This window comes from Ochotona princeps, chromosome 19 (assembly GCF_030435755.1).
Source record: "Ochotona princeps isolate mOchPri1 chromosome 19, mOchPri1.hap1, whole genome shotgun sequence".
NCBI classification, from domain to species: domain Eukaryota; kingdom Metazoa; phylum Chordata; class Mammalia; order Lagomorpha; family Ochotonidae; genus Ochotona; species Ochotona princeps.
In genome coordinates this window covers 16,866,071-17,154,428 of record NC_080850.1, presented here as the reverse complement: position 1 = coordinate 17,154,428, position 288,358 = coordinate 16,866,071, and the positions used below count along the sequence as shown (strand labels likewise).

Here is a 288,358-nt window from a genome sequence, read left to right as displayed (position 1 = left end):
TTTCTCCCCATTACTACTTGAGCCTGAAGTGTAGTTCCTGCCTCTTCTGAGTCCTTCCCATTCCCAAGGGTCAGCCTCCTTACACATACATTTTATCCTGATCCTTGCAGTTGGGAATTACCTAGCCCAGGTCCCTCTAGGGGAACTCAGCACTTTGAACTTCATGCTAGCTTCATTTCACATGTGGGTGTTAGTTCATGTCTGAATCTGAGCATGCCTGGGATTGGTTTATTTTTGCACTCTCAAACTCCTATAGTGCCTGTAATAGGTGCTCAGTGCTCCCTGACTGCATGAATAAATGAGTGAATGAATGTATAAATGCATGAATATTGGTCACAATAGGAGGCATAAGCCCTGGGTTCAAAGGGGAGCTTATGGAAGCAGGAATGGCAATGCTGGAAGGTACAGGTATGCCTAGGAGCTTGGGCAAGAGGGACACAGGAGTGCAGGTGAGAGCAAAGAAGGGGTGGAGGTAGGTAGGGAAGAGGAGTGGAAGGCAGAGGTGGTAGACCTGTTCTCAGACATTTTTCCCCAGGGCAAGCTCTGACACTGAGCCCAAAGAGGAAACAGAAGCAAAATAAACAAAGCACATCATTCTTTTTTTTTTAATTTTTATTTTTATTAATTCATTACTTACATTGTATTATGTGACACAGTTTCGTAGGTACTTGGATTCTCCCCACCCCTCCCCAAACCCTCCCACCATGGTAGATTCCTCCACCTTGTTGCATAACCACAGTTCAAGTTCAGTTGAGATTCCCCCACTGCAAGCATATACCAAACATAGAGTCCAGCATCTTATTGTCCAGTCAAGTTCAACGGCTTCTTAGGTATACCCTCTCTGGTCTGAAGACAGAGCCAGCAGAGTATCATCCCGATCAATTAAAAGCTCCAACATACAAAGCACATCGTTCTTATCCAACATTATAGAAAGTGTCTCTGCCCCAGAGATTGCTTGTAGCAATCCCATTGAAGTTTGAGAGAGAAATATTAGTATTTATATTGATGTTTCTCATCTAAAGTTCTATTTTTGATTTATTTTAATATGTATCTAGTATATTAATATCATGATATAAATACATGAATGTCTTTGTATTGGATTGCATGACACAGTTTTATTATTTTTCTTAAATGGAATATGTAATCAAAAACATTGATGGATAGCTGTGTTAGAGGTTTAATCCTGTGCTAAGCCAGAAGCTGTAGTAGTCTCCCAAGCCTGAGCTGATGCCAACATTTTCATTCACTGTTCAGAAAAAGCATAAGGATGGTTTAATAGTTTACCTTTATTCATGTACTGCCTTTGGATTTCAGCTGATGTCCAGCTTGTTGTAGTCACACTAGATTTCAGTTCACCTGGCTTTTGTTTCTAATTCTGGCTTGCCATAGATACTGAACAGGTTGGAATCTCTTGGTCCCTGCTTCCTCATCTGTGAAATGGAATCTGTGTTAGTACCCACTCCATAAATAATACTTGTAAAATGCTTAGTGAAATGCTATATAATAACTGATGCGCTTGCCTTGTGTGGCTATTTAAAGAACCCAAGAATGCCAATCTTCTTGTTATGCATGTGCTCCATGCTGTGACCATAGCACTTACCACTTACTGATTATGGAGGTTTTTTCTTCTTGACCTGGACTAGATCTCATAATTGAATCTTCTTACATGCACCCATATGTACATGTAATTTTTTTTCTGAGAAGCATTTGTTCCAATGTTGCTAATGCACAGACACAACCTTATGGACCACCCTGCAGCATAAGAGATCCCAGTGAGGTTTGAAGGAGAGCTTTCCTGTTAGGTTCCCGATAGGATTTTATCAAGAAGGTCTTTGAAAACTTCTCTAGGGAATTTTAGGGCTATGGCAACAACAATGAGGATAATGCCTCACATTTTGAGCGGTGCTTTATAGTTTTCAAAGCACTTTCATGCACATTTTCTAACTTCATCTTCATAGCAACCCTGCCTGGCAAAGCAGAACAGGAATTAAAATTAGAAAAGAAATGGCACTTTTTAAAAAGTCAAAAGAACCCTAGAAATATGTCCAACTTTCTCATTTTATTGACAAAAAAACATTGGAGCCTGAGAGGGTGACACATTCTAAGTAAGGTGCTTCAAGTCCTAGCTGCTCATATTCTGCTGAGTAGCATAACTCCATGTGCCTAGCATGTGCTTAATACAGGCTGGTTGAAAAATGCATGAATGCACAAAGGAATCAATGAATCTAAAAAGAGTTTGGTCATATATTTGTTGATCTAGCACTACCCAGAAACTTCCTGTAATGAGGAAGGATTTCCTCACCCCACCCCCCACCCCCACAGGCCTTGTGTTTTACCTGGGAATCACACAATTTATAAAAATGGGAGATGATTCAGCACAGATTTTGGCTCTGACTAGAAGCTGTGAACTCTTGAGGAAAGAAAATATCAAGGAAAAGCGTGGGTGCAGAGACCCTAAACTCCGTGGTGTTTGAGTCTGGAACAAAGAAGGACCATTTGCTGGTTATGATTTTAAAAATACCTGACTGTGACAGATTTATCAATCTCATAAGATTGAAGTTTGCTTCCTCTGGTGTGATAGCAGTGCCTGGCCTGCCCTTCTCTGAGGTGCACACCACTGTTTCTTCTGCATGCCTAAGGGACTCCCTACACCATCCATCTTGGATATTTTCATATGCCCCCTCCGTCCTTGGAGCCTGCATAAGACACCTTGTAATCATAGCTTGGTTGACCCTATGATACTAGAGCATCACACAGCATGACAAACATGTTCTTTTTTTAATTGTGAGGGTGACAGTGTTTCTTGGGGTTAATTCAAATAAATTTGTTCATTTATTCCTTTGACATAAAAATTTGCTCTCTTCTAGGCATGCTAGGGAAGTAGAGAATTGAAAGAATGTCAGTAAAAAAAACCAATTGGAAGATACGTTAAGACGCCTACAAGTGAAATAATTGAGAATTTGAGATATGACTGGAGTAAAAATGGGTCACAGGAGCAATATTTGTGGTTTAGTTAAGTAGTCACCATGGATGATAGTAAGGAACACAAATTGGATATAGAAGATGATGTCTATAGTATCTAGCAAATATTATAAAGCAATTTCAGCATGCTAAGGAATGTTGTCAGTAGTTTATAAATGCTGACATATTTAATGACCATGACAAGCCTGTGAGGTAGGTTCTGTGATCATTATTTTATAAGAGGAAATCAGAGATAAAGAGACTTTGAGTAAGTCAATAAAAATGATATGAAATTTGAATCCAGGCAACCAATGCCTCTAGTGCTACTATATATAGCATTTAGAGGACAAAAAAGAGTAGAAATATGTGGCCAACGTAGAGGGGAAAAATGGGATTTCTGATGTGTATTAGTCTATCTGTGCTGCTATTGCAAACTACTGCTGACTGGGAAGTTGGCAAACACAGATATCCAAGGTCCGTTTTACTCAAGAGGGCTGCTTTCTGCTTCCCATGGCACCTGGAGGGGTGAAATGACATGGCTTCACATGGTGGAAGGCATAAGGGCTAGTTGAGTCAAAGGCTGAAAGAAGCCTCCTTTAGAGTGGCCGGAAACCCATTATTCCACTCACCAGGGAGCATCCCTCATGGTTCGATTACTTCTCAAAGGTTTCACCACTTGAAACAGTCACATTGGCTATTAAGTTGGAAGGGATATGTTCAAGCCACAGTGTAAGGGGCAGTCCCCTCAGGATTGAGCATGGACACCCCTATGTAGAAATATGAAAAAAGGGTAATTTAGGCTAGGCTTTGAGTATAGGTGGATTTTTGGTTGTTGTAAGTAAACTCCAAAAAGAGGTGGAGCTTGATATTCTCTCACACTTTTTCTTATTTTTCCATGTATTTGCTCCCTTCCCTCAATGAGGTCTCTCAATTATGTTGTTATTCCAAGGTACTCTAAACATGGGCCAGAATCTTAACTGCCAGACTAAATGCTCTTCTAATTCCATTTTCTAGTGTGTGATCTGGATTTAGAGACTATGCGGATTTCTAATATGAAGAATCAAAGCTAGCTTCTGAGTAGTAGTATATTTTAGTATGAATAGACTGTTATGGAAGTGATGATGTCTGACTTCCAATACTATGAAATATTTAGTGTAAAGGCATTGTGATTTTTTTCTCTCCATCTCTCAAGGTAGCTATCTGCCATGTCAGCAGGTTGCTCAAGAATCTTTGTAAAAAGACACCTACATAGTGAAGAACTGGGGTTTCCCAACAGTGATGACACACAAAAACCCTTCCAAAGCAGGTCATTCAGCTTCAGTCAGATCTTCAAATATCTGGCTGACAATATGACTACCAAATCATATTGATTGGCTAGCTTCTCCCAGATCCTTGATCCTCAGATATTGGAAGGTAATATTCATTGATTATTTTAAGCTCCCAAGGTTTGGGTTATGCTTCTACATAGTAGCAAGTAAGTAGTAAGTGTTAGCTTGAGGAATATAACTCTATCTTATAATCTTAGCACTATACCCAATATGGAATGCTAGGTTGACAAATATGTTATGACTCGAACTGTACATATTTGGAGCTGTTAGGGTCTTTGAACAGGTAAACAACACAGTGACAGTAATGTTTAAGAAAGATTATTATGACGTGAACAAGATGTGTTGGGAGAAATTGTAATAGGGAAGCAATTTCTATTGAAATGGTTCAAGTGTGTAATGATTAGATCAAAGCTTGGGTGTAGAGGGTGGAGAAGAAATGGAGAAAAGGTAAGCTCTGTGAGACCTGGGCTGTTACTTGTAGAGACTTTAATCTTGCTTAGCATGTAGTAGGCATTCAGTAATACAGGCTCAATGAGTGGATATGTGAGTGGGTGAGTGAGGAAATTTAAAAAGGAAAGAAACATGCTGAATGTGGTGCCCTGTAAAATTTTGTTTTTACTTTGGAAATGACACCCTCTTCAAATAAAAACATCATATAAGTATTATCTAGGGAAGATTTCTATTTTCAATGTCTGATCTGGATTGAGGCCAGCCTGCTTCTAAGCCCATTCCTGTTCGGAAGCTGATTTTAAAACACTCCTTTTCTTTTCATATCATTGATGCCACAAACATTTATTGAGCATCTATGATAGGCTTGACATCATGATGGGCCCTGGTGGGAAGACAAGTGATGAAGGATCCTGTGGTGCTTCAGTGTTTCTTCCTCCTTTTTTATCTCGAGGCAGCTTAGAAGTTTATTTCTGAAATAAAGATTCATTCTCATAGTGGAATTCTTAAGTGGGAAGTGATGAGATGAATTTGGGCTTTTAGGAACTGATTTTAGGACTTGCAGATGACTTCAACTGTTTTCTGTTCACCCTTGCTGATTTGCCCCATTAATATTCACAAGCTGTCACTTTATCTTTGTTCTCTGGTAGACTAGACTGCCAGCTGAGAGAACCTGGTTTGTCTGGTTTAGTATTGTCACATTGTGGGGTAGGACAAAAAAGAGACATAACTCAAGATTGTTAGGTTGTTTTTCTTTTGGAAATAAAAAGGTGGAGGGGTGGTTCTTATCTATTTCTCATGGTATTATTCTTTCTTTCATTGATTTCTCTTTTTCTTAGAAATAAAGTCTGGTGTTGAAAAAAAATCCATTACCTGTGCAAGGCCTGCAATTGGGTGGCTAGTTGCTGGAGGGCTTTTAGTCTGAGTTTGAGGGAGGTGGAGAAAAGCACTTGGGGTAGGTACTCTATATGAGGGACAGGGATTGCCAGGGAGGCTGTGTTAGAAAAGACTCGAATAGGTTCTTGGACTTGGTAAGGGAAAGGAGAGTGATATTTTAGTGATGACTTCCAATGAAACTGTGGATGCCGACTTGGCAATGCTAGTCTTTGTGTTAACCATTCAAAAGCCCAGTCTAGGTCTAGATGTTAAAAACCAAATACATGTAGACTAAAGGTTGCTCTCTCCATCTCTTTCCCATTGCCTGCCATCATTCCTTTCTTTTTCTCTGCACTTCCAGTTTCCAGCTTTTTTTTCTCATGCTTTGCTGTTTCTTGTGTTCTTCCTCTGCCTGTATCTTTGTGTCTTTGAGCGTCTGTGAAGGGTACATCCCTCATGCCCATGCTTGCCACCCACGTTAGAAAGCAGTGTTCTTCTCTGTTAGTCTTGGTACAGCTCAGAATTACATAGTGGTTAGGGTGATGGAGCTCCATGGCTTTACGATTCTTCACAACCCCCAACTGCCCTGGCTTCGTTCGTCACAAATCCCTTTGGCTTTCTCAGCATACTTGTAGAGGCATCCAACGGGCCATAAGACTATCAAGGCATCAGCAAAATATATGGTCAAAAAAGAGCTCCCAAGAAAAGGAAAATGTGTACACACGTGATCCCTTGCTCTACACATAATCTCCCCGGGGTGTTTCCCCTGGTTCTTTTCATCAGAATTAAATTCACTTAACATTTTTAAAGAAAATACATCTGAAAATGTTCACACTATCAACTCCAAAGGACAAACTGTTTCACTTGAATTTGCCTTCCATTTAAGTCAAAGCGGCTACACTTGAAGCTGCTTCCTCCAGCAGAGGCAGACTCAACTATTATAATGCTGTCTCCTCTTTTTTTTTTCCCTTTGCTCACTTGATAACCACATTTTACTCTTAAATATTTAGTTTTCTTTTATTCAACCTTTTTTAGGTTACTATCTTGGTACAGAAGGGAGGGGAGATAGTCTTTTTCTCATCCCAGTTGATATTAATCTGTCTGCCTAAAATGATTTTTCTCTCCCACCCTTTTGTCATTTACTACCATTTTGGCTGGTAGATGTAGAGAGAGAGGAGAGAGAGAGAGAACGAGTAAGTGAGCTTGTGTGTGTGAGTGTATTGTGTGTGCCTGTGTGTGTGTGTGTGTTTAACATCTCAGCACATTGAATGTCTTTAGCTTGCGTGTTAGACAGGAGACTGATAGGATAATGATGATGGGATGTTAAATGCTGTCTATGTAAATCAGCACCATCAATGGGTACAAGATTCAGCTACTTTAGGTCTTTTTTTTTTACATGCATTTTCATTTTTTTAAGGAGAATGATCTTGGATCATTACTAAACTACTTTAGAAAAATCTTTGTATTACCAAACACATTGCTATTTTGCACAAAGTCTCATTAAATTTTGGTATAATGTACAATATTATTTTCTTCCAAATGCTGCTTTTTAACCTCCAAGTAGTTCCTTTTGTATGTTTTGTGGAGAATTGTTTTTTTTAAAGATTGATTTATTTTTATTGCAAAGTCAGATATACACAGAGAGGAGGAAAGACAGAGAAGAAGATCTTCTGTCTGATGATTGACTTCCCAAGCGGCCTCAACGGCTGGAGCTGAGCCAATCAGAAGCCAGGAACCAGGAACCTGTTCTGGGTCTCCCACACTGGTGCAGGGTCCCAAGGCTTTAGGCCATTCCTGACTGCTTTCCCAGGCCACAAGCAGGGAGCCAAAAGGGAAGTGGAGAAACTGGGATTAGAACCGATGCCCATCTGGGATCCTGGTGCATTCAATGCAAGGACTTTAGCCTCTATGCTACTGCACCGGACCCGAGAATTGATTTCTGATATCAAGGTCCTAACTGGGCAGTAAGAGGAAAGAAATGAAAATCTTTCCAGGCTATTTTTTTCAGGATTTCCCACTTCCTTGTTTTAGGGAAGTAATTAGCATAGATTATAGGTGTCTGTGCATTTTGAGTCCATCTGGAAACCTGTGTGTCTTTGGATTCTGGAATGAAGCTCATGAGAGCCATGCTTGCAATAGAATTTGACCCAACTGAGGACATTAATATGGTTATCACTCTTGGCTGAAGGAGATAAACCCAACTTTAATCTGAGTATAAACTGGAATGCACAAGGATGCATATGATTGTAAGGGTGGCCTGTAACAGATACCTTCCGAGACAGCATCAGGGTTTCTGCTTCTGTTCTTCCTCCTTCGTTTCCTCATCTCCTCACTCAGAGCTTTCTCTCCCTTCTCCTACCTGCTCCTGCTTTACCTCCTCTCCCCTTGTATCTGTATTTCCGTTGTTCTTCATCTGTCTCTCTCCCCATCACTGTTTTCATCTCTCTTTCTTTTTTTCTCTCTCACACACATCTATCTTTCCATTCCTCTAAGTTCCTCTTTCTCCTCTACAGTTTGCCTACATTTCCTTCTTTATCTTTCTGCCAACTCAGTTTTCCTCTTCCCTAACTCTGTCTCTTCCATATAATCACCCAGTTCTTGGCGTCTTCACACAGCTAATGAGTAGCTTCCTTTGAATGGTGGAAGACATAGCCCACTAGTCACAGTTTTATGTATTCACAGCATTGTGGGTCAGAGTGCTAGGCTCCCATTTACACAACTTCCAGAGAAGATTTTCACTAATATTGCTTAGTTTATATGTGGTCTTGTTAGGATTAATTGATGTAGACCAGCCAAGTGGGAAACTCTCACTTGGGTCAAGTGCCTGTCCATGGTACTGGTGGTGAGGAGGGCAGGGTATTAGGATTGATAGCCCTGTTGCAAACATTCAGAGTTGGTACGATCTCACAGCTTAGTGTGAGGGGAATAGCCCCAGGAAACCATGACAGGCACCCTCTCCTTCCTTTGCTAGGCACTTCTCCTTCTAACCATCCTATTACACAGCATCGTTTCATTTCCCCAACCACACAGTAGATATGGGGTAAGCCTTCTTTATCCATGAGTCAATCTGTAATGGATGGATACATTTTAAAAAAATGGAAAAGAATAATAAAAATGAGAAGTAAGCATTAGAAAGAAAGAATCCTCTAACTTAGGAATACTAGTACTTCATAAAGGAAATTGCGACAACTGGAGGTAAGAAGGATCAGATAGAGCCTGTGGTACCTGCAGGTGACATGGGTTGAATTACAGCAGCAAGATGGAATCTATTATAGATTGGGACAGAAGTACAGAACAGAGAGGCCAGAAGGCTGTTGATGCTATAGTTTGCTTTCTTCACTTTAGTTTGCAAAATGTCCTCTCTATAACATAAACACGCCAAGATTTGGGATCTGAGCAGGCAGAATGTCAAGTATATCTTTAAGTGGGATGGGAAGCATTTGGATTTGTTTGTTTCAAAATACCTTAACAGAGCCAACCCCAACGATGAACTGAAGCCAACTGAACTTCTCCCCCAACAAATAGAGGCAGAAATGCCGATGATGTGCCTCAACAGAGAAACCAACCTCATGGGTCCCTCCTAACATGCTCGAGGGGGAGGTCATGGCGCAAAGGGGGAGACTGGGCTCCACAGGGTGGTGCTGAGTGCGCCATCCTCCACCAGGCTGTTAATAGCTGTTTCTGGCTGAGTCTGGGACTAGAGCTGCCCATTTTTGATTTGGCTGGCGATTTCTCTGGGCAGGCTTGGTGCCTCTCCCTGTTTGTGTTAGAATGCGACACATGGACCCAGCAGTCAGCCAGGTGCCAACCATGTAATCTGACGCCATATGTTCCCAAGTTAGGAGAGAACAGAGCATATTTCCCCCCCAAATTTGCAAGTAGGTTAATTACATTCATCTATATTTTCAGCTCTAGGGGTCACAGATGCTAAATTATTTCTGACATTTAGGTGGTCATATATGAACTGAGTTATTACATATGAACTTTACCATCTATGGGGTGGTAGAAAAAGCATATTCCTAAAATGAGACCACAGCTCAAAGAGATGTTCCTATCATGAGAATGTTTCTCATTGGCTCTGCTTTTAAAAGTGGATTTGCAGTGTTGTTCAGGTAGGAAATCAATGCAGTTCATTTTATCAGCATCTTTTTCTGCCCAGATGTTGGTCTGTTTGTGTTATTTAACCAATTTTTTTCCAGTGGATACTGATAGATGGAACCAGGTGTGTTATTTCTCTGCTGCTTTTGTTCTTCAAGTTTAAGTACAAAACCCAAATTTTGAGTTAAAAAGTGAAATCTATTTGATTTGGAGAATTTAACCAATGCAAGCAGATGGTAGTCTCTCACATAGTTAATATTTATTGAGAGTTTGATTAGTGCCAAGGCAATGCTGTATCTGAGATGCGTACATGCATTATCTTATTCAATCTTTGAACAAATAATTTAACAGAAACTTTTATTATTTTTTCTGTTTTATAGTGAACTGGAAGTGCCTCTTACCATCTGTTGGCTTTTCCAGGAGTATTTTTCCACTGTATTTCAGTTGCTGCAGTAGACTTACCATAATGGATATACTTCCACCCATCCCTTGTTCCCCAGCTTACTTTTAGGTTTGGCTGATGAGGTCTCTTTAATAAGAGACTTTAGGGATAAAGGGAGGAGATTAAACTTGACCTAAAACTAGACTAGACAGTTTTGGATATAAATTTAACCCCTAAGCTTACAGCCATGTTCTCTTAATCAGCTGCTAAGCCTCTCTTGCCTTCAACTTTTTATCTATGAAATAGAGATAATTCTACTCATTTTTTGGGTAGTGGGGAAGAGGATTAAATTAGATGATGCATGTAAAAAGATCTCACCAGCTTTGTCTCTGTTGTCAAAGTATTTTTTATTTTGCAGTAATCAGTGTGAGATGGTACCTGACTGCCTTCCTCTAGTCCCTGATGCAGCAGGTGGCTCTCCTGTTTACCTGAAGACTGCTTGCATAAATGAGGCCACTGCCATGACTGCTGTTTTCTCTCTGCTTGAGAGAGTGGGCTTTGTCCTTACTAGGAGTGGACTAGGTGTACCGTGTTTCTGTTGATACCTATATGTTAATTAAAAACATCTTTCATATTTGATTTGACAAAAATAGGACTCTATCAAATATCTGCTCAGTGTAAATGTTTTATCAGCCTGGTGACTTAATTACACAAATGGATTTCCTAGTATTGACTTGTTACATGTAAGGCACATTGTTTCAATTTTAGTATTTGCTTCTGTTTACTAATGTCTATTTATTATTGTGTCTTTTAAAGTAAGACAAGTCCATTGTTTTTTTTGTTTTTTCTTTTTTCTTTTTCCTTTCTTTTTTTATTACATTTTTGACAATCTTTACATAGTTAATTAGAGTAAAAAGGTTCAAGAGTTATAGTAAAGTGGGTAAGAATATTATTTCCATATTGTTTCCTTCATGTATCTGAGGTAAAGGGGGATATTGAGGGAGAAGCCCCACCTAGTTTCCCACCCACTCCAGGTCCCGGATGTGGGGCATGCTCCGAGATTCTTGCTCAAGTGGTTTTGATAGTTCACCAGTTATGAATCGCTGCCAATCTCGCCACTCCAAGTACGATGAGGTTGTTGAAGAATCTACTGATTTACATAGTCCATGATAGAGTCTCTGTTTGCCCAGTATTTCGCTGCCAGCGTATAGCTCAGGTGGTTGATTGACTTGTTCTGTCTTCTGTCTTTTCTTGGTTAGGGTTCTGAGTCTGGCATTTCGATTGGGGAGATCCCCAAAGAAACTTTGTCTGAGGTGTTCCCAGACCAGATTCTTGTATGTCCTAGCAAGTACAGGGCCTGGCGCAGTCCATCGCCACGATCAGCTGGTGGTTACAATTGCTGGGTTGGTTCTGTTTTCAGTCCCGAGTTGCCCTGGAACCAATGGGTGTTGCAGTCCAGCCTGGTTCCGCCCAGCACATACTTGGCCCTCACATAAACCAGTGGGAGCTGCAGCCTAGTTGGAGTGACCTGCAATAACCCCCACCAGGCCAACCCCCTACTCTGGTTTGCCAGTATGTGTAGCAAACTAGTCCAGTCTGTCTCACATGCCATTCGGCTCTCGTACATGTCAATGGGTATTAAAGCTTAGTTATTTAACAGCTCAACTATCCAGCCCCAATGGATGTTGTCGGGTGCCTCTTTGTCTAGCCATCCCAGCCCCTGTCCTAGCTTTTGTGCCCTCCCGTGGGAGTGATAACCCAAGAGGGAGGTGCCCACTATTTCCCTTCCAGGCCTCTCCCACTCCCAGATTATGCACTCTCCAGGTGGTTCTGTGGTTTGACTTGACAGAATTAGCTCCCAGTGCCATCTTCTGCCAGCTGATGCTGCGGCTTAACCCAAACAACCCTCACCCACTCTAATTTTGTTTGCACCAGTAGGAATAATCCGTCCAGCCTGGCTTTTCCCTGATCTAGTGCACATGAGGCACACAGGTATTAAGGCCCTGCTTAGTCTGGTCTGCCCCCATCCCAGCTCACGCTCTCCAGTGGGAGTAGCTGTCCAGCAAGAGAACCCCTCCCCACACACACATATTCTCCCTGCCGACTCCCTCCCCTCCCTTCCTGGTTCTCACACGTGCTGGGTGGGTGGGTGCTGCAGTCAAATCCAGTACAGGCAACCTCACCTTGGCATTTCGTATTGTGCACTGGCTTTTGTTGTGACTGAACCTGGCTCTACTCACACTCTGTTCTGGTGCTCAGATTTGCCAGTGGATGACGTGAACTGATTCAGCCTGGTCTGCCCCAGACCCATGCAAAATATATACCATTGGGAAACTTTCCATGGCCTGTTCTGGGCTGTTTCCTATTATGCTTCTTGCGCTTACCTGCAGGGACTGTGTCCTGCCAGAGGAGTTGTCCAGGCTCCTCCATCAGAACCTCTCCCAATGCCAGATTTTGCGTATACCAGGGGGACCATGAGCCAGCCCTACTCAGTTCACCTCCTGTCCTAGCAGGAACAGTGACTTTTTCTGACTGGCCTTCAACCCAAACTGGTTCTTGCTATTGGATGTTTCAGCCCAGCCACGGCTCATCCATACCCACATACGAATCACACATGGCTCAGTAGGGGTTGAGACCTAGCCTAGCCTGTCCCACATCTACCCTAGTCCTCCAGGACACCAGACGGTGTTGGAGTCTGGCCCAGCTTGGTGTATCCAGTCCCAGTCTACACTTGTGCCAAGGGAGACTACAACCGTTTCCTGATCAGAACGCAGCCCCCATTCCAGCCCATGCGCCCCTTGGTGGGGACCTCAACCCAGTTAGGGTGTCCTCTTAGCTCCCCAACTGGGCCTGTTCCCAGCCAAAGATCATGCACATGCCAGTGGTTGCTCTGACTCAGCTTGGCTCAGCCCCTCAGCTTAGACACTGTGGCTTAGCGTCCCTGGCTCATGCAGACTGGTAGGTGCAAGAGCCTAGGTCAGCATGACCTATGCTCCATCCTGGTTTCTAGTGTCGCTTGTGGGCTAAGGTTTGCTCAGTCCTGCCCAGTACACCCTGTTCCATTACCAATTCATACATTAGCTAGCTGTTGGAGCTACTTTGCCCAGCTTGTCCAACCCATAGGTCTGGATCACATGTTCACCAGCGGGAGCTATGACTCGCCAGGGGAGTTTCCCAAGTTCCTCCACTTGATCCACTCCCAGACCCAGTTCTCATACATGCCATTGGGTTTTAGGCCAGTGCCCAGCGAAGTCTGGCCTTCCATTGTTTTTTTTAAAAGGTTTTTATGTACTTATTTCTATTTTTTTTTTTTTGAAAGAGAGAGATCTGTTCATCCACTGATTACTCCACAACTGCTTGCTCTAGTTAGGGCTGGGCCAGGCTGGAACCCGGTCTTGTTTTTTGGTCATCATAATTGCATTAGCAGAAAGTTAGATCTTAAGCAGAGGAGGTTGGACTCAAACTGGGCATTCCTACATCACTGTGGGTGCCCAAATAGCAGTATGCTAATGGTGGAAGAGGTGGCTTTCTGGTCTTGAGAATTCTAGCAGAGGCTGTAGTTCCATATTTAGGAAAGATCGTAGAGGACACTTTTGCTTCAGGTGTACCAGAACACATTGCCTCTTCAGTTGTTTCCAATGGAGAACCTTTGGAAAATGTTGCTGTACTCCTTTTATACTTGTGATTATTAGTTCAATGTATGATTGTGTAAGTTCTGTGAGGTTATCAACTGTATCAGTTTTGCTTGTCCTGTATTACCAGGGCCCAACATAGAGCTTTGCATTTGAGAGGTGCTCATTAATGCCTTGAGAATAAGAAAAGAATGGTTGCCATTCTGGGTAGCCAAGTACAATGGTGCCATCTAGCCAGGGAGCAGAGGGAATTAATCAAGGCAACTAAGGCAGTTGATTTTGTTTCTTCCTGTGTCCCACTCTTCATGTGCCAGATATTTAGTCAGCAGTATCCACAGTCATACTGCCAAATTCATCTTCTAGGTGTAGACTTGCATTTCCCTTTGGATGCTTGGTAAGTAAACAATGAGCTAGAGTGGTTAACAGCGCAGTGGCCGAGTTGGACTGCCTTGTAGTACTTGGTAGTTATTGTAGTTTCATCTTCTGTAAGGGGAAGAAAAGAGTAAAATTTTACTCCTGAGATGTGAACTTCAATATACACATATCACCACTTTTCCTTATCCATGGGTTTTGCATGCATGGATTCCACTGACTTTGAGTTGAATGTATTAAAAACATTATGTCCATTATATACAGATTTTTCTTTGTTGTTATATCTTAAAGTATGCCATGTAACAACTGTCTACATGGCATTTTTATTACATTATATATTAGAAGTAATATAGAGATGGTTTAAAGAATGCAGGGTGATGTATACAAGCTTTCTGGAATACGATGCCATCTTTTGTAAGGAATTCGAGCATCCAGCTTCTGTTGTCCATGGGGTCCTGGAATCAATCTCCCTTTGATACTGAGAGATGTGCGTGTGTGTGTGTGTGTGTGTGTATATGTGTGTAAGCTATCATTATATATTTGTGTGAATTCTTTTTTTTAAAATGCAATATACAATAGGACAAATAGGATGGTTCTCTGTATATGCAGGCCATAAAACAATGTTGTATAGTTCTTATATACCTGAATGTGGTAGAGAGGGAAAGGAGAGGCAGAGACTGAGTTTGAGTCCCAAGTTTTTTACAAGCTATGATCTTAGATCATTTTCCTTTCTTTTATGTTTTTTTTAAGATTTTAAAATTTATTTTTATTGGAAAGTCTGATACACAGAGAGGAGGCGAGACAGACAGGAAGGTCTTCCACCTGCTGATTCACTCCCCAAGCAGCCACAATGGCCAGAGCTGTGCCAATCTGAAGCCAGGAGCCAGGAGCCGATTTGAAGCCAGGAGCCAGGAACTTCCTCCAGGTCTCCCATGCAGGTGCAGGGTCCCAAGGCCTTGGGCTGTCCTTAACTGCTTTCCCAGGCCATAAGTGGGGAGCTGGATGGGAAGTGGGGCTGCTGGGACATGAACTGGCACCCATATGGGATCCCAGGCATACAAGGCAGGGAATTTAGCCACTAGTGCTGGGTCCCAGGTCATCTTCCTTTCTAGAACACATCTAACATGGAGCTGAAATTCCAGTCTTGACCTCGTCCCACTTGGCAGTTCCACATAAAATGAGCTGAGATACGTGACAAGGTCTTGTTACCTATACTGGATGAAGTGCCTGTACTGGATAAAATAAAGGCTTTAGTTCTATTATTGCTTATTTCTTTGGCTACCCACATACTTTGTAGTGGGCAGGTAATAGTCTCCAGGGATAGGAATTGTCATTGCTTACAGTTTATCACCCGTCCTTATCAAACTTCTTCCTTGTAGGTAGAAAGTAGAGATTTATACTTTATTATCATTTTTGGAAGATGTAATTTGTTTATTTGAAAGGCAGAGTTAACAGAGAAAGTGGGGTACATAGACATCTTCCATCTGCTGGGTCACGTCCTAAATGGCAACAGCCAGGTGTGAGCCAAATTAAAGCCAGGAACCCCATGTGGGTGCATGCTCCCAAGTACGTAGGCCAGTTTCTGCTGCTTTTCCAGGTGTGTTAATATGGAGTTGGATAGGAGCCAAGCAGCCAGGATGCAAATTGATGCCCTTATGAAATGTGGGCATTTTAGATGGTTGCTTCCCCTACCCTGTCACAATGCCAGCCCCATCCTCTGTGCCTCAAAGCCGATCAGAATTCTTAGATGCAAGATCCTGTGTGAGAAAGAAAAATCACTATTTTGATTTGTACTCTGTCCTCCTTGGCCATTTCTTTCTCAGTCCTCTCACAATTTCCTTAGTTCTCCCATGGTATAAAGTGACTCAGAATAGCAAATGAAACATGCAGAAGACATAAATTCCAGGCATAAAATATATCAAATATACATCTATCAATTGACTTTATGCTATTGGAGCTGCCCCCAGGGTGTCAGTGGATCAGGTGAATGGATTTCTGCCACTGTGGGTAATTCTATAAGGTAATAAGGGCGGGCCCTAATGCGGTACAGAAGCAATCTTCTCCTGGTGATATAGATCATGGTGTAAGAGGGAGATTTGTATATTTTGATTTTGCTAGTCAATGAAGTTGAGTCCCCAAGGCACTGTTGGAGCTCAGCCACTCTGAGGCTATGGGGAAGAGCTGGCTCCACGCCAGAAATGCAGCCCAAGGAAAATGAAGCCACCTAGGCTGTGGAGGCCTGGTCCAGAGAGGTCTCAGAGCAGTTCTGTCTTAGGGTCTCAGAGAAAACTCAAGGCAGAACACATTACCATATAAATACTATGTGCTTTCCCCATTTAATTGGCCAAGTTAGTGATTATACCAAATAGTGAATTTGTCTATCCAAACTGAAAAAAAAAATCAAGCTATTTGATTGACTGACTATACTTGACCAAACTATTTTATCAGCAGAACTAACTAATGATATTGTTCTGTGCTGGTATAGTAAGAGAGAGAGAAAAGATGGAGAACAAAGAAACACCAGGAGCAGCTACTACTTATTTTGAGATTATTTTCCAGGTTCTGTACTTAGTATATCCCATGCTCTAATTTATTTAATACTCTTTAAAATTCTGTCAGGTAGAAACTACAAGCACCATTTGCATTGTGTGGTTGAGGAAATTAAGGCTTTGAGAATTGAAGTGGTTTGCCCAGAGACAATCAATTTGGTGTTAGGGCAGAGATTTAAACTGCCTTATAACTATTATACCATGCCTCCTCCAAATGAGGACACGTTCTTTCTAATTTGAGGAGTAGTTTTCTAGATTCCATGAAATCTGATGACTTAAGTTCAGTCAAGTTTGATGGGAAATGAGCATATTGCAAATATGTCTGGAAGAAAGTATTCTTGAATGCACCAATATGCTTAAAAATATGTCTATAACTCTGTAACAGTACTGGGTGGTAGAAAGAAGCCTGTTTTAACCTTACTTGAGGTAAAAAAAAAAAAAAAGATCTCTGTTAGCAAAATCTAGGTTTGGCCATGAGTTGTTAGGGATCTGATGGGCTGGCTTAAATTTTTGAGAGTAGCACTGTGCTAAAACATTTCTTCTCACTGGGGAGCCCCAAGCTCAACACACATTGTATATACAATAACAAGCAGGATACAGCAAAATGAATGTCTAGTATCTTTCTTCCTAGTAGAATTCAACTTTACTGTTAATCTCCTTGGTGCAACCAGTCACTTCAGGAACATCTGATTTTAATAACAGATCTTTGGGGTGGATCTGATTGGGTTCATGGTAACAACATTCCATCCAATTGTGATTGATTTAACAATGAGCATGTGAACCGATAGTGGCCTATTAGGGTTGAATGTATGTGGTGGTAGGAAAGGGAAGGTTGGAATTTTTGGAGTAAAATTTTCTCCTGTTTGAAGAAAAGTTCCAGAAAGAGTCCAGCTTTCTTTTACCTCTGAAAGTATTAGTGTCTGTGCTGTTGGTGATTGTATATTGCCCTGCTCTGAGCTGTAAGCTTCTCAAAGACACAAAATCAACTTGAAGATCAGGGGCTTATTATATGGTTTAATCATAATGAAAAGTTCATAAATAGGACCATTACAGTGTTAGCTAATTCCAAGGGCACAAGCAACCTTCCATCAATTTACTCTGTGTGTTGATTATCATAGCAACTCCAAAAATCAGCTCCTCACTGGGCTCTGTCCAGATGCAGGAAAAAGCAAGTGCGTGACTTGTGTCCTGTTATGTTGGGAAAATATTCCTGGAGGGCCATAGCTAGTTTCTCCTAACATTGCTAAGGCATTGTCCGGTTAAAATTCTTTACCTATCAGCAAGTCAATGATCATAACTGACTTAAATCATAAACGGCTCCATTTGGGAGGAGTTAACACTAGAAGGGAAGAAGTTGGAGCATATAATTGTTGGATAAACAATAAGTCAGCTTAAGCCTTTAGCGATCACAGTCCATTTGTTACCATTTTGAATGAAGCCAACACGAAGGATGTCATTGCACTGAGACGGAAACAAGCTGGGTTTTTGATGACTAAGTGGGCTACTAGAACAAGGAAGATCCTGAATAATTCAAGTACCTGTGGACTTCCTGTTACCTGTCCTGATGTTTCTGTATGATTAAACCTATTTGAGGTTTGTATTATTTGCACTGAAGAGACTATTAAACACAGATATAGTGTTCTTAAAAAATTTGGTGAATGAATTGGTGGATGAATTTCAGGCTTAAATTCTAAGGATGAGGGCCTGGGAATGTAGCCTAGTGGCTAAAGTCTGTACTTTGCAATCCAGGGATTCAGTCCTAATTCCCATCCAGCTCCCTGCTTGTGGCCTGGGAAAGCAGTTGAGGATGGCCCAAAGCCTTGGGACCCTGTAGCCATGTAGGAGACTCGGAAGAAGCTTCTGGCTCCTGGCTTCTGATTGGCTCAGCTCCGGCCATTGTAGCCACTCGGAGAAAGAAGCATTGAATGGAAGATCTTCCTGTCTGTCTTTTCTCGTCTCTGTGTATCTGACTTTCAATAAAAATAAGGAAATCTTTTTAAAAATTCTAAGGATGAAATTCTCTCATATGTGGGATGAATGAAAATATAAGAAGATTAGGATAAGTCAGCTTCTGATATTGAGTTATAGCGTAAATATACTGTGGAAAACACAATGAATTCTTTTGAAATGTTAGTTTATCTTACAAAGTTTCTGCTTTTTAGATAATTAGAGCACAATTGCTGTAGTTAGGATTGGAAGAAAATATTTCTTTAAATCAGGCCTCTCCTAGATGGATATCAAATTGGGGAGGGACTTGGTGTTACCGGGATTATTTCGTTGCACAATTTTCCAAATATTTGTTGAGTGTCTACAGTTTGTCAGGCACTATTTGGGCATACAGCAGTGAATAAGACAGGCATAGTCATGGCTTTTGAAATTTTGGAATCTGACACCGCAAGGATTGCCTTTGTGAGTTAGAAATTCAGATTATAATACTCCTACCTGGTCTTAAACAAGCAGAAAAGTAGTAGTAACAGTTTTATTATACTCTCTGAATATGTAATGACTACCGGTTATGTAGTACTTACAAAGAACAATGTATAAATCAGATATTAATAAGCATCTATCGAGACTTGCCTCAAGCTTTGAACTAGACACTTACTAGTGCATCTGGAAAACCCTTTGTGCCCGCTCCAGTCACTAACCCTCAAAGGTTCTCATTATCTGATGCCGTAGATTAAATTTGTCTGTCTGAACGTAAAAAGTAGAGTCACACAGAATGTATTTCTTTGTGTTCAGTTTCATTCTGTCCACATGGTTGTGAGATTTAATCCTATTACCTCATGATAGTATGGTGTGTTAAACTCTCATGTTATTTTGTGTTACAGGGACACGGCATACTTTATGAGTCCATTCTTCTACTGATAAGGAATTAGATTATTTCCAGTGTAAGCTGTTTATAATAATGCTTCTGTGAGCTTTGTTGAACATGTCTTTGGTTTACAAATTTATTGACATTTTGATGAGAATCCATCCCGGATGAAAATTACTGGGTCATTGGAATTGTGAATTTTCAGCTTCAGTAGCTGGTTTCCAGTCTAGAAGGATTAAGTTCAAATTTTTAAAGGAAAGAGTCTGTGGAAAGCATTGGAAACTCCATTGAGTGTGATGCTGCTGTGGGGCGTAAGAAGCACCTAGTTAACAACTTCGTGTAACTTTGTTTGATTTAGCATTGAGCAAATGCTAGACATCATGCTAGAGGTGCTAAGGTTTCCTGGACAATATGGGTAATGGAAGGAGAGAAGTTTAATATATAACCCCAGTGATAATTCTGTATTTACAAACTGTGAAGGAAAGGCATGCAGTAGGACAAGACCAACCAGACTAGTGCCCTCCCCCGCTTTCCCTTCCTAAAAGGAAGGAAAAATAAAAAGCAACCTACCTCGAACTGTAATAGCTTTAATTGTGAACCAGCTTCTAAGCTGTCAGGTTGGAACCTAATTCATCACTGAGGGTAAGATGGAATTGATGAATTGCCTCAGTGCTCTTTTACTAGTATAAATCTTTGATTTAATGATTGCTGCTCTCTGATTCATACCATACTACCCTGGTGATCAATATGCATGATGAATGGCTGATTTTCAAGAACCACCCACTCAGTAATGCTCAATTTCCTATATCGTGTGTGTGTGTGTGTGTGTGTGTGTGTGTGTGTGTGTGTTTATGAATTAGTACTCAAGACAGTTTCTGACAAAGAGGCAGATGGTGAGGTAATATCATGGATGAAGAGGAGGGGTGGAGATCATGCAGATGAATGGCATTTACTCCCAGGAGTTGGAAGGAAATTTTCAGAAAAAGTCACAATAAAGCCCCAAATGAAAGGACCCTGTCTCTCTACTTTCTGAACAGCCTTTCTCAGTTTAGGTATCTTCAGTTCAGGGATCTGCTGTTGCTTGCAGGGCACTGAGTGTTCACAGTTCCTTCACAATGGAAAACTCACTGTAGAGCAAGAGCTGTAAGGAATTTACCAGCTAGGAATTTCTTTGCTTTAGTTTAGGATCTTTCTTTCTAAGCAAGGATGAGGGTGGGAAATTATGTGTGTGCTTGTGCCAGTCGAGGAAGACTTGTTGGCTTATTTGTTACCAAATACAGCAATGCTTACTGAGAACCTAAAAATCCCAGCTCCCAGTCTAGTTGCTGGTAACACACTGGTTTATATGTCGAGTATTACTTCTGTCCTTAGAGAACTTTTCATCTAGAAGTCTATGTCGAGGTACTGTTTTTTCTGGTACAATGGATGCACACACCACACATTGTTGTGATTTTGTTGAGCTTTCTGGTCTCTAGTTTTAGCGAACTCTGTTTGGATTTATTCCCTTCCATGCTCTTCTCAGACACAGTTTGTGATCCAGTTTCTTCATCTGTCACGTCTTACTGTCTCAAATTTATTAAATGAAGTGTGGGGTGTGCCAAGTAACAATGAAACAATGAGATTAATTCTTTTTTTTGATATATTTTTATTTTGAATTTTGAATTATGTGGTACAATTTTGTATAGGCTGGGATTCAATTCTAAAATGAGTTTTACAAAAACCAGTCTCATGACACCAACTTGAAGAGTCAAATGTGACATAAATGCGAGGTGTGTTGAATTGCCAGTTTTATCTGGAATAGATAATCGCATAAATATTAAAAGGCTTCTGATATCATTGATCTTAATAGCAAGACCCTACTACAACTTAAAGTCTACATTTGGAATTCAGGTGAAACATGATTAAATGCTTCAGAATGATCATGGCGATTTCTACCTATGTGAAACTAAGTTCACGTATCATATTATTGGAAGAAAAAAGGTTAAAGAATATCATGCATTGTTATGTTTAGTAGATATTCAGTATACATTTCAGTAAATAAATTACTATGGCTCTTAATTCCCTAAACAGCAAAAAATCAGTGTGTGAAATGGTGCTTCATGAAATGTTAACCATGTTTATCTTGAAGAAATAGAGTTCGAAATTTAAAAATATATTTAAAAAATGTTTTTAAGTAACTTGCTATCTTTATGACAAATGTGATTTATTAACATGCCCAGAGAATACGAGATATTTTCGTTTTTTAAACACTTTTCTAAGAACACTTCCCATCTGTTCAGAGGGAGGCTAGAAACTTCTCTTCACTGGGATTTGATCTTCCCGAGCATGTGAGAGATTTCAGCAAAGCATCTCCAGGGCTGGCAGTGGAGTGTCTTTCTACAGGGCCTGGAGGGCTGATTCTGTTAAGCTCCCCCTGGAGAAATCTGACTGATTTTGCTTCTTCTCTCCCAGGAGGTGGTTTGAGCTCCCTCTCCTGAAACTAGGGGAGTCTCACATTTATTACCATTGTGGCTTCCCCTCCCCTTCTCCCTGCAGATTTCATGTTGCACTTGGCACCCAGTAGAGAGCTGTTGAGCGGAGGGTCTCTCCCACCAATCCTTGTCCAATTAATTGATGAAAATTAATTATTTAATTTTAGAGATGGGAATTATACATCAGTCTACCAGGTCTCTCTTCACCAACTTCCCAGAGTTGCCTCATGTAGACAAGCACCTGACGCCAGTGAAAGGAACATTTTTCTGTGTTTTAAGTAGATTTTACCACTCAAGCATCTTTGATTAGAGGCAGGCAAAAGCACAGGCGGCACATAGCAAAATTGTTCCCTCTAGAAATCAGGAGGTTAAAAGGAAATTGGTAGGGAAAAATCACATTTGTTCCCTCTGTGCTTGTGGATATATTTGGGACCTCTGCCAACCTACTTACTTATTTTAACCCTCAACTGCATGTATGTGATACAACTGCATTGATTTTGGATTCATGTAGAAGCGTAAGCTCTGAATTCAATCTTCACTAGCTGTGGGGACTTTGGCTGCTTCTTCTTTTTCTTCTTTTCAGGACAACCTGTCTTCCAGGGTTGTGACTGTTAGTGAGATAAACATTTAAAGCACTTTTAGTGATGCATTGATTATGTACAAGGACTCCAAAAGTTTGAGATATAATAATGATGATATTCCTGAAAATGAGTATTAGTGATTATTTCAACAGAGGCTAAGCCAAATTTTATGCTTGTTTTTACATGAATTAATGTTAATTTATGAAGAAGGCTTCTTTGAAAAAAGAAATTTTCTCATTGTGAAAATATGGCATGATTACAGTAGTTAACCTACTCAGTTTTCCAATCCTGACTAGTGTCTTAGAAACCCTGCTTATTAGTAAGTGACAAAAAAAGTATATATTTTCTTTTTTAAATCTTTTAAAAATTTATTATTATTTTATTATTATTATTTTATGAAATAGTCCCATAGGCTCCAGGGAGTTCCCTTATCCCCTCCAAGAGCACCCTCTTCTTTTGGTTCTACAGTAAAAACCTAGTGATGAGTAACTCCTTGCCTTTTGGTCTCACTCTCACACACACACACAGGCACACACATCATTTTCATCATTCATAGCCTGATGCTAATCATGAAGTAGATACCTTAATATATATTGAGTGAAATGATGCCCAAGAGTTTATTTTGTTTGGAGGGCTGGCCAAGGGAGAAGCTGATCTGAGAAATGAACTTTTCTTTTTCTTCTTTTTTTTTTTTGAAGTTTTAAAATTTTTATTGGAAAGGCAGATATACAGAAAGAAGAAGACATGGAGAGGAAGATCTTCCATCCATTGGTTCACTCCCTAAGTTGCCACAACTGCCAGAGCTGAGCCAATCTGAAGCCAGGAGCTTCTATTGGGTTTCCCCTGCAGGTGCTGGGTCCCAAGGCTTTCAGCTGTCCTCCACTGCTTTCCCAGGCAGGGAGCTTGATGGAAAGTAGAGCAGCTGGGATTAGAACCTGTGCCTATATGGGATCCCGGTAGATGTAAGGCAAAGATTTTAGCCGCTAGGCTACCACGCTGGGCCCAGAAATCAACTATGCACGTAAGGTTGCCTCTCCCCCTAAAAACAAAACAAAGCAAAGCAAAACAAAACAAAAAGAAGATAAAAGCATTGTGTTCCTTCTGTGTTTTGTATTTCTTCTGTATCTTTCCCAGCAGTGCCTATACTGGTAGAAATTCAGGGAATACCTATGAAATTAAACTAGAGGAAGTAGAGGGAACAAAAGCGATTGCTCTGATTCTAGCTTCTCAGTAGAACCTGTGTGAGCGAACCCAGCTTTTGGATGCTTCCAGAAGGTGAAAACTGAGCTTAGAAGAGAGTTTCATTGTCTACTCCCCATCCCACCATTTTTTTTATTTTTTGGACAAACATGTGACTTATATAAGAAGGTTGACTGTTAATGCAGATTACATTTTGTAGCTAACTGCTTTGTGTCCTCAGACTAGGCTTTAAACGTTGCAGTGTAGTTATGTGGGTAACAATGTTTATAGGAGTCCTCCTCAACAGATATTGAGGAAGGCTTTGGGGAAAATACTTGTCTCAGTTCCAAACTGAACTTCCTTTGCCTCTAAAACGTGATGAAGCTTCAATTCCAGTCTCATTGAGTTTCATGATAATGACTGTAGTGTTGGAAGGATAGCCACATTTCTTCCCGCATCCAGGTGACACTGCTGGCTTGCTTAGACATCTCATGGCTTTGTTGGAGCTGGAAACATGGCGTGAGAGGACTTGACAGTGAAAGAGTAAGAACTGGGCTGAAGAAAATACTTCATTCTCAGCGGTTGTCAAGACACCCTCCCCCGCAACCCAGCAAATGCTTTAGTAAAAACCATGTTCTGTTTAACAGGGTGATGTCATTTCATTCATGGAGAGTGGACCTGGACTAGGCAGGTAACTGGGGAGAAGGACTTTGGACAGGGGGCTTCTGGATATTTTCTTCTCCCCACCCCTAGAAAGGAGAGAGTATAAAAATATTTTGATGGGAAGTGAAGAAGCTACTGAAGTAGACAGCTAGAGCTGAGCGTACCCGGCCTTGCAAACAGTACAAAGGCTCTCTAGCCAGTGTAGCCTTCATGACAGCTGTAAAAGCAATGGCTACATAAACTTTCTCAAAAGGGGAGAAAGCGGAATGTGAGAGACGCTTTTGCAGTAAGAAAAACATAATAAATCCAAGAACTACACACAGCTTGGGGGTTTTATGACCATAGCCGGGCATGAAGGAATGACTGAACTTAACTAAAGCTGTTAATTACCTGGGGGAGATCAAAAGCCCAAGTAAAAGAGTGTATTTATGATGCACCTTACAGGACATGCTTCAACTTCTTGCTTTTTTTTTATTAATTGGTTTGATTAAATAGATTTAAAGAGCCTGAGCAGAGCCTTTTAAATCATATTCCATATTGATCTAATGAAATAGTCAATAAATTTACCAACATAGCCCCTTTCCTTTGTGCAGTCTGGAGGGAAATGCTTCACTGAATGGTTATAACTCAACTCCAAACCTCACCGCTATTCCCACAGTGACTCATAGAGAACAAGAGGATGCTGGGAAAATCTTCCAGGCCATTTGAGAGAGTGCTTGAATAAGTGGTTTAACACCTGTTTACAGGCTACTCACCACCCTCCAGCCTGCCCTCACCTCAAACCCTTTGGTGCAGTGTGGTGGACTTCACTGGAGCCAGCCAAGGTTGGGTGCCTTGCAAATTCTATGCGTCATTTACTAACTTTACTAATGCATGCAACCATATGTTACAGCTCTGACTTTAGACTGTAAGACTCCAGTCATATTTCAGAGCTTTCAACTTTTATGTCTTTGTCCATTTAGCTCTGTAAATATTGATAAAATGAGGCTCATAAATACAATAAAATGTGCCCAGGTAAATAGCAAATCAATAATGAAGATTCTTTAATCTCTCAATCAATCTAGACTAAATCACAGGAAACTCACGAAAGAGGCATTTTTTTTGGATTTCTTTTCTCATATTTTAGGGCAGTCAAGGGATCTGAGCTGACAGTGAGTGAATAAAGGGTATTTTTAGATCCTGAGAGTTCATGGGTTCCCACTGAGTATGGAAAAGAGCATGTTAAAGAAGCAGATCATTGCCTGGTGTTCTCTGTACTTTGAGTTCCTGGCTAACAAACAACTGCAGTCCAACTTGGTACGTCAATAAACTGAAACTTGGGCCCAGTGCGATAGCCTAGCAGCTAAAGTCCTCACCTTGCATGTACCAGGATTACATATAGGTGCTGGTTCTATTCCTGGCTACCCTGCTTTCCATCCAGCTCCTTGCTTGTGGCTTGGGAAAGCAGTTGAGGACGGCCCAAAGCCTTGGGACCCTGCACCCATGTGGGAGACCTGGAAGAAGCTCCTGGCTTCAGATTGGCTCAGCTCCAGCCATTGCAACGGCTTGGGGAGTGAACCATCAGATGGAAGATTTTCCTCTCTGTCTCTCCTCCTCTCTGTATATCTGACTTTGTAATAAAAATAAATAAATCTTTAAAAAAACTGAAACTTATTGTATGTCAGAAGTATAGTTTTTGAAACAGATGAGTTTTTGCTAATCAAATGCAATAGAGCTTCAGCTAATCATGTTTTTGACAGATTTAACCATGTTGAAGTAAGGTGAGTGCTTAGCTGTGGTCAGTCAAGCTATTTCTGTATCTTTCTTCTGTTTTCTGTATGAATGCTAGAGGCCCATGTCATAGACGAGAGAGTTCTGAACCTCTTCTGGCTTTTAGTGTTACCTGATCCATGAATTGTTCTTCAGTAATTTAACTCTGCTAAATTTAATGTGAAGAAGTTTTAGCAAGCAGGATTTTGCATTTGTCTTCTAGTTATGGATTTCAAAGGCAGGCCAGAACATGACACGTGATTTTTTCAAGCTTAAAATGTCAAGTCTGAATAGAAGTGACAAAAATGAACTTTAAAATACATTAATGCACTCATGCTGGATGGTGCTACCAATTTTGTGCCTACAATTCTTTAGATAATCTTTGCTAGCTGTTTTTGTCTGTCTTCTGCTATAACAAAATAATTGAGAACTAATAGAAGTTGATTTGACTCATTGCTGTGGTGGCTGGAGAGTCCAGGAGCATGGCCCCTAGCGTCAGGTAAGGACCTTCTTGCTGCACTAGAAGACAGAGCACATGTGTATTTTGAGGTCTTTATCGTATTATATAGCTATTAATGAGGACCCTACCTCTGTGATTCATCTAATCTTAATTATTTCCCAGAAGCCACACTTTCAAATACCACTAGCAAGGGAGTTTGAGGATTCTGTGTCTAGTCATGAGCTTTTTCTTTGGGAGGGGGTGAGTTAGGGGGAGGCACATCAAGCCACAACATTTACCCTAAAGTATGAGAAACACAGCACAAAGGCACAAGAGTGAAGTAAGTGTTCAGCTAAGGGAAATTGAAGTCCTATCCACAAGAGTACCACCTAATTCTTAGCTATGACAAATGAATGTGTCACAGCCCTGGCTGCTTTTGGGCTTTGGCTACTATTTGCATATGAAGCCTCTCTGAAGCTGAACATAGTTTCATAGTTGCATTTAGGATTGTGAAGCTTAACCCAGGAACCACATCTTAGAGGATAAGGCTGGCGAGTGTGGGCAGGATCACATTCAAATTAGGGCTAATGATACGTCATTGTACTTGAAAAATCACTTGAGTTTGGGTGTCTCAATCTGGGCAGTTGTGTGGGTATTAAGTGAAGTTGAAGATGAAATGTCATCATGAACAGGAATATTGAATGCATTCAGTGTAAAGGAGGACTCTTGTAATTGAGGATATTTCTGCCTCTGGCCCCCACCCCATCTTTATTTTATCTTCAATTATCTGGGTAATTTGGTCCTGAGGGCATAAATTCCTTTATAACTCAAATCCATTATGCAGAGAGGAGTTATCAGGAAACTACTCCCATCTCACATTCCAGACACGGTGCCTGAGGTTTTGTAGCCAATCTGCCCTTGCATTAGCCAGCACTGCTCTCAGGTTCAGATGCAGCCTGGAGGCTGGACATCCACAGCTCTTCCCTTCATCCCTCTTTGTTTCAGCAAGAGCTGCCTGGAGGGGAGTCCCAAGCTGGTGCTGGCTCTCACAGCCATCTCTCTACCCGAGCCTACTCTCTCTGCCAGCTTCCCTTGGCCGGCATCGACGTGTTCATCCCAGGCCAGAGAGAGCTACTGCCAGGCGGGAAGCCATATGCTTTCACCTTGTCTAGCCATCTCCAGGAGCCAGGGACAAAGGCCTTTTAATTCATCTAAACCTCAGGCCTTCTGGTGCAGAGCTGGTTCCCATGTCTGTGCCCTGACAGGGGTTGTCTCTGTGTTGTCAATGGCCCGTGAGCTGCCTGCTTTGGGGTTTACAGGCACTCAAGCCAAATGCAAACATTTTCAATTTAGACTTTGGAAGAGGGCGTTTTAGTGTTCTGGGCTCATTTGTAGATTTGGCTTTGCTCTTTCTGGATTTATGGTTTACTATGGATACTTAGCTTGTGTGTGTGTGTGTCCACATGCATACATTTTCTCACTTAATCTTCTGTTTCCCACACAGTGACGACTTAGAAGGAGGCATCATTGGGAAGTGTCCCGAATTTTGGCATTAAAGCAGTGTACCTATTGTGTTCTGTTTTTCCATTCTCAGTTATATATGTGCCACCAGAACAGAGATTTTCAGTCTCTTTTTCTGCTGTCTCCCTGTTGCCTAACATATAGCCTAACATATAGTAAGTATTCAAGAAGTAAGGGAAGCAAGTGAATGAATAAGATCAGATCCTGATGTTTTAAAACATTTTTTCGTTAACTATTTATTGAAAATGTGTTTTGTGCCAATCATTATTCTATACTAGGGCTGTTGCTGTGCACAGAATTAGAATCTAATTTCTTGTGGAGCTTACATTCTAGTAGTAAAAGACAGACACCAATGGTATGATTCTACATTATATGTATACATTTAATGTTGTAATTTTCTGTTTGTTTTTCTCATGACTTTTATTTAATCAATGCAAGAACCTACTTTTTTTTACTCACTGTATACCAAGACCTAGCACAGGTCTTATAGTTATGCAGTAAATGCTCAATAACCATTTATAGAATTCAGTTCATAGCTGAATTCATTTTTTAAAAAAGAGTTATTTATTTATTTAATTTTTATTTTTAATGATGTTTACATAGTTGATTTGGGTAGGAAGGATTGAGAGTCAGAGAAAAGTAGGCATGATCACTGTTTCCAGGTTTTCCATTTCTTTTTTCTGTATCTGGGGGAGGGAGAGAGATGGGGAGAAGCCACACCCCATTTCCCAACTGCCCCAGTACCCAGGAATGGAGAAAGGTCACACAGTATCTACCCATGATGTGGCACATGCGCTGAGGGTTCTGCCCAGTTGGTTTCAATAGTTCTGATATGTTGTTGATCTCACAGATCCAAGGATGAGGAAACACATTCAATGTGCATTGGCTGACATAGTCAACCTTGGAGACTCCATTTGCCCAGGAATTTACTGTCATCATTGGACTGGGGTAGTTGTCCAATCTGTTCTGTTCTCTTTCCTGTGCTATGGTAACAGATACCTTCTGAAGACCCCAATAGGCCAGCCGTCCACTACTCCGTCTTTTGCACTGAGGAGGACAAGTTCTCACAGAGGGGCTCAAGGGCCAGGGCCAAGGCCAAGCAACCTGGAACCGCCCTGGCTCCTGTGTCTCTGGGGCTCACCGACCTGGCACCCCCTGTGCAGATGGGCAGCTTAATTCATTTTATTAATTAAATTAACTGCTGAGGGTGGCCTGAAAGAAGAGGCCCTTCCTGTTGCATCTAGTTCTTCTGGCTCAGGTCCATGCAGTGTACTCCTTGGTCACTGGAATCCTGGGTTACATGGAGACTTTGAAGTAGAATTTAATATTATATTCTCTTCATCAGTCACCCCTACAGGAAACCTTCATAGGACAAAGCCCAAGGTTTTGTAGAGATTTGCAAACTCCAATAACTTACATATTTATAACATTTTACAGTTTTGTAATGTTGGGATATTTCATTGTATGAGGGAGTACACCTATTTGGCAAGTATGAAAACTGGCAAACTACATAGAGATTGGCCCAAGACAGAGAGTTATCTAATGATATATAAATTAAAAATTTGATTTCCTGGTCCCAACCTCTTTTCACAAGATTGTGTAAATTCTATAATTATTGAGCCAAGAGGAGAGTTCAGGTGTTTTGTCCTCTTATTCACTTTGTATTGTTTATTTGCAAAATATCTTTGCTTGTTGTTGGGGCAGAGAAATTATATCAGTGGAAATTATATATATATAATATATACTATATATTACACATATAGTATACTATATATTATATATAACATTGTATGCACACACGCACACACATAGCACCACATTGCTTACAAAATACTTTGGATTCTATTTCTATTATTATTTCTGACATGTGAATCAATTTCTTTTTTTTTAAAGATTTATTTTATTTTTATTGGAAAGTCAGATATACACAGAGGAGGAGAGACAGAAAGGAAGATCTTCCGTCCAATGATTCACTCCCCAAGTGAGCCGCAATGGCAGGTGCTGTGCCGACCCGGAGCCAGGAGCCAGGAACTTCTACCAGGTCTCCCACATGGGTGCAGGGTCCCAAGGCTTTGGGCAATCCTCAACTGCTTTCCCAGGCCACAAGCAGGGAGCTGGATGGGAAGTGGAGCTGCTGGGATTAGAACTGGCACCCATATGGGATCCCAGCGTGTTCAAGGGGAGGACTTTAGCCACTAGGCCATGCTGCTGGGCCCACATATAATCAATTTCTTTGCAGCTAAATTTATCATGCTTGAGTAATTTTGAAGAGAATTTTCGTGGAGTCAAAATTTGGAATGTGTTGAGAAATTAGTCATCTAGCTTTCAACAGTACTTTTTCCCGTATACAAGCCAACTGAGAAATTCTTCCTTATTTACCACATTAAGGTGTCTTTTTCAGTGTTTAAGAGGGTTATCATCATTAATTGTTTTTCTCTTAGGGGAAAAAGGAAAAAGAATAATCTTTTTGTTCTTGTCTTAAAATAAACATTGCTAAATATGGCATTATCATGGCAGTTTGAAGCCTAAAATTTTTTTTTCCTAGGATAAAGTAATGTGTAAACTGCACACAAATCAAATGTGACATGATTTATTTATTAATGACAACTCTGGTCTTGTTCAAAGTCACAAAAATGATAAATTAAGTACTTCTTTTGATTAGTACTGGTGAAGTTCAGTGCAAACCTTTTAAAAATGATGTTAAACATTTTTACCAATGGGGCTAAATGCAGCACAATAAGCTGATAAGAGAAAATTATTGGAAGGGAGATTTTTTTAAAGATTTATTCATTTTTATTACAGCTGGATATACACAGAGGAGGAGAGACAGAGAGGAAGATCTTCCGTCCGATGATTCACTCCCCAAGTGAGCCGCAACGGGCCGATGCGCGTGGAACCTCCTCCGGGTCTCCCACACGGGTGCAGGGTCCCAATGCATTGGGCCGTCCTCAACTGCTTTCCCAGGCCATAAGCAGGGAGCTGGATGGGAAGTGGAGCTGCCGGGATGGGATCCCGGGGCTTTCAAGGCGAGGACTTTAGCCACTAGGCCACGCCGCCGCGCCCGAAGGGAGATTTTTTTTTAAAAAAGATATGCATTGGTCATTTGTATATATTTCTTTGGGAAATGTTTATTTAGATCTCCTGTCCTTTTGTAAATTGGTTAGTTTGTATTTCTTGCAATAGAGTTCTTTATATTTATGAGTTCTTTATATATTCTACTAGCCCACTTGTCTTATATATAGCTTACTAACATTCTGTCCTATTCTGTAGGTTGTTTTTTTGCTCTGTTGTTTCCTTTAAATAACCAACCAGAATATGAAAAAAATGTTCAATAGCACTAATTATTTTTTATTGATTACATTACATTATGTGACACAGTTTTATAGGCATTGGGATTCCCCCCATCCCTCCCCAAACCTTCCCCCTCCATGGTGGATTCCTCCCCCTTGTTGCATTACCACAGTTTAAATTCAGTTGAGATTCTTTCATTGCAAGCATCTACCAAGCATAAAGTCCAGCATCTTATTGTCCAGATAAGTTCAACGATTTCTTGGGGAGACCATCTCAGGTCTGAAGGTACAGCCAGCAGAGTATCATCCCGATCAATTAAAAGCCCCAACATAACATCAGTAACAATTTATAACATTATGGAATTCGTTGACATGGTATTGAGTAACCAATATGTTAAAAGAAAAAAAAAGAGTTCAAGTTCTGAACCGTATTCTGTGACTTCTACATTGACATTTCAATTATTAGTTTATATACAACTGGGTTCTATACACCTTAAAATGGCTATAGATTACTATTCAGCTGTCTCGTGTCTATTTTAATTTTAGTATTTAGCAGTTTATAGCATTGAAGCATGATTTTGCTGAACCTGGCTGTTTTTCAGGTAGTCTAACTCTATAACTCTAACAAGACATATGTCAACAGTTTAGGTGAACAGTTTTAGGAGGGATGTGCAGAGAAATCTTCAATACCCTAGTGAGGTTTAACTAATCTTTGTGTCCCACCTAGTGAGGTATAAGAATAGCACTAATTATTAAGGAAATGCATATCAAAACAACAATGAAATATCACCTCACTCCTGTAAGTTTTGATGTTATCAAAATATGCTTTAATATTTCTTTTTTAAAAAGATTAATTTTATTTTTATTGGAATGTCAGATATAGAGAGGAGAGACAGAGAGGAAGATCCTCTGTCTGTTGATTCACTCCCCTAGTGGTCATAATGGCCAGGGTTGCTCTGATCCGAAGCCAGGAGCCAGGAGCTTCTTCCAGGTCTCCCACATGGGTTCAGGATCCCAAGGCCTTTGGCTGTCCTTGACTGCTTTCCCAGGCCACAAGCACGGAGCTGGATGGGAAGTGAGGCTGCCAGATCAGAGCCGGGGCGTATATAGGACCCGAGGCATGCGAGGTGAGGAGTTTAGCCGCTAGGCTACCATGATGGACCCTAGATTTCTTTGTTTACATTGGTAGGGCAGATTTCTAGTGAGAAGCAGAGATGGAGAGAAAGATCTTTCATCCTCTGGTCGCTCCCTAAATGGCTGCAATGGCTGGAGTTGAACTGATCAGCAGCCAGGAGCCAGGAGCCAGAAGCCAGGAGCCAGGAGCCAGGAATTTATTCCTGGTTTCCCACATGGTTGGAGGGGCCCAAGGACTTGGGCCACCCTCTGATGCTTTCCCAGGCCACAAACAAGGAGCTTAAAGGAAAGCAAAGCGACTAGGACATGAAACAGCACCTATATGCATGCCAGCACTTGCAGGTGCAGAATTAGCCTGTAGAGCCATGGTGCTGACCCCTAAAAAAATAAATATAGCAAGTGTTGGTGAGGATGTAGTTAAAAAAGGAGTCTTTGCACACTTTTGGTGAGAATGTCTATTAACATAGCCATTGTGTGAGACAGTTATGGAGGTTCCTCAAAAAGTGAAAAATTAAACTGTAATATGATTCAACAATTCCACTTTTGGATATCCAAGGGTAATAAAATATATCTGTTGAATAGACCACTTTTATTGCACCTTTATTCATAATAGCCAGGGTATGGAAACTGTATAAGTTCTTGTCAACTGTATTTATTATGAATTTGGGTGAATGGGTAAAGAAAATACAGTACATGTACAGAGTGGAATATAAGCCAGCCTTGAAAAAAAGGATGAAATTTTGTTATTTGCTATAATAGGGATGGCAAGGGAGATCATAATGTTAAGCAAATAAGCCAATTACAGAAGAACATCTTGCATGATCTCACTCATGTAAAATCTAAAAAAAGAAATAGTAGATGATGATCTCATAAAAGTTAAGAAAGCCTGAGGAGGGAGGTGGAGTGGAAGGATTAGGAAAGGTTGGCTGATAGGTGATAGAATGTAGTTAAATAGAAGTAGGAGGTTTGGTGTTCATTTGGACAGAAGAGTGGCAATCCATAATAATACAATTTACTGAATATTTCCCTTGTTTAATTAAGGAATTTTGGATATTTTATTTACGATGAAGAAATGTTCAATACTTGAACAGATGAATACATTTTGCCTGATTAGGCAGTATACAGTTTATATATGTAACACAAAGATGTACATTTTATGTCAAATTTCTAATAATTTGAATGTTTTTTGGAATGCACTTTGATGGTTATTTTCTAGTGTTGCCAAAGGCATGGGCCCAGGAGAATTTTTAAATGATGGTGCATTAGTTAAGGGATTCTCTTGGCTAATTGTAGAAACATGGACCAGTCTATGATTTGGGTTGGCACACTTATCCTTTACTCTGGGAACAGGTGCTTCTGTTTGAAGAGTGTGTTTTGTGACAATTCTGTGGTGTGTTACAGTCTTTGTGATTGAATGCTTGGGTACCCTGCTACTGCATCCTTCTGTATTCTGCGCTCTCTCCCACACCATCCACACTGACTTTCTTGCTCCAACATATCAAGATCATTCTCCATGTAGGAACTGTCTGTGCCCACTTTTCTCTCTGGAAGGCTTCTCCCCAGATTTTCATAAAGCCCAGTGGTTCTCAACAGTTGCCCCTCCCCTTTCTGGGAGATACAACGCAATCTTTGAAGATATTTTTGACTGTCATGACTGGAGGTGGAAGTGCTAAAAGCATCTAGTAGGTAGAGGCTATGAGATGATGTTAGACAACCTATAACATACAGGATAACAACTTATAACAAAAAATTGGTCCAGCACAAATGCTCACTAGTAGTGAGGCTGAGAAATTGAATGAATGTGATATTTCTCTATATTCAAGGATTAGCACAAATATCAACTTGTCTTCCAAAGGAAACTTCCCCGCCACTTTCTCTAATGCAGCTTTAATCTCTATTACTTTTGCTTTCCTCAGCAGCTGCAGAATTACCTATAGTTTTTTTTTAATTATTATTTAACTTCATTAATTACATTGTATTATGTGACACAGTTACATAGATACTTGGGTTCTCCCACCCCTGCCCAAACCCTCCCACCATGGTGGATTCCTCCACCTTGTTGCATAACCACAGCTCAAGTTCAGTTGAGATTCCCCCATTGCAAGCATACACCAAACATAGAGTCCAGCATCTTATTGACCAGTCAAGTTCAACGTCTTCTTAGGTATACCCTCTCTGGTCTGAAGACAGAGCTAGCAGAGTATTATCCCAGTCAATTGAAAGCTCCATCATACCATCAGCAAAAATTTACATCATTATGGAATTAATTGACATAGTAATGAGTAACCAACATGTTGAAAGTAAATACGAGTTCCCAGCCACCTTCTGTGATCACCTCACCTATACTTCAATTTAGTTTATACACAACATATAACATTCAAAACATAACATGTTATACATAACATCATATCATCTTAAATTAAGGCAAACATGTGGTATTTAACCTTTTGGGATTGGCTCATTTCCCTTAGCATGATGGTTTCCAGTTTGGCCCATTTGGCCACAAAGAACTGCATTTTGTTTTTTTTAATAGCTGAGTAGTATTCCATGGAGTAGATGAACCATAGCTTTCTTATCCAATCCTCTGTTGATGGGCATTTTGGTTGCTTCCATGTTTTTGCAATTACTGATTGTGCTGCTATGAGCATAGGAGTGCATGTTGGTTTCTCATAAAACAATTGTTCTGGATATATTCCTAGGAGTGCTATTGCTGGATCATACGGTATGTTGAATTTGAGTTGTTTGAATATTCTCCATACTGATTTCCATAGAGGCTGTACCAGCCTGCAGCCCCACCAGCAGTGGAGTAGGGATCCCTTTTCCCCGCAACCTCGCCAACAAGTGTTGTTGGTGCTTTTATTCATGTGGGCCAGTCTTACTGGCGTTAGGTGGTACCTCATTGATGTTTTAATTTGGCATGGACCCAAGTACTAGAACCTTCAACTGCTACCTCCAAGGATGTTCATTAGGAGATAGCTGGAATAAGGAGTGGAGCTGGAACTTGAACCTCGGCACTCCCATCTGAGATATTTCTCAACTGCTTTGCTAAATGCCTCCCCCTTCAAGGAGGGATCTTATTTGTTACGTGCGCCGCTTTTTAGAGTCTGGAAGAGTGCATGCCATATAGCAGATGCTCAGCATACATATCTTTGAAGGGAGCAGGGAGAAATCATGAATAAAGACTGAAAAAAACCCTCATGCATGTTAAATATAATGATCATGGGCCAAAAATATCTAGGAGACACAGTTTGACTGTTACATGTAATTGACACATTGTCATAGGAATGTGCCTAGTAATAGTTCCTAGTGAGTCATTGAAGTGTGAATGACCATCAACACTATACCTCCTTTCCAGAAGAGGCTTGGTGGATTCAGTGACCCTGAGTAGCAGTCTGAAGGAGTCATGGGCTTCATTAGTTTGTTAATAACATAGCCAGGACTTAGATGAGTGAGTCTGGGATCTAGTCAATCAATATGGGTGTTGATGTTTGACTTGTGACAATGTGAGATCCTTCCTTACGTGTTTAATACAGGACTATGGGACTTCACTTATTTTCTTCGTAATGATTATTCTTCACTCACTTTTTGTTTTTATTGCCACTAAACATTGCTTCCTGACCTCTTTAATGATTGCATATTGAGGCTATATTTTTGAGACTAATTATCTGATTTCTACAAATTTTGTTCTTTGATATCACTTATTAATAATTCAATTGTGTGTTATGAGAGAATGACCATAAAAGTCACCTGGGGTGGGGTGAGCATTAGGCATAACACCATGCTGCTTGGAATTCGTACATAGGAGTGCATGGATTCAAGTCTCATCTATTCTCCCTGTTCCATCCTCCTGCTGGTACAGACCTTGGGAAGCAGCTAGTGATGTCTCGAGTATCTGGGTGTCTGGACTGAGTTCCTGGCTGATAACTTCACCCTGCCCCAGCCCTAGCTCTTGTGAGCAATTGGAGGAGTGAACCAATAGATGGAAGACATCTCTGTCTCTCAAATAAAGTTAGTAAATTAAAAAATGATAAGTCACCTGGATTGTCAGTTCCAAAATAAAGTCAGTGCAATGCAGTGAACTTAGTACTAACGTTAGACTTGAATATGACTGAGTCACTATTTGATGATTGAGAAGGCAGCACAGGACTCACAAAGGCCTTACAACCATCACGAGGCACTTGAATTCTCCTTACCCATAGATGATAGAGGATGTCAGGTCCGAGAGCACTTCCATGGATGTAAGGGTGAATTCGTTTACTCTACCCTGGAAAGCACATGTTTCATAGACATAACTTTATCGCCTTTTCCTCTGGCTTCCAAATGAGCCTTTAAACTCTGGAGCCTTCATCATGCTTCCATCCCCCACTCTCAGCATTCTGTCTTTATCCCCTAATTACAAGAGCTTAACTTCCCTTGACCCACAGAGAGTCAAGAAAAATTGGCATATAAAGCCCCGTTGTGTTTCGGTCTGACCTATGGGTCCTTTAAATGAAGCCAGGATACAGTGTGGGGGTTTGAGCTGCTAATGTCTGGACACCTTTAAGAAGTATAAATCTCCCCAGACCCAAAGAGGACTTGAATGTGGTGATTTCCAACCTTCTTGGATTTGTAACACCTTATGGCTTGATTTGCTAACACCTTCTTCCCTATTTTAAGAAGTTGCAGGTGTGTTGTATGTTTATTTAAAAGAATTAAAGTAAATATTTATATCTTTTTACTTTTTGGCTTCATTTTTGTGGATGAAGGAAATACTTTCTGAAATTTTGATACTTGTATTAGCTGTATTCCTTGACTGGCTTAAATTTAATCCTCTCTGTACTCCGCTACAGAGACTCTCACTAATTTACTCCTGCCTTGTTTGAACTATTGTTTGTATTCTCTTGTGTGATACTTGACCATATGTTGTTCTATATTGCACTCAAATTACTTCTAGTACATTCTGTATTCCCAGTAGTATCAGTCTCCTCAGATCTGACCCAGTTCTATGCACAGAGTAGATGCACAATCTAAGACCAACGTGGTTTGGAATACAGGCTCTCAGGACTCACTGAAAAACTTTCCAGAGAAGAGAAGCAAATCTTCTCCAGTACAAACTGAGAATAGCTGCTCCACAAATTTCATGGAAACAATGGCTACAGCCACACTGTCAGATACAAGTATCTCTTCTGTGTGTAACTGGAGGGAAACTGGATCTTGTAAAAAGGAATTTGGAGGGCATCAATGTCCTTAAGTAATGCTATGATGTAGCCAGGAGTCCTTGGCTCATTATTCTAGTTACTTGCTCCTGCTATTTGTTAATGTAGTAAGAAAACCCATGGGCATCTGGCTTAGTATCTTATCAGCTATTGTCAGTGGAGGATCTCCATCCATTTCAGTAAAGGAAAGCAGAGAATCCTCTCCCTGCCAGTCTAGTGAAGCTTTTATTTTATTTTTCCTAGCCCTCAGTTGTATAGTGTCTTATTTTATGTATTTCTTTACATCTCATTTCAAGGATCTGGGAATAAATTCCTGCCATTGAGATTGTGTTGATAGATTTATGAAAGGCATTCCATTAAACATGTTCATTTCAGTGTAAAAATTTGAAATTTATGAATAGTTTTCAAATAATACACACTTTCAGTGAATGTTTTGAAGACTCTTCATATGTAACATGTAAAAGCCCCCATTTAAATGTACAGTTGATCCATATCCTGGAGGTTTATAAAGTCCCAACGTCTCCAATATTTCTTCAGGATGAATGTTCTTTCTAGCCTAGGAACTCAACATTTTGTCCACTGCTATTTAAATCTTAATGTTAACACTTGAAAACTCAGTTTGTGTCTCACCACCCATAGTAGTTACTAAGGATACATCTTTATTCCTGTACCTTGCTTGAGTGGGTTGCAATTGGTTAGATGAGGGGTAGTCATATGACTCAAGGCTAACCATGTAATAAACTTCCCTGTGATACAGCTTACTGTAAGAATTGAGTTAGACCAAGTCAAATTTCCCCTTTAAGAGTCTGAACTGAGGGATGGGGGCTTGCGTGATAGCCTACTGGCTAAATCCTCACCTTGCATGCTCCAGGATCCCATATAGGCACTGGTTTGCATCATGGAAACTCTACTTCCCGTTCAGCTCCCTTCTTGTGGCCTGGGAAAGCAGTAGAGGATGGCCCAAAGCCTTGGGACCCTGGACGCATATGAGACCCAGAAGAGACTCTTCGCTCCTGGCTTCAGATCAACTCTGATCTGGCCATTGTGGACATTTGGGGAGTGAAACAACGGATAAAAGATCTTTCTATCTTTCCCTCTCCAAGTAAAATCTATCTTTCCAGTTTAAAAAAATATATCTTAAAAAAAGAGAGAAAAAGTATGTGAACTGGGAAATGGAAATGTGTATGTCACAAGGCAGCTGGAAGCAGTGGCTCCACATTAATGTCATCTGTAACCAGAGCTACATGCAACTAGAATTTATGATAGAGTAGAATAACAGAAACATCGACAGATTCCGCGGATGGAACAGTGATATGGATGCAGGCTAAGGTAAATGAGAAAGAAACCATGAGACCTCTGCGAAAGTTGTGAAAATTATTCAGCCTGTATGTGTCACTCTATTATTTCTTTGAAAGGTTTATTTAAAAGGCAGAATGATAGACAGAAAAAATGACCTTCTATATGCTATTTACTCCCCAAATGTTCACAATTCCCAGGGCTAGGAAGGGGGGAAGTCTGGAGCCAGGAACTTTATTCCAGTTTCCCACAGGAGTGGCAGGAAACAGCACCTGATGCCTCTCCTACACTGTGCATTATAGGTGGATGGTTTGGGATTGTGGGGTAGCTGGAAGAGAAACCACATAGGCATGGCTTAAGTCACTGTAACAGAACCCTGGCCCTAAGACTCTGTTTTTAATAGCTTCTCAGTTCTACGTGCTGTGTATCTTTACTATAAGTTACCTTTTTAATGAACTTAATTTAATGTCTTTCCTTTGATACTGAAATAGTCTGAGTCTAACACATTTTCAACTTTGATAGGCTATATGACTTTTTTCTTCAGAAAGCCTCTTGGAGGATTTGACTTTTAGTGGATGACCCCGACATGTTAAAGTCCTGTAAGTGGTTTTGCCAATTATTTCTCCGAATCTAGATTGTATTTTTTAAACCACCAAACACTAGTTTTTCTTGAATAGCCCAAGTTCACGTTTTATCTCTAGACAATACTAAGCATCCCAGGCACTTTCTCCAACTACAGTTATATCTCTGTTGACCATTTCTCCACTCATTGACAGAGAATCTAGCTAGTGTCTTGCTTTGGCCCAAAGCATCTTACTTTGTGTGGAAATGGTAGAATACCAGTACGAGACAAGCCAGTATAAGATATTGTAAGAATCTCCACATTCTTCTTAGACTTCTGCCATCCCTGGGAGGAAAACATGCTTGTAGAGCTTTCTGGTTCCAACAACACAAATAGCCCTTCAGCTGGAGCAGAGCCATCATGGCTGACCTCTAGGCCTATGTGTGGGTGAATGAATGCTTGTTGTGATGTGCCACCATAAGTTTGTGAATGGTAGATGATCATAACAAATGTATAATCTGTTTGCTGCAGCTGTCTCCATTTTTTGATTGTACCTTCCCTTGATTTTTTGCTGTCTTCTGTGGCCATCCCTATTTATTTTATTCATGATGCTGTCCTCTCAATTGCCTTATTGATCTTGGCATTGCTGATGTTTCTGGTCTTTCTGGCCTCTCTGTTTTCCCAGAACCTTTTCTCTCAGAATCACCTATTACTCTTGACTTCAACACCACTCACAACTTAATGATTCTCAAACTTCACTCTTTAGACTAGAGCTCTGTTTTTTCCTGATTCATAAGTGATGTACAGGTAATTCATATATATTGATGCTGGATGTCCATCTCCTCCTCTATGCTTGACAGCACATCTCTAGTTAAACTCATCCCTGTTTTCCCTAGCCTCATTTGTTGCTCCTCCTGTTTCCTTTCTTGATGAATAAGTATTGTCACTTACTTAGTTATCCCAGCCAGAAGTCAAATTTCACCTTGATCTAAGTGTTAGATTTTGATTTACTCTTGTTAATCCTTTGAACAGATTTCTACTTCCAACATGTTTCTCTACACTAGCCACAATTCTCTATCCCTGTTATCAATGGCTGTAGATGAGTCATCTATCCTGTCGTACTTTGATTATACAACTTATTTCCTAAGTAGTCTCAGTGTCACTACTGTGGAAACCTCATCATCCATCCTCTTGTTCTCCAGAGTGTGTTCTCTGATGTCACCTCCAGAATTATCTTTCTGGCAAGGCATGTGCGATCATGACAACTTTCTGTATTGGCTTATTTGTCTACCTTTTAGGCTAAAGTCTTAATTTTTTAATAAGGTGCATAAATCCCTTACCCAGATCCCATAAAAAAATCCCTAAGGGGATAACAAATATACAGAAAGTCACTTGAGTTGTAAATCTTAAGAAAAGGATGCTACATAAATACAAAGGTTGTAAAACACATGGTGGGGTAGGTGCAGAAAAGTTGGCTTCCTCATCCTCCCAGCATGAGTCAAGGCCTGGAGGAAGAATACACATTACTCATAGTAAGGAATAAATGAGGGACAGAAGTGGTCCTGGGCAGGTGCTTGGTTCAGCAGTGAAGATGCTAGATACGATGCCTGTACTTCATATCCAAGAACATGAGTTTGATTCCTGGCTATAGCTCCAGACTCCAGTTTCCTGCAGGCACAGTCCCTGGAAAGCAGCATACATGGCTCAAGTAATTAGGTTCTAGCTTATATGGGACACATGTGTTCCTGGCTTCTGGGTCTAAAAATGGCTTAACCATGGCTGTTGTGGGGATTTGGGGAATCAACCGGCAGGTGGGAGCTCTGTCTACCTCTGCTCTCTGTTTGTATTGTTTCTCAAGAGGATAAAAACAGTAACAACAGAAGAATGGCTTAGGTAAAATGGACCACATGGGCTAAGATCTCAGAGGAAGCATCATGTGATAAAGAATTAAAAAAAAAATAATAGCAGGCAGGTACAGCACAAAAACAATGGTGTTGACAGAGTTCTGGGGCATCTGAGCCATAGTAAGGGGTTTGAACTCTTACAACAACAATTAAAATGTTGATCAAGCAAAGTAAGCTATATAATTGCCCAAACTATTCATTTTGGAGATTCTTGGGATACACTTGATTGCATCTAAGGTTTGCAGGCTTTACTTACTTTTTGAATACCAAGGTTAAAGAAAACTCCAGAGGTCATTGAGATTTTACCCCTGCCTTTAAGTACAGTGGTACATAAATCTTTCCAGACAGATGGGTGTATGTTGGCAAAGGTATTCAACTGCAAAGAGGTAATTGCCTTTTTTGTTGACAGATTTAGAGATGTCTTGCCAAACACTATCTTAAGATACTGTGATTAGATGTAATTTTGCAAAAATGAGTCTATAATGGAGGTGATTCACTTACTGTATCAGCAAAGGAGTATCTTGTATTTACAGTTTATTTAATTTACATTTGATTAATTTATGCTGAGTGCAAGCAGTTACTCTATAATTATCTCTTTGCTTGCATAAAGATACATACACCATTATGTGTGGAAAAAAGTCAGAAGATGTTAACATAGAAAATGCTCAGTAAGTAATCTCCTTCCCCTCTTTACCACCAAAGAAAGATTTTATGACTTTAATTTCGTGGGGAATTTTTTCAAATCTTTTTCCCACACACCTTAACACAAAATATTATCTATCTTGTATTTTTCACAATTTAATATCTAAACTGTCACAAACAAAGTCTTTTGATAGCTTAGTTCTGCTAGATCTACCATTGTTAGGCAAAGCAGTTCTTTAAAAAATGACTTGCCGGGCCCGGCGGCATAGACTAGTGGCTAAAGTCCTCGCCTTGAACGCCCCGGGATCCCATGTGGGCGCCGGTTCTAGTCCCGGCAGCTCCACTTCCCATCCAGCTCCCTGCTTGTGGCCTGGGAAAGCAGTTGAGGACGGCCCAAAGCTTTGGGACCCTGCACCCGTGTGGGAGACCCAGAAGAGGTTCCTGGTTCCCGGCATCGGATTGGCGCGCACCGGCCAGTTGCGGCTCACTTCGGGAGTGAAACATCGGATGGAAGATCTTCCTCTCTGTCTCTCCTCCTCTCTGTATATCTGGCTTTCCAATAATAATAAATTAAAAAAAAATGACTTGCCAACAGAATACACATGGATATCCAGTGATTTTCTAACGGACATGAACTATGTTCTCTTCACTCATTCTCTTCATTTGGCTTTAAAATATTTTTCAAACTTTGGAAGTTGTAGTGGATGGTACCTCAACATGCGTTTGATCCCCAATGAGATAGTTCTAAAAGTAACTGCTTATGGGGAGTGTTTTTTATGTATGCTTCTAGCTAAGAATTTTTTTTACACTCTTTAAATGATCGAAAACTATTTAAAGGACTATTTGATGACATGTGGATATTAAATGGAATTTAAGCTTCAGTGTCCATAGCTATATTGAAATATAGCCATGCTTATTCATTCACATATTATCTATATGTGTTATAAGGCTACTTCAAGTAGTTGTAGTAGAGTCTGGTCTACCAAGCCACAAGTATTTACCGTCTGGCTCTTTACAAAACATGTTCGCTGATCCCTAGCTAAGGTAATTGTGGTAATCTCATTTCCCTTGTGAATGATTGATTTGGGAAAGAACATAAAAACCTAATCCTGGGAAATGGAATATAAAATGTCAGAAAGGGGCTTCTGGGAAAGGTTTCTGGCTGCTTTAAAAAGACACGAGAAATGATAGTTCCTTTCTTCCTCTGCTGTGGTTGCTCCTGGATGAGGGGTCTGGTGATGTGGCAGCCATCTTATGACTATGAAGCTGCACCCTAAAGACAAGGCTGAGGTGACCTGTGGGAGACAGAAAATGTGAGATTCTTGAGGTGGAAATTGACACATTGAATAACACTGAGACCTGAGTCTTGTCCTGCCTTTGTAGCTCATGTGTATGAGGTGATGCATTTCCTTAATATTGAAGCCATCTTGAAGTGGGGTCTTCTGTCCCTTGGCTCCAAAGATTGCTACATAGGGCTCTATAGTATATTACCACTATGCCATGCATTGGAGTTGCAGTAATACTCCAAACAACACAAAACAGAGTCCCATTTTCCCCCACATTTCCCTGCTTAGTCCAGTAAGGAGACACTCCAAAAAATGGGATGAAGAAGGTGGCAGCCTGCATCAAGGAGACAGAGTAAACTTCACTGAAGTACGAATGTTTGTTTTCAGATAGGTAGCAACTTGCACATCACTGGGCCAACGTGTAAGAGCCGCACTGTTTTTTTTCCAGGAAGAAAACAAAATATGAAGAGGCAAATGATAGCTGAGACAGTTGTGTGTGTGTGTGTGTGTGTGTGTGTGATAACTACAAGCAGTTTGATATGCTACAGAGATAAGAAGTAATCAGAATTTGCTTAGCAGAGCCCTTGGTGTGCTGTGGTAACAATCCTACTAGCATTCCCTCTAGTATAAGAGTAACTGCTGAAATTATAACTGCCACAAATTAGTATTAGTAACAGGGAACAGGTAATAATGTGTTGAGTACTTACAAGTTAGGCAGTTGAAATGTTTTATTTTATGTGACTCCCATAATAGTTCCTTGGGGAGTCCCATTTTATTCCCATTTTATAGATAATTAGCCAAGGCAAATGAAGTAAAGATACTTGTCTAAGGTCATACAGTGAGTAAATGTAGAAGTGGGGGCAACTTTCAGCTAGTGTCACGGTCAGGATGCAGAAAGCCTTTGAGATCCTTTCGGGTGGAGTATGGCTAAATCTGCCGCATTTTGCTTCTCCAATGGGTTATGTGATACTTACCCATGATTGATAATAATTGTTATGGCTTTCAGAATCTAAAGTACAGTTGCATTTTGGAGGTTTGAAAACATGCACATTTGGAAGTGAGTATGGAAATTGTCGATGTGAACCTGAACTTACAATCTTAAGTGCTGTTCACAGCTGTATCAAATGAGCTGTCTGGGTAGTGTAGTTTATACAATAAAGAACTTGAAGATTTAAAAAATACCAGTAGATACATACTCCAATACCTAGTTACAGAATAAATACAGATGGCTTATATTTGTTGCATTCTGTAAGCACATGTCCTAACACGCAAATGTTCAGTATCCTACTTTACGAGGCAAAAAATTGAGGTGCAAGGAAAAGAGGACAGTTTCAGAATTCCAAGGTAGTGGCAAAAAGGTGGATCAAATGAAAAGCAGGCAAAGGCTGAGTTGTCAAATGTCAAGGTGTCAGAGGCAATTAAGAGAAGTGGTTTCAAATTACTGAGGCTGTTGGAAAAGTGAAAAGGAAGAGGGGTCAAACAGGAGTAAAGTAACAAAGAAAGAAGCAGGAAGGCAGGAGGTGGGAAATACAGAAGGTCAGTTGTGGCTGGATCTGGGGGAGTTTGTGGATGGAGCAGGGTCCAAGTGGGAGGGTGGTGCTCTGTAGTTGTATAGAACTATCAGTGGAACACCGGGGTTCTGGGGTCAACTGATGCGCATTCAAATCCCAGCTCTGCTGGCCACTTTTTAGCCTTTGTTCACTCATCTGTAAACTGAGCATAATAATAACACCTAATTTGTAAAGTTGCTCAGGGGATTAAATAAAATCATGTATTTTAAGAGCTTAGCATGTGTCAAATACATCATAAAGTGTTCAGTAAATACCACATTGATATTATCTGATCTGTCAGGGTGGAGCTAAATCTTTCTTAAAAGGCAGAGCACAAATGCCTGTCCACACTGGACATTTAATGCTGTGGGTTGAATGAATGGCTTTTACCCTTGATTTGTCATCATTCTTTTTTGGTTTGACCACTTCTGCAGTTGATTTACCCGTTCTCGTGCAAGGGTACACAGTGGTGAGAATTTTAATGCATGAATGGTTTGGGCAACAACCCCAAAATGTCTTATTTTTACTACATATTATTATAGCATTACATTCATAGTTAGGGGTCAGCTGCCATTTCCTGAGGTTTATAACATGCCTGTTTTAATTAACATCAAGCTAAATTTTGGCATACAGGTGGTCAGCCCAGATGTGAATGTTATTTTTAAAAGTGCCTTATGGCTGTTAAATCTCTTTCTTTAAAATAGCAAAGCATATATGAGTGTGTGTGTGTGTGTGTGTGTGTATGAGATGGGGGAGGTGGGAGGAGAGCACTAAAAAATCTGAAATGCTGGTTATTTCAGGCCTTCTTTAGAAGAGTTTCAATGATGGAAGGACTCCTTCAAAATTATTGAAATATGTTTACATAGGCAACAAAGTCATAAATTGACTAGAAGCCAGAATAACAGTAAAAATCGGGTGACCACACACTAGATAGATAAAAGAAAGTGGGTTGTGTATGTATTCTATAGTCCAACAAAACAAGCACAGAGAATGAGTATGTGTCACAGGTATGTAGTTTACAAATGAGGGAGAAAGGTATAAACTTCTAATTTCTGGAGATAAAACAGTATTGAAATTTTTACTTTCTCTAAATGATGCATGTGTTTGAACATACATTATAAACATCTTTCCTCGTATTCTTACATATGTGTATTACACAAAGACAAACCATATACATTATAAGCTCAGTCTATATATGTTAATTTATTCTCTCCAAGCCCTATTCTCTCTCTTTTTTTAAAAGATTTATTTATTTTTATTGGAATGTCAGATGTACAGAGAGGAGGAGAGACAGAGAGAAAAATCTTGTCTGTTGTTTCACTCCCCAAGGAGCCGCAATCGCCGGTGCTGAGCTGATCTGAAGCCAGGAACCAGGAACTTCCTCCAGGTCTCTCACATGGGTACAGGATTCCAAGGCCTTGGGCCGTCTTTGCTTTCCCAGGCCACAAGCAGGGAGCTGGATGGGAAGCGGGGCTGCCGGGATTAGAACTGGCACCCATATGGGATACCAGTGCATTCAAGGTGAGGACTTAAGCCGCTAGGCTACCGTGCTGGGTCCTCCAAGCCCTATTCTTTCATTTCTTTTATTTTAAAGAAAGATTTACATATTTATTTGAAAGGCAGAGTTAAAGGGAGAGTTCTTTCATCTGCTGGTTCATCCTCCAAATGACTGCAAACAGCTGGAGGTAGGACTGGCTGAAACGGGTAGCGAGTAGCTTCTTCTGGGTTGTCCATATGGGCGCAGGGGTTCAAGCTCTTGGACACCCTTTGTTGCTTACTCAGGAATATCATCAGGGAACTGGTTTGGAAATAGAGCAGCTAGGATTTGAACTGGCACCCATATGGGATGCTAGTGTTGCAGGTGGCAGTTTTATTTGTCATGTTACAACGCTGGCCCAGTTGTTGCATTGCTAAATTAGAGTGCTGAAGACACATGCAGATCCTGATACTCCTTTCTGTTTTATCACTGTATCTGGTCGATTGCTAATGCCTGTTAATTTTATCTCTTACATAGCTATCAAACATTTTTGCTTTCATCTATCCACTATCAGTTTATTGCCACTGCAATAGCCTCCAGCCTGGTGACACTCACTCGCTCCAACCTCCACATCTATTATCCCCACTACTTGAGATACAATTTAGAAAAATCTGAACATATGCCTGGGTAGGACACTTCGGTGGCCTGTCGGGCGTTGCTGTTTGGATGAAGACAGAACTCGTCATCGAGTCCTTCAAAGGTCTGAAAATCATTAGCCTTGCTTATATCCCCTACCAGACATCTGAGAGCCTGTATTGTAAAATCTGGGTTTTTTTTTCATCTTTTGTATTCCTCCTGCTCCCTACTAATGTGGAACCTTTTTGCCTACAAGGATCTCTTCTTGTCCTCTCCTATTATAGAAATAGCAAGACTCCTCTGCAATGAAAAGATTGTTGCAAATGTCAATATCTTTTGGAATGGAAGCACACTAACTATATGGCGATGTAAACCTGCTTTTCTTACATAGAGCATATTTTGATAGGGAAGACAAAAAAAGTCCAACCCAGTGACTGAATTTTCAGTTATTCCTCAAGGAACTGGATTCTGTAGGACCTGATTTTTCTATCTCTCCGTTTGCTGAATCCCATCTAACCTCTAGTATGAAGTGACTACTATTATCATCGCCATTGTAGGTGAGAAAACTGAACATAGGAAAAATTGAATAACCAAGGCATACTCAGTTACCAATTAGTTGATGTTGATTCCATAACAGGTTCCATTTGATTCTGAATTATAGCCTGTTTATGAAGGAGGAAAATGCCACAAATTTAAGGTTTTAGATACTAATGCTATCAACTGTCAGAATTCAATACAACTTCCACTATCTGGCCTTGTAAATCAGCTGCTTATCCAGTGTTAAAAGAAGATAATCCAATAAAATTGGATTAGACAGCAGTGCATCGTCAGTAGTCTCTAGTCTTCTGTGGCAGGTTTCCCAAAGATCTTCCCAGTGGATGTGTTCTGTTCCTTTAGAGAATGCCCTGGAAATGCTAATGAGCTGATACCATCCATAGAGAAGGTAACCCCTGGTTCTCTTGCCATGTTTATGGCAAATATTCAATAATCCTGCTAGAATTAAGTGGCAAAATTCATCACAACTAATATCTATTTGTCATCTATTAAACTACATTGTTTTGTCCTCAACGTCAGGTTAAATAATGAACCTTTTGCAATGGAGTAAATTAACCTCCACTTTATGTTCATGTCATTGTCAAATGCAAACATCACTTTCACAAATGAAAAAGATTCATTAGTAACACAAATGCACACACTCCATTCTAGTAAAAGATAAGAGCGATTGAGACCCTGTCATAAAGCACCGTCACAGAGCCCCCTATTATTTATGACATCTGCTATAATCTTTGGAATTATTTTCAGCAATGTCAATTAGCTCACCATGCACCTGGGGCAATTATGGGGCACAGTCAGCTTCTGATAGGTATACTGCCCTGGTTTCAAACGACGAAGAACCCATGAGAAATGTAGTCCCATCTGTAAGCTGCTGGGAGTTCATCCCACTTTCTCTCCAGTGGAGGCTGGGGAAGGCAGCTACCCACCACCAACTAATTCTTTTTTTGTTTTTTGTTTTTTTAAAGATTTATTTATTTTATTACAAAGTCAGATATACAGAGAGGAGACACAGAGGGGAAGATCTTCCGTCTGATGATTCACTCCCGAAGTGAGCCGCAACGGCTGGTGCGCGCCGATCCGATGCCGGGAACCAGGAACCTCTTCTGGGTCTCCCACATGGGTACAGTGTCCCAAAGCTTTGGGCCGTCCTCAACTGCTTTTCCAGGCCACAAGCAGGGAGTTGGATGGGAAGTGGAGCTGCCGGGATTACAACCGGCGGCCATATGGGATCCTGGTGCGTTCAAGGCAAGGACTTTAGCCGCTAGGCCACGCCGCCGGGCCCACTTAGGCCACGCCGCCGGGCCCACCACCAACTAATTCTAAATGTTCAGCTGCCTGACATGAGGGGAACTTCTCATTCACATTGTTGCCTGCTTCCTGAAGGGCATAGCCTTGCTCATAGATAGGACCAGCCTAATACATCATTTCGCCTGAAATCATTCATACCTCTAAGCAGTTCTTGACTGTACAATTCCTGATAGTCTAAGTGGTGATTCACTTGATCTTTTATTTTCGTCGCTACAGTTTCATCTGCTCTTATGGGCCATTTGATTGCATTTGGCCTTTTATTAGTGAACAAAAATAACAATGATAATACTTCTACAGAAGTATGAATGCATATTTATACCCCCTTTGTGAAACCAGCTTAGCAAAGAGGATGAAAAACTTTCAAAAATAAAAACTAACACTTGATAGTGTCCCACTTCTAAGAATTTATCCTTTGGAGTCCAGTATTGATATGCACAAGGATTTTCATTTTTCATTTCATTTCCATTATCTTTGTAATAGAGTGCTGAAGACACTGAGTAAGCAACAATTTGTCTACTCTTTGGTTGCCGAAGCCTATTTCTTGACACTATGTGGGGTGACTACTTAGCCCACAGCCCTTCTTCTGTGGTTTAGGCTTTTGTGTTTCTTGGCAATATTCTTTGCTGTTATGGACCATGAGGGTGATCCCCGAGGTCCAGGCTTGGCCCATCATAATCTTCATCTCTCTAGCCAAAGCAAGGTATCCAGGTGTAGACAACAATGTAACTTCATCATTTGGATTTCTTTCCTGCAAGTTTTAGGAAATGAAGCTTGGATAGATGCCGTCTCTGTTTTTGCTTGTAGAATTATAAGAATGTGAGCTATCAGCTGTCTGCTTGTTTTCACTGCGGCAGAGCAGGCATACGTTCCGCTGTAATGAAACCAGTCACTCCAAGTAGAGTATTTGCAGGTTAAACGTGTGTGGTAGGGAACTTCAATCAGTGGCATTTATAAGGTTTAAAATGTACATGTTTCACATTGTGCTTTTAGTCCTTTGGAGTGGAAATGTGTAAGCAGAGGCATTTTAAACTTTTTGGAGAAGGGCCTCAGTTTCCCCACATGTGAGCTCAACAATACCCATCTGTTTCCACTAAGCGGTGAAACAAGGTTGTGTGAAATAAGAGTTCATCAAGTACTTTGAGATCTCGAACTGAAATGCATCCAAAGCTCTAAAGTACAATTAACACTTTCCTCCTCCTTTCCTTTTCTTTTTTAGCGCAAGATTTTGAAAAACTTACCCTAAAATGCTCTTTGTAATTGATTTTCAGGATCGTGAATGCTGCAAGATTGACAGCCCTGGGAAGAGCCCCATCTTTCAAGCTCACATTTTGCCAGGAGGAGCCACGAGTTAAGATGGCACCACTACCTTAGGAGGCTTCTGCTGACAGGATGGGCCCGGCACTTGGCATCGGAGGGAGACGACGCTTGTGCCTCGTTCAGCTCTTGTGTCTCTTCGCCATTTACTCCGAGAAGCTGTGACTCCGTATCATGGCTCTGTGAGTGTAAACTGAAGTACCTCTATCTTTGCTGTCTATGTCATGGAATGTGGTAACAGGGAGAACTGGAAAGCTGGAACAGGTTGCCTTCTGACCTAGGCAGAGACTGACAGAAAAACTGAGAAACATACAATGGCTGGCAAAAGTGAAGGTAAAAGCCCAGCTTTCATTGTAGTCAAGCTACGTATCTTTACACAGGATACCAAGTAAAACTGTTCTTTTCAGAGAAATCCAGAAATTGAGAGATCTCTGTGTTAAAGGTCACAGGATTTCTCATTACTGCTTTTCTCTGTGTATTTTTGTCTCATCTTTTTTTTTTCCACATATGTATTGATTTTACTTGAAAGTTAGAATTAGAGATTGTCCATCTGCTATACCACTCCCCAAATGGTCACAATAGAAAGAGCTGAGTTCGTGTAAAACTAGGAGTTGGGAACATCTTCTAGGCTTCCCACATGAGTGCAGGGGCTCAAGCATTTGAGCCTTCCTCTGCTGCTTTCCCAGGCCATAAGCAAAGAGCTGGAGCAGAAGTGAAAAGCCAGGACTTGAAGCCATGTCCATATGGGGCGCAAGCAGCAACAGTGGAGGATCAGTGTATGAGCCACCACACTGGCCCCTCAGCTTCTTCCTGCTTAAACATGGTCTGAATGGGTACCTCAGTCTCACTCAGCCTCCAGGCTGATCAACCTGTACAGATCCCCTCAGATATCTAAGTCAGGAGCGTCTGTGTTTCTGTGTTTCTGTTTCGTTTGAAACAGACTGCAAGGGGGAGACTGAGATGAAGAGGGAGGGGAAGAAGGAGCGACTGCTTGTAAAGGCTCATTGAACCCATCTGTTGGTTTTCTTTGGGTCAGGCGTCATTGCCAGTCTTCTCACCTGTACCTCATTTGTAGCTAGAGATGATCACAGCTGCGTGGTGTTGCCAGCGAGTACAGTTGAAGTGAGTGTTGATGAGTGAGCAGGAACTGACCTTTCTAGTCTGTTCCGCATTTTCAGAGTGGCGGCCGCAGATTGGCAAAGCTGATGTAGAAGTCCCAGAATCTCCTTCTTGGTATGAGTGTGGCTGTGAAAGGCTTGGAGGCTTGAAGGTTTGGTTGTAAGTAATCAGTAGAGGGGTATTTTCCTTAGACTGTCTATGCAGGCCGCTGGTAGTTTGGGGAGCCTATCCCAGGCTCTGGTCCTTTCTTTTTTCTAGGTGGTTTCTATAATGGATCAACAACCCATTTTATTCCAGGGTTGGGGGTGAGGGGAAGCAAAATCCACTTGAGCAGTAGTGGGGTAAGCATGGAGGAAGGTGTTTGATAGATAATTCAGGTTATTAAATGGCATTTATAGACACTTAATGTCTTATTCACAGAAATTAAGAAAAAAGTCCACTTTATTGCTTTCTTTTTATTCTCTGATTGTTTCTGTAAAGCAGACAGCATTGTTACTTATATTGTGGATTTTGAGCAAGTTCATAACCTCTCAGGGCATGGGTTTTCCAATGGATAAAAACATATTTCATGCCTGTAAGATTTGTTGTCTAACATGCTGTTATAAAAAATGTGGACAAAACAGAGAGACTTGAGTCATATAACACCCTGTTATAAAAAATGTGTACAAAACAGAGACTTGAGTCAATGTTGAAATTAAAGGATAGCAGAGAGAATCTCTAGGGGAAGGCATTGGGGGAAGGCGTTGGTTTCACTGGGTACGGATTCAGTGAGGCAATGCTGTATTAGGGAACAAGGAGTCTTTGGTCTCCTTTCCTTGCTGTGTCTCATCAGTTTTGATCTGGGATTTCACATTAGCCTGTGAATGACAAGATACAATGAAGCAGCATTAGGTGTCTGTGCAGGCCGGCTTCATGAGTCCCAGGTGGGAGAGGGAGCAGAGCAGAGGATCAGCGTGGGTCCAGAGACACACTACTGCCTGCCAACTGCCCCTTGGGGAGCTCAGCAGCAGACTGGGGAATTACATGACTTGGGGTGAGTCTGATCAATAAAGGGTATCCTTACTATGGCAACACAGCACAGCGGCAGGGCCTTCTGGGGATCACGTGGCCCCTTCCATGCACACTGTAGAGTTTGGATCAGGCAATTAGAACTTGGGGGCACATATTTCTGAGATCGAAGAGCTGACAGATGATATAAGAGCTTTCCTGGCCTTCCACGGAGGTCATCGCACATTTTTAACCACTCAGTGTTTATATCAGACTTTGTTGGGCTAAACCAGGAATGTTGCAGAAAAAAGCTTAGGAATAAAATCATGAGGAAGTCATCCAAAGGAGGACAGTCCCTTGTCAGTAATAACAGTAGGGGCAGGTACTGTGGCTCAGCAGGTTAAGCTACTTCCTATGGTTTCAGAATCCCATGTAGGTGCCAGTTTAAATCCTGAACCAGTTCCCTGTTAATGTGCCTGGGAAAGTAGCAGATGGCCCAAATACTTGGGCTCCTGCCTCCTGTGTGAGAGACTCGAACCCCCAGTCCTTGCTGTTGTGACTGGGGAGTGAAACAGCACCTGGAAAATCTGTTTTTCTTCCTCTCCCTTTTTCTGTAATTGTGCTTTTCAAATGAACAAATCTTGAAAAACACCAAAAAATAATAATAGTAACAGTAATAAGGTCGTTACAGGCATAGCAGTTAAGACAGTGCTTGGAATGCCAGCTTCCCATATCTGAGTATCTGGGTTTGAGTTCCACCTCTTTTCCCAACTCCTGCTTCCTACACGCTGAGAGGCAACAGGTGACAGACTCGGTGGCTGCGTCCCTGCCACCTATACAGGAGACTGGGATGTCCTGGCTGCTGGTTTCAGCCTGATCCAGCCCTTGCTGTTAGAGGTATTTGGAAAATGAAAATAGTGGATCTATTATTTTCTCCCTCTTTGTATTTCTGTCTCTCTCTTTTAAGTAAATAGAAAATTAAAGAAGCAATAATGGCAAACAACTTTTACTTGATGATTTATGTCTCTTACCCACTAGTGGCTGTAGTGAATATATGGTTGGTGTTTTGAGGCATCTCTTTGTCCAGTATCTTGAACTTCATATATGTGAGGGCACTTTGAAAAATTCATGAAAAAATAGTACTTGGTTAATTTTGGTGCAAGAATTTTTTTGAAGTCTATGTATGGTAAGTGACTTCATCCTGATATTTGCTGAATGAATGAAGTGTTTGTTTAATGTGAGGTAGACATTTATAGTGAGATTAACATAGAACCTTTTTTTTCAGTCCAGATAATGATTCTGTAGGGCAGGTACTATTATTACTTCCATTTTATTGATAAGAAAAAAGAAGATGATGAGTTCTATAGTAAACTAAAATAGGGTTTCTTTCCTGTGACAATATTAGTATTTTGAGACTGATAAATCTGTTTTGTCAGGAATTGTTTTGTGTATTATAGGATATTTAGTAGCGGCCATTGACTCTACACACTTGTAGCCACAAACAAAACTTATTTCATTTGTCACCAACCAAACTGTCCCTGGAAGTTATCAGATGCTCTCTTGGGGGAAATCCTCACCCTCAATTGAAAGCTGTTGTACTGAAGAAACGTTCAAGCTAGAATGAAATGTGCAAGACTGTACCTTGTTCCTGCCTGTCACGATACCTGAACTGATGGTGTGTGCTTAGGTGAAGTGTGACTCTGGTTCAGCTTTATTGCGGGATCTTTTCAAGGTCATCCTGCTTAGCCAGAAGTTGCATCACACTTGGACCCTGAGCTCTTAGCACATCAGTTAGAAGGTGGGCAGGTTCCTCAGTTTGTAACCTGGTAGAAGACTCAAAGTCTGTGATGTTCTTCTTGAAAATTCTCCAGCTTTGAGTGGCTGTTAAAGGCAGTTTAACCATATGCAAAAGGCAATGTTTAGGAAGCCCAAAGATCTGCTGTAAAGGCTCCATCCTCTGAATCTGTTTCCAATTTGTAAAGCGAGGGATTCTGGGAAAACAGGCTTGGATGATGGTTGGTTCTGTGCAGCCAGGCTGACATTGGCTCCTTCCTGGAGCTACTGGCATGTGTATGAAAACAAAAGGGACAGGTCAAACGACATGTTCCACAGGGTGGAAAAGTGTGCAATCCTATCCTTTTAGAGCACTATCCATGAGTCAGACCCTGTTGTAAGAGTTTCATACATTGAATTGCTTAACCCTCCTAATTCCGTACAAATACAGCTGTGAAAACAAGCAAACAAACAAACAAACAACAAACCTAACTGATCACAGAAATGGATGGCAGTGCCTTGCTGTCATTGTCACTGGTTAGAGCAAATGGTGAAAGTTTTAACTATCACTGAATTCTAAAAATGACACCCAGCTTTATTGTTATCTGCTGTCTATGGCTTTTTGAAACTCATGAATTTTTTTATCCTATAAAATATGTAGGGTAGAAGAGTTTCATAATCATTTTCACAGCAAGTTAAGATCTCCCTGCTGGTGGTAGAGGTAAAATAATTTTATGTGATTCTCACACAATGCAATGTATATGACATGATTTTCCTATTTAGAAGAATGATGTTTTACAGATGCAATCATATATAAAGCAGGGCATAATTTAAATTAATACATTCTACTTTTTAGAAAATGCAGTTCTTCCCTACTGAGATGTTTTATTTGTACTTTACAAAGCTATGTAACTTGAATTTTTAACTAATATACCTAATTTCTCAAAGGAAGAGAGTTCCTTCTTGGAATTATTGAACTGTCATCCTCCAATGTAGGATGCAGACCTCAACTAGGATATTTTTTCTTTTTTAAGATTTATTTATTTAGTTTTGCAAAGTCAGATATACAGAGAGGAAGAGAGAAAGAGAGGAAGATCTTCCATTCATTGATTCACTCCCTAAGTGATCACAGTGGCTGGAGCTAAGCTGATCTGAAGCCAGGAGCCAGGAGCTTCTTCCACATCTATGTGGATTAGGGTCCCAAGGCTTTGGGCCATCCTCTACTGCTTTCCCAGGCCACAAACAGGGAGCTGGATGGGAGGCAGGGCTTCCGGGATTCGAAGCAGCACCTATATGGGATCCTGGCATAGTCAAGGTGAGGACTATAACTGCTAGGCTACTGCTCCAGGCCCAGCCAGGATCTTAATCATTAGGGCAAATGCTCCCCCTGCCTCTGGGGTTCAAATGTCCACATGAGTTAGCCAAATTTTTTTTAAACTGTAGCAGCATATTAATCATGATTGTAAAGGTTAGGGTATTTTTGTTTATTAGACTACAACAACTCAGAAGTTTAAAATAGTCATTGTTAATACGCTTGTGAATCTGTGGCTCAGCAATTTGCATTGCACTCAGCTGAGTGGTTCTTTTGTAGGTTTTCACTGGGCTTCTTGAGGTAACCCATTAGTGGCATAGGCATGGCTGGATGATCCAAGATGGGCTCCTTCACATGTAGAGGTTTGTTATTAGCTATCGTATTGGTCTCTTTCCATTTTTGTTCTTTTATCCTTAGATTGGCTAGCTTAGAATTCTTCCTACAGTGATGGAGCCCTGCAATACCTCTCAACAGTACTTTCATTAAATTCAGTTGGCATCAGTTACCAAGGACAGGAATGCAAACAGATTTTATTTTAGAAAATATTGATCAGCAATGTGTGTCATGGACAGTGGCTAGGACTGAACTGGCATGTATACATGGAAAAAGAAATTCCTCCTGTTCTGCTGGCTGATTTCTGTATGAAGAAGTATGAATTATCACAGGAAAATGCTCTACATAATTTGGTTTTATCTCTGGTTGGAAAGGCTTCCTATAGAGTTGGCAACTACACTCTGCTACAATTTTTTTTTCACAGTAAAACAAGCTTTGACATCAACCATTTAGTTAAACTTTTTCTTTGACATATGATAAAGCAGAGGTCCAGTGACATTTGTTAACAGAGTTATTTGCTGGAGTGTCATGTAGTTCCTAAGGATCTGAGTAACCTTGTGACTGGAATATACAGATATCAGAAGAATGGACATTTGATCCATCAGTTAGGATGCCACTTGGAATACCCACATTCCAAATCAGAATTCCCCAGAGTGAATCTATGTTCTGATTTTCTTTCCAGCTTCTTCCTACTGTAAGGCAGCATTTGACACCCAGAGCCTCCAGTAACCATGTAGGAGACCCAGACTAAGTTGTTGGCTCCTAGCTTCAGCAGGGCCAGACCCAAGCTATTGAAGGCCATTTAAGAAGTAGACTAGTGAATGGAAGATCCCTATCTTTCTCTGCCCATATTTTTGCCTTTCAAACAAAATGGAAATAAATGATTTTTTTAAAGAGATTTGTTCATTTCTACTGGAGAGTCAGATCTACAGAGAGAAGGAAAGACAGAAAGATCCTCCATCTACTGTTCCTCTCTCCAAGTGGCCGCAGTGGCTGGAGCAGAGCTGATCCAAAGCCAGGAACCAAGAGCTTCTTCTTGGTCTCCCATGCAGGTGCAGGGTCCCAAGGCCCTGGGCTGTCCTTGACTGCTTTCCCAAGCCACAAGCAGAGAGTCAGAAGGGAAGTGGAGCAGCTGGGACATGAACTGGTGCCTATATGGGATCCTGCAGCATGCAAGACAAGGACCCTAGCCACCAAGCTACAGCTGTGGACCTAAAATAAATAATTAAAAAAATCTACATACATAATAAAAATGAATGATTTTATATGTATTTTGAAGAGAAGATGGAAGGATAAGTTACTGAATTGAAAACATATACTAAGTGAACTTACTGTTTTTGGACATATTCTGAAATATAGACTTCAAGCTTTTGAGCAGTTGGAAAAAAAGGGAAGGTACCTACACAGCTTTTTAATTAAATAAAATAGAGCAGTATGAGACAACTGTTGTTATGCCCTAAATTTGAACTCAGTGAAGAATTTATTTTGTAGTTATCTATGTTGGGAGCATCATGTCTTGACTGCTGTAGATATATTATGTTTTACATTCAGCATTTTAAAATGTCAATCATCCTTGAAAGTTAAGCTGAGAGCATTGTTGTAGGCAGTGTTATAAAATGGCTACCTTGAAACCTCATGGTATTTAATGGCAGGACACATATATATCCGAGGTAAAACATTTGGATAATGAGATATGTAGCAGCAAAGGCTGTAGATATTTCAGGAAGCAAAGTAGAAGAGGTCTTCAAAGAGCTCCAGAGGAAATATTGAGTAAATGGTGAGTAAAATTTTGAAAAAATTATTTGAAGTCATAAATTCTCAGATTAAAAGGATGAACTATGTAAATAAAAGTAAATTTGTGATCAAACACACAGTAGAAAAACTTCATAGTACCAAAACAAGAATTTTTAGTAAATTGAAATAAATCCCCTGACCATTGATGAATAAAAGCTTATCAAATGATAAGAATTGAATGTTAACAGAATGCAAGCCAGGATAATGTCTTCAAAGGGTGATAGGAAATGTCTATCAACAGAATTGCATATCCAATGAAACTGTTTTTAACCTCACTGAAATACAGAAACTTGCCAATAAGCAAAACTGAAAGTGTTCAAGACAATTCCTAACTGAGTATCTTCTAAAGAACTAACTTTAATACAGCTAAATATGCAAATAATTAAAACAAAGACAATAAAGGAGAAAAAGGAATAAACAGAGCACCAACTAAGACAGTAATAAATCTAGATATTATGGTAACACTTAGAACACAAAAGGCTGAATGTTCTATGTGTCTATGTTGATATGGTTTTTATTCTTCATTTGTGTGTAGCATTTATTGATTTGTATGTGTTTAACCATCCGTGCATACCAGGGATAAATCCCCCTTGTTTCAGATGAACGATCTGTCTGACATGATGGTGGATTCTGTTGGCAGTTGCTGAGGAGTTTTGTATTTGTGTTCATCAGGAGTATCAAGCAGTAGCTCTTTTTCTCTGCTATGTCTCTTTCTGGCTTTGGTATTTAGGTGATGTTGGCTTCATAGAAGGAGTTTGGAAGTATTGTTTTCCTTTCTATTGTTTTGTAAGGCTTGTGGATGATTGATCTGAGTTCTTCATGAAATGTTTGGTAGAATTCAGCACTGAAGCCATTCAGTACTGGCCTTTTTTTGTTGGCAGGGATTTTTAAAATTAGGATTTATGAACACTGATTCCTATAAATTCCACTTATCTTACTGTAGAAATAATTTAAAAATAGTAGACTCTCCTCCTCAAACAGCTAATTCCTTGAAGCTAATTAAGAGCATAATTTTTATAATTCATGCGTTAATAAAGCAAATTATAGGGAAAACTTTAAAAAGTTCTTAAAGCTAAACACCATAAAAAACACCATATATCAAAATTGTGGAATGTGAGAAACATAATACTGGAGGAAAATTTAGAAGTATATTTGCTTGTAATATCAACAAAGGCTGGAAAATTGTAAACCAGCATGTCACTTAAATTAAAAAAGCAACAGAGACTGAAAATAGAGAAAACAAAAGCAAGGAAACAGTGAAGATAATAAAAACACTAATTTAGGAGGAAGCTTTGAACTTTTCATCAAATGTGAGCTGTGGCTATTTTCACCAGGACTTGAGGCTAAATGTCATGACTAATGCTCTGATGATACCTGGCCCCCAGAACTAGGTATGGTCATGTGACTCATGTGGCTAATGAAGTGTGAGTGGAAGGAGCATGCGTTATTTCTGGATATAAGATTAAAGGCATAGTGCAGAATGGACCATGTTCTTTATTTCTGTCCTGCTACACCACAATGTTCCAGGTGATGGCTACTGCATTAACTTTTTACTGGAGCAGAATCAGCCTACCTACAATGGAAATGCAAAATAAACAAGAAATAAAAACCACTGTGAATTGTTTCAGTGGCATAACCCAGTGCAGTGATTTTTTTTTAAGATTTGTTTTTTATTGGAAAGCAGATTTATAGAGAGGAGACATAACAAGAAAGATCTTCCATCTGCTGGTTCACTCCTCGAGTGGTCACAACAGCAGGAGCCAAGTAAATTTGAAGCCAGGAGCCAGGAGGTTTTTCTGGGTCTCCCACATGGGCACAAGGTCACAAGCTTTGGGCCATCTTCAACTGCTTTCCCAGGCCACAAGCAGGTAACTGGACAGAAAGTAGAGCAGCCAGGACACAAACTGGTGCCCATATGGGATCCTGACACATACAAGGAAAGGATTTGGCTATTAGGCTATTGTACTGGGCTCTAGTGCAGTGATTTTACACTACAGGGTGATTTTCCAATAGAATAAAATTATACTGGTTTTTCAACTTCCACTCAATTGAATTCTTTATCAAATCTTCCTGAATATATTGAATCCTATTTTTCTCTTTCTTTCATTGAGTGTTGGCAATTATCAAGTATTGGCAAAGATGTGAATGTAAAATGTATCCACTCTATGTGTTCCAAGCTCATGTACCAGTAGTTGAGTCACTCTAAAGTTCCAGGAAATTCGGTGGAGTCATATGGCTGCTCTCAAATGCTCAGTGTCTATGCCTGCTTCTTTCTGGTTTTATTTTTCTCTATCTTTGTCTCTGCCTCTTTCCTCTTCTCTGCTTCTTTTTCTCATGTGGCAAAAATAGGGACATAGGATATTTGTCTCAGCGTACACTGATTGGTTCCTCTGTGCTTGCTTTTCCCTTGTGGCAGTCAGGTTTGAAGTTCCCACCCTGATTACTGCACAGGCCTGATTGATGCCAGGCATTGCAAGCAACAGGTTCTTTCCTTTTACTCTGTAGCTGTCTGTATGCAACCATTCTGAGGCTTATAGGTGTCAAGATGAACTGTCTGTCTAAACAGAAGCACTGTTCTGTGCGGTCTGGTCCAGTCCATCAGTGTCCTCTGCTCTGAGAGTTAGAACTAAAGTCCCTGCTGATTGTCATACTTTAATTTCCATTTGCTGTTACTGTTTGAGCAGATCCACAGTGCTTACATGAGAGGATGCTTTCAGTGTGAAGATAGGATTAGGTTGTTTATAAGATTCTTTGGCCATGAAATTATGTAATTACAGGCCAAGTCAAGTTAATTGTAACACTTTTCAGCAATACAATTGTGTATTTTAGCTAACCTCAGCTCATGATTTATCTCACTACAGTGCCAAAAAAAAAGATTCATTTGCTTTTATTGGAAAGGTATATCATATTTACAGTGAAAAAGAGACAGAGAAAAATATCCCATCTACTGGTTTACACTCTAAGTGGTTGCAATGGCCATAACTGAGCCAATCTGAAGCCAGGATCCAGGAATTTTTCTGCATCTTCCATGTAGGTGCAGGGTTGCAAGGCTTGGACTATTCTCTATTGCTATCTCAATCCATCAACAGGTTGGATGGGAACTGGATGAGAAGTGGAGTAGCCAGGATATGAACTGGTGCTTATATGGGATCCTGGCACACACATGGTGGGGATTTAGTCATTGAGCCATCACACTGTCCCCTACAGAATTTTTAAAAAACTATTTTATTTATCTATTGGGAAGGCCAAGTTATATAGAGTCATAGATAGAAAAAAAATTTGCATCTGTTGGTTCACACTCCAATTGGCTGCAGCAGCTAGGGCTGGGTCAGGCTGAAGTCAGGTGCCTGTAATTCCATGGGTATCTCAGACATGGGTGTTAATGGCCCAAGAACTTGGGCCACCTTCCAGGTGAATTAGCCAGGGGGCACTGAAACTGGCTGCTCATTATGGGATGTTGGCATCACAGGTGAAAGCTCAATTCACTAGGCTCCTCCATGCTTGCCCCCAACAGAGAACTTCTGTCTTCTTCCTCGGTATATACAGGAAAGATATTGTTACCATCAAATGTGTTTTGAGCAAGTGTTGTTTACTAAGCACTCATATAGGTATCTTACATGGGATATATAGTTTTAAACAGATACTACTAATTGTACTTAGCATGTGCAGACAGTAGGGCGCAAACAGTTTTAAGAAACTTGCTGATAAACTAGAACAGCTAGCACTGGAACATGTCACCCTGACTCCAGGGACTATTCTTATAACTGCTACATTAGATTGTGTGTCCCATGTATAATCATCCCTTTTTTTTTCTTTCAGATCAGTAGGTAATTGTGGGAGAAGCAGACAAAGAAAAGATACATCCTTGGAAGCCCCTGCCTGGTCTTCTGGAATAGCGGTTTGAGATACTGGGTCTCAAGATGCAACATCCATCGTGGGTAGTCAGAGTGGAAAACTGATCTCGGGCAGCTGCAGTGCTTGTTTCTCCTGCACCGAATATAAAGCCTTTTGCAAAAATCCCAAGGGACATCAGAAAAAAAGCAAGTATGTGGGGCTGCTTTGGGAAATTGGTGCTGTTAGTTCCTCAAAACCACAGACCACCTTAATTAGAGAGGTGGCTCTCCAATCAATAGTTTTGCTGTTCCTCACTGTGCCATCTCCCTGGCTTTGCAGTCAGCCACCAGGATTTTCAGCTGATGACAGTGCAATTCTCTGGGGGCTGTGTGAGGTACAGAGGGGAGAGGAAGGGTCTGATTTGTAGGCCTGTTATACGGGTTGCTAGAGCATGGGATTGCATTCATCAAAGCCAGCAGAGTTCCCCCGTCTTTGTATTCAGAATGCCATGTTCCAGGTTCCCTTAGGAGAAATGACAAAATGCTGCACAAGCATTGCTTGGAGATGTTTTTGCATTTTCTTATTTTTTCTTCTCTCTTTGCAAGAAGAGACTACCCAAAAACTCTTAAGAAAACATTCTGTCCAAAACTAGAACCCTGTTCAGTTGTCTCTTAACCTGTTGCCTAAGATACCCAAGGGGCCAAGAAACAAGATGAAACTATGATTACCATGAGAGTGGGAAACTAATTTTGACTTGTCTGTTTGTATATCCAACACATCACATTCAATTAGTTTTTGAATTTAATCTCACAGTGATCCTACAAGGTAGGACTATAGCATCCATATCTTTCATGGGAGGAACTAAGGATTCAAGTAGCAGAGTAAATTGTCCCTAGCTCCAACAAGATTTGAACTCTGGTCTCACTATGGATCTCTTTCTCTGAATCATTGGTTTGAATTATGTCCACGTGACATTAGGAATTCCCACTTCAGATTTGCTTAATCAGAATTCCTGTATAATCCTTGCCTCCGGTATGAAATAAAAACTGATTTGTCTTAAGGCATGGTTGAAACAGGCTGTGTTTATAGGGATAATGTAATTAGAGCAATTTTCAGGAGTGTTCAGCCAGCCTCAAAGTAAATATTGGTGAGGAAAGATAAGTTAGGAGCCCCAATTAGTCAGATTGGATGGGTTTCACTGGCTAGATGCCCAACTCTTCAGTTCCCTTTTCTTATATAAACACAGCTGTGAAGTACCAATGCATACCTTGGGTACACCAGAATGCAGAGGTAAGATGGAAGCTCTTAAAGAGAAGTCTGGAGAGGTCTGGAAACTGTGTTTATCATCTTGTCCCTTGCCACCTTGCCTTAGGACCATGTATTTATTTGGCATAAAATTGAAAAAGAAAACACAAACTCAGCTAAATGGTTTCTTTATAACCTGAAGAAAAAGACCTTGAGTTGTGACCTCAAAAGAAATATGTCAATAAAAAGAAAAAAAATGCTCTTAAAATACTTCTTTTAAGCTATTTGCTGCTGCTATTGGAGAATGAACTGGAGTATGATTTCACTTTGAATCCATCTTGGGATAGTGAGTATTCTTATAAAATATGTTTGTTCTCCCAAGGCATAGCCTCTAACACTGTTACTGACAATCAAAGAATGTGTCAAGGGAAGCAGTCAAGAGTAAGGAAAGCAGGGAATTAAGTGAATAGGGGTGAATTTATACCCCCCATAGCTTCAGCGTTTGAAGTGTGAAAATCAGCAGCTATTCATTGAGGATATCCTCAGTTCAAGGGATTAATGCTCTGCTTTGGGGATAAGGACCTGAGTTTGTTAGCTTTCAGTACTGGTTCCCAGTGATTTTATAACCTTAATTGAATAGAAACTTACAGCTGAGTGTTTTAACCTGATGTGTATTTTTAAAAATATTTATACAGCAGTCTGATTAAAGAGTATTCATCTCCATATGAACGTTAGCATAGCCAGAAGAGGAAACCAACTAAATCAGATTGTGCAAATAGATTTTCCTTCTTAGGACAATGATGGCCAATTGGTAAAATCAGTTTTGGGAAAATAATAGAGGCCAATCTGGGCTTGATTAGTGATATCTGTCATGGGCATTGAAGGGCATTGATATGTTTTGTGTCCCTGCCATAAATTCTATTATTGAGCCATAGCAAAGGATGTGTCTGTTTCAAATGTAGTGTTCCCATTTTTATTTTGATAAGTTATTTATTATTTTGACTATATGATTAGTATTTTTAATAATGAAAACTAATACATATTAGATTCATGGTACATGTTGGGGAGTAAGTTAAATGTGTAAGTGAACATATGATGTATTATTTATTTCTAGATTGCCGGTGAGAGACTGAGATTTTGTTCTCTAGATATTAAATCAAGGAACTCTGGTTTCCAAAGTCTGTACCCCTAAGCATTGCAGTTTTTATGACTCATTCTTCTTTGGCTTTTGCTGAGGAATTTCAACCCTTGTTCCTGATTTTTGCGAGATCATCTCCTGAGATACTGGAGAACTGCTGGATGGTCCACTCCAAAGAGTAGGGAGAATAGCGAATGCAGTGCATAGACCCAGAACAACCACCAGCCTTAATTCCCAGGGCCAAGGACACCATTCAAACCTAGTCAAGGTCTGCTTTGTGCAGTGGCAGTTTCGTAGCCAATGAGGTTTATCCGAGGCAAGATTATTGCTAATTGAAAACCTAGTCAAGGTCTTCCCAGAGATCCATTGTATTCTCCAGGACAGGAGAGGTGGGTTTTGTGTTGTTTTTATGAAAATAAAGTTGTTGGGTTCTCAAAATAGGTTTTTTTTTTTTTTTGTTAGCATCTATTGTCCACCATAACAAAGTATCTTAGACTGGCTTAAAATAATAAATAATATAAATTTTTATCTGACCGTTGTGGAGACTGGATATACAATATCAGGGTATTAACATGGGTAGGGTTTGTGAGGCTGTCTGCCAGGTTGCAGACTACTGGCTCATCACTCTACTCACAGGAGACCTCTCCAGGGTCTGTTTTCTAAGGGAGTTAGTCTCATTTTTGAGGGCTCTCCTCTGGTGACCTAATTGCCTTCCAAAAATCCCCACTTAATGCCATCAGTTGGGTGATTAGAATTTCAACATTTTAGGTTGGGAGACAAATTCAGTTCATTGCAGGCAAACAATGAAAGGGACAGGGCAGGAGGTACTGAAGTGAAGGCAGATCAGAGAGAAATGTGGTTGTGGTAGGAAAAATAGTATTCACTCACTTCTTTGTTTGATTGCTTACTCATCCAACAAAAGCTCATTGAGTCCCTATTTTCCTCTAGGCACTGTGCTGGGGATGGAGGTTCCTGTTCAAAGGGAGATCTCCAAGGGGGAGGATACAAGTTCTAAAAATAAATGATATCCTTACAGATTTTGCCAGAGGGTCTCCCAGTGTTCTACCATTTCCACAGGGATAGTCTGTTTTCTTCTCATTTGATATCACTGTTATTACAACACTCACATCAGCACTCTCATTCTAAACAGCACAATGAGACATGAAAATATATATGCACCGTATTAAGTAAAAAAAGGTCAAACACAGTATTTTATCTACAACATTATCATAGCCATGTAAAAATTAGATGCATGTTTAACAGAATGACCCGACTGGAAATGTGTCTGAAGATGTTGAAACATTTATGAGAAGAAGTTAAAAAATACATAACCTGTCACTTAAAAGCTGCAAAGATTTTGTCTCAGGAAAAAAAAATGAACTTTCTGAACTTTTGTGCTTAGGCTGCTCTTTTGGTCTAGAGAAAATTACCAAATCATCTCTGTTTATTCAGTATAAAGAAAAGATCTCAGTTACTCTTTTGGGGCTTTTAAAATCTTGAATGCAAAGAGCTTTGACTGAGAAACCAGAGTTCCAAGGGGTCGTATACATTTGTGCCTTTGTATAAAGCAGAGCTGTATTTCTTTTACTTGTGTGGGTTGAGAATGACTTGTACCCTGTCACTGCATGGTCTGAGGTGTTCTGGGGAATATTTTTTAGTTGTTTGGTGCCTCTTGGAGAGCTTGAGAAGATAGGATTTTGATTTTATGCTAGGAGGATCAGACTAAGCTGGGAAAACCTGGCCTGGGTGGTCAGGGTTCTAAATGAAACATGGTAATTCAGACTTTGAAAGGTACACTGATTGTGAATGGGGTTTGCCCTGGGAGAGAGGGCTTGTTTCCAGTATTTATCATTCTGGCATGGCATAGATCTGCCAGGAACAAATTGTGATCTGGGCTAAGGAGATATCTTCATTCTACCCTTGGAGATGTGGTTTGGGGTGTAAAGGGAGGTGGATTTGGCTACATTTTTCAGCTGAAGCCAGGCAGAGGGTAGCTCCGTAAGAAGCCTCCAGAGGAAGCCTTATTCTAGGTCTGGAAGATTTTTCCTTCTCTTCTTCCTGAACTATTAATTCTCTTGTTAAAAGTTGGCTCCTGGTCCCATTACTGCTGTGGAGAAGTAAGGGGACTTTGGAGATTGAGTATGGAAGAAAAGACTTACATCTGCTATTCCTGTGAGGCCAGTGTGCTGCAGCCCGCTGTGGCACAGAGAGACCTGGTGCCCTGTAACTACAGGAGAGGCAGGATGCAGTGAAAGTGCATACAGCTTTCCCATCTCCTCCCAACTTGGAAAGGGAAGGGAAGGAGTACCTTGTGGGTGATAAGATGTGGCAAGAACAACCTGGAAATGACCTGGAGAGCTGTATGATAAACAAACAAAAAACCAAAAAAACAAAACCCAGAAATTATAGAGAACTATTTTTATTGTCTAATTTTTGTAATGATAATACTAATTTTTCAATATACCGGGAATAGCTGGTGATACTATTATTATTATTCTATCATCTACAAAAGAAGTCCTGGTGTACTTGATAAAAAAAAAAAAGTATAATGTAAAAAACTGGAGATACCCCATCTATATTGATCCCTTTTACACAAAAGTACTAATTGAGGTTTTTTTCTTTTTCTTTTTTTCCCATATCCCATCTGGGAGTTTCTTGTACTTTAATAGTCCCTGGGTGTCTTTGTGTTTTCTGCATGGTCTCAGTGGGAGGTATATTGACCAATAAGTGCAGCCAACCCCTTAAGGGCTAAAATAATTGGGCAACATAAAACAACAAGGGCAAAATGATTGTCATTTCATATCTGTAGAATACAAAATATATACTTATGATTCTAAATTTAAGGGATTGAAGAGTAAACAGTGCAAACTCTCCTTTTCATGCTCTTACAAACTCTCAATTTGCTTTAAAGACAAATATATTATCTATTTCTTACATTATTTTTACCCAAGTACGTAAGAGAATAACATAATCTATGATTTTCTGCACATTTAACCACTTAACATTGAGCCTGAGACTCTGATAAGCCTTTTATATGCTTTTTTCAATTCTTATAATCCACCTATGAGGCCTGGGAAATCACCAAACAGGTATTGGGAAGTTCAAGTTCATTTTTTCTCCTGATTCTCAATGTGATCTTAGCTCAGAGCATGGATTCTGGAGTCAGAATTAGAGCTGTGTTCACATGCTGACTCTACTTCCTTTAGTTTATGATCTTCAACAACTGAGAGGTAATGAGATGGTAAACATTGGGCCACCAGCTCTGGAGAGTGGGAATGGAATTTCCAGCATTTTCCCTTTTCCACAGGTTCAAATGTTCTCCCTATGACCAATTGGAAGCTTTCAGCTTGTGGTATACCAGATCACGAAACTGCGAACAGTGTCACTGTTGGCTTATCCATGCTGGCATTAAGCCAACCAAACATACCACACTCTCTGACCCTGTTGTTAATACTTAAGTTTTGGTTGTAGCAGTTAAGCAACCACTCTACTGTTCCATATTGAAGTGCCTGGATTCAAGTCCTGACTCCGTACTCTCCAGTCCAGCTTTCTGATAATGTATACCCTGGGAGGCAGATTACGGTTCAAGCAGCTAAGCTATTACCCACATAGGAGATGGATTGAGTTCCTGACTTTCAATCTTGGCTACTAAAGGAATTTAGGGAATAAAACAATGGGTGGAAGACCTCTGATCTATTGCTTCTACTAGAATCGAGTTTTCCCTCAGTACAAGTCAGTTATGTAGGTATCTCTCATATAATGTTTCTTTAACTCTGGGGATACTGAGGGATGATGGTACTTTTCAATCTTCCCATTTCTGTAAGATTCCTAGCTGTGGTATGGGTTGCAGTTAACATCATCTGAGAGTGCTCATAGTTAGTATCACATAAAAAGGAAATATGATATACTTAGCATTATTTTTGAATCTTGCCCAGTGTGATGAGACTCACAACATGACGGACACAAGGGAAAGAAAACTCAGAAAAGAAACACCAATTGATGTTGTCTGATCACAATCATGCCAATGTGTTCTCTTTTTTTTGTGTGTGTGTTCTCTTTTAAATAAAACTTAAGGCAGACTTATTTTAAATAGAATAAAAGCAGAAATCATACATGCTATTTAAATATTTTTTCTCATAATTATATAAAAATTTAAACATTTATGTTACTGAAAGACAGAGATGAATACAGAGAAATAGAAATCTCCCACATTAGTTTACTCCCTGACTGCCCACCACAAACAGGATTGTACCATGCTGAATCCTGGAGCGAGGAACTTGATCTAGTTCTTTGATGTAGATGGCAGGGACTGAATCACTGCATGCTTTGCCTCTTGTCTTTGTGGTACACATCTGTAGGAAGCTGGAGTCAGAACCAGAGCCTCAGCTTGAACCCAGGCATTTAGATATGGGATGTGTAATTTCCAAGCTATTAGGAAACTTCTGGGCCAAATACCTTAGTCCCCCTATTAATATTTGTATATCATGCTCATAAGCAATATAATAGTCACCTCCATTGTCCAGCATTCCTCCATCTTTGTTTTCAGTTACCTGTGGTCAACCATAGTTTGAAACATGACCTGCAAAATCCCAGACGGAAGTAGTATACAGGTCTTAAAGTTTGCCCCATTCTGAGTAGTTTGATGAGTCTCACGCCATCCCACTCTATCCTTCCTGGGACTTGAATCATCCCTTTGTCACACCTATTAGTTACTCAGGAGCCATCTCAGCTATAAGATGGACTATCAGGGTGCCTGAATGAAGTGTAAGAGTTGTGATGCTGGTGATTTGGTTATTGTTACAATTGTGCTGTTTTTATCCTAAGTTATTAATCTCTTACTGTGCATAATATATAAAATAAACTTCACCATAGGTAGATATATATTTATGGAAAAACAGTATATAAGGTTTGATACCATTCATGGTTTCAGAATTTCTCTGCAGCATCTTGTGAATACATCCCCTGCAGATAGGAGGGATTTACTCTCATTGAATTTATGTAACATGAATGAGCAGATGATGTACTATCTTGGTAAAGCAGAGAACCAAAACACTTAGCCTTCTGAAATGCTATAATGGACAGCTCAGTATTAACATACTGTTACTTTTTTGCTATAACAGTTAACAGAATATTATTTTTCCCTCTAGATTATATCTGCAAGATGATATCTAGTTGTGTGTGTGCACCTCTCTCTATACGTGTGTGTGTATAGAAATTCCTTTATATGAGTTTGTTTATATGTTTTATATGGTATAAAATCAGGGGAACTCATTCTGTATCAAGATTAAGGAGTCTTAAAAAATGACATTTTCTTTGTGACATTTTGATAATGCGTAAATAGTATGGAGAAATATGGCTGTCCCAAGAGGCAGTGTCTGTCAGCTCTGGGCTATACAAGCCCTGTAGGTTCTGGGCACCAGTGATACAAATTGTGCCAATCTGTTAGAGCAGACTTAGCTTCCCAGTAATTCTGTGACTGTTGCCTGCCTCTGCATCTCTTATAATGAAATGGTTCATGGACAGCTGGGTTATCTGCAAAGAGCTATGTAGGACGTACCCTGCCCAATTAATCAGATGTCATTCTGACCAGATTTCTTTAACACATTGATTCATGGCAAACAACAGAATATTCATAAACTAAAATAAAAAGAGACAAAGGAGAAAGGCATTCTGTCTATGTGTATTTGTCGTATAGCATATTTTTCCATTTCTGAAACTTGAAAAACAACCATCTGGAAAGAATCATATTATAGACAAGGCATGTCATGACATTTACAGCAAATATTTCTGTTGTGAGGATCAGTAATCTCCCGTTGCTCCATCAACTGCTATATAATCAGATACTAATAAAGGATTCAATAAATAGAGGGTTCCTGCCATAAATCAATAGTATGGGGAATAATATGTTTTAACTATTCACATTTTCCTTTGTTTATCCTTCTTTTTAAACACACATTTTTGTATCACAATCCCCCTTTAACGTTTGCCTTTGTTTGCCTTTCAGCCACCCAGTCTCAGGCAAATGACATTAAACTGCACCATTGCAAAGAGATCTCTGGCATAAATAAATGTATCAGGGGGTCAAGAGGTCAAAAGCATAAATGAGGCAAAGATTTCAAAGAAATCGCTGGCCACATGATTTATAAATCATGGAAAACACTGCTCTGGCCATAAAAGAGAAATTAAATTTATACATCATGAGCTTCAGGATGCTTTGGGTTCTGGTGGGTAACTGGGTTAGAAATGGAAGCGCTTATGTCATCCTGTTGTTGGTTTGGAGCCTATAACAGTGGCATTTACCCTAGAACTCTAAATCAGGAGGTCTGAAATTAACAACCCCCAGCCCCCAAACATACTTCCTTCTCGCTGTCTCCAAAACGTTTGCTTTTACCTCTGACCTGGAATTCCTGCTACTCCAGGCGCACTCCTGGAAAGGGCTGGGGATCAATTCACTATTGGGCAGGAGTTATGTCTGTAAATGAAGATGGGCATTGTGTTGCTACCCATCTGTTGGCAAAAGGCTGAAGGAGATCTACCTTTGAAAGAACACAGGACAGAATTACGACTTCTGCCCTGGCTGGCCAAGAAGGCTATGAAATCACGGAATTCTGGAATGTAACAACCAAGCTATCTCTAGGACAGAATAAAAACAAACCAGCCTCTGTAAAAAGAACAATAATACTTTATACTATAATGATCTGTAAAGGGAATCTGTCCAGAGCTTTTACAGCTTAAAAATAACCCTTTCTCCTTTTCGCTATATTTTCTTAAAAGATATTACATTCAGCCACTCGTCTCTTCTACTTGCCCCCTCCACTCCATTTCCTTTATTTCTGTATTTGGTGCAAAAAAATCAGATGGGAAATGGCAAAGCTTTGAAAGTGTTTATTTTAGCTCCACATGATTTCATGAAATGTACTTGGTGATCTATACATAAAACAAACAATTTCACAGGGAACCTGCTGAAAACACACTCAATTGGGAGTGTCACTTCCGAGTTAAGCAGATGTGAGGCAGCAAATGACACCATGAACAGCCTCAACTTTGGAACTGCTTGCTGGTCTTTATGGCCTAACTGATGCAGACTTAAACTTGAATCCAGTTTTAAAGTTTTCCTGGAAACAAATTTTGCTAATCCCATTCAATGGAAACAATATGCTGGTTCCTAGCTTGAAATACAGATTTGTGGTGGTGACAGAGAAAAACAATACACTTTGTCAAAATTCCTTTGTGTTCACAACTCAAGGTAGGATTTCAGTGGAATGTTACATTTCTTTCTCTCTTTGTCTTTGTTTGCTTCCCTTTGCCTCTATTCCTGTTTCTTTGTTCAGGCTTCTCTCATTACCTTTTATATCTTTACAAGAGTAAAATCTTCGGAGCCAGTCAATTTTTAGTTATGTGTTTTGTTTTTTAAATGTTTTAAGACACTTCTTCTAAAAGTATTTCGAAGAAGGAAATGTAAAATACTAAAAAAAATTTTTTTTTCAGTCTTGTCAATCTGGGCGTATGTTCAAGGAAATTTGATCTAGCTTTCTGATGTGTATATGTTGACATCATCACAACCTAATTTTTAGTCATTGTGTTTCAAAGGTTTCTCCAATCTTCTTTTACGTCACATTTGGGAAGTGATTCTCACAAGTAGGGCCACAGAATTCCATGGCTATGTTTGAGATTCAAATCCCAAGAACTGGTCGGCAACATTTTCCACATTTTAAGCGTACTTTGTCTTCCCTACCTCAGAAACACCGTAAATACTCCAATAGTTTATCTGTCCTTAGAATTTTTCCTTCCCCCCCATGTTGCATATACATTGTTGAACAAGTTCAAAAATTACATCACATAAGCTGTATGTGCTGTTTTGTGTCTCTTTGGTTTTAAGAGAAATAAATATGCAAACATTTGAAATTTTGCAGAGATCTGGCTGTGATGCTGCCTGTTTTTTTTTCAGTGATTCTCCTAAACGTTTTCATATCAGATGGCTTAAATTACATTTTCATTACTCAATAAAGGGTAAAAAATGAGAATGTTAACTTGTACCTTAGCACCAATGTGTAAAGTTTATATTTGATCAGCGGATGTTAAACCCAGGCCAGGCTAATGATTCAATTACATGCATTTTGGGGGAAGTTTTAAAATAGTGGGAATGGTGCCTGCTGAGCATGGGTCGGCTTCCCTTTACATCTTTCCCAATTCCATGGTTCCAATGTGTCAGGATCAGGTGTAGCTCACAGGCATTTAAGTCTGTGGCACTAAGGAACAGGAACCGAAGTGCTGCTCCCTCTGAAAGAAGCCACTGCTTGGTTACATGTTTGAATTTTATTTGCTTTTGTGAAAGCGAAAGTGAGCAACTTTCATGAAAGCTTACTTTCCTTTTCTGGCTGGTTGGCTTTTGACCACATCTCATGCCTTTTTATCCCAGGATCCTTTATTTACACTGATGAAGTTGTAGATGTCATCATGCAGATTGAAAGAATGCTGAGGTAGCCCTTAAATAGACTGTGTGATGAGGCCCATCTACAAGGAAGTGACTGCTGCAGATCATATCATAACATGGGGCGGGCAAGGTGACCACATGGCAGTAGAGAGTGGATAAAACAGTAATTCAGTAACATTGGTATGATTAGAGAAAAACTTGTTCTGGGTGGATTTTCTTTAATAACACTCTCTGAGTTAAGAGATACCAGATATAATTCCTCCGGGCCTGTTTTAAAGCACGGATAGACTTGTATATGTAATGACCAAGCTCTATGATTTAAGAGTTCTTGACATTTTATTTTTCCCCTGTTGTCTAAATGAGTGTTCTCTCAATTCCTTCTTTTTCTGTCGATAGTCTTATTTAATTTGTGGTGAAAGTGACTAGGAGCCTGGTCTGTGTAGTCAAGAGTTCAAATCCTGCCTCAGCCTTTTACTACTGTGTGATCAAGGCAGCTTGATTTCACTTGACCTTAATGCTCTACTTTATAAAATGGCAAAACATCACCCAGCACCTAGACATTGTGAGATTCACGGTTAAAATGAATAATAGTTGTTGCTGCTTTTTGTGCTCCTGTTTAACACATTGCTTAGCTCCCAGTTTTTTTCATAGATAGTTTAAGGCAAATTGGACCCATGCTCACACAATTCTAAGCTGATTAAGTATAAATTATTAAAAAGTTTTAAGGTTTTGAGACCCTCAAAGGCAAATTGCAAAGTCAATTGTGTTTGATTATGTGCTGTGTAGTATTAGTGGAAGCACAACTATTTTATGTTTGAGCCAAATGGAAAAGTGGAGTGTCAGTGTGCTGCAGAGAAAAGCGCACTGGGTTAAGAATGAGACCATACCAGAAGAAGTGTGACCTTGGGCAAATCATGTGCCCTTCCTGAATTGTGTCAGCCAAATGAGAGCAGGAGGGATGAGACCCACTCTGTGTGTTTCCCAGGGTTTTATGAGATCCAATTAGAGAAGCACAGGCACATGAAAGCACTCTGAAAAGATGAATGTGCCATTTTGGCAGGAGGTGATGTAAGCTGAATGGCAGAGCAGGCTCCTGCCTATCAATTCTGTACTTGTGCTGGTTGCCTCTCCAGCTCGGGATGCTGCAGGATGGTCGATTGCAGATTCCAAGGTACACACATGGCCTGTTTATTGCAGTGGTGCCTGCCGTGCACAAGGAGCTAAGGAGCATTTTTATATGTCAGTTCTGGACAGGCAGATAGTTTTGCTTTGGAGATAAAGAGGCACTCCTGGGTGAAATGGAGCAAATGTAGAGATCACAAATACTTCCCAAAAGCATCCAAGCGTTTGCAGCACTATGCCCTTTATTGTCAGAGTGATGGTGACTGTAATTTTGTGACAGCTCAGTCTTTAGAGATGTGGAGTTCAGCAGCCACCCTTAGAGCCCTGGCAAAGGCGCTTTCTAAAAATGCCAGGGTAGAGAGGAGTTAATGTATGGTGTGGAAGAGCAGAGGCCCAGGGAGCCCAGCTCCAAGCCAGGAGACTGTTTTCAGCAATGTGAGCAAGACTGGGCGCAATGCAGACAACAGAGAGGACCAGAAATCTCACCTCTGCCACTGATGCAGATGCAGAAATAAAGGATGTGGCCCCAGCCGGAGTCCTAATCCATCACTACTGCTTGGAGCCTGCTCAGCCTGGGGCGGGTAGGGAAGTCAGGAGCCTGGCAACAGCCACTCAGGGCCGCCTCCCTTTCTTGGGTGGCAGAAGGGCCTCAGGCTGGACTGAGTTGCCTGGGCCTGTGTTCCTCAACAGATGGCACTGTAAACTGAAATATCCCACAGGAGAAAGACAAATGGGAATCAGCCGAGAGGAGCCTGATACACGGAGCCTGGCAGACGGAGTAGAATAAGCAGAGATCCGGCATCCTCACTGTTCTTTCCTCCTGTTCTTAGAAATCACGTCTCTGAAGTCATCTCCCAGTGGATCTCCCAGCAGCTGAACAAGCGCATAAACACAGTTCTAGGCAGAGAGAATCTGAGAACCAGGGCAGTTTTCCTCAGAATTCCAGCCCCTGGTTACGTGTTGGAATGTTACCTTCAACTTTCCAATGATCTCACACCTTACCCCTCTGTTGGTATCTCTACCCTGACTGCTCCACACCCCATCATCCAGATATAAGCAAGCCTGTCTCTTCTCATTTCTTCACTTCTTCCTTACTCAAATGTTTATTGACTGCATACTATATACAAGGGCCTCTCACTCACACATTCACTGGTCCTCCCTCCACCTCCTTTCATTGAGTGACTTCTTTGTGTCACATACTGTGATGGGGATGAAAGCTATGATGATGAAGATGAAAGTGTCATGCTCTCAAGAAATTTAAGTTTGGCGGGCAGATATTAAGCACACTTGCAAGATTAAATGAAATGGATAAAGGGCTGTCCCTGTCCGGTGAAAGTCAAGGTCTGTGCGTATCAATGAGATTCAAAATCCAGTAATTTTTTTTTTTAAAGATTTATTTATTTCTATTACAAAGTCAGATATAGAGAGAGGAGGAGAGACAGAGAGGAAGATATTCCATCTGATGATTCACTCCCCAAGTAACCACAACGGCCGGTGCTGCGCTGATCCAAAGCCTGTAACCTGGAACCTCCTCCGGGTCTCCCACGCAGGTGCAGTGTCCCAAAGCTTTGGGCCATCCTCAACTGCTTTCCCAGGCCACAAGCAGGGAGCTGAATGGGAAGTGGAGCTGCCGGGATTAGAACCGGCGCCCATATGGGATCCTGGGGCTTTCAAGGCGAGGACTTTAGCCGCTAGACCATGCCGCTGGGCCCAAAATCCAGTAATTTTCAAAACATCTATTACTCTATTTTTCCCTTGGTATTTATCTGCCTCTCAGAGAAAATAAAGCTGTTTGTGGAAAATGGTTAAAAATTAAGTATCCTGGCACATTTTTGAAATGCATGCATTGGAAAGCCTTCAAAATGTTTGTGGAAAAACTAGGTATGGATTTCAAAATTATTTTTGTACCCAGAAAAACTTACTTTCTATCTCAATTTTTCTATAAACTTTTTGGGACACAAAATTATCTAATCAGTAGTTTCAGAAGGTAACTTATGACAACTTCAGCCAGTGTGTTTCCGGATTTCTGGATTGGAACTACTAACACATATGAGTGTTTTCAACACATTTCAATTGCTTTAAAAAAGTCACAGGCAGAAGAAACAGTTCCTTTCCTATCTTGTCCCAGCCTTGCCTGTCTCCTTCAATACCAACAGATGAATAAACTCCAGATAGTTAGGCTCACTGTTCCAACTTCCCGGGATACTTTGACCCTGCTTCCTGTGTGGGTGCCTCATTGTGAGCATTCAGGCATTCTTATAACATCCCACCACAAAGGCAGCAGTGAGGAAGCAGGTTTGCCGGGGGTCAATGTTTGATCCTGGACATTGCTAGCAATGTGATCTGGTAGATAAGTTTTTCCAAACTGTTTGTTAATCAGTTTCTTCATGCTGGAAATGTAAGCTGTTATTTTATATACTGTCGCTGTCCCACAGCGATGGACTTGGTGCACGGAGCTGATAATAACATGCATGGACTCTGACTGATAGTCAAAAGTCGAAGTTTATTAGTGGCATCAGACTTTATACACTGAGTGTCATATGGGATAAAGGAGGAAGTATTGAGCTTATCAACAGAACCCATCAACTGTTTCTATACTTTTGCTTGGAACTCCTTTTGTTTTGTATATTCTACCAAGTGTTCTCATTCACATGCTGTTCTCATACAAATGATATCCAATCAGTTATACAAAAGGTATCCATTTGGTTATTCTCATACAAATATTATCTAATCAATTGTAATCCTGTGCTCGCTGACCTTCTGGGGTCACAATGTCCTCCTACAATATACCTCACATGATTATTAGAAGGTTGAAGTCAGAAACTTTATGTAAAGTATTTAGAACAGCACACACTCAATATTAACTTGCATTTATCACTTATCATACATCAGTTGGTTCACTCTTTCATTTTTTGCTACACTTTAATTTACTTTCCAACACAGTGTCTGTCCCACTATGTAATCACACTTATTTCCTTGGTAGTTATTGGTGTTTCCCATTACAGTGTAAATTCTGTGAGGGTTGTGGTTCTTTCACCTTTTTTTTTTTTTACAAAGACTTATTTATTTCCTTGAGAGAGGAAGAGAGAAAGAGGGAGAGTGAGAGGGTGAGCATGGAGGGAGGGAGGGAGAGAGAGAGAGAGAGAGAGAAAGAGAGACAGACAGACTGACTTACTGTCTGCTCATTTCCTAAAAGGCAGCAAGGGCTGGAATTGGGACATGTTGGAGCCATGAGCAGGGAGCTTTATCTAGGTCTCCCCCATAGGTGCAACACAGCACTTGGTTCATATTCCACTGCTTTCCCAGGCACGGTAGCAGGGAGCTAGCTTTGAACTGAAGCATCTGGAATTTAATCAGGTTCCTATGGGATGCCTGCCTCAGAGACAGCCACTTAATTTGTTATGTCACAACACCATCACCTCTTACATATACTAAGGTATCCTCAGCACTTCATTTAGGACCTGGGAGTAGCAGAGGCTCAGTAAATATTGGCTGAACAAGTTGATAAATCAGAAGATGTAATAAAAAAAGCTGTATGGCTCTTTAAAAAAATTGGGAGTTGATGTTTTATATATGAGGCTGAGAAATGCTTTTGTGTTTGTTTCTTACCAATGGAAAGTTCTGGGTATTGTAGATTTCCATAAATTTTAACATGTTGAAATAGGCATTTAGATATATTCCATTGGGACAGTTGTGAAATGTCCCCACATGGGAAAAAATTGTCTGTAGGAAGGTGTGAAGATTGCATTGAATTTTCCTAATGAAAATCAATAGCTTAAAAATTAAATTAAGTTGATGCAACTAAGTATTCAACTCAACTTGCTCATTAGCAAAAATACCCACTCCACTGTAGGAATCCTGATGCTAAGTTGCCATGAGAAACAAATTGATTAATGGATTTTCTTTTTCTTAAAGGCTTTTCTAGTAAGCACATCAAGTAGCTAGGACTTCATTAGGTCTACTCTAGTTAGCGATAGCTGTGAAATTTGGTTCCAAAGATCCAATTTATAGCTTGACCTAAGCACCATGGAACTGATTGAGTGTGGAAGATTTGGGAAGCCAGTGCCTTGTCATTAATGATCCTTTAGGAATCTGGGATCACAAAGGGAAGCAAACTCTGCTGAAAAGCAAACATTTGCCCATTTTACTCAGTAAAGTAAAATGCTGGGTCTAACAGTCCCATTTTTACCACACATTGTAAACCCCCAATGTGTCTTAAAACCCAGTGTGTATTAGAATTATTTGTGAACATTAGTAAGTTTTCCAGTAAGTATTTCTTTAATGAAAAATTGAGAACTGTCAACAGAGACGTACACTGATTGAAAGTTTGGAAATTATATAGAAGTTGGTGGTTAAGTCCAAAAAGCTGAAATTTACAATGCAAACGCTTACTTTTTTTTATAACACAAATCTCTCTTCCTAAGCTTAGCCAAATCTTTCAAAAAACTTGTTTATTTTATGGCACAGTTTCATAGGCTCTGGGATCTTCACATCTCCAGTTCCCATATATTATTGCAATAGTATAGTCCTTCAAATACAGTCACAAGTCCATTATTCTGTTATTTAAGTGTGTCATGACATTGTAGGTATAAATAATGACAAAAGGTCTAGCAACCTATTGTCAAGATATTTTTGAAACAGTTACATTGGGAATCCAACTTTGATTCAGGGGTAGGGCTGTTTATAGCAATATGATAGTCTCTATTATACAGTTAGCCAAATCTTGAATTGTCATTTTCATCTACTTTCATCAGGTTTCAGTGTGACGTTGTGGGGTTATAACATCAGCACAATAAAACTAAAGTCATCTCTATTTTTCTTCAGTTTATTTCAAATGTTTATGGAAAATGCCTATTGTGTAAAAACTGTGTGAGTTTCAAGTATTTTCACATCAAATAAATTTGTCTTCTAATTTCATTTTTCATAAACTTTTTGAAATTTTCCTAAATATATGTGTGTATGTGTGTTGTGACACACATTGTAGACCTGTATGGTGAGTATGTGTAAGACCAGGAAAATAAGAAGGACTGAAGAAACTTCAGGCTGTACAATAAAAGCTGGGTGCCTTCGGGATGCAGATGAACTTGGTTTTATGAAATAAGGCAGCATCTGAAGAAGTTTCATTGCTCAGCATTTTGGCATATTGGGTGAGGATGCTCCCTGTGCCTCTTGCATCTCATGAGGGTGCCAGGGTGCATTCCAGCTGCTCCACTTCTGACCCACCTTCCTAATAATGCATCTGAGAAAGCAGAAGAAGATGGTTGAAGTACTTGAGCTCCTGCAACCCACGTTGAGACCTGGATGAAGCTCTTGGCTCCTGGGATTTGACCTAGCCCAACCCTGGCCATTTAGTCCATTTTGGGGGGGAAGGGCGTGAAACAGTAGATGGAAAATCTACCTATCTTTCCTTCTCTATCTCTCAAATAAGTAAATAAAACAGGAAAAAGAAGAAATTATTAGGTTTCCTCTTAATTTCCAGATATATTTGAAATTGAATATATAATTGAAATTGAAATATAATTGAAAAAAATAGCTAGCTAGAATTCTTTTTAAAAGTGTTTTTTTTATTGAAAAGGCAGATTTTTACAGAGAGAAGGAGAGACAGAGAGGAAAATCTTCCATCCATTGATTCACTCTCCAAGTGGTCACACCAGCTGGAGCTGAGCTGGTACAAAGACAGGAGCCTGGAGCTTCTTCTGGGTGCAGGGTCTCGAGGTTTTGAGACATCCTTGACTGCTTTCCCGGGCCACAACAGAAAGCTGGATGGAAAGTGGAGAAGCTGGAATACGAACTGGTGCTCATATGGGATCCTGGCACATGCAAGGTGAGGACTTTAGTCACTAGGATACCGCACTGGGCCCCTAGCTTGAGTCTATTTTATTTTATTTATTTGACTTCAAGGAAGATTTACTAAAGTTCTCTTTGGAGATGCAGTTTATAAGTGGAATGTATCTTGAACTTTAAGCATGTTTAGTAATTTCAGATTGTCAAAACATTATGTAATAATGTGACAGTGTTCCTGTGTGCGGTGCATTCATTTGTTCTGCTAGAACTATCATTATGGTGTATTTGTCATGACCAATTAGCTAATAATGATATTAAGTCTCTCATTGTGCAGATGGGAATGCCTTGTCCATGAGGGTTAATGATTTTCCCAAGGCAATGGCAAGGGAGGAACCAGGACTCAGTTTCCCCAACTGTCAGACAAGGTCTCTTTCTAGTGTTTCTGTGTCTTGTGGTTTCATGCTTTTTCTTTTGTTGCTGATGAGCCCTCAGAATCAAATATGGTTCAGAACTTCAAGGTGTGAAGTTGAGGAAAGCAAAGCCCTTATGCATGAATTTATTGGTGTCCTCTTGCATCCCATCCCCTGGGGACACCTGAGATGTCTTCCGGGAACTCCGAGGATTTGAAGAAGAGTTTGGCAACCTCTCTGCTTTGTGACTGCAGAACCTGCTATAAGCAGCTAACCATCTGGTACCATCTGCCTTGTGAAGTTTGAGATGGGGCTGTAACAGACTAAACAAGAGCCAGCATGAGAAGAGAGGTGGATTAGGTACAGGGTTCGTTTCTGGACAGGCTATTTGATAAGAAACAGTTTCTTAATCCTTGAGGTTGCATTGATTAAAGAAAGTATCAAATGAGTGTCTTCAGGATCATAAAATTCTGCTTGGTCGCATCATTAGCATTGTGAGTACTTGGGATAAATTAGGAGGGGATGAGTTAAAGGCAGTTGGCTCCTCAGGGCTGTAACTGCAGCTGACTCTGTTTTCTTCACTCTTTCGATGAAAACTAATTTTTTTTGGTCCTCTTTAATTTTGTTCTTTTACATGTAATAGCTGGAGGAAATGAAGTTGCCTAGCGAGAGAGAGAGGTGATACAGGAGCCTGAGGTAGCAGCTCCAAGAAAATTCTAGATTTGGTGTTGAGCATGGCCTTATACTAAGTGTGTGATCCCAGGAAAATGATTCAATCTTTCTATGACTCAGTTTCCTCTTTTGTAAAACCGATGTGCTAATAAATACAGTTGGTTCTAAACATTGCCATGATGATTGAATGAGATAAGGCATGTACATTGTTTTGCCCAGAGCCTGGGACATCATCGGGAGCTGATAAGCATTGGTGATTGCTGCTTTCCCTAGCACCATAACTGTATTATTAACAAGGAACTACACAAGCAACTTTTCAGAGTGCAACTGTGTCTGTGTTCTGCTTCCAGTAGCCTCCTTTAGAATGCTCACCTTGCCCAAAATATTTGGCATTTCATTTATTTCTGATTATTAAAAAATAATAATTACTCATACAGCCTGGTGAAGTTGCCAATGGAATTGAATTGGCTTTTTTGGTAGCTTTTCTTATAGAGAAATATTTGACTTTCAGCAACTTTGTTCAGTCACTCTTTTATTCATTGGGTATTTATTAAGTGCCTACTATGTTCCAGAACCTTTTCATGCCCATGAAATATAGTAAGCCAAGCTCATGCCCTGAGTCTTTTGAACTGAACCCAAGATCACATAATAGCAAATTATACTGGGTATTACACAGTGGTAAGTGCTGTGGAAAAAGTAGAGATGAGCATGCTGAGGAGAGTTGGGAGCACAGAAGCTGAGCTTTGTTTTGTTTTCATTCACCAACTATGACTCTCCTAAAGAACTCCTGGACCTCCACAGGGCAGATAAGCCTCAGCACAGATAACTAGATGCTGGAAGAGCTGGTCTTTTAACCACCGATCTCTCATTCTCTGTTGTATTCTGTGCCTGTTACAGTGAGTCAGTTCTCTCTGCTCCAGCTGCCTCGGCCAACTTGCCAGTGCACTGGTAGAGCTAGGTATCTACCGGCTGAATGGGCCTGATACCATTGCTCTAAGATGAATGCTTTAACAGGAGAGAGCCAGGCCCACCTAATTACTCCCACCCATAACCCAGTCAGAGGCAGATGGAAAGTGACACACCAGAAAAGGAACAGTTCCTTTCCTGCCTGTGATTTTCTAGGACTAGGGATAAACGTGGTAACTTTGGACATCAGGTGGAGTTCCTGGATTTTCTTACCCCTCAAGTAGGAATTATAGCTTCCACTCGCAGGTGAGCTGTCAGCACACTCAAGTGGAAGGTAGCATTATCATTAATCTCCCAAACAGGGATCCTATTAATGTGTCACAGAAACAACCTATTTTCTTGCACCAGTCCCCACCCCTTTGATACAGTGGATATGTGTCAAAAAAAATCAGAGGCCATACGTATCTTATCCTACATTAGTAAGAGTCATGTAGAAATGTCCCTTCATTACCAGGACAGTCATGTCAAAAAGAATCGACTTATTGTCAGCATTGCTAACCTAACAATGTTAATGGAGCCTTTAGACATCCTTTCTCCTCATTTGTTTCTCTGATGCCTATCAAGGAGACAGTTGCAAGTGAGTTTCCAAGCTCTGGGGAGCCCTGTGTATGTGTATTAAATGACAGCACTCTCAGGCTGCTTATTATAAAGGATGCAGGGGTAGGCTGGAGGATTGAGATGGTGGGGAGGAAACATGCAGCTGGCATGCTGCCAGGGTGGTGAGCAACTCCAAGCGAGACCTCAGGCTCCAAAGATAGCTATTGTTTCTTCAGTCTCCTGCTCTTTCCTCCAGTATTTTCCAGCAGTGCATAACAAATATATTTATGAAATGAAGGCAGGCTTTGAGACAGTTCCCAGCAGTGTTTAAAATACCTCTCTCTGTTAATTCATACTTGGAGTTCACTTTGGCTTTTTCTCCCACAGACATAGGACACAGGAAGAGAATACGTAGACTAAAATATGTTCTGGGACCCACAGAAAGTACTTGGTACTGGGTGGGAGGATTTTCAGGTCAGGGTTGGTCATGGAGGATTCAGTTCCCCATCAGTATGCTGTGGGCCATCTAGTGCTGCTCAATAGTAATGAGATGATAGGTTAATATTAGTGAGTAAGTTTGGTTGCTAGCAAAGTAGACTTATGATCTAGCCAAATGGAGTTGCTACATGGGACGTTGGGTCGTGGAAGAGGTTCTTTATGTGGTGGTATCATGTGGCAGTTGCTAGAGCTTCTGCAGTGATGGCACCGTTGTCTAATGGTGGCTGTATTTTCCCCAGAGTGTTCATTTGCAAGTTGCTGGGGAGTCCCTTGGAAACTGCTTATTATCTTGGGTTTCCAACCCTCCAGCTGGTACTGTGAGTCACCTGATAATCTTCTAAAAGTGTCTGTCTGCTCCACTTAGCCAAAGTTGGTGTCTGCATGCATGCTTTACCTTATTTATGTCCAGTTCAGCATTGAGGGTGTCACGTGTCGCTTTGTCCTGCTTGCAGAGGAGAAAGTGGAGGCTCAGCAAAGCCAGTGACAGTGACTTGCTCACATTTTCTCAGGTGAATGGCAGAATTGAGACTTGGAGTGAGTCCCTGAGATCCATAGAGGCAGGGTTCATGTCTCTGATTTAATGAACTATGTCCGGGGACTGGAAAAGGATTTTATAGGAAATAGACTCTCAAGAATGTCTTCATTCCTAGCTTATAGAATGGTTGCTTCTACTTGATGTCAGTACCCGTGTCCTTCAGAACATTAGAACATTAGAAGTTTTAATACAAAAACATAGTGGTTGTGACTAGCTTTAAGGTGTACCTTGTCAAGCGACTACCTCTGGTGCCAGCATCCTGTACTGGTGCTGGTTCATGTCCTGCTGCTCCATTTTTGATCCAGCTCCCTGATTTTGACCTGGGAAAGCAATGGAGGATGGTTTAAGTCCTTGGACCCCTGTACCCACATGGGAGACCCAGAGGAATCTCCAGACCTCTGATCAGCCCAGCTCTGGCTTTTGTGGACATTTCATGTTCAAACTGTCAGGTGGAAGATTCATTCTCTCTCTCCTTCCCTCCTTTCCACCCTCCCTCCCTCCCCCACCCCATCCTGTTCTTCCTCTCACCCCTTTTCTGCCTGTCCCCTCCTTCCCCCCTTTCCTTTCCTCTTCCCTTTCTCCTCCTCCTTTCCTCCCTTTCCTTTTCTCTCTTTCTCTGTAACTCTGCCTTTCAGATAAAAATAAAATAAATCTTTTAAAAACGCAGTGGCTTTTAAGAAACCATGTTCAAAGCTGAAGCCAGTCGCCAACAACCCCGTTTCTGTCCAAATTGATACTTCCCCATTCAACATTCTCGAGGAACATAGCATGGAAGGGCATTGTGGGACATGTAGACTAACAAGCAGAAAAGAGGAGTTTCATCTGTAATTGCTTTTATTTTAGCCAACATGAATAGAGTGGTTACTCTGAGCCAGGACTACGAAAAACACTTGAGATCTCTCAATCTCATTTCATGCTGACCATGATTAATGATATGATACAAATACTACTATCACTTTTCATTTACAAATAAAAGATTTGAGAGTTACTGAGGCCAAGTTCCTGGACCTATATCCACAGCTTGTAAGTCACAGCACCAAGTCTACTTGACGTCATGGCCCAAGCTTCTTAACCATATATAATACCAATGGGGCTTGTTGACATTTGAGTCTTTTTTTTTTTTTTTTTGATGATGGTTGACTGCTTTTGAGCACATTTATTCAATTTTTTGAAAACTGCAGAACAGCTTATGCAATCACAAGATCATGGCCTTGAAAGAGAAATATCTTTTCCTCTGTTATTTTTATTTTTATTTATTTATTTATTTATTTTTGTGGTGAGTAAGTTGGAATTTGGAAGACTTGGCAAAGAGTGTTAATGTGCTAACATCAAATGAATTCCATGGATTTTCTATTCATTAAGGCCCATTTCCCTACACATAACTCACCTCAGCTTGGTTATACTACTCCAGGGTATGCTAGTAAAAGGAGGAAAAAGAGGGAAGCCAGCCAAAAAGAGGTGTTTTGGCTGCAAAGATCAACTTACACCTACCAATGAAGTAAAACAGAAAGACTTTGCCAAGTGGTAAATATCAAGTTCATTGCTTAGACCCCAGAAGAAAATGTATTAAGAAAATGCTGATGCCTTTTTGAGCTTGTGGTCACTTAATACTGCTTGGCTGTGAATTTGGGGAAAAGCAGTCAGCAGGTGGAAGGTGAAACAGAGCTGAAATTCTGATTATTTTACAGCTTGGCCAAAGTGTTGAGGGGTGGTAAAATGTGGACATAACTAGTTATTTTTTATTTATTCATTGATTCGACTGATTTACTAAGCAGATACTATGTAGTGAACAATCTTAGCACCAGCAATAAAACAATCATCTTTTTGAAAAAAATCCCTCTCTTTTGGAATTCACAGTGTAACCAGGGAAGAAGGATAAAAATAAGAAAATACTGGTCAATCTCAGAGAGGATTCAGTGACTTACTTAAAGTAAATCAGGTGCTGCAATGGATGAGGAGTTACAGGTGGGGGTGGTAATTGAAGTCAGATAGTCTGGAAGTTTTCCCTGTGACTGAATATTATGGAAAAACTGAACATTCAGAGGTATGGAGCAGAACATTCCAGACAGGAGCAAACAGCAAAGCGGCCCAGGGACAGGGAACCCTGTGTGTAGGAGAACCAGAAATGACTGTGGACCAGAGCACAGTGAGCAAAGTGATATGTGGGTTGGTAAAATCAAAGGTTGGAAAAGACAGATCCTGTGGGGTCTTCAGTACTGGTCTGTTCTTCATCCCATGAGTACTGACGAGGCACTTGATGTCCAAGCAGATACATTTACATATCTAATTTATAGGCTCCTTGGCATTCTCGCTAGAAGGTGGTTTGAAGATGTTCGTAACTGAAGCAAGGAGAAGGAACAGGATTTGACAACTGCACTACAGTTTGTCAGTGTTGCTGGACGTCAATATTTGTGTCCCCAAACTTAGAATCGCAGTGCTTGTCAACCCTTGGTGCACTTTCAGATCACTTTTGGAAACTTTACAGCTATCTGAGATCTAACCCTGGATAGATCTGGATTCAGTGTACCCAGCAAAATCACCTGTCCTTTAAGAAATACGAAAGGGAAATTCTGATGCTACCCAGACGGAGAGGCACTGGGTAAAAGTGATTGCAGATGTGCCAGTTCTTTGATGATCCTGAAACCTGGGAGGTTAACTTCAATTGTTAACACCTATCCAATAGATGAGAACGCCAACGCTTAGAACACAGGTGATTTGTTTAAAGCTAATTAGAAGACAGCCCACTTCTCTGCATGCTAAGTCAGCGTTCTCTCTTTTCCTCACAACTTACACCTGAAAGCAGCCCGAGATTAACTTGCTGCTTTTAAAAAATCACGAAGCAGCAGGCAGAATGGAAATTTAGAGACTGAGTAGGAGACGGGGCTACAGAGTGGCATGGAGACCTGAAAATCTGGTGCCATTGAGTAAGGTGTGCATCTGACATCAAGGAAGGTGAAAGGTTAGTGAAAACTGAATTCTGGGGTAGGGGTGTCGGTGCTGTTGGGGACAGAATGGTGGTAAGGCAGAGGCTTCCGTGAGCTAAGACTCAAGTGAGGGCCTCTTAGTTTTGGGATATTTGTTTTTCATTTGCAAGGGAAGGTTGAAATTTCTTCTTCACAGACTCCCCTACCCATTTTATTTGAGCTTGTTTGTTTTAAGCCTGCACTTTGCTCTTTTTAACCCTGGGTTTGTAGCTTCCTTTTGATGTTGGGAACAGCTCTGTAAATTCTAAGGATTCCCCCTGACAACTTTAGATGTTCAGAACTGGTGTCCCCTTGTTTCCCACCAGTTACTCCTGCTGCTATTTCTTATGGTGACCATTTGGAGAAGGAGGCCTGGGTAAGTAGTGCTCTAAGTTGCCAAGCAGGCTTTGCACCCTACCTAGTCCTCTCCTCTGTCCTCCCCTGCCTCTCTGCTTCTCTATAAAGGCCCTCACTGAGTTCCCTGCATTGCTGTCCTCCATTTATTTACAATGAAGCAGATGTCTAAGAGTATGGATATTGGATATTTGAGAGGGAATATATTTCAACCTATTCTGCCTTTGGCAGCTGGAGAGATTTCTCTGAAATCAAAATCTGATTACAGTCTTCCCTTGCGTAAGACCCTTGAGGGTTTCCTGTTACTCCCAGGATAGTGATGCATCCTGTAAATGGTCTACAAGGGTCTAGGAGAAGGACATAAAACAGGAATCAATCTTAGCTTTCTCCACGTTTGATATCCAAGTTCTAACCACACAAACATTTTTGCAGTTTGTAGTTTGAAGTAGTTTCCTGTCCCAGTCTGCCCAGGGCCTTTGCACATTCTTTTGTCTTCATTCAAAAGCTCTTCCTTTTCTATTTCATGTGGTTAATACGTTTTAACATTTTAGAACAGCCTTATTTTCTCAGGTGAGCCTTGTCTGGCTATTATGTTAGACTGTATAAACTTTTTGAAAGGAGGCTCCTGTGAAGAGTCATTCGAACAAACCATCTTGGACCCAGTGCTGCTTTCTGCTTCCCCTTCCCACTGGTTGCTGACTTTGCACGGTTCAGGTTGTACACCAATGAGATGTAACCTGCTGGTGTCTTACCTGAGAACCCCATCCCCCGATTTCTCAAGGCCCCTCCCCCTAGTCCTCACCCACCTACCTGTGGCGCAGCTAATCTCAGGCTCACCAGTCCCTGAGGCCTCTCTCTTCACCTTTCCCTTCCCTTCCCTGCTCTTCTCTTCCTGTTCCCTATTTTACCTGGCTTCCCCGTGTCCTCCATCTTGCCCCTGCCCTGCCAGCCCCCATCCTGCCACCATGTTAGGAGATGTTTCCCTTCTTCCCACACACACCCACTTCCTTTCCTACCCTGTTGGAGTAAAAGGACCTCTTAATATCTCATCTCGTTTGGTATTCTGACTCATGGTAAACTGTGAAAAGAGGACTTGGCTATGGGGATCAGCTGCGTGTTAAAAACTTCAAGCAACTGTAAGAACTTTAAGTGCTTTTAAAATCTAACAGTCCCACCTCTTTTTGTTCACCATTGTATCCCAAACTCACAGTGTAATGTTCGGTGTGTAATGATAAAAATAATTGTAGATCACTATCATTATATACTGTCTTGAAAAAGTTTACAGAGATGCTTAATTAAAATGTTTATATTGGTGCAGAAATTTTGAAATCTATGCATAGTTTTTACACAACACATTTGCATGCAGTTTTTGAAAATTAGTCTTCATCCCAACCTTCTGAGGTAGATTATACCTTGACTTCCATTTCAATATGGGAAAACATGCAGTTTATATTGTTCAATGAAGATTACATAGCTAGTAAGTACAGAAACTAGGTCAAAAACCTAATCATTTTGTTTTCATAGTCAGCACTAAACTGTAATGCTATCCTGCATCTGTGCATACTAGGTGCTCAATAGGTGTTTGTTGAATAAAGAAATGAATGAAGGTATAAATGAATGGACACATGGTCTCAGAGGGTGGGATTCTGGAGTTAAGAATTCAGATCCAAACTCTGATGGCTGTGCCCATGTCATTTCATATGTGAAAGCCGTGTGAATGAGGGAAACTCAGATGGACAAATATGAAGTGCACAGTCTGCAATCTGGATTCAACTTTGGGGATTTGAAATCTGAAAACTAAATGATTACGGTGGATAAATTATTCTGTTGACATAAGAGAAAGCAGAGTTCCTTGGAGGTGAAACAATGAAAGGGAAGATCATCTGAATGGCGCTCTTTGTGCTTCCAAACAAAACAAATGGAAAGTTGTACAACTCTCTTTGCCTGTCACTATGGGTATCACATGAAGTGGGATTTGAGGGATAATTATAGACGATCACTTCTTTCTTGAGATGGATTCATTATTAGCAAAAAGACTGCTGGAGATGCTGCAGTGTTAGTTTTTTTTCCCCTGTTTACCAGTATCGCCATACCAAAGTCTTGTTGCATTAATACTTTTGAAAGTGTGCTGTAACGGAAGCCACAGAAAACTGCTCACCAGGGATCCTGAGCTTTGCAAACAAGTCTCTGAAAGCTTGCATGAAAAATGCAGACGTGCCCCTCTGTTGCTAGTTAAGCTTGCTGGGACTTTAATGCATGCCTCCTATGGCATTTCAGACCTGAGCCCAGGCCTAACTCCCAGCCCTACCCCCAAAGCTGCCACCAGGGTCCTATGTGCCTACTAAACACTTGGCTGCAGCACTTGGGACATTTTATGGAGGCAGCTTTACTGGAAGGATCCAATTACAGGGTATGGCAAGTTAGATTCTATGCCCTGGTTAACAGTGCTACAGAGAGCAGCGAGGTTCTTCTAATCCTTCCTGGTCTGAAAGAAACGACAGAGGTAACGGCAAACAGCCCCCGAGATGGCTGCTGCTGCTGGACACAAACACTCCACTGGGTTTTTAAAATTCTTTATATTTTTTATTCATGTGTAAAAAGCAATACATCATCGTTGTAGAGGGAAAACGTCAAACTATGGGAAACAGAATGAAACCGAATGAGCAAAAAAATAAGCCTCTTGTTTCCTCCCCTTAAAATCTTACATATCTCCCCTGGGGTAGGCACCGCGTTCAGTGTGCTGTGTATCCTCCAGATCTTTATTCCATTTATAAACGCAGAGTGAAAGTTTTTTTTGGTCCACATTTTCCTATCTTATTTTCTTAATAATTTCTCCCAGGCATTTTCAACATCAACATATTTGTCTACTTTCTTCTTTTTAACAGCTGCATTGTGGTTCCTAGTATGTTTATAGTCCAATTCTTTTAACCACTTCCCCTGTTGATACATATTTAGGATGTTTCCAAAATGTTGTCTACTGTGATGAATTCTACAGTGAAGATCTCTGTAGTATCTTTGAAAACAATGTTCACATGGAAAAATTTCTATAGAGAAAATTCTAGATAGTGACTGAAAATACTAAGTGAACATGTTAGTCCAAGGGGGAGTCAAGCTTGGCCTTCACAGTAGCTCAGGCAAGCATTTGAGTAAAACAACAAACATAGTAAATCATGAGGAAACTTACAAAAAGTTCATGGAAAGAATTACAAGATAAGTTTACCTGGGTATAAAAGGATTTTAAATCTATATACTATTTTTTTCATGTTATTTCATGAACTTTTTCAAGGCTGTTACTGTGCATGGCTTACACATTTTTTAACAACCAAAATACGTATCTTTGTTTAATTTTCATAAATGTCTTAGAGTATCCTTGTATAATTTAAAGAGCTCTAATCACCTGAAAAATTCAGAGATTTTCCCTTTATTCCCTCAGCTCAACTGCCAATTCCACTATAATCACCAATAGTGTCTTATGTATTCTTTCAAATATATTTATCTACCAATAAGATTAGAGAAATGTGTTTCTCTTATTCTCCCATTTCTAGGTAAACATTGTATGCACTTCTCAACACTATTTTTTAAACCAAGCATCTCCTAGATATATTTACATCTTTTGAAGAGATGGCATTTTTTTTTACAGAGGCTGTCAGTCTATAGAAAACTGGAATACAGTGAGCTCACAGTATTTCACGTATTCCCCTCTGGAACATTCCTATCTCCTGCTGCCCATTTTTTTAATGTCTTACATAGTGCAGACTATTTGTTACAATTGATGACCAACATGTTAACATTGCTATTAACAAAAGTCGTCATTTACAGTAGAAGTCACTCTGTGTTGTACATTTGCATAATTTAAGACAAACATATCATGTCTTGGGTGTTCCTTTAAAAGATATCCTAGAGAATGGTTTTACCATCCCAAGAACCTTCAGTGTTGTAGTTATTTATCCCTTCCTCCCTTCCTCAAAATGTTGGATTACTATTAATTTGTTTACCTATTCCAGAATGTCAATAAGTTGGAATCATAACCTTTTCAGATTGGTTTCTCTGAAGATGTATATGAGTTTGCTCAGTGTTTGTGTGTGTGTGTGTGTGTCTGTGGTTTGTGAATTTTTTTGGTGTCCTTGAGTAATATCTTGTTGTGCGACTGTATCAGAGTTTCCATTCACCTATTGAGGGATATCTTGTTAGTTTTCATGTTTTATCAGTTATGAGTAATGCTATTATAAACATTACTTTTCAGGTGTCAGTGTGGATGTAGGCTTTCAACTTGTTTGGGCAAATGCCAAGCTGGATTGTATGGCAAGAAATAAGAAATTATGAGATTGCTCATTCATCACAAAGATACAACAATTATAAACATATGTGCACTCAACCTAAGACCTATCAGATATATATCACAAATATTATTATGTCTCAAAAGAGAAACTCCAAAACAATATTAAAAATTCTTTGTATTCTTGGAATAGACCTCGTGTGGTCAACTGTGTTATGTTTAATTAACTGTTGGATGATGATAATATTGTAAAATATTGTATTAATTCCAGAGTGAAATTGGATTATAGTTTTCTCTGTTGTATCTCTGTGCATGTATCTGTAGATTTTTTGTTAGATTTTCGTTTTGGTAATATTAGTGTTTTTTGCTGTACAGTATTTGTAGCAAATCCCTTCTAAAATCCTCTGGACATGCAGATTTGGGGTGGCATAGTAGTGCTATGATTGTAATCAACAAGTTCTTCACTTCATATTTGGCATTTTTTGCCTTTTACTAATCTTGTCTTTGCAAATGCCTGTCAGTGCAGAATCTCATGCAGATTGTTATAATCCCAGTCTGATCAGAGCACTGTCTTCTTTACATCCATTGACACCCATTTTTCCTTACTTATTTTAGTACTTTGTCTTTTGTTTTAAAATTTCCATGTGTCTTTATTTGAAAGAGAAAACTCTTCCATGTGCTGGTTCACTCCCCAATGCTTGCAGTAGACAGGACTGGACCACATGTAGTCCAGAACTGCAACTAGTGGCAGGGATACAGGTCCTGAAGCCATCATCTGATGCCTTCGAGGTCATGCTCTGGCAGGAAGCTAACTGTATTGGAAGCAGAGTAGCTTCCACTGGTAGGCAGCATAAGCAGGGACATGAACATTTGCCCATGTTCCCACCATATTTTTGTTTTATTTAAAAATTACAATATTGCCAAATACCAAAAAAAATTTTACATTATTCAAGAAGGAGTTGTTGGAATGTGCACATATCTATTCATTTTTTAAAAAGTACAAGAAGGATAATCTAGAAGATGACCATCTTGGTTATTTAGAAGGATGGATGGTACAAAGCATGAAAGAATTAGAATGGAATATAAAAATAAGGGGGTGGTACAATTCTTCTCCAAGCGTACCTTATTGTAGATCCATAGCTCTTAGAAGCAGAATGGCTTCCTAAATGTTGAAAAAAATTATAAAAATTCATCATGATATGGCTAGAATCTGAAATGGAATATAAAAGCCACAGGTGAACTATTTGCATTATGTGTGAATAGCACAGTCACACTGAAGGTGATGTAGACAGAAAAAGTAACTAAAGTGGCTTGGGAAACAGTATTTTATTGAACACTACAAGGCTAACATAAACAATAACTATACATAAGTATTCCAACCTCTACATTTATTTGTCAGAGGGAAATAAACAATTATAAATCTGACACACACACATAGGTGTGTGTATATTATATATAACTATATATTGTTGAACTGAAATTTATTATAATGCAAGTAGACTTATTGACTTCAAAGAAACAAATTACAAATATAAAATGAAGACAAGAAAGGAAACATGGAATTTGTTAGATTAAAATTAAATATGTGAACATGAACTTGTGGCTTTCATATATACAGAAAGGTACAGAAAACAGCTGTAAATTTTAAGACATAAATTATTGTATATACAGCACATTTTTCTTATCTATGCTCACTAAGAAGGGCTATACACTCCAGAAGAAGTGAGCACACTTTACCATTAGATTATGGCTTCTTTTTTAAAATTCTATTATCCCACGATACAGTTTTTAAATGTAGGGATTCCCCCTCTCTGTCCCCCTCTCCTTCCCCATATTCCCTATTCACTATTCCTCCCCATGTTATTGTGGCAGTATTGTCCTCCGGCAACAATTTCAAGTTCAACATTCTGCTATCCATTTGCAGCATGGTATTGTAGCCATTGACAAAGGCAGAAAATCTAGCATTATGTTGTTGAGGTGTATTTAACTGTTTCACTGGGAGTCCTCCTTTTATTTTGGAGTAGAAGTGATTACTGCAAGGTGTATTCACTTCTAGGTATGCTAGCCTCCATTAAACAGTTTATTTATCAGATTATAAATTATAAATATATGTGTGTATATGTGTGTGTGTGTGTATGTGTATATATATTTGCCTGTATATTTATTTTTTATTTTTATCATTTGTGCTTTGGTGATTGTCTGCTTTCACTGAGTGTAGTATTCTGCAGTGGAGACAATTTTGTTGCAAATGGTAGAATGTCATTCTTTTCAATGGCTTAGTAATATTCCATAAGCAGATGTGCCACAGTTTTGTCATCCATTCCTGTTTTGATGGGTATCTGGCTTTGTTTCCATACCTGCTATTGTGGATTGTGCTGCTGTGAATATTGGCCACTTTCTCAGAATGCAGGATGTGTTTCCTTTGGATATTAGCCCAGGAGTGGGATAGCTAGGTGTTCAGTAGATCAATTTCTAGTTGTCTGAGCACTCTGCATACTGATTTGCATACTTTCTGCACTAGCCTACACTCACACCAACAGTGGAGTAAGTTACCTTTTTACCCACATCCACACCAACAGATTTCCAAATGTAGGCCATTCTCACTGGAGTTAGGTTGAGCCTCAGTGTAGATCCCTAACAGCTAGGGATCCTAGCATCTTTTCATATGTCTGTTAACCATTTGAATTTTTTCTTTTGAAAAATTTTTGCTCATTACTTTCACCCATTTCCTAATAGGGTTGGTTGTTCTGCAGTTTTCGTATTTCTGAAGTTTTTTTTTTTTTTTTTTTGGTAAATCCTGGATGTAACTCCTCTATCAGTTGTATAGTGGTGCAAAGATTTTTCTCCCATTCTGTTGGTACTGTCTTCAATTTGATGATTGTTTGCTGTACAGAAACTTTTTAGTTTGACGCAGTTGCATTTGTTTGCTTTGGCTTGGGTTGCCTGTGCTTCTGGTGACGTGTCTAGGAAGTCTTTACTGATGCCTATAACTTACAGTGCTTCCTATGTTTTCCTCTAATAGTTTGATGGCTTTTGAGTGCGGATTTAGGTTCTTGGTCCGTTTATAGTTGATTTTTGTATATGGTGACATGTAGGGATCTTGCTTCTTACCTCTGCAGGCTGCTGTCCAGTTGTCCCAACAACATTTGTTGAAGAGAACAACCTCTTTTTCTGGGATTATTTTTAGTTCTGTTATTGAAGATTATTTGGCTGCACATGTGTGAGCTGCCTTCTGAAGTTTCTGTTTTGTTCCATTGATCCTTTTCTAGTTTTTTTTTTTTTTTTTTTTTTTTGGTACCAATACCAGACTGTTTTGATGACCACTTCCCTGTAGTGTGCCTTGAGGTCTGGAGTTGTGATTGTTCCCGCTTGATTTTTATTCTTCAGGATTGCTTTGACTATTATTGGTTTCTTGTGTTTTCAAATGAATTTTTTTTAAAGATTTATTCATTTTATTACAGCCAGATATACACAGAGGAGGAGAGACAGAGAGGAAGATCTTCCGTCCGATGTTTCACTCCCCAAGTGAGCCGCAACGGGCCGGTGTGTGCTGATCTGGTGCCAGGAACCTGGAACCTCTTCCGGGTCTCCCACATGGGTGCAGGGTCCCAATGCATTGGGCCGTCCTCAACTGCTTTCCCAGGCCACAAGCAGGGAGCTGGATGGGAAGTGGAGCTGCCGGGATTAGAACTGGTGCCCATATGGGATCCCGGGGCTTTCAAGGCGAGGACTTTAGCCGCTAGGCCATGCCACCGGGCCCTCAAATGAATTTTTATACCATCTTTTCTAGCTCCGAGAAGATTGCTATTGGGATTATAATTGGGATTGCATTTAATGTATATTACTTTTGGTAATAGGAAATTTTGATAATTTTGATTGTTTTGATCCAAGAACATGATGGTGAATTTATCAATCTTTAAATGTCTTCTATTACTTTTTCATGTTTTATAATTTTTGTTATACAGGTCTTTCACATTTCTGGTTAGGTTTCTTCCAAGCTATTTAATGCTGTTCTCATCATCTTAGAGGAGACTGTTCTAAGAAGTTCTTCCTCAGCCATGGAGTTGTTTGTAGCAGGGCCATCCATTTATGTTCATTGGTTTTGCATCAAGCTACCTTGCCATACTTTCTTATGAGTTCAAATAATCTCTTGAACCTTTTGGTTTTCCTTTGTATAGGAATATACAAGCAGGAATAATTTCAATTCTTCATTTCCAATTTGAAGTCCTTTTTTTATGATCTACTGAGGACTTCCAGCACTATGTTGAATAGCAGTGGTGAAAGTGCACATCCTTGTTTAGTTCAGATCTTGGTGGGAAAGCTTCTAGTCTTTCCCCATTCAGTAAGATGCTAATGTTGGATTTTTCATCTATTGCTTTGATTATGTTATAGAATGTTTCTTATATGCCTGTCTTGCTTAGGTTTTTTAGCATGAAATGGTGTTGAATTTTATCAGCTGCCTTCTCTGCATCTATTGAGATGATCATGTGGTTTTTATTATTCATTTTGTTAATTAGGTATGTTTTTGATTTGCATATTCTTTTCTTTGCATATGTTGAACCATTCCTGCATGCCAAGCATAAATCCCACCTGGTCTGCGTGAATGATCTGCCTGACATAATGTTGGATTCTGTTGGTATGTATTTTGTTAAGGAGTTTTACATCTATGTTCACTAGGGATATTGGTCTGCAGTTCTCTTTCTGTGTTGTGTCCCTATCTGGCTTTGCTATTAGGGCAATTTTGGATTCATAGAAAGAGTTTGGAAGTATTACCTCCCCTTCTGTTTGATTAGACTATTTCCTCTGAAGCCTGGGCACATGAGTCACCACTGTTTGCCCCCTGTGATCCTATGTGTGGTCGCACCATTGTTTATCTGGGGTTAGGAATATGTTTTATAATTCTTAAACTACATCAAAGATCTGCCAATGGTACCCATTATATGTTTTTTTAATTGCCTCTTCTTTCTGGAGCTAGCTGGCATTTGGCTCTGGGGACAACCCTGACTTATTTTGGATGGAACTCATCTGAGGCTAAGTTGGTATTACTTTCCTTTGGGAATGTTGCATTGTGTTGAGCCACAAGTGAGTTCTCCCGTGGCTTACTGCATACCCAACTTGCTATTTTGTGCCTGATGTGTCATTGATGGGAGTCCAGGCTGTGAAATCCAGCCATTCCCACATCTGAAAGGTTTTCACCACTTCTGTTCATGATCAGATTAAAAAAAATCAAAGGGACCTTCAATTCTGTGTCTTGACTTACCTCCTGAATTCCTAGTGATCTCTGCTTCTGACCTGATCACCTCAGGAGTGCTGATTGCTGCTGGGATGTCTGCTGCCGTGTCACTCAGCTGGCTCTGCTGCTTTCCTGGGTCGCTGGGTCTCCAGGTGTCCTTCTGCTGTCAGTCTGCACACTCCTATTTTCTGCAATTGTACCCTCTTTGCTTCTCTTCCATTAATTCTTTTCAGTCATTTTTAACATGTCCTTACCATATTCTGCTGTCTTGATCTCTAGATTATGGCTTTTATAGACCATTCTCACAGGGCAGAAATCAGAGGTTAAGAAATAAGGGATTCTAGAGATACAGCAGAGGAAATACAACATTAGCCTATAAAGTGCAGTGGTCATTGGAGTACACTAGTCTTTTTAAAATGAAACAAAGATATTTAAACAATCTGCCAATAGCTGAACTGGAGACAATTTGGGAAGAATTAATAATGATATGTTGTCTTATAACATGGAATATAAAATAAATCTTACTGTAAAATTAATCCATAGTGACCAAATTAAGTTGAACAATAAATGAGGAAAAAGCCCTTCCTTAAATGTTCTATAAATACAGGAAGAATGACAGAAAAATTAGAGAGAGGACATGTATTTATTACATGTTCAAGCATGTGTTGCGATCCATTGCTCTTTTATGCAGACCCCAATGATGTGACTGGCCCATCTGTTTGTCCTTCTATACTTTTATTTTTTAAAAGATTTATTTATTTTTATTGGAAAGGCAGATATACAGAGAGGAGGAGAGACAGATAGGAAGATCTTCCGTCCGATGGTTCACTCCCCAAGTGGCTGCAATGGCTGGAGCTGAGCCAATCCAAAGCCAGGAGCCAGGAGCTCTTCCATGTATCCCACGTGGGTGCAGGGTCCCAAGGTTTTGAGCCATCCTCAACTGCTTTCCCAGGGCACAGCAGGGAGCTGAATGGGAAATGGGGCCACCGGGATTAGAACCAGCGACCATATGGGATCCTGGCACGTACAAGGCGAGGACTTTAACCACTAGGCAATCGCACCAGGCCCTATACATTTATTTTTAATTCTCGTTTTCTCTTTTGGTTGACCATTCTCATTGCTATCTTTTTCATTTATTGACAGTACTGAAATGTTTGTTCCATTTGTTTCTTAACTGGATGAGTCTGAGCGTTCTTATTTTTCTTCATAGTTCTTACTGGGTGTTGCCAGCTCTATTTTGGTCTCCTGTGTTCATTACATGAGATTCTAATTCCTACTTTGTGTTATTACTTCATAGACATGATCGCCTAACTCAGATTTTTTAAAAAGATTTTATTATTGGAAAGCTGGATATTCAGAGAGGAGGAAAGACAGAGAGGAAGATCTTCCGTCCGATGTTTCACTCCCCAAGTGAGCCGCAACGGGCCGGTGCGCGCTGATCCGAAGCCAGGAACCTGGAACCTCCTCCAGGTCTCCCACGTGGGTGCAGTGTCCCAATGCATTGGGCCGTCCTCCACTGCTTTCCCAGGCCACAAGCAGGGAGCTGGATGGGAAGTGGAGCTGCCGGGATTCGAACCGGCGCCCATATGGGATCCCAGGGCTTTCAAGGCGAGGACTTTAGCCACTAGGCCATGCCGCCGGGCCCCCTAACTCAGATTTTTAAATTCACTATGATATCTGGTCAGATGTGTATCTGCTTTGTAGTAACATTTTTTCTGGCACATATTCTTTATTTGTTGGCTAATTTCACTGCTTTTTCATTTTTTACCCCATGGTATTTTGTATTAATATTGCATTCTTTCCTTTTTAAAATATGTAGTACTACAGCATTTGCATTTTGTTCGACCAGGTATTTTCAGGAGGTTCTCTATGGGGTATGGCTGGTGGTCAAAGTATTCTAGGATGACAAAGACAAGCCACATTTGCAGAGATTTCTTAATCATATGACTTGTCTGCATGTTTTGCTCAAAATATGTCTAGTACTACTCTACTTAATTCCCACTAGCATTGTTTCAAATCAGAGCTACAGTGTTTGCACATTGAATAAGACCATATTTTTTAGTTAGTATTTTCTTTGCTTTTTCCAGCAGTGAGCATTTTTACCTTTCCCCATTCATCTGCTTCTTCCCTCATGACTTTTGGTCCCAGTTATTTATTGTAGTTATATAGTGGTCTGAAATGTTTCTCAGATGTTCTGTTTCACTAAAACTAAAGTTTATGGTGAGTTTCTTAAGCATGGTTTTAAACAGAAGGTATAAAAAGTGATGACTTTTGCATATTGGTTTGTGTTAGTATTAGTTGAATCACTGGTTTTTGGTTATAGAACTGATTTAGATCTAATGTAAAAGTCTTCAATAGTAACTTACTAGCTATATATCCTGTAAAAATGCCTGAATACTCTGAACTTCAGTTTCTTCATCTTTAAAATGGTAATAGTGATAGAAATTGTTCTAAGGTGGTGGTGAGGATTAAAAGAGAAATCATATCGGAGGTGTTTTTCTGGGTGGTTGACATATCAAAAGCAACCAATACATTATAGTTGGTGAGACAGAGATGAAAAAAATACGTTTCTACTTGATATTTTCTACCATCCTTTGAGAAGTCTGGATATTTATAGGTCTTAATTTTCCAACATTCTATTTGCTTAATCACTTACATTTATACCTAATGGAAGAAAAGAATAACAAATCACTTATCTGTGAGATTACTGAGCATAGTAGGCTTATCTGAGGTCAGATAGCTAATAAGGGACAGTCTAGACTTGAAGACATCAGGTAGATCAGACACCTGATTTGGGGCAGTGGTTCTTAAACAAGGAGAAATTTACCCAGGGAACTTTTTATAAAGACGCATATTTTTGTTGCATTCACAATCTACAGAGTTGGAATAATTGGTTTGTGTGGCTTGTGCATGTGGCAGAAGCCCCCCAAGTGATTGGGATGTGCATCAAAATTTATGGTCTCATCTACTGGTGGTACCCTCTTTTCTCTCCAGTTCGTTTCATATTCGATTATTCATTTACCTAATCTGCATACTATTTTCTCAGTCACATACCTGAAGAGACCTTTACCAGGTTTTTGCATAACTTCTCTTGGACATGTGACTTACATTTGACATTTTTTCTGGGTTTGGTATCATTTCCCATTTCCCATAGTAACATGGTATGATCCTCAATGGGTTAGACCATATCTTACACCTCTCTGAGTCCATGTAAGGTGCCTAAATCAAAAGCAAATCTTGAAAAGATCATTGTAAAGATGAATAGGCATAAAAGATAAAAGAAAAATACAAGCATCTGCTGGGTATACTTACATATAGAATTAACTGCTTTTACTGTTGGTAGAAAGTGCATCTTCACTTAACATAGGAATAAGGATACAGTTTGTTACCTTGAGTTGCCTAGGGTCCTTCTAAAACAATCAGTTGCACCTAGTAGGTGCCCAATAATTGCTTGGGTGTGACTGAATTATAACAGAAGTGAAAAGTATAAAACTAAAGCACTTTTCTTGCATGTAAGATCATTCCCACCACCATGTAAGTGGGAGGTTTCTGTGGTAAGATCCAAACCAAATCTTTGATTAAGTTAACCCAAAAGATGAAACTCCTGTTTTCCAGATGATGCTGAAGGACATTAAATATTTCTGGGTCCTTTCTCAACTTCAGACCCTACATTTGTTGTCCAGATTTTTAGATGCACTTTTGTGACTCAGAATCTGCTTACTACAGTGGACTGAGTTTTTTCTTGGCTTGGCTCCAGATCTTTTATAGCCATATATTATTTTCCATTTTAATTGTAAATTTCTGATAAATGGTACATTCTGTCAACAAATTGAGCATTGACTCAATAGATTCAAGGTGGATACATTCATGGAGCTCTTAATGCTCTGGGATTCAGTTATTGATAACACCAGTAATTATTGTGGTGTGCATCAGTCTTGGGTTAGGGTTCTGACTCAATGATGTTAGAATCTTCCATACAGGAGAATTCTCCTTATTTTTCTCTTTTTAAAAAAGATATATTTTGCAATCCACTTTCATGTTCTTGATTCTGTGATAGAGAATACATGTGAATAACCAGACACCAAATCTTCACCTGAGGTATGAGGGAACAGTAGCATCTTAGTCTGAAGATGAGATGATTATGGAAGCTGTTGGGTGCTCATACTGTGAACATCCCCAGTGACAGTATTTATTGATGCAAAAAGTAAAACACAATACTGGAAAGAACTAGGGTGTTAAAAAAAAAACAACTTAGTTCAGGGAATTGGGAAGCATCAGATGTCGCTTTCTGAAGGGAGCTTCTGTATGTGGACCAACAATGTGTCTTTTTTTCTGGATGATGCTTGTGGGATTCTGGGATGCGTTCTGGTTTAATTTTATAAAGCATGATCTGATCAGAAGACACCTTCTCAGTGTGTTCAGGGCAACACCTGTTTTGCTGGGGAAAAGGCAGGAAGGTGCTGACTGGCCATGTGGTCAATTTGATTATGTAGCTAATTCAGAACTCATTTGAAAGTAACCAGTTTGAAAGTAGAAACTGACTTGTCCATTCACAAAGGAGGGAGTGGAGAGCAATGAGGAAAGACTTGTTTGTAAATTAAATCTGTTTGATATGGTTTGAAAATATTAAAGGTAATAAAATAACATTGCTGCTTTGACAGACTGAGTCTCGCTAAACAAACGACCAAACATCATCCAATTTTCCAGATGCAGAACTATTTTTCTAAAAATGGATTCATGTTACTCTGGAAAGTTCCCAAGCAAATAATTTCTGTTTATTAGAAGCAAATGAAAGAAGAGAATCTATTGAAGAGTGGGGGCTGTATGATTGAATTAAAACATAAACTCACTAGCTCAGGTACAGTTTTTTGTTTTTTGTTTTTGTTTTCAGGCAGAGTTAAAGGCAGTATCTTTTTCATAGCATGCTTATGGAGATTCAAATTCAAAACAAAGCCTTTAGCAAACATGTGTGAGCTTAAGCATATGTGAGTACTTCAAAACTTTTTGAGTAAAATAGAGTTGTAAGTTTACTTTCATGTAGAAAATTGAAATTTATCTAGTTTTTTAATGTAAATTTTCATGAAATTTTTGAAGACTATGGATATGCAATGATTACCATTTCTTCCCACTAGAATAAATTGTTCAATTTATGTCTTCCAATAAATATATTGAACTCTCTTAATATTTAGGAAATACAAGTGCATACTACTAGGATTGTTCCTCAGTGGCTAATGGTTACTGGCTCTGGATCCCCAGCAAATACCAAAATCCAGGGATGATTTGTATACAAAAATATAAAATGTCATAATTTTGCATAGAAACAATATACATTCTCCCATAGCCATTAAATTTTCTCTACAGCAATTAGAAAACCTAATAGCACCATAAATACTATGTAAATAGTTCCTATATTATATTTTAAAAGAATTATGCTAAGGAAAAAAAGTTTGCATGTGTTCAGTAAGGCTGCAATTTTTGCTCAGTATTTTTGATCTGCTGTTAAACTCAGACACAAAATCTGCAGATAATCAGCATATTGCTGAAATAATAACTTTAATAATAAAATGCTTAGGTTGGGACTTAAGTTTTAGAGTCTTCCTCGTTTAAAGTGATAACTCTATTAAATAGTTTTGTACATCCATTAATCGTTCCAACAATGTAGCCTTTGGAATATGTCCAGTAATTTGTTTTGAATGCATGCACATTTGTCTGTCAATTCATTCAGTAAGCAAGTTACCTAGAAACTATTGTGTACTAGATTTTAATAGCAACCAGGAACACAGATAATGCTGAAGAAGGCATATTCTTTCATTTTAGTACATCATGATATGGCAGGGGATATGTGGGGTTAAACAGACTAATTGAACTTATTTCTGGATATTTGAAAGTGCAATGGGGTTCAGCAAACATACTGTGGAAAAAGTAGCATTTGCATTGAGACCTATAGTAGGATACTTAGAAATTATTCTACTGATGGGGTTTCAAGAAGAGATAAGCCCAGGCAGAATAGTTCCAGGAAAGATGAAATGTATGTCCCAAACCAATAAAGTAGGGGACTACATGGTAGGTTGTTCAGGGAGGTGTTCTAGGGATGTTAAGAGGAGTACCCAGAGATAAGAGGCATGCTGGGTTTATCGAACACTTGTGAATAGTATTTATTTTACTACAAAAATCATGAAGAGAAAGAAAAGGGAAATCTTGGTGGAAAAAAGGAATTGAAATATACATTTAACTTGGAGGAAAAATATTTCTCTTTGATTAAGATTTATTTGTTTATTTGAAAAGGCAGAGTTACAGAAGGAGAGAGAGAGAGTAAAGGAGGGAGAGATGGAAAGAGGAGAAAGTGAGTGAGCAAGCCAGTGAGTGAGAGATAGTTCCCATGTAACTGATTTATTTCTCTGCCGCAGAGGCTGGAACTGTGTAGGGCCTAAGCCAGCAGCCAGGAGCTGGTTCCAGCTCTCTTGCATGGGTACAGTGGTCCAAGCACTTGAGCCATCTTCTGCTGCTTTCTGAGGCAAATTATCAATAAGCTGGATTGGAAGTGTAGCAGCTGGGACTCAAACTGGTATCCATATGGGATAGTAGCACAGAAGGTGGTACCTTTGCCTGCTATGCCACAATCCCAGCCCTAGTTTTTTTTCATAATGTACACTTCCATACACTTTTTGATATCTTCTTATAATTGGTAAATAAGCCAATTTTGTTTATTTAAATTGCAAGTTTTTCTGGTATAGGAAGATGGTACATTAGCTAAAGAGTACAAAGATTTTCCTTTCCAATATAAAAGGTAACTTGAGTGACAATTACAACTGTAACATTGTGCTATTTAAGTGCAACATGGAATTGTAGGTATAAGCAAAGGTAGAAAGTCTAGCATCATGTCATCAGGGTGTATTTAACAGTTTCATTAGTTCTTTTATTCGGGAGTAGAGATGACTACTGAACATATCTTTACTTCCTTGTATGCTAGTCTACATTATACACTTCATCTTTGAGAGTGTATGTATAAACTTGCTCATACACACAACATATATGTACATATCTGTTTTGTATATTTACATGAATGTTACCTTATATCAATTATATTTGTTTTTTGGGACTGGCTTATGTTGTTGAGCATGGCCTCCAGTTGAGATCATTTTGTTACAATGGTAGACTTTCATTCTTAATTGCTGTTCATGGGGAAACTGAGTGGTAGGAGAGAGTAGGAGGGAGAAGAGGGAAAGTGTGGAATCCCTTTACACAACTGTACTATGGAAAATAACAGTAAAATAGTTTTAAAAATAAGTGAATGGAAAACTTTAACTTCTTAGTGACCTTTGTTCACTTCTAAAAAATAATTTCCATATTGAAATAATACTAGAATTAGGAGTTGCATAGAGTTGGATGAGCTCTGTATAGGATACAGTTAGAATAACTGGTTAGAAAAGCAAGAAATTAGTATTGTTACAATACTATTAACTGCAGGAATCATTTGGATTTCAGTATTCCTTCCTATAATTTTTTTTCTGCTTCAAAATTTAATCTAAGTTCCTTCATTGTATTTTGAAAGTCTCTCTGTCTTTGTTTTTTTTTTTTCTCACCTTAATGCTTTTGAAGAGTACTTGGCAATTATTTTGCAGTAATGCGCTACCTACCATTTGTGTTTATCTAAGTTTTCCCTTGATTATGTTGAAGTTGTGCATTTGAGGTAATGTGCTCAACAGGTGTATGACACCAACATTTGTTACTGATGATTTTAACTTTGAAAACTTGGCTAACATTGATCACTTCATTGTCTGCCTGAACTCCAAGGTAACCTTATTATTTTCTTCCTCTGAATTACTAAACTTTTTGGAAGATAACTTTTAAATGAAGCAGATATTTTATAATTTACCCACACTTTCACACACTGATTTAATTATCCATTAGTGAACCTTGTATGCAACAAATATGGTGGCAATTTAATGATTATCTCATATCTTTACATTTATTAATTGGAATTGTTCTTTAGGGAAGATTTCTCATTTCTTTGAGTATGAATTTATGGATTTTTCATTTATCATAGTCCAATGTTATTTATATATTTATAGGTTGTTCCAAATTTTGTCATCTGCAGTGTTTTCAGGTTGGCTGCTAGGTCCTTCCACTATGCTCCGATTACAAATTTTTAATACCTCTTATTTTGGAGCAGTAAGAAATGCCAACATCCTGTTGTGTGTTTCTGCCCTGTAAATAAGCCCCTTTATTCAAGAAGCCTAATTTCATTCATTAGAGTGTGAAACTAAGAAAACAGGGCCTGTGTTTAAGATATGATTATTGCCATTGAACTGCTACTGTTTCCAAGTGGACAGAGCTAGATCATATATATGTAGGGTACATGTACTAACTCATATAAACATATGTGTGTGTGTGTGTGTGTGTGTGTGTGGTTCCCTATCATCTACTCTACTTGTTTATCATGTATCATTTATCTACCTTTTAATTCTACATTTATACCTTGGATTTATTCTAGCACCAGAGGATTTATTCTGCTCATCTTCTTTTATTTTCTTTCATGGTGAGAAACTTGACTCTGGTGATGTATACAATGTATTTTTTCCAACCCTAATAGCAGTTTTCTAATTCCTAAGCTATGGTCCTGTGTTGAACAGCTTTAACAACCACAATATATACTTATATATAGCTTTTTTTTGTTTTCTGCCTTTAGCCTGACAATATCCACATAAATTTTCCCAGCCATTTCAATGTGATTATATTATCATTTGTAATTCAGTTGTATTCAGTAAAATTTTTATTTACCATAGACTTCCATTACGTCTTTCCTTCTTTTCCTGGATTGTTTGTGTTTATTTAAGTATGGCAGTTTTGTATTTAATTCTGGAAATAACCAGTGATTGAACCATTCCCAAAGTAAGTTCACTGTTTTGTATTCCTGTCAGCAATGTAAAAGTTCGTTTCTTCACATCTTCACCTAAACCTGGTATTATTACTGCTGTATGAGCTATTCTAATAGTTTCTTGGTGTCTGATTCAGCTTGTTTTAATAATCAGTGATTTGGAGCATCTTTTTGTCTACTCATTTATCATATCTCTGTATTTCTATATATCTGGGACAGAATCTGCTCAGATACATTGCCCACATTTAAAACTGAGCTACTTATTTTTGTTGAGTTTTTGTATTTTCTTCACAGTTTCTTGGTATAAATCAGTTAGCACTACATGTATTGGGTTTATTTCTATTCTGTTCCATTGATACATCTTTGGGCCAACAGCACCTTCTCTTGGTTATGTAATATTGTGTCTTGAAAGTAGATAGTGGCTTGAACTGTGGCATGGGAGGGTAAGCCTCTGCTTGCAGTGCTAGCATGACATATGGGAACTGATTCAAGTCCCAACTTGGTCCATTTATACTGCAGGTCCCTGCTATTGGCTGGGGAAAGCAGTGTAGAATGCCCCAAGTGCCTGGCTCCCTGCATCCACATGGGAGAACCCAGAGAAGTTGCTGGCTGCTAGCTTCAGAGCACCTCAGCTCCTGTCATTGTGGCCATTTGAAGTGAACCAGTAGGTGGAAGACCTCAATACCTTTGAGGTTGCCATGTTTTCTGAGCATCAGTAGTGAATGTGTTTCAGGAATTAATGCATTTTACATTCATGGAACTAAATTAGTCTTTTGTAGTATTTATAATTCCTACAAGTGTACTGTGATAATCCATCTTCATGATTAGTATTTCTTTGTCATCTAAAGATTTATGTAAATATTTGAAGTAAAAGAGGGAGAGAGGGGGAAACATCTTCTACTCGTTGACTCATTCATAAATGACTGCAATAGCCAGGTCAGGGACAGGCTGAAGTCAGGAGTCAAGAGGTCTGTCTTGGTTTCCCACATGTGTGACAGAGTCCCATGTTCTTGGACCATCCTCTGCTGTCTTCATAGAACAAAGCTGGGTCAGAAATGACATAGCTAGTACGCCAGTATGGGATGCCAGCATTTTAAGTCAACATGTTGTAATCAAGGTGGCTTACCCTCTTGAGCCACAACACAGCCACTTGTTTTCAGTTTGCTTGGCTGAATGTCATTTTTCTGGTTTTAATTACATCAATCTGTTACTATATTCATTATTTCCTTCCTTCAGTTGTAACTCACCGTTCTTTTTAAGTTTAATTCATATGCTTAGATCAATGGTCAGATACTCTTGTATCTCATACTGTATGTGTATTTCATGCTACTTATAGTCCTTGAAGCATAGCCTTAGTTGCGTTGTGTGAATTAAGTTAAAACTTTCTAGGTACTTGTTAGTGATTTTGAATTTAATTGTCTGTATTCTAAGGATCTGTATTGTATGAATGCTATAATTCAAATTCATTGACATTTCTTTTCTGACCCAGAATATTATCTGTGTTAGTGAATATTCCCTATGCCTAAAAAAAGGAACCCCACCCTCTGCTGCTTTGGTTGGCATTTTCTACAAAAGTGTGAGTTGAGTTTCTTTTGCTTTGTTGCTCAAGTCTTTATTATTTTCTTAAAATAAACTTGCTTAGTTAATTTCTGAGAGTGGAGTGTTGAGGTTTCCAACTATAATTTGGAATTATCTGTTGTGTATTACATTTTTCTCTCATGCATTTTGAGGCTTTTCAGTTTCATTTGAAGTTAAATTTGTTATTTCTTCTTGGATATGTGATATGATTATTTATATGGTTGGAATATGTCCTTAGCAATTTTCATCTTAATCCTCTTAGCTCATTGTCCCTTCTGCCATCTATTTCTTTGTTTTTATTTTGTTTTGTTTGTTTTTGGCTTTCTGTTTATAATTAAGTTGCAGAAATTAGAGCTATTTCTTCTTTACCCTTCTTTTGACTCATGTAGAAGTGTGTTTTTCAGCAGACATGCAATAACTGCACATATTTATGGGGCATAGTGTGATAATCCAATACATTATTCACCAAGCTTTAATACTCCCTTTAAGGACTATTTTACTGGTGGTCTTATGGCTTAAAATACATCTTTACTTAAGATTGTAACTTCAAATGGTGATATACTACTTAAGGTATACTGTAAGGGCATTAAATACTATATTCTCTAGAGTTCCTTTACATATTTTTGCTATTTTTTTTTACTTTTAGATGTGCTATAAATACACATCTATAGCAATGCTATTCTTTTAATCAATTATTTTTAGAGCAACTAATAACAAAATGTGAATTATATTTTACCTCATTTATTCCACTTCCATTATTGACTCTTCCATTTTATTATCATTCCTTTTATGTCAAAAGAACATCTTTTGACATTTCCAGTAAACAGTTATGTTTCAGTGAAATCTCTCAGTTTTTGTCAGAGAACTATTACTGTTTGAGAGATAGGACATCTGTTACGTTGTTCACCAGGGTGTTACAGTGTCTTAAAGATACCACTCCTTTTCTTCTGGCCAGGCTGATTTTAAATGAGCCTGTAAACTTGTCTCTGTTCTGTATAAAGTGTCTCACTTTGGCTGTCTTCAAGATAGTCTCATTGTCTTTTATTTACAGAAGTTGAAATATTAAGTGGTTGTATTAGATTTTTGTAATTTAAAGTCTTGGTGATTATTTCTTCAAGTATTTCTTGAGTTTATCTTTTTTTCTCTTTCACGGATTCTGATTATGCTTTAAAATAATGAGATAGAACAATGGGTGCCTCAAGGTTTTTTCTTCCTCTTTGTGCTTCTTTTCTCCTAGCTGATTTGTCTTGAAGCTCACATTCACCAGTTGTGGTGTTCCTGCTGGTGAATCATTTGAAGGTGTTCTTCACTGCTGTCGCTATGTTTTTCACTTGTGGTTATTTTTGCTTGATTCTTTCATGTGATTCCTGTCTTTGGACATTTTCCATCTGATGTTGCATGTTGTCTAACTTTTCCTTTAGAATCTTTAACATTCCAACCATTGTGACTTAAAATTTTCATTTGGATTTTCTCCAAAATCTGTGTTATTTCTGAATCTGGTTTTTATTTCTCTTTCTTCTGAATGTGGTATTCTTGCCTGGTCATATACCGTGTAATTTATTTTTTTTTTGAAAACTGGATATGTTGTGCAATACAGTAGAGGCTGGAGTAAACAAATATGCCTAAAATTGGCATGTATTTGTGTGTGTGTGTGTGTGTGTGTGCGTGCGCTCGCGCAAGGCTTTGGGTATGAGCGTTTGAGTAAAATTAGTTATGAATTGGGCTGGGTTTTTTTGTTGTTACTATGGTTACCATCCAAGCACCCCAGGATTCACATTCCTATAGATGTAACTGTGGTTACAGTATAGAAACAAAGCAATTTCTATTCAATTCTGAATTTTAGGTCTTCCTTTTATGCTGTACCACAGAAAGTATTTTACACTCTTGTCACTCTTCCCAGGGTTATCCTGCTCTTGCACAATACCTGAAACTTCCTAGCTTAGTGGAGGGTCAATGTGGGAGGTGTAATCTGTTCTGATTAATCATCAGTAAAAAATATGAAGTGTTTTTCACGCTCTTGTGTGACTGGATTTGAAATGCTGAGGCTATTCCCCAGGTGAAAACATGCTCATGTCTCCCTCCCTGCGGGCCTGCCTCCTTAGATTTGGGGCCTGAATTTTCCCTTTTTACTTGTCAATGGAGCTGAGAAACTTCATGAATTTGTGGTTGGTCTCTATCTCTTTAGTGATGGTCTGTGCCTTTTTCCTTGTAAGGATGGATGCCATTCTAGCTCTCTACATCTTAGCACAGAAACTGGTACTTCATCTAAACATAAAGGTAGAAGAGAATCTTTTAGATAATTATGCAGGACTATGTCTTTACACTGAGATTGCTCCAATTAAATTAGGATATATGGCCACTGCACATGAAGCAAAGGCAGCCTTCACTAGCCTTAGACAGTATGGCATTTTGAGGAATTGAGTAAGCACAACTGTGGTTGATAATTTAATTCAAGTTGAATCCAGGGCTGGCTGTTACTATGTGCTTAGTAAATGTTTACTGAATAATTGAGAGGTGACACAATAGGTAGTTACTTAAAATTACAAGATGAGCAAGGATTGGATCAATTTATTAAAAAAAAATTTGATTTTTACAACAAGGTTCCCCACTTCTTCACACAAATATATACACAACCCCCTGCTAGCCTAAATCATTTTCTTCAAGTTCCTCTTAATTGAGAGTAAACAAAACCTTTTTCAGTGCTTTACAGATTCTGGAATCTACTACTTTGGGTTGACACAGACAGTTTGACCTCTCCTAGCAATAGCCTTTGTAATGCTCTTTGAAGAAACCAAACAAGCAGTGCTACCATTTTGGTGCCCTTGGTGGCAGCAACTTAATCTTCATAGGGTATCCAAGTAATTGTGCCTTCTTGCAACCCTATGGGTTTGAAGGGGAAAGAATTCTGCTGTGGGTTGTAGAATCTCTGAGAAATGAAATGTGGGCATCCCAAACAATATCTTAACTGCTACGCTGAGTGCTTGTCTGAAAGTAGTCTAATTCTTAACCTAACATTGAAACTCCTTTATACATGTACCTAGTAGTGATTCATCCTCTGCTTGCATATGTCTATTGAAAAAAGGTTTCAGTTCATCATGAATGAATACCAATTACCAATAAACTCAGTACAGATGGAGCTAAAGTATATGGCCTGCTTTTTGTTTGTTTCCAAGATCTATTTATTGATATGAAAGAGGGAAGGAGAGAGACAGGGAGAGAGGAAGATATCTCCATCCATAGGTTGACTCCCTAAGAAGCTGAGCTGCTGGAGCCCAGGGGCCAGGATGTTCATCAGGGTCTCCCATGTGGGTGGCAGGTGGCCTAAGCACTCAGACCATCTTCTGTTGCCTTTCCCAGGCCATTTGCAGGGAGTTGGATCGGAAGTGAAAGAACCAGGACATGAAGCAGCAGTGCCCAAGCAGCGATTTTACCCATTTTGCCACAACACTGGGTCCCTCCTAGGGTTTTATATTGTGTTCTTAAGCTAAAAAGAATTTGAGGACAGGCCATGGCACATGATGGGCTGCAGCTCTTTCCCTATAATCTTAATCAAACTAATGGTTTCACTCAATTTGGCATATATACATTTTATAAGGAATTTTTGCTTGATGATCTGGGTTGATTACACTGTGAGAAGCAGAGATGAAAGAGAACATTTTGGATTATGTCCAACCAAGAGAAACATTTGGAGCTAGTCCTTGGGGAAAACTCAGAGGTGTGAAAAGCATAGAGAAGGTACCCTTTGCCCTCTGTAAACAGCACAGAGTACCAGTCTTACCCAAAGGACCAATAGTTTGTTAACAAGGAAATCCGTCTCGATGGACATGCACACCGATCCGTTGTGTGAGGGCAAATTAAATTATTTTCTAGACCTACCAAAAGTTTTCAGCTGGAATAGCAGAAACTTCAAGAATTCAGATTTTAAAAAGAGGTTGTCTGGGATAGAAGCAAAGCTGTATCAGTCACTAGCCATGTGATTTTGGAAAAAAAAATCCTTAATCCTGTAAGCATTGGCTTTCCCATGTGGGAGTTGGGAATAATAAAAGCACCTATATCAGAGTTGCTGTATTAAATGTTACAAAGAATATAAATGATTGTTATCAAGCATTATTGTTAATGCTTAATGCTTGCCTTTATATTCAGTAAAAATGATTAATTTCATGAAAAAGATGACCAAAGTATTTTTAATAACTAATTTATTTGATCAATAATGGGTAGTGCTATTTTAAGCTTTAAATTTTTAATAATGCTTAGTATTTAGTTAACCTGATTTATCTTATATTATTAATTTTAACCATAGTAGCAGTAGAAGAGTCCCCTATAGTATTTTTTTCTGTGAAATATAAGAAAAAAGATGTAATCAGTTTTCAAATCTATAAAATAGAATCATTATTAGCAGGTTCTTCTGTGTGTGTGTGTGTGGTGTGTATTTTAGCTATAAATGAGTATACACACTTGGAACATGCATAATATATAACAACAAAAAGCTGTTTTTATTGTCTGCCAATAATAAGCCCTCCATCCAAGAATCCTCTGATTTATTGTACCACAGTAGTAACTCATCTGTTTCCATTGGCAATTTTAAGTACTGATTTTGAGAGAAGCCAATTTTAAGGTCGAACATACTCACGAGGAAGTTTTTTTTCTTCTATTCCCCATGAAACAGACAGTGCCCAGTAGAGTTCAAATCATGTTCTAAATCTGCTAAATTCAATATTTTTCTAGGAAAAGTAACTCCAGTGGAAGATACTACTGTGAGTCATCTAGTATCATGTGCATTCCAAGGGCTTCAGTGACAACCGGTTTTATAACATGCTTAAGCAAGAAGGAAATACTGGTTATTTCTAAAGTGATGAGCACACAGGCATTTGAGGAGTTCATATTCAACATCACTACAATGGTTTCCCTCCATTTTCCTAGTTCATTCCTGGATAATATGATGTCCTTGTTTTTCCTTCCCCAGACTTTACCACATGAAATGATGCATCACTTCACAGTCAAATGCAGTTCTTGAACTTCCTTTAGAAGCATGCGTAGTGGTGCTCTATGGAATGGAAAAAGAAAAAAAGAAAAATAGAAAAAAGATATAATGTATCAGACATGTCTCAAAGAAGATAAACCGATTCCTGGAAACTCACTTGCTCCAATACAGAGCCCTGTGTGGATTCACAGAAGATCTGTGTTTCGTAGGCAGGTTTCTGAGAAACAGAAATTTGTTGATATGGTAAGTCCTTCACTGAAAGTATAACCACATAGAACCCAGGGTCTGTTACAGAAGTGCTTTGCATCCTGTCTATATTACAACCACTAAAATTTTCCAGAGGGTAGGAAGTGGTGAAATTGTGGAAGCAAATATGATCTACCTCTCTACATGGGGAGGCAGCTTTAGGAGTATGAAAGTGATTTGGGTCCATGCGTTGACTGAAGTTCACAGTGTTAACAAGTAAGCAGATCCTTCAGAATTAAGTTAGCCTATTTTTATGAATTACACTATATATATATATGTGTGTGTGTGTGTGTGTGTATACAGATGTATACACACACACACACATATATATATAATTGGTGTGGAGCCTTGGAACTATGGCCACCAATTCGTTAAGCTCCTTATTCCAGCTGTCTCTACCTGCTGTCACACATCCAAGTACCATGCATATTTAGGTGGTTTGAAATCAGCCCGAGACTAAAATGGACATACATTTAAAATATGTAAGACTGTGAGATGAAACCTCGCATCTTAGAATTTTAGACTTGATTAGGTCCTCTGGGGTTTTCTGGTCCAGTTTTTTAGGAAAAGAGTCAAACTATTTCTACCCTAAGATCACATATTGCAGGTGTCCTGCCAGAACCCCCAGGCCCTAGCACTTCAGTACAGCAGGCATGACTGCCAACTTCTAGCAGCTGCATCTCTTTGCCTGAGGGCTTTTCCTTGCTTTGGAAGCCCATTGTGTCCACACACATTGCAGGTTACAGATACCTGGGGAATTAGGACCCTTTCAGCAGCCTAAACCCAATGATTGACACAAAATCACGTATAAGTACCCCAGTTTCCTTATCACCCCCAACATTTGCCCACTAAATAATTCTGAAGTACATTCTCTATACTAGTTGCTGGCAGATCAAGTTTGCTTGTATAAGTTTGCTTGGTAGCTTTCCCTATACTGACATCCTCCCCTTGCCTGTCTGTCTTCTCCATTACCTTATCTGTGCAGGTTACCTAGATTGTAACACAAATATCTGTCACTTCTGTGCAGATTCTAATCTCAGTGTCAGCTTCAGGAGGAATTTAAAAACACACTTTAATTTGCACATGCTCCTATGTTTTCCCCAACACAAGCTTTTTATTTTTTTTTTAAAGATTTATTCACTGGTCTTCAACAGATGATAGTTATCACAATCTTTGATAGCTAAGCATCTTTGTTCTTTCAGGCCTTAGCACAGTCCTGGCACATAGCAAGGTGTGGTACATAATTGTGGCAATTAGCTATATTGAATTTGTAAGACTCCATAGCAACTTACTACAGCTTATGACTCCTGCTGCACTCTTTGTATAATGTCAGCATCCACCCCTTCTGTGGAACTTCTGTCATGAATCTCAATGCAGTGGTGGATATAAACCCACCCTTCTCTTTCCAATCAATGCATTTATTACCTCTAACTATAGAAATTTTGGGAGAGTTCAAAGCTAGGTTCTGGATATTTTCAATGAGTTTTGATGGAGCTGCTGTCTCTCCTTACCCACTTTCTTCCTTGTTTCATTTTTCCTTCCTTCCCTCTTCCTCCTTTCATTACCAGAGTTAGGGAACTGAAAGGAATGTTAACTGTTGAATCTGTACATCTGCTTCCCGCTGAATCTATAACTATTAAAAGAGAAAAGGGTTAATGTTTAGGAGAGAGGAGGATTGAATGTATGTGTGTGTGTGAGAAAGAGAAGGAATCTAAAAATACTGTTGTGCCTTAATTGGGTTGTGCTGCTGTAACAAAATATTTGAGAATGTATAGACTTACAGTGTAGTTACCAAGCCTCAGCTATAGATGTCCAAGACTAAGCACCAGCTCTTGGCCATTCAGAAAGGCCCAACCCATTGGTTGCACCTTCTTAAGTGGCAGAAGACAGAAGGGAAAAAGGCAGTGGAAGGGGCCTGAGCTAGTTCCCGCTACTCCTTTCATAAGACACTAATTCAGTCATGCTGCTGGAGCCCTTGTGACATAATCAATTCCAAAGTATCCAACCTCTAAACTACTAGGGGGATGAAGTTTCAACATAAGAACTTGAGAAGTGGGGCACATTTAAGCCATAGCAGACATCGCTGTGTATTCTTACATGCAACTGTGTGAGATCTTATGTTTTCCAATTACACAAGATAAATTTCCAGGAGTCATGGTACTCGTAGAATAAATTTTTAATTACTTGCTATGTATCAGTGCCTGTCAGATACGTGATACTAGTGCCATCCATGGAATATTTGCTTATCACGGATGATGTTAGGAAGAAATTGTAGCACTGTACTGGCTATATGGAAGCTGCTATGTTTCCTTTCCTTGGCTTTCAAAAGAGACACAAAGAGGCTAGGTTGTTTTCCTTTCGATTTTCTCAGTCACATTAAACTCCTTTCCAGCACTTTTTTAAGAGGCCAGAATACCCCGTTGTTTGTTCCATATGATCAATGTCCCCATTGCCTATTAACCTCCCAAATAGGCAGCCCCCACCATTAGGGATTATGGTTTGTAGGAGACAACATAAAAACAAGACACATTTCCCCCCATGCACATTTCAAATGAAATGTAACAGAAGAGAAATAAATAAAAATGGGGAAAAATGCCCTAAATGGTTTGTGTTGGAAAATGTTATATGGGCAATAATGGTGCTTATATAGGCTTTGGGCAGAGACTTTGATAATGAAGGTTAAATCAGGGAATGTTACAAAAAATTTTCACTGTTCATAAAAATAAATCTCAAGTATGAAGCAGAATGAAATAAACAGAGTTTCAGGCGCCAGGAGCAGCTGGACTGACCTTAGCCATAGGTTGCTAACAGCAAGCCTGGCTGACACCATACACTCACCTCTGCAGGGCTAACTTAGCTCTCCATCACAGACACATGCAGGGTCCAGCCAGAGATGGCACTTCAGCTTTCCCACTGCAAAACAAAGCCTTGTTCTTGCTAAGCAATTGCTCCCCCTGGTCCTAGCTTAGTGGCCCCTGTCTTTTAAAGTTTAGTATCCAGCCTGGAGTCTTTGAGTGGCAAATAAATGTCCATGGGGCAGACATTGTGTGAAGGAGTTATGTAGACTTGGTGGGAAGAGTAGCAAGTTGGGGAAAACATATCCCCATCTGAAAAGGCCACTGCTCTACCTGGCAGAGAGAATGCCAGCTTAGTGGGGATAGGGCTTTCCATTTGTCAATGATAAGCTGGAAAGCTGGATCTTCTGTGAAATTTTCTGGATTTTAAATGTTGGCAGCCAATTTGTCTTTTAGATTATGTGTGTGTGTGTGTGTGTGTGTGTGTGTGTGTGTGTGTGTGTAGGGCAAAAGAGCATGTAGGTTTATGGCACAGAATTAGCCTAGCAACAGTCAGTTTGTGATGTCTTGCTAGGAAATAAGTGGGATTATAATTGCATCTGCCCTCCATATCCTTGATGTATGCAATTAAATGTGGATTGAAAGAATTGGATAAAATTGTGCCTGAATTAATCATGTACAGACATATTCCCTTGCCATTATTCATGAAACAATACAGTATAACAACTATTGCATGACACATTGCAGTAAGTATTGTAATATAGAGATGTTGAAAGCAAAATAAAGATTTTATGTAAATACTATGCCTTTTTTATAAGGAGGTTTAGAATCTACAGATGTAAATACCCATCAGTGGTACTAGAATCCATAACCCACACATGCCAAGGGATGACTCTGTGTTTGTGGATAGTGACAGCACAAGGGACAGAAGAGCACATGTTGATAGGACAGATTTGGCTTAGCATCAGTAGTTTTGCAATTTTTGAGTAGTTTTGGAAATATTGAGACTGTAATTATTAATTGCATTTTCACTAATTATTGTCTTAGAGCTCTTAGATAGAAATATTCAGGGTGTGTAATCCTGAAGGCTAGAGCTGATATTAGTAACTGTTTTTCATTAACACGCAGTCTGTGTTGGGCACTTGGCAGTATGTGGTTCTTTTTTTTTTTTAGATTTATTTATTTTTATTGGAAAGGAAGATACACATAGAGGAGGAGAGACAGAGGAAGATCTTCCACCCAATGATCCACTCCCTAAGTGACTGCAACGGCTGGTGCTGCGCCGATCTGAAGCTGGAAGCTAGGAACCTCCTCAAGGTCTCCCATGCGGGTGCAGGGTCACAAAGCTTTGGGCTGTCCTCGACTGCTTTCCCAGGCCACAAGTAGGGAGCTGGATGGGAAGTAGAGCTGCCAGAATTAAAACCGGCACCCATATGGGATCCTGGGCGCGTTCAAGGCGGGGACTTTAGCCGCTAGGCCACGCTGCCGGGCCCGGAAGTATGTGCCTTAACTGGAGTTTTCTTTCATTATAACCTGTTTTTATCTCTGAAAGACAAGAACTTATTTCCATTTTACGAATGGAAAAGCTAAGGTTTCAAGAAATGCAGTAGCTTGACCAAGTTACAATCTAAGAGAGGCATTCTTTGTATACTACCTTGTGTCTGGCTGGCTTTTCTACCAGTGCCAACCAAGGCTGAAGCATCACCTCTATTGTATCTGTGTGGCCTCCTTCAGTTTTCTGAGCGCGTTACTACACTGTGTGCCAACATTCTGCCATTGGTGGCAGCAGTTGATAGAAAAAGCTTTTGTCTCAGGCTAATGGGTCTTACACGCTTCCCGTTAGCCTCCAGAGAGCCTCCTGTATGGCGTACCCACTAGTCTACAGCAATAAGTGCTTTGGTCTGATGGCCTTACTGTGTGTCCTTTGTTTACTCCTGCCCCTCATTGCTGGGGTCACAGTCTTCAATATATTACCTCCATACACATCTTCATCTTAGGCTGTGCAGTTGGGAATCTCAGGCTAAGACAAAGAAGGGAAACATTGGAATGTAGGTGTTAGTTCAGCCGAATCTCACGTGAATACTGTATTAAATCACTAAAATCTCTGATTCCATTACCAGATTCTCTGCAGTCAGGACTGGTCCTTAAATAAAGTTTTAAAGTGACAAACATAGTAAGATGATTTTTTAACAAGAAAGAAAGATGGTGATGTGGGATGGTGGCAACCAAATATCTACTCAAATGTAGAAGGGAAGGAGGGCTATTTTACTTTTTATTTGTTGTGTGTTTTATTTTTGTGGCACTTACTATTCATCTTGCATGGTACCCAGTACTCATGATGGCACCTGGAACTATGAGTTGAAAAACTAATGTCCAAAAACTTAGGCCGAGTGTCCATCTCAAATGTGGCCAGATGAGTATCTTATGAAACCAGCTCAGCTTCAGTTTGCATATCAAACACAACTGGAGTCTTCATTTCCTCAGAGAAACTGGCTTTAGGTTTCTCCCACTATGAAGATGTGGCAATTCTCAGTCTGTCATGCATTTCCCTACTTTAGGTAGTGGTGGGAATATGGAAGGTTGGCAGGATTTCCCCCCCAACCCTGAGGAAAACAGTAACACAAGGGATAATGATTATTGAGAGTAGATTTTGTCTTTCTGTACAGGACACAAGGTGGAGACTGAGAACCTGGAAGTGCGGCCTTTCTACAAGTTCCTGCTAGATTCTAGCTGACTCTGTATGGACTGCAGGTTCCATGTCAAATCATCTTCTTGTTCAAGAAAAGTCAAGAATCTGCAAAAGTAAGTGAAATCTCCAGATTTTCAAATGCTACTCATTTTCAAATGTTACTAAAAGGAATTCGGACTTCTTAAAGATAGTTAGGTGAGCTAAGGACTAGCAGAGAAAGCAACATATGTGTAAGGATGCTCTTATAAGACAGGACATAGGTGAGCTCTCTGTTAGCAGATTCGGCACTCTTTCTCCTCAGAAGTCCTTGAACCACATCATGCTTTCTTGGGAATATGGCAAAAGAGAAGAGACAATGCAATGGATGCCATTAAATGTATCTATTTGGATTACTAATCTGCAGCCTTTATTTCTAGGAGAAGTAGGTAAGTGTTTGAGTATGTGTGACTGTTTGTTAGTATCACAAAGGTAGAGCCTGGTTTAAGGAAAACAGGCAAACAAATGGGTATATTGACTTTCTTCGGAAGCCATGAAAGTGCCAAGGAGAACAAATTAATTCTTCCAGCAGGTGCTTTGGGTGATAGATGCCAGTATTTGAATAAGGTAAGTTGAGTTTGTTTTAATTCTTAAACTTGAAGGAAGTGAGTCCATGGCTTGCTTTTTTCCTTTGTGTAAAACTATTGTGTCACCTGACCAGATTTCTGTTGACCTTGGTGGTTAGTTGGCTCTTTGAGAGGTGCATTGTCTCGGCCTTTCCTAAGAACCCTTTCTAAATGGGACTCACTATGTCATAACTGTATAAAATATTCATTGTGATGGTGCTTTTAATGGATCTGTTTGGAATGAACTAGAGAGGCAAGTACTGATTTGTGGAGTATCCAGCCAGGATCTGGGCTGTGTCTGCACTGAAGTCCTGCCTTCTCCGAGCCTCTCCACCTGCTTGCTTTATCTGCAGACTCTAATCTGACAGAAAGGCTGATACTGTTCTGTTGTAGAGTCTGTTTAGGACCTGAAGTTACTTTCCTTTTGTGTTTGTAAGCTCTAGCTTGTTTTTCATGTAGTGTTCCATGGAAGTTTGCTTTGATTTGTTTGAAGATTCCTAAGGTACTTTTGCCATGTAGGGTTACTGGGATTGTGAATGCTAAATTTCCAGAATTAGACTAATTTTGGTTAGAATCCTGTCTTTTCCCCCAGTAGTTATGACTCTCAGGCTAATGTCTTAGCATCTCTGAACTTTAGTTTCTTTATCTCTTCAAGTTGAGCAACAACAATATTTCACAGGGAGTTGGTGAAGATTGGACAGAGATAGTTTGTAAAGTATGTAGCTAGTGCCCGGAAAAGATTAAGAACTTTTTTTTTTTTAACCTTAGCTACTCTTAAGTGGTAGGCACCCACTCTCCACCTCCTGTATGGGTTTACCTAAAGATTTTTGGAGTTTCCTGGTGACAAAGATCTATTCATTTTGATCCTATTCTAGCCCTGGTAATAGAGCAGGTTTAACTGAACACCTAAATAAATGAAAGATTATGTATATACAGATACATGAAATGATCAAGGTTGCTCTGTGAGTTGTTAGTGGCACCTGGGAAGAGGATTAAGTATTATCGCCCTTTCTTTCCTCCTACCTTAACATCCTGCCTTTCTTCTCTCCTCATTCCTTCCTTTCCCTTCCCAATCTCACCTCCCCATATCTCTCTCTCTCTCCCTTCCTCCTCTCTTCTCTCCCTCTTAAGTTCTCTTTTCATATCCTTCTCCCCCACACCTCTTTTTAGATAAAGACTGCATCTCAGTCTGAAGTCATACTATCATGCCTCTTACATTTAAATTTCTATCTGGACAACTCTGCATTTTCAGTCCTGAGTTGTCACCTTCTTTCAGTTTGGGACACAATGACAGAAATGAATAGGAATAAAGAATCCCCTCTATCATTACCCTCCCACACTCAACACCTGGAGTCCTGAGGTCTGGCCAAGCAACCGGCAAACATGTTCTCATTTCAGGGCTCCCATTCTGTCATTCTCTTGGTCCAAAATGTGTATCTATTAAGGACCTGTAACCCATTTGGGAACTGACTGGACAAAGTGCTTCCCTTTTTGGGTTTTTGTTTCTCATTCTTTGTCATGGAAAAGATTATTAGGTTATTACTGGTGAATAATATTTTCCCCATTAAGTTATGGGAAAAAATAGAAATTATCAACTTTGCCTGTTGCCCCTGTGGTTGGGTGGAACTAGTATTTTATTTTCATAATCTTCAAGCTGAGCACAATTATCATAAAATTGCTGGAATAATACAATGACTGTTTCCCAGGGTAGGGTCTCCTGAAGTTACAGAGATGAAGCAACTATGTGGGACTAGGCCAGAGGCAGCTTCAAACAGACTCTTCCTAGGGGTTTCAGTCCTGGGAGGGAAAAGCATGCTTGGCAAGCTCCTGATTAAGCAGATATTGCCAATGGCACTCTTTGTAAGCAGGCAAACTAGATCTTCAAACAAAAATCTATCAAGATTTAATCACATTGCTTTATCTCCATGACCTAGCCACCAAGTGTTTCTAAGAACATTTTACTGTATCTCCAGGCCGTAAAGCATGGGCCCCGATGGAGCCAGGGTCCCTTTAGGGTTTTTGTGAGAGTGGGAAGCAAAGATTGCTTATTGTTCCCTTTTGATTCTATTCTGAATTATCATGGAATTGAAGATGGCTGTAGATAGAAAAAAAACAGGAGAGAAAGAAATGGTTGGGGAGCGGGGGAAGAGTGGAAGAGTGCAGGTCGAAGAGTTCATTCTAAAACTCAAGGGGAACTTTTCATCAAAGTAACCATCCTCTCCAGGCCAACAGGGAAATGAAAACACCCCACCCAACCAAACTCAAATTGTTCATCTGGATCTTTAAAATGTTCTTTGGGGAATGGGCTTGGGAGTATGAACACCTCCACACTGCTTATCTCAGTATGTACACAGATGTTGCCTCCTCCTCCTCATCCCCCTTGGTCCTCCTGCTACTTCAATAGCCCTTACTGGGCTCTGCAACTAAATTGAAGCTACACCTGAGTATGTATCTGAATACATAATGGAGAAATGACACTGATATCTCACTATTAATGAAATTTTGATGTTTATTGCCTTCATGTCAGCCAATCTTTTTTTTTCTTGCAGAAAATTAATTAAACTCTAGATGGAGATTTTCCCTACACAAGAGTTAGGGCTGACTTGGGAGCCTTTGGTATGTAGGCAGAACTACATGTGTGGATTTAGTTGCACATGGACTGCATATGAATCCACATACAAAGCTTCCAATGCTGAGAAATTTAGATGGATGTGAAGAAGGGGCTTTTGATATTTTTCCTGTTAATCACTTCTCATCTTGGGTACTGGGTCATCCCTTCCCTTTCTAGACTCTTTGCTATGCGCAGAGTGAATGCACCAACTTTTCTGCAAAGATGGAGTGTAATAATTGGTGACAAACAACAGCATGAGAAAAATCTTTGGTAGGACTTTCTAAAATTCACTCACAAGTGCTTGTGTTAGATGGCAAGGCCAGAAATCCAACCTTTTGGTCTTACTATAAAAGTAGCATTTTATAATCATATAATCATTAGCATTTTGGACCTTCTCTCTTCTTTGCTCTTCTCTCTTCTCTTTCCTGGTTGAGTAGAATTCATGTATTTATTTCAAAAGTTTAAAAAAATATTGTTGTTTTCTGATTAACTAAAATTACATATAGACAAATATATAAAATTCAAAACAGGACTATAAAGAGATGAATAATGCGGGGATAAACCTAATATTTTATTGCTTGCTATATGACAAGTTTGGTGTTAAGTACTTTGTGTAAACATTAGTTCTTGAGACAACCATGTGAGGTAGCTTTGTTATTCTTCATTTTGCAGATGAGAGAGTTTAAGTAATTTTTCCAAGTCACACATTTAGCAAGGGGTGTGTGTGTGTGTGTGTGTGTGTGTGTGTGTGTGTTGGCGCCTGTGTGTCAGACTCCACATTCTCATTTCTCTTTTAAAGATGTATTTATCATCATCATCCTAGTAAAATCCATCACACCCTTTTACAGTTAATCTGTTTGTCCAAATTCATGTAAAATCCTTTAATATATGGTATTTTGCATCTGATCTCATGAGTTTCCCATAATCCTGGGGAGATCCACATTAAAGCATACATCACGATGCATTGCTTTTAACTGATGTGTGTAGCACTGTATTGTCTGGTTGTATCTCAGTTTATCTACCATTGGTTAATGGACATTTGAGTTGTTTCCACTTTTTAACACTTTTTGTGTAGTGCATTTATGAACAATAATTAGAGTAATATATGTGTTTGAATGTGTCCATTTCTCTTGGGCTAGTTTCTAGGAGTGGGATTGCTATATCATATGATAATTTTCTGTTTGACTTTTGAAGGAATGCCCCAACTCATTTTCAAAATACATCCATTAAAGGGAATTTTTTGGCTCTCATTTCCATGCGGTCGGTATATCAGTCATCCAATATCTGATAGGAAAAGAATTCAAATTAGCTATAATCTCATCTTCATTAAGATTTTATTAATAGAAAAGTATCTGTAATATAAAAAGAAGTAAATTTATAAAATTTTAATTTTTGTGCAATTTAAACCTTGCATATGAATCTATATTTTTATGTCAATAAAATTACATATACATGTAGATACATACAAATATCTAAAGACATACACACATAGAAGTCTGAAAGATACTTGAGAGCATACTTAACTAATAATTTTACTTTTTTATTTCAAAATTTTAAGCTTGTGGCATGATCAGTGCTATTGAATATGAGTTATGATTTTTATTAGCTTTTATAATATTCTCCCATGGACATACCTTAATTTGCTAAACGTTTGATCATGTAATTTTTACTTTTAAGCCTTAACTTTGAATATGTTATACCTGGAACTTTCATTTACACTTTTAGCTAGTCCTCATATGCTTTTCTTTAATATATATTCCTTTGAATTGTGATGGGTATATGTGCACATTTTCCCACATTTATCCTTTTGTCTCTGTGAGTACATATGAAATCTATTCACTTTACCAGAAGAATAAGTTTGAAAGCAAACTTTTCTTTAAAATGCACCCATTTTAATATAAAAGCTAACAGCTAAAAAAAAATCATCAGGATAGTAGACATCAAGGCCAGAAGAATGCCTTTAAAGCATTTCAACCAGTAAACTCAGCTCTTGCAAATATTTCTTTGCTGGTAGAATAAATGTAAATGCAGATGTTTAATTCTTTCTGTAGATTCATCAGTGTCTCTGAAATTATTGCACTCCTTCCCCAGACAAATCCCATATTTCATAAGGTGAGAACACCCAAAACTTTATTTGCTACCTCTTCTTTCTCTGTGTTTTAATTTGTTTGAGCAAAAGAGGTGAGGAGAAAAAGAAGGGAGAGAAGTGGAGGGAGAGGAGACAGATAAAAAATCACAAGCTCACTCCAGGGACCAGGACTGGGTCAGAGGAGAACTGGCAGCCAGGAACCCAGTCTAGGACTTAGGCCATCAGTGCTGTCTCCCAGGATCTGTTGAAGGAAGAAGCTGAAATCTGAAGCCAGAGCTGATCGTCAAGCCCAGATGCTGTGATGCTAGATTTGACATCTTGACCAGACTAAGTGTCTGCACTGTCTCTTCTTAACAAAAAAGCAGACATATGGATATAATTCACATATTAAAATACAAGAAGTGCATTTTAATGTATTCATAGTTGTGTAGCCACTATCATTATCTAATTTGAGAAAAATTTTACCAACTCCATTTCTTGCACAGTAATAGGAAGCTGAATTGGAAGCAGAGCAATTGATACTTGAACAAAGCACTTGCATATAGACTTCACGTGTGCCAAGAAGCTGCTTAACCACTGTGCAAAATGCTCAGCTCCCTATCCCTTTGTCCATTCAAAAATTGTATATTTGAAAGTAAGATTTTCAGAGAAACAGGGAAAGACAGAAAGAACCATCTTCCATCTACTAGTTCACTCCTCAAATATCCACAACAGGGCTGGGATGCTGGTGTCACAGGCAGTGTCTTTATAAGCTACACCATAATGTCAACCTTCTCCTTTTGCCTGTTTTCAATGTTCAGTTGTGTTTTTAGTGTTACATTATTATTTTTCTTTAAGTAATTTGGATATAAATCACTTGATAAAATGCATGATCTGTATATAAATTTCCCCCTTATTTCAATTGCCTTTTCATTTCCTTGGTGGTTCTTTTTTTCCTGAAACCCAAAAGATTTTAAATTTGATGAATTATAGGTCACTTATATTTCTCTTTTTATGCCTGTGGATGTTTTGTTATTTAAAAAAAAAAGTACAATGTAATTCAAGGTCCTGAAAATTTATGTCTCGGCTTTAAGAATTTTGTAGCTTTAGTTCTTATACTTAGGGCTCATAGTTTATTATTATTTTGTACAAAGTTACCTAACTTCATCTATCATGTGATCTATGTTCCACTTGGTTCTTTTGCATTTGTATACCTAGTGATGCCAGTACAATTTGTTGAAAATGTTTTTTCCTTATTGCAATATCTTGACAGTTGTTGAAAATTAACTTGCCACTATGTGGAAATTCACTTCTGGACTCTCTGTTCTACCCTGCTGAGAACTATGTCCATCTCTATGCCAGTACCACACTCCCTTTATCATTGCGGTTTTGTCAGATTTTAAAGTTTAGAAGTATGCGTCTTTCACAAATGTTCTCTTTTGTGGATTTTCGGACTATCATGGACTCCTTGCATTAGATTGGCCTTAATTTTTTTTTTAGCCAAAAAAGGGGAAGGGTGGGGAAATTCAGATTTTTTTGACAAAGCTCATACTGCATCAGTAGATCAATTTGGAAAGTATTGTCATGTGAACATTAAGTTTCCCCATACATAAACATGCATTACCTTTTCATTTATTTAGGATCTTTAATTTCTTTCAACAGTTTGTAGTTGATAGGTAAAGTTGAATATTTTAAGAAGTATTTTATTGCTTTCACTACTATACAAAAGGAACTGTTTTATTGATTTCAATTCTTTAGAGGATATAGAAATACAGCTGCTTTTTTTTTTTTTACAATCTTGTATCATGTAATCTTGGCAAATTTACAGATTCTCAGATTTTTTAGTTCACCCCAGGTGGCTTTTCTATACTTAAGACCAGGTTTTATGGGAACAGATAGCATTTTGCTTTCTTTACTTTCCATTCTTTATTGTATCTTTCTCTTGTCTTGCTATGGTCCAGTCTTCTGGAGTAATGTTTAGTAAGAGTGACAAGGGCAGACAGCTTTTCTTTTCTTTTTTTTTTTTTTTTTAAAGATTTATTCATGTTATTACAGCCAGATATACACAGAGGAGGAGACACAGAGAGGAAGATCTTCCATCCGATGATTCACTCCCCAAGTGAGCCGCAACGGGCCGATGGGCGCCGATCCGATGCCGGGAACCAGGAACCTCTTCCGGGTCTCCCACGCGGGTGCAGGGTCCCAATGCATTGGGCCGTCCTCGACTGCCTTCCCAGGCCACAAGCAGGAAGCTGGATGGGAAGTGGAGCTGCCGGGACTAGAACCGGCGTCCATATGGGATCCCGGGGCTTTCAAGGCGAGGACTTTAGCCGCTAGGCCACGCCACCGGGCCCCAGACAGCTTTTCTTTTTTTTTTTTTTAATTTTTTTTTTTAAAGATTTATTCATTTTATTACAGCCAGATATATACAGAGGAGAGACAGAGAGGAAGATCTTCCGTCCGATGATTCACTCCCCAAGTGAGCCGCAACGGGCCGATGCGCGCCGATCCGAAGCCGGGAACCAGGAACCTCTTCCGGGTCTCCCACGCGGGTGCAGTGTCCCAATGCTTTGGGCCGTCCTCAACTGCTTTCCCAGGCCACAAGCAGGGAGCTGGATGGGAAGTGGAGCTGCCGGGATTAGAACCGGTGCCCATATGGGATCCTGGGGCTTTCAAGGCGAGGACTTTAGCCGCTAGGCCACGCCGCCGGGCCCCAGACAGCTTTTCTTATCCCTGATCTTAAGGGGAAGGTGTTCAGTCTTTCACCATTAAGTATGATTTAGCTGTGAGTTTTCATCATTTTTGTGTTGTCTTTAACACAATTTTCTTATTTCCCTATTTTTACTTTTCAAAATAATATCCGTTAATGAAGATCAAATATCTGATGAGCTGTCATCTCTCTCCATCATATCTCTATAATATAATCAACTTATTACTATAGTGTTTGAAGTTATTCTTTTAAGACCTCACCTTTAAGCTGATCGTGCCATCCAGCAAAGTCTTTTCAAAAGCTGTGTTTGCTTATTTTTGCATTCAGTCTCCTGTATGTGGAATTGGAAATAGTTAAGTGTTTGTCTTTTGAGAGAATGGTTATACACATTTATTCTGAAATGTCTGTGATCTAAGAATGTTTAATATATTGCCTTTTTGTGGCATTTAAATTTTAAAGGAAGGTTGGCTTAAAATGATTAATTTCTAGTTTGTACAAGTGATGAAAGTTAAAAAACAAAAATCATAAGGCAATTCTAAAGATTTGAAAGACACATCATCAGAATCTTTATGGTTGGAAGATAAGCATATAAGATAATATCTGACATTAGCCATTAGGGAGTTGTACTGCAGCTGTGATGACATAGCACTACATACCTATTAGAATTACTTAGATCTGTCAGTATCAAGTGCTGATAAGGTTGTGAAACAACTGTAGTTCTCATATATTTCACTTGAAAATACAAAATATTGCAGTCACTTTGAAAAATGGGTTGGCAATTTCTGATAAAGTTAAGCATAAATTTACCATATAACCTGTAAACAACCCATATGTCCCTTAGCTGGCAAGTGTATTGACAGTGTGTGAATCCGTATAAAGGAATTCTGTTCATCAGTAAAAAGGAGTGAAATATTGATACACACAAAAATAAGGAATGCATTCAAATACATATGCAGAATAGAAAAACTTTGGAAGTCTGCCTTTTGATTGTGGTGGCAGTTATATAGGCATGTGTAGTCATTAAATTTCCTGGAGCTATAAGCCACGAAGAGTGAATTTTACTTATACAAATTAAATTGATTAATAAGTGTTTAATTAAATAGCCTGAATTGAATTGAAGCCTGAAACTTCTTGGAGAATGGGATAGATGAGCTGGGTAGGGTGTAGCTTCTGACCTCCTGCCGATCATTGGCAGAGAACAGTATCCTCTTAGCAATGAGAGCTGGCAAGTAGAGAGAAAGCTCTTTAACAATATCATGGCGAGCCTAGAAATGCCAGAAAGAGAGGCAGGTCATAAAACAACAGAATTCAGAACAGAAATGAGGTCATTGGGCTGTTACTTCAATTGTGGGTTGTTTGAGAATAAGGAAGCCAACAATAGCTTGCTTCTTGTGATGATGTGAAAGTGAAGAAATGACACAAAGAATAGAATCAGACACCTTCTCGGTGAGTGATTATTATTATCAGCACTGTTGTAGACTCCAAAGATAATATGCTCAGTGCTCCTTGCTAAAAAAGAAAATTCCAACACAGACCTCTTTGTGGAATGCCAGCTGTATGAAGAAAGCTTCCCAGGGATTTACTAAGTGTGTTAGGGAGGTAGAAAGATCTAGGGGATTCCCAGCTCTGGCATTTACAAGCCTAGAGCTCTTGAAAAGAACAATGTGCTTTCTGATTTTGTTTTTCCAATCTGTCAAGCAGGGTTAAGAAACATGTAGCTTTGAGTGTTGATAGAATTAAATGAGATAATGCCTGTATAGTGCTAGCCACAATACCTGGAAAACTCAAAACACACAATAATGTGTGGTGAATGTTATATTGCTGCTTGTTTCAAGGAGCACACACACGTGTGTGTGTGTGTGTGTGTGTGTGTGTGTGTGTGAGCATGAGAGAGAGCATGCTTGTATTTAATTTTTTCATTGTCAACATCTTACCTATAGGAGGTCATCATATTTAAGATGCATCATTTTGCTGCCTAGTGTATTAGAGAGTGATTTTGAAGAGAAACATTTTCCTAGAAGCACAGAATCTTTTACACTCAATACAAAGAACATTCAAAAGCGAGAGCTGTGACTTCTTCACTCCAGAACTGGTTAACCTGTTGGGATATTTGGGAGATGAATTCTGTGCCATGCACGCTTCTTTACTGTGCACTAGTTCAGGAGATACCAGCTGCTCACCAAGCTCTTCTTCCAGCACAGAAAAGCAATCTCCCAGCACCAGGGGAGACAATAAAAAGCAGGCAAAATGCAAATGTCCAGCACTGAGTTAGTGTTGCCAGCTGGTGTGTTTCCACCAGAATCAACAGATAGACACTTTAGCTGCGACATCCATTGAACAGACTAGAGATGTTATTTAATTTTTTCTTTAGAAATGGCATTAAAAAATAAATAATACTTTCCAGATGAAACATCAGCAATTTGACAACTGAAATGAGGGTTTATAACAAGATTAAGAAATGGGATAGCTGTTTTTGAACTGTAGCTGGACATGTGTTTGACTTTGCAAAGAGTCTGAATGTTTTGGACCTGTGGTTACAAACTGAAATGCTTTCAAAGGCTGGGTGGGTCATGTGAGTGAAAAAGCATCTGAATATAAGGCAATAGGGATTACTGGATCTCAGGACATTATTTTTCACCACTGTTAAGAAGTATTTGAGCACAAAAATGCTTCACTTTTCTCCTCAATGTTACCATATAAGATAAAATGTCGAGATTTTGTAGTAATAAATGACAACTAACACAACTCAAGGATCATAATGCTAAATTGGTCACTTGGTTGTGAGGTGAACCCACATAGGCCATCGACATTTGCACTGAGCAGCCTTTGCTCAGATCCAGCTGTTACTATGTGATAAGAATGTGAGCCCAGAATTATCATTTGTATATTTAGTTACCTAAGACACTTCACTTAATTTGATTTTGGTAGTATTTCTCTACATTGTATGAGAATGGTGAACATTTTAATGCTGACACTTCATTCTATTTTGAAAAATAATGTTGTGGACCAAATACAACATATACGTATGGTCATTTTAGGCAATGACTGTTAGTGTGGACCTCTTGTTTGGGCTCTAGTTTAATAATTGTTGTATAGAACTGTCTTTTGATAGATGGAGAACTATGATAGAAGCAACATAAATAATGTAAAAAATCTCTTATTGATCTTCAAAAGGATTATAAATTAAAATGTTTTGTGAAGCATGAAGTCATTTATTAAAGCATTATTTTAATATGAAAATGGGAAATAGACTAAATGTTCTTTAATAGGAACTAAACGATCCCTTATAGCTATTAAAATATGAGGCAGTTCTGTAGTACCACTATGGAGTGCATGCTATGATATATATCAGTAAGGGGAGAAGTGGAGGACAGGAAATTGTACATAGCTTGCAAGTCGTTATAGTTTAAATGTGTGTGTGTATGTACATGCATGTGATTTAATAAGAAAAACAAACTTAAAGCAATTGTCATGCTCAGGTCAGATTCTTCCTAAAAAATATGTGGCGGGGGGTGTGGTGGTAAGTTGGCTTGTCATAGCAATTAAGATGTTGGAATGCCATGGCTAGTAGGTGCTTCAATCTCACTTCCATGGATGGTCACAGATTCCAATGTGAGACAAAAGTGTCGCAGAAAATATTACTTTCCATTTTCAACAATACCCTATTCCTCTCTCTCTTATTCTCTCTCTCTCTGGTGAATCAAGAGGCCATGAATCCTGGAACATCAGGAAATGAATTCATTGGAGTGTGGAGGTTACCATGTCCCTAGCTGAGCCTCTGATAAGAACACAGCTCAATAGCAGACTGGTAAACCCTAGTGGGGACCCAGTTAGCTTACCCTAAAATCCTGATTCACAGAAACTGGTAAATGTTTATTTTGCTACGCTGCTAAGTTTGTAGTCATTTTGTTACACAGCAATAGAAAAATAATGTAAAATCCCATATGTATTAATGAATTTAATGTGGAAAAGAAGAAACTATGCAAGTCACTGGGAAAGATGTGATGAAAGCTTTTGTGGTCTTGGAGTTCAAAAGATGTTTCTAAAGAGAAACAGAACTCAACAGCCATTAAAAAAAGATGGACAAATTTCATAAAATGTTTAAAATTCTGCATGGAAAAACCATAACTAAGTCAATATCAAATTAGACAAAAACATTTGTGACAGATACAGCAGATAAAGGGCTAATTTCCGTAATGCTTCAAAGTGCCTGCAATTCAAAACATGAAATCAACAACCCAAATGAAAAATGAGCCATGAATGTTAATAACTGATTCAAAGAGAAAGAAATATCCATTAATGTACAAATAAATGCCTACCTTTATATGCAAGTTTTTCAAGAGGCTATCCTGTAATAAGAAAAGTGTGTGGGTGTCTTTGTGTATGTGTGTGCTCATTATGAAAAGGGACTGTGCCTAACCTTGACCTCAGCCTAGGACAGTGTCAACATGGAGAGGGAGAGCTGGACTTTCCTGCCCTTACAATAGAAAGCATTGACCTAGGTGGCTGATGCTGTTACTTTGATTCAGGAAAATGGGACCAGAGGTCAGAAGGCCAAGGAGATAGGGAGCTCGGATTTAATCCTGCAGGTCAGGCAGCCTGAGAATCGGCCTATCTTACTGGATCATGGCTTGAGCACAGCAAAGAATACCCATGTTTACTTGACTTCAAAGTAGATTCTGCTTATTTCCTATGAAATGAATAAGCAGCAAGCACTCTAGTTGATCCTGGGTTTGGAGGATGAAGAAGTAGTAAAAAGGATATGAATTGGTCTATGTAGTTTAGTGGGAAAAAGCTGAAGCAGTAAATTTAAAGACCAACTGGTAAAATATAGTACTTGTGTATCTATCGGACTGAAGCATCATGTGATGATTTGTTCCTGGAGTATATGTCTACTGTCAAGCCTACGTAATAATTCTCATTGGATCTTTACTGGAGCCTTCCAAGCCCATATCTCTATTCCTGTTCTACAGGTCAGATTCGTAGGGGAGATTGTTTAAGACCTTACCGAGTGACCTTAGATTCTGGGTTCACGTAAGGGAATTTGAATGCAGAATATGAAATAAAACTGGAATGCAGCTGTGAAAATATTTTTATCAAACATCTTGATTATTCCAAAGTGGTATTCATCATCTTGCTTCAAACCTGCTCATTCCTTGGCTCTTCCATGTACACAGATATTGTGTAGCATCTCCTCCATGTACAAAACTTGGTTTTACAATATGGAGATGTCGTGAGGAACACTACACAGACAGGTTTGTGCTCTAATAGAACATTCTGGAAGGGAAGACAGAGAATAAGAGACATAGACAATATTATATATTTGTTGAGTTTTGTAAAATAAGTAAAGCAGAATAGAAGACAGATTAACTGTGTGTGTGGGAGTGGGGAGGGGTGCTTTTTAGTGCTTGAGGAATGCTTCTCTGAGCAGAGAACATCTAAACTCAGATCTTCATAAAATCAGAAGGGATCCTGGAAAGGTGTGAGAGAGGAGCATGCTAAGCAGAGGAGAGTTCATGGGAATAATCAAGGAGATGAAAAGGTTGTCCTGAGTGCTCCATGTTGAAGGAGCACTAGCTGTTCCACCATGGTCTGCTAAGGTGAACAGAGAGGAGTAAGGGATTTAGGTGAGAGGAACAGGCAGGGCTACATCCCAGAGGGCCTTGTGAGATGGGGATGAGCAGGGGTTTCATAAATCCATCAGGTTGTGCTTGGAACACTCATTGGCCCCACATTACCTGCTGATTCCTCTGCAGGACATGCATGTGCCTCTCAATCTGGCCCTGCCTTTTCACACATATTCCTTTTGCTGTGTTTGTGAGCAGCAGCCTGGCTTCCCTGCACATTGGATGCTCTCATCTCTGTGCCTTTGTGACTTCTCAGCCTCTTCTCTCTTCATGCCTGCCTTCAGGAATCAGTTTCTGATTCCCAAACTTGGATTAAGCCACTTGTTCCTGCTGGATCAACTGAACTGTTCTGCAGAGTTGTTCCTGAGCCTCACATAGTGCCAGGCAACCCTAGATGGGTGTTAGTACGCATGGTGTTGGATTAACATATGTATCCTGACTGGTACACAGTGCTGGGCAGTTTCTAGAACTGAACACTAAATCCAAGTACATTTTTGAATATGTGAGAGATGAAAGCAAGGGTCAACTGGAGACCTCATGAAGAGTGAGGGATACTTCCCAGTCCTCACCTTTTGTATTCTGAGAGCTCATGTGGACTACCAGGGAAGCTACATTGTCTCTGGAAAGGCTTTGCTGGAGCAGATTTAGGAGACACATGGAGAAGGAATTTGTTTATAAAAATGAATAGAGTAAGTGCAGGAAAGGGCTAGCCTGACCCTCCTTTTTGTGCATTCCTGACAGTGTCCTACCCTGAGGGTCCTTGCTCAGCCATCACAGAGTCACCCTGTCCCTTTAATTCTGCTTGTAGCCCAGACCATGCTCAGAGGTCCATGATTAATGCCTTTGCCACTAGCCCCTCCTCACTGCCTTCAATACAGCTACACTACCACTCACCTAACTCCAGCAGAAAAAAAAAATATGAGCCTGTCACAATCTTGTGGCAAGCTAGATCTCTCCACATTAAATCACCATTAAGGGCTTCTGTGAGTTTGATAGCAGCGTTAGCTATTGGTTTCTTTTCGCTTTTCCTTTTCGTCTTATTTTAACTCAGTCACAGCTTTCTGCTTTCAGCAGGCTGAGTGCTGCAAGAATAAAGTGCACACTACCTCCACCATCAGCACCACAGGTGTTTTCCCATCTTACCACTGGTGAGTGATGGGAGATGAGGCCTTCACAAGTCTTCTGAAGATATGGGCTCAGAATCTGGCCATCATTGCTTTTGTGATGTTACTTTGACCAAATCAAGTCAGAAGATCAAACCTGACAAGTTACTGGACAAAGGGAATGTTTATAGGGAACAATTAAGTGAGACCATTAATGTAATTGATCTATAATCCCTAGGCCCTTTTGATTTTACAATATGGAAACAGCATTAAAACATTACATGACATGAGTGTATTATGGTGACAAGATGATCCTATGCATGTAGTGTTTAATAATGCGTGGTGTTTAACACAAATAGCAAGTTTTCACAATGTTAACTCTTACATGTATTGTTTGGGATTGTCATTCTAGAACAGGAAATCCTTTTCCTACTCAAATTGTGTGGAAATCTTTTTAACTTCCTTTTAATTCTTTAAATGCTTTTGCCCAGAGAGTATTGCCAGTACATCAACTTCTTCCAACAATAATAATCTTTGTTGTAGACTGATGTGTTTTAGGAGATTTCAGAGCATTAGTGACTTGAAGATGCTGCATGCTTCAGCATAAAGTTGCTTCTCATGTGAGCTTTCAGAGGCAGGGACAGTGTGGAAGTCAACTCTGGAATGTGCTGAGGAGTGAATGTATATATTTATTTACATTTATGTAGCTGGCACTCTTCAGATATGTTTGTATATGTATATGTATATATATGTGTGTGTGTGTGTGTATGTATGTATATCCCTGAGGCTTCCTAAGTTTGCAAATACCTAGGTTGGACCTATGGTATGTGGGTCATACCCCCTACCCTGCACTGTGATAGGCTCTGAACATGATACTTTGTACTGAGGTGTTACTCTGCTTATATTCTTGGGGAAGTACTTACTTTGCTTCCAAGTTGAAATTTAAAAGGAAACAGTGTATTGAGGTTTCCTCCTTTTTTCTTTCTCTTCTGCAACTATAAAAGATAAAATACATCTTAGGATTCTCAAGAAAATAAAAGGTTGGCCCTGCCCTTGGGAAACAGTAGGAGGTAGGAGGCCTGGTGTGTGATGATGACATGACTGCCAGTGTGAAGACAAAGAATGAGATAAACAATGTTTAGGAGGTATTCAGAGAGGGAGATTAGGCTTCTGCTGGGTTGATTCAGGGAGGCACTGAGCCGCGCTGAGGCATAAATGAGGGAGAGATGGTTGCAGTGACTTTTTTTTCTTTATGTGAAATATCAATTGCTTTTTTTCCTTCCAAAAAATTTAAGATAATGCAATATATTGATGGAATGAGAGTCACATTTTTGTGGCAGATGCTCCTGGCTGACTCTTCCTTTTTCCTCACACAGCCTTGATTCTGTGGAGGGTGGCAATCGAAATATTACATGACCCTGAATCCTTGGTAGTCAGTCTGCATTGGCCATGTATCTAAATTATGTCAAGACGTTATAAGGGAACCCATTGTATGGCATTTCCTCAAGGAAATTGTCCTTAAGGGAAATGATTTTGCTGGACTGTCTGGTCCTGGTGCCTTTCCCCATTTTTCCTTATTGAAGTTTCAAATGATAAGGTAATGGTTCGATCTCCAACCACCATGGAGCAGAAAGTGGATTTAAAGATGCTTGTCTTTTTACTCAGGGTAGACCGGGTCATGCTACCATTAAAGTAATACTCCAGTTTCAGTGGTCGTGTATGTATTCCTTACCTCACTGTGCACAACAGGACTGTGCTGAGTAGCATCACTGTATCACCAGAGCTAATGGTGGCTTCCTTCCAATGTGTGCTTTCAAAATCCTGCATAGAAGTGATGCATGTTACTATCACTTATAGTTCATTTGTCAACGTAAGTTACATGCCACACCAACACTCAAAGAAGTATAGGCCTATCACATTCCTAAAATGCGAGGTGAAAATGAATATTAGCTAACTAAAATAAGGAAGACTTCTGTACTGTGTATTGGATTAGGAGCAGAAAGCTGTAATATATCTGTGTTCCAAATGACTGTGACTTGCCATTCCAGCCCTGGATAGACCTTTTCAACTTGAGATAATAAATCTCCCTGAGATTATAGCAGTATAATACGTTTTTTTTTTAAAAAGATTTCTTTATTTTTGTTTTTATTGCAAAGTCAGATGTATATAGAGAGGAGGAGAGACAGAGAGAAAGATCTTCCATCCAATGATTCACTCCCCAAGTGACTGCAATGACTTGAGCTGCATCAATCCAAAGCCAGAACCCAGGAGCTCTTCTGAGTCTCCGACGCGGGTCAGGGTCCCAATGCTTTGGGCCGTCCTCGACTGCTTTCACAGGCCACAAACAGGGAGGCGGATGGGAAGCGGGCTGCTGAGATTAGAACCAGTGCCCCATATGGGTGTTTTGTCACCTAGAGTAAAATTCAGTCTTAACAAGTTTTTCCTTCTATCATTTAGGAATAAGGTCAGTAGCTGTCATCCTTTCAGTCACTTCTGAGAAGAGAAACTACAGCAGTTTGTGACCTATACATTCCCATGTTTGTCATGTGATCTTGTCCCCATGAACATGCCCTGCCTATGGGTTGAGCAGACCACTGGTTACAAAGAGCTCTTCCAGTACTGGATCTGGAGACTGAATGAATGTGTGAGTGAATCAGCCCCTCCTACTCATGGTTTGAATTTAAAACACACAGGGAAGTAGGCAGATGTTGAGAGGAGAGGAGAGGATGGAAGCACCTGCGTGATGTGAATGTTAACCACTGGAGTATCTGCCTACTTTGTTCAGAACAATATTGTAGGTGTGAACAGCAAGCAGGGCTCTCAGTTCTCTGCAAGATCTGTGTTGGTACTAAGAATGCTCCTGCTAGACTTTCGTGTGTGTGTGTGTGTTTATATAAATACCCCATAACATGGAAAAAAAATTAGGACCTAACCAATAGTTCTGCCTTATAGCCAAACGCAATTTTATAGTTCCACTTTATTTTCATTCAATAAAAAACCACTACTACATTTTCATGTTACGGATATTCTTTTAAATCAACCTATGAAAATGAACTAATGAATAATACTTCGCAATATAGTTGTATTGATTTAGCTATTTCCTAATGTTGGAATTTAGGTTATATCCTGGTTCTGTTTTTTTTTTTTTTTTTTTTTTGGTTGTTGTTGGTATATACTTGCTTTTATATACAGCATCAAGCTTAACACCCATTAAGTTGACATTTGTATGCATCATAATCTTTTATAGGTTAGAGTGTGATAGGAAGATATTGAATGAGCAGAAAGGTGCTGCAGACAAAGGATATGGCATTGAACAAAACCATGAAGTAGCAAAAGAAAAGTCATCAAACAATTACATTTTGATAGTGTTGGGAAGGTAAAGCAAGACAGTGGTCAAATTATTAATTATCTTAAATGCAAGTAAAGTAGAGCCACTGGAAAGGCCGCTTTGATGAATTTGATTAAAAAAAAAAACCCTGGAATATCACAGGGTGGCTCTCTTGTCTTCTCCAAGAATGGTGGTGGTGCCACAGAGGAGTCAGTGGAGGTTAATTTACTACATTTCACATGATGTAATCTCTATGAAGCAAATAGAAATACTCATTTGTACTTGGTATTGTCTTTTATAAATTAGTAAGACTATGCTTTTTAGATAACTTTCTTAGCGTAGACTTACAGCAGGTGAAGTTCTTAGTAGAGATATAACTGTCATGAAAACATCATTTCATGTTTACACTGACATTGCCATACAAATTTTTGTCAACTCTGTGACCAAAATAGTATCCTACTGAATGTGACTTTCATTTTTACTTATTTCAGATAAGGAAACTGAGATTAGGTGATTGAAAGAAGTAAATTATGTCCCAAAGTCACATATGACCAACTCTGTGAATCATAGGGAATAAAAAGGAGGGTTAGCTTAGTCCATTGCCATCCCCAAGGAGCTCCCACATGAGAGAGGCAGGCTTGCGTCCCTTTCTCATTTCACATTCTGTTTTCTTTGCCTTTGTCCGTGAAGTCACCCGGGTAGTAAGGAGCAAAGTCAGTACAAAGAGCCAAGAAGACGGATCTCAAGGTCAGTTCTTTTTTCCAATGCTCAAGTGGAAACTTTCTTGTCCTTCAAGGACTTTGTGGGCTTTCCTGTGCAGGAACACCAGAATTTCTCCAGGTTCCATCCCTAGGCCTTCTAATTCAACTGACCAGGGGTCAGGCCCAAATATGCATACTTTTAACAATCTCCTGGGAATGATTGTGGGAAACATGGTAGCGCACTTTAAGACACACCTATCTACATTTGAGCTTCAGCTCTGCTTTGTCTCCTGTTCAAATGTGTCTGCTTTTAGAAAAGCAACTCTTGCCCCGCCTGGTTGTAAACCCTTATCAGTTCCATGCGTTTTGCAAATTGCATTTGCTCTTCATTTATGGACAAACCAGGTCAGCACTGCCAGGCCAATAAGAGCTGGATTTTCCCTGGCCTCATGCATCAGTGACAGATTTGCCAGCCTCGGCCCAGTTCCAACCTCCTTACAATCGGCAGTGGTTGATGAGGATGCAGGATACACATGACTCGATTTGCAGAGAGCCGGCTAAGCTTTCAGGGAAGTCAATAAGAAAAATCTCATTTTGATCTGCAGATTGAGCTCATTTGATTTGGAAGTCACTGGTGGCAAAAGAAATATGGGGTCCAGGGATGTCTTTTCCAGTCCCTCTCAGGCTGTAATCACCCCTAAGAAGCCTTTTTCTTCATCTACTCCTCCCCTGTCCCCCCTCTCTCACAGGTTCAATGTGTCAGACGATTAGAGAGAAAGTCAGCAATCACTCTTGGGCTTTCTGGATGATTCCTCTATCTCACTTCATACAGACAATAAAGGGTTAAAACAACACTATAAAGCATTTACCTAAATATTGTTGTGGTGTGCCTAGGAAACTGATCTTTTCTCCCCATCTCCCTATTGTCACTTCTTACATAGGACTGTGACTTAACAACATGAAGAGGACAGGCTGGGGGAACGCACCCATGAGTGTAGCTTGTGAAGCAGCTCTTAGAACTGAATGCCCCAAGGGGGCATGTGAATGTAAAGAGGGTGAAGTCTCCACCTAAATAGCTCTCAACTCCACCGAGGTTTCTTCTGTGTCCCTTAGCTTTCGTTACTGTCCTCCTCCACAATTTCCCTTCTTTACATCTTTCCACATCAGCTCTATTATTCACAGAGCAACCTGGGTCACCATAGTGTCTCATCCTTCGTTGGAGCCTTTTGGCACCTTTTTATTAAGAATAAAGTCCCACCCTGTGTGATCTGATATGAAAGCCACCAGCCATGTGTGGGTGTGGAACACATGAGATGTGTTGAGTCCTAATTGAGAAGCATTGTAAATGTAAACCATATTTGAAAAGTGCAATAGAAAAAAAAAGTCATGTTGTCTATATCAACATAGCTAGTAGAATTTTGAATGTTTCCCACACAGAGTAATGATAAATGTTCGAAGTAAGATTCACTGATTATCTTGATTTGATCATTACACATGTACATGTATTAAAAGTCACAGCATGCCTCACAAATACGTACAATTTTGTATTGCTAAAAATATCAATAGTAAAATGCATCTAAAATATTATTTATAATATTTAGTAATATGTATTATTACAATAAGATTTTAGATGTGTTAACTAAAATATTCCATTAAAATTAAGTTCAGGAAGAGGCATTTGGTTAAGATGCTAATTGGGACTCAAGCATCCCATATTATAAAACCAAGGTTCTATAAATTCACCTTCAGATGTATATGAAATGCAAATAAATTTTGTGTTTATCCTTGGGTTCCCTAAGTCTCATTAGGTCCATTCAAATATTTCTAAATCACAAGACACTAAAAATCTGAAATTAAGGGATATTGAATTTTTATCTCAGTGTGTCGTCTGGAAGCCATTTCCTGTATGTAACCAGCTGACAGGAGGTCTCCCTTGACACTAAGTTTGACATAGCTATTCCTCTTTTAGTTCCAGTCGAATCTTAACACTTTCTCCTCCAGAATACATCTTCTGTGCTTTGCATTTGCTTTAAAAGTTTTTTGATCTGTCTATTGCACCTAACTGTAAGCTCTGTGAAGGCAAAGACCGTGTCTTGTATGCCATTGTGCTCCAGTGTGGGAGCTCAGCACACATTTGTTAAGTACATCAAGGCTTTGAATTAAACAGGCAGGGAAATTGAAGTCCAGAACAAGGGAACTTTTTATCTAAGATCACACACTGAATTCACAGATCAATACATCAGGCCAGTATCATCCAGTCAGGGACACACATTTTTTTCCTTGAAATAATAATAAAAAATTAGGAGACATTTAAAAAATGCAATGTGCTTATTCTTTCTAACAAGATAAAGACAAACTAAATTAAGATGCAGAAGTAGTTGTGATGCTGAGCTTGGTGATTCTGAATAGATCTCCGATCTGAGGTTGTCCTTTGCCTGGGAACACTGACTCAACATTAGCTTGAGGCTGTGTCGGGTGGCGGAGGAGCAAGGGCAGTCGAAGGAAATGACAAGACCATGAAGATCTGAGCTATATATAGGTAGAGAAAATATATAGGACAAGCTGACTTAGGGCTTTAGCATGCTGCAGGAAGTTGTCCACCTGCCTTACAAAGCAGAGGTCATTTCTGGAGGTCCTAGCTGAAACATTCCTCATTGGTATGCCTTTCTGAACAGAACAAAACAGGAGAGTAATTTTTAGTTATGAAGTCTCTCGGGTTCTGTTGCCATCTTCTGCTGCTTTTGTATGTCAGAGATGTCTTTTCTGGTTCTAGCATTTTATAACTACACGCACATGGAAAATGTTCCATGTCATAGATCCTATGGGGAGAAATTATGGAAGGAGAAATTTGTCATTTTCTGTATAATTTTCTTCCATAATTGCATCTAATTTTTCTAATTATATAATATAAGCTCAATTCAGGATAGTTGGCAAAGAGGAAAGTATAAAGAAGAAATACTTCCCCCATAATTCCAACACCCAAAATAATCTCACTATTTATATTGCCTGTAAGTCTTTTTAATATTCTTTGGTTTTATTCACTTACACAGTTTTATAAAACTAGGATACTGTGAATACCATTTAATAGTATTTTCCTCTTAACGTTTATAATCATGAACAATTTCCTATGTCAATAAGTACTCGTTAGTAATATGATTTTTATTGTCTGTTTAATATTCCAATATATTTAAAACATTCTAAGAAATCCTGTTATTGAACATTTAAATTACTCTCAATTTTTCCATATTACAAACCACTCTGCAGGGAATGCCCTTATGCACACATCTTTGATTATTTCCAAAGGATAAAGCTGTACAAGTGAATTGCTTACCAAAATAATACATATCTTTAAGAATTTTGGAATCTATTTTTAAATAAGCTCTCTTAAAGTTTTTAGCACATACAAGTTTTCAAAGTTCCCAAGTGTTCTTGGTACACAAGTCCTCTTGTGTTTGAAAATTGTGTCATCTGTAGCTTCACAGCTTGTTTCACATTAGATTGATGCTACACTGTAAGGGAAGGAATTCCAAAGAAGTCAAAGTGGAATAAATTCTAGGGCCCACATCGTGTGGGTACATCTATGCCTGTTTTTCTATTCTCATGACTGGCATTTCTTGTGGTGTAGTGTCAGTGCAATAGTTCAATTGACTAATCCTTGTCTACCAGTGCCAGGATCCCATAAAGGTGCCTGTTTTGTCCAGTTGCTCCACTTCCCATCCGGCTCCCTGAGTGCAGCTTGGAAAAGCAGCTGAGGATGGTACAAGTCCTTGGGACCCTGCAGCCACATGGTAGACCAGGAAGAAGCTCTAGGCTCCTGGTTGGTTTCAGATTGCCTAAACTCTGGCTATTGAGGCCATTTTGGGAATGAACCAGAAAATGCAGGATCTTTCTCTCCATCTCTCCTATTGTCCATAAATATACCTTTCCAATAAAATTAAATTAAGGAAAAAGAATAGTTCTGTGGCCTGATAGGAGGTTTGGGTAACATTGCATTCTCCACCTCTATGCAGATGCTGGGAAGTCCTGCAGCATGTCTTTGCAGGTTTGCCTCTAATCAATGCTTCTTTCAAAAGTCTCTTTGATCACTGAGTTCTTAGTTAGAAATTGCAAAGCTACAAATGAGCTGTTGGTCAGTCAGAGAAATGCTAGTCTTGAGCAGGCAAAAGGTGGTGTGCCATGGGGGTGTTAATGGTTTTCTTTTACACCTGTGCAGTTGGATACAGATAGTAAGACCAGGGAAGTTTGAGTTCTTGCGTTCCTGGTCACGTTGCAAAATGGAAACACTGATACAAGGCTTAATGGACTTTTCCAGTTAGCAAAGACAATTTCTTGATGAGTAATGACTAGAATCAGATTTTTACTCTCTGAACTCTTCTGTGTCTCCTTTGTTACTCAAGATGTTTGCTTGTGGCTCTGCAACTGCAGATGAGGTATTCCTCTATCTACTTTTTAAAAATTTTACTTCTCTTTATTATTATCCTTTTCTGATACAGTTCCATAGGCCCTGGGATTTCTCTTATCCCCTCCCCAATTCCCTCCCTCTCACTGAGTTCCCCTTTTTCATTACTACAGTGTAGTTCTTCATATACAGTCATATGTCCATCATTGCGGGCATGGACAATGGCAGAGAGTCCAGCATCTTATTGTCAAGATATAATACACGGGTTCATTGGGAGTCCATCTTTGTCTGGAAGTAAAGATACATACTGCATTGTATCTTCACATCTGGATATGATAGTCTCCATTACATATTTACTATACATCACCTTAAATGAAAAGCCACATTGCAAAATTAACAACAGGAGGAAAAATAGAAATTTGCAGCACCATGAAATTAAATAACATGCTGCTAGCTATGATAATCTCCATTACACAGTTACTATACATCCCCTTAAATGAAAAGCCACAAAACAAAAGCAACAACAGGAAGAAAAAAATGAACAACACCATGAAGTTAAATAACATGCGACTGAATGACGAATGTGTCACTGAAGAAATGAAAAAGAAAATGAAGAACCTTCTTGAAGAAAAATGATGCTACTGTATGATCTATGAGTCATTGAATAATCAGAAGAAAGTGTTTTGAGGAGATGAAGCTAACCAAAAGAATCAAAGTCCATGAGATAGTTTCTGCTGATCTTTGTTGGTGAAATGTGTCTCCTGTAGGCAACAAATGGATGGGTTTTGTTTTTTTAATCCAGTCTACTAATCTATGACATTTGATTGATGAGTTTAAGCCATTTACATTCAGGATTAATATGAATGGGTGGTAATTTGGTCCTGTCATTTTAGCTGTGAGTTGTTCAATGATTTAGTCTTTTGTTGCTATTTTACTGGGATGTTTTTCATATTTGCCTTTGGTTTTGGTGGTCACTATTCCTTTTCCCTGTCAAGAGAACATCTTTATCATTTGTAGGGCAGGTTTGGAAGAGGCATATTCTTTTAACTTTTCTTTACTGTGAAAGAATTTTATTTCATTTTCTTTTTTTATTATTATTTCATTTTATTACACAGTGTCATAGACTCTGGGATTCCCCTAACTCCTCCCCAAGCCCTCCCTCCATATTGAGTTTCTCCGTATTGTTACAGTAGTACAGATCATATCCAGTCATGATTCCTTCATTGTGGGTATGGACCATGCAGAGAGTCCAGCATCTTATTGTCCAGATAAATTCAACAGTTTCATTGAGAGACCATCCTTGGTCTGAAAGTAGAGCTGGCAGAATATCATCCCATCCAATAAAAAACCACTAAACAACTTCAACAACAAGAAGAAACATAGAAATTTACAACATCATGAAGTTAATTAACATGGTATTGAGTTACCAATATGTTAGAAAATGCAAGTTCTTAACCACATCCAGTAACTACTTCATTGACATTTCAATTTTAGTATGTACACAACCGGCTACTTTAAACCTTAAAATGGTTACAGGGTACTATTCAGCTGTCTCATGTCTGTTTTCATTTTTATATTTAGCAGCTTATAGTATTCAAGAGTGATTTTTACTAAACTTCGTGCATTTTAAGGTAGCCCACACAGGCTTATAACTCTAACAAGTCGTATGTTAACGATTGAGAAGCAGAACAATTTTAGGAGGAGTGTGCAGAGAAATCTTCAGTACCTTAGTGAGGAGTAACTGATCTTTATGTCCTAACTTGTAAGGTATGTGGGAGTCCAAACTGACTTTTTCCTATCTGTTCTAAGCTTTCCTTGTCGTTTTCAAAGACAAAGAAGAGTTTTGCTGGGTATGTTATCCTTGATTGACAATGTTTTTCTTTCAGAATCTGGAATATATCACTCTTTTGGCCTGTAGAGTTTACTGTGAGAGGTCTCCTGTGAGTTTAATTGGCATTCCTTTATATGTTAGTTGATTTTTTTCGTGTGCACCTTTAAGGATCTTTTCCTTATGTTCAACTGATGAGAGTTTGATTATCATGTGTCATGGTGAAGATGACTTTTGGTCAACCCTGTTGTGAGTTCTGTGCCCCTCCTGAATGTTGTTTCCCAATTCTTTCTCTAGATTAGGGAAATTTTCCCTCATTATTTCATTAAATATGTTTATAAAACCAGCTTCTTTTTCTGCACCTTCTGGAACTCCAATAACTCTTACATTTGGCCTTTTAATAGTGTCTTTCAATTCTTAAATTTTTTTTTTTTTTTTTTTTTTTTTTGGCCTGATCCAGCTCTGCTCCCAGCTTTTTGTTTGTTTCCCTCTGGTGACAGGAAATGTCCTCTAATTTTGAGATTTCTTCTTCTCCCTCCTTCACTTTACCTTGGAGAGACTCTACTGTACGTTTAATTTGCTTCACTGTATTCTTCATTTCTGATATATCAGCTTTCACTTGATTCATTTCCAGTGTGGCATATTCCTTAAATTCCTTGAATTCCTGCTTTATGTGCTTCTGGTTGTTGATAAGAAGCTTTATAACAAGTGTTTTGAATTTTGTATTTCCCATTTTCTCTATGTATTCCTCAGTTAACTCTGAGTTTGGCAAAAGCTTTTGGTCCTTTGCAGGGGAGACTTCAGCAAAATTCATTGTGCTTTTGTCTCTTCTTTTGCTTTTACTCATTGTATTTCTGGTTATCAGACTCCCCTCCTTGGGACAGGTTTGTGAACTGTCACCCACAAGTCTACAGTTCGATTTTACTTACTGCAGTTGGTACACAGCTCTTTGTAGTCAGTTGTGTAACTTCCTCCAGCAAGTTCCAGGTCTGGGTTCTTACGTTAGATTTCCACCATGGTCTCCGTAGCCCCAGTTTCTGGCTCACCAGACTCCACTTCCTATAATACCATGCTGAGGCCGCACCATTTTCTGTACAACCTTCCTCCTGCTTCTGGTTGGAGTAGGTCCCAAGATTAGGGAGATTCCAGGTGTCCAATATAGGTAGGTTGTCGGTGGTGGTGATCCCACCAGGAACCTGTTGGCCATTAGGTCTGAGGGCCACATGTACCTATTTTGACCCGCACAATGCAATAGTCAGTATTATCTTCCTGTGGGACCAATGCAATGCACTAGCCCAGTGAGTTCTCGCCGAGTTCAGCACATGCGCAGCTCACCACTGTCCCTGCAGCCTTAATTTTTAAAAAATATTTGTTTATTTTTATTGGAAAGTCAGATACACAAAGAAGAGGAGAGACAGAGGACAATCTTTCATCTGATGATTCACTCCCCAAGTGATCACAACAGCTGGTGCTGTACCAATCTGAAGCTGGGGGCCCAGAACCTCTTCCATGTCTGCCACGTGGGTGCAGTCTCCCAAAGCTTTAGGTCGTCCTCGACTGCTTTGCCAGGCCACAAACAGGGAGCTGAAAGGAAAGTGGAGTAGTTGCGACTAAAATTGGCACCCATATGGGATTCCAGTGCGGTCAAGGCAAGGACTTTAGCCACTAGGTCACTGCTCCAGGCCCTAGCCTTAAATTCTTTACCACACTGTAAGAATGGCACCTGATATGCCACTACTTGACCTGCTGGCCATCAGGTCTGAGGTCTACCTGCACCTATTCTGGGTGGAACCTGTAGGATGTCATGTTGTTGCAGTTCACTGAGCCAGAAATCAGATTACTTCTAGCTCAGTATATGCGCAATACTGTACTGTAGCCTTTGCCTCCTTAAACAAAATGGTGCCCAGTAAGGCTCTAGGGGGCTGACTGGGCTGTGAAATCCACCCTGTTCCCACACTACCCATCTGTGATCTACTGCACTATCTCTGCTCCTGGTCAAATCAAACAGACTAGCAAGACAGACAGTTCTTCGGGTTCACTACCTTAGCTCCCGGAAAATGTCACTTTCCACCTTGTTGCTGGCGAAGTTACAGCTTCTGGTGCAGTTTGGATTGCCACTCACTGAATGCCTCTGCGTTATCAGTCACTGCAACACCACACTGTTGTGTTTTCTGTTTTCCTATGTTTGTCCTTCTCCAGGTACCCCTCTGCTGTTGTTCTGTCCTCTCCTGTGTCCCGGAATGTGCCCTCTCCACTTCACACTGTCTAACATTTCTCCATCTGTTTAAACATGTCCTTACCCTATTCTACCATCTTGATTCTATCTATCTGCTTCTTGTGAATGAGCCAAGGGCTATTATTATTGTGCTCTGTTTCAAAAATATTCTTTTTCAAAACTTTCTTACATCTTGTTTTGTTAGAGTCAAATAGGTCCAATACATATAAAAAAATAAACAAATTGTTTGCCCATTGTGTCTGCATTTTCCATATATCAGAATTTCACATACCAATATCAATATTTTCTGTATTACTAATTTATTTGTCCTTAAATTGATTCAAGGATTTTTGATAAATCTTTAGCTTGTCCTCAGAAACAACAGCCTAATATACTGAAATACAGATAGAGTTTTCTTTTCCTTATACATATTAAAATTAACACATAGATATGAAAATAAAATTATGTTTAATCCTATAGGCATTCAAAGCCACCTCAAAATTAGTGAACTGTAAAGTATTGTTACCTATTGAGACTTTGTCCATAATGAGATATTGAACATAAGACACAAATTTGTCTTTGTAGACAGCAATAAGACTTTATAAAGACAGGAAGAGGATTGGATTTGACTTTAGGGTTGTAGTTAGTCAGACTCTGCTCTAGATGAAACAAAGCTCTTCTTGATGTTGTTGTTAAATGCTTCTATCAGTTCACTTCAGGCGTAACCTAAATGCACTAGGATTGTCAATAATTGGATGGAAAAGCTTGTTATTTACATGGTGTTCTGTCGTCTGTGATAGTCCCAATTTCAGGCCACCTTTCTCTGGTCTGAAGATTAGATTAATTACTCTGAGTCTCAGAAGACAAAATAGGATTCCAGAGGGGATGGTGTTGCAGCACAGGGATTTGGACCTCCAGCATCCCCTATGATGACTGATCTGGGTCCCAGCTTTTCCACCTTCAATCCACCTCTCTGCTAATATTCCTGAGAAGGCAGTGAAAGATGTCCCAAGGGTTTTGGCTCCTGCTGCCTATATGGGAGACTGAGACAGGGTCTCTGACTGTGGCTATTTGGAATGTCAAATAGGGTTGGAAGATCACTCTTTCTATGTTTCTCCCACATTCTCTGTAGCTCTGCATTTAAAATACAGTACTATACAATAAAAAAAAAATGTGAAAAAAAAAAACCCACAGAAACCAGAAGCTAGCATTTGCAGCAAGAGAATGGATGTACTGAGGCAATTTTTTTAGTATCTTTTAACTTTCCTAATTTCACAGGAATGCCCTAGTCAGTGCTTTTACCATTGCAATGTGATTTGCCATAAGAGGAAAAAAACACAACAAACCACAACCTAAGCAATCAGACCTCCTAAATTATTGACACATTAAAATTTAAAATGTTAATTAACAGAAACTCTTATCTGAAAGCAGAAAATTTAATATGAATTTCTAACCTTGCTGAGTTTAAATAGCCCTGCCCCTGTTGGGTGATTGAATTTTGCCCAAGGTTTCAGGTTGCTGTTTCAAGATACATAAAAGTTCCTTACAGAGAGCAAGCTTCACCTCTGCAGGTTGCTGTTTGGGCTGCATTACTGACCTTCAAAGACAAGACGAATGTATATCATTGCATAAATGCGCTAAATACATTCCCACTCGTTATTCTAGGTTTCGCATTGTAGAAGCTCATAAACATGAACACGTCTAAGTATCATCTTTATATTTTGAAGTATTTCAAAGTATATGGTTCCATTTAAAGCTTATTGACCATTCTAAGCTCTTAGAATTATCTTCATTTTACAGATGAGGAACCTAAGGTTAAACCTGCAATTGCCTAACTCAGGGAAAGCATTGGAGCCTTGTTGACCAACACCTACTTGGTAGACTGTGGTTACCAAGTAGTTCTTCATCTAAGTCTGCCAAACTCATTATCATCCCAGTTTATATGCCAAATCCAGTCCTCCGTCGCCATACTAGTTTCAATAGGACTTATGCAAGGGAGACTGGCTGGGTCAAGATCAGCTCATTTGTAAGTAGTGAAACAATGAGCTAACTTGACAATGCCAACTCATGTATAATTTTGTTTTTGAACTCACATATTCTAATTCTGTGTGCGTTGTTTCCCCAAATAATGTGGCTGTTCCTGACATACAGAGGAACTCAACTAGTGTTGGCAGAATTGCTAACTTAGCTTTCAGTTACAAAGGGTAATAAGAAAACTAGAATGAAAAAAGTATAAAATAGCATACAGTGATGTGTGTTTTTTTATTTGCAAAATGTCTAAATAACTTCACCCAGAAACCAAGAATATTGTAACTGAAAGCACCTTAAATATTAACTAGTTCAGGTTCCATTTTGAATGGATAGGAAATGCAGGATAAATTTCCCTAGATAACAGTTAACAAAGATAAATATTAAGAGTATTATTTTTTTAATACTTCCCATTTGACAAGTACTTTGTTAATTCTATGGACACCTGTAACAGATCTATTCCTGTTCCAGCTTAATTAGAAGGGTTCTCTGGCTCTGCAGTCTACTCATACTTTATTATCCCCAACCAGTTATGAGGAAATAGGCCAATCAACAATGCAGTACATTATCCAAAGTACCTGGCTTTTGTTAAAGAAACGATTAAGATTATCCAAAACAAGAATGATCTGATAATCTAGAAAAGCCATCACAGACCAGCAGAGTTTAAGGAGACATGGTTACTAAATGTCATGTGACATTATGGATGAACTCCTAGAACAAAAGCAGATCATTAGGGGCCAGTATGTGGTGCACTGGGTTCAGCTGACATCTGCAATGCAGGCATCGTATTTGAGCAGCAGTTCAAGTCTTGCCTGCCCCATTTCTGATCCCAATGCCTGTTAATGTGCAGGGGAAGCAGCAGCAGATTACCCAAGTGTTTGTGGCCCTGACATCCACTTGGGAAACCTGAATGGATTCTAGTCTCCTAGTTTTGTCCTGCCCAGCCCTGGCCATTGTATCCATGTGAGGAATCAGCCAGTGGAAGATAACTCCCTGCCTCTCTTTTTCTGTAACTCTACCTTTCAAGTAAAAATAAATCTTAAGAAAGTTTAGATCATTAGAGGAAAACTAGTAAAATTTGAGTAAAGTGTGGAGATTCATTAATAGTAATTTTAATATTGATTCCCTGATTGTGAGACGTATATCATTGTAATGTAAGGTGTTAACTCTAGGAGGATCTTGGAGAAGAGTACATGGAACTCTGAATTTACTTGTTGTATTGTTTTGCAAATCAGAAACTATTCTAAAATTCATAAAGTTTATAGAGAAAAGGCTGTAACTAGGCTTCAGGTGTTTGATCTCTATGAGGATCTTTGGCATGCATTTGTGTAATGGAAATCCGTGTTAGAGTGGTCAACAGTGGCCTTGTGTGAAGAGCCTGTGAATATAGATGTAACAGGTGAGGAGCAGGGCATCACATTCAGCAGCTTCAAAGAACATTGTAGGCAGTAAAATATAGACCCATAGTTAACATTTTTTGAACATTTATTTAGTGCCAGACTATCTGCCAAATACTGGCTGAAGAATGTGAAGATAAATGTGATGCTGCCTTCCCTCAAAGGTGAAAGAGACGAAAGGAATGGAGAAAGGAAAACTAACATGGAAAAATTTTAAGGAATAGGTGGGAACTTTAGAAAGTTCATGGAAGGGTCTGGAATTGTGGTGGCATGGGTAAAGCTATCACCTGTGATGTCAGCATCCCATTTTGGTGCTAAGTTGAGATGTGGTTTTTCTACTTTTGATCTAGCTCCTTGCTAATTCACCTGGAAAGGCAGTGAAAGAGCTTCGATGAAAAATACTTCGATGCCTGCACCATGTGGGAGACTTAGATATATCATCTGGCTCCTGGCTCCTCTCTTTGGGTTCACCCCACATGGGCTATTGTGGTCATTTTTGGACTGAACCAGTTGATGGGTTATCACTCTTTCACTGTCTCCTCACCTCTCCTCTCTTTGCAATTGTGCCATTCAAATAAATAATAATCTTTTTTAAAAATTCATTTCATTTTTATTTAACAGAGTTAAGGAGGCATAAACACACAGACAGACAGAGAGGCACACACACACACACACACACACACACAGAGAGAGAGAGAGAGAGAGAGAGAGAGAATATCTTCCAGCCACTGGTTCACCAAATAACTACAACAGCTGATAAGAAACCACCCATGTTAGTAGAGGGACCCAAGGACTTGAGCCATCCTTGCTCTCTCAGTCACTAAGCAGGGAGCTGGATTGGAAGTAAAGCAGCTGGGACATGAAGCAGTGCCCTTACAGGATGGCAGTACCAGGGCAGGAGCTAAGCCTACTATATCACAGTGCCAGCCCCTGAAAAAATCTTTTTTAAAATTGGTTTGTGGAAAAATGATAATGAATGATAAGCTCTTTTTTATTCAAAAAAATTTGAAATCCATGTATAGCTTTTAAAACATGTATTTCCACAAACTTTGAAGATTTCTCAATTGCACAGATTTCAAATTTTTTTGCCTTTTAATTCTGTTTTCCATGAATTTGTGTACTCTCATATGGCAGCTTGGTTTTTGTTTTCCAAATTAAAGTGTATCCTTACTCTCTGCTTCCTGGATGGTGTTTCAGACTGACTCCTGATCAAATGCAAGTTCTTTTCTTTTATTTGAATAATGCGTCCTCTTCTTGAAAATAAATGATAATGGGACCCATCTTTTCTCAAACATGTGCTCTTCAGAGCCCTGATTCCTAAAATGATGATTTGAACAAAGTTGCCTGTTAGAGTAGCCTGGGAGCCTAAAAAAATTAACTCCCATTGTCCACCTCTCTGGATACTGATGTACCTAGTCTTAAGGCAGGTTATGCTCTTGCCATTCTTCGAAGTTTCCAAGGTGTTTCAAGTGTGCATTTAAGATTAAAATACATAGTATGTGCAGGAATTTTGTCCAGAGGTACCGAGATGATAGAAGGGAGAACAGAGCAATTGTGTTAGAACAGTGCTGTAAAGGATTGGACCTGCAAGAGGAGCTCTTGCTGTCCAAGGTGGGCAGCTTTCTCTTATCCAGGGAAAATTGAGTAAGGGGGACATCTGTGCTGGAATAGGGATGCTTAGGACTGCCTATTTCACCATTCTTCATCAAGAGGCTTTTCACTGCAGCATTTGGGAATCACTTTGGCTCTAATTAGCATCGCATCCTTTGATCAGCAAATTGCTGGTTCCCCCTGCCTTTTCTCTGTTGAACATTACAGAGAATTTGTTTGGAGTCCACCCCCCAACGCCTAAGTGGACACTTGTCAGTTATGCACCTGAAAGATGTGTGAACAAGCAGCCTTGTCAGCTAAAAAGGAGGCTGACTTCTTGCATTTACAATGAATATTGACTGGAAAAGAAGGGGATAGGGTAAGGGTAGAAAAAAATCAAACGTGAGAAAAAAATGGCTGACTCAGGCCAACTTTGATGCATATGGTGTAAAATAACATCATTAAGAGAGTTTGGCCAGAGGTTGGAATTATGCAAGAGCCTCTTTCAGCAAAACATAAGGTGTTTGGGAAAATTGCTTTGGAAAGTAATGTGTTATAAGATTAGAAACAATTGGAAGGTCACCTGAAGAAGCATGCATTGCACTTTAGAATATTTGGAGAGTTCCATTACTACGTAGAAATGAATGTTAAACTTTTTTGAGAATTCTGTGAATTGATAGTCCTCTACTGAAAATGACAGATCTGAATTAAACCCTAGCTCCTCCACTTGCCAAATCAGTTGCTCTGAGCCTCAACTTACAAGCTCTGCAAAATGGATTTAATCATGTCTGTCTATGGAAGGGATAAATAGGATTAAGTGCACCAATAGGGTGCATATAAATTGATAACTGCACTCAAAGTGACATACACTGGAAATTCTGAGTGCATGTTCAAACTATGGCCCATGGCTCCACATGTTTGTTTTTCCTGCAAGATCCTTCTTGTCAAGGACCTAGAAGTGTTTGACAGTTCATGCACTGTGCTTGCTTCTATGCTGGTGCCAGGGAAACCATGGACGTGTGACTTTCAGAATGGACACAGATTCCTCTTCTCTAGTTCCAAGACAGAAATTCTCTTGAGGAATCTTAGTATCCACGAGAAAGAGGAAGAGATAGTAAATGCCTGGGTTTACTTAGTTGAAGAGTAGAGTGTGAGTGAAACACAAAATGTAACAACTGATGGGTACTTAATAGCCATCAACATACTTTCCCCCACATTATCTCCTAATGAAACTTGGGAATTTTGTTCAATTCTTCTTGCCTTATCTTTATCTCTTCAATCCAGCCAGTCTCTAAGAATTTTAGGTCAGCCTCGGTAATGCTTCTTGTGAAATTTGGCCTCCTTGTAGTGAGCTCTTAGCCTAGAGGTTAAGACGCCTGCAGTGTTTGATTCCCCGGTCCAGATCCTGGTAATTGCTGCCTACTAATGGAGTCCTGGGGAGTCAGCAGTGATGGGTCATGTATTTGAGTTCCTCCTTCCTGTATAGGAGATCTTGATTGTGTTCCAGGATCCTGGCTCTGTCCCCAACCCAGCCCTGGCTATTTGATGAGTGAACCAGCAGATTGGAGAGCTTTCTATCTGCCTGCCTGTGTTTCCCTGTCTCTCAAATAAATAATGAAATTGAAAACTAATTTGTCTTTCGTAAGGGCAACTCTGGCAGTATGGCTTACTCTTCTTGGAGTACTCCTTTATATCTTTCCTTCTTTTATATCTCCATGATCTTTCACAGATTTCTCATGAACTTACCACTCAACACTTATGTCTTATTCGTTAATTGTGTGTGGTGTACTGACTTGCTAATTTTTGTATCCACAAGCACATACATGGTAAAGAAAATAGCCATCAAGTATTGATGTAATAATAATAAATACTTTAGTGTGACAATTTAAGAAACTCTCAACACAGAACTTGATTTATAGAAAAAAACGCTATGAATTTTAACTTATTACCATTTATTGTGAAATTATTATCATAGTTTATATCTTATTCAATCTGTCCCTTACCACAGTTAAAAGCTGAGGCACAAAGGAGAAGTAATGTGTCCAAAGCCATGGATCAAATGCAGGTTCAGGCTCTGGTTTAGGAACCATCTGGCCACACCATATTCCAAGAACTTGATCTCAAGCTGTGGGTGGAAAATGTTGGGCTTTTTTTTTTCTCAAGTAGTAAATGGAAAAACTGATATACTGAAATACTGGGTCAAATGGAACTGCTGTAAAAAAAATCAGTTAGATTTCATCAAATCACTGATCAAAGTGCCAAAAGTTTTAATTTTAAGTGCACATGTAACTTCTTTTAATCAGCTTGACCAGTCAAGCCAACAAAAACAAGAAGAGCAGGCTTATTCAGTGAAAAACACCCACACCCTCACCACGATTGTCAGGCCGGTTTGGCCAAACAGTCAGTAAAATGGTCAACCAGATGGTGATAGTGTTTCAGATGAAAAGGCTGAATGAACCATTGGCAAAATTGTTTTAATGACTTTAGAGAACATTCACATTGCACCAAGGTTTCTAGTAAGGTAACTGTGGCTGAGCAAACACAATGAGGGTAGGAAACAATTGCATAGGAACCTGGTGGGGGGGCGGGGCAAGAAAACCATTACTGAGCTCTTCTCCTTTGTCTTAGCTTTCTAAATCTCTTGGAATAGTCACAGTGGCTTTGACCAACACATTTGGTGAAGTAAAGGTCTTTGCACTCTTGAAATAAACAGTTCTCAGAGTTCTTTTGTTTTTAATGTTTATTTTTATTGGAAAGTCAGATTTTACAGAGAGAAGGGGAGACAGAGAGAAAGATCTTTGATTTGCTGGTTCCTTCCCCAGGTGGCTGCAATGGCTGGAGCTCAGTCTATCCAAAGCCAGCAGTCAGAAACTTCTGGGACTCCTACATGGGTGCCGCATACCAAGGGCTGGAGCCATTCTCCACTGCTTTCATAGGCCACAAGCAGGGAACTGGATGGGAAATGGAGCAGCTTGGATGTGAACCAGTGTCCATATGGGATCCCGGTGCATACAGGGTGAGGACTTTAGCCACTAGGCTACATATGTGCTAGACCTAGTTCTCAGGGTTCTTTATGTACTTCTGAAAGACATGGATTAAATATAACCCTCCTTGATTGTAGCAAAGGAAATGGTACCTGTTTGCCCCAGAGTCAGAGGATTCTGGAGGTCACTTTGACTCACATCTTCTGGTTTCAACAATGAGCCTTGGAAAACAACTTTCTCAGTGAAATTATCACACACACACACACACACACACACACACTCTCTATAATTAAAAACAACCAACCAAAGTTAGCATCTAAGACCCATTGAGTCTTCAGTAGAAACTTGCATTTGCAAAGAAGACACATTAGAGATCTGTGGCACTAGTCAAGAAAGAATAAGGATCTTCCTTGTTTGATTTGATCTTTTGAGGCATATATCAGAGGAGAGGAATGCTCAAGAAATGAAGAGGGGTTGAGTTCATGTAAACCTAGGCAAGTGGGAATGTTACTTACATTCAGGGTTATGAAGCTAGACTTCTGGTTACTAGTGACTTTCAAATATTCCAGTATACCAAAATAGATAGATGATTGACAGATGGTTTTCTGATTCGGTGACAGATATATAGATACAGGTATGGATAGATTTGGTATTAATATAGGTATAGATATAAACTAAGTTTAGAATGAAGTCCTTTTTAAAAGTGTGAGTAATGATTTTGGCATTTGACATAGCCATTAGGATCCCATGTGGGATGTCCACACGGCGTTGGCCTGGCCCAGTTCTGGCTCTTACTAGCATTTGATGAGCGGAGGATCGCAGACCTTTGGCTGACTGGCTGCCTCTGTCTCTGTCCCTCTTTATCCCTTAACAATCAAAAGGAGAAAAAGAAAGGAAGAATGAAAGAGGAACAAAAGATTTTCCAAGGTTACTTCCAAACTTTTCTTTAACAAAAGAAATGAACAAAATAAATTTGCTTAACGAGAAAGTAATAAAGATCTTGAAAAACTAAGCATTAACAGCTCACAAGGAGATTCTTTTGTGATTTGAGGATAACACACATTGTAAAAATTAGTAGGTTGGGATAGTATATCTCTTGGGGGAGGGGCTAAAAGTGTTACCATGCCTGCTCAATTTTTGACAGTTGCATCTTTATTTGATGGACAGAACTATGATCCTAGATGAACCTAGAAACTAAATTACTGGGTTTTTAAAACTCAACAGCAGTATGAGGACACATAGTGGTGATTATCTGGTGCAGGTCTGGCTGATATAAAGAGAATTGCCCAAAGGAAGGCTGACCCAAACTAAAATCACTAATGAGATTGTGAATGGTAGCTCATAGTCCACTAAGATAAGCTAGTAATGTGTTAACTAGTTTTCATAAACACATTATTGGAAAGCAGTGTAAATCAAAGAGGAAGGTAATGTGCCATTTTCTTATCAGAGTGGAGGGTAAAGGCATCATTTCTTTTTAATTTTTCTGTAGATGTTTCAGGAAGTGGATATACAGAACTGAACTGGAATAGGATTGAATTCCCTTCATGTTTGCTTTAAAACTATAATATGGGCCCGGCGGCGTGGCCTAGTAGCTTAAGTCCTCGCCTTGAAAGCCCCTGGATGCCATATGGGCACCGGTTCTAATCCCGGCAGCTCCACTTCCCATCCAGCTCCCTGCTTGTGGCCTGGGAAAGCAGTCGAGGACGGCCCAAAGCTTTGGGACCCTGCACCCGTGTGGGAGACCTGGAAGAGGTTCCAGGTTCCCGGCTTCGTATTGGTGCGCACCGGCCCGTTGCGGCTCACTTGGGGAGTGAAACATTGGACGGAAGATCTTCCTCTCTGTCTCTCCTCCTCTGTGTATATCTGGCTGTAATAAAATGAATAAATCTTTTAAAAAAAAAAACTATAATATGCATCTGTGTCTGTATGTGCAATTGGTGGAGGATGGTTCTTTGAAAAAGCTTGAGTGGTCACTCCCTGACAGACATGGGATATGGTCAGTGAGTGTAGACTTGGTGACAGGTTTGCCACAGATTTTAGTTTGGTTTTGAGCCCATGAGAACCCTGAGAAACATTAACTAGACCAATAACAATTGATAGAGTTAAGGAAGTCTTAGGAATCATCCAGTCCTGTTGGTCGTCTTGTTTACTAGACCCATAGATTAACAGCGTGTCCTCATCATAGCCTAATCTGAAACGGTTGTAAGAGAGGATGGACGTCCTGTCACTCCATAATACTTCCTGGAGATGCCATTTTAAGAAATCTGCTGTTAACTACCAGACTGAATAAAGTAACTCCATAGTTCAAAGGTACTAAGGGGAAATACCACTAGATGAAAAGTAGATCAGATATGTGGATAAAAATTACCCAAAATGACCGGTCTTTTCTGATGGGTGAAAGTCGCAGCAAGAAAACATGCTGAATGCAGCTAAAGAGGGGCTAACTAGTTCTTTGTTAGAGGTTAAGTAAGGGTAAATTCATCTCATGACACTGTGGGTAGAAGAACATAGCAAAAGAGGAAGGGCAGGTTTGTCATACTAAACTTTTGGGAACAATTCTGTTAAAAAAAATCCTAGACATTGGAGTGATTCCAGAGAAAAACAGCATATAATTAAGGGAATGGAATAGCGAAACTGATTTATAGGTGGAATTAAAGCAACACATTTTTTTAAGACTCTGTCACAAATAAGGGCACGTCTTTGACATATATCAAGGACTTTAATTGGAATAATGAGTTAATCCAGGGAGAGATGATTTAGACATGCTATCAGAGGACAGGATAACATGATGGGATTGGGGAATTACCTGTTGAAAGGATGAAACTGCCATCTTCCAAACGAAAGTGAGACAAAAACAGAGCAATTAGGAAAATGGTGCTAATAGTAATTTTATATGAAAAGGTTTAAGTTTTAGCTTTTGAAAAAATTATGAGCCAGTAGAATCGTACTTTCTGTGTTTCCACAGTTGTTAGCAAAAGTTGAACTTAAGACTCAGCATCACTTTAATAACAGCTATTATGTACAGGGAAACATCCACAGCATTTAATATGCAGACTGCAATCCACACCTCCATTTTGAAATATGCTACAATGTGAAAAACATTCACTTTAGAATGGAGGAGCAATAGCAATTAATGATATACTGTATAAACCTGTAATAAAGTATGTTTTTTGTAGGTTCAATTTCTTACTATGTTAGTACTGATTGGATTGATTATGGATGTTTTAAGTAACTTGCTTGCCACATCCTCATCTCTTTATCAGAGCATTTGTTTTTACCATTGTCCTTGCTTATTTGGGATTTGGTTCATTTTTCTGGTCACTACTAATTTTGTCAGGAATAAATTTGTGTCCCCAATTAATTTACTGGATTTCCTTTTTGAAAAACAGTGTCAGGGGCTGATGTTGCAGTACAACAGATAAAGCCACCACTTAAAATGCCAGCATCCCATATCAACATACCAGATTCAAATCCCAGCCACTGTGCTTCCAAGCCTACCTCTTGCTAATGTGTCTGGGCAGGCAGCAGAAGATGGTTCAATTAAGTACTTGAGCTCCTGCCACTCATCTGGGAAACCCAGATGGAGATTTGGGCTACTACATTAAAGACGCTGTCTTTTACAGCCATTTGGGGAATGAACCAGAGGATGGAAGTTTTATCTTTCTCCCTCACCTTCTCCCTCCATCTTTGCCTTTCACACAAATAAATAATTTTAAGAACCAATAGATAAAGACAGAGTTAATTCAGTGAGAAGTTATGCCACGTTAGGACACAGCAAGTCAACATCACACACAACTTAAAATTAGAAAAGCTGCGAGACATCAATAAAACAGAAAGATCTGGTATGGATTAAGGGGAAAAAAACAGTAGATATGTAATAAGCACCAGAGAACACAAATGACTAAATAGAAACATTGTCTTCTTGTAGAGCCAGCCCTTCTCCCTATAGGCTCATTTGTGACTCCGTGGGAGGTACAAGGATGTAGAAGAGATTCCATGCCTCATTGTCCAACATAAGCTTCTAACTAAACACAGCTCCCAATATTTGGATGTCCTAGATTTTCCTGTCAGTAAGGATATGCTCTTACCTAAATCAATTTGAAAAAGTGTCCTTCTGGCAACACCTGTGCCACGTGGAGATCCTTTGTTCTCCCTCTTGTTGTCTGCCTGTTTCATTAAGACCTTATTCTTTTCACAAATGAAGCTAAAGTTTTTCAGAGAACACTCACAGTACTGACCCAGACTGGACAATGACCTGAATTGTTTCATCCTCTAGAATGGATAGAATGATGGTTTCTGATGCCTAAATAACTGACCGGAACACTACTACTTGTGTGTGTGCATGTGTGTGTGTAAATATGGAGCTTACTGGGTTGATCCTTGTCCAAAGCCAGGTCCTAACGCTGCATCTGTTTTCTTCTTAACTTGCATAGATCCTGCAGTAACCCATCCTTACAAGTGGCTCAAACATTAGGCTGCTTTGGACCACAGTTGCCCTCCAAGCATTCTTTACTCCGGGACACTGGGACAAAAATTTACATTTCTAGAATTTATTCTTTCCCCTGAATGGCTCATGTGGTACTCTGATAACAAGCCTTTCTGCTGTCGAGAAAACCTCAATTTCTGATCTGAGTTTCAGTGCTCCCTTGAGCAGTAGTCCCCTAAGCAAATGTATGGCTGTTTGCTGTGCTTTCAAACTTCATGCTTTTTAAATAATTTACAAGGAAAAGATTTTCCTCTCCTCCTTTTTTATAATAAATTTAATGATTTAATACACATCAAGTGGAATTGTTGGTTTGTGGTGACGGTTTTATAATTCCAAGTTCAAGGGATTTTTTTTCTATTTAATTATGCACAATAACTCTCATGGAATATAATGCAATAACAAAAACATGCAACAATCTTGGCATAAGAGCCTGTTGTTTATTAGTATTGGTTCTGTGCTTTATGTTTGAAATAAAATATTTGGAACTAATGTTGGCCATGTTTCCTCCAAACTAGATAAAAAGAAAAAAAAAACTTTCTCTGTGAAAATACCATGCTCCAATCTTTGGTGATAAAAGCCAGCAGCTCTTGAGATTGCAAATTAAATTTTATTTGTAGAATGCACTGTGCTGTGTTTTGTTGCTTGCTTGGAGTTATTTTTTAATACTAATAATTTAATAAAGGAGAAGACCAATACATTGACCTGTGCTCTCTAAGGCACCAGATCATCTTGGGTTAAAAGGCAGAGCTTGCTGAAAGGTTGTTTTACCTCCTGATCTCCTCCTTAGCTCTCTTATTTTCCTGTTGCATCCAGCCTTAGCTTTAGGACCATCTTTGAAGATATGCCATGGTTGAATTGTCAAAAATCTTCATGTTAAACTTCTAAAACTCTAATGGTTTGAGATTTTTTTCCCCCTAAGTCCCTACCCATCTGAATTTTGTAGTGGTAGAGAGTAAAATTATTTCTGTACTGTGGTTTACAAGCTTGGTTTAGAGTTTCATGTTGAAAAGGATGTTGATGCCTGTCTCATCGTATGAACTCACACAGGACACTTGTTCACCATTCTGCACTAGGTGCAAGTAACTTTCAGTTATGAGGTGGGAGGAATTATCTTGTGATTTCCTGGAAAAGCTAGGCCAAGGGTTCCTAATCTGGGTGAAGTTTTTGTGAGCAATGGATATTTTTGCAGTGGTGGAGCAGAGTGTGCCTGAGACTTCACTGTGCTCAAATAAGATCTAAAAGACAGGACCGAGCCATAAAACCAGGTGGAAGCAATCTAGTTGTAACAAATGAAGCATCTAGGAAGGGGCTGGACAGGAATGTTAGAAGGAGACACACATAGTAAAGGAATTTGGAAATCTGGAATAGAGCAAGGTTGGAGTGCAAAGACATCAGCTGAGGTCCAGGAGAGATTAGGAAGTCCTGTGGGTTAGCTACAAAACAGACACAGCACAGCAGGTAAAGGTACAAATTGGAGTGACACAGACCTTAGGTTCATTTCCATCTCCACAGTGGTACCGGCCTAGAAGACAAATCATGCTGTCTCTGAAACACAGTGACTTTACATATGAAACTGAATGAATAAAATAAACCACTGTAACAAGTTTAAATGAGCTGATACTATTCTTGGTTATTAGGGCAAAGTACTACCTTTAGTTCTATGCATAGACATTTATATCAAGAGCAATATACATTTTGAACATTATTTTTATATATATATATGCATTTTTCCTTTAAAGATCCATTTATGGAATGGCAGAGCTCGAAAAAGGAGGAGAGACAGAAAAAGATCCTCCATCTATTGGCTCACTCCTCAAGTGGCTTCAGTGGCTGGAACTGAGCCGATCCAAAGCCAGGAACCAGGAGCCTCCTCTGGGTCTCACACATGGGTGAAGGGTCCCAAGGCTTTGGGCCATCCTCTGCTGCTTTCTGAGGTCACAGGCAGGGAGTTGCATGGGAAGTGGAGCAGCCAGGAGGACATGTACCAGAGCCTGCATGGGATCTCTATGTGTGCAAGGCAGGGATTCAGCCACTAGGCTGGGATTCAGCCACTAGGCTATCCATCTATAAAATTTATTTTAAAAAACGTATTAATTGGGCCCAGCCCAGTAGCCTCATGGCTAAAATCCTTACCTTGCATGCACTGGTGGGATCCCATGTTATGTAAATTTTACATTTTTATTTTTAACTTAGTGATATCTTTATATCAAAAAATTTCCTTCTTCTCTCCAGTCTCAAAACTGCCTTTTAATGAAATATTTAAATATGTAATTAAAGTAATGATTGATGTGGTTGACATTAAACACACTGAACTGTATTTTTACCTAAGTATCACATATACTCCTTGATTTGCTTTCTCTTATTTACTGCTCTGCTTTGTAGTAAACAGTTTAGGTTTTTTGTTTGCTTGCTTGTTTTCAGATATTGTGTTTAATTTCCTTTATTGGTTCCTTAGAAATACACCTTTGGTTTTTATATGATTAACTTTTATTTCTTAAGCAATATTTTATTGGTTATTTCATTTTATTTGGCATGTAAGATTAAGGAGTGTTACTTAAGGAAAATTCTCATCTTGCTTTCCAGAAAGCCCTATTTGTCTGGTTTTCTGTCTGACGATTCCTTCTTGATCTCTTTGGGGGATTGCTTCTGATTCTCTGATCTCTAAATGTGGAGTTCATTCTGAGTCTTAGTCCCTGTGATTGCTTCTTTTACTTGTATATACTTCCTTAAGTTAGCTCATCTTTTCTGCCTTTTAAGTATAGTTGGCCTTCATATTTGCCCATTCTGTACCTGAAATTCATGCAGTCAGATTTAGAAAAAAATACTTAAAAGTCTGTATATACTTAGTACATTTTTCACTATTCCCTAAGTAGGGCTGTACAACATTTACGTAAGGTTTTCATTGGATTAGATATTATGAGTAATTTAAAGATAATTTAAAATATATTGGAGGATGTTTGTAGGTTCTATGAAAATACTTCCACTATTTTATATAAGGGACTTGAAGAGATTTTAATGCCTGTGCGTGTGGGACCTATATGTGTATAGAACCAGTTTTCAGGGGATACTGACGCATCACTGTGCCCCTAAATCTGCACCATTGGCATCTGTCCCTTCTATCCTAGTTTCAATCCTTTGTGTGCTTTCCACACAGGAATCTAATAGACCTCACGAACTTACTGAGCCTAAGCTGAGCTAGGAACTGCCACCCCTCATTTCATCCGCACCCCACCCAAACCAGTTCTTCCCCAACCTTCCGTATTTCAAATAGCAATTCTTCCAGTTGCTTGACTCTAAAACATTGGTGTTATCCTGTCTCCACTCTTCCTCTCCTATATCACTTCTAACCTACAAAAAAATTCCTATGAATTCTGCGTTAGAAGTCTTTCTTTCATTTATCCACTTCTTACCACCCCCCATTGCCAGCTCAGGTCAAGCTGCTGTCGCACTCACTGGATTATCGGAGTCACTTTCTAACTTGTAGTCTTTTCTCAACATAGGAGACATAGTGCTTGTATTAAAATATGTGATCGACCACGCCAGTCCCCAGCTCAAAATTCTTTTCTGTCCGCAGAGCGCTGTATGGTCTAGCCTCATGGTTATTGTCCCATACATGTTTTCACTTGGCCCTCTGTCAGCCATTTCCTTTTGGAAAGGGTCCTACAGGCACAGTGTACGTAAACATTATGCTTCATCTGTAACCCTATTTTGTATGCTGCTTTAACTTGCATTATAGAACTTTCTACTATCTAAAGTGTTTTCTTCTTATAAAATATAAGCTTCTATTGACACTAGATCATGCCTGGTAAATAAATCTTTTCTAATATTTGTTGAGTGAATAGCTTTTGTCATCCTTGGTATTATCTCAAATTGTCTATTTTTTTTTTCTGAATTTGGCTTTTTTTTTTAGTTGTATTTCTTGCTGAACTTTTTTTTATTAAAGATTTTTGTTTATTGTATTACAAAGTCCGATATATAGAGAGGAGGAGAGACAGAGAGGAAGATCTTCCATCCGATGATTCACTCCCCAAGTGAGCCGCAACGGCCGGTGCTGCGCCGATCCGAAGCCGGGAACCTGGAACCTCTTCCAGGTCTCCCACACGGGTGCAGGGTCCCAAAGTTTTGGGCCGTCCTCGACTGCTTTCCCAGGCCACAAGCAGGGAGCTGGATGGGAAGTGGAGCTGCCGGGATTAGAACCGGCGCCCCCATGGAATCCCGGGGCATTCAAGGCGAGGACTTAAGCCGCTAGGCCACGCCGCCGGGCCCTGTCTATTTTTGTGTACGTATTTCAGTTAACAAATCTTTTCTTGTACAAAATCGTGGAAGACAGTGGCCTGACTGCCATCTTTTATTTAAGTAAATATGGTATAAACTTCTTCTAAGCAATTGCACAGAAAAAAAAATTCCCGATCAGCTGATTGGTGACAGAAAGAAAAGGGGGGGGGTGTTTTCCCACACTGTTTACTTGTGTGTATCTGTGCATTTCTGTGTATACACATGTATGGATGTGTGTATTTTACTAGCAAACATCACCTTCTCACATGTTGGGATTTGAAGGATAGCAACTGATTTAAATATTTTATTTCTTTTTAAAAAGATCTGGTTATTTATATTTGAAGGGCAGATTTTACAAAGTGAGAGAGAGAGAGAGACAGAGGTCTTCAATCTGCTGGTTCATTCCTCAAATGTTTGCAATGGCCAAAGCTGAAATGAACTGAAGCCAGAAGCCAGTAGCTTATGCCAGGTCTCCCACATGGATGCAGGGGCAATCCTCTGCTGCTTTGCCAGGCCGTAAGTCGAGAGTGGGATGGGACGTGGAGCAGCTGGAACATGAACTAGCATCTATATGGGCTGCTAGCAGGCAGAGGATTAGCTTGCTGTGCCAAATGTGCTGGCCTCTAAATCTCTTAATTCTAACAACATACAATCCCCCCACACTCGCCTTGCATATCTGAGTTTTGAAAAACACAGAAGACCAAGAATCAAATTTTGAAAAGAAATCCAGTCAATTGAATGACAGACTGGCTTATGACTGGGGACTGCAAGGGACACAGGGCTCTTTTAATTCTGTCTACTAAAACCACAGACCAATATTAAGGAATGCTTGTGTGATCTCCCCAGTGTGGAATCAGTTACCCAAACACAGGGGTCTTTACAACGAATCAAAATAATCATAAAACCATTATAACCACAGACCTCTTCAGAGCTATCCCCTCAATAGTGAATGCTGCCTTTCAAGCCAACTCTTGTATTGAGAGAAGGATTGTAATATCTCCAGCCTGGAACAAATCCCTGTTCCTGTGGCTCATTTACTTCATCTCTGTGGTTCTTGGAAGGAAGGATGGAGTGAAAGCCACCTCAGGCAGTTGACTGTAAATTCTAGTTTTAGGCAATGTGCAGAGAGCCTCAATAAACTTTGGCCATTTAACCAGGCTTCATTCCCTGGGGAATACTGTCCATCTATCTATCCCCAAGTCCCAGTAAATTGTTTGCCATGAACAACCCTTTCATGTATAATCTTGAGCAGTCATCTTAGGACTTTGCTTGAACTCCTAAGAAGGAAAAGGTGTTATTACCTTTGCAGTAACTGTAAACGTGAAGCCTGATCTTTGACCATCAGGTACCACAAACAAAGGCATCAGTGGGTGTAGTAGAGAAATTTCATTGGCATTTCCTGTTACAGCACAGGACTGGGTGGGCATAAGAATTCTGTAAGAGACAGAAATAGAAGGGAGAATGAAATAAAGGAGATTTAAAATCCAAAAAGGAGAAAATTTTATATGCATAGTGGCCCTATAGCTTCTGATCACACACATATCACTTCTTGCTTAACACTTGACTTCTCTAGCCTGTAAACTCAACAAGGTAGAAAGTATGTTTCTCTTAATATATCACAAGTTCTGCTTTGCACAGTGTGAAGAGGCTGACATTGTAACTCATCCTGGAAGCACCTAGATGAGACTCAGCTCCAAGCTGATCTCCTGCTGGTATTCCTCTTGGGGTCTAGAGTGATCCTCCACACAGGTGTGTGTGTGTGTGTGTGTGTGTGTGTATGGGGAATGTGTGTATTAAAGCTTGGTCACACTGGAATCTTTGCTTTGTTATGATAATTCATTAGAAAAGCAGGTTTGCTGAATGTGAAATAAAAATACTACAACTTTCCCCATATTCCACTAACCTTTACTTACTAATATAGTCTGTGAGGCCAGCATTAAAATATGGAAGACATGGTGTTGAGATCTCAACCTGCCACACACAGTAAGGGACATTGTTCAGAATCATCCAACCTTCCTGGATAGGATTTCTACACAGGTCGCATCGTGATCTATTTGCCGTTTGTAAAATAAAACACCAACATGAAAAAGAATATTTAATGCCGTAAAGAAAAACCCCACCTTAGCCTGTTAATAAATGTCAGATTACCCCATTCCAGCAGCATGGGAGAAAAAGAATCATAAAGTGAGATCATAGCCTCTTGTGATTTTTGAATCAAAATGGAAATTAAGAAATGAAGGTTTAATAATCCTTAACATTTGTTCTTCAGGAGTCTGCTATCTGTGGGAGAGAAGCCGGCATACATTAAGGGTGGACAGTGAGGACAAGGCTTCTTTTCATTAGCCTGCCCTTGCAGTGTTCGTTTCTGTGAACTTGCTGTCTCCAGGGTTGTGCAATTACAACGTCTCACTGACACTTTCACAGTGTGAGATGGAGTAAAGCGCTAGGAGATTCTGACCCCGTAATCTTGAGCCTTATTTTGAGTTGTAACTGAGGGCATCAATGATTACTGACTTCCCAATTCCTTCTGGCTTCTTTGACCACCTGTTTTTTTTTTTTGTTTTTTTTTTTTTGTTGTTTTGATGATGGCCATCTCTGTCTCATTGCAGATAGAAATGTTTTTTTGAAATCTCCTAGAGAAAGAAAATTCCAAGTCCTCTGGTTACTTTTCCAACTGCAGGCACGTGTTTTAAAATTTTAATGTTTACCTTGTATGATCCATGTGTCCACTCTCTGTTACTTTACCCCATCTGATCAAAAAGGCACAAATAAGGGTTTTTATCTCAAAAGTCATAAATTAGCAAGATATTAAATGTTCATTAGTATAGATCTGATAGAATAGATTAAGAATGATTAACAAGTAGCCACAAGTAGAATGATTAACAAGTTGGTCACTCTAGAGCGTGGACAAAAGCAGATTGAGGGAAGAAATGCAAGCTTAAACAAAGACCAGCATGTGTAAATTTCTGATTTTTGTGACAGTAGGTTAGACAAAGCTTACCATCTGGCCCAAGAGAATAGAGAGAGAAAGGCTGATGCCTATTCAAAGGGTGATTCTCAGCAGTAAGCCACAGGTTCCTGCTGTGGTTCAATAGTGCAAGCAATGATACAAACACTGGCTACTCACTTGGATTTTGGGAAATTCAGTGAAGACCCCTTTCCCTTGCCAGGGTGGATAACATAGCAAAACCCAAAACAAATCTGCTGAAGTTCTATAAACTCTTAAAAGCCACTAATAACCTCCAGATTGAAGAAAACACCAAGTCCTGCTATAGAATACATGCCTTTTATAATAGAGAAAAACCTGTGGTTTTTATCATGGATTAAAAAAAGCGATGAAAAAAATAACTTGTTGAAGGCTGGTTAGCCTAGCTATCAAGATGCTCATGTCTCCCTTTGGAGCGCCTGAATTTGATACTTGGGTACAGCTTGCTACCAATGCAGACCCTGAGAGGCAGCAATGATACAGCTGGGTTCTTGCTAGCCATATGGGCATCCTGGATTGAGTTTCTATCTTCAAGCTTCAGCCTCAGTGCGGCCTTCACAAAGCCTCTGCTCCTATGGACATTTGAAGAGTGAATCATTGTTAGGCCTCCATATGCCTGGGAGGACAAGAATATTGCAGTAAGTCAGACTGGAGTAAATGTGGTATTTTGCTTTTTGTTCTAAATTGTTTGTCACAAATATACAGAAAGACCAAGATCTGACACAGTGGCCTTAAAAACTGAAAAAAAATAAGTTGCAGAAGTTTGTTGGTAATATACTCCATTATGTGCCACAAATACTACTTGTTTTCATGAGAACACATTTCAAGAACTGTATTGCACACTATATAGCACTTAACCACATGTGCTCTTTAAATCAAATTCATTTTCTTAAATAATACCCGGAATACAATGACTTTCTCACATTAGCCAGAAGGCAGTGCTGAATAGTCAAGTTTGATTAAGTAGATGCCATGTAAGCTAGCATGAATGATAGAGTACTTCTGTTACTGTAGAAAGTTCTATTGGATAGCCCCACTTAGAATGAGAAGGTTATGCATCATGCTGTGACCTGTGCTGAACAGAGCACACCCACCTGGCGTAGTAAATGCCCACTGATGCTACTTCTGCCTTGCATGTCACACAAAGCTGTGTGTCCTATGGGAAAACACTCATTCTCACACACACATAATTTGGGTAGGATTGGTGCTTCCTTAACTTCAGGAGCCAAAGCCCTGTTGGCTTCACTACAGCATATCCTGATGGATTCCTCTTGGCACTACAAAGATGGAAGATTCACTTTAAAAGCTACCTAATAGAAACTGAGTGTAGACAAGTATTTAGCACAGACTGAGAAGAGCAGTACAGAATGCACAGAAGAGTTGATGAAGGGTTAATTAATAGGTACCAAGTTTTAGATAGGAAAAAGAAGTATTGGTGTTGTATTGCAGGTAGGACACACAATGTATACCCGTATCACTACTCCACAGTGCTCAATAGGTTTGTACTGTTTGTGTCAAACATAGCATCAGTAAAATGAAAGATGCAGAGATATAACAGGTTATTTATAGCACAGGGGATAAGTTTAGACTTGGAGAGCATCCACAGGAGATGGAGACAGTGCTTTACATGGTAGAATAGGGAGAACGAGCACCAGTAAGTACTGTGGACATTTAAGCTCTGGATCAAGCTTAATCTGAAACCCACCCCACTTGCTTTCTTGAACTCATAACTTCCTTTTAATGTTTAAGTCACATAAGTAGGGCTTCCTGTCCCTTAGAACTTGAAGAGTCCTAAATGGGAGCCCTGATAAATTGAGTTCAGTGGTAAGTGTTCCTGTTTGGACAATGATACAACATCATGGAATGTTTTCAGAGGAGAAACACCAGCAGGGTGAAGGGACTTCAAGGAAATACCCCTGTCCTATTCCCAGGACCAAACCGTCTTCATTCCCAGGCCAGCCCAAGTGGTTGATGTGACCATTCTGACATTTCAGAAATTCCCCTGGGAAGAAGGATTTTAAAAGCTTCCAGTCTTTGTTTAATGGATTATTGTAGAAAGAATATGAACATTTGATGAAGTCACTGAAAGCATGAATCTTCTTGTATCAGCAGGACAAAAAAAATAAAAGAACAAATCATGTAAAATTCCTTTTAAATTTAAGTGACATTCATACCAGCGCAAGGCTGCATTTTAATAACTGCACTACTCTAAAATGTGTCACTTTAGTTGCCTGATATTATAAAAGAAAACCAGTGGATATTATTTTTTGTGTCATTTTCCAATCCAGTACATTTTTATAAAATTCTACATATTGAGTTAATATTTCAAAGCAGTATATATGATAAAATCTGAGCTATTCTTTGGAGGCAGCTCTTGTGGAAGGCAGACATAAGCCTTCAATAAAGAGCTGCAGAGAATTGTTTTCAAAGGTATCAGGGAGCAGGCAGAAGACACTTTCTGTGTATTTTCAAGACTGTTTCAAATGTCTGTTTTGTGTTTGAATCATCTCAGTTGCTAATATGCTGCTTGCCCCTCCACCTACCCCTCACCCTGAGAAAGTAGAAGTGCATACACATCAACAATTACAAGCTGTAACACTGAAGTTCACAACCTTGTCTCTACAATGGAATCACCTGGAGGGCTTTAAAAATATGAATGCTATGGAACATAAAATTACAATGTGGACCAGCAATTCCACTCCTATGTAGATAGATACCAAACACATTGAAAAATCGGGACTCAGCTGTCTGTACAGCTGTGTTTGTGGCAACATTCACAGAGGACAAGTAGAAGCAACCCAAATGGCTGTACAAGCATGAATAGACAAAATGCAGTGCATACACGCAGAGGGGTATTATTTCTTTTCTGTAAAAAAGTTTTGATACGTGCTACATCAGTGACATTGAAAATATTGTACCTAGGTAAATAAATCAGATACAAAAGGACAGATCTTGTATGATTCCAGTTATATAATATGCCTTAATAACAGACAAATTTGTAAAGACAAATACAAGAGTAGTTACCAGGAGCTGTGAGAGATAATAGGGGTTATTTAATGATTGTTTAAGATTAATATTTGGAATGACTTACCAAGTTCTGGGAATGCGATGGAGATATTATACAACAATGGGGTTGTGTTTAATTCACTGTCCTCTAAGGAATATAGTACGTTTTATGTTATGTATATTTGACCACATTAAGAAACAACAGTGCTATTAAAGTCACCCCCAGGATTTGTTTAGTTATTTGAGCTGCATCCTAAATATCGTAATTGTGATGGCCTCCTTGCTGCTTTTACTGTGCCTTATCATGTCCCAGGGTGTGGACAGGAGACAGGATGCCAGCAGCAAGTTAGGGGTGTTAAGATACAGACAGCATATGCTCTGTTTAGGAGGCAGCTGCCACCACGTGGCCCTGGTTAATTACTGCCCTAGACCTCAGAGTGGCCAGACACTTTTAATTGCTAACAAGCAGCATGTACCTAGATGCTTTTAGGAAATCTGATTTTTAAACTTTTCCTAAATCAACAAAATGCTAAATGACAAAGTGATAAGATTGAGATCTGAGTGATATCTGCAGACCATAGGATATCCTCCATCTCCATAGAAATGAAATCCTCCTGTTTTAGTACCAGAAGTCTTGCATCCCAGGGAATTATTGTGTCCTAGGCAAACCAATATTACTGGTCACTCTGGTAAGCCATTAACTTTCATCTAATCTGAGGAGGTAGAGCAGCACACATTGATCTGATTCCTCCCAATGATCACAGACTGGTGTTAGAACAGTAGTGATTTTTATTTCTCAGTGACATTCATCAGCTATCCATTTGCCCTACAAAATTCATAATAAATATGCATTTCTAAGAAAGTATAAAACAATTGGTAAGCATTCCCGTCTTAAGACAAATCTCACATTGATCATTCTCACTAAGTTTGTGTCTCCAGGTCTCCCCTTAGATATGTGAAACCATGCAGTCAGCTGCATAGGGAATAATTCTTGGAAAATAACTAGGGTGATGGTCCTGCTTGCTTATTCTGTGTCGCAAATGATGTTTTGGAAATGATAAGGAAATGGTGATGCTTATTCAAGAAGGCTCTCTGAATATTATTTAGTGCATGTCATTGGTCATATTTCTAATTCTGAGATTTTGGGATGTTGTTTTTTAACAACTTATGATAGACTATTCTACATATAGATATTCTCCTTGATGGGTAATTGATTTATTGATTTATTGATGTATGTTTCTTATTAACAGTTATTCTAATTCCTCTGTTTCTGGTCACATGGTAAGTTTAAGCATTCTCACTCCCTTGATAATGGCTTTGTGACTGGTTGTGGCCAACAACATGCAAATAGAAGTGATGAGGACCACTTCCATGTGGAAGTATCTAGTTGTTGGGGCTGACCATGTCAGATAAGAGAGTATTTGTTAGTGCAATCTGACCTACCCCTTCTTTTTTTTATTTTTATTTATTTTTTTTTTATTGTTAATTATTTTGCATTATGTGACAGTTTCATAGGCTCTGGGAATCTCCCCCTCCCACCCCCTCCCCTCCCCCCGGTGGATTCCTCCACCTTGATGCAGTATTACAGTTCAAATTCAATCAAGATTCGTTCATTGCAAACATATACCAAGCATAGAGTCCAGCTACTTATTGTCCAGATTGGTTGAACAGTTTCTTGGGGAGACCTTTTCTGGTCTGAAGTTTGAGCTGGCAGAATATCATCACAGTCAATTAAGAGTCCCAATATAACATCAACAGCAATTTGCAATGTTATGGAGTTGACATGGTTTTGAGTAACCAGTGTATTAAAAAGAAAAAAAATAAAATAAAAAAAAAAAAAGGAAAACAAGTCCTAGCCACAACCTATGATTAGCTCATTGACATTTCAATTTTAGTTCATATACAGGACCGGCTGCTCTATACCTTAAAATGGCCATAAGGCACCATTCAGCTGTTTCGTGTCCATTTCATCTTAGTATTTAGCCAGTTGTTGTGTTGAAGTAAAATTTTGCTGATCTTGGCAGATTTTAGGATAATCCAGACTGGCTTGTAACTCTAACAAGATATATGTCAACATTTTAGGTGCAGAACATTTTTTTTTTTGAGGGGGGGGTGTGCAGGAAAATCCTCAACACCATGGTGAGGAGTAACTAATCTTTGTGACCCACCCAGCGAGGCATGAGCCAATCCATGCCAGCTCTTTCCTGTCAGATTTCAAGTTCTACTTTCTGTTGTTTATTTATTTTAGGTTTTTTTTTTTTTTTTTTTTTAGTTTGTATGATTGTTTGTTTGCTGTGAGGGGTTTTTGAAGCGATCCCGATGGTCATTGCGAGGGAGGGGGGGTCCAGAGGTGGAGCCAGGCTCGGACCAGAGAAAGCTCTCCTCCCTGGTCCCGAAGGACGTTTATTGTTCTTCTGTTTCTGCAGACCACTCAGGGCTTCTGGTTGTCTTTCCGATGACGTTGGTTTCTGCACGGTAGTGTTTGGACTTCTTCCATCCCCTGTGGAAGCTCCGGTTGAGGGTGGATGACCTCAGAGTACTCGGCCTCCGAGGGCATCCAATTCCCTGTGGCCTCCTTGGCAGTTGGGATATAGTCCTTGTTGCTCGTATTAATAGTTTGTGGTGAAGGTCTGGGAGTCTTCATGGTTGGGATCCAAGCTTCCTCCTTACCACCTGCTCCACTCTGGAGTGCTCCCCTGCTCCACGCACATGACCTCCTGTTAAGAGGTTGTCAGGATCGCACCCGATTCCCCCCTCATGCATTGGTATAGTAGTTTTAGTGTTGTTTAGTGTCGCTTTGAGTCTGTTATCTATGAATTACCAGATTTGATCTTGATAGGCTATATTGTACTTTTTTCTCACTCTTTTTATGGTCCTGAAAGATTTCCCTGCACTCCCCCCATTACAGGTTAACATAGCGTATTGAGGGTATAGTAGGTTTTACAGTTTTTCGATGTAGATCTTAAGTATTCTGACATTAATTGTTGGTTTATAGATTATATCGCGTTATCTTATTGCATTGGATACAGGTTATAAGAGATTGCACTAATATTACAATATACAGGTACTATTTTCCAAGTTGTTCTCTTTTCATCTCAGATTAAGGCAAACATTCTTGAGTGATAGAATGTGTAAAGAAATCACACATGCACTGTATTTGACCTGTTTCAGATTTGGAATAATATTTAACATGCATATATTTCCTGAATACATGAACGTCCATATAATAGCTGCATCTGTTAAGAATAGGTAGAAGAAAGAATGAAAACATTTAAACAATTTTTGCCTTATGTAAGCATTAGGGGTCTTTACAATAATTATGGGAAAATATAAAAAACAGCATGAATTTCAGCATATTTGCACAAAATACACTTTTAATTCAACTTTATATGAGCTTTTGAAGTACTCTTTTATTAATGTTTTATACTTTGTAAATACATTCATATTGTACTATGAAAGATTATAAATTCTCATAAATATACTAATATGTGTGTGTTGTGTGTATATGTATTTTTTTTCACTCAGCACTACTCCCTGAACGTTCTCATGTGATACACTGGGGAATTTGCCCCATTATTTAAAGCATGCCTTGAGATCACCACTTCTGAGGGTATTCCCTGCCACACTATTCCTATCTCAAAGTTAGAATATGGCTGTAATTCAGGCTCTTGGTGCTCCTGGGTACCTTCTGTTCCTTTAGTGACACTTGTCACATATAGAGCCTATTGTAGATGCTGAATACATGTTGCTATATTAAAGACAGTGCATGATATGTTGCTTATATTCAATAACAGATCAACTTGGACACATGATGCCCTTCCATCCTCTTTTTTTTAAGATTTATTTATTTTTGTTGGAAAATCAGATACACAGAGAGGAGGAGAGACAGAGAGGAAGATCTTCCGTCCGCTGAATCATTCCCTAAGCAGCCACAACTGCCGGAGTTGAGCCGATCCAAAGCCAGGAGCCTCTTCTGGATCTCCCATGCGGGTGCAGGGTCCCAAGGCTTTAGGCTGTCCCCTACAGCTTTTCCAGGCCACAAACAGGGAGCTGGATGGGAAATGCAGCAGCTGAGACTGGAACTGGCACCCCTATGGGATCCTGGAGTATGCAAGGCAAGGACTTTAGCTGCTAAGCTACCACACCAGCCCCCCTTCTCATCCCTCTTTTCATTATTTCTATATCGCTTCACTGGACAACCCCAGAGTCTTGGAATAGATTTGATAGGTACAGGCTACCCATCAACTATTGGGGAGGTTAGTCTGGTACATGTGGCCTTGGCTTGCTTGATTCCAGGGCTCTCAGTGCTCTAAGAATGTGGGGAAGGTTCACCCAAGGTTCCCCTACTGTTCTATCATGTTCTGCCTGAAATACTCTGAGACATGCTATTCATGATGGGGCCTAGTATACAGGTAGACATTGTAAGCAGACCTTAACTGACCACATTCTTGGCACCCCTTGTTTAGATAATGCCCACCACCTTGGAAATAATGCTGTGGCCATATACAAGTCCACTTCAGAAGGGTGAAAAGTGGACTCAATATGTAAGTTTTTTTGGCACAAAAATATTGAATGTTTTGAAGATTCTTGTGTTAGACAGTTGATACCCTGTAACTCTTTAGACTTCTCAAGAAAGGAGGGTAGCCAGTGAGCACCCAAGGCAGACAGTCTTATTTGTTGACTTTCTCCTCTCTGTGAATACCTTACATCAGTCCCAGCAGGTGGCAGTGGGTACAGCACACCTTGATTGTCTCTATGCAGCTTTCTTGGAAAAATTATGAGAATCATAAAAATCAAACTTCTATATTTATTTTTATTAAAGATTTCTTTATTGGAAAGACAGATTTATATAGAAGAAGGAGAGACAAAGAAAAGGATCTTCCATCCACTGGTTTGCTCCGCAAGTGACTGCCATAGCCGGAGATAGGCTGATCCAAAGCCAGGAGCTAGGAGCTGCTTCTGGGTCTCTCATGTGGGTATGTAGTCCCAAGGCTTTGGGCCATCCTCTCCTGCTTTCACAGGCCACAATCAAGGAGCAGAATGGGAAGTGGAGCAGCCAGGGTATAAACCAGTGCCTATATGGGATCCTGGTGCATGTAAAATGAGGACTTTAGCCACTAGGCTTCTGCACTGGGCCCCGACTTCTCTATTTCAGTTCTGTACATGACACATGTACAATGCTTTTCTCTAACTCCCCATCTTTTAAAACTGAATCAAACACTCTTCAGCATCATGCTTGAATAGTGAATACCATGACCCCCACCCCTTTCACAGATGCGCTGTAGAGCATGGATGTTTCTGCCACCTGCTTTTCAGAACCAAGTTCCAGGCTGTGGATAAAGAACACTCTGATGCTATTGTTCTCTTACACACTGGCCTAGACAGTGCCCTTGAGGAAAAGTTGCCTAATCAAACTCTTAAATATCAGCAATACAGTGACAAAGAAGCTTAGAAAATACAAGACTTTATTTTATTTCTACAATGCAGTAGTTCTTACGTAACACAATGGTAACTGCATCAGCCAGAATTCCAACTCTGTCAGGCACATAGCCGAGTATTCTATTTATGTTATCTTATTTAATATTCATTGAAGTTGAGGAGATAGAGGCTCAATGGCTTGTTGAAGGTTACAGAGATAATGAAAAATGATATGTAACTTGATGTTTCTATCACCAGAATACATGTTCTTTTTCTCACATTAATTCCCCCCTTGCTAATCACTGTACAAGCTCTTTAATTTATATATACATAAATTATCTCTTTTCTCCTTTTCTCTTCTTTATTTCCATCATCTATCTTTCAACATGAAAAAAGTGTATGGTGTTTTAACTATTAGATTCTATCAATATTTGGCATTATTGTAAGAATTTTTATTGTAACCTCAGTAAAAATTCTAACTTTACTGAACACCTCAAGCAGTATTTATCCCTGTAGAATACTCAAACACTGCTAAGGTTTATTAATTAGTCAAGAGCATTACAGAATGGATTTTTGCCATGGATGGATGATTGGTAGAAATAAACTAGAAGCCCTGTTTTGTTTGTAGAATCATAATGGAGAGATTCCAGAAGCTCCCTGTTCAATTTCTTCCCCCAGACTGCCTTCTTTGGGACATTCCTCCCGACAAACCTGAACTCACACTGGTTAATTATGTCCTTAGCCACAGGCAGTTGTACCAAAAGAGGTTACCATATCCATGTAGTTTGTTCAGCCTTTGTTCCTCAGGAATTTAGAACTGGGGCAAAAGAAAGCTAGTTTGGATAAATATCTTAAACAGAGAAAATACAAGGCAAAAACCCATATTCATGGTGTAGAGCAAGGCTAATGGAAGCTGGCGCATGAAGGGGGAGAAACAAAGTAAAGAGGTGAGGAAATGCAGCTTGTGTACTGATGGCTTCTAATTTTCACTTCAGTGCTCTCCAAGAACTTCGGAATCTATCAGACTTTTTTTTTGTCTTTTCAATAAATTCTCTTAACTAGCAGAGGTCTTGCAGTGGACCCACTCTCTATTTTAACACTGCAGAAGTTGCAGACCTCCACTGTCTTGTTGGGTCATGGCAGAGCCGTGGCTGCCGTCTCCGCCCTTCTCCATTTACTGTCTGAGCCTGACAGTGATCAGGGGATTCCATTTCTGTGTTAGGGGAGTTGTATGAGTGCAAGGGAGATTTATGGGGCTTTGTTTGATTTAGCTGTAGCTTAGAGATTTAGTGGAAAAAAAAGAAGGGTGCATGGGAAGGAAAGGTTAGCCAACAAAGGAAGCTTGGGAAGCCTACGCTTCAGGCCAAAGACAGTCATCACATCTCAGAATACAGCAAAGTCTCATTCTATTTAGGTGTGCAAGATATTAGGCTGTCATTTCTATAGAAGTTCATAGACATCTTTGGTTCATACATGATAAATTACCTCCAAGAACCATTTTAGAGGTGAAACTAGTGAAGCCTGTCTACTGCTTTCCAGTGACAAACTTGAGGCTACCTCTTGGGCAAGCTCTTACATTGTGCATGTTTAGTTGGGAAAAACATTTCTCCAGGGAGACAAACAATCTTCCCATTCTTAAGGAAGTCTGGTCTGTTTTTCTAGCATACATGGACAACTCATAATTATTCTTAAGTAACCCTGAGAATTTTAGCATGAATTATGTGTTTCTTGTTAAATGGATCAAATTTCAACAAAGCCCGGGAAACATCTTGAAAATCACATGAATGCAATTTCCAAAGAAAACAATCCAAGAATTACTGCCGAAGAGTTTTATTTCCACAAGGAAGGAAGGGAAGAGTTTCGTTTTGCCCCCCACACAGACAGTATGTTCAATTTGTGGTCTGCAATGGAAAATTCTGCTGATTTTGCTGAATTCAGAGGAGGAGAAAAATGAAAGGGGCTATTGTTATTTGAGTGCTAAAACTGCCCTTCTTTCACTAGCATTAATATGTTATTAGAATTTTTATTTTGATTCTACAAATAATGAGTTTTACTGGTGTGTGTGTGAGTGAGTGAGAGAGAGAGAGAGAGAGAGAGAGAGAGAGAGAAAGAGAGGGAGAGAGAAGTTCCAGGGTTGGGGGAAGAACTTACCACACAATACCTATCCCATGGGCCTTATCAATTAGACCTACAAAAAAGGGCATTGCCAGCCCACAAAATGCCCTTGTGTAAATTAGAAAAAGATGCTCCTTCCTGGCAGATGTAGTCTTGTGGGCAACCAATGAGCAACCAGGGGACATTTGTTCAAATTAGGGAAAAACCACTTCTTCCTCTTTTGGGCACATTCAGGAGGACTGTATTGATTTTGTGCTTCCTCCCCTTTAGCCAGGTACATTGTTTTGTGCAGGACCTACCTGCATGTCTGGCCTCACTGTTCACACCACAAGACATGTAAAAGGCTAATCTGAGTCACTTATTGTTTTGAAGAGATACATAACAATCATCCTTCTCAAACATCATTGAATAGAAGAATTACAGAAGCTTATTAAATGCCTATGTTTCATCTTGGATATTTTTATTTGGCATAACAGAGGTGAGTTCTAGAGATGTGCATTTGTGATTCACTCCTCCAAAGTGTCTCTGCTGCAGGTAATCTAAAAACAATAGTGTCAGGTTTAATGACTGGGTCATGTAGAAGTAGAAGCAATCACGGCTGACTCAACTTATTAGAGGATACCTATGGAGGATGGGGGATTTTAAAAAAGAATGTGTTTCTTTATTTGAAAGGAAGAGGTAGGGGAGGGAGGGAGGGAGGGAAGGAGGGAGAGAGAGAGAGAGAGAGAGAGAGAGAGAGAGAGAGAAATAGAGGACATTCAGGGGGAACATGTATGCACTGGTTTGCTCCCCAAATGGCTGCAGTGGCTGGGATTGTGCCAGACTGAAGCCCAAAGGCTGAAAGTTGATCCAGGTCTCCCACATGAGTGTAGGCACCCAAGAACGTGAGGCTTCCTCTGCTGCTTTCTCAGGCAGGCATTAGCAGGCAGAGATGTCAGACATGGAGAAGCCAGGACTCGAACAGGCACCTGTAGTCCATGCTGGCACTGCATGCAGCCGCATCACTCACCATGCCACATTGCTGGCCCTGGATGGAGAACTGTTTATGTGATAACTGCATTGAGTTTCCTGGAACTTTTACCTCAGCAGGAATATATTTTCATTTCCCCAAATGGATTAGAAAAGCTATACAGGCTTATTTTAAATTGTATAAAAGAGAAAAATGGCAGAAGAAGAAAATTGTATCTAAGATACATCTCTAAAATAGGCTTTGTTTGGGGGTCTGAACAATTAGTACTAACTTTAGACTCTGGATAAGAAAAAAGGAAAGAAAGAAGAGGCAAAGCCCACAAAGTGGCTTCAGGCAAGACAGAGGCTGGTGATGACGCCATGATATACAGAGGATTAACTCTGCAGCTGTCTTGCCTGTCTCCACAATCCTCTTTCGGCAGTTCTAACTTTTCATAACTTTCCCGAGAATGTCATGGAAAACAGCTCTGGTTTTTCACATGCAAGGATTTCCCTGAAATGGGACAAGGGTGACCATGGAATGGTGATTTCTGTTAACATTTTTTATTAATATATTTGAGGCCTTCAGTGTAGAGCTTTATAATATATGCTTCAAAAATTATCAAGCTGTGATCCAAGCAGACGTTGACATGGAGAGCTTGTTTCTTCCATTCTTGCTATAGCAGCATTTACCTTTTTTTGTTGGTTATATGATTTTTAGAAATAGTCTTCCCTGTTGTTATTGGAACAAAATTCTATGTTTGTATTTCATCTGTGTTGGAGATAATAGTTTTATCTATAAAAATCACATTTGAGAAAGCACAGAATAAGAAAAGTAAGGAAGAAAGAGGTGTAATAGAAACCACCTGTATAGCAATCCACAAGAGTTGGCAGTGCCGAAGCTGCGTAACAAGATAAAAGCTATTCAGCCATTAAATCAGACATTAGACACATATCAGGGAACTTCCCTTGTGTAGAACCTTGACCAGAAGAGTGTTTTCAGTTGGTTTGGATTGCCCCAACAGAAATAAAACCGTGAAAATAGGAAGTTACAGCAGCTGTGGTAATGATAGGCTCTTCTGATCTCTTTATCTTAAATCCAAAATGTCATGCACTGTGCTGGCTCCGTGGCTTTGCAAGTTGGGTCACTTCCTTCAGGGCTGGTGGCATTCCTCATGGGTGCCAGTCTCAGTCCTGGCTGCTGTGCTTCCCATGTAGCTCCCTTTGAATGTGCCTGGAATATCAGCAGACAATGGCCAGTATCTTGGGCCCCGGCACATGTGTGGGAGCCTTGAAAGAAGCTCCTAGCTCCTGGCTTCTACCTTCCCCAGCCTGGTCATTGCAGCTGTTTGGGAGTAAACCAATAGGTAAAAGACCTCTCTCTCAAATAATTAAAATAAATCTTTAAAAAATATCATCCAAATAACAACATGCCATTACTATTTTCTTCTGGTCAGCCTAATTATTCATCAATGCTTGTATTGGAGACCATGAACACATAATCTATGTAGAAAAGGCCATTCAATCCCTTTCCTGAAACTCAGTTCTATTCTTTGGCCACCTCCAGACACATTAGTTTCTCTGTCAAGTATCCTGTCATATGCTGTTACTGCTTGTTTTATGGTTGGCTATTCATCTCTCTAGTTTTTCTTTGTCATTCCTTCTCAACTGTTTCCTCTCAAGCCTCCATTAGATGAGTAGTAGCATGCTCTGTCCTCCAACCTCTTCACATGTGGTTCCCACATCTCAAACAAAACTGGGATCTCCCAAATTTTAGATCTGTCTACACCCAAATATTTAAGTGTTCAACTTAAATATACTAGAAATACCCAAAATATAACATTTGCGGTAGAAATCATTGCCGCCTTCAAAACCACTACATTACCTATGTTGCCTTCCACCAAAGTTCTCCAGCTAGATCAATCAATCTACAGATAGTTTATGAACACAATAGTTATACTGGAAACAGATTATTTTGTTGGAGTTGGATTTTAAAAAAATCAACTTATGAATTCTTAGCTATAATATCAATACCTTTAAATTGATATATTAAGAACATTAAATCTATGTCACAAGTCAAGAGAAGATATTGCAAGGTATCTCAAAGTGTGATGGTGTAAAATTGACTACAAGGTTCTCAAAAGCATTTATAACTTAAAAGGACTTAGGCATACCAGGTTTGCAACAAAGTTCTATGTTACAGTGCTTCTTCAGACTTTGTATAGACTAATTCACCCTGTGATTCCACAAAAGAGAAAAAGAGAATGCAGAATCTGCGGATTTTAAAGATTTATTTATTTTCCTTGGAAAGTGAGATACACAGAGAGGAGGAAAGATAGGAGGAAGATCTTCCATCTGCTGACTAACCCCACCAAGTGGCCTCAACAGCTGGTGCCGAGCCAATCCAAAGCCAGGAGCCAGGAACGTCTTCCAGATCTCCCATGCAGGTGCAGGCTGGGCCCAAAATCTGCAGATTTTTTGAAGCTTCTCTCTTTTACCTGTGTGTTCTCCTACACAGAGAATTTCATCATTTATATTTATGGAATGTTGTTTGATAATTATTTTGATTTGTATGGTTCTTCTAAACAAAATCCATCTTCTCTGCAAGTCAGCCTTTCACCTAGGTGTAGATTTTGTGATAAAAGTTTTAATCTCTTAGATACCCATGTACTTCAGACCTTATGGGGAGGGGCAAAATGAGGATGTGACTGTAGCATGAAGTAAACAGAAAAGAAACAAATAAATATATGTGCTGCTTAGTCTGGTTTGGAATCACTGCAGTGGACCAGAGAAAGGAATGGCCTACACTGTTGTTTCCTTCTCATATCCTGCCCCCTTTTTGCAAAGAAGCTTCACTTTATTCAACTATTGTTCTTTCCTTCATGAAATCTTCAATCATGAAAAAAGTAGACCTCATCCCACCTCTATGGGTAGGCATTATCTTGAGGTGAAGTTGCATGAAAATACAAGTTTGTGAACTAAAAGATGTGAATTTCATGAAGTTCAAGTATATTAGCCACCTGGATCTGGCACAAAACTGAAGAGTGTTAGGATCCACCGAACTGGGTTTCTTTGCTGAATTCTACCCAGTTCTGCCTCTTGCTGGCTGTGTTATCTTTGGTAAAGCATACAGGCTTTAAGAAATTCAGGTGTAACTGCAAAATGGATAAGTAAAAATATGTGCCTCATAGAACTGTTTGCATGAGGATTATATAACATAACTGACAAAGTTCTTACCATGTAACAGGTGTCAACTCTCGTAGGTCTGGCTCTCAGCTGTTCAATGCCATCCTTGAAATTAGACATTGGAGAAAGTGATGACAGGGAATAATCCCTGTAGTAACTTCTTGTTCTTAAACTGTAAACTTCATGAAGGGGGGACAGAAAATGTTTCTTACACATTCTGTATCTTCAACCATGATTTTTATGATGATTAGAATAAATAAAGTTAGACAACTATAAAAGAAACAACATTAAATCCTAAAGCTGTCTTCTGATACATCTTCATGGAAATTTCAGAGCATAACTGAATTTCACATTTCTGCTGTCAAGAGGAATTGTCAAGTCTGAATCACAGTTGGTTTGTGACTGGTTCAGGAGAGGACAACAAAACTCAGGTCATACCAGTTCTGAGGTTGAGTCAAAAAATCGGCTAACATCCACTGTGATCTGTGGAACATGCAGTTTTAGAGCTTTGATCTTTCCTGTAGATCTAACTACCTTGAGGCCAGCATGTTGTGAGAAAGCACAAGGCACATGGAGAACCATGTGTTGGGTGTCCACTCTGAAGAGTTCTACTTGAGGTCTGCAAGTTCTGACAGCCCAGGTCTCCACATGTGAATCCAGGTGTATCCAGTCCCTTTAGGTGTTCTAGGGAACTCAGCTATGGAATGATCCCAGGCAGCTGAGGCCCAGATGTCATAAAGCAGGGATAAACCTTCCCATGTGTCCTACCTCAGTTCATGAATCAAAATATCAAAATATTTGTAAGCATAATAAAAAAGTAGTTGCTTTATGCTGCTTTATTATGGAGTAGTTTGTTATGCAGCAATACATAACAGGGACACTCATCATTCTTAGTTTTATTTCAGAGTGTAGAAGCTTGTTGCCGAAGCTCCACTTTTGATACAAAAGCAAATATTAATACTTTTGAGAATAGTTTTGAGAATAGTTTTCAGCATGTAATGCATATGATATAATCAGACACCTTGGTTTTCATAATCATGCTTGATATTTTATTGAGTTCAGTTTCCTTCTTTCAAAATTCTGAGCAAGTGCTTTTGATATACCTGAAGAATTTTTCATTCAGTGCTTTATTTCTGACTTGAGAGGTCTTAATTGACAAAGTTTAAATTAATATCTAATTAATTTCAAAGTGCCCTTACCTTTTAGTTTTGTTTTTCATGTCATTGTCTTCCTATAATGTGGGCAAAGTTGAATGGTGCCAGCCTTCTTAAGCATCTGGAAATACTATAAAATTCAGTTTATGAATAAAAATATCCTACCATTTCCTTGCAATTTGTTTTGTTAAATACCCAAACTGGACTTATGCCTTTTAAAACAACCAAGAGAGGAAGTAGCCCATGTAAGTTTCTTTTTTTTTTAAAGTATATGTTTTTAAAATCACCATAGTGTTCTACAAAATAGCTCCACAAATAAGTAATTTAGAAAATCTGTTTCTGTTTCTGACATAAACCTACTTCTAACATGAAAACATTCATTGACTCATTCATGCATCCATTCAATAAATATTGATTGCATGCCCATTTTGGTGAACCACTCTGCTGGATCATGAGGATTCAGAGATGGGCCAAGTGAGAGTTCTCTTCCAGGGATCTAAAGAGACACAGAAAATGTTTTCCTGGTGATCACATTCCTTGAGCTTTCTTTCAGACCGTTGTCGGCAGCAGCTGCAGAAAGTCTCAAACACATTTGCAAGCTTTCCAACTACTTTGTCACTGTTGGCACTAGGCAGAGAGAATCTTAGGTGGAGTTGTTCTGTTAGTAAATTAAACAATGATCAAAACTGTGCTCATTGTTTCCACCACTATTTGTCATTCTAATTTCACATGTCCATTAAGACTGTATGTGTGACAAGTGTGTTTAGGATCATATATACAGCAAAAACAAAGCAGGCACACACAAGAAAGGAAAATGAATAACAAAGTGTACAGGGTGAAAGCATAGTTTAGAATATTTAGTTAAAAACAATTTTTATTCAGCCCATAAAAGGTATTTGCACTTCAAAATTTTGCATAGGACATCTGTTTACTCTGGCATGCATTTTTTTTTTCTTAAAGAAAGAGAGAGATGCATTTTACTTATTTGAAAGGCAGAGTTACAGAAAGATGGAGAGAAAGAGAAAGATCTTCTGTCTGCTGGTTTACTCCCTAAATGGCTACAATGGCAGAATCTGGATTCAGCTGAAGCCAGGAGCCAGGAGCTTCATCTCTGTTTCACACATGGGTGCAGGAGCCCAAGCACTTGGGTCATCCTCTGATGCTTTCCCTAGCACATTAGCAGATAACTAGATTGGAAATGGAGCATCAGGGCCTCAACCATTGCCCATATTGGATGCTAGAGTTACATACACAATTGCTGCTACACCACAATGCCAGCCTTGCATATGTTTTCTTTTTGCATATGTTTGTAGAAACCACCGCTGCTCCTTCCTTGGACTGCATGTTTTGGAAAATTGTACTCCCTGAATTAGGAGGTGTAACTGTGTAACTGCTGCCCATCAGCATATGACAATCCTCAGGCCATAATAATTAGCTCTTTGGCAGTGATATGACCCAGGCTAGTCTAAGAGTCTAACTCAAGATCCTAGAACAGTCTGGAGAAAGGTGCGTGTTCTTCCCCTATACTTGCTGACAAGATGTGATATATCCTTGGTTCTTCAAGCTGACATCTTATTGCCACGTGGGAAGATCTATTCAAAGAGCTAGAGCCAACTCAGAAGGCAGAATTGAGGCTGGAGGGGAAAATCACAACCCACAATATAAATTTGCTTGAGTGACAGAGAGAGAAGGACAAACACAGAAAAAGAGCTGTATTTGCTGGTTCATTCCTCAAAAGCTGAGCCAAGCTGAAGCCAGAAGCCAGGGACAACATCCTAGTATCCCACATAAGTGGCAGGAAACTTAATACTTGTGCTGTCATCTACCACTTCCAGGCACATTAATAGGAAAACTGAGTAACAGGTGAAACAGTGGTGACTCTCTCAATCCCGGGCACTCAAAGATGGGATGCAGGTTTCCCAACTTGCAGGTTCACCACCTACAATACAACACATACCCTAAAACTCATGATATTTAAACCATTTTATCCAAATTACTACATGTTCCTTAACATCTTGCTTTGTTTTGTACTAGTAAACCTTACCACTTCTAGCAACTTCTTTGGCTTCCCTAGCTGTTCTTTTTTGTTGTTGTTGTTAAGATTTATTTATTGTATTACAAAGTCAGATATACAGAGAGGAGAAGAGACAGAGAGGAAGATCTTCCATCCGATGATTGACTCCCCAAGTGAGCCGCAATGGCCGGTGCTGCGCTGATCCGATGCCGGGAACCAGGAACCTCTTCCAGGTCTCCCACACGGGTGCAGGGTCCCAAAGCTTTGGGCTGTCCTCGACTGCCTTCCCAGGCCACAAGCAGGGAGCTGGATGGGAAGTGGAGCTGCCGGGATTAGAACCGGCGCCCATATGGGATCCCGGGGCTTTCAAGGTGAGGACTTTAGCCGCTAGGCCACGCCGCCGGGCCCCCCTAGCTGTTCTTAAACTAAGCAGTATATACTTGAACACTCACTTGGCTTTAATAAGCTGCCTTTCCAGCCATTAGAGAAAGATTTAAAGGTTAACAAATAATGTGGAAGGTAATTTATGCTTGAATCAACCTCCTATTTTATAGACTGTGTTAAAAAGTACCTATAAATATTTCTTCCCAGCATCTTCAGTAGTCTTAATGGGTTAAGTGCCCAGCATGTCCTGTACATTGCTCAGTTCACCGTGATCTGCAGAAGCATTCATGGGCTGCCTTGACGTTCCACATCCCCCTTGTTTCTTCCCTCCCCTCACTTTGTCTCCTCTGCTGTTGAGGAAGGATCTCTAGGGATATACAACTTTCTTTCTCACAATGAATCTAGGATTTTTAACCCACCTGAGCTCTTCTCTGTTAAGTATTGTTTTAAGTAACCTAAATCCTAGATTATAGCTCCAGAGTTCTTTACCCATAATCTAGTCAGTCCTGGCATCAACATCCATTTCAGACACAAAAACTGAGACCCAGAAGTGGAAAAATAAATGGCACCAACACTGGAATACAAGTCTGTTGACTCCTAAAAGTCTTTCTTCCTGGATTTGTGAAGTCTTCGTTCTCAAACTTGGAACAGAGATAAGATATGCGTTCAGACACAGAATTATAACTATGCTGCCCTTACAGTAGTACTTGAATCCTGTATTGGAGTGCCTGGGTTTCAGTTCCAGTTTTATATGAATGCATACCCTGGGAGGCAACAGAGTCTGTTAATCCAAGTCTGTGGGTCCCTGCAACCTTTGTGAGAGATCTAAGTAGAATTCCAGGCTTCTTCCCCATCCATGGTTGTCACAGCATTAGAGGAGTAAGCTGGCAGAAGGTTGGTTCTTTCACATAAAATTAAAATGCATAAAATTTAAACTAACAAAAAATGTGCTTAAGTTTGAACTCCAGATTGAGATTTTAGACATTTTTGTAAAATTAATGAGGTAAAAAGAGAAATCTTAGCTGGTGACATGCTACTGGTGTGTTGTTTGATCAGTTACTTTGCATAAACGACAAACAAAATATGCAATAACAATCTAGATATATATTACTGAAAACATTGCATGTTTTAGTACTGTGATTTTGCTTGTCTGCTCCTTCAGTGTTTGCAATATGGCCAGGAAAGAGACACTACCATTGTCTCCAGATGTGAAAATGAGGTTAGCTAACTTGTCCAAAATAGCATGGTCAGGATACAGCTGTGATTTCAATTCTAATGTGCACTGATAGATTCTTGCCTCTTGTTCTTCCCCTCTGCTGCTTCTTCCGCCTCCTTTTTCTCTCCTTATTTTTATTTTTCCTCTTTCTGTTTTTCATCCTCTACTTTTCCTTCTGCTGCTTCTTTCTTTTTACCAGGGATTGGTTCTTGACCTTCACCAGTAAACCTGCATATGAAGTTAGCTTTTTCTAAGACATGAGTGTCTAGGGGTAACATGGTTATTATGCAATACTTTAGAATATCGGGATCAAAAGCTTTGTTTTTGCCGACAGAGTTATGTTTAAAATAAAGCCATGGAACATTCAGCTGCCTGGGTCGTGTTAGAGATTATTGAGCTTGAATCTCCTGGTTGAAAGGCAGAGAGTATTGGACAATTATGTTAATGTTGATGACCATGATGGCATGAAGACAATAATAAACAGCACTCATTGAAAGTCAAGAATGTACCAGGCACTTCTCAGGGTTTTGTATACAATATTTTAAAAACAGTTTTTCATTTTAATTTTTAAAGATTTTTTTTATTGGAACAGAGAGAGAGAGACAGAGACAAGATCTTCTATCTATTGGTGCACTTCCCAATCACAACAACCAGGACTGGACCATGCCAAAGCCAAAAGCTAGGAACTCCACCCAGGTTCCCTACATGGAAGGTCTATTACTTGTGTCATTCCGCGTTGATTTCACATAAGCCGGCAGCTGAATTGGATGTGGACAGGCTGGCGCTCAAACCAGGGTCTTACGAGATGCTGGTGTCATAGGTAACTGCTTAACCCACAGCACCATAATGCCAGTACCTGGTTATTTCACTCTCTCACTCACACACACACACACAGTATTGATTGATTCCTATCAACAGGTTTACTCCTCAAGTGTCCACATGTCCACAGTAGTTGGGACTGGCCAGGCTGAGGGTAAATGTGGAAACTCAGTCAAGGTCTCCCATGTGGATGACAGAGTCTCATAGCTTGAGCCACCACCTTCTCCTTCCTGGGGTACACATCAACAGGAAGCTGAAATTGGAAACTGAGTTGGAACTTGGGTACTCTAATATACATAATGGGTGTCCTAAGCAGTATCTTAACCATTAGTCACAATTCTTGCCCCTAAGTATCTTTTTGATTCATTACAACAGTCTTGAGATGTAGCGACAATTATTGCTTCAATAGATTTTACGAATAAGCAGTCAGAAGCAAGTTTAAAAATGCTACAATGTTGAGTAAGTGGTGGAAATGGGAATTAATCTCAAGGAGCCAAGTCTCTGAGCCTGTGACTAGCAGAACAGCACCCAAATAATAATAGAATTGGATGACTTTCCAAACTCAGGATGGATAAATACTAACTCAGACCTTGTCTATTGTTTCTTTCATGTTTCTACAAGTCCTTGGGAAGATATTGATCTGCAGAATAACAATAATACTGTTTTCTAACATAGGGTAAGAATGAACTCTGTACGAGAATACCTGTGTTCCTTTTATGCCATTTAACTCTAGTTATAGTATGAGTTGGATGCTGTTATTTAGACTGTTTACACATAACAGGCAACATAAATCAGCCAGTGTTATTATCCACGTTGATACTGGTGCTCTTGCTCATACACAAACGCTTTAAAAAAAAACCTACAAGGAAACCCTTGATCTCTTTTAGTCTAAGCCTGGAAGACTGATAAGTCTTTTTTGTTGTTGTAAGACTTGGTTCTCTCCTTGTAGAAATAATTTTAGCCTTAGTGTGGCTCTTGGTGATCAAGAATCCCTCTGGAATATTATGTCTGGTGTCAGTAAACATCTTCTGAGATGCAAGAGTGCAGTGATACCAATCTGTGTGTGGCCCATAATGGGGAGGCCAGATAGCGTTGGAGCAGGGCTCAGTTCTTCCAAACGAAGTGAATTTTTTGTTAGTTTCCCAGGGAATTCATGATGGGTTGCCTATTGGAAATCACTAAAAGAGTCTCTCTCACAAATTAGATTATGATTTCTCAATAATGAGCCATTAGCCACATTTTCTACAAATGTTTTATTAGATTTCTCTCAATTAAGGTTTTGGTGCTTCTCTGTCTTCTCCCTGCTCTGCAAGCAGTTTCCCTGACTGATTTCCTGTCTGTGGTTTTAAGTTGAGTTACAAAATGTGAGCTGAGCATGTAACATATGAGCTCTTTTCCAGTACATCTGCACATCTCATTTGACACTGAATCATGTGTACTTCTGACTCACTGTGTCTCTCACATTGCAGCTTGTATTGTTATTTAAATTTTTGTGTGTTTAAGTCTTATCTCTTCAATTAGTTTATACATTCCTGGAGGTCAAGGACTATGACTTATACTTTACAGAATACATAATGTTATTCAGTAAAATGCAAATGAAATTTGTGGAAGGAACTCATCAATACCCAGTTCTACTCCTTTCCTTTCACAGTATAGTGACTTCACCATCTTTACAAAATTGAAGCAGTGTGTCTTTGTAAAACGTGATAGGCAACCAAGAAGGTACAACAAGAATGCTGGAAAGTAGAGACCGGACTGGGCTATAATGCTAGCTGCATCAGTCATTCATTTGTTGTTGGGCTTCAGCAACATTTTTAGCCTTTCTAGAACTCAGTTTCTTCAGGTATCTCAGTGTTGATTTTTGGTCCCCTATTGTAACATTGGTTGAAGAACTGAGTAAGGAATCATATGGACTGCTGAGAACAGATCCTGGCAATTTGGAAAATCCCCACTAAATGATGGGTATTATTATTATTATTATTATTATTATTAGCATGTGTGATTTTTAGCCCAAAGGTCATGGGAAAACATTATTGGGCAGATTGGCTCATAATAAATTATAATGTGGCAGAAGATACCTCAGTAAGAGGAGTTGTCACCAGATGATGCCTTAGTAAGAGTTGAGAAAGAAATTATTATAGAATGAGGGTGTGTTTTGGGAACTTTGAAAGAGGGTTCAAGAAAGTAAGGTTGAGGTCAAGCATGATGTCTCAATTATCTAATCCTCCCCCTTGCAAGCACCAGGACCTCGTATCAGCACTGGTTTTTGTCCCAGCTGCTCTACTTTGCATCCAGCTCCTTGTGTATGGCCTGGGAAAGCAGTAGAGGATTGCCCAAAGCCCTATGATCTGGCACCCACATGGGAGGCCTGCAAAAAGCTCCTGGCTCTTGGCTTCAGATCAGCTCAGCTCCAGACATTACAGCCACTTGAGAAGTGAGCCAGCGGATAGAAGATCTCTACTCTTTGTCTCTCTCTATATATATAAATTGGCCTTTCTGGTAGAAATAAATCTTAGAGAGAGAGAAAGAAAGAAATAGCATTGGTAAGAGAAAACAAAAAATAGGGTTATCCACTAAATTGATTGCTGCTGGAAGAGCGGAAAAATGTGTAGTTGCATATTTGAGGCATCCCTATTTAGGAGCAAATAGAGAACACCAGAATAAAGCTAAGATGATAATTGTTTAAGAAGCTTTCCTCTGATTATCCAAACAAGAGACTACAGTCATTTTTGTGTTTTGTACATTGTTGAAGCTTTTCCTATATTCAGATACCATTAATTTAGCCATTGTGAGGCAATGTCTGATGCTGATAATATGTGAAGTTATTTATGATCAATAGGTCAGCAAAGCCTGGTTGATAAAACCACACCAGTTCATGGATGTCTGGAGCAATTTTTTTCTTTTTCAGTATAAAAGCCATCATGTGGAATATTTTTCATTTTCCAGATACTGTGCTGTGCTGTTTACATGCACTACTATCATTTCCCTGACAACTTACAATATATATGACATGGTTGGCAATCCATAAATGAGAAGATGTAGGCCTAGGAAATTTGGCTGAGATATCAAAGCTAAGAAGTAGTCAAATCTAAGAAAAACCTAAGACTATCTCACTCTGAATCTTACAATATTCAACCTTGTAAGAACAATAATTGAACACCAGTGTTAGGCTTTGTGTTTTGTTTATTCATTCATAATCCATCCCTTAAAAACCTTGTCATCCAATGCAAGCTCTAGGATTCTTAAGCATTTAATATTTGTTGTGCTTTAAAAAGTTCATGAAGATTTAAATTAAAAGGCAAGTTCATTCTTGTAAAGTGTTTTGAAACCCATGCACACCAGGGGTCTTCAAAACATGCTTGTAAAATGCATTTTGTGAAGACATTATACATGAGTTTCAAAAACTTAACTTTTATTTCCATTTTCCATGAACTTCTAACGTTCCCTTGCGTAAGCTGTAGTATGATTCAGCTGTAACAAAAGTGTACAGAAAACTCCTATTCATCCTTTAAATCAATATTGGTTAAACATTTCTTGCAGTGTAACACACCATTCTAAATACTAGGCATATAGTTGAATGAGTGAAAAAAATAAACTCCATGATCTCTTTAATATTATATTTTGGTGTAAAAGAAACATTGAGAAATTGACAACTAAGTATATCATTATACATGTATTAAAAGTCTGTATAGGGAGAGAATACATGTTTATAGCAGACAGTAACATTAATAAGGTAGATAGTGACCCCAAATAGGAGGCAAGGAAGGATCTTGAGGGTAATTTCAGCTGAAATCTTACAGCTGTGAACACAAAAGCATCAAGAAGAACCCAAGGGAAGAATGTCCCAGGCAAAGGGAATAGACTGTCTAGAGGATTTATGGCTGGAATAAGCAGTAACTTGGCCTGGAATGATTCAGGGAAGAATAGCCAGAGATCATTTAGAGCCCATGGAACCCTGAAGAATGAAACATTGTCTTCTCAATTCAGAGGGAAACTAGTGAGGATTTAAGTAAGGCATGAATGAATTCAAAACTGCTGCCTAATGGTTGCTTTCTGGCAGATCAGCATCTGAGTTTGAATGTGGAAGATGAGTTTCTTAGTGAAGGTAGAAAATTACATGTGCTGGAGAATGTGAGTACAGGCACAGAGCCCAGGAATCATGGTGTTGACACTGGTGAGATTTGTGTTCCTAGACAACAAGTGTATCCCTAAACATGAAGAGTATGTATGATAGGAAGGCAATTCTAGACACAACTCTTCAAGGTTCTGTATGCAATAGAGAATCATAATATTGAAGGGCATAAGATTGACAAGTTTGGCTTCTCTTTGTTGTTTTCTTATTTGTATGAAATGATTTGTGGGCACATTTTGCTCTTCTGAGACTATACCCTATGATAACATTGCCAAAGAGACAGATTAACTTTACATACAACTTAAATAGAACAAACACAATCTTTGAGATCTACAATATAGAGGAGATTCATTTTTCTATGTTGCTAATATTAATCTTGGGATTACTGCTAAAAGTTAAGTATTTTTCAAAACTCAAACCTCTGTGGTTTTTGGCTGATATTTGAGAGGACTATCAATATTCTGCTTAAATATGTGGTTTTTGTCTTTATGCAATAATGAATTTTTGGAAAAAAACATTTTATATTGTCATTTTTGGCATAGTTAGAAGTTAAAAATGCACCCTAACTTATTGCAATCAAATCAGACTTTTCTCTCTGTTTGGACAAAATATCAGCATGAATGTGAGCCTGGTATCTGCTTTCATGGTAAGATGATGAAAAATCATGAGGAGAGAAGAGATTTCTGGAACTTTTGTGACTCTCTTGCTGTAACTGTTAGGATTCTTTTTCATTGGAAGTAACAAACTTGCTTAATGAAATTTAGTGGGAAAACAGTAAGTTTTTTGGTAAGAGGAGAAGGCACATCTCATTTCTGATCCTAAGTATTGAACTATGTTGTATATAGTGACCACAAACCAATGTCCTCTGAAAAATTGTCCCTGCTGGGCCCAGCTCAATGGCTCAATGGCTAAATCCTCACCTTGCAAGCACCGGGATCTCATACAGGCACTGGTTCAGTCCTGGCTGGTCCACTTCCCATCCACCTCCCTTCTTGTGGCCTGGGAAAACAGTAGAGGATGACCCAAATCGTTGGGACCCTGCACCTGCATAGGAGACCTAGAAGAAGCTCCTGGCTCCTGGTTTCAGACTGGCTCAGCTCCGGATATTGCACTCATTAGTGGCACAAACCAGCAGGTGAAAGATCTTTGTGCCTCTCCTCCTCTGTAAATCTGATCTGCCTTTCCAATAAAAACAAATATTAAAAAGAATAAAGAAATTGCCTCTGCCCTGATAGACCTCTCTCTGGCACTGCCCTAGTGATGTACTTTAAGTCCAGAAGCAAGCTTTACGTTCTTCCATGTCCAAGTTACACTGGGACATATTAAGACCATTTTTGATAACCTTAAGAAAGGGTCTCACTTTTACAAAACCTGAGAATAAATTTCACAGAATATGGTGATCAGTTTCTGGCTGCTGTTCCGTGAGCAGAAAGGACGAGCTTACCAGAGAAGGGAAGGGAGCTCTGCTGTAAAAACACAGTTAAGCAAAGGGGGAAGAAACATTTTCATCAATAGGAAACAAGAAACTTTATTTCTTGCTCAAGTCAGCTGGGTTGGATTTTACTGTCCTGGCAGCTGGATGATGCAAGGGAGTTGAGGGGATCTAATAATATCTAGGAGTAAGAATCCTTTGGGGATCAGAGAGGATCTAGAATCAGGAAATAAAGGCTCATGCATAGCCATATGCAGACTTGTTTTCCTTCTGTCTCTGCTGCTTTCCGGTGCCTTTCTGTCCTCTCAACACACACCGACTTCCTCTCATCTCTAGTTGCCTTAGTAGCACTTGGCTGCCTACAGGACCCTAAGCTATCTTCTTAGCATAGTCACTGGAATTAATCAACCTGTGTGTTTTTGGATCCTGGAGATAAGACCTGGATGCCTTGAGTTGGGTTAGGTAGTTTTGAGAATAAATTATTTTATGTGAATTCAGATGTGAATGAATGATTGTGCTTTGTAGCAGGTGTGCTATTCCCACCCTAATGCCACCTCTCGTTCATCAGGGGCATGAGAGACACTATTGATCTTGACATCATTGGGACATCATGTCCGTTGACAAAGTGTTTCTGAAGTTGACAAGAGCCTCTATGGACAGTCTTCTAGTTGTTAAACATTTGGTGGGACCAACCCTCAGTGTACCCAGAACTGGGATTATCCTGGAGTAAGGAAATGTGGTATGAGATATGAGACAGTCCTGGGCAAACTTGGATGACTTGTTATCCTAGGTTTTCTGGTTCTGGCCAAATTTTTATTCTGCCTAAGATAGAATCTTTGCTTCATGATATTCCAAATGAAAAACTGATTCCTGCAGCCATGCAAAATTATCACAATCGTTTTTGTTTTTGTCTCTGATCAGTGGTATCACATATCATGTTTTTTTGGATATAAAGCAATAATTGGTCATTAAAATTTTTATTTAAGTGATGAATAACAATTTGGGTAGGTTTATGGATTGATAGAAAGAGAACACTTCCTGGCTTGACCAGGATGTAAAACTCAGCAGAAGAAGGTCATTACAGACAGTAGAACAGAGACAGCATATTATGGTAGAGAGCTCCTCTGGGCCCCTTATTCCCTTACAGGGCACAACGTTATCACTGACAGTGTCTGGAATCCAGGAATTTAATTTTATTCTTCTTTATTTATTAAAAAAAAGACTTATTTATTTTTATTGGAAAGGCAGATATACAGATAGGAGGAGAGACAAAGAGGAAGTTCTTCCATCCAATGGTTCACTCCCCAAGCGGGCACAACTAGCTGTACCTATCTGAAGCCAGGAGCCTGGATCCTCCTCTCCCACATAAGTGCAGCAGAGTTTCAAGGCTTTCGGCCACCCTCAACTGCTTTTCAAGACCACAAACAGGAAGCTGGATGGAAAGCGTGACTGTGGGATTAGAACCTGCTCCCATATGGGATCCTGGCACACAAGACAAGGACTTTAGGCGCTAGGCTGCTATGCTGGGTCCTAGTCCTCTTTATTTTTAACTGATACATAAAATTGTATGTATTTATGAGGTACCATAAAGAGCTTTTTAAAAAATAAAGTAATGCTATTGCCTACCATTAGACTAACTAGATTAGAACTTCTGGAATAGAACTCAGGATTTGGCATTTGAAAAATGTTCCCCAGGTGATTTTAATGCAGACAGGATGAGAAGATCTGGTGGAAGGGATGTTTACCAAGAACGGAAGCTCCTGCTTGGTAGACTAATCCTATGACCCATGCTGCGTCCTCATTTTTTGGTAGAGAGATAATATTTCATCTTTCTAACATCAGGGTACTGAGAACCCGTTTTCCTAGTCTTACTGCACATGCCTCCTCATGTCACACTATACTCAGTTGCCCACGTGAGCCTGTTTTAATCTGGTTCATATAAAGTTAGTGGGGGAAAGTCAGGAATATCATTCATTGAAAGCATTGCATTATGGGTGGAGAGGAGTCCAGTCTCCTAACCATGAAAAAACAGTCCAGCCTCACAGCATCACTTTAGTGTCTGCTATACTCTCATTAGCCATGGCCAGAGGAATTCTTACAGTGGACTGGGCTGCTAGATCCCAGTCTTACCCTGAATGTCAGAGTAGGCATTGCCTAGTAGAGGGAACCACATGAATAAGATTAGGCATGTAAAAGTTGGCAGTTAGTCATTATTATTATTTTCAGAAGAAATGACCACAGCCAGAGACAGTGGGATCTTGATAGGGTTTTGTCCTCTGTGTTTCACGCGAGTTAAATACAACAACACTTCCTTCTAATCTGTCAAGCAAATTTTGATGTTCTCTGTGAAGAGAATAGTGTGGGAGGAAAGGAAAATTGACAAATATGAAAAATGTGTGGGTAAAGAACTTACTTAGTTGCAAGATGTTTGGAGTCCAGGTTGCCAAAAGAACAAGAGGAGTGTTATGAACCCTTGACCTTGTGGTTAAGATGTGTAAGTCCCACATCAGAGTGGCTGGATTTGATTTCCGGCTCCAGCTCCTAACTGTAGATTCCTGCTGATGCAGGGCCTGGGAGATAGCAGTGAGGGTTCAACTGAATGGCCATCCTTTATGCCATCCTTGCATGTCACCTGAATTTATTTTAGCTCCCAGCTTTGGTCACATCTGAGAGGTTGGTGTGAGCCTTTGGGGATGAACCAGCGGGTGGACACATTCTCTTACAAGCTTGCTCTCCCTCCACCCCCTCTCAAATTAATACTTTGATTTTGAAAAGAAGATAAGCATGGGCTGGGGGAGGAATTCTGTCACTTCATCCAAATCTGTGTCATAGACTTCAGGGAAAAGCATCTGACGTTAAATAGCTGTAAGGAGGAGATAGTCCATGGATCTGCATGCTGTACTCCTTTCCAGTGCCATCCAACTCTATCATCCAACTGCCTTTGAGACAACTTTGTGCTGTTAGTGCAATAGCTCTCCTTACCAGAGGCACAGGAAAGGGGGGTAACTTGATGAAAATATTTCCATTATCTAGATGTAGAGCGCTAATGCCTCCTGACCTCATAACCCAGCAAATTTTCTGTCTGACATAAGGGGTTCTGAGAAAGAACCTTAGAAAATCCCTTCATCCTTACCCCATGCGAGTTGAGTCTTCCCCACCCCTGCTTCAGCTCTCAGGATAAAAGTTATTTCCTCCCCAATAGCCACTCACTTCCCATGGGGTCAACTATAAGTAAGAGTCTAAGACAATCATTAAGGCAATAATTTCAAATTGTTTATTTGAAAAGCACAGCAGCAGAGGGAGGGAGGGAGAAAGACAGACAGACAGACAATGAATCTTCCTTCCACTGGTTCATTCTCCAGGAGGCGGGATTTTGATCTGGGTCTCCATGTCGGTGCAGGGGCCCAAGCCCTTGGGCCATCTTCCCCTACTTTTCCAAAACAACTAGCAGGGAGCTGGAAGGGAAGTGAAGCAGCTTGAGCATGACCCAGAGACTATATGAGATGCTGGAGTTGCAGGTGGTAGGTTTACCTACTATGCCTCAGTGCTGCCCACCCCAGTCCCATTTCGTTGTTGAAAAAAGAATCACAGCCACACACACACACAAAAACGACATTGAGAACACTCTCCAGTGCTGCCATTTTGCTTTGGGTTATTACATTCTCTTTTGTCATTGTGATCTTTCCTTCATGTTTTTTCATTCTTTTTTTCCCACTATTTTCAACAATAACCCCAGTCATTTCAGAGTAGTGAAAGATGTCCATGAGGAATAATGAATGTAACAGACTTACCCATGTTTTCAAAGAGAAGTGCTTTCATTAGTTGAAAGTGTACTCCATAAACCCAACTAGAAAACTAAATTTCTGAAAAGTCCATAAGGAATCTGCCTTAAGGAATAACAGTCAACAAATATTTTGGAGTACATACTCTTTGTCCTAATTGTTAGGCTTACAAAGGAGAAACTTTTAATCCCTTAAGTTTACTGTGAGATAGCAACTTGCATATCTACCCTTAAGAAGTTTACAGAATAGTAGGAATAGAATCATTAGTTGATGAAGATGATAAATTTGTAGGACAATTTCTAAAATAGTTGATCAGAATTTTTAATGCAGCTCAAAAAACTTCTAATCATGTACATCAGAATATTCTTCCTGTTGTTAACACTTTAGCACACACTTTTGTTATACGAGATCTAAAGCAAAGCCAGCCCAGCTCCAGTGCAAGAGCTGAAAATTCTAAATCAGGGAAGTCAGATTTGATGGGGTATTCCTTGTACACAGCGACCCTCCCACTGAGCACATAAGCTTCCTTGTATCACAGTGGGAGGGAAGTCACACTTGCTGGTCTGACAAAGCAGTAGATCTCATATCCTGACCTCTGTAAAAGACACAAAGGTGTGTCTTCCTTCAATCCCATCTCTAAATCACCTCTAAGCCTGAAGTCACAGCAGCCTGTCCCCAGGCAGCAGGGAGAAGGGACTCCTGTTATCTGGGTTTGTGATATGCCGTGTTAATGGCACGAAGCTCTCTTGGCTGTCCAGAATGGAAGAAACAGAACACCAATTTAAATCATGAAAAAAGTCAGTGAATCTATCATCATTAATCTTGCTGTCAGTTTTAATTTTGGGGACATTACCTCACTCAACACCAGTTGAAAAGAGCTGCCAAAACCGATGATGTCATCATCACTAGCCGCGTCTGACCCTGCCTGCTGATTCTCAGAGCTCAGAGCAAGTTAATAAATCCCCTGGCGCTTGGACACACAGTGGAGTTTTATTACAATGAAGGTATAACCCATGATGTTGTTTCAATTAAATGTCCTGAGAAAATACTTTCTTGTGTTTAGCAAAACTGTAAAACGTAATATCCTCATGCAGTTGGGCCTGTTCATTGTGTGGACTTGATGACTATATACCCTCTTGCCACATCTGCCCCACTCAACCCCTCCTCCCTCCCCCTCTCTCTGTCTCTCTCTCTCTCACACACACACACACCCCTCACATAGGAGTATTAGTAATGCCAGTTATGACTATAAAGACATTGGAATACTGCATACAAGTTCCTTCTTTATAAACACATGATTGGTTGCTGTATACCTACATGCTTGCACATTCAAGAACCTTGAGTGAGAAAAGCAACTGAGGCAGTGTGGGGCCTGGCATTGAGCAGAATCTTGTCTTTCTTAAACAGAGGCTGGTGCACTAAAGCGAACTTGGAGACCAACAGTGGCCCAACCAAAATTTGAACCTCATTGCTCTACAAATACATAAGAAGAATTTCCTTTGGGGTGTTTGCTAACTGTTGAAGATATTAGTTTTTGCCTGTCTTATTACTCATGGCCCATCTGAGCTCTTCTGGCATGACATTCCAGTGAATTCACCCTGTTGAACAGGTGCCATCATGTCAGGATATTGCCATGGGTTTGGCACTCAGGACCAAAAACACAGGTTGTGCCCATCCTGTCACTGCAGTTGGGAGAAAGCAGGGTGGGAAGGCAAGAGGGTGTCTTCTTGTCAGCCCAGTTTTCTCTCAGGCAGCATAGCAAGTGTGATGAGTGTTTTCAAAAATGACTTGGGGTGATTATCTCCCATCTCAAACATTGTTTATAAGGTTCTATGCACATGTGACTGCATACATCTCTGCTTGGAAGTGCATTCACACATTTAAGCATTTTATACATTTTCAAGCAAAATGAAAATTGCTAAGAGCCAGAAATTTGGCTCATGTACCTAGGAGCACATCCCCCTGCCTCTGACTGGTTTCAAGAGGTCCACCCAGACGCTTCTTCCCACTCACCCCAGCAAGTTTCCCTAAATGGCCCTCATCTGTCATGCAGAATGATACAGTTGGTTTTACACCAAGCATAGATGAGGATGAGGGGAAGGCCTCCAAACTCATTTTTCATGCCCATCTACAACAAGAAGTGACCCTAGGTCTCCAGGGGTGAGTTGCCAATATACAAATCCACTCTTTTTTTATCCTTGCAGATGGGGGTCCTTTTAGAATTTTCATTATTCCTTTAACGGTCGGGTATAAACTATATCCATGCACAGAACACATTGCCTGATGTAAGAATCCAGGGCTGCCTCCTGTTAACAGTTCCTGCTGTTTATGGAGTATTGTCTTGACATACTTGTTAAACCTCAATAAATATGTTTTTAATAGCCATATGGTATTTAACATATAATAACTGTCTTATTAGGTCTAAATTAAACCCTTGCTCATGACACTTAATTTAAAGTGTGACCAGTGTTTTCCTGGCTAAGAAAGGATTTGAAAAATATCCAAATGAAGACACTTCTTTTGGAAAAAAGAGAATGTTAAAATCATATGTTTTCATGATAGTTAGATTGTAGTGTTCAATTTATTCTTAGGAGGGAGTCCGAATATAACATACACTAAAATTATAAAATATGGGAACTTTTTAAAAATTGTATTTATTTAAGAAGGCAAAGTTACAAGGGAGATAGACAAAGAAATCGTCTGTCTGCTACTTTATTCCACAAACGTCCACAGCAGCCACAACTGGACCAGGCCAAATCCAGGAGCAGGAACTCCATTCAGGTATCACAGGTGGATGGTAGGAACCCAAGTCATTGGGCCATCACCTGCTGCCTTGTGGTGTGAAGCTGGATTGGAAGTGGAGGAAGGACCCAATTTCAGACTCTCTGAAACAGGATGTGTCCCAACAGTGGCTTGATTTACTTGAGCCATAGTGCCCACTCTCAAGAAAGGAAATTGACGAAAGGACGACCACATTCAGAATCCAGTTCTGGGTTGCTGCAGCTTGTTGTTCCTCATGCTCCTTTTCAGTGCTTGTGTGAAGGTCACAGATAGTGGTGACTCAAGGAAAGATAGTATGAGGCACAAACCAGGTACTACTTCCTTTACAGGTGATCCCTACTGCTTCTGTTGTTTCTGCCCTTCACTTGTTGGGCTCCTGAGTTACTCAGTCTCCCAGTTAGGTTCATAACAAAGTTTTATGTGTTCTTTCATGCCCCTGTAATTTCCCACTACTTTGATAATCCCCGTGTGGAAGGGAATTGAATATAAATAGAATGCAGAGAACTAGGAAAAAACAGGGGCTGTGACTGGATTCTGGAAGATGGAAATTATTCAGACAAGGGGATTGCCCAAAAAGTGGTAGAAGCTGGGTGTAAGCTCAAGAAGGCCCTACCCTATGGAGGGGGAGAGAAATCCAAGTGAGAGTTAGTGTGGAGAGAAATGGAGAGACGTATGCTAACTACCAGAAGAGTTAAAAATGGCTTTTAGGAGATACCTGGAAAATCTTTGATGGAGGTGTTGCTTGATCAATCCTCAGATGCTAAATGATGTTAAGCCTTGATGAATACTAAGCAGAGGTCACTGTAGTTATTGGTTCTGTAGTCCCCTGCCAACAGCTTCAGCATCACTTAGACATGCATTAGAATAGAACGAGAAATCTGAGTGTGCAACCCAGTTCTCTGTATTTCTGTCTTTTGAGTAATGTAGATGCATGTATGCCAAAACAGAACCACTGCTCTAGAGCAGAGTGAGTATTGAAGCATTAGGGACCAAGAATTTTTTTGTCACTGGGGACAGGTTTTTTTTTTTTTTTTTTTTTTGCCTTGTAGGCTGTTCAGTAACATTCCTGGCTTCCACTCAGTAAGTGTTGGCAATACCTACACACCGGCTGTGAAACCAAGAATATTTCCAAATATTGACTATTGTTCACTGCTCTAAACAAAAGTTCAGTGTATGAAAAGTTGTAGTGATAGGCCTCTAAGAATGAAACATAGAAAGGCCTCTAAAGGTGATTCCTTATGTTGTATGCATAAGGAATCATACAACATGGTTTCTAACTTTTAACACAAAAGTACTGGAAAATAAGAAAAGATGCCCTAAATACCATCCCCCTTGGGAAAAATTACAGCTTGTTTTTTGGGGCTATCTCATGGTTACTAAATCATGACTATTTTGGTCAGTTAATACTGTTCAATTTCTGAGGCAATTTAGCACACTTCAATTGAATAGGTGAATAAGAGAGCACTGAAGAGGCAAAACAAGAAAAAAAAAGAGGAGGAAGAATAGAAGAAAAAGTTGTTAGTGAAGACAAAGGGTGGGCCCCTGCCAGTGAGAAGCCCTGACAGCTTCACTCTCAAAGGCAGTGATTGATACATGTTGAAACTTTGGGAATATTCTAAGGCTGGCCACCCTAGTATGAATACCGTATAGGGCGTGAAAGCAGAACTTAGCACCAGTGCTAACTGCATGCAAATTAGCTTAAAAAGGAAAGCATGTCCATTCCAAGTCTATGGGATTCCTAGCTTAGGAAGTACGCTGCAATTCCCTAAACCAGTTACCTAAAACAACTGTATGTAGCATTTCTGTTTTTTTCTTTTAATGAAAGTTTGCAAATTCTTTTCAAATCATTTATGTAATAGTTAGTTGGGCGGGGGGAGGGGGAGGCTTACTTAGAACAGGCTTTAGCTCATGTTAAAGAGTTCATTAGGTCTAAAGGTGGAAGTTACACATAATGCTACCTCTTAGCTGCATAGTGAGAAGGACATAGCAGAAGCATCAAGGATGGGATGACCTGTGATTTCCAGAATTTGGGAAAGATCAGAGAGGGTTGATGACTGGGGTAATGCTTGAAGTATCAGTCGCAGTTATTCAGGAGGTTAAGAGAAAAAGGACAATACCAGTGGAAGAAACAGTAGATCCAACATCACAAGGGCAAAAGTGTGGCTTCCTCCTCTCAAATTACTCTAAAAGATCATACTCTATCCTAACTCTATAATCCACATTACCTATGGCATGTAGCATGATTTTAAGTGGAAGATTAAAACTCACAGCATCAAATGAGATCAAATCCATACTAAAAAGTTACTCTGTTCATATAATGTCAAAATATTTTCTATTCATGCTAATAGACTTATGAAGAGGGATTTTTAACAAAAATAGAAGGAATATCTCAAATTTCTTAGTTGTTTGCTCTGAAAAGTGGAGGAAACAGAGGCATTGTGGTGGTTAGGTGAAACATCATTTAACAAACATTAAGAACAGTGGCTGGGACATAGTAGGGTCTTAGTAAATATTGCCAACAATTATTATATATTTTTAGTATCTCTATTGTCTCCCTAGACAGGGAACATTTATCTGGCTAGAATTTCATAATATGGCGTTGTTTTTATTAAATTCATTTCTGCAGCTAACAGTTTCCTTCTCTATATTGTAACTGATAGGGGGTTCTTTTAAAATTAGATTTGGGGAAGTAAAGGGAAATAACAGTGATACATGGAAAAGACTAAACACATGCAGGCAGAGTGTGAACAAACAGTTTTGGGAAATGTAGACCCAGAAGATCTCAAAGGGGTTCTACAGTTCACAGTGTCAAAGATTGCAATGATGAAGGAGGGGGCCCAGGGAGGATAGAAACTTAACTCAAGGTCACCAGGCTCGTTAGTGGCAGAGCTAGGAGCAGATCCAAGAGCTCCAGATGCTCATTCTCACGTTCTTCCCTCTGGAACTTGTTCATGGTCCAAAGCCCTGGGACTCTTCTCAGCTGAGCGAGCCCTGTCTTGGCCTTGCCCTGACAAAAGCTATGTGGCCAGGGCTGCAGGCGCACAGAAAGCTCTCGCCACTCAGTTTGACTGCAGCAAACCCCAAACCGTGTACTGAAGCCAACAGTTGCCTGCTGTAATGTTGCTGCATTCCTGCTGAGCCCTAACACCACGTTCAACACTGGGAATTTGGGTGGGCCCAGAGTGCCTTTAGTATTACTGCTATAATTCAAAACATCCAAATTACTATTTTCTCCATGAGATGATGCCAGGAGAGCACTGTTAAGTGGAGAGAAAAGTGTTTGTTACGCTAGGCGTTCCAGCAAAATGTCCTCCTTTGCCATTAAATCATTGCATTTCTAAATGAAATGATATTTTGCAAACTTTGGCAGTGACTGAAATTTGGACATTGTGCAGGGTGTATTTTTTCCCCTTTCTCTTTTTGTGCTTTTTCTCCATGTGTTCCAGAGAACTACTATTTGCTGCTCTTCCTTTTCTCATTTGTCTTTTCTTATGACCCAAGTTGTTCACTGTCCCTAAAGACTCCAGATAACTTGATTTCCTGCCCACAACTTATCATTTTCATAAATACTGAGAGTGATAAATAGAGGCTGGAAAGGACAACCCATTACACAAAGGGTTGTTTCTCAAAACCCCCCTTTCTTTAGGATTAATCATGAATCACTTTATGGAAAGAGATGTGCTTGTTACCATGATGCCTTCAACAGAAAATGAATGAGGCCACATTGACATGGCAATTAAGCCTACAAGGACTGAATTTGATCAATAAAATCTATGAAAATGGCTGTATTTATATTAAACTCTCAGCTGGACTCTTGGGTTGAGTCTTGTATTTGTATGGATAGCAATAATGGCTACACATCCATGTCCCAAACACCTGTAGTACCACAGAGTAGCTCTTAGTGGAACATCCTCTAGTCTCAGCATCTCTCTCATTCCTTAGTTTCCACTGCAAACATGGCCAGAACACTTTAGGAGAGTAGCCTCTGCATCATTAGTGCCACTGTTAAAAATCAAAGGCTAGGTTTAGCTGCTGAAGAAATCCATTTTCAGGCTTGTGTTTGATGTTGAGCCTAAAACTGGGCATCTGTCCTCCAACGAGACCCCAGGGACATGGAGTAGTACTGAGATTGCTAATTCAGAGAACTCTCCCTGTAACCTGGCTTACATTAGGGAAAATTCTCCCTGGTGTATCTGGAGGCGGGACTTGAGCTGTTCTCTTTTGTACTGACAAAGAACACACCATGCCTTTTTGCTCAGCATCTTTGGACAGTATCTGTCAGTAGGCTTGGCTGCATCTCCTTGGGGGGCCCTCTTTTCTTCTTTTCTTGTCAGCTTTTCTTCTTTAAACTATAATCTCAGCTTGTAACCTGATTCTGGAATGTGTGGACTCAGAGCTCAGAACACAGATATGATATAAAAAAAAAAAAGAGCAACTCTGTTTTCCCTGGCGTCGCCTGGGAATGGGAGGCTCTCACTATCAAGTGTCTTGGTATGCCTTCACTCATTCAGCAAATATTTTTTTAAGAACAGTGCCGTATACTTTTCCACAAACCACCTGTGAACTAAACAGTCAGGAGTCCCAACCTTCAGAGAGCTTACCTTCTTGGGATCAGTGCTGCTTTGACAATTTGTCAGGCGCAGAGTAAATGAAAATGCTGGTGTTTTTTGTGTTTTGTTTTTTTCTTAAAGATGAATGTCAAGGCAATAACAACAGAGTATTACAATTTAAAAAAAAAGCCTTGTAAAGGTGAGGTGCAGTGGAACTTGCCCAGATTACACACCATGAACGTGATCACATGGGCACCTCAAGCAGATAAACAATCCAAATGACAGGATGCAGTAAAATTTCCTATAGGACTGGTAGTAGTTGGGTTTCTTTGATGATTTCAGGGGTCAGACATGAGTTTTCTGAGTTTTATGTCATCATTAACCAGCAATTTTTTAGTGTACAGTTGAGGTATTGGCTTTTATGGGCTCTGTGTAACAGGATGATGGCTTATGAAAAATCACGACACCCAGGTAGTCTGACAAATTGTTAGCCAGAAAATTACTTTCTAATATTAAAATTAGTATAGTTACCTCTCATAATCACTTCCCACAACCTCTTGAAAATCTTGTAAATACAATAATAAAGCAAAGCACCCCATGTGAATACAAAAAGCATCCTAGCTGAATGTATCATTTATTCTGTTAGTGTAGGGTAAGTTGTTCAAAGGGATCCAGTTGAGTACCAGTGTAGAAAATAGATTGAAAGGTTAATTTCTCAGATGGCGTATGTGGATACTGAATGTGATTTTTGAATACACTGACTAAAAATTATCTGTGAATGACTATCCCATAAGTTCCTAAATTTCAGCCCCTAAACTTGGCAAGCGTTTGCCTTTACCCTTGTCCAAATGTTTCTCTTCCATCCAATAGTAATGAAAAGAGAGCTGAGGCCCTGACAGTGGATTCTGTTAACTTCATTGCTGGAAAAAATTACCAAGAACATGATTCCCAATTCCAAGCCCAACTGACAAGAAGGGAAACTCAAATGAATGTGTTGGCATATGCATGCTGCAGTTTTATGAACATAAAAGAAATCATGTAGTCTTTGGAAATGAAAACCGGTTGCGTAATAACTCTGTGTAGGGAAGGATTTGTTCTCAAGGTGTCTGTTTCACAACTGGGAGTGTTTGGGAGCTAATAGGTTTAACAAGTGGTATGACCCATCATCCCTAACTAGGAGGATCACTGAAGGAGGGAGGCAGAGTAACTGGTTTCAAGTCTCATCTCTGACGTTAGGTCAAGTTCCTTGGTGTCTGAGCCTCCGTTTTTCATCTATAAAAGGGCAGAGGTCATAATCCATCCTGGAAAGTTATGAGGGCCAGGTCAGAAACACACATGAAAGTCCTTGTAAACTGCATGATGTTTAAGAAATACCAGGTTTATTATTGTCATTGCTAATATTATCTGTGGTTTCTCTTTTCCACTGTGAATTCCTAAGATGGCAAATGACAAGGATGAAGGACACAGTACAGGTGGAAGCCTCAGACTATTTACTTCTGGGGGAAAGTGGATAAAGCACAAGGCTTTACCTGGCAGTGGTAGTTGAGGGCAGTTGAATCCTGTTACAGAAAATTCAAAGGCCCTCCCCTTTTTCATTTCCCTCCATGAGCTTCTGCCTGTAGTAATAAAAAATCCTGTGTCCATTCCTGTGTCATTTCATTTTAGGAGCCTGTATTCTATATTAAGAGTCTTTGTCCCTGTGTGAGGCCCCTGAGTATTACCTCTGCCTCAGCTAACCAGGAAAGAAAGGGGACCGTGTGACACTAAATGGTCTGCCCAGGTCACCCAAACAGTAAGGGATGGAGTCTGAAAAGAGTCTCAATTGTTTTTTCTCCATTCTCCACTCCAGCCACTAGAGAAGATCCCAGCAAAGGGTCCAGAAGAGCCCAAGATTCAGCCCTTATTCTTGCCATGACCACAGCCATAGCTGTCTCTATATGAACAATATTGTGTAAACTCCTCTTTGCTCCTGTTGACTGAGATAATCTTACTGCAGAGCTAGATTTGTTGTAAGGCCAATGCTTTCTCAGAACACAGGAATTATAAACATCATTTCCTAAGCACAGAACCCTTCCTCTGAAGGAACGTACTACATTGATAGCAAGATTGACAGAAAACCTATGCAATAGGGTTTGCAGAACTGAGAAAGACCTGCTCCTGGGAGCCATTTACACCAGGCTTTGAATCTTAAGGCCACTCATTAACTGTGCTAATTGAAGTAAGGTACAAACCTTTCTGAGCCTCATTTCCTTCTCATTCAAAAATAGCCCTTTTTGCATCTACCTCAAGAAGATTACTGTGAGAATTCCATAAACCTATAAATATTTATATACAAGTGAGCATACACAGGGAGTAAGAAGACTGCAGAAGGAAAGAAAACAGAGTGGAACATGTTTATCACAGGCTAACAATGCAATAAAACCAGTATCCCCATCCTTCTTCTAATTGGCCTGACATTACCCTAAGATTGCAAGATACTTCTCAAGGCCTGTATAAGGGAACATTATTTTATCTGAACTAAACACTGCATGGTGTTCACAGAGAATTGCTTGTTTTTTTTCATCAAAGATTTATTTATTTTTATTGGAAAGGCAGATTTACAGAAAGAAGGAGATAGGGTAAGATCTTCCATCTGCAGGTTCATCCCCAAAGTGGCTACAACAGATGGAAACTTAGACAACCTGAAGCCAGGAGCCAGTAATTTCTTCCAGGTCTCCCACGTGAGTGCATGGTCCCAAGGCTTTGGGCATTTTTACTGTTTTTCTAGGCCACAGGCAGGGAGCTAAATAGGAAGTGGAGCAGCTGGGACATGAACAGGTGCCTGTGTGGGATCCTGGCTCATGTAAGGCAAAAATTTAGTCATTAAGCCATTTCTCTGGGTCCTGCTTGTTAGTTTCCAGGAGAGCTATTCCATTACATGTTAAAGAAGTGCTAGTCCTACAGTAATTTAGTTTCCAGGCACTGTACTCACACTGCATCTCGTATGCTACCGTCACTGCCCTCAAAGGGGCTAGATGCTGTGCGTTTCTGTCTCTCTTCCCTGCCTGTCAGCCCTCTGAGGGCAAGGGCAGTATCCATTGTGTTCTTTACACACACCTTGTTTCCTGGCACATGCTGTCAAAGCAACTTGTGCTGCCAATGAATAACTGTATGCAAATGTCAAAGGAGTACAATTCATGGGTGCTAGGTTTCAAGTAGGTTATTAAGAAGTGAAGTGCATTTCAGGCCCATTTTTGTTGAGATTGGTGTGCATAGGACCACCTAACTGTCAACACAAGTTCTCATAAAAAGAAAAATTTGGGCCTATTAAACGAGATACTCCTTCCTTCACTTAGAAGAATAATATTTAGCACTAAGTGCATGTGCAGGACATTCCTAGGTACTGGAATACACACAGAAGTGACCTAAGAAGACAGAAATTCCTGCACTCTAGTGGACCATCTACTGATGGGAGCAACATGACAACAAATCTCTAGAATGCTAGATGATTCCATATATGGCAAAGGACAATTAATCTGGTAATGGGTGCCAGAAATTAGGGAAAGGATTCCCCTTGAAGTGGTAGAGTCAGAGAATCCTCTGATAAAGGGATATCTGAACAAGGGGCCTGAAGGAATATGAAATTTTTATTCTGAAAGTGAATTGATCGGAAAGCACAGCAGGGCAGGAGGTGACAGAGCTAAGTGAATGTGATGATAAAGAAACTGTCATGCTACTGAAGAAACAGTTGTGGCTTTGTCCGGTATTTTGGCCAGTATCGGATGAAGGTTTTTAATGATGGAAAATGTGAGCCTCTTTACCTTACCTGAGCTGTGGAAAGGCCTGGCCTTAATTTCTTTGCCCTGGGTGACTGCTGGCCAGGAAAACAACTCTAAGAGTCAACAAAGGCAGAGGCTAGACCGCTGCATCTTGCAGGCCTTCGCTGATGTGTGCCAGAAGAGCCAGGACTGGCAGAAGAGCATCTCTTGTGTAGTGGCAGTGACACAGTTAATATTCCTCCAACAGAAATTTTCAGGCAGCTAGGAGAGAGGACATATTTCCAATTCCTCCTGAGAGGAGAAACTGATGGGGAAGTCGCACCTTCCAGTGAGTCCCCAGTTCACAGAGAAGAGGCTGACAAATCATGTGCGAGGAAATGTGAGAGCGATCGGTGGAGCTGAGAGCTCCTCTGAGGAAGTTGGAGGCCCAGTGGCAGCTGGAAAGTCTTGTTTGTTTCAGGTTTCCAAACTTTCCTCAGCGAACTTCACTGTTGGCCTCCGTCTGGTGTGAAATGATTAATTCCTCCAAATGACACGGAGCCATAGCCATCCGGGACATTTCTTCTCCATTCTAGAACTAGCAAGGAACAGGTTTTGACACTACCTTGAGGGTGGTGTTTTTAAATCTGAGCTATTTTTTATGAATATTTATGATCACCATTGAAAATGAGTGATGCTGTATTTACCTGAGACAGCTATGCCCTCATTTCTTGTTTTTTTTTTTTTTTTTTCCTTTCGTGCCTTCTTCGCTTTAACCACATGGCACATTCATCCACTTCTGTAAAGAGCTAATAGCTCCAAGGTCACAAAGGGGATGTAGTACAAGGCTATGCTGGACTAGGTGACTATACGTCGGTCAAGGAGGTAGACTGGCCACTCACCTTCACAATTATCTCAGTGTCTTAAATTATTCATCAATCCAAAGTTAGTTTTCTGGGTATGAGTTGAGGTTATGCAAGTGAATAAAATGTGATTCTGGATCTGAAAGAGATCAGATATTAGTAGGAGAATGTATAAAAACACAACCATGTGACACCCAAATGGTTGCTTTCTCTCCTTCCCACCCACCTCTTCTTCCTCCCTCCCTCTCCCCTTTAGTTCCTCCTTTCCTCCTGCCTCTCCTTTTCGCTTTTCTTTCTGACTTCCTCCTGCTCTTCTTCCTTCCTTCCCTTCCTCCCTTTCTTCATTTTTGCCTTCTCTCCTATCTCCCTCTTTCCTGCTTTTCTTCATCACTTCCTCCCACTTCTTCATTTTGTGTCCCTCCTCATTTTATGAACACTAAACTTGTAATAGCAGCAGCAGCCATTTAACAAACATGAAATAAGATCAGCTTGCTGCCATTAATATGCTGACTTTTTAGTATTATAATTTTAATTTTCCTTTTAGTGAAAAATGTTCAACTTTCAGTGACAACTGGCCTGCAAATAACTAGTCTGTTTTTGACCACTTTGGCTACAATCTCTGAAAACTCATCTCACTATAAATCATTCCTAAAGTCAACAACCTAGAATTTCCAATTCACCTGTACATCCTGTTTACCTATGAGTGAGTGAATAAATCAATATAATATTTAAATCTGCAATGCAGCTAGAAGAGCTGATAATTTATGAGGATACTGTATCTTTGTAGGTGGCCAACCCAGATACTTTCAAGCCACAGTACCAAATGTATTTTGAAATGGAACTGTCAGCTGTGACATAATTGACTAAAAACTATGACTTTCTTTCCCAGAATGTTTCTTGACCCATGAAGGAATGACACTCAAACTTTATTGGCAGCTGTTTTGTCAACTTGTTTGACTTTATTTCAGTGGTGATAATGTTTGACCAGCTCTAACCAGAGGTTCCTGGTTGGATTGGGTGGAATCTGCTGTGCCCGTTACCCATACTGATTTCATAACCTGTTGTTACAGCGCAGGGCCTTTGGATGCTGGATCGCTCTGTGTCATGAGCCCAGCCCATTAGAAATAATGGACAAGGAGTGGGCAATTAACAGTTAACGATGGTGGACCCCATCTTGGAGAACCTGAGTTTGGTACCCAGTTATAACTGCAGTTATCTGGAAGGTGGTATAGCTGGCTCATGTGAATAGGTTCCTGCTACCTACATAATTGACCTAGATTTGAGTTATCATCTGCCAGTTTTGGCCCTTGTTAAGGGGGTTAGTATAGGAGTTTTGGAGAACGAACTAGAAGAAAGCTTTCTTGTCTCTTTCATAAATAAACTTTAAAAAAAAATAATACCAAATGATAGAAGAAAACTAAATTTGAAGTTAAGGGATCAAGGAACCATAATGATACCAGCAGTGTGACATTGAGCTGGCTTTCTATTGGTTTCCTGTTACTGTTGCAACAAATGACCACAAATACAATGGCTTAAAGCAACACAACTTTGTTATCTTACAGCTCAGAAGAGAAATCTAAAGCAAGCAAGTGTCTAATCTTTCATGAAATGCTTGCTAAAGTTTTCTCTCTTCCCCTATAGCAATAAACTGAAACAACAAAATTTGATCATCATTAAAATTTATTTGTTAGATACAGATATGCAGACAGAAATCTTCCATGTGTTGATTCACTCTCCAAATGTCCCAAAAGCTGGTGGCTGGAGCAGGTCACAGCTGGAAGCTAAGAACTCAATCCAGATCTCTCATTTAGGTGGCAGGACCTAACTAGTTGAAATACCACCCTCTCACTCCCAGCACACATGAGCAGGGGTCTTGAAGCAGAGCCAGGCCTTGATCCCAGGCATGCTAATATGATCTGAGTGTCCCAAGAAACATCTTGATCACTGTGTCAAACACCACTCTGACAATTGAGTTTTTTTGAAAGGCAGCTAGAAAATTAGGGACACAGAGAGGTCACCCATCTGTTGGTTTACTCCCCAAATGACTGCAATGGTGGGAGCTGAGTAGAGCCAGGAGCTTCTTTCAAGTGTCTTATGTGGGTGCTGGGGTCCAAGAACTTGAGCTATTCTCTACTACTTTCCCTGGCTGTGAGCAGGGAGTTGGGTGGAAAGAGAAGCAGTTGGGATGCTAAAGAGTGCCCATATGTGATGCCAGTGTCCCAGGGAGAGGCTTAGCCTACTATGCCATAACACTGTCTCCAGAGATCACTATTGAATAAACAACTTCAAATTGAGAAAAATGCACATAGTTTACAAGTTAATGAATTTTTCCTTAAAGCAACCAAATTCTGGTCAAGAAACAGAAAATCTCTATCACCTTAGTAGAGTTTCCTTCTATAACCTCTCACTCATCTCCATTCTCGCCAACCCTTCTCCCAGGCAATCTTGTCTCAAAGCTTTCATTCAACATTATGTTCTTGAGATTCTACTATGTCTTTGCAAGTACCACAAGCTCGTTTCTTTTCAGACTGTGAATATGCCACAATATATTTACCATTCTACTGGAATTTGTGCTGTTTACAATTCATAGATGAAGTTGTCATGAATATTCTTGTGCATGCCTTTCAGTAGACATAAGCAATCATTTCCAACTATTAGGAAAGTCTGTCACAAAGTAGGAAAATGTGGATACACACAAAGCCAGCTTTATCTTTAAATATGTTAAGAGTGCTGGCAAATTTCACTCCATCAAAGATGTGGTATTTTATGCACACAAGACAGAAGTTTCCCATCAGAGTAAGGTCAGCTCAAATCTGGAAGATTACCAGAAGAATCTGCAGTCAATTTCAGGACCATGCTTTTGTTTCTGGGGAAAGAACTTTGGTTTCTCTGTACAGTCTTTGAGCAGTGATCAAGTACAATAGCTAAACTGCATGAGTTGGGATAAAAACTCAGGTAGAAATGGAAGTAAACCCTGACAACTCACTCACTCTCTCTCTCTCTCTCTGTCTCTCTGTCTCTCTGTCTCTCTGTCTCTCTGTCTCAGAAGAGTGTGTGGATCAGTGAGGGTGTGACTCAAAAGGAACTAAGGGGGTCTGTGGTAGAAGGAGGAGGTATGACTGGTGGCTAAAGCCTATGGAAATGTTGAAGCAATCCATGTCAGTTTATTTTAGGATCATTCCTCAGAGCATCCTTCTCACATTGGATTTTTTTTTTCAGGGACAGATTAAGAAAGAGAATCAATTAAGGTGAATTTTATATTACTGTAGACAGTTGGAGCTCTTAATTGGGCCAGCAGTGAGCAGGTGGCCCTTCCCCAGTCAGCTATGGTTTCACCTGTCAGTCAAATGAGGAGAAAGGGTCTCCATTGCTCATTAGAACCATTTGTCACATTGCACAGAGTATGGGAATGGACTTATTGAACTTTGGGATTGATTGCGTATGCTGAACTGTTAGGGCAAGCTGTTGGCAACTGTTCCTCTGTAACAAATGTATTAAAATAAAGGATTTTAATATCCTCCAAATTACATAGCCTAGAAGGGTGGAATTTCTTTCCCTACCCCTGATGCATTTCCCAAACCCTTCACTTTCAGCCATTGCCTTAAAATGGAGTATGAAAATTTTACCCTTCTTTGAGGAACTGTCTTGAACTTTTGATTTTCTTTTTTAACTGGCACTGGCTCCGGGCTTATATTGATTCATAATGATGTATAACTATGAATGGACTTTGTACTTTTCACTTGTCTTACTTTACAAGGAACATTCAGAAGATAGGCATTTGCATTATCAAGTGCTGGTATTGAACACTGTTCAAATGATCCTAGAAACCTTCTGGCATCGTGCTTTCATTTTGACCCTATAAAGGATAGCTTGTTTATTCAAGATACAGTTGGAGGGATCTTCAAAAACTGAATGGGAATTGCATGTTATGAAAAAATATGTATGTGTTTAAAAATCCTCACACATCAAAATGACTTTATCTTTTAACTCAAATTTTCCCACCGACTCTTTGATGTTCTTTCATATCTGTCTTAGGTACACTTTACCATGCCTATCAGAGATGATATTCACTAAATATCCATTGAATAAATAAAAACATTATAAATTTTTCCTTTCAGTATAAAAATAAACATACCTTATAATTTCCCAAAGCCAAAGAGAGTAGCCACAGTTTATTTTGCCTCCAAATTTGTTGTAATGAGTCAGTTTCTCTTTATGTGCTTTTTTATTTATCCTAGTTTAAAAGTAAAATACACACATAATTTTTATGAGGTTATGATAATCTTGTGAGTGGCTCAATGGGAAGTAAGCATCTTTATGTTTCTGTGAAATAGAGACACTTAAGAGCTTATAATGTGATTTCTGTAATCCTTTGTATTCATTTATTCCATGGTGACAGAAAACTTGTAGGATCTCTCTCCTTCTCTACCACTCTTGTTCTCTTTATTTTTTTCTACAAAACAGTCACCCAACTTCTAGCTACTCCAAGAGCTTGAGATGAATTGTATTATTGCTCTGAGTACATTTTCTGGAGAGAATCTGTGGAAGATTCCAAGTTCCCAGATAATGCATGACCAGGGGTTGGGGCAGAGAGGAATGAAGGGAAAGGCTTCCTCTCTCACTTGCACTAATAATTACCATTCTATCTCATGTAAAAAAAAGTACTAAAATTAATCTGTAATCTTACCCCAAAGATTTAACCACGTACACATTTTGTAACTATAAATTAAATTAAAAATCTGTATCCCACGTTCTAACTTAGCATGTTGAGTATTTTCCCATGTAATTTAATGTTCTCTAAAAGCATGATTTGTAGGGACTGCCAATATTCAACTTTTTGGAGACCACATTGTTTTAAGCAATTCTCTTGTTACTGAGTAAGTCGGTTGATCTTTGGTTTTGATATTGGCTCTAAACAAATAGGCTTTGTAGAAGATAAAAAATGGCATATTGAAAGGGGGAGGGCACTGTCAGTATGAATATAAGTTTCAACATTTACTATACACATTTCCTTCTGGCTGGTTTGGCCTTTTGGGGGTGAGAAACTGAAGCTCTGGCCTGTGGAAGCCAAGTATAGGAGCTGCCAACTTGATTCACATTAGGAAGTTCCCAAATCCCCTAGGCTACATTTTTCTTTAGGACCTGACAGGTCCAGCTACAGTGCAAATTCAGTAGGATGAGCCAAGCCAAATCTCCCTATCTTTCATTTCTCTGTGCATAGGTCTGAAGCAGCAAGAGGACTTTAACACTGACCTCTAGTAAAAAAAAAAATGATAGCACACTTGTGTTAATGGACTTGGAATCCCCCCAAAGGCTAGAATGAGTAAGGGGTTGGGGAGGTGGAAAGGAGAGGAGGGGCAATGCTATTTTACATTTTATTAGCTTAGTTCAGTCCACCAGATTTTTTAATATTTTGTACTTTTGAAACTGTGGAATGCCTATAAAATCTGAAAAGTACACTAAACTTCTGGAATTGATCCAACCTCTGGTTGCTGAAGAGATAAATAAATGAGCTGATCAGAAGACAGGATTCATCTCAGTGCTTGATATTTATATGCAGAGCTCCAAGACTATTTTTGCTTTGGCTTATTTGCAAGGTAAATAAACAGCAGTTGTCTTGCGGGGCATCTGACATCTAGTAGAACCCATTATTGAGACATCACCTGCCCGCTGAGAAAGGCTTTCAGTAGGTGAAATTGTAAGATATCAACACAGATCCATGTGGATATCCAGACTTGTCGATGAAGGGCCATCAGTGTTGATCTATAGCCAAGACTGTGTTTTCAGATGATCCTACCACTTTTTGATATTTTTCTTTTATTGTGATTCATTATGGTGTTTGGAGAAACAAAACAGATAATCTTATCCCTGGTTTACTTTGAAGGTGGCCATTGCGGTATTACATAAATAAGAAATAAATGTGAAAATGTGAGCAAAACTGAGTTGGTGACATTACTAAGTGATTTGCTTTGTTGATGCTTTGTTGAGACAGGTGTGAACAGGACACTGAAGTCTAATGGCTGTCTCTTCAAAGATGTGTCATAATTTCTTGACACTAAACATTGATTAAAGTAGAGGTTGTGTTAATTGGGAATGACAGAATGTATCTTGCCTGTGCTTGTGTTTTGTCAAGGATGACAAAAATTGACTAAGCTAGGTGCCTTGTACTGGCAATTGGGCATTGTTTTTGACACCGACCTATACTTTTCTACTAATATTATCTCTTTAATGAGGTCATGCTGGTATCAATTTTTAATATATAAAAAATTCATAAATACCTGACCTTTTAGCTGCCAGGAAGGGCTCTATAATCTTTTCACCATCTGTATAGTTCTCTGTTCTGCCTGTTTTCCTCATAATGTGTTTTACTTTTATGTTTTCTTTCTCTTCCCTTGTTTGTCTCCTTGTGTTAAACAGTGGGGAAAAAGCCCCAAATCAGTAACTGTGTTGAGATTACATATTATTCTGTTGTCTCAAAAGATACTCTATCCAAAGGTCATTGGAGGAGCAGAATTTGCAGTCTTCTATTTTCTGTGTTAATGTATGGATAAGCTCCCTTTAGAAACAATTGTTAACTTTGGAACTCTGTAGAAAGTTCTCTGCCATTTCTTCTTTTTATACATCACTCACCCCAAGAAGATCAACACACAAGTATTCTCTGCCACATTCTTTTAAGGATATGGTTTACTCTCATCCTAGGGCAGATGGTTAAATCTGCATTGAGGCCTACGTAGGAAGCAATAGCTGATTGACCACACAGAAAGTTTCTGTAAATAGCTTACAATGTATGAGGGAACTTCAAAAAATTCATTAAAATTAATTGCAAAAAGTTTATTTGTTGCAAATTTTTGCAACTCATGTAACAAGACATCTTGAAAAAAGTTCATGAATAAAAATGCACATTCAAAACAACCATGCACAGATTCATATGATCCTAGGACATCCATGATGTGTAGAGATACACAATAGCTGTGTTTCAAAATCTGCCTTAACTTTCTTCCCTGTAAATTCCTTTACTTTCTTCTCTGGTTTTATAATATATTAGAACCAAACTCAAACAATCTGATTCACTTAAGCAGTGCCAATGAGTTCAAGAAGGGGAGTTTCTGGATTATATTTTCCCATCTATACATTGGTGATAATTTTTGGATGCACAGCACCAGCCAATGGCAAATCCTAAGTTAAAAATAACTGAAAATGCAGTCTATTAGGAGTTCACACAAAAGATGGAATTTAAAAAGTGAAACAAGAAAGTACAGGATGGTGGAGAACAGGTTAAAAACTAGTCATGGTTTAAAATGTGGGTATTTCTGAGATTGTCTCTTTTTAATAAACATGAAAGCCCACAGCAACCAAAAGACTAATGCTGTCATAATAGAATAGCGGACCAAAGGATGGGGGTAAGAACAATCTAGGGGCTGGGGTCCTGGCATAGAGCCCTTAAGGCAAAGAGTAAACTTTTCCTATTAAAAAGCCCAAGAAGTTTTGATAGTCACTGTCCCTGGGCACAAAATCTGTGCAATAACTCAGAAAGAGTAATTAGTGCTTTGCTGTATTACTGTCCCTGGGGGCCCACTTTATAACTGAGGCTGTCTTGTCACAAAATGCTTTAGGTGATTGTCAGAAACAAATCCTCCTTAGGTAGGCTTTTCCTTTGCAGCTGATGGTTTTAATATGGTGAACTCTGAAGACCTGAGAGAAGTGAGGAACACTGGGAGCTTCCAATGATAGTGTGCAGTAGGGCTTAAGTTGGAAGTGGATTGGATCATAGCCTGCACATACCAGAATCATAAAAATCTGGAAAGAGGCACTGAGAGATCTTAACACTGAGCTGTTGTCAATGGGCACACCTGTTCTCAGGTGCCTCCTGATAACAACTTGGGAAGACAGGCGATTGTGGTGACCAGCAAGTCCTGGCTATGAGAAATGATCAGAAATCCCCCAGTAGGCAGGCAAACACCACCCTTATCGAATTCTAGAAACATGTCTGAGCTGACCTCATTCTTTTTCACCTGGTCTTTTGCTGGCTTCTTCTCATTTATTATTTCCCAACCATAATACTTTTGAAATGGGCCATTGTGGTTTCTATATCAGTACATTTGGACTCAATATATTTGAGTTCTCTCTTTCCTGCATCTGTTTTGCTTAAATCTTCCAGCTTTCATCTTTAATACCAACTCCTATGATGTTGCTTCATGATAGCAATATCTACATGTGCCCCAGACACATACCTGATGTAAAATCGTGTAAGTTGTTACTTTCTGTCATACCTCAGGAATATAATCTTTGAGAATAGGCATGGTACCTGTTCTGTTTAAAACCGCGTTCAGGGGGCCTAGAACAGTGCTTGGCATATAGTAACTGCTGAGTAACTACTTGTTGCATAAATAAATGGAGAAGTTGGGCAAAAAAAGAATCATCATGAGAACTGAGATCAGTGGAAAGACAGAACAACTTTCTAATCACAAAAAAGTAGAAAATAGCTGATAGAACCTAGTAAAATTTAATGTTCCGGATAGTAGAGAAAAGGTACCTTCAGTATCCTTAGGTTTCTTCTTTTCTTTTTAATCAGTGGTATTCAGTTTAGATCTACAGCCTGGAGTGCCACTGAGCCAAATGGTAGGGTTAAGCCAGTTTTAGAAAAGAATGGGCTAACTTAGAAAGGTAGCGTAAGTAGTATCAGCAACATCTAAACCCACAGTGTTAAATCTGTGGTTAGCATTGATGCTGTTGTGTCAGGCATGCACAGATCACAGAATCTGTACTGCTAGTCCCAGTTTCTACAGCCTTCATCCGCTAGAACGAAAACTTCTCCAGGACATACTTGTTGTGTGCACTGCTTCATCCCCTGAGTTTTCTAACAGTGCCTTTTATTTGTAGGTTTGTAGTAAATATCTGGTGGATTAAATATATGATGACTGGCTCAATCAGATGCAGCATAGGAGATAAACCTTATTTGTCATCCCAGACCAGAAGCAAAAAGATAAGATGCTAATATTGGGTTGTAGGGAATTGCAATCAGAAAAGACTAACGAATCTGACGATCCCAAGTTTCATTTCCACGCTGAGAACTGGCAGCTGCCTGGCCATCCCCGTGAAGAACAGAGCCTGCGGCTGTTCCTTCGATTTCTGTGCATTTGGAACAACTCGGCTAGAGTCCAAGATGCATTTTCCTTGTGCCAAATTAGACTACTTATCAAAAAAGATGCTGTAGCATTATGTTTGGTAATTGTCATACTCTACAAGCACATCAAATCAACATTTACTGACCACATAGTACATGCCTTAACTGTCCTCCATGATGAGATTTTAAGACTGAATTTCTACTTTCCAAGGAGGAAGGTTTTTTTTCAGGGGTCTTTCCTGAGAGCCTGACTCAAGGCTTCCTTGAGCATTATTTTATTTATCAACTGACTGTTTATCCATGAAAGGGCTAATAGCCTAGGCTGCAGCATGGTTTTCAAATTAAAAAAAAATCTGATCTCTTTTTATACATCTATTTGTAAACTATTTTTTTTCTCTTTTTGAGAACCTGCTGTTTTAGTCCTGTGCTAGCCATACAGTGCTGACCAGTAATGTTCAGTAAAGAAAATTGTCCTTTTCACAGAGATTATATCTTAGTAGGGAGGGCCGAATCAAAACAGAAATATGTGATCTTATATAATAACAAGTTGTTTCAACTGAGTTATTGGAACTTGATTTAAATATGCTCAAGAAAGAATGAGATTAAGAACCACAGGTGGATTTAAGATTTTTTTTTTCTAAAAATAGGTGTACTTTTAAAGGGGGTAAAGAGAATGGATCACAGGTGTTAGGGTTTTGAGATCAATGGTCTTAAGATTCACTGGATGAAGAGAGGAAGAAGAGGTAGTTTCAGGAGGCAGGAGGGGTTGGGGTGTCATGTGTACATAGCACATAGCTCTTCTGAGGGAGGTAAGAAATGTTCAGTGCATGGATGCTCGCGTGTTCAGGAAGAAAGCAGATATGTCTCCTCTTGCCCCAATCTGTGCATCTTCATGCCAGTGTGTTTCAAGTCACAGTGGGGAGACTGAGGCAGCTTACAGACTTGCCCATGACCAAATCTGGAGATGCTAACATAAATGAAGCAGAATTATTTGCTCTCAAGGATGTCTCAGTTTAAAAGACCCCAGAACAAATGCTTTTCATCCCCATAGTCACAGGAGATTTCTCTTGAAAAGTAACTTGATCATTTAGTCAATTCAAAGGAATCATTTTGAACCCAGATTTCTATGAACATCTCTTTTCTTCACACTCATTCTTGAAAACATTGCCTTGAATTCTCAGGCTCCAATTAAGTATGCTTGGCTAGTAACCTCACCATGAAAACATCTCCAACTATTAAAGTAGTGAATAAACTATTCTGCTTTTGACACTCTGCAAACCTCAGAGGATTTGAAAGACTTGAAGCATGCAAAGGGAAATAAGACTAAATGCTCACATATATTTTATTAGAAACATTTCTTTAAAAACATGAAGACAAGGGGGGAAAAAAGACCAAATTCGATTTTTGAGTCTGACACTTCAACTTCTGTACACATTACTCAATTCTAAACCGGAAAAATAAAATCAGCTTTGTTCCTGAGCATATGCTTTTCACATTTTTTCCCTTGAAGTCTGTGAATTATTAATAAACTAATTTCTCTTTATAGTTCAATCTTTAGAGATTTAAAGTGTTCACTCAAATGCACAGGGAAGAGATGGAGCTTCAGTTCCAATCAGCTGCAATCCTCTCTAGAGGTGCTGTCCGTGAAGTCTCTCTGAGTCTTTGATATCAATCTTTGATTCAACTGGGAGTTTCTGATCATTTCTAGAACTCATCCGTTAATACTACTTAATGCCCTGTTTAACTTGGGCCATTTCTGCCAGGTGGTTTTATGCTTTCACTTTGTTCCTGAGTTGTTTTATGGGTGTATTTATATGGCATATATGTACATATATCTCAACATGTTGTTACACTTGATGGATGGTTTCTTAGTTGTGCTAAAAGGCAGAGCTTTTGATAAACTGGAAGTTCTGCAATAAACTCCATTGTATCTAAGTACCACCAACAGTGCTTCCTCCTTACCAAGGGGAGAGTGACAGTGAACAAGCAAGCTTTGGGCTCTGCAGAGAAAAGGTTTTGCAAAAACTACACCTGTACAAAAATAGAATGAATGAGCTTTGAGTTAAATTGCCTCCATTCCTTCCTGCACTAATGAGCATTAAAGAAGATGGCCCAGACCAATGGTGAGAGAGGATCCACCACTGCTGGGTGTTGACATAACTGAGCTGAAATGCCTTTCAACATTTTAATTTTATCACCTCCTGTGACTTCAGTGTACAAAAAAATGTATTGACCTTTTTCTTTTCTTTGTCCCTTTATCTCTCTGCCCTTTCTTCCTTTATCTTTCTTGTTTGCTTCCTTCCTTTTTTTTTTTTTTTTTTGTTTTCTTCTTTCTTGTCAAAAAAAGTAAAACTGAGACACTGAATTTGATTTACTGAGCCTGGCCTGATATCCAGGTGTCCTGAAAGGCACTAAGTGTGCTTTCTGTCTAATTGGATGAACCCTAGGGGATTCTGACTCTGGATAACATCCTCGTCCTTCGATCTGTGGTCTGCAATAGGGAAAGTTCAGCCTGGGTCACATCATTGTCACTAGCTCCTCTCTCCCCCCTTCTCTGATGATTTCTGAGGGCAGTGCTGTCCACCTTGAATTAATATTGCTTTTATTTTTCTCTCTACCTTTCCCTAATTAACAACTGCACTATCCAGATGCAATGATCAAGCAGGAATCGCCAGGTGATCCCTTTGAAAGGAATGCTTGGTGGGCACCCTGAAGAGTGGAGATTCCATACCATTGCAGCCTCTGATTCAACATGGCCAGCCCATGCATACAGTAAACTTCCTTCTCTCTTGAGGAAGCCTGGTTCACAACCATAGTAAAGACGGGGGGAGGGAAAGCAGAAGAAGAAAAGCTTTTCCTTTTCTACTTTTAAAGCCAGTTCTATTCTGGGACTTTATTTACTTTTTTGTTTGGCTCCAAGGGTTAAAGGGCTCACAGTAATGGAAACTAGAGGCCACTGTTTTATTGCTCATCCTCTGGACTTTCTGGGATGATTCTTTTGGTAGTAAATTGAACTTACTCAGCCTCTCTCACCCGGTACCTTAATCTTGATCTAACACTAAGAAGCGCCCCCCCCCACTCAAAATCAGCCAACCTCGGGTTGAAAATGATTGTGTACATAAAAAGACACTGACTTTACCAAAATCAGCTCTTGTCTTGAAGGACTTAGAAATCTTTGAATGGAATCTATTGGTTAAAGAAAAATAGTTTGTATGTGTTGTAAAGTTTTCATCCTTCCAGTTTCTGAACTTTTAAAAAGATGTATTTATTTAAAATGCATGTGAAAGTGGGCCTGGTGTGACAGCTTAGTGGATAAAGTCCTTACCTTGAATGTGCCGGGATCCCATATGGTCTCCGGTACTAATCCATGCAGCCTTGCTTCCCACCCAGCTGCCTGCTTGTGGCCTGGAAAAGCAGTCGAGGATGGCCTAAAGCCTTGGGACCCTGCACCTGCATGGGAAACCCGAAAGAGGCTCCTGGCTTCCAATCAGCACAGCTCCAACTTTGTGGCCACTTGGGGAGTGAATCATCAGATGGAAGATCTTCCTTTCTGTCTCTGCTCCTCTCTATATATCTGACCTTGAATAAAAATAAATCCTTAAAAGAAATGCACATGAGAGCACAATCAATCTATCTTTTGTTTACTGATTTACTCCCCAAATGACTGCAACAGTCAGGTCTAGCATGGCAAGTCTAAAATACATGGTGTCTGAAAGGATTCTTCAGAGAAACAGCACCAAGAATAATTATGCTCATGCAATGTGGAGGGTGGCAGATATGAGAGTTAAGGGCCAGGTTGAACTGCTGGAAATGCAAGCAGAAGTTAATGCTGTGGTTTGATGCATATTATCCTCTTCTTTAGCAAATTCCCAATCTTACTCCTAATCTTCCCAATTGATTGAATGAGGGCCATCCATCATCAAGTGCAATCTTTGCTTAGATGCAATTAGCTGTGCATGTAAACCAAATCTTCAAAACATCATCACTGTAATTTCAGATTCGAACTTGATTATGTTACTGGGCACTGTAAATTTACCAAGTGAATATATAAAACTGACTGTCGCTTGTACCACCAAGACCTCTCAAATGCTTTCTCCTCTAACTCCTGTCACCAATTTAATCCAAGGTGCACTAGCTCCCCTGTGTCAATTCAGTGCTTTTCTCATTTGTCTACCTGCCTCTACTTCTGCCTCTAGACAAAATGTTCTCTATTCTGGAGCCAGAGAACTGTTTTCTCAAATTGTACACTGAATCTTCTGTGCTTAAATCACTCACTTGTATTTGCTCAAAGGTAGGATCAGGCACAGCTCCTCACAGCTTTCACAGCCTGTAGGCTCTGTCACTCATATACTACTCCAGTCACATTGCTCTCTACTTTCTAGCAGGAACAGCCCTGAAAGCACTTTCTGAATGACCTGCAGGAAAAGCAGTTCCTTCTCCTTACACCTATCTCAGTCCAACACCTCTGTGCTATAGTAGGTCAGTCTGAACTGCCCAGGGGAAGCCTTTCCTGGCCACTTTTACCAGACCAAACCGTATGTTTATTATCACAGTCAACGCCTTTCCATTATAAGTATTTGCATTGAATAATTTGCAGATTTTTGTATTATCTGGAATATGTACCATGTTGACTGTTTTCACTAATTGGTCTATTCCACCAAGCTTGTTCGCCATCTGAAGGAGAGCATCCTAATACTGTCTTTAGTCTATCTTACAATTGTATAGCGTTGAAGGCATTCAAATATTTTTAAATTAGGAGACTGTGTTTAACGATATAAATGTATTACTTCTTTAATTTTAAAAGCATGTTCATCCTATAGAGCAAAAATCAGCTTGAGCTGAACAACAACTATCAATGTAAGACAGGATAGTGCCGTCCAGCCGATTGTGTTTCTGTAGCTTCACTTCACTCAGCCTAGGCTTCACCTAACCCTTATGTTTGAAGTTGAGGCTCTTACTGTAATTGATAGGTACTGAAAAACTTACTTTTTCTCTCCTAATATTTTCTTTTGCTAACTCTAGGGGAATAGATTCTAAAGTAAAATGTGCAAAATAATTTCAAAATGCTGAGGGAGCAATGTGTTAACTCAAACCTGTGCTATCTGTTGTTGTGCTCTTCTGAAAGTGGTGGCTCATCAAGACACCACGTGCATCAGCTACCCTTTTTATTACATACAGGGTAATACAGAGTTAGAATTTGGCCCTGGCATTTGGCCTAGTGGTTAACCCTCCACTGAGGGTGCCCATGTCTCATGCTTGAGTACCTGAGTTCAATTCTAGGCTCCATGTTCTAATTCCAATTTACTGCTAATGCAGACCCTAGGAGGCAGCAGAGGTGGTTCAATAGTTCAGTTCCTTAACACCCATGTAGGAGACCTAGATTGAATTATCACTCCCCAGATTGTCCCTCTCACACTCATCAGCGGCTGTTGTGGGTATTTTGGGAGTGAGCCAAGAGATGGGAGCTCACTGTCTCTTTGCTTTTCAAATAAGTAAATATTTTAAAGTAATAACTTTTCAATCATTTTATGTACAGAAGCAGAAAACATGGTTATATCCATTATTTTTATCTGTAAAATGGAAATAAAAATACTTAGCAGCACCAACAGTCAAAATGACACGGTATGAAGACCACGCACACAAACCTTTTATGGTCCAACTTCTGGGAACTTAAGTAAATTCCCCCAGCTTGTGACCTTCCATTGGACACAATACAAAGGGTCACTATTTGCTTGATTCTCATGCTGAAAGAAAAAAACAAAAAAGGGAGTCCAGATGAAAGTTAAAAATAGGGCATGTGAATTGAACACAACTTTCTCTGGGATCATAAGTCTGGTGAAGAGCAACAAAAAGGAAGAAAAAAATAGACCCTATTTTACATACGCTTCCTGGAAGAATGTTATTTGTTAACAAATATTTATCTAGTGAACTCCTCAGGATAATTCCTCATTAGAAAAAGAGTCCTGGAATGTAGGTAGAATTCATCAGTACATCCTCGAAGGAAAATCTAGAACTAAACTAAGAAAAATCCTTGGCTCTGAGATGTTTTTCATGACCTCCACACCTTTCCATATTTTTCTTAAAACATTTTTTCTTACTATCAGGAAAATACACACACACACACACACACACCCTGGCCTTATTTTTCTGGAAGTCACAATACTGTGGATCATATGTCTGATTTATAAAAGAATAATCGTATTTACTAAATTCCACTGGTCCATAGTACAAGAAGATCCTTCTCTTTTGCAGGGAGACTCAATTTTAATAAACACAGAGTGTCCTCTGAAATTTGGCCTAGGGGAAGGGCTGAATCTCAGCTTCCAACCCCATCCCCAAAGCCTTATTGCAATCAGGGAATTGTGTCACAGGTGGAGACATATCCCTGGGAAAGAAACCATCTGCTTCCATACAAATGTCATCAGTAATAAACAAAGATGGGGAAGTCACGTGATCCAAGCATTGGTTGGAATCCGTATCAGCTCTGCTTTTCAGTTGTAAAAACAGTTATCCAAAGTTGTTCTTAAGGCATTTGGTAGAAATATTTCTTTCTGTTCGCTTTACTGGGGCCCAGAAAGAGAGAAGAGATCCTTGTAAAGTATTTAGAGAATGATCCTTTCTGAATTCTGCCCCAAAGTCCAAATGCTACTTCCTGCTCTTCCTGATCCAGGAGCTAGAGGCTTGGGGGAAAATAAGCTTCAGCTCATCAAAACACTCAAAAGGCACACTGGTCATCAAACAGCTCAGAAAAAAAACTGCATTTGCAAATGAATCTGAAAACATGTGGATTCAATTTTCCTTGAAATGCCCAGAGGTTAAAAAAATTGGGGGTAGGGGCGGGAATGTTTGGCAGAAAGAGCCTGGGGTTTGGCTACGCGCATAAGTTTCTGAAAAAATAAATTGATTGTTTTGCCAGAGAGAAAATATTACCTGGTCCCTTTCCTCAATCACATCTCTAACTTAATTATCAGTGGTCCATTTCTCATCATGCCTGCCACATGGGCAAAGGAGTGGCATTCATTTGAAAAGAAGGCGAGTTGCATTCATTCTCAGGGTGGCCTTGTGATGGCCAGTTCTGAATTTCAGAACTGTCATTGACTTCAACTCTAGTCACATCGTGGTTAGGAAACCAACTGCTAGCAAAATTGTTTCTACTGCTCCCCATCTGCCTCCACTCATCATGTTTTACCCCTTTGTCCTCCTACCTAACCCCTCAAATCATACTTTTTTTTTCATGACCAAATAAACATGGGCAAATGTGGAGCTGTTTTAGAGTGCATGCAAATTGTTTTAAAAGATCATGAAAAATAGAGTGGGTGGTTACAGGGAGTTGGGTAAAAACAGCATCTGTGAAAAAACAGTGATTAGCCTTAAAGCCATGTGAGACCAACGGCACAGAGTCCCACTTACAAGATAACGTGTGCTCCCTGCAAGTGGCTGTTGCTGGTCTCTGAGGTAGCAAAGTTGTCACGTGATTCTCTCTTGTTGCCATGGCAATAATCTGAAATTGTGCAGAAAAACCATGAAACCGACAAGCAACTCCTCAGTGGATTGGACTGAGAAAATCAAACCCGTGAAAGTCCTGAATGGACGTGGTTATGAAAGTGTGTTGACCCAACTGGTGCAGTTGAAGGCTGAGGCTGCTATGATCATGCAGCTTTTCTTCCCTTGGCTCTCATCGGATAGATGTTATTTCTCTTCACTTTTGTCTTGGTAACTGGTGAGAGGTGTTAAGTCTTAGCTCATTGCTGAGGAGACTCTGAGCACATCGTTTGAAACCTATGACATGGCATTTGGTGCTGTTTTGTTTCTGAACTTTCGGACCCTGTACTTGTGTTGAGGACCAAGATCTCATTTGTCTATGTAGCTGTAGGAACATTTGTATAAATTAGGGTTTCCATCAGGTGGATATTTTCTCCCTGGTGAAGATATCAAGGACATGCTGGGCAAGAAAGGGGAGCAGGAGGATGTGTTGTTGCCAGGGTTGCCTGGCAACAGAGTGTACACACATGCACAGCACACTTAGCTGAAAACATGACAGGACTTGCCTTCCCTAAGACCAGCTAATTCAAACCATGGCCAAAAGACAGCCAGAAGACAGAGGTAGGTGGCGTTTCTTCCTCCTGTGCTAGATGCTGTTCGACATTTATGCATGTATCAGTACTGAATCCAGGAGGGTAGAAGGCCATGAATGAGTGAAAAGAGTGGAGGGCCTGGACAGAAAATTCAGTGAGGAGAGAAGCTAGACAAATCACTCATGGTCCAAACTGCAATGACTATCCCATGGGAATGTGGCTTCCAAGCCGATCTCATGAGAACATCTGGGATGAAGATACACACGCCAGGCTCTAAACCAAGACTCATTAGCAAAAAGCCTTCATTTTCTCATTTCTTTATTTATCTTCTCATATACCAAAAAGATGACTTGCTTCCCTTTTACACGTTTTCCTACTAGGAGTGGGAAAAAGGAGGTGGAGAAAGAATGTGCATCTGTCCATGGGGATGCTGTTTTCTCTTGCATACCCTCTCTTTCAAGATTTCCTAGTTACAGACAACAGAAACTCACTCTGTCTGATGTAAGCAGAGAAGAAGGTGGCACAAGGGAGTGAGGGTGTTCAATCTGGGAAAAAGTTGAAAATCAAAGATATAAAATGAATAGGAATCTGGCATTTAGGGATTAACATAGCTTGTACATGCACATGTATGCACACAAACATAATTGGGAATATGATGATAGTTTGCTACTAAAATATTTAGCTTCCACTATTTTTCTTTCTTGACATTTTTCTCAAGATTCAAAGCCTTAGGGAAAAAATTCCAAGTGACCTAATTTGGGTCATGAACCTAGTTCTTTCTTGCAAGTGTGGTGACATGTCAAGGGAGAAAAAATTTTTAAAAAAAGATAACCCTTAGTTAGGAGTTAAGAATTCCACATAATAGAGAGAGAGAGAGAGAATCCCTCAAAACCAAAATCAGGGTACAGCTACAGAAGGAAGGGGACTGTTGTTCACGTGATGGTCATAGTGTTGGTACAGTGCAGAGAAAGTACATCAATAAATGTCTGGCAGTGTAGTCGTTGGAGAAGTTGAAAAGTGTCAGTCATTAAACTTGTACTAATATACTTGAACAGAGGTTTCTGAGGGATTTGGAGCAGAGAGATAAGTAAATGGAGCAAGTGAAGAAGGTAGTCTGGAAATAATCTATTTACATCATCTTCCCAAAAGAATGGGAGAAGAGATGACAGCCTGATTTTGCTCCAGCCCTGCTTATGGAGCAGATTTCCTGTTACTCAGAACTCTCCATTAATGTCCACTTCTCAACGTGTCTGGGTATGGCTTGGAGTTGACCAGTGGCCAACTGTTCAGTTATTAGCCCAACTTCTCCCTGTGGTACCACTAATCAAAGCAGGGACCATTTGCAGCACTCACAGCCCATGGAGTTCTACTTTCCAAAGCCAAATCATTCACAACAGTTAGCTATTAGTGGAATTCAGCCTCCTTTCCCCACTCTCAAACTCCACTGCTATTTAGCATGATTCCATTACTGAAAAACACATCCCTTGCCGTTACTGAGTTCACCCCCACCCTCCACTGTGAGAAAGAAGCATACATGGCAGGAGTTTGCAATTCAGCCCCAAAATACAGCTAAATGGAAACCTCAATGTTCTGGAATGTTCTGACCTTTTGTTCTGCCAAGCATCTTTTTTTCCCCTTAAGATCACATCATGAAGGGTATTCCTACATGCACTTAAGTTTTAAAAGGATAGAGAGAAAAACTGACCACATAGGTCAGTACCCTTCCAATTGCAGGAGAGATGTTTTATAAACAGCTGGGACAAACTGTAAACTTTTTAATTTACTTTTTATGTCTTGATACACAGAATGGGCCACTTTGACAGTGTAAGCTGTAGATGTACATTTCTAGAACAGGACAAGAATTACATGTACAGAAGACACAGAAATGATGTTGTGAGGCACCGTGGTGACAGGGTAGCTTGCTACACAATGCAGACCTACTTGAATGCCAGGAAAATGAATTTTCCACCCAAAGAGGAACTATTATAAACTGATCAGGATCCAGTTCAAATACCCATTAGTATTAAAATCAATAATACTGACTGGCAATATAAGATGGCACTCCTGGAGTCCTTCCAGGCCAATTACCAATTAGCCTGTGGTGTAAAGCTGCCTGTCTTCCTCCTCTCCATGTTCTTTCTCTGTTGAATAAGAGGTATCTCTAGATGCTCTTGACTTTGAGTTTAAACTTTTCTATTCAGCAGGTGGTAACTCCATGTTTTTAACCCAAGTGAAATAAAGTAGGACTTTATTAAACTCTTTTTCTTTTCTCAGAAACGCTGTGTCCATTTAGATGTTTCTTAGAAAATCATTTTGCATCTCATTATACAGGGATAGATCGACCTCAGATTCATTGCACAAATCATAAATTGGAATAGACTATGACAAAGTGTTCTCAACTCTGGAGTGAAACATACAGTTTCATTTTTAAAACTTTGGTTAATTCATCTCTTTAGGCTTCAGTTTTCAAATCTGTAATTCATGTGGTTGTTGGAGGACTCAATGGGATAATACATATAAGCCCCCAGACATAGATTTATCAAATAGGAAAGGCACAACTAGTGATAGAAACTACTAGTGATAACTTGAATCATGGACAGGAGGAAGGAATGCCAGGAGCTCTTGAACCTTAAGGAACACTAAAATGCACCAGCACTGCACTCATGATGGCATGAATGGCTCATCTTACCCAGATCTCTTTGCAGCTTTGTTCTCACCAATTAAGTTCCTGATGTGGCCATGGCTTTGGTCCCACATCTCCTATCTTGGACTGATCATCAAAGTGGAAATACGAGAACCTCAAATATCTAAGAGAATCCCACCTTTATCAGCTTACTTTATCGCCCATGTATTTAGCCAAATTCAAATGTAATAATTTCATAACAAAAAAGAAAAAAAGCACAGACACACTCACACATACTAGCTAGGATGCAGTCACCTTTCCACACAGTTTCACATAGAAACATCAGTATTAGAGCTAAGCACCCAAAAGCTATCCACCTATCATCCTTTGGTAGTTAGTATTGGAAATGGAGATAATTTTTTTTATTTCACATGTTATAGATTGATTTAGGACAGAGTGACATTTGTATAAGCCAAACCTCTGATCAATTCAGAAGTGGAGGCATGGGATCACCCAGTAGGCAATTTTCTCTAATACTGCACCTTTCTTCCAATCCAAACTCCAAGCAGGGAAAAAAGTCTGGGTTAACAAGGATGTTAGAAGGCAGGAAAGAGCAATATTATGGAGATAGTGGGTGGGGAGCAGGAAATAGCCTGGCCTGCTCTTTCAAGGGCTCAAGTTGCTCACTGTCATATACAATAAATCTGTGCAAAATGTTAAAAGCAGTTAAGTAAAATAGAAATACAAATGTGGGGGAAAAAGCTATTGTAATCAGATATTCTATAATTTGAGATCCAAACATAATGTTTTTATAATGGTGTGTAGAAGAGAGTGTTCTAGTCAATTGTCTAACAAGAATTGAGTCATTTGAACATTATTTCAAAATATTTTTGAGATTGGGTCTTACGTACCAGCATCTAAAATACACATAGTTCCAGTTTTGAGACTGCAGTGTGAGGACAATGAGCCCCAGCCTCAAGAGCATCTGGCTTAAACCAATGCACAATTTCTTATTTTTATAAACAATAAGCATGGAGGGCCAGGTTTGTATATGAGGGTCATTTGATTCAAATGATACCACGTGTAATTTTGGACACTTATTGTCGCCTGTGGTCAGAGGTAACTTTAGTCTTGTTCTTTTAATTTAGTCACCTGGTTGTTTTAGGTCTCTGGTGCCTAAGTAACATTTTGTGGTGAGTCCATGATTCAGTCTTTTCCAAAACTGCCTATAATGAACCAACCATGAGACAGGTTCCTGCTCTCATGAGCTTATCGTCAAGCAAGGCAGACAGATATTAGACAGATCATCACTTCAAAACTATATAACTGAGATTATGGAGAATGCTCATAGTGAAAGAATGGGTGCCATGAGGAGAGATATAAGCAAAATATTTCTGAAGAAACCAACATTTAGGGCATTTAAATTAGTAGCTGATTTAGTATAATGCAAAAGGAAGAGATGAAAAGAGCAGAAGGCATTCCAGAAAGAGGGGCCAGCATGTGCAAAGGCTCTGAGGCAGAGGGATGAGATGGATTTCCATATTTGAAACACTGGAGAAAGACACATAAGGCAAGGATGCAGGTGATTGTCAGATGTGGAAGTTAAGATAGCAGGCAACGTAGATGCTCTGGATGCAGGGATGGGAGGATATAGACATTGTTCTCATGGGTGCCATTTAATAGAGGCACAACTGCCTCTCAAAATTCAGTTTTCTTAAGTAAGCTCTAAAAAAAAATATTGGCTATATAATCACTCCCTTGTAATTTATTAACAGCATTGGCTGGTAAAAGAAGAAAGTAAAATGATTCAGGGTTGTTTTCCTCATGGTGAGTGGTGCAAAGAACAGTGCATTTCTTTTGTTAACGTTTCCAAAATGTCCACGATTTGTGACACTAATAATTTTTGCCACATTTGTCTCCTAGCCATATTCTCCATGATAAAAATTCTAACTTCTAAGATTACTACAGAAATAAATAGAATGATTTTAAAAGTCAGAAAACTATTATCACAAACTTAATAGTCACTGTCAGCTTACTTCTGAAGCTCTATTGTATGAAAAAAGAGATGAACAAAACACAGACTTGGGAAGGTACACTAACGCCAGTCTAAGGCATTTTCCGATACTCTGATGGTTGTTTCAAAGAGAATAATAAAGGAAGCAACTCTCAGTATGAGTACAGTGTTAGCAATGCCGTGTTAACGTGCTACATAAAAACACTCTGCAACCCCGGGTGACACATGGCTCACACTCTGGGAAATGAAATTATTTCCAAGATAATAAATAGAATCCAAAGGCCTATGTCTTAATTCCTTGAATTAGGCAAGTTCAATTCTTTTCATGGTGGTGAATGTTTAACTCACTTTTTAAAAATGAAATAAGTGTTACATACATTAGACAAAGACTAGCTTTTTGATTTATTAAAAAAAAAAATCTTGAGTTGGATTATCTGGACCAGAATTGGCCCCATCAATATTGACACTAAGCTGACCAGCCAGCCCAAGAAAGTTTCAGGGATTGTCTCACCCACAAGCCAGGGAGACAGGGGACTGATAGTAGAATCTGAGGTGGATCACCAGGTGGGAGACCCTTGGAAGGGGTCAAGGAGAGCCTGACAGACACAGGCAATTCACAGGCAATACTTCATATATTCTCGCAACAGTTAGAAATTTCTATTTGATTTCTGTCCTGTTGTTAGCATAAGCAGAGTCAAGTTGTCAAAAGCAGGAAATGGGAATCAAGAACAAATCCCCATCGAAGGAGGGGGGCTCATGAGAACCAAGAACCTGAAAGACTTGGATGCCAGTAGAAATGGCTTATTGAGCTAATATCCAGAGAGAGAGAGAGAGTTAGCCCTAGGAGAATGAAGAGACAGGATTCTGCCATCAGATCTGTAAGAGCCCCAGCAATGAACTGGAAGGACCTTGGCAGCAAAGGTCCTTGATATAGAGCAAAATCTGACTATCTTTTTTTTATGTGCACAACATAAATGATTTAGTCCCTGCACTCCCAGCATCAGAATCAGTTGGAACTCATTGGAGGTGCTACTTTTCTGCCCCATCACATTCTACTGTACCAGAAGTGCTGAGAAAGTAGTCTAACAGTTACATTTTTAAAAAAGATTTATTTATTTTTATTACAAAGTCAGATATACAGAAAGGAGGAGAGACAGAGAGGAAGATCTTCCGTCCGATGATTCACTCCCCAAGTGACCGTAGTGGTTGTGCTGCGCTGATCCAAAGCCAGGAGCAAGGAAGTTCTTCCAGGTCCCCCACGCAGGTGCAGGATCCCAAGGCATTGGGCTGTCTGGACTGCCTTCCCAGGCCACAAGCAGGGAGCTGGGTGGGAAGTGGAGCTGCTGGGATTAGAACTGGCACACATATAGGATCCCAGCACGTTCAAGGTAAGGACTTTAGCCGCTAGGCCATGCTGCCGGGTCCCCCAATAGTTACATTTTCATAAACTCTGAAGATGATTCTGGTGCACAGTAAAGTTTGAGGCTCTCTGGGCAAAAAGAGTGAATTCAAGAGTGCAGAATCAGGGAAGAATGGAATGTCCCTCATGTCAGGATATGAACTTCTCACATTTTATTGGTTGCTTTCTCTGCACTAATGTTGTACACAGAGACAAATACATAGCTACTGGAGGTGATTCAAGGACTCTGTCATTGACCACTTTTAGTTTCTAGTCTTCTAATTTTATTTATGTATATATAAATAAATGTACATAAACATATATCTATATATATCGATATATATCTGATATATATTTATTTATACACACACACCTTCAGGAGAATCTGAATCCAATCCCTTACTTCCTCTGACGTGGATAATTTGTGAATATGTCCTAATGTTTGCTTGCTGGTTTTGTTTTAAAGCCAGAGCTCTTTTAGATGATCCCATGCCCAATGAGACACATAGCACTCACAAAGCCAGTGATGGAGAGAAGGACAGCATCACCAGGATGCAGATACGGAGCATTCTGACAGAGAGGATAACTTTGCAACAAGAACTCTAGAGAGGAAGCAGGAAGAGGTAGCGACGCAGAAGCACAGGTTATCTGCAGTCCAGAACTAAGTTTGAATCTTCACTTTTTACTGCATGATGACTGTTAAGCCAAAAGGAGATTAGAGAATCTCTACGAGCCTTGGTTGACCAATAGTGAGTTACTGAGAGATTTCACAGGCTTAATGGGAGAACTGCAAAAGGCAGTGCATTCATGTGCAATGGGAAACTCAATTTAGTGTCTCAATAAATGGAAATAATCCAATTGCATTATTCTATGATTTCTTCGCATGTGTCTTCTAGGTTCCTAGAGATTCAAAGCATAGATAATGAAAAGTTTGGGGAAGACAATATGCAACATTTGTGAAGTTGTTATCCATTAGGATGATTTTTACTACTTGTAATCAAAAGTTCACTCAGAGCCGGTATAAATGATAAATAACTATTATAGCAGTAAATCCCAAGAAGGGAGAGTTCCAGGAGTGATGCCATTTAGGGCTTCAGTTCTGTTTCTCCATGATGTTCTTGGTCCAAACTTGACTGCTTTTCAACATTCTCCTCAGCCTAACTTCCCTTATGGTCACAAGATGGCTACCAGCAACATCTGTGGTTCTCTGCTGCCTTGCTTACATCAGGCAAAGTCTGTTTCCTTGAATTAAAAAGAAATGCCTTTTCCCACCAATCTTACTGGACCAGGTCTTGTGCTTTTTCCTAGAGTAAGAGCCTTCATTCAGTGACTGTGGTTCAGTTATTAGGACTTTTGAATGAATCATTTGGCTTCTGGTAAAGCTGATTACTTAGTCAAACCAGGAAACACCTCTAGAACTTGGTACCAGTTCTATGTGATTTTCTCAGTCTGAGTTTTCAAAGGAAACTGAATAGATAGTAATTTTAAAAAAGAGAAAGAGAAGGACACATCTCCTCACTCCATTTCCGACTTCTGGGAACTATGCTGAGCATTTTATGTTCATTCTCTCCTTTAGTCTTTGCAAGTCACTTTATGAGGTTGTTCTATTCACATATAGGAAAGGTGACATTCAGAGGGGCCAAGTAACTTACTGTGTATCTCTTGTAACATGCACATTCCAGTCTAAGGGACAACAGAACTGTTTCCCGTCATCTTCTTCCTAACTACTTAACTAATCTTTTTAGAAGAGGGTTCACGCTTCAGTTTCACAGGAATGGTGTTCAGGGATTCTGGAATCAGCCCAGTGAGGTGGACTCCATCTTACCCCATGCTGAGGAATAATGGGAAAACTCTGGAAAGGACTTTAGCTCAGTTCTCAGGTTTCCACAGTTATTTGTCTGTTGTTACCAAACACTAAAGACTTTAAAAATTCACTATGGTCATATAGGCAGGAAAAATGACCTCATACTTGCAACCACAAATCCAAAATGCTCTGGAATCTGTAAGAGGAACTGCATTTTAATTAAAAGAGAGAAAGAGTGATGAAGACATTTCTTGGATATTTTTTCAAACCCTCCCTTGGCTTGCCTTCAGGCCAAAATGTGACAAGTGCCCTAAATCTGATAACAAACACACACTTCTGAAGTCATTGTTAGCTTTCCTGACAAAAAAAAAATCACATTAGTTTCCTGTTAGCAGTAAGAGTTCAAAAATGTACAGCCTTGAAATACAGTGTTTAAGAACCTAAGGAGTCATCCTTCATTAAATATTAAAAAGTAAAAATGGAGCCCTCAATCAACTTTCCCCTCTGTTTAGGTCTTTTATTCTATCAGGCCCTCATAACCTTGAACTCTGGGTGATATTGAAAAAGCTCCGCAAGTTTATCCCTAAATTCTACTCATCAGTTCTTGTCCATGTATTGTTTGATCACTGGGGCAAACTCCCTGACTGAAGGCGGAGTTTTACTGGCTGACTGTGAGGAAAAAAATGCAACATCAAAGAGCAAGTGCATCTTATGGTTTGTACATTACAGCTCTTAATCTTTGACACAGTGGCTGTTGAATCAAGGAGGATCGGCCATGAAAGGAGTAAGTAGTATTTTAGAATGTTATGTGCTTTCTGTAAGGCACACATATTTCTCATAGCATACATATACATATGTATGCAACTTTTAGACGGGCAGAAAGTGTGTGGAGAGAATAAGACATTGTAATGATCCTCTAATTCTGTGTTGTTGATAGCATGAACATATCCATAGATAACACTTAAAGGAATGATATGGCTCTATTCCTTTTAAACTTTATCAGAGCAGGTATTGCACTGGATTCTGCCCATAGGTTGTAGTCTGCTGAACACTGACTTTAAGCAATAATCTCCATGATAGTGACTTTTTCAAAAATTTAAAATGTGTTATGCTCTGGCAGTTGTGTAAAACCTACTAAAATGAGTTATTAAAAAAGAAAAAGTTTATATATTATTAAATTCAGTTACTACTTATTGACCATAAGTCTGCTTCTCATTGGTCCATCCTATGAAAGAATTTTTTTGCTATGGTTCTGACCTATGCACACTTAATCATCCCTGTAGAGTTTTACATGAATAGTATGTGTCTGTGTACATGCTAACCTTTGAATGTCAATGTTTATAACACATTTGAACTAATATGTCAGAGGATAGGAGTTAGGCCCAGAGACGATGCTGTGCTGCTTAAGATCATGCAACAAGAAGTATCAAAGTCAGAACTCTTACCCAGGATTACTTCATTGGTAGTTCTACTGAAGGTTTTTGACCACATATTCTGCACCAATCAATCAGCAGTATCAAAACAATAGATAGAAAATCTAGGCAGAAAGTGCTGATTTTCAATTTCAAAACAAGAGAAATCCCAGGAAAATATGGTCTTCCTAGTCTTTTTTCTGTGCATACCACCAAAATATGGAGGATTTATTTACTTATTTATTTTACAGCTTTGCCCATGTATTCCTGGCATTCTGCTAGCTTCTGAAACAACTGGCTAGAATGTCACTCAGCCTTTTTGAATGACAAAATTATAATCATACTGTTAAAAGAGAACCCTACAAAATGTTTTATCATTGTGTGTCTTCCTTACTTTACCCCTTTCTCCCTGCCTTCCTCCTGTATTCAGTAGCAGCAGTTCATAGGAATACTGGAGGAAATTTGGGGAAATAGTCATAAATGGAAATTTATAAATATTTAAAGTGAATTTAATCTTCCTACTAAAAATTCAGAAAATTATTTGTGATGTAGTATCTCTGGGAACGTGGAGCTTCAACAAAAGCTCACAAGAAAAAGATCTCTGGGCTTAGTCCCAGCAAAGGGATTCCAGGCTCTCTTACCCACCCACTGTTACTGTCCCTTTGGTCCTCCCCTTCTTGTGCCTCCAAGTTCAACATCCACCTGAGAATCAGTTATCACAAGGAGGTTAGCTTACACTGCTCACTGGACTAAGTCAAGCAGCAGAGAAGGAAATTAGTGGCAAATCAGAATCCTGCTTCCTATAATAGAGTCAGAAGCGAGCTCCATCACAGTGAAGGTTCTTATTAGGACCTCTCTGACTGCTCAGACTGATTCTGCTTTTCAAACTACCAGAAGAGTTAACACAATGTGTGGGACAACATAATTTCCATGGGGGCACAAACAAAAAGGAAGCTACTCTCCATGCTTCCTTTAATCTTTCTCCTTACATCAACCTGAAGCGGAGGCAGGGTCCCCCAGTAATTCCCACTCATCAGCCCTGCCGCTGACAAAAGGGAGATTTTTGCTGAAGACAGCTCCAAAGAGTCTGATTCAAAGGTAAAACAATTAATACACATTAATCTTCACAAGCCTGATACTAAAAGTACAATCCTTTTAGAACTGGGACAAATTAAACTGAAAGCAGCAAATTAAGCAGAAAGACCTCACAAGCTCAAGGAAGATGACAGGACCTTGCTCAGAAACCCCAAATCTCCCCGCCTAAGCCTGTCTCCAAGCATGCCCCATCTTTGGTCTTTATACAGAAATTATTATGCCTTCTTCAGCTGCCTGTGAAATCCAAAAGCTCTTCACACTGGAGCCCTATAACCTTCTTTCTGCAAATCCAGAAACTCCAGGCACTCCTGGGACCTACAATTAACACATTCTGGTGTCTGATGGGTTTTCTAAAGGTGGACAGTTGCCCCAAAAGCCTGTAATTAGCCTGCCAAGGCCTTGTCTTGGAAGGAAGAGAAGGCTTCAGTTTTGGCAAAAGGAGAATCTTTGCTCATTCTTCCCAGTGAGCCCAGCTTTAAACTATAGTTTGATCCTGTCATAACCCACTTGATGGCACCTATGTCTTCCTTGGTTTATCTCTGTGCTTTAGTGTATAAAATTAGAGCTGTCTGGGAAGAAAAACAATTATGGAAAAAACAGGTCTGTTGTCACCTGCCACCCCCAATGCACCCCATCCCATTACCATAGCAGGACTGTTTGAAGGCACAAATGGGTCCATCATCAACAAAGAGACATTTTTTGTTGCCAAGAATGAATATGCTTTAAATGCTGATGACGGTGCAAAACTTGTCGGTTTGACATGTATGGGCCCTGGATGTTCTTCTTTGAGTTCCTTCACTCTTTTTCATGTTGTTCCACATTCCCAGCCTTATTATTGCACATTTTCCCTTTCATAGGTATAGCTCTAGTTCAGGAAGTTGGCATTGTAGCATAGGGAGTAAGCCACTGCTTGCAAGGCCACATCCTGTAGCAGAACACCAGTTCGAATCCTGGCAGCTCTATTTTTGATCCAAATTGCTGCTAATACGCCTGGGAAGACAGAGAAAGATAACCCACTTGGCTTCCACTTGGTGCTTGGGCTCTTGTCACACACAAGGGAGATTAGCATAGAGTTTATGGTTCTTGGTTTCAGCCTGGCCCAGATCTGGTTCTTGTGGCTGTTGTGGTCAGAATAAGCAGATGAGAGACCCCTCTGTGTGTCTCTCTGTCTCTGTTACACTACATTTCGAATAAATAAGTAGATCATAAAAAATAAAAAAAAGATATGGCCCTGGTTCATTTCAACATCTTTATTTTTAGTAACAATAGGCTTTTTTTCTCTGGATCCTTAGAGCATCAGAATGACAACTAGGCTCCAACAAACTCATGGATTACTTATTGTTCTCACACAACATGACTGGGTGCAATATTGTGTTAGAAAACCTCCTTAACAAAGGTAAGACAGGGAGTATCAGAGGAAATAAGGAGAACAGAGAACCCATCTGACACTGAAGGCTCGGGGGACTTGCTCATCGTCCTATGATGAGACAAGTATAGAAGGGAGGACAGTGGTGAAAACTAATTGCTGGGTGAACTTTCATGCCAGTGTGAGAATATTAGAAGTAGATATATTCTCTCAGAGCTCAAATATCCATACTTATCAAGTTGGAACCTCTTTCACATATTATCAGGTTTCTTATTATAATAAGGCTAACCTGTTGTAAATTCACTGCTTTTGATTTTTTTGAAGCTAATACCACTGGCTAATGTCCCAGGATTTGAAATGATCCATGTTTTTTTTTACCTTTGTCCATTTTATTCCTCTCAATATGATCACTGCAAAGAGTGTGATGCTAGGAAGAAGGTTAAGGCGTCATCAACCTGAGTTGAGACTTGTAGTTGCAAATTCCCCAGAGTTCTCCTATGTCTGTGCTGTTATTTTATCATGACATTGAGAGAGGTGTTTGAATCACTCACTGTGGTAGAGTGTAGGTCTTGCAATGGTGAACTCTGTGCCATTTCCAAAATGGAAAAGAATCAACTTTTGATGAAATTATTTACTTTCCTCCTGCCCGAGTGCAACAAATGAAAACCAGATTTGCATGTATTAATAACAATCAAGCGCTGAAATGATTTATTCAGTCAAGTTACTGTTTTGGAAACTGAAGCGATGTGTCATGTCAAGATCTGATCTGCCCTTCATTCACATGGCAAAGGAGACTTCTCTGGGGTCTACTAAAAAAAAAGCTGGAATCCTATTAATAGTTTGTCATTGCCATGAGAGAGTTACAATGGAATCCAGCTATGAGAATAAAAGTTCAAAATAATATTTGAGAACATCCTGATAGTAGTATGTATTATTTCTTATTCTGTTTAAGACACACATGAATAACTCTCTCCCAAAAGGAAAGGAAACAAAGGGCAACATATTTTCCCACTGTGTAAATTTCCTTCTTCAAGTAGAAATTGTTAGAACTAGCAGGCAAATCCTGTGGCCAGTACATGTACGAATGCTGACATGTTGACAGCTGAAAGGTACATAGAGCTACATCTATGTGTGCTCCTTAAGAAAAGAGAGAGAGAGAGAGAGAGAGAGAGAGAAAGAGAGAGAATGGTCATTGAAAAGTAAACACTACATCAAAGCTCTCCAACTCTATGGATGCAGATCTTCCAAATCTTTAAACTGTGTTAAGTGTGTGGAAAGTCGATTGTATGGGAATCATGATGTAGAACTTTGGATAAAACTTTCAATCTGAGTGGTCAGAGCTAATGACTACAGCTGATATAAAATCTTCTACAGTAGATTGTTATCATCCTTCTGGTATTAAAACAGGACTTATAATTTCCATCAGCTCTATAAATAACCAAGGGCCTCACTGTGTTGAGATAAATTATTTAAATAGGATGAGAGAAAAGATAATTCAGTATGCAAATGACTCACTGAGATTTAGAAAGAAGTAGAACAAAATCCATGTCCTATTGCCACCTGTTTCAGCTGGCTTGCCTTGGGGCTGTCAGTGGTGTAGGGCTGTCTAAGGCCTTGTTTTTCTTGGTGTGTGAAAGTGGAACTGAAAGATCAGTTGATTTGAGTGCATAAAGATTTTTGAAGTCCTACAGGACCCTTTGTGCCCTAATCAACTATGTAAAGATCATCAAAATAAAATAATAATAATTTAAAAGGTTAAAAATAAAATATACAAAAAAAGGATTTTTATGTCTATAGGCTTTTCATAATACATTTTTTACATGAAAGCTTTGAAGACCATTCAAATACATTACATACAGAAAAAGGATCTTCAAAATCCTTGTGGAAAATATACATTATCTTTTCACTCCATTTGTCCACAATCTGAAGTATCTTATGTATATAATAGTGATTTATATATGTGTATGTGTTCTGTGTGTACAAGATATTTTCAGAGATATAAAATGCATATTATGATGAAGCTATGCATGGGTTTGGTGAGGTTGGGAACAAGAAACAGTCCAGGAATCTCAATGAGAGACAGGGACCCAAACACTTGGCCAGTATCATTGCTAACAGACTCTTCATTGGCGGGAAGTTGGAGTCGGGAGTTAGAGCTGCTAGTCAGTCACGGGTTCTCCACTGTGCGACACTGAACTATCCATCACTAGGTTAAATACCCATTCCTGCGCTTCAGACATATTTTTGGTACCAAAATAAACTTATTTTAAATTTCATTTTCCCAAGACTTTCTATAAAATTTTAAATACACTCCCAACACTCAAGTTCTTGGCCAAATATGTTGAATCCCTTTCCTCAAGATTTAGATTGTGTGCATTTGCATACAAATACAAATAGAGCAACAAGTGTACCTTGACATTTATATTTGCTAGGAACTATGTTGTGTTTCCCTTAATCCTCAAAGAATCCCTATGATGCACGCATTGTTACTGGTACTCATTTCGCAGATGAGGAAACTGAGGCTTAAAGTGATACAGTCTCCCCTCTATCACAATTAGTATTGCTACGCTGGGACTTCTACTGAAAGAACTTGATGCTAAAACCTGCGTTATAAACTCACCTGCTCCATTATTCCTAGCAAGGCATTTAAAAATGCCTGGGAAATAACTTAAGCAGTGAAAGAAAACCAAGAGTCTCAGATTGGAGGTTTAAGGCTTATTTTGAGTCTCGTGGCATCATTTCATAACATATCCTAAAGTGGGGCTTGGCAGCATGGCCTAGTGGCTAAGGTCCTCGCCTTGATCCCATATGGCTGCTGATTCTAATCCCGGCAGCTCCACTTCCTCTCTGTCTCTCCTCCTCTCAGTATATCTGACTTTGTAATAAAAATAAAATAAATCTTTAAAAAAAAAGTTTAAAAAAAAAAACATATCCTAAAGTGGATGTATGACATTTTAACCTCAAACTGTGTTGTGCCATGTTTTATTACTTCCCTGTACACCAGACAATGGAACTCCAGAGGAGAGGTCCGCTTAAGAAAGGAGCACAAAACTATTGAGAAGCCCTTTCATTTTTTTTTTTCTATTCAAGTCCCATAGGTCTAAGAAAGTCAAGGGCTTGATATTTACCATTCATTGGCTCTACACAAATGGAGATCTGCACTCAGAAGCCTGGAAAAATAAGAAAATGAGGTTCACTACCTCCCAGCAATTCTGGTGATGCTGGAGGTCCTGTTGAGGTTGCTCTGTTGAGGTTGCTGCTGGTTAGTTCCTCCTGGGCACACAGGCTGGAGCAGCAGGCAGGAAGGGAGAGCTTGGGGAGTCTTGACCTGCACAGATGTATTGCAAAGGGAAGTCAGCAGATTGCATGTAAAATTTAAAAATGTTTTAAATTCACCAGTAAGAATGTATCTCTGGAAATGAGAATTTGGGTGCAGTTTCTGAAAGGTCACAGAAGCGTCCAAATACCAAATAATTTGTCAAATACTACACACTTGAGTTGTTTGTATCATGTTTCATCTCTGACTACTTACACATTGTCCCAGCCATGTATTACTTCTATCACTAAGTTAAAGGTAATGGTATGAATCTTTAGAAATTGAATGGGGCACACCTGGGAATAGGCAACCATGTCTCTGATGCCTGAATACACTGCTGAGATGTTTAAGTCTTACCTGAAAAGATAGAAGCATGATGACACCTGATCTAGATGGATGCTAGGAGCTACACCTATAGGGACTATTGTTGGCTTCTTTTTCACAATTAGATATACACTTTGGATAATAAACTTTCTAGGCAAAAACCTAGAACAGAAATTGGATGCGTACTAGATGCATTGATTAGGTTTGTTTATGTGTGAGTCTTCTCTGGCCTTCCTTAAATGCTTCCTGGGATTTCTGGTCACAGGAACTTCTGAAAATGATTCATGTTTGTCATTTTCATTAATGTATCTCTAGCTGTTAAAATAATGCTTATTCTGAGGTTGGTACTCAGTACACATTTTCTCAAAATGAATATATGCTTAGCTGAGAATCTGTATCACTGACTAGATGACCTTATTCATGTTTGGACCTCAGGTTGTTAGCACATGAAATGTGCCCAACCTAAACATTTAATGTGGGCTACACCTGCAGCTCCCAGCCGTATCCTAGAATTCACAAACAGAAGCCCCTCCAAGCTAAGCTTACTTTGGGGATCATACTGGGGCAAGTGGATTCTGGGAAGGAGTGAAGGAAGAGAAGTCCTTCTTGTGCTTGAAGGTCTCAGAATTCACTTGTTGGTCATACTTTTCTGTGGCTCACTAACATATCTTCACTAAAAGCATCCTCTGCTGTGCAGCAAAATCCTATTTATATACCCACCAACACTTTCCACCCTAGGAAATGCTTCCATTTTTAGGCATTTATTTTATGAGAGGGAGAAAGGGCAAAGGAGAGAGTGCATTACTCACTGGTTTACTCTCCAGATGCCTGCAATGGCAATGACTAGGCCAGGCTGAAGCTGGGAGCTGAGAAGTCAATACAAGTCTCCCATATGGATGGCGGGAGCCCATGTTGTTGATCCAGTATTGCTGCCTCTCAGGGTATGGAAACTGAACCCAGGCACTCCGATATGTCATATAGGTGTTTTAATTTCCAGCCTAAATACCTGTGCTCCAATATTTCATTTTAACAGGTATGTTACCAACTACAATATTTTATTACAAAAAAGAAGCCCTTAGAGTGGATATTGCAGAAAGGACTGAATTCTGTTGTCACTCAAGTTTTGTCTGTTGATGCTGTTTTGCTCTAACTTCATGAATAAGGAATCATTTCCTCAGTCATTATAGGGATAATTCCTTCATTGGAAGGAGAAAAATATTCATGAGTAGGAACCAATCTTTATGGTAGGATGAAACAAAGCTCTTACAGAACACCCTAAGAGCCTCCCCTACTTGCTGTTCTGTATGTAACTAAAATTCTTAGTAACTGCACTTTTGTGATGTTTTATGATAAAAAGCAAGACAGCTTGGTGCAGAGAAGGGAACCTGGTGGGGGGGATAGCAGCTAGCATATTTGAAGACAATATTTTATTTACTTTTTAATATATTTTTATTTTGAATTTTGAATTATGTGGTACAATTTCATATAGGCTGGATTTCCCCCCCCAAACACCCACCCCCGACAGATTTTCCCCATTTTACTACAATGGTGTAGTCCTTCATAAGGAATCATAATTCTATCAGTCTCTTATTTAAGTGTACCCAAGCATTGTTAGTCAGTGTCAGTCCAGCATCCCGTTGTCTACACATGTCCAACAGTTTCATTGGGAATCTGCCTTTCATCTGGAAGCAGGTATGCAAGTTGCATTATACCCCCACATCTGTATATGATAGACCCCAGTACTCCATCACTATGCATTTTCATAATTGAGAGGCCATGAAATAAGGTCATCAACTGGTATGAGTTACAACAGCCACAACAACAACATCAACAACAAATTGCAGCACCATGAGAAAACGTGCCACTGAGTAACCAACACATGAGTGACAAAAAGGAAACACAAAAGTCTGTTGGGAGAAATGATGCCACCGTGTAATCCATGAGCTAGTGATGAATTTGACAAGAGAAAAGAAATTATTTGAAATAAACGAAACTGAAATAAAAAACATCAAAGCACATGGGATACAGCCAAACAAACAAAAAATCAGTATGGATTGGATTATTGAAGTTACACTTTCCATGCTGGTTTCCTTATATAAGAGAGAACATACGGATTTTGTTTTTTCTGTGATTGACTTATTTCACTGAGCATAATTGTCTCTAGTTGGGACCACCTAGTTGTAAATAGCATAATTTCAGTTGTCTTAATAGCTGAATAATATTTCATAGAGTAGATGCACCACAGTTTCTTTAACCACTCTTCTTTGGACGCACATCTGGATTGTTTCCATGTCTTTGCTATTGTAGATTGTGCTGCTGCAAATATAGGATTACAGATCCCCTTCTCATATGCAGATTTCACTTCTATTGGGTATATTCCTAGGAGCAGAAGAGCTGGGTCATATGGCAGGCTTATTTGCAATTTTCCAAATACTCTCCATACTGATTTCCACAGTGGTTGTACTAGCCTACACTCCCACCAGCAGTGAAGAAGGGTGCCTTTCTCCCCACATCCACGCCAGCAGGTGTTGTTCGTTGAGTTCTGAATGTAGTACCAGTCTCACTGGTACCTCAATGTGGTTTCCATTTGTATCTCTCTGATGGCTAGCGAGCCTGAGCATCTTTTCATATGTCTGTTAGCCATTTGAATCTGCTCTTTTAACAAATGTCTATTTCCTTTGCCATTCTGTTACAGGGTTGTTTGTTTGTTTTGCTAGCCCTGGGTTTCTGAAGCTCTTTGTAAATCCTGGATAGTAGTCGCCTATCACTTGTGTAGTGTCCAAAAATTTTATACCATTCTGTTGGTTGCTTCTTTACTTTATTGTTTCCTTTGCTGCACAGAAGCTTTTTAGTTTGATGTAGTCCCATTTGTTCATTTAGGCTTTGATTACCTTTGCTTGTGGCATTTTTTTCTAAGAAGTCTTTCCCTATTCCTATATCTTGGAGGGTACTTCCTATGTTTTCCTTTAATGGTTTGATGGCTTCTGGGTGTAGATTTAGGTCCTTGATTCATTTAGAGCTAATTTTCATATACTTTGACAGGTATATTTTAGCAAATTTTTATTGAAGCTGTGGTTATCTGGTATTGGAGCTTAGAAATAACACAAGCAGGAGCACAGCACAAGATGACACCTAATGATGTATGGAATTGGTCACATGTATTTTTCCTTTGCATAATGCCTACAACTAGGGTATTACCCAGTTTATGTGGTGATGACTGTCCTCTGGTGCAGATCTGAAAGTATACTGAACAAAAGCTCTGAGGTTTCATCGTCCATCTTTCCCTGGGTCCTTGGGTGAATTAATTATCTCTTAAGAGCTTCCTAAAGCTAGCCTCTTTTTTGAAAAACAATATTGGAATAATTTAGAGAATAAAAACTCTAGAACTTGAAATCTTGTTTTAGGTTCCAGCTAAATGTTTCCTTGCTATGTGATACTGTAACACTCATTTCACCTCCTTGGTACTTTGCATAGTAGGAGTATCCTCACAATTTACATATTAAGAAATACAATCTATGAACCCGAATAATCCTTCGCAAGATAACTAGCGATTACTAGTGATCGGTCCCTCAACCTAACAGAGACAAGGAGAACCTTTGTGGTGCTAAATTTTTAGGGATGACTCTATGGATCTATACTTAGAATGTTCAGGAAAGAATAACAATGACTGGACACAAAAGAGGCAGGGAAATGTGAAAAACCAGAAAAAAAAAAAGCCCAGTGAAATAGACTTGAAGATAACCTATATATTGGATTTCATAGATGAGAAATAATTGTGATTAATATTCTAAGAAAAATGTAGAAGGGAATGGGTGTGGTAAAGAACAGAAATGGGGCACAGTGCTGTGGGGTAGCAGGCCAATTTCAAGCAAGCCAGGACTCAGTTTGTTACTTGGATATGGGATATAATTAATTCATGCTGTGGCTTAACCTCCAATGCCACAATTCTCACCCTGTAATGGCCTTCTTTAAATTAGAATTAGAGTCTTATTCAACTTCAGATTTTAAAATAACATTTTCTTGTATTACAATACTTCGAGTTAACAACTAAATGAATAATTGTTATGGTCTAGCAACCAAGTTTGTCCATGTCCTATAATACTGTGATTTAAAGCTGGTGTCCCCTTGAAAATTCAAATGTAACTTTATCAGCATTGTGGTGATGTTAAGAAATGAAGCCTTTGGGAACTGGCTAAGACATGAAGCTCTGCCTCATTAATGCATCAATGTTCTTATTAAAAGGGCTTTCAAGAAATTTGCCCTTTTATGCCCCTAATTCTTACTGCCATGTGAGAACACAGCATTTGTCCTCTTCAGAATAGAACAAGACTTCAAGGTGTTGACCGTTGTATCACACCTTCCAGACTCAAACACTGTAAGAATGCATTTCTGTTCTTTTTGTTTGAAGATTTATTTATTTTTTATTACAAAGTCAGATATATAGAAAGGAAGAGAGACAGAGAGGAAGCTCTTCCGTCCAATGATTCACTCCCCAAGTGAGCCACAACGGTGGTGCTGTGCCGATCCGATGCCGGGAACCAGGCACCTCTTCCAGGTCTCCCACACGGGTGCAGGGTCCCAAGGCTTCGGGCCATCCTCGACTGCTTTCCAGGGCCACAAGCAGGGAGCTGGATGGGAAGCAGGGCTGCATGGAATTAGAACCGGTGCCCATATGGGATCCCGGGGCTTTCAAGGTGAGGACTTTAGCCACTAGGCCACGCTGCTTGGCCCGAATTTCTATTCTTTGTAAATTAACGAACCTCAGGTATGTTGTTAGAGCAGACTGATTGGGTTTACAATCCAGCTTCCAGCTAGTGCATTCTGGGAGTTAGTGGATGTTGACTCAGGTGCTTGGGCCAGCCAAGTGGGAGATCGGGACTGGGATCCTTAATGTACTGCCTACCCTGGAGCATTTGGGGAGTGAACCTGCAGATAGGAAACACCTCTCACTGTCTCTCTGTCTCTGTGTCTCTTTTGACTTCCCTTTCAAGTAGATGAAAACAAGCAAAAAATTAACAAAAAAGATTTATTGGGCCCAGCGTGGTAGCTAAAGTCCTCGCCTTACATGCACCAGGATCCCATATGGGCACTGGTTCTGGTCTCAGTAGCCCTGCTTCAGGTCCAGCTCCCTGCTTGTGGCCTGGGAAAGCAGTTGAAAATGGCCCAGGACCTTGGGCCCCTGCACCCACATGAGAGACCCAGAAGAGACTCCGGGTTCCTGGCTTCAGATCAGCGTAGCTCCACCACTGTGGCCACTTGGGAAATAAATCATCAGACAGAAGATCTTCCTCTCTGTCTCTCCTCCTCTCTGTATATCTGACTTTGCAATAAAAATAAATCTTTTTTAAAAAGATTTGTTCATTTTTATTTGAAAGGAAAGACCAAGGGAGACAGGAAAGACTGAGGGAGACAGAGATCATCAATGAGCTGATTCACTCCCCCAGTGGCTGCAATAGAAAGAGCTGAGCTGATCTGAAGCCATAAGCTAAGAGTTTTTCCTGGGTCTCCCATGTGTGTGGAGGGGCCAAGGCCTTGGACTCCCTGTTGCTTTCCCAGGCCATAAGCAGGTAGCTAGATTGGAAGTGAAATAGCCAGGACATGAGCTTGCACCATCTGCTGTTGAGCCAGCTTACCTGCCCCAGCAAAATCAACATTTCTTAATTGCTCTTCACAGAGTGCATCATTTCCTTCAAGCTAACTTGTAGAATAGACCATGTAAATGTGGTGTCTTTTATTTGCTTACTACAGTTTTCAACCATGGAGTTTATATATCTCAGATATTATATATCTCTTATGTTACTGAGATATATATATCTCAGTTAAAGAACAAGTGTATTTGAACACTCATTATTTTCAATTTAGACTCCCTAGAAAATAGTCTATTCTAGGAAGAGGACTGTACTCTAACAATATATTTGAAACTCATGCGATTATGAAAACTGATTTGTAGATCTCCTTTATATCAGTAAGTGTTGTGCTCTGTAGATGCTGAAACTTGAAACTGTTAAGAAGTATAGATTTTTATAGGTACTAGTTATTTCAAGTGAAGAACATGTGGCCTGCATACAATAAAATGTGTAAAGGATAGATTTCTGGGTGCCTGAGTCACTGTCCACCACTCCTGACCTCAGCATTTTGAAAAGTTGCAAAACACATTTATCACATATTTTTATATCATGTATTACATTAAGAGGACTAAGCTGATAATTTGCTATACAATAAAGGGCAAGAACCTGTCATTAACTGTGTTGCAATCAGCAAAGAATATACACCTCTAATAAATCACAGTTAACCAAAGAATGAATGAATGAATGATGTCTGAGGCAGAGAAGAATAAATGTGATGACTTGAAATGGGAAGATCCAGGGTGTCATAGGAGCTGATGAAAATCCAGTATAGCTACAAGAGAGAGGGAGGGAGAGAAAGGGAGGGAGGGAGAGGGAAGGAGAGGGAGGGAGGGAGTTAAACAGATAGGAGACAAGAGTGGAGGAAGGGTTTCCAGGTTTGAAATGTGGCCAGCCTAGAGGCTTGAGGTGAAGAAAGCGTCCCCAGATCCTGAAGACCTTTACTGTGAATATAAGTGATCCCTCCAAAAATCCGTGTTGAAATTCATTTCCACAATGCAGTGCTATTAAGAAACAAGGCATTTAGGAGGTGCTGAGGGCCTGAGAGCTCGATCCTTAATCTTGTGAAAGTATCTTCGTCCTTCCTTTTTGCCCTTCCACCTGCCATGTGAGGACACAACACTGAACTCCTAAGAATGAGCTGAGTCCCTTTCAGACACCAAACCTTCCATTGCTCAATCTTGGCCTTGAAGCATCCAGAACTGTGAGAAATCTTGTTGTCAATTTTTCATTCTAAAATATTTCGTTATAGCAGTAGGAATGGACCAAACTGTGCAAGTTTTTTACATCCGTTGGTTTACTTAACAGTGTGTCTTTTTCTCATAAATTCCTGTGTTTCATTATTCAGAGATGAAAATATTTTCACAACTTAACATCTGTGAAATTGAGATGTGTATAACGATTTGCAACATATGCCTGGGACAAAGGTTTGCATGCAGGTAGCTTATTGTGGAAAGGATTTCTACAGTCGGTATTGGCTGAGTGAACAGAACAGGAAGGAAATCTGTAAAAGATAATATTATTGGGTGGTGTGAATTATAGGTAGCTTGCAATTATTAATGGTCTTCTTTGGAGAAAGCCTTACACAATGCGACTCTGAATCGTCTGACGCGAGCACATTGTCCACCTGTGGTTCTGCCATTACCCTGTGGACACCTCTTAGTAATAGGTGTTTGAAGAACAAGGTTGAAGGCATCCATGCTTCATGATCAGAGAAATTCTGGTGGGGAAAAAGCATGACTTACACTGGGGAGTAGACCAAAAACTTCACAGACTTGCTGTGTGTGTAGTGAGTCACAAAAGACATCTGCACAGTCATGAACTGCGTAACACTTAGGTCAATGATGGACCACTGGTAGCATACAGCATTTACCCTTGGTGTGCAATAGGGTGTACCCTGCACGTTTGAGTAAGTGCATCCTGTGAAGGGCTGCAATGACAAATCAGCTACTGAAATGTTTCTCAAAGTAAACCCCACCATGAAGTGACACTTCACTCTGGTTTATGATTTAATTGGCAGCGTTTTTTTGTTTTTGCCTTCTTCATGCTATATATGACACTGGTATTTCTTAGAGGTGATAAGATCTCATATTTAATGAACAGCTGACCGTAAAGGTGAATTTTATGAGGTAATATTTGAATAAGTAAAATCTGTAAAAGTTTTTTGTTAATTTCATCTCTTTCTCATTAAATTCTTCAGTGACTCATAGATCATACCATAGCATCAATTTCTTCAAGAAGGTTCTTGATTTTCTTTTACATTTTTTCAATGACACATTAGTTACATTAGTCATTCAGTAGCATGTTATTTCATTTCATGGTGTTGTTAATTTCTTTTTTCTTCCTGTTGTTGATTTTGTTTTGTGGCTTTTCATTTAAGGGGATGTACAGTAAATGTGTAATGGAGACTATCATATCCAGATGTGAGTACACAATGCAATATGCATCTCTACTTCCATATGATAGACTGCCACTGAAACTGTTTACTACATCTTGACACTAGGATGCTAGACTCTGCCATTGTCCATGCCCACAATAATGGACATATGACTGTGTATGAAGAAATATACTATAGTAATGATATTGGGGAGCTCAGTGAGGGGGAGGGAGTTGGGGAGTGGATAAGGGAAATCCCAGGGCCTATGGTACTGTATCATAAAATGATAATAAGAAGGAGAAGAAGTTAAATTTTCAATAAAAAGTAAAGGAAACCATGGGTGTCCATAGGCAGATATTGCCATCTCTTTTCTAAGGCTTATTTACACAGTTAGAGAGACAGGGAGTGCTTCCATCTGCTGGTTTAATCCCTAAATGGCTGTAAGAGCCATGGCTGGCCAAGGTCAAAGCCGCTGAAACTATGAAGAAAAGTACCCATATCCAAGAGTTGACCTGCTGTGAAAACTATTTTACCCAAAATGGAGAGAAAGGTATTTTGTCACATCAAGTGATGCATTGACACAGTTTTGATTTTCAGAAATTAAACACTTTCTGAAAAATGAAGCATTTTCAGGTAGTATGCTATAAATATAAATGAAAACATGCTGAAAAGGCTTGGGAAGTATCTGGTCCATGGCTATCTTACTACTTATCCCCTGGGTAGGGTTTCCCAGTTTTCTATGTGACATAGTAAGAGTTCTCAGAGCAGAGTTAGAGACTTACAATTGGTAGGAGACTTGCTCCACCCACTTCCGAGGCACATAGTGTGCACTCTGGTTTTAAATATAGTTCTACCAGTCTCTGCTCTGTGCCTTCCCTTCTTAGATTTATGGGCAATGAATTACATGAAATAAGTCTTAAAGGATGGCATGGTGAATTTTAAGCAGAACAAATACTGAAACTAATGAGTATAGGTAAAACATTCAAAAGACAGTGTTTACAGAAAGAACAATATTCAGAATGTTTAGCATATAAACAATGATCCAACCTGCATTTGTAGTTTGTGAAGTTGTTAGAGTCCTTATAGAAATATGGAGAGGAGCATTTTGGATTATAACAGCACTTCCCATATCATTCATTTTGCTTAAGTCTTTAGGACGTACACAATAAAATTTATATTAATTCTCATTAAAAATTGCTTCAAGTAGACTTGATAGTGTCAAGTTCCAGTTAAGGGTGATATCTTCATGATTAGAATATTTTATTTCTCTAACTTGAAATGGAAAGGAGAAATGGAGAGGAGGAAGTACTTCTGGTGCTAAGGTGAAGAGTCTTTGAGAGAGTGGCTAGCCAGCCTCTGACATGGATTTGCAAAATGGTAGTGTCTCACTGGTTGGATCAGGATTCTGTAGAAAATTAAACAAAAACTGTATATCAATGAATGGAGTCATTGAAAGTAAATAATCTTCAGGAGGCTTTTAATCCAGATGCTTAACATTTCTATCTTAGACCAAATTTCCTTCTACTATCTATTTTGTTTTCTATTTTCCTCACAGGCCTGGTCCCCTTCATAGCCTTAAGAAAGCTAGTTAATTACTCCATAACTAGAAATGAAGAAAGGCAGAGTTAGTTCTCCTTTCTCAGCTGTTAAGCCGGGGACTTTCTCTCACTGGACCAGCATAGTTCTTGTGTTCATCTCTGACCCAGTTCCTGTAGCAATAGGGAAGACTATATTAATTGATTCAGGTCAATCAGAACTGCCTTTTCAGTGAAGATAGAGTTTATTCCTCTCAACCCCACAGTGATACCCTGCAGGGATAGCACCTTTGATTCTCAAGGTAAGCCTCCATCAACTGTACTCCAAGATCAAGAGTCATCTCTCTTGTTCATTGCTGTAGCCCCAAGTTCAAGTCTTGTCATCAGGGGAACCCTGTAAAAATTTGTTCATTTAAGAATTAACAGGGATTGGCATTTTGGTATAACAGATACAGCCACTACTTGAAATTGCAGCCTCCGATATTGGGCACTGGTTAAAATCTCAGCTGCTCTACTTCTGATCTGGCTTCGTGCTAATGTGCCTGGGAAAGCAGCAGATGATTGCCCAAGTGCTTGGGAAACCTGGAAGCAGTTCGTGGCTCCTCAGTCTTGGGTTCCAACTGTCACATCTGTGGCATTGTGGCCATCTGGACGGTGAATCAGCAGGTAGAAAATCTCGGTCTCTCCTGCCTCTTATCTCTGCAGTTTGACTTTCAGATATTTTTTACAAGTAAATTTTTTTTCTGTTTGAAGAAATACATAGGTTTTAATTTTATCCTGGTACTTCTTGGTGCTCTATTTGTAGTTATTGAGGAGTTATTTATGGTTTAACAAGAAGCAGGAAGAATGAGGATTAATTATTGCAGCAAAAAAGGTAACTTGTCCTGAGATTTGGACAATTTTCCCAAAACCAGAGAGGTTGAAATCGGTTGAAATAAGAAGTCAATTATTTTTTAAAGATTGAGCTGTGGTTATGCAACAAGGTGGAGGAATCCACCATGGTGGGAGGGTTTGGGGAGGGGTGGGGAGAACCCAAGTATCTATGTAACTGTGTCACATAATACAATGTAATTAATGAAGTTAAATAATAAATAATTTAAAAATATATATATTGATAAAAAAAGATTTATTTATTTTTATTGGAAAGACAGACTTACAGAGAGGAAATAAAAACAGAAAAAAAAATCTGTTTGCTAGTTCACTCCCCAGTGCCAGAACCAGAGTTGAGCTGATCTGAAGCCAGGAGCCAAGAGCCTCTTTTGGCTTTTCCACACACAGGTGCAGGATCCCAAAGCACTGGGCTATCCTCGCCTGCCATCCCAGAACACAGGCAGGGAGCTGGATGGAAAGTGGAACAGCCAGGACACGAACTGGTGCCCACATGGGATCCTGGCATGTGTGAGGTAAGGCTTTTAGCCACTGAGCCATCACACTGGACCCCAGAAGTGAATTATTTATTTCCTTTATTAAAAAGGACAAGAGTTGGAAACAATAAAGGGAAGAAGAAGAAATTTTTTAAAGGATGTAAAACAAGAGGAAAGAAATATAATGTGAAACAAAAAGAGGGAGGGAAAGAGGAAGAAAAAAGAAACAAGGAATGGTGCGAAAGAAGGAAGGAAGGAAGAATAAAAAGTAGGGAAGGAGGGAGGCATAATTGGAAGTAGGAATAACAGGAATGAATTCTGGCTGTAGGGCAAAAGACCTTTGTGATGATGGTTAGCCCGCAACATGAGTTTGCTGAGTAATAGCTTCGTGTGTGTGTGTGTGTGTGTGTGTGTGTGTGTGTGTGTGTGTGTGTGTATGAGAGAAAATATAAGTGTTTTCTTTCTGATAGAGTAACCTTCAAGCCTAACTTGAGGCTTTAAGATGGAGCAAATAGCTAGGAGACAGTGGGTAGCAAGTGATAAATCATCTGGCCACTTGGGTGTGGATAAGCGTTCCAGGCCAAATACCTTACTATCCAGTTCATAACAGGAACAATAAGGCCATTCGAAAACATGACCCAGATCTCAAGCTGTAGTGCTTGGATTTTTTTCTGAAGGACTCTGACATGTTCCTATGCATATATTGGAATTGTATCCAAGGGGGAAACAATTGACTTTCAGACTTTATCACCTGTCATTGACTTTTAAGGTATTTTATAAAATGAAGTAGTAACTTCAAGATCAAGGGCATTGTCCTTTGGGTCTTCATCAACTATTTCACTTTTCTTGGCAATGACCTCCACCCAGTTCTTCCGAAATATCTGCCACTAGGTTGACATTTCATGTTTCACTGGAAAAACTTGCTCCTTTTCTATCTGGCTTCTTGAATGCATGTTTCATGCATTAAACTTTGCTAACCTGTTCAAATTTTACTGTAGTTTGGCAATTGGTACATCCCTGAGTTGCATGTTCCCAATTTAATGCTTTTAGAACATATTTAAGTAGGTTCCAATGCACTTAGTCACTGCTATTCAAATGAGAGAACGATATTTCAAAGAACAGAGCTCTCAGAAAGGGATGAGGTGACTAATGGGTTATGAGGGAAAATAATCTATCAAGACACATTGGAGACTGAAACAGATGGTGAAGGAATTCCCCTGAGTCCATTCCTCCTGCCTCTGGGGGACCCACCATTTTATTTCCTGCAGATACACACGTGGGCTGGCTTCCCTTCATAGCTTCTGGCTAATGTTTCCTATTTTCGGATCTTGGAGAATTAAGAAAGTCACCTGTTTCTCAGACTTACGCTCATGAAAAAGGCAGCCTCTTGGGCAAGGTAAAGAGCAAACTTAGGAGCCCTAAACAGGTGCTGACATTTATGGAGGGAAGGTTGGTACAGTGTCCACATTTCATGCTGGTTTTAATGAGTGTTAGTAGGAACAGGACAAGGGAACAGTGGATTCTAAAGCGGATTCAAGGTAGATAGACCTTGTCCTCTTTGCTGCACTTCATGACACACCTTGTAGGTCTCCGGGGCAGCTCCATGAATGGCCAAGTTTTGGTGCTGAACTTCTGTTAGAAACATCCCTAAGTCTCTAATGTCTCAGTCAGAATGATACCAACTTCTAAAGAATCATGTCTGACTTCCATGAGACAGAGCACATGAAGAAATTTGTAGGAGTGAGAATATGTGGCACATGTTTACTACCCCACGTCTCTCTCTCCTCTGGCCTTTGTTGTAAGTTCTGGGAAGCTTTATGGAGTTTAAAGGCTGAGAAGACACCACCACAATCCCTGACCCAGAATTTCAAAAGTAATCACTCAGGCAAATCAGAAATTAAAGTAGATTATCTGTATGAGTCATCCTAAACAATGCTATTTCTGTGACTTTATCATGAAGAAACATTTACCTAAGTGTACATAATGTTTGCAGGATGATCATCACATCACCATTAACAGGGCAAAGACATGCAAACCTACTACTGGCCATCAAAGGGTATTGGTTAAAAATGGTGTCTAATCCTATTTTATCCACACTAAAATTTGTTCGTATCACAGGATAAATCAAAAAGTGAGTTTACAATTCATTGTGTATCGTGTTTGTATATATGATTATCTCTTCTTTAGCTGAATCTATTCTTAGAACTCTAAAATCAGATGGTGACAGAGTTGTCAGGGAAAAGTTGAAATCAGATTTTAATGTTTTTTTTTTAATCTCTGAGTAACAGGATCTTTTTTTCCTTTGCACTTTTATACCTATGTGAATTTTTATTAGCGAATATATGCCATATTTATAAGAAACCACCAAAACAATTTTTTAATATGTCCCTCGAAAATTTTTCCTCTTGAATGAAATGCAGGGAAGCATTTTTCTGTGTCAGCCTAGTTGCAGTTCTGTGTGCCTCTGCTTGTAATTACCCAAGGAGCTTATTCTTCTTCACCAGGCTGAAATCTATTAAAAAATCTGTCTTTTGCCTTTCTCCTCATTTCCAGTGTCACCAATCACAGAAACTCCAAGATTTTTTCATTTTTTGTTTGTTTTTTTTTTCAAGTCCAGAAGCCTGGTGATCTGCAGGCTTTTGCAAATTATGATATTGCTTGGCATTGAGCTCAAGGACTACTGCCTTCTCCAGAGAGGGCTCATCCTACAACAAAATAGAATGATGTTGCCCTTTGTCTTTATTCCTGACTTGGTCATTTTGCAATTTAACTTTTGCAATCCCATAATGCAAATTAAATCCATGGAGATGATACATGTATATAAGCTTGGAAGACTCCATAATGCTATGTATAAAAGTAATGCGTGGCTAAAAAAAGTAATTGTAAAATAGCACCAGCAATAATTGTGACTCAAATTGTGTATTGGCACCTACATAAAGAAAGGAAATTCTGGTGGGATCTAAGACATTTCCTTTTGCCCTTTGTCTCTCTTGCCCTCACCTCTGGGCCTTAATTCCTTGTGGAGTTAACACTGATACTCAGTTTGGGGATTAAAGTAGGATCTGACCTGGATTTGCTCCACGTTACCCATGCCCTAGATTGAAATGTTAAAGGACTTGGAATAAAAAAAAAAAGTTGCATTTTCAGTAACAGCTTCACAGTGACTGGGGAATTAATGTCAGGCAGGCAGTGATTTCCCAGTGGTTGGGTTTGTAGCAAAAGTCTTCAACTTTTATGTGTGGCCTGTTTGATGTTGGAAATTGTTGTTAGACTCTCCAAAGTTGTTTGAGGTGTCACTCATCCTTCCCTTTTGTGTTGGAGCGAGGATGAGAAGCACAGCGGCTGGGAATAGTTCTGTGCCTGCCACCCCCAAGGCAGGTCTCCACCAGGGCCCAATTGAGCCCATCTCCCAGGGAATTCAAAGCTTTCAACACAACATGGCTCTGCATCTGTCTGATCACCCACTACTCTCTTGCAGGAACTCTCCACTCCAGTAAGAGTGAGGAGCTCGTGGCCTGATGAATGTGCCTTGCAAGGGAGCCTGTCTCACATTTTTATTTAACACACAATTTGCCTCCTTGGGCATTGTTTTTCAGAGGCAACAACATATAGTAATCATAATAGTGACCATGATAGCGCAAGAACAATAAAGTCTGAAGCTGTTGTTTTGTTTACCTCTGATTGTGGACCACAAAAGATTATCGCAACCGATTGTCTTAATGACCCTTATTCAACACATGTAGATGTCTCCATTTTACAGATGAGGTTATTGAGGCCCAGCAAAAGTTGATGAATGAGCCAATGTCATACAGCCAGTAAGCCGGGATTTGAATCCTTGCTATTCTAGAAATTGTTGGCTGGCATTAGCAACTCTTAGGAAAGCGTCAAAGCAAGAGACCTGCCTTGCACTTGTGGTTCCTACTGCCTACACACTGTGCAACCTTGATTAACTGCCTTGATCTTAAAACCAAGCCTCACACATACATTAGGGCCATGCTGTGCACCTTTTAGGGTTGCTGAAAATCAGATTTGTACGTGCCAGGTGCCTCGCTAGTGAATGACACCATAATTATTGACCTTTATTTCCATTGTAACTAGTTCTGTTAGATCATACTCCATTGTCTTCTTAAAGTCATTTCTGGCTTTCAGAGTCCCCAGGAGATGTCTGTGTCCTCCTGAACTGTGTCTCTTGTTAGAGATTTTCTGTTCACTATCAATGCAGAGAAAACAGGGCAAGGAGGAGTCCAAATATACAAAGTTAAGCTTCCTCTGCTACTGAATCTGGAAGAAATGCACATCCCAACACCCATGAACCTGAAGAGACCAGAACACATTCTATCCCACCCAGCAACTTCTACTATAGGGTAAGGTAGTAATTCAAATCAAGGACATTGAAGTTAGGGTTTAATTCTGCTTATCATGTCCTAGGTGATGCAAGCAACTACTGTTTAACAATGCCTTTCTACCAGCTCTAACTTTGGACCAGAAATGGTCTCCCCAAGAAACTGCTCAACCCATCTGGACAATAAGTAGCTGGACTCTATGCTTGGTATATGTTTGCAAGGAAAGAATCTTGATTGAATTTGAACTGTAGTACTGCATCAAGGTGGAGGAATCCACCAGGGGGGAGGGGCATGGGTAGGGGTGGGGGGATTCCCAGAGCCTATGAAACTGTCACATAATGCAAAATAATTAATAAAAAAGAAACAATGCCTTTCTAGTCTGACATTCTTGTGAAGTCCATTGTAGTCAGAGTAATCAGGCAAGATTGGGAGAAAATGGTTGGCATTGCAAAGTGTTGGTAATGGGTAATGAAAGAGGATCTTCATTGTGAAGGAGGTTGATGTTATCTTTGCACAGTTGCAGTGTTCTGTCCAGCATTTGATCGTTAGCATCAGAGGTACTGAGTGAGGGACAAGATGGCATAATGGTCCTTTTCCCTGGATGTGGCGATTGTGAAGTACCCAGATCCCGGGCTGTGGCCCTCTGGGAGCATCTGTAAATTGTACAATGTCTTTGAATCAATCTTTCCTGCTTGAATCTTGTAGGATGGACTCTTTTATTTTCAGCTAAGTGTCTTGACCAACACAGTAGACATGTTATGATAGACTAGGGACTTAATTTCTTTCTTTTTAAGAAGATGTATTTATTTATTTCAAAGAGTGACAGAAAGCGAGAGAGACTTAAAGGGGGATTTTCCATCTACAAGCTCACTCCTCATGTAGCTACCAATTGCGAAGCTGGGAGCCAGGAACTTGATATGGGTCTCCTAAGTGGGTTCAGGGACCCAAGCACTTGGGCTGTCTTCTGCATTTCTGGGTACATTAGCAGGGAGATGGACTAGAAGTGGAGCAGCTGTGACTGGAACTGATACCCATATAGGATGTCAGCATAGCAGATAGCAGCTTAACACACTGAATCACAGTCCTGGCCTCTGACTTAATTTCTTTGACCCACAGTTTCTTCTGTTGCAAAATGGTAATGCTGTATCATTAGATTTCAGTGTCAAATGAGACAATGAATGTAATAACTCAGTGTTTATGATACAAATGAGCTGCTACAGAATTTAAAAATAGTAGTATAGACAGATCAGTCAAGATATTTTAGAAAGATATGAAACATAGCTGGATGTAGTAGAATTTATACAGGGGATTGGAGCCCAAACACAAATGGCTAATCAGAAAAGGTTTTTCATAAGGTAAAAATACAGACCAAACCAACACTTTTTTTGTTATGATCTAATGAGTGACTCCATGGTAGCCATGAAGTAACAGAGGAAAGAGAAATCGTGTGTGACTATGCATGTTGCAGAAAAAAAAAATGGCAGGATTACAGAAGACCATCAAAAGGGAAAAACATACCTAAGTTGGTGAACTGAAACGAGTAGGACCCTGGTATGGGTGGTAATGAGAGGGTTATGGAGGATATGGGTAGATTAGGTGGTAATGATTTAAAAAACAGCCTTTCCAAGGGCTTTCCCTTACATTGACGTTCCCCTAACATGACACTCAAAAGCTATTCTCTAGCCATTCCTAATTTTGTTCACATAAGCCCCTCATTTGCATATATGTACAGAAGACCTAGCTAAGCGGACTGCAAGCTTCCAGAAGGTGGGGAATGTGCTGTCTGTATACCACTCCAGGGTGCAGCCTTGCACATGTAGCATCTCCACCAGCACCTGCCAGTTGTACTTCAGATTAAGCAAAATAGAACAGATCATGTCCTTTTGCATGGAACATTTTTGTAAGACAGAAAATGGCTTTCTATTTAAGAACTTCTGGACTTTACCTAACACTTCTGGGATGGAAGCTATTTACAGCAAAGGGCTATGGACACAGTCCTCTATCTTTGACCTTGTTCTCTCCATTTCTATCCTACTAAAGCATTATTTCCTAACCCTGTAAAATATTTTCTTTTTTAAGACTTAGAAATTGTGCCATGAGGTTGAAAGAGTCATGTGCAGAATTTTTATTTGTTTGATTTTGTATTATATTTAAGTCCTAAGACGTTTGTTTCATAAGATAATATTTCAGCATTCAGAGAACACTCTTTATCCCAGTTGGGTATTTCTGACCAGTTGGAATCATTGTACTATTATTGCCCTGTGGAATTTTGAGACATGTTAAAAGGCTTTGTAGATTCTTAAGGAAGAATTCCTATGCACAGAAAGAAGCGTTTAGTGGGTGTGCACCACAAATCTAGAAAATTGTTGTCTCTTAGGCTAAAGAGCCTCAGGGCTGGCCAAATCCCATTGACTACATCAGTTGTTACCAAACGGCATGTTCTCTGAAGTTAGTCAAAATCTGAGCTGTTACCCTCTGATGTCTCTTTAACATGTTGAAAAGAAAAGAAAAAAGAGGAGGAGGAGGAAAGAAGGAGAGAGGGAGAAGGAGAGAAGAAGAAAGCTGTGAGTCTCAGTGGTCTACACCAGGCTAAGTCATTATTCAATTTATTTTTGGGTGAGTAAAACCTGAAAAATAATGACACAAGACTTTCTGGTTTCTGAGATATTTGGTGGATGTTCCTTTCTTTATACCTACAGCAATGTTATGAGTGGCTGGAATGGGCCAGTCACTCTTCCCGTAACTGAAACCGTGCCTGAAGAGTAGAGTGCTCAGTGTCTTGAATTAGTTATTTTCATCTTCTCTCCTAGAGAAATAAAAACACTTAAGGAAGCTGCCTGATACAATTCAGTGTTGGTTTATATCATTTCGATGTAGACCATGCTACCTGTACTCAGTGAAACTGAACTTGGGAAGGTGCTCAAGTGTGTATCCTGTCACCTGTCCCCATCACGTTCCCACCAAGGAGGCAGGTCTGCTTGGATCTGTGTACTGTGACACAGAGTTATAGCAACATACTTGAGGCTGCATAGTGATTTGAGAATGAAACTGGTATTACACTTTCCATTGTAGATTGGTTCTAAGACAAGATTATTTCATAAGACTATAAGGTATTTTACTTAAATTTTATGACTCATGCATTTCGTGGAAGAGATTGATAAAAACATGCTAGCAAGAAATATTTTACTACAGTGCTTCCAGAAACACCTCCTACATAATGTTACAACTCTCTCAAGCTTGCTTTTTTCCCTTGAATCATCTTAAAACATGTGATTAGATTTCCTGCTTTGTCACTTAAATGTACTGAAGATTCAAGTTGAATTTTCAAATACAAAATTACAGGAAATTACCTGCCTTCTCTTTTGTGAATGAATTTTTTATTTCTTTTAATCATCCAAGGAGGTGCTTATTTTCCGTAAGTCCATGTTTGTTCCCTTGCTAGGTCTCTGACCTTTCCAAATGGCCACAAGTCTTAAATACAAATTAGGAAAAAGACATGAAATTGTGCATGATGATTTTTACATTCGTGTCGGAAAAGCCAATATTATTCTCAGCACAAAGCCTCACTTCCAACTAGAAAAGTGGATTGCGAGCTTGCTGCTTCTCCTATGGGTAGTGTCAGCACTCATTTTATTAAGTCCTCCACAAACTCATAGAAATACACATGATGTCATTTTTCCATGTGAGGGAGAAGCATTTGGGAAGTGGGAGCTAGTTCACATTTCTAAAGCATGTTTTTTCATTTGGGCTCTTCCCTTTTGACCTTCCTCAGGATGCATGTGGGTGTTAAATTGTTACCAAAGGGAGGAGCCTTTGTAGCTACAACCAGATCCACACACAAAGACACACTTTCCCACACACAGAATTTGGCTGTGCCGTGCTTTCATGGAACACTGAATGGAAAAGAGGCAGGGTGTTTTTGATCCATGGAGGAATCCAGCCAGCGCAGTGTCCATCACTTTCTCTTTGGAAATAGCCCGATTAACGTTTGAGCTGGAAGGCAGTATGTGTGAAGGCAGAGGGTGTGGCAGGCAAATGTTCTCCCTCCTGTTTAAAAGAATTATAAACACAATATATTCTGTTTATACACATTTAAACATTAAAGGGGAGTATAAAGTGAAATGCAGAAATTTCCTATTTCCTCTATGACAGTGTACTTTAAGAGTAATGATGTAAGAGCTTGAGACCTGTTGAAACTTTTATTTTCTGTCTCAAAACCAATTTATCAAGAGGCTATAATTTGTGCCTGTCATTTCATTTGATGGTGAAGGCTTGTCTTGCAAAAACATATCTTGCACACATATTATACTATGGCGTGCTGGTTTTGATTTAAATAAAATAGTCTAGGTATTTTTTTTCTGTCAGAGTATATTTCCTGAATTTTCTGTATCCTTTTTAGGGACTGTATAGTGTTTCATTATGTTGGCTATGCCTTGTTATTTTTTAAAACTGTGCCCATATTGATGAGCATTTGAATTGCTTCTGATTATTCACTACTAAAGTGTCTCCTGGAACCTGTTTTTACACATGAAGTTGTATTTCTCTAAGACTAATTCTTGGCAGTGGAGCTTTAAGAGAGAATATATCATTAACACAATTTCAGGGAAGAATGTATTACAAAAGGACTTTCATTGATGGACAGGGCCAAAAGTCAGTTGGATATAAGCATGCATTTCAAAAAATTTGCATCAAACTAAACTTATCCTCCAACTCTGTTTTCTATGAGCTTTTTTGAAGTACCTTTGTATGACCAGCTCCCAAGGTTCAAGCACATTTAGCCAACTCATTCTGAGGGAGGAACGTTTCTGAAACAAGCCAATGTCTAGACACCACACAGACAAGTTTCATCAGGATCTCTGCTGCTGTGGTGGAAGCTTCTATATTTTAAAAACAAAACCCTTTTATATCAGATGGGGATTCACTGTTCTAGGAAAGTTGGCTTTACCATAGTCATGAATGTGCCATTTTGTTTTTCTGTTACTAAGTATATGTATTTCATGTCTAAACACATTGAAGCGTGTCTTTTGTGTGGTTGGAATAATACATGTTTTCAACTTTTTACTTGATTGTTGATACATTTGGCCTCAATTGCAATCATCTAGTCCAGAAAGATAGTATATGTTATTTACAGCTTTGCATACAAATAAGGTTTGGGAGACTGATCAAAGAGACAAACGGGAACTTCAATGAGGCAATGGTGAGAAGGCCTAGATGAGATTAAAGGGAAGATAAAAACATCATTAAGCAATTTTGTGGAATAATTTTTAGACTGAAAAACTGTAGGCAGTCTATACCAACAGAACCCATATAGGACATTAACCATCAAGTGAAATGACCCTAGGTCTTCATCTGCAACAATTCTTTAACTGACAAATTTTAGTTCAGTGATGGTGATAGGAATATAGAACATCTGAATAAGTTTATCTAGAGGGTGGGCCCAAGAGCTGCTCTTTTGTTATAGTATATATTTTAAGTATTCATAACAATGCAGTAATTATATTCATGTACATTATTCTGGCAGAGAAGAAAGGGGTATTATGTTACACAGAAGAAATTGAGGCTTAAAGAGAAGAGCTGAGGCCAAGATCATATACTGTTAGCATGTGGGAAATCTGGAATCATAACAATTCTAATTTGAGTCTCTATGAAACTAGTACTTACGGTTTCTGATTCCTAGGCATGCTATTTGTATTCAGACACAAATGTCAACAAGAGGAAACAGTGCAGTGATATGACTCTGGTGATTAGAATGAAGCTTACTTTGCCTGAATATATTCAAATTTAAAATGTTAAAACTGTTTGCAAAAGAAATATCTTGTATCATGTTCAGAAACAGGTTTCCAATATGGGATATCAACCTTAACTAATTTAAGTGTTGCACAATGCAAAATCACAAAAGAGTATACCTTTGATGTTGATAGGATTGTTTCCTAAATGGTCAAGTAAGATGATTTAGGAAACATTTAAACATAATGATAGTGTAACAATTTTGTAAGATGATACTGGAATAAATATTTTAAACATGTAGAAATGCAATCTGAAAACCCATACTTCTAGGATTTTTCCTTTTGTATTTGAATTGTGCATATTTTAACATTTTAGTATGTATCTGCAAGTATTCCCTCTTTGTTAGAAAGGGTGGTAATTTTCAGGTACAGAGCTTTATAGTGGTCCAGGGATGGCTGTTTGTTGCTGTGAGATGGAACACACCAAGACTGATATCTTCATGAGTTTAGATTGTTTTCCTAATTAGTCAGTGATCATCTTGCTGACAACTTGCTTGGCTGTATATTGGGTTGAGGAACCAGCAGCTGGAGAAGTTCTGGGCCAAAGGGTATACATCGATCATAGGTTGAGATTAGTAGCAGCTTAGGAAGGGGATGGCCAAAGAAAAGCAGAAATACCACAATCAAGGCAGAGAAGTGTGGGCAACCAGTGGGCACAGCTCAAGACTTCAATACTTAGACTGAATTATTTGAATGTGACACATGAAGAAAGCAGTTTATCTGTCCGTAGCATTTTCTTCAATTAATTTGCTCAATCATTCTGTGAATCAGTGGGAAAAGTAGAATTAGTTCTAATTTTTAGATGAACAGTAGCAGAAAATGATTCCATAACTACCCAAGGGAGAAAGGATAACACTAATAGCACAGCTGAGACCAGATCGCAGGATTCTAGAAAGATACTGGTTTCTGTAACTCATACTTTCTGTTTCAAAGCTGGGTAGGGCTGGCCCTACGTTGAAATGAATGCAAATGGCAGCGGAGGCTTCAATAAATGGGATGATCTTTTCTCTAGGCTCACATTTGGAACAAGAAGAGGGAGAAAGAATTACTTACGTTTAGCAGGTGGAATGGAAAATAAAAGATACTAAACATGTCTGTGTGAGAAAAGAAATTTATTCCTCCTCAAATTGCAAGGATGAGGGGTGAGAACAACATGTATGAGGCTGTGGGTAGGGATCCCAAATTATGTTGTTAACTGAAGCTGTTTATAATCTTGGAGACTGAGTAATGAGTCATTGCCAGAATGCTAGAGGCAAATAAACACTTTTATGATTTTTTTAACAACAAATTTTGGAAACTATTGACAGAATTTAAATCTTAACTACACTTGACCAAAATTCTAGGACAGGATATTGACTAGTGATACTTTTGGAGTCTGAGTGAAGAATGTGGTAGTTATTAAGAGCCAACGTGACTCACCAAGAATGAGACAAGACTAACCTTTTTTATTTAACAAAAAATATGTTTGAGACATAATGAAGACATAAATGAGTATAGACCTACACGAAGATCTATCATCATATGAAGTAGTTTGTTTAGAAGCAGAAAACTCATAGGTTCTCACAATACTCTGATCTATAGTTCTCACTGCAAAAAGATTATGTTGAGGACTTTTTATAGTCACTCCAACCCCAATATAAATAAATATTAATATCATTATAAATTTACATATCTTCTCACACACTTAGCATTATGTCAATTTCTCATACAAATCCATGCTACCTATATAAATTCCACAAGTTCCTAATTGCTGTTATTTTTCTGTGTAATTAGAATTTATATATATTGTATATACCACTACATTAGAACACTTAGGAAAATTTGATTTCTCACTCTGTTTATAATTGTATAGGACAAAGTATTCTCTTTTTTAACTACATCCCCTCCAAAAGTTACAAACAGGATTGATAATGTAGTTTACGCTATAACCACCTTAGGCACTGTGAAGAGTAAGGACATCTTGCTAACCAGTCCAAGTTTGTCCCACATAACCTTGGTCATGGGATCTCATTAATCACAATACATTTTCCATACAACAAATTGCACATTCAATAAAAAGCAATTGCTCTTAGCAAGAGTGAAACCCCAGGAGATACAGCAGAGAAGCATTCTTTTTAGAATAACTAGCCGACATAAGTTCTAGAAGGAAATACAGTAGGAAAGTATAGTATAAAAAAAAAAATGATGCCTTCCTTAAGGGGATATTACTGAGAATTTGAGCCTGTTTGGTATGGGAGTGGTTGTATTTTCCATGTGTCTCAAGTTATGATTACAACCCTTGTAATTGGTCAAGTTTGTCACATGACCATGTCTTACAAGTGCAAGGGAATATAACAGTGGGTGGTGATTAGTAAGTGCCTATTGTGTGCCAGACGCTGTACTGAAAGTTTTACACGTTGTGTCTAGTTTAACTTCATGATTACTTATGTCTTGCTTCCATCAGCATTTCTAGGTTGTCAGCTCAACTTTCATGATTCGTCTGTCACACTTAGTAGGAAAGATATTAAGCCCCTTGATTCCAGAACCCTGATTTCCAGCCGATTTGCTAAACCATCTTTTAAGTTCTATGCTTTGCTTTATTTCCAATGAGGGGACTATTACCAGTAACTGGGGAATTTCATTTTATTTTACTATCTACTGGTTCACTCCTCAAATGTTCCACAGTGGCTGGAGCCAGGCCTAGGCTAAATCTAGGAGCTAGTAAAGCAATCCATGCTTTCTTTGTGGATGGCAAGAACCCGATTACTTGAACCCATTGCCACTGCCTCTCATGGTCTTATCAGAAAGATACAGTTGGAGGCTGGGGCTGGGAGTTGAACCCAGGTACTTCAGTGTGTGACCTGACCATTTAAATTACTAGACTAAATGTTCACCCTGGAAATTTTAACTAAAGGTCACTATCTAACATTGCAATTTATCTACAGATTTTACATCTTCAGTCCAAGACTCGAAAATTTCTGAAAGGGATGGCACAATGTTCTTACTGGCCAGAACAATATAGATTGTGGCCCAGGGGCTTAGAATATTACTCAGGATTTTCCATCTAGGTAACCTGAATGGAAATCCGTGTTTTGGCTTCAGTTCTCAATCCTACAAATTTAGGAGTAATGAAGATTAAACTGAGCTATATTAGGAAAATTATTGTAGTGTGTCCTACACAAGATTTATGCTCTTCAATAGATACCTATGTTGCCTGCATGAATTAATCATTACAAAGATGCTTTGATGGGTATAGCAGCTAATGGAAGGAAGAGAATATATTTCAGGTTGGCACTAAAGTTTGGATAAAATTTGGATACTTGTGGAGATTACAGTGAAGCTTGGAGTTGATTCTTCGTCGTCTTACTGGTCACAGACTGGAGAATATGAGGTTGGATAATTAGTGTGTATTATATAATGTGGGGCAAGCCAGTAATTTCTCTGGAATCACTTTTTTCATCTTTACATCCATGATTATAATTTCTGTTCTTAAAGAATAGGAGATAATCCTCTTCCCAGATGGGTTCATGGCTGGCTCCTCTCCCTCAGGTCTACTATCAAAACATCAAATCCCAGGGGAAGATTTTTCTGTTCTTTACAAGTGCACTGTGCCCTCTAGGCAGTGCCAGTCTACTCCATCACCTCCCTTTGAGTTTTTTCAGATATGTGTCACTCTCCGCTCCAGTCATGTTTACATATTTGTTTATATAGTGATCAACCTGACTGACTCAACAGTACACAGTCTGATTGAAGTTAAGAAGTTTGTCCTTTCTTTCTGATTGTATCATTCACCGCTTAGAATAATAATTGCCGTAGGATAATGGGCCAATATGTTTTTCTGATGCATACTTGAATGAGTGAAAAAATGATAACCATGAGGATGTTTTTGGAAAAAAACATAAACATAAACATCTGGGCCCTAACCCTGGAGACAATAATGCCAAGAATTAATTATTCCTGAGGAGTCTAAGAAATAAGAACTTTGAAAGTTCTTCATGCAATTCTGATGTGCATTTGGCTTTCAGAACTACTGTGTGATCAACCTTAACTTGGCCTCCAGGGGCTTGCCATCTCAAAGGGCAGGGCAGATACTATCCCAGTCAAGGGAAGGAGTAACAAGCACCTCTATCAATTTGATCACCATACACCCAAACTTAGGCTCCTTGGGCCTTCATGAATTACAAAGGAAAAAAAATGATAAGGGGAGGTGGAAAAAAAACAAAAAAAGAAATGAAGGAGAAAGCTTTAAAGCAAGGTGGCTACAGGAGAGGGAAGGGGAAAGTGCAGTTAAAGAGCGATGAGTAAGTACACAATCAAATGCCCCTCATCTGGAGCAATCTGTTAGAACAACAGTGAAGAAATAAGAAGGAAAACACAGAAGAAACAGATGTAGCTGCCAGAAGTTAAATACACATCTGTTAAGAATGCTCTTCTCATATGCCGGGTCAGAAAAATATGTACAAATGTAGCACCTCCCTGATTGACAGGAAAACCTCGGTTCTGGCACCGGGAATCTTGTTTTCTTGACAGCACTTTGTTTTAAAGCTGGAGGCAGAGAAATGTCTTATGCATGTCCTTAAACTGGAAGGCCTTTTGTTCAGGATACTTATACCATTTGCAGATAATGATGTGCATAGCAGTTTCAGCTGTCTGCATATGCATTTTTATGTTTTTTTATGACAGCTCTGCGTACTGAACTAAAAGGCCATTTAGAACTGTCAGGCACTGACAGCATCACCCTTTACATTTACAATTCTGTTAGCGTGCATTGTCAGGTGGGCTCACCAGACTGCAGAAATGTGATTTCCTTTGAAACCTATGTATGACTTTAATTTAATACAGCAGCCTCAGAAAAAAAAAGAGTGTGAGCCCAAGAGAGCTTTATTAAGTATTCTTTTTCCATTAATCTCCTACTTTTTTGTTTTTATAAGACCCTTCCTTTATTCCTTGTCATCTTTCTTTTCTCTTCTCCTCTTTCTTCTCCGTTATTTTCTTTTATCCCTCCTCTGTAGAATCCTTCGTGTCAAGCAGAAGGGAAGTCAGACGAAGCAAATGGTTTCACCTGTCTAAGCCAAGCCAGACTACCTCTTGCTTTCCATATGGCCAGGAGTTCATATTCAGTCAAACCAATTTTTAAAAGATGCTGGGCGCAGTGGAGTACTGTGCAAATGTACAGGATCTGGATAGTGGGAACATGGAAAGAATCCATTTAAGTCAACTAATGACTTATCATTCCCCATCATCACTACCACCTGTCTTTGAGCATCCCCTTCCTCTTTACCAAAACAATGATTTTAACAGGATGAGAACCCTTCCTGCAAAAGCCACCAGCACAAGTCCTCTAAGAGGAGTGAAAGCCACATGAAGCTGTGCTTTTATATTGCAGAGTTTAATAGCCCTCCAGGGGAGGCTGGCAGAACAGAGCATGCTAGAAATGTTGACTGTGGTGTCAAGATATGGAATTCTGTGCTCACATTGCCAGTGGTAAGGCTGTTCAACATACAGTTCATTCCAAAGGGCTTAGAAGTTGCTACACACACACCCAACCCCAACCGCCTTTCCCTAAGAATCAGGTATGCCCTGGTAGTATTTTTAAGCTTTGTGTGTGGATGACACAAATTGTTATCTATTATCTGGGTGGTGGCTGTGAATTTTGCTGGTGCCCACAGTGCATCCGTTAGAGCTGCAAAACTTTGGTCCCAGCACTACGCTTTGCATTAGGTTCTCTGGAGGGAGTGAAAAAAAAATTGGCCAATTGAGTACATAATGCATGTTATACTAAAGTCCAACATTTCTTAAGTTTATCTCTCAAGGGTCAGCATTAAGCCAGAGTGGGGTTAAGCTACCACTTGCAATGTCAACTTCTCATATCAAGAGTTCCAGTTCCTGTCCTGCTGCTTTCTGATTCAGCTTCCCACTAACGTGCCTTGTAGACATGGGGTAATAGTTCAGGTACACAGGTTCCTGACTTTAGGCCTTTGGGGAATAAACCAGCAGATGAAAAATCTTTCTCTCTGTCTCCTTCCTACTCTCTGTCTCTTATTCCTTTTAGATGAATGGTTAAATCTTTTTAAAAAGTTGTGCTAATCAATGACCTTCCACTTGGGCAAAATGGAGGGATGACAGGTGAAGGAGAGGAGAGCGCGAGGAAAGGAGGTTCAATGGGGCAAGGGATCAGAAGGACTCCAGTGCTGCTGTATACGAAGGCTGCCTTTGTCAGGCCACCCCTCACCCCACCCAGTGAGCTCAAGCTGGTTATAGCTGCTTTCTGGAGGAGAAAAGCTAAAAGACGAAACAGTTTCTATACAGTGCACTTCCCCTCGGCCCCTCCTCTCTGTCTCCTCTGTGTTCTAACCTCCAATGCCCTGCGGGAACCAATTACCGTATTCTAATGAGTGCAGTTTCCAATAACTGCACTTGGCTGGCATGTACCTCCTCATCCACATGCTGACCGCTACCACTTCATTGCAACTCGCCTTTCCCAGCCCTGAATCAGCCAGCCTGGCACTTGCTACCCGACTGGGCACCTTTCCCTGAAGTCACCAAAGATAAGTAGCCATATGACAGCATGGTGGTATCTGTGGAATGAAAAAGACTGTGGGCCAAGATGGTCCAGGGAGAAATGAATCAGGTTGGTGGCTTCAGATGCTTCAGATGTACAAACTTTGTTTGCTTGATATATAGTCTTTGGGAACCAAAATATAAAGTCATTTAATTTTCAAAAGCCCCTGTTTCTTGGACATACTTGTTTCTAGTCCAGGCTCTTGCTAATGCACCTGAGGCAGCAGGTAATGTCTCAAATACTTAGGTTGCTACTGCTCACAAGGAAGAACTGATGGTGTTCACATTTCATGTCTCTGACTTTATCCAGCCCTGGCTATTGCCCACATTTGGGAAATGAGCAAACACATGAAAGTGCACTCACTCGCTCCTGTGCTGTCTCTGCTTTCCTCCCTTACTCCTTCTCTCCCTCCCTCCCCCTCTCTCTTATCTTTCTGTCTTTCAAATAAATAAATAAATACATAATAAGTAAAATGAAAGAAAAGAGATAGAATGCATTGGTTAAGAGATGAGCATCAGAATTAGGAAGATTTACTTGGGATTAATGCTTCCATCATTTATTTATTCCAGCAAGTTCCTTAATCTGAAATAAACCTAAGTTTTATCTATAAAATGTGAATGGGTTTTTGGATCATAGGTTACAGTACAGTTTTGGATGCCACATCCCATATTAAAGTGGTTCTGGCTTAGCTTTCTAATACAGCACTCTTTGGGAGGCAATAGGAGGTGGTTTGTGCATTTTACCCCTGACACCCCTGTGGGAGACCTAGTGGAGTTCCTGGGTCTTAGGTTCTTCATGGCCCATCCTTGGTTGTAGCAGTCATTTAGGAAATGAACCGGAAAGTGGAAGAACTCTTTATATCCATCCCTCTATCTCTCTGCCTTATAAATAAATGAAAACAAATAGTTTTTAAATTGAAATATTAGTAGTTCCTAACTTGTAGAGTTGTTATAAATGTTTAACGAGCATTTTATACAAGTATCTTTTCTGTGGTTTGCTAAATACATTTTATACTATTATTCTAATACAGTTTGGCTTCATAAAGAAATACAAAGGACAAGACTTTTTTAAAAGTATAGATTTGTTCTATTTACTTGGCAGATAAGAAAACATAAAGAGAAATATTTCATCTGCTGGTTGCCTACCCAAATGGTTGCAACATCCAGAACATCCCAAACTAAGTGCAGTCCAAAACAAGAGCTGGGAATTCCACCTGGGTCTCCTACTTGGGTCTCTTCACATACATGGAGGTAAACCCACCAAGGCATACCAGTTGAGAAAAGTCACTTGTCACCAACAACATCATGTAGAGGTTACACATAATTACGAAAATACATGAAAAAGGCAGCGAACATGGCCTCTCCCAGTGAGGAGAGGGGTCATGGTGTTAGAAAAGGAATGTGATGTCACAATCTCTCTACTTCAGGATTGTCCTTTAAAACAGGAATCTATTTAGACTTTACCCATGCCATTTGCAAAGTGAAAGCAAGAAGGAGAGCGAGAGGGAAGAAAGATGTTTTTAAGTAGTTCAAAGCTAAAGGATATGGTTTTGTAGCTATTTGGAAACCTGAGGTCCCCTCCACCCTATAAGGCCTCCTCATTGGGCCACTCCAAACCACTCTGTCCAAAGCAACACAACCAGCCTTTACCACTCTATCACCTGTCACACTTACTTATTACCTGGTCTCAAGTGTGGGTCACTCAGGCCTCTGATCCTCTACCTATCCCATTGTAAATATTTTAGAGTTTTATAATTTTTTAACATGATTTCCAAAAGTGTGTGGAGCAGGGAGAGTCAGATGGTCTCCAAATAGTAAAGAAAATCCAGACACAGAAATTTATCCTTAAAATTGTCTATTAGCTTTGTATAGAAATTTGAGAAGCATTAAAGCATTTTGGGGTAAACACTGTGGCACAGCCAACTAAGTTGCCTCCTTCTGATCTAGCTTCTGCTGATGTGTACACAGGGAGGCAGTTCAAGTGCTTGGATCCCTGCCATCCATGTGAGAGACCCAGAGTGAGTTCTGGGCTCCTGGCTAGGCCTGACCAGGCCACAGCTATTATAGGGCATTTGGGGAGTAAATCAATGGATGGATGATCTCTCTCGTTTTTTTTTCTTTATCTCCATCTTTCACATTGATAAGTAAATAATCTTTGAACAACAATTCATATCTTTGTCTCCATTATGCACTGAAGTTTCTTTTTTACTGCTCGTTAGGCAGGAAGGGAGACAGTGAGACCATATTGGTCAGTCCTGGAAGTTAAAGATGAATACCAAATGCTGCGAAACATTCTCCTTTGCCAAGCAAAGTCACTGGGAACCAGAAATAGGTCTGCAGAAATCTGGTGGAAACTTTCCTTAGACAGGACTATGTGTGGTTTCCAATTATATGTTCAAATCAGAAGGCAATATCTCTCCTTCTGTTGGCCCCCATGCCTATGATAGAGATCATCAGCCTCTTTAGATGCTTCTACCCTGCAAGAGAGAGAAGGCCAAAGCCACAGAGCCCTGCTGCTGACATATGCCAGAGCTCAGGAAAACCTGCTGAACTCAAGTCAGGAAAGTGGGGAGCAGAGAAAAAAATGGAAAGCTGGGTGGTCTCCATGTCTACTAGGAATAAAGTAAGGCTTGCTTCTCTTTGCTATTTGTCTGACTCTTTCCTCCCAAGCTTCCAGACAGACAACTTTGCACAGGCTGTTCCCTAAGCCTTAAATCCTCTTCCCCAATTCATTGCCTTGTTGTCTCTTGGTTATCTTGTGGCTTTCAACATCTAAGTCAGCTGCCCAAGGATGTCATCCTTGACTCATCTGATCACCCATCTAGTACAAATAACCTTATGTTTTCATATTAAACAAAGTTACTTCCTTTCAGAGAACATATCAGTTAAAATTCATAATCACAAGTGTCCCCATTGTGTTTATTTTTTAAATTGGAACATTACTTACAAGATGGAAGGACAGAGAGACAAGGCAGGTAATTCCTATTTGCTGGCTCACTTTTCAAATGCCTGAAATGTCCAGAGGGCCAAAGTCAAGAGCAGGATGCTTGATCCAGTCTCCCTAGTGGGTGTCTGGCATACAACTACATCAGCCATACTCACTGTGTCCAAGGGTCTACATTGCCAGAACCTGGAGTCAGCAGCTCAGTCAGGTGCCCAACCCAAGAACATAGCATGTGGACATTTTAGCTGACCATTTAACTGAAAGGCTAAATGCTTGCCCCTGTTAAATGTATTTAATCTGTTTTCTATGAGATTGTAAGCTTTTTAACTATAGGGTTCTTCATTGTGTTGCTTCCTCTGTATGGTGTCTAGAATAGTTTTTGGAGTATAGTAGAAATCCAATACATATTTGTTGAACGAAACATAAATGAATGAACTGATCAGTTTCAAAGGTAACCACAATAAATGGTTGTAAGCCTGCACTTTGCTCCCTTTCCCTGAAATCCCCTCTTCCTCTCCATTTGTTCAACTCCTCATCAACCTCAAAACCCAGTAACTATGATGATGTTGATAGTACTAAGGATGACATATCAGCAATCTAATTATGTCTTCGGGATTCTATTGTTGTTACCAAATACCGAAGCACAACCACCCTTAAATGCTGTAGTAATAGAGGATTCAGCATTCTGCATCGGGGAGCCCAGTTTTGCCAGGGAATTGAAAGGTGAGGACAGTGGTCTCAGCATCTGTGATTTGCACTTGGCATCTCTCTAGGGTGTCTGCTTTTCAAGCTGAAGGGCAATGTCTGCTGCTGCAGCTTCCTCGCTTTTGTAATTCTCTCCAGCACTCCGGGACTGCTGGATTCTGCTGAGGAGGGAAGAGCAGAGACAGATTTGTTATTGCTTTTCTGATGCTTTCGGTTACTTGGTCCTTAGGGGGCTGCAGGTAGGGAAGAGGAAGCCAAAGGTATGCAGTAGCTATAGACTGTTACATGTTAAGGTGGGTGATGGGGAGAGTGGCATGACTTGTGAGGCAGGAAAAATTGTCACTTGCAGCTTCTCACTCATTCAACCACTTCGATCTTCACCACAAGCACCTACATTAAAGAGGTAAAGGCCACTGAGTCCTTAAAAGCCAATCTGCTGAGTGCAAGCCAGCATCCCCTGTAAAAATCTCAGTTTCTGCATCTCTGAAATGGACGTAAGAATGGTTCACAGCCCCTAAAACGTTTTTGGGTATTTAGTGGGAGAAAGTTTGTGAAACCATTACACAGTGCATTGTACATCAACACACTTGCAACAAGCATTGTTTATTGTTTTTATTATTGATTCACTAAATGTCTAAAATCAACGGGATAGTTGTTTGGTTGTATTAGTTGGCAGGCCACTGGAGACATCCTGTGTCCCATATCAACATGCCTGGGGTTGAGTCCCAGCTCAGCTTCCAGTTTTAGCTTCCCGAGGAACAATAGATGATAGCTTGTGTACTTTTTTTTTTCCTGCCACTCACATGGGAGATCTGAGTGGAGTTCCAGGATCCAGGCTTTGTGCTGGCTCAGGTCTCACTACTACAGGTATTTGGGATGTGCAGTCACTTAGAGGTCTTTTTCTGTATCTCTGTTATAATCACTGTATTTAAAATAAAATAAAAATAAATATTAAAATGTTTTGAAAATAGATAAAAATTGAGCATCAGTAGGAATCCAAATTCAAGTTTTCAGGTACATGTTCTTTCTTAATCACGCCCCATCTATTATGTGACTGTTTGCTAGCACTGTGAAAGAGAAGGAGAAAAGGAAAGATTAATTAACAAAGCACCATGAAAAAAATTCACTGAATATCGAATAGATGTAATATTACAATACATAATTACTTCTCAACTTCAGAAGTTATAATATCAAAGATAAAAAATCATGCCAGCTTTAGTCTTTTTCTCATTGTAGATTCAGACCTTTACATTAATGACTAACTTTCTGAGCTGTGTGATTTTGTCTTGGAAAGATACCCTTCTCTGAACTAAAACACAGAATTCCCAGGCATATCCTCAACTTGCTTTGGAGGCCACTTCCCTCTCCCACTATGGTTATCAGTGTTTCCACTCCCACATAGAAAACAAAGGCATTTAATCACACACACACACACACACACACACACACACACGCTTTTGCTCTTGTTCATGCTGTGGAGTTTTCTACTGACTTCAGTGGGAGCTGGGAACGATGTATGACGAAGTCCCTGAGTGTCTATAATTGAAAGCCTATGTTAGTCATTACTAGGGGCCACCAGCCTCGACTGGGCTCTTTCCTAGAGAAGATGTCCCCAATCTCTTCAAATTAGCTCTTTTTACATTTTAAATGTGGTGTGATCTCCCATCTTCCAGCCATTGATGCTTCATGTGGACCCTCTCTCAGTGTGGAAGAACATTCTATTTGTGGGACCACAGCATGGAACCCTCTCTGAGGTTAAGTCCCTTAGAGAAAGAGATGAACAGTAAAAGGCACCCTGAGGACTTTTACCCTCGAATATGCAACGACAGCATCCCACAAGTTCTTTTCCTTTTTCAGAACCTTAAGGTAGAATTAGGATCAATAGGAGCACCCATTTCTCAGATGCGATGTTAAGGAAATGAAGGTGAAAATTGCTAATAAATTGAACAATAAAGTCAGTGGTCACACTCTTTCCAGTTTGATGAAACAATAAGCAGAAGGGGAAACATTGAAAGTATGAGTTTCTCTTCCTTTTAAAAAAAATTCTTTGTTCCATTTCCTATTTTATCTTGGTGCCCACCTCTTACCCTGCCTTCCCTCTCCTGTTCTCCTTGTTTCTATCAAGTGAGCAGTTCTCACTCTGCCGAGAACACTTCTTCTCCCAAACAGCCCCCTTTTTCTAGCCCTTTCTCCCTTCTCTAGTCTTTATTTTCCCTATCTCACAGTGTTTCCTTTCTGTTAGTTATGATCCAGCAAATTAAATATGTCAACATATTTTCTATGTGCTCATCTCTTGTGCCATCCCATAATGATGTCACTAAATTTAAGATGAGCTGATTTATCATTGAGGCTACAGATGATGTAGTGCCATCAAGATTGGCAAATGTCTTGAAGTGAATTTCTGGAACAGTGTGCAAAATTTTGCTTGGAAGAGGGCTGTTCTGACCGTGAGGTGTGCTGCACGGAGAAAATAAACAGTTCTTTTTTTCCCCTCATTCCCCCCAGCTGGCTGTAGTATAGACTTGAAGCAAGTGTAAAAGATTCCCACACATCATATATCCAAATATTTAAGTTCTAATTTCAGCTGGCAGACTAAAATACTTTTTCTACTATTATGACCTTAACAACATCTAAGAGGCCACCTGCTGATTTGGGGGTTTTTTGGATTGCTTGGAATTTGTATCAGACCATGGAAAAGCAGGGAGAGGTGACCTGTGACACTTGATTCTTAGTCCACTTTATTCACCCAATTCATTCCACACTGAATTTATTCCACACTGCAAGCTTCAAGTATTCAGGGACTCTGTGTATTTTCTGATTTCAATCTGTCATCCTAGTTGCTGTCCATGTTGTACATGCATATGTCCCTCCAATGGGAGAAGAGACTAAGGGATATTGGCTGGAAATTTTGGGCTCCTTGGAAGGTATGGCATGGGCTGCAAAAAGCAAATTCCCATAGACCTGTGAACAAGTTCAATATACTTTCTGAAGTTCAGGACCCAAGGCAGAATTCTTCTTTCTTACATATAGTGATAGTATTAACTTGAAGAACAGATATGCCATATTCCATGTTTCGTATTTGTAAGACAGCTGCAACCCAATATAGGATCTTTTAAGTGTTATACTTACTGAATGAGGAGTAGTCAATGAGTATATTGGGCAGAGAGGTGGAGGGAGGCATATGGGCTCACAGAAGGATAGCACTGATCCACACTTACTAAGTACATAATGCATGCATTATATATTAGTGAATGAGAGATCTATTAGTATTTTAGAAAGCTTTTCGCCTCTGTGAGGAGAGACCAGAGGTGGAAGCTTCAGGCACTAATGGCAGTTGAAGGAAATTTTGATTCAGTTTTTTTTAAGTTTAAGAAAAATTTCTTAGTAGAAGCGATCCCTCCACAGTAACTGAAAACAAAAGCTGTTCAAAGAACACAGCCACGTATGTACTGAATCACATATTTATAAAACAGGATTTCTCAATTTAGTCACCATTGACACACTGGGCTGGATAATTTGTTCTTGTGGGAGATTGTTCTTGGGAAATGGTAAGATGGTTAGCAGTATCCTTGGCTTCTAAATCCTCTAGATGCCAACTGCACTGCCTCTCATTTGTGACAACTGAAACGTCTCCAGACATTACCACATGTTCCCTGGGGGGTAGAATCTCCACTGTTCTTAAGGAAGCTGACTCTAGATAGCTTGGGAGTAATATCAAACTGGAGTCACAGCAGGCTTTGGTTGCACCCAGATCGATTGTCAAAGGAAAATGAGAGCCAGGGGAAGTCAAACTAATGTTGTAGTTTGCTTTGTTTCATCAGTCTCTAAGATAGCATTGTGAAAAGGCTATTTTAAACTAAAATTTAAAATGACGAGTAATGATGTTCAAATCTATAACAATAATGTTACTAATTTCTGTTCTTCATTTTCTCAGTGCTAGGGAATGAGCCAGAGTGAATGTTCTTGAAGTTCAAATGTAGAATGAATTAAATATAGAGTGGGAATGCATCTTCCAGAAGTATGTCTGTTCTAGCCTCTGCTCTCAATAATGTAAGCTGTTTGAGTAGATTCAGGAAGAGGCTCTGCGGTATAGAAGCAGCCCTCTTATCCCCATTTCCGGAGATGTTTACTAAGCCTTTTTTCTGTTGCTGTTCCTTGGATCTCTGCTACTTCCTATCAAACAGGAAGTCGTGGCTTAGCTACTTAATGATGTGCACATGTGTGGCTGACATGACTTGCTGGAGCTAGGACTTCATAAAGTGTCAGCATGTGTGACTGTGGCTGTTGTTTTGGATCCAAGAAATCCCCAGGATACAATTAGGCACATTGACTTGTATTACAAGAATAAAACTTATTTTTACATGGGAACACACAATTTTGCCTCTTCCCTACCTTTTTATTCTGGGCAGAAAAGGATCATTTCGTTTTCAGTTAGCTTCCAGAACATTTTTTTTTGCTGTTGAGAATCTAGTTAGTTTAGAAAAGGAGCTAATTTAAATTCTAGGAGCCAAGACTAAGTAGAAGAAGAGCTGCAGCTTACTGTGTATCTGTGGAAACATTTGAAAGAAAAAGGGCAGTTTTTAGGGGTACATCTATAAATTATGTGCAATACACAACTGCTAGTCAATAATATCTTGTTAATTTTTCAATTCAAAATGTGTTTTCAGATGTTTTACCATATGTTAAGATTATACTGTGTAAGTAAGGATTTCAAATGTGTTTCACTACAGAATTGAGTGTTTTAATTTAAACTATACAGTGTTGACCAGGGCATGTGGTGCCTATGCTAATTCACAACAACAGCAACAACAGCAACAGGCTGGACAGGAAAGTGACCTACTGAATTAACTTCCTTTCCAGGCTAATCTTTACTGCTACCAAGAACCGGTGCTCTAATGCTAGTCTCCCTCTTAACTGGGTGCTTTAGACAAGAGAACAAGGAAAGATTTGTCAGTCAGAACACAATCCGTTATACTATTCACTGATCCAGCTTCCTAAAATAATTACCATGTGATTAGAATGGTGACACAAAGAGGAAGGACACAGAGCGTCTGCCTCAAAGATCTGACAATCATTCCATAGCACTTTACTTTTAAGATTTGTTTTATTTTTATTGGAAAGTCAGATATACTAAGAGGAGGAGAGACAGAGAGGAAGATCTTCCACCTTTGAGTCATTCCCCAAGCGGCCGCAACGGCCAGAGCTGTACCAATACGAAGCCCAGAGCCTCTTCTGGGTCTCCCATGTGGGTGCAGGGTCCCAAGGCTTTGGACTGTCCTCAGTTCCTTTCTCAGGCCACAAGCAGGGAGCCAGATGGGAAGCAGGGCTGCCAGGATTAGAACTGGTGCCCATATGGGATTCCGTCATGTGCAAGGCAAGGACTTTAGCCACTAGGCTACCATGCCAGGCCTGCCATATGCACTTTTTAATAAATTCATATGCTAACCCACCCATTGGCTGAACGCATATAGGCTAACAAAACTGGCATTTTCTTAGTATTCGAATTTGTTCCAGCATTGTACGTAGTCTTCCAGAGAATCATTAAGATTTGTCAGATTTTCCACTTGTATTAGATCGGTGTATACAGTATGAGTAACCTTATTAGAACTACTTAATTAGTCCTCAGAATTTCTAAAGATCTCTAATAAGTTCAGAAAGGATTTTTCTTTTTTACATACTTACTACATTCTGTACTTTCTTTGTTAAATCTGATAGGACTCCAGCAATGAAAACCAGATCTTACTAACTTCACAACTCAGGCTCAGAATCAACACAATCTCAAGAGGAGGGTAGGCAATGAGAAAATGCTTCCCCCTGATGTATGCTGGCCATTGTGTTTGAGCCAAATGCCACATCAAACTGAAACTCTCTTACCCTAACCTAACCATAGGAAAGAGCCGTCTATTTTTTTCCCTGTGGGTCTTGGACATATTATATTCCATTAGCAGCTTCTCTGATTTTTCACCTAAAGCCTTTTCCTTGCTTGGTTATTGGCTAACATTTTCCACTGGTCAGAAACTTTGTTTATACAGCTGATCAAGTTAACGGTTCATCTCCTCTGCTCTGTAGGCACTCCAATTCTATCGTCATCATAACTAGAATTGCTTATTTTATTTGGCAAGATTATTTCAGTACTGCAAGATAACTAAATTGGATTCCTGATCAATTAGTTTGTTCAGTCCTCATTCCAGTAGCAGTAGAGACATGTGAAATGACAGCTTAGAGATCTCAAGGAATTACATAAAATTCCATTCTGCATCCAGATGCTTTTGCTATGATATATACATAAACCCATGAGTTCAATCCTTTTCAGAGGGCAACAACTTGCTTCACATTTTGCATAGACTAGGAATTTTGCCATTTGCAAAAGTTGCCATTGAAAATCACTAGTCTCAAGGAGAAGTCCAAGGACTTAAATGCTGCTGTCTCCATTGGTTAATAGCCGCTCATTTTTTCCTATTGTTATTTCTTAATGACTTGGGAAGAATTTGGAGGATCATTACATGGCAGATTGAGTGCTGAAACCTAAATAAATGAACTACTTTAAGTGCATCTTCTATGAGTGCCAGCTGGAATCCCAGCAGTTCTACTCCCAGCCCACTCCCTGCTAATATGCCTAGGAAGGCAGCAGAAGATGGCCGAAATTTTTGGCCCTTTGCCACCCCTATAGGAGATCTGGATGGAGTTCCAATATTTGACTTTGTGGTGACTCAAACCCTGTCCTTGTAGCCATTTTGGGAATGAACCAGTAGATGGAAAGTCGATCTCTCTCTCTGTAACTCTGAATTTTGAGTGAATGAGTTAAAAAATAAATCTTTAAAGTGAAAAAAAGTATTTTAAGGAAAACATTTAAGATTTAATAGGAAATTTGTCTAATTCACTCTAAATATGTTTTTATTAGCAGAAAATGTGTCCTAAATTCTAGCGACTTCTTTCCCACTCACTGACGTGTGAGCATTAACGATATTGTTTGGTACTTGGAGCCCCAACAGAATAAAAGTAATAATTATTACCGAATTGTTGTTGGGACCAGCTGGAATATTCTATCTGAAAGCACTCTCTGTTGTCTGGGAGGTATTAAAAGATCGTAGCAGCAAGCAGAGGCACCTGTCATGGCATGCAACACACATGGGATGACAGGCATTTTCCAAGGTCTGGGGTTTCATTTGTAGAAATGGACATCATGCAGTATTGAACTACAGAGTGCAAAGGTTACTGGATTGTTTTGGTGGTGGTTCTCATGCAGCCATCGTGATTTCCTCTAAGAAACGACTTACCTTTATGCCACTGGCTCTCTAGCACTTGTTAAGCTCCCTTTCTTTCAAAAGAGTGCAAGTCTCAGGCATGGAGCCTTCACTAGGCAGATGTCTATAGTTTAAGGATGGGTTTCAGGGCCCTGCGCAGTGGCCTAGCGGCTTAAGTCCTCGCCTTGAAACGTGCTGGGATCCCATATGGGCTCTGGTTCTAATCCCAGCAGCTCCACTTCTCGCCCAGCTCCCTGCTTGTGGCCTAGGAAAGCAATCAAGGATGGCCTAAAGCCTCCCTGCACTCATGTGTGGAGACCCGGAGGAAGTTCCTGGATCCTGGCTCCAAATTGGCACAGAACCGGCCATTGCACTCACTTGGGGAGTGAATCATCAGACAGAAGATCTTCCTCTCTGTCTCTCCTCCTCTTTGTATATCTGACTTTGTAATAAAAATAAATAAATCTTAAAGGATGAGTTTCAGTTTTCTTCGCTCACATATTTTTGTGGCAAACTCCTTATTGACAGGTAATAATGCTTTTCCATTAATAATAGTAATACAGAGATTTACATCTAAGCAAATCTGTTACATGAAAAAAACATTTAATTAAATATGTAACTTATAATTGAGTGAGATATAAGTTTGACAAAAATGTGTATGATATTAAAATGAAAATCTGATAATAAATGTAGTAGCACCAAAAGTAGGCCAACACAGTTGACATTTTTTTCCATGTTGCTAGGATTCACACCCCTGCATCTTCAAACATTCTTTTCAGGTAAACATTAGAAATAAGGGAAGGAAATTAGAACTTCTAGCTAGCATTGTAAGGTCCATGGATAAAGCTATCCATTGGCAGAATTTCAGCCTGAGAGTCTATTTTGCATATTCTGAACTTTTTAAATATTAAAAATTGATCATGCAATTTATTTATTCTGCCTGTTTAAAACTCCATTTGGTAACAGTTATCAGCACATGGCAAGTAGTAATATCAACAAGAAAGAAGCCTAAGCAAACAAAAATTTTTTTTAAATCTGCTCCTTAGATGTATAAACCAAGGTTTTATACACTAATCAAATCCCAGAGTGTCACTTTCATACCTATGGATACATTTTCTTTTGTATTCTCTGTTGGTTATCGCAGATTAAGGGAAAAGATAATATTCAACTTTTGGGGACAAGCTATTTCACTAAGCGTAGTGGTTTCCAATTGCATCCACTTAATTGCAAAAGATTTCATTCTCTTTTTAATGGCTGAGTGGCATTTCACAGTGCGTATGTACATTTTTGATCCAGTTGTCCATTGATGGGCATTTGAGTTGAGCTGTTAGAAACATGTGGGTATAGGTAACTCCTTCGTGCTGATTTCATTTCACTTGGAAAAAATTTCTGGGAGTGGTATATGTGGTCTGTTTATTTTCAGATATCTGAAAAATCTCTATACTGTTTTCCATAATGACTGCATTACCGCATAATGCTACTAATAGTGGGTTAGAGGACCTGTTGATTGGAGAGACAGCCCCCACCCAGAGTCCAGTTTGTCTCATTAACCTTGGAAAGAGGTATGCATATACAGTATTTCAGCCTCATTCAGAACAAACATCAACACTTAGATGAAATACATTTTACTGCATCCTCAAGAGACCATACAATCCATGAACAATAACAATTTGAAGTTGTAATTCCCTATGATTTGAGCATTTTTTTTTTACCAGTTTTCTGTTCTCTTTTCCCTCCCCCATTTCCCCGCTCGCCCTCTCTCTGCCCCTGCTTCCATCTCTCCCTCCCATTTTCTGTATCTCAATGGGGAAGGAAGTAGAAAAGCTTTGCAAAATAGTTTTATCGGAAGCAAAGGCATGGAAAATTTGTTGGTGGTTTTTTAAAAATAATGTCTGAAAATTTATGGGTAAGCTCGATTTAGAAAAAGTGAGGAAAGCAAATGATGACATTCAGGCAGCTTGGGAGCCTGCTTTTTCCATTTAGCATTTTGTTGAATAAAATCCCAAAGTAATGATTTCCACTTGTTAATAAATAATCTTACTTGAAATGAGGAAGTCTTGAGAAAGAAGGAGAAGAAATAATAACCATACAAACATTAGCAGAATCATCTTCATTCTTTTCAAATACATTCAACTCCAGTCCTGGAAAAGTTGACCTTCACCCAATATCTATTGCTGCCTCTCCTATGGGTTTCTTTTTTAATTGGTATGTCTTTTTCTAAAGTTGTTAGCCTGTCTTTATGCAATTATTGCTGCAAATGTAGATATTTGACACTTTAATATTATATATTGTTGCACTTCAGGGAAAACACGCCCTTCTACACTATTTTTTTTTGCCTGGCAGTAGGACTTCTCTTTAGAGCAGATGTTCATTGCTGTTACGAAAGGACTTTAGAATGCTGGATTCAGATGAAACTTGGAGGCGAGCGCCAATTATGTCATATGGTGTCAGTGCCCAGTTGCAGCATTCATGTAACCCGCTTTTTTATTATTTTTAATTTTGGAGGTTCTTAATTATTCCCATGAATACTTCAGGACTCTCTGTGTGGAAAACCAGGGATAGAAAGGCTATTAGATTTTTCACCTAAATAAGACAAGAAATTGTCCTGTAGTTTGATTTTTAGGAGTGCCTATAGTGTCTTAAACAAACAATGCAAAGCAAAACAAAACAAAATCAAACGCATCTCCTATAGTCTGGTCATTGATAAATGAAATAGTGTTTTTCATGACTAAAATGCCATTGGCTTCCAATACATTTTATATTGAATTAATTAATTAATGATTAAACCAACAACACTGTTCTGCCTTTTATTTTGCTTAATTATATAATTTCCCTATTTCCTCCAACCATAGAGGGTGAACACGTTAATAGTCATATGACCTGAAGGAAATGAAATTGTGTCTTACAGGAGGGCTGTCATATTTTTCAAATCTCTACCCAGTGCTGTTGTACATCATTATTGTTACAAATTTACCTTGTTAGGTGATAATGGAAACAAATTTGCTGATAAGTTTGTAGAGATTTTATTTATAGTTTTTATCTATTTGCTGTTTTAGCAGAGCAAAACCCAAAGCCTGCTGCATGTTTCAGTAAATGAAGTGTTATTGGAATAAAGCTGTTCATCAGTTTACTGACTTCTAAAATGACTTTGACACCATGGTGACATTGATGGAAAAGATCCTATCAGATCCCATCTATCTTGCATGTTTTCATCTTTGTAGGATAACATTTCCTGAACCTTGAACTAGAGTCAAGGGAAATTCAGAGGTTGTAATTAACATAGTACTTGATTTTTCAAGCTCTAGTTAATATGTTCTTCAATTCAAAGTTTGCTTTCCATTTGCTTAAATATATATAAATTTACTGCAAGAATAAAGGAAAATATTGACTACCCTGATTTATCAATATACATTAAGGATATGTATTAAAATGTCATACTGAAGCTCATAAAAGCACGATTATCATTAATAAAAAACTTGTTAAAGTCTTTAATATGCCATGGAAGATTATATATCAATTTATTGGCATTAATTAAGTATAAATCTGTTGTTTCAATAGTAATAAAAATATTTCTGTAGCAATATGCTACCCTACTTGATAGGGTAAGAGGGCAGTCTTTCTCAGGATTGATGTCATATTTTCATTTATTATAATCAGCTGCAATGTTTTACATTAATATTACAAAACATGTGTTACAACACAAGCAGCCTACTCTTTCTTTGCTCCAAGTGGTTGAATTTCAAATAATGATATCAAAGGGTTTCCAAATGATGTGGATATGTTCCCATATACCTGGGACCACTACCAGACAGGACACTGTTTACGTGGCAGGCTGCTTCCCAATACGAACATCAAAATGTGAAATCTCAGCCAGGGAACCCCACTCAGAGACCTAGTAGCTTACTTAGGGCAAGAATGACTTCTATTGCTCTACTTCTTCCTACTAAAAGTCCTCATTTATGTCTTCAATGCCACAGGTGAGGCTATGGGCCAGTGAGCCTGTATCCATACCACTGCATCTTAGGGCATTCACCTCTACAGCATTAGAAAGAAAGGAAAGGAATTTGATCAAAGTACAGCCACCTCACTCAAGAAAAGAGAATAATGATTGATTGCCATTTACTTATACTGTATATTAATCTATGAGCTAATTAAATATTTTCTATAACTAATGACAACTGCATCCTACCTGCAACCTAAGTAGCATGGTTATCACAATTTAAAGATGAAGAAACAGAGGCACACACAGTTGGCAATTGGCAGAGCAAGGATTTGGCTCCAAAGACCTTTTTCTTTCAAATGCTAAGTAAGAAACTTTGTGTAGAGGGCTGGGTTTCATGAGTGGGTGATGTCATTCAACCTCTGACCTAGAGTTGTTCAATATGAAAACCAATTCTTCAAGGAAATTATACAGGATGACCTCAAGTAGAAGGAATGTTTACAGTTTCAGCCTAGGAATACTCTTCCCATCCATCTGATTTACTTTCCCCTAGATTGAGGGGCTATAAAATGATTGATCCTTTCCTGTGGATCATTGGATCCTATAAGAGATGCATAGACTGATTGCCCTGCTTTTGACTAACCGAGTTCAGGTTAGACAGGCATATGCAGCAAAGCCTGCCTTCTACAAGTCAAGGAAGCAGTGATGGCTCAGGTAAACGGGTCTTTCCCACCTACATGGGGGATCTGGTTTGAGTTTCAGATTCCTTCTAGTCACTGGCATTGTGGGAATTTGGAGAGTGAACCTGCAGATAGAAGTACATCAAACATACACAGGAGTTCAAAGACAGTACAAAAACAAAACAAGAAGACAGAGTAGTTCCTGAATGAATGTTTAATATTTTTATTTACTGATGTTTTGAATATTAGGCTAAATAAATTATTAAAATTAACTTTACCAATTGCTTTGTTTTGTTTACAGTTTTCTGGATTGTTTTAATTTTTCTAATACAGCTACTAGAGAATTTTAAATTACTTAAAAACCTCAGCCTAGGATTTACATTCTGTGTCTATGAAATAACACAGGCATTTACAGAAGGGGTCAGCAAGCAGTGGCCCTCAGGTCAAATCTGACCCACAGTCAGATGTTGTAAAATTTATAATCTAAAGATGACAGATGAATTTTTTCTTTTTAAATGTTTTTGAAAATACGACAGACTTTACATGGCTTCCAAACTAAAATACTTACTGTTGGTCTTTTAGAGAAAAATAATGTGACTCTTGATGTGGAGAGTGAAGTGGCAGAGTAGGCTTCAAACCCGGGACCACTAACCCTGAAGTCATTTTGCCATCCTTACTACCAGTTGTATATCAGATATCAGTTGTGCCATGAAAACTTTTACTACGTTATCTTGCTTAATCCTGAAATTAAATATTGTCAACTACTAATGTTTATTAGTAATGCTACATATAATATGTAAGATGATAAGGGCCAGCATTGTGGTGTAGCAAATGAAGCCATCATGTGTCACACCAGCATCCCACATCAGCTCCAGTTCTGATCCAGCTCATTATTAACAGCCTAGGAAAAGCAATGGAAAATGACACAAGTACTTAGGCCCCTGCTACCCATGTAAGAGGCCTGAAGGCATTCCTGCCTGCATGTTTTGGCTTGGCTCTGCTCAGGCTGGTGCAGTCACTTGGGGGATTCTCATTCTCTTTCTCTCTCTCCCTCTGTCTGTCTCTATAATTCTGCCTTTCAAATAATTAAATAAATCTTTTTTAAAAAGGATGAATCATGTCATTGATCTATTTCAGAGATGAAAAAGCTAAACTCTGTAGAGATTTAGTAAGTCACATAACAAATCAGGGGTCTGGCATTGGAATCCCCTCTTTCCGAAAATGTGTAACTATATGACCTTGACTCTTACCAGCACTGCATTCCTATCTCAGCCTCTTCGTTGCCAAACACTGAGCTGTCACCCCGTGAGTGTTTATCTGAAGTGCTATCTATCTATCTATCTATCTATCTATCTATATACATATTATATAAAGCTTCATCAGAATACAATCTTTTCTGTGCCTCTGTATTGTGTGTTGGTGCTTTCATGCTGCAATTGGCAGAATAGATTCATTGCCTGGAGATCATGCATCTCACAAAGCTGAAAATGTTTACTCTCTGGGCCAACTCAGGAAAAGTTTGCCAAGTTCTAATCTAATTGATGCAGGATAGGAATTACATTAGCCTGATCTCCATGAGTCATGGTGCCTTGTGCAGTATAGAGTTGAAGAGCCCCTGTTATCAGGAAGTGGTTGGAGAAATGATTGATTGCTGGGTGGGAGTGGAGAATTGGGGAGCATTCACATCCTCTTCACCCCTGGCCAAAGCCCCCCGTTAGAGTAAAGTTGGAACATGCCCCTTAGATGCTGCCATCTCTCTAAGAACTTACAAGAGATTCTCTCCTCTTCCCCACTTGGGGAAGGGTTACTTGGCCAAGAACATGTGGATCACATTTCTCTTAAAATACACAGGGAATTTAAAATTAGGGGAAAACATGTTTGGCAAAAACTAAAATACTTTGCAAACCATCTGGGATGTTCTCTTGTTTGTGCTGGAGCTGAGAGAGTGCATGTCCTCCATAGAGATGGGATTTTCACAAAACTCATGTTAGTTTCAGGACAAGGGGACTCTTCACACTTAAGTAAAACCAACAGGAATGTGTAATATGGCCCCCACTGTGGCTTGAGTAAAGATTTGGCATCCAATTGCATGTGTCCAAAGGTGACAGTTCAAGGATGTTTTGAGTAGGTTGAAGGCAAGAAGCATTGCATAAGGGATGTCCCAAACCGGTTCCAAAAAATACAATAATAGCAAACATTACTAAGCATTTCCTATGTTCCAGACACTTTTCTAAGCACTTTTTACCCTTTATCTCAATTAATGTTTCAAACCACCACTGAGACAGATCCTGTTATTGATCATATTATAGTTTGGGGAAATTGGGAATTAAGAAGTTGAAACAGTTTCCCCCAAGTACAGACAACTAGTTGGAAAGTGGCAGAGCCAGGACTTAACCCATACCCAGGACTAGCTAACACTATGTCCTGTGACCCCTACTTTAATTGTGCAGCAGATCCCTGGTGGGTTCCCTTAGTTGTGCTTCAGATTCTCTGTGACTTGCAGCAGTATGGACCCCAGCTTAAGCATTCTATAATCACTCCTTTCTCATCTGTGAGTTTGAAATGATGTATTCATGTCTACTTTACCCCAAGCACTGAAACTAGTAAAAGGGATTTGATCTCTATGACAGATGGATTCAAATAAAATTTATTTGTTAAAATGGAATCGTAGGGTTTTGTACTAGTTTAGTTACCGCTGCATCTTAAAGATTCCAAACTTATGGATATTTTGTCCATTTCATATCCTTTAACTTATCTATTTCTTCATGCCTGGAAAGAAATGCAGTTTTCTGCCTTATGTCTCAGTTCCTCTTGTTCTACCTCTTGTCCCTCTTCTCCAAAAATCCCAGCTCCAAAAAACAATCTACGTATTGTGAAAAAGGATTTCTTAAACCACAAGGGTGATGTAACTCTGGGCCTGTTTTTCCTCCCTCTCACATACAAAATATTGGATATGAGTGAGTTTTTAAAAATTGGTTTTTAAGTGTGATGAAAAGAGTGTCCTTTTCACCAGAACAAAACAGCCCCGAGTGCTGAAGCCTCCTTCCTGATATGGTTGACTTCCAGCGATGAGGAAATTTGTGCATGGGGCCACAGCCTCCAGACCAAGCCAAGGGCAGAGGGGAGCTAGGAACTGGCTTGGAGAAACTGTGGTTAAAACCGTGGTCTGTATTTAATAGGTAGCAGGCCAACCAGGCTCACTTGCAGTGCAGCTGATAGAACCGGGCTTTTGCCATGGAAAGCGTTGCATTGGAGTCCTTCTCAGCTAGTCACCGGCCATCAATTACTAAGAGTCAGATCTTGGCCAGCAGCCTCCGTTCCACAAAGTATGTCATTCTGTGTTCACAGAAATGGAGTTTACAGTCCTGCTGCTAAATTAAAACTGGTGCTTTCAAATTAAAAGCAGACAGGACAGATGTGCAGGGAAGAAATGAAAACTCACATCTTTTGTGAATCAGCTAATCGTTGTGCCAGAACTTGAAATCAGCTTTTCCTGTAAAGTCCTTGACGACACCACACCTATGGAAGCTGCATACAATGAGGTGTAATTAACATTTTACCAGAAGTTTCCTACACACTGCCATCTGCAGAAGAACAAAGAGCTCAGTGAAGCCTGGAGTCCTGAGGACTCTAATACGGCACCAGGAGACAGCACCCAAGGGTGACACATCCAACTTGTCCTCACCATGAGCAACATGCAGCCACCTGGAACTCCAGAAGGCAGACAAGAACCACACGACACTGAACTGGCTTCTCCCAGCCACTAAAAGGTCCAAGCACCAACCAAAACTCCAGGGTCTATGTTCCTCAGGGAAAATTGATGAAAAGTTTTCACTAGATTCGACCTGCCCTGCTAATCAACTCATAATATAAATATTAACTTGAATTTACTGGTTTCTGAGTATATTCGAAAACCTCTAATCTGAGTATGTCTTGGTGACTCTGCTTAAACTTGTCATTGGGCTTCCCAGTTGGGTGCTTCCAATCCCTCTAGGGATAGTGGTAAAGACTATCTAGCATCTATAACAGGATTCCCAAGTCCTGCAGAATAGCTTTCCTGCTTCATCTGAAACTACTCCACTCCCTTGCTCTGTGTCCCAGACATGGTGGCCTTCTTTCTTTTCCTCCCACACACCGCATTCCCATCCACTGTAAGTCATTCCCTATGTTGCATCACTTCTACTATCTTCTTTTGTTTTTGACTTCTTTGTTGAGGACCCACTGACAAACCATGTAATGCACCCATTTAAAGTGCACAATCCAAAGATTTTTAGCTGATTCCCAGAGTTGTGCACAGCTAACCACAATCCATTTCAAATTATGTGATCCACCCGAAGAAATCTTTTACCCATTAGCAGTCACTTTCTATTTCCCCCAACCTCCCTCCACCCCCAGCCCTAGGCAATCACTAATCTACTGTGTTCTGTTTTCTATTATGGAAATTTTATACAAATGGAATGTGTGGTCTTTTGTGTCTGGTTTCTTTTACTTATCATAATGTTTTCAAGGTTCAACTATGTTGCAGCATATGTCAATGTTTTACTCTTTTTTAACCATTAAGTAGTATTCCATTGTATGGGTATACCACATTTTGTTTATCCATTCACAATTTGATGGAGATTTGAGTTATTTCCACTTGCTAGATCCCATGAATAATGCTACTTAGAATATTCACATGCATGTTTGTGTGAATATATGTTTTCATTTAACTTAAGTATGTAAATATACCCAGGGGGTAGAATTACTGAGTAATATGTAAACTCCATGTTTAACATTTCGAGGCAGTTACCATATTTTGGATCTAACATGAACTGCCACTCATCCTTCAAGCCTCCACTAAAATGTAGTTTCCTCACAAACACTTTCTTCTCCAATGTCCTCCATTCTGAGTGAAGTCCCCTAGGTAAATGCTTTTTATAACCTAAAATGAGTTTCCTTAACTGCTTATCTCAGTTAGTGCTATAGTTTTATGTCCATAGTAGTTTGATGCATGTTTTTCTGTCCTTCTAGAATATGTTTGATGATTCTTTCTCTCATCACTTTATCCCTGGAAGTCATGCTAAGACATCAAGGTAGCCAATCCTCAAGATGGCTACCAATAATTCTACCAGTTGGTATTCGTAATTTTGTGTAATATCATCCCTGAATGGAGAGTAGGTTTGTGGTGGCATATTCTAGCTAATAGAACAAGGTGCATGAATTGATATTTAATTTAAGGACTTCTATCTTTTTGTTATCTTTTTATTATTTGAATAAATGGCTGAAGCCAATGTTTTTCCTCAAAAGAACACCACTGTCTGTGTGAGCAAGCCATGTTGGAAGAAGTTCCTTACTTATAATAAAAACGTCAGATGACTGCAGCCCTGATCCATGTTCTGATGGCAACTGTGCTGGTGATCCCAATCAAAGTGATCCAGCTAATTCCTCCACTTCCTGGCCCACAGTAATTGAAAATATTTGTTACTTACAGTTACTAAATTTTGAGAAAATTTATATATATAAGGTATAATTATGCTGCCTATAGACACTAGCAGCTAGGTAAATGATGCATGAATAAATGAACGAATTAGTAAAGAAGAGCCATGGACTTCTCAGAAATGAAGTTATTAAAAGCCACATTTATTATTTCTAAGCTGTTAAAATGTTTGTTATAGGGAAAATGCTTATGTTGAAAATTCATATGTTGAAACCCTAACTGCCAATGTGATGATATTTAAAGGTAGGATTTGAAAGATAATCGGGTTCTGATTAGATTTTGAAAGTTCCATTCTCATGGAACTGGGGCTGTGGTATTCGTGTTCTTACCAAAAAAGGAATACATGGTTCTCTCTCCCTCTTAGCTTCTCCACACATATGCACCAAGGAAAAGCTGTGTGAGTGTACAAGAAATGAGTATGTAAAAGTCAGAACATAGGCCGTCACCAGAAACTCAGTCTATCAGGTCTTGAACTTGGACATCCCAGCATCTAAAACTGTGAGACCAAATGCTGTTACTCAGCCTGAGTATCCTTGGTATTTTATACAATAACTGCATTTGACTAAGACAGTCTATACCAGATTGCATGGAGTGATCACACCAATTCTGAAAGTTTAAGATACTAAACTATGTTGTTTGAATGTGGAAAATCAAAACTAAAGAAGCTAGAAATCAAGAACAAGTCTGTGAGACATCAGAAGAAAAGAATCATGTCACCCAGTGAACTGGCCATGCAGACAATTCAGTCTCTCCTTCAAAGGGAAAAACTCCACAACTCTGGATCCTGGGGCTATATGGAGGACAGCCTGTATGGAAGGAACCATGTCATTCATTCATGATCAGGTATTTTGTGCCTTAATTTGCTTATTTAGATACTTTTTAAAATGGCATTGAGATAATATTCTTATCAAAATTAGCCACTTGAAAGTATACAGTTCAATAGCACTCATAATCTTGGGCAACCATTATCTCTACTGGCAAAATAAATCCCTTTATGTGTTGGATGCAGAAGGAAGTTAGTCACACTCTGCAGTTCTTGTAGTGTGAACATCAATGTCAGGTCAAGGAATTTTTCTTCCAACCCTTTATTTATGCTTTCCCTTGATTTTCTATCCCAGGGGCATCTCAATTTTTATCGGGCATCTTCTGCCCAACATTAACACAGTTGAACAGGGCAACATGATCAAGCTGTCCTCAGAAAAAGTACAAAATAATCAAGAACTTTCTGAAATCAGGCATACGCCACCTACCACCCCCGGACCCAGTCTAACCCCTGGCCTGCTTTGTTCATGAAGTGTGTTGGAACACAGCCATGCTGTTTTGTTTCCAGATTATGGCTGCTTGCTCACCGCCATGGTGGAGTTGAGGTTGTGAGAGCCCACAGTGCCCACAAACCCAAAACATTTACTATCTTGCCTATTACAGGAAAAGGTTGCTGAGCCCTGTCCCAAAATGTAGCTTGTCACCTGCAGATCTTTCTGTAATCATCAGACATACCTTTTCAGTCTTGGACCTCTGTATCCAGTTGAGCTTATGATAAAATTTAAAATGGTCACTATTATTATTCTTTGGTTTTCAATTCAGTTGACTTTTTCTTTGCCTTATCCAATAGAATCTATCTATCTATCTATCTATGTAGACAGAGAGAGAGAGTATTCTATATATATATATATTTTCAGAGACAGTGTTTCTGAGAAAACCTAGCATAGAACTACGCAAGTGAGATTTATCTGGTGGGAGTGAAGGCAGACCCTAGAATCCTGCCTGAATGGTTTCAACTAGCTGCCAGCCCTCCATCAGCTTCATCTTACTGATCTGATTTGCCAGCACCCTGGGAAACTCCAGGAGAAAATCAACTCATCTCTTACTTACTGTTAAGTCTAATCTTTCCTGTGGCATTATGTCTTATGATAGTACTGAAAGTGATAGGTTTTGGGATTAGTTCAAATGCAAACTCTGATGATGTTTGTTTTGCTGTGTGGCTTGGGTCAATTGTTTTAACTCCTCTGAACTTCAGTTTCCTTACCAGCATGGGAAAATTAGGATAAATAATGCTGCTATAATATGCTTATTGTGAA

The 288,358-nt window shown here is 39.6% G+C and overlaps 2 long non-coding RNA genes and 1 pseudogene across 2 annotated transcripts; 2 read left to right on the top strand and 1 right to left on the bottom strand.

The window, feature by feature from the left end:
• Window positions 1-60,733: 60,733 nt before the first annotated feature.
• Window positions 60,734-66,088, bottom strand: LOC131482704 (uncharacterized). The gene is made up of 2 exons (XR_009247238.1): window positions 65,904-66,088; window positions 60,734-61,059 (listed from the first exon to the last, which is right to left on the bottom strand). It is a non-coding gene; the product is annotated as an uncharacterized LOC131482704 (long non-coding RNA).
• On the top strand, window positions 64,016-64,170 carry LOC118760154 (U4 spliceosomal RNA; annotated as a pseudogene).
• A 44,812-nt stretch (window positions 66,089-110,900) lies between the features above and the next one.
• On the top strand, window positions 110,901-288,132 carry LOC131482652 (uncharacterized). Its single transcript, XR_009247194.1, has 4 exons — window positions 110,901-111,208; window positions 116,673-116,808; window positions 286,645-287,123; window positions 287,960-288,132. It is a non-coding gene; the product is annotated as an uncharacterized LOC131482652 (long non-coding RNA).
• Window positions 288,133-288,358: the final 226 nt, after the last annotated feature.